At 46.4% G+C, this 288,358-nt stretch overlaps 1 protein-coding gene across 1 annotated transcript; it reads right to left on the reverse strand.

The window, feature by feature from the left end:
- Positions 1–1,753: 1,753 nt before the first annotated feature.
- On the reverse strand, positions 1,754–229,450 carry LOC147711908 (M-phase inducer phosphatase 1-B-like). The gene is made up of 11 exons (XM_086920255.1): positions 229,296–229,450; positions 192,156–192,259; positions 169,194–169,245; positions 160,318–160,345; positions 144,351–144,500; positions 110,464–110,535; positions 92,411–92,473; positions 44,499–44,597; positions 43,708–43,841; positions 31,274–31,385; positions 1,754–2,889 (listed from the first exon to the last, which is right to left on the reverse strand). The coding sequence occupies exons 1-11, from the start codon at positions 229,448–229,450 to the stop codon at positions 2,755–2,757; spliced, it is 1,104 nt and encodes a 367-aa protein (XP_086776381.1). The 3' UTR covers positions 1,754–2,754.
- Between the last annotated feature and the right edge of the window lie 58,908 nt (positions 229,451–288,358).

Genomic DNA, 288,358 nt, shown 5'->3' on the forward strand with positions numbered 1-288,358 from the left:
ATGGAATTCCTTTAAGTATCCACATATCCTTATCCCTCCCCTGCCTCTGACGCTTATGGTTACCCAGGCGAATTAACCTGCATACATTAGTGTTAAAATGTATCTGGTATTTTAATTGTTGTTAAATGTTGAAGTTGTGCTTTTCTTGTTCTGAGCTGTTTCCAGTCGTAGACTCTTTCATTCGACAGAAAATTTCTGCGCATTTATTTTCTTTTAATTTTCTCACCAAATGTCCCAAGCGATCAATCAACTTTCCTTACTCAAGTTCCAATCTTTTTTATTTGAAGATTGTTCTATATCTGTTTCTGAGAGCCCTCGTTTTACTATTGCATTTCTAACCTTATGCTTGAATGGATAATACTGCCGAAAGTTTTAATAAACTTGACTTGAGTCATATCCTGTATGTGGTGACAGAGGATGGTGAAGTTGAAGCTGGAAAGCTACGTATTAAATAGACAGGGGATAGCACAAGTGATGACGAACTCATTTCTGGGTCTGACCTACATGCTGTGCATTCAGGAGTCAGTTCCTGCCTTTCATTTAATTACATCTTCGCCTGAACAGTTTGGAAACCATAGAAGCAAGTAAGAGACCACACTGGAAGGTGCCCAGGCCATTAGAATGGAGACTCAAGCGTTTAATTAAATACACAAACATTTCCAAAAGAAGTCCACCCCAGAGAGATAGTAGGGCACAGAGAATGCCGGGGCCCATCCCAGGAAGTCTAATGGGCAACACCTGAGCTCTTGGATCAACATCAAGGATTGTGTTGTGAGCAATTAGTGGACTAGTATCTTCTACTATCTCTATCAGCTGAAGGGCAGATGTCAGCGATATTTCTATAAAATAGTCATTTTGATCCAGACTGTTCTTGGGAGCAGATAGAAATGACATGCTCCTGTGTGTTCACCACGCAATAAGGATTATTTTTGGCATACACCTCAGCACTCTCAACCCAACACCACACCTGTATGGCCATTGCCCCAGCCTGCAACTCTAACATAATAGAAGTATTTGTAAAGTGCACGTTCACCCGTAGGTATATGGGTGCTGAATAACAGATGTATAATGTTACCCAACTCAATGGCACTCATTTGATCAACCTAGGATGGATGAAAGGCTGAGTGGGCCCATCGGATTTGGACCTTGAGGTGGCAGCCTGTGGCGGCATGTATTGTAATTAGACGTTAGAATGTTGACTTGGTGTGTTGGAATGAAAGGGGAAGAGGCAGAATTTAGATGGGAGGTTTCGAAATTAGGAAAGACATGTTTGAAGTATGTAAAGTACGATGGGTAGCATTCTTCTGCAAAATTACTGTTGATTTACTACTGTTGCCATTTCTTTACACTGCACTTTTCCTAATTTCTTGCTATCTTCCCTTGACAAATCTAGTCTCTATTGCTAATTATAGTTCTGTTCTTACTTTTTATGTTAATGCATGTGGAGACCGTAAGATCTATCTACATAAGATTGCATGAAAGGTATGGGGCAAATGTAAAATCTAGACGGCGATCTCTATTGTTTTGTGCTGTGATGGTTTTCTCTACTCAGCACTACACCCTTTAAAACATATACAGCAGTTTGCAAGGTATGATAATAATAGTAATAACAATAACATTGATAATAACAATAATAGCAACAATGTTGGCATCTGCCAATGTTTGTTTTTATTTTTCCGTGTTTCCTATTTCTTAAATATATTACAAATTTTATTTAGCAAAACCTTAATTGAAATAATTCATGCTAACCACAATCTGCTGGGTAGGGGCAGTTCGACACATCTGCTAAGCTACGTGGGACCTAGTTGATCCTTTAGGCAAATGCAGGAGACACAGGCAAGTGGACCATGTGTACAATAATTTTACAGTACAAACGGTATTCAGCAGCAGAACCCCTTTTCATTTCTAGCAGCAAAACACTCTTCGGTAAGGCCACGCTGAATTGAAATTCTGACTGGATTCTCGACACGAATAAGCATGATTATTTTATCGCAGAGGGTTATTGAAGTGGTTTGGTCGAGTTTGACAGAAACACATCCTTTGCCCCTTTGCCGAACTTCTTCAAAGTCTGAGAGCCATCCAGAATCCAAAGAAATCTACTATTAATGAATATCCAGTCTCATGAATTTGATTCAGAAGAATATCCTGCCTCAGGACTTTGATTGAGAAGACTATCCAGCCTCAGGACTTTGATTGAGAAGACTATCCAGCCTCAGGACTTTTATTGAGAATACTATCCAGTCTCATGACTTTGATTCTGAAGAATATCCAGCCTCAGGACTTTGATGATTGAGAAGTCTATCAAGTCTCATGACTTTGATTCTGAAGAATATCCAGCCTCAGGACTTTGATGATTGAGAAGGCTATGCAGTCTCATGACTTTGATTCTGAAGAATATCCAGCCTCAGGACTTTGATGATTGAGAAGGCTATCCAGTCTCATGACTTTGATTCAGAAGAATATCCAGCCTCAGGACTTTGATGATTGAGAAGGCTATCCAGTCTCATGACTTTGATTCAAAAGAATATCCAGCCTCAGTACTTTGATTCAGAAGATTGTCCAAGTTTTTGCTTCATAGGTTTCATTATGGCTGTATCTCACGGATGTATATGGAAATGTTCAAGACTCAAACCAGGACTCAAAAGGAGCCGGGTCAAAAAAGGCCCACTTTTCTATGGACGGTAAGCAAAACAAAGATACTAGAGGCACTACTCAAAAGCGCAAATAAAACTGACCACTTAGTTAGTTCACATTTCAGTTCTGTGGCTTGAACAGTTCTTTTCGGATCCTCCTTGCCGTCCAGGGTTTTTTTTTCCGGTGGAATTTTCTCATCTCTTCTCGAAAATCTGCATGTAGCATATGCACATATGCCTGAGGCTCACAAAGACCCTGAAGAAAAAGAGGCAGAGAAGCAAAAACAAATATTATCCTCTTATCTCCTAAAGTAGCATGCATATATCAATATATTTAGGGGGGGGTGGAAGGGGGGTGAATGTTTGCCAGAATACAAAGTGGTCAGCTGGGGGTATGAAAATGAATTGCTCTAAATTTGCCTGACAATCTGCATATAGCACTCTATCGCCTTCCATACTTCCTGCGCCCCAGTAGATAGCAAATCTAGTGCAGGGAAGTATGGGCTATCCCTGTTATTCGGAGTGGCTGCGGAGCAGAAGGGTCTTAAAACAGGAATTCATTCTTACTGACTGAAGGGCAGCCAAGCCAAAACTGTATAAAGAAGAGCGAACCCTTTAAAACAAGTGCTCACACCGAAAAAGAAAGGTTCCAACCAGGGATTATGGACCACATGTGCGTACCTCTTTTAAGGTCGCATACAGTCCGATTCGGCTGTTTGCGACCAGAAAGAAGGCTTTCTCATTGTACCAAAACCAATTTTGCGATTCGGTAACCTATTACCGAATCGCAAAATGGGTTAGTGATTCTCTATGAGAAAGGGGCGCGTTTAGGGCGTCCCTTCCCAATACCAATTCACATTGGTATGTAGGAATGTTTTGTGACCGAAATGCGGTCGCCCAAAATTCGCATTTTACCACCTACTTCAAGTAGGTGTTAACCCATTCGCAAATACGAAGGGGTCCACAAGGGACCCCTTCCCCTTTGTGAATGTATGCATAAACTTTTTTTATGAGTAGCTAGTAGTCCCACGGATCGCTGCCTTCTCTTAAAAAATGAAAAGAAAACATTTCATTTTTTTCTAAACGTTTAAGGAAAACAGGTTGCATTAAAAAAAAAAAGATTGCTTTATTTAAAAGCAATCACAGACATGTTGGTCTGCAGGCCACCATACCCGTGATTTTAGCAATTCCTAGGGGGTCGTAAATTGCGACCTATCTCATTAATATTAATGAGGTAGGTCAATTTGCAACCCCCTACGAATTGCTATGTGAAACTCTATCTGGCACATGCATCAAGGTAGGCTTTTACGATTCCTTAATTGGAAAAGTAAGGAAACACAGAAGCCTATGCATGTAGGAATCGCTATAAAAATAGCGTTTCCTAAACATTCCTTAATTGCGACTCGCAAATTGCGAGTCGCAATTAAGGAATGCCTTCCCATTCATTCCTATGGGCCTATATGCCCATAGGAATGAATGGAAGATTGCATGCGCAATTTGCGAGTACCAGTAGGTACTCACAAATTGCTCATGCAATTTCAAGGGTGCAAGGGTGTCAAATTGACACCCTGTTGCACCCCTGAAATTGTGATGTGCACATATGTTGCGGAAACACACATGCCCTAAGGGCATGTGTGTGCGCAACATGAAACTTTGAAAAATGCTCAAAAGCGCATTTTTAAAACTTTTTGCAAATTACCATGAAGTTCAACTTTTTTACTTTAATGCATTGCATTTAAGGAATCTAAATTTGCGATTCCTTAAATGCAATCACAATTTAAGTAGTCGCAATTTAGAGATTACTTAAATTGCGTTTTTTGCATTTGGGATGATGCATCCCAAATGCAAAAATACTGGTCGCAAAGGGGCAGATTCTGAGAATCTGGCTGTTTGCGACTGTTTTTTTTTCCGATGCATGTGCCTGTTGGAGTTTCATACATTTGTAATAGCGATTACCTAATTGCGATTCACAGAAAATCGTAATTAGGTAATAACTATTACAAATATTGATACATTTAGCCCATAGTTTTGGAAGGGCTTAAAGAGGCGAACACAGACCTTTAATTGAACGTTTGTGAAATAAATACGTATTTTGTTTTTTGATCTCCACAAAAAGTTTTTCACATATTTTTATATAGCCTTTGAATACACAACAGCCATACACTGACTAACAGCTATTTCAAATCCACTGAAATTAGTTAACAACAATTTTCAACAATGAATAATTTTTTTATTGATTAGGGATAGCAATACGACGAATTAGAAAAGTGTCATGAGCTATTTTCTCCTCTCTACCTGTCAAAACATAAGTCGATGATGTATTAGAGTATTGCTGTCCCCGTTTTATTCTTTTCTGTACAAATGATTAAAGAGGTTGGAGTCTTCTGAATGGTATCTCTGTTTTGATTTAACCATACTTGGGGATCAACCCATATTTACCTGAGGTCGACACATTCCGTAAGAACGATGGGATGGACAGAGAGGTGATTAGGTAGGAAAGGTATAAGCCCTTTATTTGGACCAGTAAAGAACTGTTTCTGGAGCATTGTATGAACAAACGCATGATCACTGCCCAGGCCAAGCAATCAATTGTAAATTATGTCATAGTCTCAACAACAAGGGGTTTAGAGTCCTACCTAAGGTGGTGCGCTTCTCCTACGTATCACCACTGGCTGACTTCATTTAGACTGCATTTTGCACTTTAAATTTGCTTTTCCATTTCCAGGGGCTTAGCAGCAGGATATATCTCTTTGTGTGTGTTATAACTTTTCGACCCAAAGTACCACCCATTTATTTCTGTTTTTCCCTTTGTATCAAGAGCCAAGACACCGTTTATTGGTGCCGCTGCTGCGTAAGGCCAATGTGAGACAGCATAAGGATGGTTTAATTTTCATGCAGTCTTTAGGCTCACCTGAAATCTGTTTTGCAGTTTAAAATTTCCTAAAATCAGTGTCTTATATCAGGAAGAGATATGAATTTTAAGGGCAATTTTTGAAAAGACTTAGACATGATTTAGTATACCTGATCTTGGTTTTTAAAACATTTTATTAAAGAATTGTTATATGAAAATTGGGTATTGCTTACAACTTTGTATCAGATGACATTTTTTAACGTATTTTTTTATTATTTTATGTGTGCTTTTATGGCCTCTGGCCGAAATAAAATTTACTTTGACTTGACTTGACCGGTTAAGTGCTGGTGACACTCGTCATATAATTTAAATCATACTCTTAGTAATGTAGTAAGAATAATATGTCTGTTTTAATAAAAACATGAATGAGTTATACATTAATTTTATAGTTAAAGTAGACAGAAAAACTTTCATGAAAAAAAGTCCACTTACCAGGAATATTAGTATTAGAGGTAACAATATCTATGCCCCATGTTCTTTTTTCATAATGACTAGGTTATGGACACTTAGTTTTTAGGTCTCGCCTGAGGCATTGCTTTAGCAATGCTTGTTGGCGAGAATTTATGTAGGGGCTTTAAAAAATGCACCCAAAGGCTTTTCTTGGCGGATTGCCTACAGCAGTGTTTCCCAAACTGTGTTCCGCTGACCCTCAGGGGTCCCTGACACATTCCCAGGGGGTCCACAGGCAGCAGTTTTAAAAGCACTGAAAAGCATCTTGTTTAAATAGCAGTTTGCAAAGAACAATAAAAGTGTCAAGATAACACCAGTGATTAATGTCCCTGCTGGAGAGAGATGAGAGTTTTGTCCAGTAGAAGCTTCACTTATCTAATGTAGCACATAGGGTTAATATGCCTATTGCAAAGAACGTGTACCATGCATTTTAAAAAACAGTCTTTCATATGCATGGGTCAGTGGGTTACTGCTTTTATCAGAGAGATTCTTTTGTTAAAGTGCAGTTCATAAGTGACAATCGTAATCTAGCACAGTGATCTGTAAACTGCCATCAACCAGCTGCTTGCAAACTGAAAGGTACAAATTCGGGACTAATGTTTTTTCCGAGTCTTTCATTATCCTGATGCAGCTAAAAAGGTTTATTTGGGTGGAAATACATTTTTATTCTTAGTCAATGCTATCCACTGTGTTATGTTCTGAATCCTGTGTTTGTGCTTCTCCAGACCAAGCACTCTTTAAAAATGCCTGCCAGTATGATTGACGTGAGTTCTACACTTTGTAGTCCCCTTAGCCTTATGTAACATTTTCCATACAGTGATTTACACGTATGATTCACTATCTCTATATGTGTGTGATGTAAATTGCTCTGACATCCTACAATGGTATGAGAGATGCTATAAAAATGAAATACACATGACAGAGGGGCTGTGGAGAGATGAGAAGCACTGTTGGAGGGTGATGGTGGAGGAATCATTGAATAACCCCCAGAAAGATTTTCGTATCCTGGTGCATAGTCAGGTCTTCATTTACTATTCTTTAAAAGCTGATACAATTCAATATATAATGATAAATGTGTTGTAGACTGCACCATTGTTTCCTAAATTTCTTAGGGGAGAGCCTCCGAAAGCCCCACTTGGTGTGCACCATATGGGGTCTGGTCTGAAATGATTTGCCAAGGCTGCTTTGGGTTTCCAGTCCGGCCCTGGCAGGAGCAGGAGCCTCGTACTGCGAAATAAAACCAACCATTGAAAAGTTAGTCACGGAGATGCAGCACCAACCTTCCCATTAACCTTTTTCGTTTTTTTGCAAATTCTTTCAATATAAAATACAACAGAAGTGGCGTAGAGTGTTGTTAGCCTCCTTGGCTTAACAACACACTCCGCCACTTCAGAAATGCAGGGCTGCACTATATGTACAAGAATATGGTGCAGCCCTGCGTTTCCCCTGCGCTGGCGCTACACTTAACAGGGGAAGATTGTTTATGTACAGGAAGGTCCCTCTTCCTGCACATAAACAATCTTGAAATGTCGTTTTGTCACTTCTATATGTGCTGCTTAATGCAGCACAAATGGAAGTTACAAAATGTCATTTTTTTAAAAGATTGTTGATGTGCAGGAAGGGTCACCTTCCTGAACATAAACAATCCAAGGCGTTTTGCAAAAACAAGGAGAAATGAAGCATTTCACCTTGTTTTGCCAAGTTAAGATCAGGTTTTACCTGGCCTTAATTTTGGCCTTAATTTTGGCGCTGCCTCCCTTGTAAATAGGGGGCAGCGTCAAAATCAATGGGCGTTGCAGGGGAAACGCCCTCCACAATACCAATGCCCACCCCTTTCACGCTAAGCATTGGGTGAAAGGAGGTCTTATTTACAAGGTACCGTTAAGCCAAGTTAAGTGGCTTAACGTTGCCTTGTAAATAAGGTGAAGCCCCTATCGCCACGGGAACGTCTCAAAAAGTGATGTTCCCATGGTGATAGGGGCTTGTAAATATGCCCCTAAAATCATTAGTAATGCAAGTATTTGTTTTGTGTGCACACGTGTGTTCATTTTTTTACTGTTTTAATGTTTGAAATTTAAATCCTACAAATTGCTTGGGTGTCCCTGGCTTCCAGTGGTGACTCAATTGGGGTCCTCAGGTGTCAAAAGTTTGGGAACCACTGGCCTAAAGTGCATGTACGCCGAGCGCGCGTACCATTTGTCAACCTTATTAAGCGCCCAAGATCACTTTCGCCGGCAATCACTTTAGCAGCGCCCCTTTGATGTTCTCCTTCAAAGAACATCAAACATCAGAGAACATGTGTCTATTTCGCCCGCAAAAACTTTAGCAGCACCCCTTTGATGTTCACGGTCGAAAAACATCAAACATCAAAGAACGTTGTTGTGTTAAAGCTTTGCTGCGCCCGTTTGACTTAGAATGTGCTTTCTCTTTCCACAAACTCGATGTTTGTCTTCCTTTATTTTGAGATGCTTTTAGTATTAATGTCACACAAACATCCCCACACACACACACACAACCCCCCACACAACACCCACACACACACATCCCCCCCACACAAAACCACAACCCCACACACACATAACCCCACACAAAGCCCCTACACACACACAACCTCCCCCCACACACACAACCACAACCCCCACACCCAACACCCCCCACACACACAACCCCCCCCACACACCCCCCACACACAAAACCCCCACACACAACCCCCCACACACAACCCCCCCACACACACAACCCCCCCACACAAAACCCCCCACACACAACCCCACACACACACAACCCCCCCACACACACAACCCCCTAGACACACACAAACCCACAACTACACAACCCCACACATAACCACCCAGACAAACAACCCCCCACACACACACAACCCCCCACACACAACCTCATGCACAACTACACAACCCCACACACACACACAACCCCACCCCCCCACACGCCCCCAACCCCACACGCACAACCCCACACACACCCAACCCCACACACACAACCCCCCACACATCCACCCCCACACACACAACCCCTCCCCACACAACCCCACAACTCCACACACACAACCCCACAACGCCACACACCCAACCCCACAACCCCCCACGCACACACACAACCCCCCACACACAACCCCACACACACAACCACACAACCCCACACACAACCCCACACACAACCCCACACACACAACACAACCCACACACACAACCCCACACCACACAACCCCCCACACACAACCACAACCCAACACACACAAAACCCCACACCACACAACCCCCCCACACACACAACTACAACCCCCACACACACAAGCCCACACACACACAACACCCCCCACACTCCCCCCACACACACAGAACACCCCCCACACACACAACCACACACATACACAACCACACACACACAACCACACACACACCCGCACACACACCCACACACAACCACACACACACACAACCACACACACAACCACACACACAACCACACAACCACACACACAACCACACAACCCCCCACACACACACAACTACAACCCCCACACACACAAGCCCACACACACACACAACCCCCCACACTCCCCCCCACACACACAGAACACCCCCCCCACACACACAACCACACACATACAAATCCCCCCCACACAAAACCACACCCACACACAACCACACACACACACAACCACACACACACACAACCACACACACACCCGCACACACACCCACTCACAACCACACACACATAACCCCACACAACAACACACACAACCCCCCACACACAACCACACACACACAACCACACACACACACACAACTACACGCACACAACCCCACACACTCAACCACACACAGCCACACACCAGGATAGCAAAACATAGCATAGCAAAACAAAACATAGCATAGTATAACAAAACATAGTATAGCATAACAAAACACAACAAAACATAGCAATTTTTTTTACGTCTTTATTTCGAAGATTTCTTAATAAAAGACAACAGGTAAAATATATACAGTAATGCAATACGACAAGTAAACATCATAAAACGAGATACAATGAAGACAATCATATTTCTATAAAAAAACAATTAAATTAAATCAAAAGACGTTTTTAAAAAGGTTAATAGAAATTTTAAAATTCATACAATAGGCAGTTTAATATATGTGTATTACAACCATTACAGTTCTCTCATTTGTCACCTAGTAGATGTCTGGCTCTGATGGTCCAAGCCCATCCAAGATATTTTGCTATACCTATAGACATCCACTCTGCTGTATTATATTTTAAGATTTGCAGCACTACTTCACACGCCCGTGTGTTTACCCTTTTACATATCGGTTTAAGCCATTTACGGCGTGGTGCGCCATAAGCTGGACAAGCAAAGAAAAAGTGGCCTAAAGATTCCCTTTGCTCACTACACCAAGGACAGTGCAGAGGAGGTCGGTTGTGCCATTTATTAGTAAATTCTCTTATTGACAACGTCCCAACTCGAAATTGGTGATACAATTTCCTGTCTACACTTTTCGTAATGGTGTCCCAATAAGTCTCAATATGCGGAACCACTTTATGGACCAGGAAACTACCTGTCAGGTTAGAATTCTGTGAAAGCGAGACCAGGTCTTCCTTCACTGTGGCCCAGAATAATATTTTTAATTCTTTTTTTGACGGGAAGGCCTGGTGACCCGTGTCTGACCACTGCGCATGCAGACCCATTTTAAAAAGTGTAGCCTTCACAGTTTTAAACCATGATATAATCCCTGACCCTGGTATCGATCTCACATCCTGGATCTCTTTTGCATACATATATAATTCAGGTGTAGACCAGATACGTCTCCACAGGGCTACCATCTTATATTGGGCCTGATGTTTAATAGAATGGCAACCCATGTCTAGCATAAGGGGAAGTAATGGTGTCGAAGGAGGTAGACCTACCAGATTATGAAGAAACTTATTCTGGATTTTATCCAGAGAGGCAACATCTACATTTCCACATAAGTCCGAGCCATAAAGAATGGCTGAGCTTATTTTTGCGTTCTATATTTTAAGCGCTGGCAGAACTCTTTTGGTTTGGGAGCAGCGCTGCTCTTTAACAAGACAACCCGACAAACTGGCACATTTTAAACAAAGTGCCTCGGTCTGCTCCTTCCAACGTAACCTCTAATCTATAACCACTCCTAAGTAGGTCATTACCCCTACTTGTTCCAAAGTGGTGCCATTCATGGTTACATGACCCCTTAGTGGTTTATTCTTTGTCAAGACCATAAATTTTGTTTTTGAAACATTCATTTCGAGGTCATTTATGCTGCAAAACTCCACAAACTTATTAATTGCGGTCTGAAGGCCCACCTGTGTTTTTGCCAAAATCAGTGTGTCATCGGCAAAAATTAAAAGGGGGAACCTAGTCCCACCCAAAACTGGCGCATCTGTCGGTGTAACTGAGAGGAACTGAACTACTTGGTTAATGAAGAGTAGAAACAAGGATGGAGCCAGGACACATCCTTGTCTCACTCCCCGGGTCACTGGGAAGGGTTCTGTCACCTGGCCCTGGCTACCCCATTTTACTCTGGCAAAATTGTGTTCATGAAACCTGATGGTTAACTCGAGTAATTCAGGGGGCATTCCCATTCTCCTTAGGACTACCCACATTTTTTCTCTCGGGACCAAATCGAACGCAGATTTAAGGTCCACGAACGCTGCGTATAATGTGCCTCCACCTAAATGTACTGTCTTCCAATAAATCATAAGAAATCTGAGCACCTGGTCGACAGTGCTTATGTTAGCCCTGAAGCCAGCTTGGAGTGGGGACAGAATATTTTCTTCACTCATCCAATGCTGAATTCTGCCCAACAGCATTGTAGCAATTACCTTCTGCAGGGCGTCAATAAGGCTGATAGGGCGGTAATTCCCCGCATTGGTCTTGTCACCCTTTTTATAAACAGGGAGAATCTCCGCCCCTTTCCAGGAATCTGGTATTCTGGCGCCTTTGGCGATAGCATTAGCTAGAGTCGTTATGTAGGGAACCCAGTTTTCCATATCAAACTTAAAAAGGTCCGCTGGGACGCAGTCCATACCAGGAGCTTTACCATTTTGAACCTGCTTTTGTGCGTTCTCTGCCTCAATTTCCTTAAAAACTACACACTCATAGATAGCTACAGGAGTGGGAGACAAGTTACACTCCCCTATAGCATAACTTCCCATCGCCATGACACTGAACTGGGCCGAGAAATGCTCGACCCAGACCTCGGCAGGAACATGGTTTACTGGGGTTTGCAAGTCCCCTGACCCACCCCACTTTACTACCTGCCAGAATTTAAGCTGATTGGTAGAGAGGCTAGACTCATACAGATCCAGCCAGCGTTGATCATCCCATGCCGTCCTTGCTTGCTGTAGCACTTTCTTGTATTTTGCCCTCTCCACTTTAATGTCTGTTGTCACCCTAGATTTGATAACAGCTATCAGGGAACTATGTGCCTTGCGGCAGGTCTTGTCATACCATTTGGCCCCCGGATGAGTCCTACCAGTTTTCCTGGGCCTACTTGGTTTGATAAAGAAGGATTTAAGTTTAGCAAAGAGGGACTCGTGAATTGTGCCAATTTGCTCCAATGACCCTACATCATCTAGTAGTGGCTTCACTTTCTTAGTCGCTACCGATACCTCTATTGATATTTTGTCTAAGGTACCAGGATCTTCCAGAACCCTACCCCAGCGTACCCTACAACAGTCGTTTGTAAGGACTGTCTCGGCTGTGATATATTCTGTAGCGTTTTTTCTAAAAGTGTCGCCATCCACTTTTAGATTTATGGATAAAGGGTTATGGTCACTTTCCGGTCTTACAATTATTTCCATGTCCTCTAATATGCTCCAAAACTCTATTTTAATTAGAAAATAGTCTATACGACTGGTGCTATGCCCATTATCAAAAGTGGCATTTCCCACCAAATCAGACATGGACCTCCCGTTTGCTGCTCTCAAGTTCCACTCCAAACATAGACCAAGCCATTGCATAACTGCCTCTGTAACCTTTTTAACTCGTGGTATGGACAGACTGGGGATTTTCCATAGCTGATCTATCTCACCATAACACCCATCTTCCAGAGTAGATAATGGTTCGAACATACAGTTAAAATCCCCTGCCATTATTACACACTTGTCTCTGCCAATATTGTTCATTAAGAGATCTAGATCCTCGACAACTTTAGGGCTTTTCCCTCCTGGTCGCCCCCTTGCATATATGTTGATTAAATAATAAGAATCCCTATTATTTACACTGCTAAGCTTTAGCCCCTGTATATCATCACTAGTAATAGACAATTCGTAAATCCTATAACATAAGGATTGTTTAATCCAGATCACAAGCCCCCCCAGACGGCCGACCCTTTGGTCCTTTGTGTGCTGGTTTATACAAATTCAAATAACCTGGCCGAAACAATGCATCAGTTGACCAACTTTCTTGAAATACAATTATGTCATATTGTTCGATAAAGGCCCCCCATTTAGCCTCGTCCATTTTCACCTTCAGCCCAGCGATATTCCAGGATAATATCCTAAGTGTATTTGCAGGAACTACTGGTACTATGCCAGTTGGGTTAACATGCCCTCCACTACCCTTTTGCACAGGGGAGTTACTTGTACACTCATCCACCACTTCTATGCCAAGCGGACTGTTTCCTTGTTTGTCCTCCAATAAAATGTCTGCATTCATTTTTAAACTTTCTGTGGTACTATCTAATACCTGTATATTTGGGGAGTGAGGGGATGTTACTCCAGAGGATGGACTAAACAACCGATTTTTTTGTTCCAATGACCCACTATTGAGTCAGTCAACTCCATCCAGCCCCATTAGTGGTGCAAAACGCTTAGTAAGGTAAGGCAAAAACATTGGGTAGGTGGCCGCTTCTGGGGGATATCTACCTCTATGGCTATTGCTTCGAAAGGAGTGGTTCTGATGCGGATAATCTCTCCCCCGGTTAAGTTTGGGATAAAAATAGTGCAGGGACAGGGTTTGAAATTCACCCAATCTTCCAAATCTTGGTTCTCTGTGGATAAAATCCGCTACCCATGGTTCCTTAAAGCTAATAACGACACAGTCCCTCTCAAGATCTTTTTTGCCATATCCCACCCAGTCCACCCCTCTGACATTTAGGATTTCGGTTTTGGACATTGGAGGGAGTGGTCGATTCTTGTTTAACCAAAAGGTTACTTTATTATGTAAATCTCTGTTAGTTTCCACCTTTCCCTCTCCCAAGGGGGCCACGCCAGTTAAGATTTTAGTATAAGGCAATGACTCAGGGGGGAGATTGACACATTGTTTCCTAGGATGGACTGTTTTCCCAGACTGTTTGTTTTGGTCTAGTGGACGGGAAGGATTAGGTACTCCTCTAGGAGTGGGCTGTGAGTTGGAGACCAAATCAACCTTATGTGTTATAACTTTCGCAGATGTCTGTTTATTTTTATCGATATTGGGCTTCTGCTGGGGGACTTTCAAAGAAGAAGATGATACTAGTTTAACCTTGTTCCCCTTATCCCCAATACTTGGCATCTTTTGCTGGGCATACAATGGATCTGGCCCTGTACGGGCAGTAGATTGTTGAATCTTTTTCGTTATGCCCACGTTTTCCCTTACTAGTGTTTCCAAAAGGTCCATTTTATCATTTAATAGCCTGGTCCGTTCAAATAGGGGCAAAAGAAGAGATTTAATCAACAACTCGATTTTGTCTAAAAGGATACCCTCAGCATCATTTCCTGTGAATATATTAACCACTGGTGGGTCTAGCAGGGCTGGTGTGGTAATCAATGTAGGGGCTGTATTACTGGATCTCAAAACCTTTTTATTACCCCCTTTCTGCGGCGAATCTTCTCTTTTCCTTTTACTAGATTTGTGTGTAGCCATGTTCTCCGTGTTTGGAGATCGAGTTTCTCCCTCGGGACTTTGAACAATACTAGGGGAGTCTGAAAGACCGGTCTCGATATTAAGTAGGTTGTGATATAAAGAGCTACCTTCCGATGAGGAATCTAGTGAATATCGGTAACACCACCCCTAACTCCAGATTTTGACTTGCAGGTACAGTATCTAAGTGTATAACATTGGTAGTAATATTGGCGGTGCAGGGCAATTGTGTTAGGGGAACTGGAGAGACAGCCTTGCGGATTTTCCCTAGAAAAGAACGCTTACCCGTGACCAAGTCAAGCGATAAGCGTTTTTCTGCGAGTGCAATCTCTTTTTCTAAAATTATGGTGGTACGTTTAAAGAATTGGTCAATAGTACCTGTAAAGACTCCATTAGTTGTGGATACCTGAACTTGTCTTTCTTTGCCAGAACGTAGGGGCATTTTGAAAATATACAAAGGTCTACCCTACTAACAGGCCTGAAATAATGGGACAATATAGGATGCAAACAAGCGAACAAACAGACACTAGTTGCCCAGCAATCTTTCTAGACCAGACAATAAAAAATTACAATAATACTTAACAAAAGAAACGACAGTCGGCCACAGACGGTCCCGCACTTGTCCCGGGCTTCTCCCGGTCGCTCCCGCGCGCTCCCGCGCAACGGGACTAGGTGGTTATATTTATATGGTCAGTGTGAGAGGGGAGGAGCATGCAGGGAGAGCGGCCCAGGTGCTGGCAATTGGGTCAGGCGGGCGCTCCTGGGACTTGGAGTCCTGCGCCCGCAACTCGCTCGCAGCCCTGCACAATACAGTCACCCACAGTCACAGCCTCAGGCGAAGGGCAACAGACTCCACGACCAGGCTTCGCTGATGTTGATCGAGGCCCCCACACGAAGCGGGACCCGCGAAGCGGGTTCCGCGAGCAGTAGCGGTAAGAACAGGGAAAGATTCAGCAGCACAGGATCCCAACGTGAGCACTAGGAAAAAGTGTCCCAACAAACATCCAGGGGCAAATGTTTTTAAAGTACGATGGTGGGGAGGAGCATGCAGGGAGAGCGGCCCAGGTGCTGGCAATTGGGTCAGGCGGGCGCTCCTGGGACTTGGAGTCCTGCGCCCGCAACTCGCTCGCAGCCCTGCACAATACAGTCACCCACAGTCACAGCCTCAGGCGAAGGGCGACAGACTCCACGACCAGGCTTCGCTGATGTTGATCGAGGCCCCCACACAAAGCGGGACCCGCGAAGCGGGTTCCGCGAGCAGTAGCGGTAAGAACAGGAAAAGATTCAGCAGCACAGGATCCGAACGTGAGCACTAGGAAAAACATAGCATTACAAAACACAACAAAACATAGCATAACAAAACATAGCATAACAAAACAAAGCATAGCATCGCATAGCATAACAAAACACAACACAACATAGCATAGCATCACAAAACATAGCATAGCATAACAAAACAAAGCAAAGCATAATAAAACATAGCATAGCATAACAAAACATAGCATAGCATAACAAAACATAGCACAGCATAACAAAACATAACATAACATAGCATAACAAAACAAAGCATAGCATAACAAAACATAGCATAACAAAACCTAGCATACCAAAGCATAGCTTAACAAAACACAACAAAACATAGCATAAAATAACAAAGCATAGCATAGCAAAACACAACAAAACAGAGCATAGCATAAAAAACACAACACAACATAGCACAACAAAACATAGCATAGCATAACATAGCCTAGCATAACGAAACATAGCATAACATAACACACACAACAAAGCATAGCAAAACAAAACAAAACCTAGCATAACAAAACAATGCATAGCATGGCATATCATAACAAAACACAACAAAACATAGCATAGCATAACAAAACATAGCATAGCATAACAAAACATAGCATAGCATAACAAAATAAAGCAAAGCATAGCATAACACTACAAAAAATAGCATAACATAATAAAACATAGCATAGCATAACACAACACAACAAAACATAGCATAACAAAACATAGCACAGCAAAACAAAACATAGCATAGCATAACAAAGCACAGCATAACAAAACAAAACATAGCATAACATAATACATAACATAGCATAACAAAACGCAACAAAACATAGCATAGCATAACAAAACAAAACATAGCATAGCATAACAAAACACAACAAAACATAGCATGACAAAATATAGCATAGCATAACAAAACATAGCATAGCATAGCAAAACACAACAAAACGGAACAGCATAACAAAGCATAGCACAGCATAACAAAACATAGCATAGCATAACAAAACACAACAAAGCTTAGCATAGCATAACAAAATGTAGCATAGTATAACAAAACATAGCATAGCATAGCATAACAAAACACAACAAAACATAGCCTACCAAAACAAAGCACAGCATAACAGAACAAAACATAGCATAGCATAACAAAACAAAGCATAACAAAACACTATAAAACATAGCATAACAAAACATAGCAAAACACAACAAAACATAGCCTACCAAAACAAAGCACAGCATAACAAAACAAAACATAGCATAGCATAACAAAACAAAGCATAACAAAACACTATAAAACATAGCATAACAAAACATAGCATAGCTTAACCTCATAAGTGCTGCGCCTAGTCCAACGGCCCACGGCACCACTACCTCGGGAGTGCTGCCGTTGGACGTTCGAACCTCACCTGCGCAATGGAACGTTCAGCACTGGAGCTGGACGTTCCATAGCTGCTAAGGTGTTAACAAAACATAGCATAACATAACAAAACATATCTATCTATCTATCTATCTATCTATCTATCTATCTATCTATCTATCTATCTATCTATCTATCTATCTATCTATCTATCTATCTATCTATCTATCTATCTATCTATCTATCTATCGCCCTCACCCTCACTCTATCTATCGCCCTCACTCTACCTATCGCCCTCACTCTATCTATCTGTCACCCTCACTCTATCTCTCTAGCTATCTATTGCCCTCACTCTATCCATCGCCCTCACTCTATCTATCTATCTATCGTCCTCTATCTATCTATCTATCTATCTTTCTATCTATCTATCTATCTATCTATCTATCTATCTATCTATCTATCTATCTATCTATCTATCTATCTATCTATCTATCTATCTATCTATCTATCTATCTATCTATCTATCGCCATCACTCTATCTTATCCTGTCTCTAGAGGGTGAGCACTCAGTGTCTCTTGCAGACTTTCATGTGTGTCTACAGGATATAGCAACCTGGCTTTGGGAGAATTCTCTCCAATTCAACTCTGAGAAGACAGAGATTTTGCATTGTGGAGTATGGAGAATTCCATCTCCACTTCCCCTGAACTGAACTTCCCTCAGCCTTGTTTCTGTATTGTTCATCTCTCCCCATTGCATTTTCGCAGAATCCAGTCCTGCCTTTCCGGTGCCCTGTTTCCAAATTCTGTTTGTCTTGCTCCATTCCTTTGTCCTCTCTTATGCTAATTCTTGAAACCATAGGGTGCCAGTGAGTACAAACGTTTGACGTCTCGTGCACTAGGATTTATTTAATGCTCTTATTCCTTACGAGTTGCTGGATGGCTCCTGCAACGCTGTGAGAATAACCCCTCCTTGCATGATTTTGAACTTGTAAATATAGACAGATAGATCATTTATCACACACCTTTAAAACTAAGATTGGCAGTACTTTGTCTATTGCTCTGCTTAGTACTTTTCTATTACCTGTCTGTTGTTTTTTATACTTTATATGTGCTGTAGTTCTAGTTTTGTCTTCTACAAGAATTACCCAGTTTCTGGAGTTTCTGTCCAGTATTCAGAACCCAGTCTGATCCAACCTACACTAGTGTTCAGCGTCTCAAATGCCCTTCTCCTTCCAGGTTACAGGTACTTCTTTGTTTATGCTAAACTCATACTGCTGAATTCCCTCGTCTCTGAAGAGCAAGCCCTCCCTTTAGTTGTTTAAGTTCTGCTGTCAACAGGCGTCCTGACAAGGATGTATGATGCTACATTGCAAACGTTTTCATCTCGAACTTTCACATCGCCGTCTTTACATCGCACACACATTCACAACGCAAGCTATCACAACGCAACCCATTACTTCGCTCCACCATTGAAATACATACAAAACACAATCACTACGCACACAAACACCCCACATGCTTTGACATCGCATTTTTTCCCCAAAATAACACACACTATCCCAAGCACGAGCACACCTCTCCGGAGTGGCGGTGGCCCTGGTGCTGGTCGCGACCAGTGGAGAGCCCCTAAGAAACCCCTGCGCGGAACTACCAGGTCCCGGAGGAGGCCCTGTGACCCTGCTGGCAAGAAGAGTGTGCAGCGAGGTGTTGTGGGCCGGGGTCCGCCGTGGCACAGGGCCCGGATCACACTCACGCCGGGCGGTGGAGTCTTAGCTGAGCTGCCTCCCTTGCTTGCGGCTCCTGCCCCAACAACACCGTTGTGTGTCTGTACACGCCGGCATGTGGCGTCTGCAGCTCGGATAAGAAATTAGGATTGCATGGCAGGTCAGCTGAAAACAAGAAGGTGCCATGAACCTAGACAAAGAGCAAAGAGTGGAAAAATATTTCTAGAAAAATCATCAATAGTGGGAGTAAACGCATAAAGGATCATGCTTCCAGGGCTCACAGAATACCTTAATGTTTCTGATAGGTATGTCATGTAGGCCTCTCCAGACCTACATACCACAAGGCAGCAAGAACAAACGCAACTTTGGAATGCACAATAATAATGTATTTAAGAAGCAGAGGAGCCACATGTAAGAGAAGGTTTGTTTTAATTGCTATGGTTAAAATACTTGAATTAACTTCCTCCTGATGACTGTAAACGCCTGGGGGCAGTTCTGCTCCCTGTTTTAACACTAACAATAGGGCTTTAAGTCTGTGAAACATGGTTCATGGTTCACGCATGTCATATTTGTGAACCACGTCATCCACTGCACAATGTAGTTCCAATAAATGCGCGATGTAACAGCATGCGCTGTAAACATTTCTGCGATGTAAGCATGTGCGATGTAAGAGCATGCGTTCTAAACATTTTGGCGATGTGAAATGTGCGATGTAAGGCACTCGCGATGCGCTTGCATCGTTGCAATGGGTTTTCGCCCATGACAATGTGATGTCGTTACACTTGCGGCACGCCCTGCAAGGCCTTGCAATGAACGAGCATACTAGGTGTCAAACAGGAGGGGATTAGTAGTTATACTAGTCTTTTAAAAGTGGCCAAAGCAATGTGTACACATACAAAACCAAAGAATAAGATATCAGTATGCAAAATCGGTTATTTACATATGTACTTGGACAAAAAGTATAAACATTATTCAAACAATTCCAAAAACATATTTGCCTTGAGCTGTTTTAAGTGGTGCACAGACAAAATATCGACTCCAAAATATCGACTGGACATAATATCGACTTTTAAATATAGACTGGACAAAATATCGACTGGACAGAATATCGACTACAAAAATATTGTTTTTAAGGTAAGTGAAGTAATATCGACTGTGTAAAATATAGATAGGAAAAATATCGAATTTTTAATAATATATAATATTTTATAGTGTATTTTTATGTAATAATATGTGTGAAAAGTGTGTATTAATGTTATAAATAATTTTATTAAAATAATTTTGTTTTAATAATAATTGCGTAATGTAATTCTGTAGCGGGTTGTGGGTTTATAGGGGAATAGGGTGGGAAGTAATTTAATTATAATTAATTAAATATGTAAATTAATTAATTGATATTAATGTAAAATTAATTGTAAATTAATTTATATGTGTTAATTAATTTAATAGTAATTGCAAATTAATTACTAATAATTGATTAATTGGTAAATATGTAAAATTTACTAATTTAATGCAGTAGCGGGTTGTGGGATTATAGGGGAATAGGGTGGGAAGTAATTTAATTAATAATAATTAAATATGTTAATATATTTATTGATAATAATTAGTAAATAATTGATAATAAATTTATATGTGTTAATTAATTAAATAATAATTGTTAATAATTTTATTTTAATTGATTAATTTGTTAATATGTGATTTTTACAAATTTAATTATTACAACTACGCTTTCCAACGCTTTCCCTACTGTTGCACCCACTGGAGTGGGAATAGTAATTTTAACCCCTACGCTATCCAACGCTTTCCCTACTGTTGCACCCACTGGAGTGGGAATAGTAATTTTAACCCCTACGCTATCCAACACTTTCTCTACTGTTGCACCCACTGGAGTGGGAATAGTAATTTTAACCCCTACGCTATCCAACGCTTTCCCTACTGTTGCACCCACTGGAGTTGGAATAGTAATTTTAACCCCTATGCTATCCAACGCTTTCCCTACTGTTGCACCCACTGGAGTGGGAATAGTAATTTTAACCCCTACGCTATCCAACACTTTCCCTACTGTTGCACCCACTGGAGTGGGAATAGTAATTTTAACCCCTACGCTATCCAACGCTTTCCCTACTGTTGCACCCACTGGAGTTGGAATAGTAATTTTAACCCCTACGCTATCCAACGCTTTCCCTACGGTTGCACCCACTGGACTTGGAATAGTAATTTTAACCCCTACGCTATCCAATGCTTTCCCTACGCTTGCACTCTTTGGAGTGGGAATAGTATTTTTTACACTTCTGGTATCGTACGGTAATATAATAGTATCTTATTTAATTATAGTATGTTACTATATATATATGTTTTAACAAATAAGATTGTAAAAAATATTTTTATTAATTTCATTTATTATTTAATTATTATAAGTTAATTTAAGTATTTTTAAGTATATTTTAGTAATTTAATTTGAATATTAATTTAATTTAACACTGTTTTTAATAAAGTCGATATTTTTTACAACTATATTATTGTAAACGATATTTTGTACTGGATATTTTTGTACTTACCTGTTTGTAGATACAAACTCGATATTTTAACTGTCGATATTTTGTCCACAATATTTTTGCAAGTCGATATTTTGTCCCTCGATATTATTTCAGTGATCCGTTTTAAGTGAACCACAGTTTCCTCTACATTTAAGTCAGTTAGTTCAAAATCCAGGATGGCAATAAAATAAGCTTTTGCGCTATGAACTAAAAGCTCCAACACCTTTTAATAGTGTGGCTACTATGTTTGAATTCTGCTGAGGTGTTCGAGAATTGACATATATCACAGTTTCTGCAAAATCACAACTCTGAGGAGACCATTTTTATTCTCTGAATTGTCATTTGTGGACATTTCAAACTATTTATTTATTTGAGACATTTGTATAGCGCAGCTGTCGCCTTGCAAGCATCCTGGCGCTGAGATATCTCCAGGGGGGGAGAAGCATGGGGGAGAGAAAGCAGTACAATGGCCATCAAGATTAACCTTTTGGGAACAGCCAGGTTTTGACACGTTTCTTAAAAGGAAGGAGTTCTTTCGTTTGGCGGATATCTAGGGGCATACTGTTCCAGATGCTGAACGCATGTGAATCTGACAGCATGTTCATGGTGGCTTGTACAAAACAAGCATGGAAGAGGGAGGGGTTTGGGGGACAGAAAAGGCACCCTCGGAAAACAGTGTCTGACATTTGATCTCAGTCTTTGAATGCACAGGAAATATGACAAGATAAAAACAAGATTTATAGGCCTGTTTACAGAAAAGTATCGGAGCTCGAAGGAAGTGAAAACAGGACCGATCATGTGAAATGCTTTTCAACAAAGAACAAAGTAGTTCCTAGAACAGATGTTAAAAAGGTAACCAGTAGATTGATATAGTACTTGGTCCCTGCTCTCAGGGAGGGCTATCCAAAGGAAGATGCATGCCATGAACAAATAGGGAGAAAGTATAGGAGAACAACAATGAGGCAAGCAAAAGAAAGCCTGTGGGTGGCTGAAGCCCACAAAGTATATACAACATGCCTCAAAGAGACAGCACAAGTGCTGTATAGCTGAGACTTAAAAAGGGGAAAACCACCCCCTTTCCAGTTGAATTGACTAAGCAGTGCACTAACAAACCCAAACAGGTTTCTAGTCCACAACATTGAGCCAAATTCGTTACTGCATGTATTAGCTCATCCTACGCCAAGGTTTTCCATGCTAGGTGTAGTGTCCTCCTAGATGAGAATGATGAACCAGAAGACCTCATTCTTGACAGTAGGGTCAACAGTTTATAGTTCTAATTTCTACTTGACACTAGCACCACCATCAGCATGGTGACAGTGTTTGCAAAACTACCAGCCCAATCCATTCTGTCTAGTGCCAATGTTTCATATAGAGCTACATGGTTCAGGGATATCTTTCTGATGACTAGGATTCTTTTAGCTACTGCTGACTCATCCCGTTCCACAAATGCCAGTGTTTATGTGGTGTCGCCTATGTTTCAAACTCACCATCAAATTGAGTTTTCATCAGGTTCTCTGCCAGCAGATGACTTGAGTGACTGATGGAACAGATGTTGATATTGGTAAAATTATTCTGGAGCTGTTTTAGGCTTTGCCACTGGAGTCAAGCAAGCCCGGCTGAAGACGGCTGTAATGCCAGAAACCGGTCCTTGGAAGCTTGATTCCGGTCCAGGGAAGACATGGCTTGGCAGTTCGGGCTGGACTGTTCCCATGAGGCACAGGGTCAGACTGATTTGCATATGGCCATGTCTGAACTGGGGTGGCGGAGTGAGCTAAAGAACGGTGATGGATTAAACCCAGATCAGTTGAGTGGGGGTGAGTGTTTGTATTGTCAATGCTCCGTCCATCATCACCTTTGGTTTTTCGCTGTTTTAGGCTTAGGCAAGCTCAAGGACAGACAAGTCTACATGTATATTGATGAGACAATCAAAATCATTCTCAACCACACACTTCAGCATTAGCTTTAAAAAATATGTTGAATAAGAAATCAGCAGCCTCCTTAAAAAGAACATTATTGATCTGGCAGATGGGCCCACAATATGGGCATCTTCTATCTTCCCAATATCAACATCTTTATTTCACAAGAGCGCATATGACCCAGACAGGATCTCAACCTTCTCGTCTCTCTCAGTGCCAGGTAGTGTATCTGGCTCTGCTCTCCAATTTTGCTTAGGTTTGGCCTGCTACTACATTCGATACCTACCTGACTTTGCCTTAGCCAGTGTGCCACTAAGCAAGTAGTAAAAAAGGGAATTTCTTCAAGTGGATGGAGAAGTTCCAGTTGCCTACTGAAACCAGCAGCTCAAAGATTACAGAGGCAGAGAATTTGCCCTACTTTGATTCATCCTTACACAAGGAAATTGAAGTATTTGTGACCTCTGTTGGCTTGGGAACTGTACCAGCCAAAGAGACACTGACTCTGACGCCCCACATCAAGTAGTTGTATATTTTTATTTAATGTTAATTTTATTTTATTTGAAGTTTTCTATAGCGCGTACATGACCCGTTAGGGTATCAGAGCGCTTTACAAGGAAAGATACGTTACTTACAGGATGGCAAAGGTAAAATACAGGGATGGGGATTAGGGAAATGTCAATAGTGGGACAAAGCCATGGATATATAGAAGAGTCAATACAGTTCCAAAATCAGTGAGCGACTTGAATACAATAGGATACAAGAAAGAGATGTATACATTAAATGGTACAGTTCCAAGTACAGGGTGGCCTAGGTAAAATACAAAGTCGGGGGTTAGGGACTTGATAATAATGGGACAAAGCCATGGATATAAACACAAGTCAATACTGATCCAAAATTAGCGAGCAACTTGATTACGATAGGACAAGGAAGAGATATGTACAATAAATGGTGCAGGGAGCATTAGAAGGAGTGAGGGTTGTAACACGTGGAGGGTTAATCAAAAAAGGAGATTAAGCGCCGAGATAAATCAAGAAAAGGCGATATGTGCACCAAGTGAGTGTTATTGGAGGAATTTGCTCATTAACAAAGTGTTAGCTTCTTTTTTGAAGAGCGCCAGAGAAGGTTATTTTCTGATGGAGGGGGGAAGCGAGTTCCAGATTTTTGGTGCAGCCCCGGAGAATGCATGATTGTATGTTTTTACCTTGCGGAATTGGGGTGACTGGAGCACACGGTCTCTGGAGGATTGTGAGTTTCTGGATCTCCCAGATAACACAATTTTCTGGATGAGATATGCTGGGAAGTTCATGTACAAGGCTTTGTGAGTGATGCGGGCAAGCTTGAGTTGAATTCTGCCTTCAAGGTGAAGCCAGTTTAAGGCCTTCAGGTGTGGTAAAATTTTCATGAGCCAGACACGAATCTAGCTGCTGTGTTGAGGCAAGCTTTTAAGGGGGCCGTGAAAGTCTTAGGTAAGCCAGATAGTGTGGGGCAGCCATATTCGATTCTGGAGATAACTAATGTCTGCACAGCGGTTTGAAGGTCAGCAGTTCCAAGAAAGTGTTTTAGTTTTCTCAAGTAGCTCAGATGGAATCTGACAGTTTTGGCCATCTCGTTGATATGTTCAGTCATATTCAGGTTGCGGTCCAAGGTAATCCTGAGAGATTTGGCAGCATCCACTTTGGTAGGGGTGCAATTGAGTGCTGTGATGGAGTTAGTCCATTCCAGGATGCCATTAGATTTTTTTTGGGGGGGGGGAGAAGAAACACCGTTTTTTGGGCATTCAGTTTGAGCTGGTTGTTGGTGAGTCAATGGACAGTTAGTTTCAGGGCATCATTTAGATAGGTGATCTCCTCAAGAGAGGAGATTTTAATGTAGATCTGAGTATCAGGTTGAGGTCCAAGGTAATCCCGAGAGATTTAGCAGCATCCACTATCGTAGGGGTGCAGTTGAGTGCTGTGATGGAGTTAGTCCATTCCAGGATGTCATTCCAGGATGTCATTCGATTTTTTTGGGGGGGGGTGATGAGAAGAAACTCAGTTTTTTGGGCATTCAGTTTGAGCTGGTTGTTGGCCAGCCAATAGACGGTCAGTTTCAGGGCATTATTTAGAAAGGTGATCTCCAAAATAGAGGAGATTTTAATGTAGATCTGAGTATCATCGGCATACATGTGGAAGGAGATGTTGGCCGAGTGGAGAATTTCAGTTAAGGGTTCGAGGTAGAGATTGAAGAGGGTAAGGGACAGAGTGGAGCCTTGCGGGACACCGATGGAGATCGGGGAGGGAGCAAATAGGTTGTTGTTAACAAGGAATCTCTGGGTGCGGTTCTGGAGGAAGGAACCAAACCATTTGATGATAGTACCTCCTAGACCCATCATGTGTTCGAGGCGTTCAAGAAGTTTCTCGTGGTTAACCGTGTCGAATGCCGAGGAGAAATCCAGAAGGATCAAAAGACAGGTTTTGCCTTGGTCAAGGGCTAGGAGAGCATCACCAACGTTGTGAAGAATAGTAGTTCAGTGCTGTGCCCAGGCCTGAACCCAGATTAGAATTCGTCAAGTAGATTGAAATTGGCAATGTGTTGGCTTAGTTGTAGCTGCACACATTTCTCCAGTACTTTTGCGAGAAGAGGAATATTTGAGATAGGTCTGAAGCTATCTGGAACTTCTGAATTCAGAGTCGTTTTTTTTAGGATGGGGATGACTTGCCCAGTTTTCAGGGAGTCCGGTATGGTCCCTTGGAGAAGGGAAGCATGGATAATGGTAGTCCAGATGAGAACGATGAGTGAGGCAGTCGCTGCCAAACAGTTGGCGGGGAGGGAGTCGTTAAAGTGGGTGTTTGGTTTTAAGGAGGATAGAATTTTCAAGATGGAATGGTCATCATAAAGTTCGAATTTGGACCAGTGAGCCTTGTCTTTGGGTCTAGCTTGGTGGGGATGAGAGGAGAGAAGGGTCCCAGAAGGAGAATGAGGGAAGTTGAGGAGGCATTGAGTTTGATACCAAGCAAGTTGATTTTGGTTGTGAAGAAGGAGGAGAACTCATTACAGGTTATTGGGGATTTAGTAGTTTCTTTTGATGATTTCGCTAGTTTGTTTGATTGGAGTTTGACCATTTTGAAAGGGTTGCGTGGTCTGTTCTTGGCATTTTCCATCTCTGATTTGAAGAACTCTTTTTCGGACAAAAGGAAATTCTTGTTGTACGTATTTCTGACCTGACGGAGGAGTTTAAGATGGGAGGCTGAGGGGTGTGTCTCCAGTTCCTTTCTTTCAGACGGAGAGCTCTCCTTTCGTCATTGAGGGGTCCGCTGAAGCAAGGGTTTTTGTCTTTGGTTTGGGACTTCTTGAGCTTAAGTGGGGTCAGGTCATCCAAAATGTTAGTCATAGTCGAGTTGTAGTGATCTGTGAGGTCGTTGACCTTAGATAGATTTGAGGGGAGGAGAAGCTTGTTCTCGCAGCGGGCTGTCAGCTTCCCGAGGCTCTAAGAGTCTCTGAGCCAGTATTTTGGTTTCACCGGTTGTCCAAGGCTTTTCAGGCAGTGGTCAGGTATAGTGAAGGTGATGATGTGGTGGTCTGACCAGTCACATGGCTCTATTAAATTCAACCTGACTGCCAAAGCCTTAGTGATAATCCAGTCCAAAGTAGCGCCATTTGTGTGGGTTTGCAGGGTGCAAGCTTGGGTGAGTGATTGATCGGCAAGGAAAACTTTGACAGCGTTGAACTGGGAGTTATTAGGGTCATTCCAGTGCATATTAAAGTCACCGAGGAAAATGTCATTGGAGTGGGGTGAGACCTTAGCAGAGATGATTTCCATGAGGAGGTCCGAGAAAGTGTTGTTCCTGCCTGGGGGGTGGTAGAAGATGTGCAATTTGCATAGCTCAGAAGTGTTACTACTAATGGAGAGGGCAAGATATTCACAAGAGTCCGTAGGTTCAGTGTGGAGTTCTGTGATGAGGTTGTCTGAACGGAAGATGCAAGCAATGCCTCCCCCCTTCTTAATTTGTCTGTTAAGTCTGGCGATGTTATAGTTGGGCGGGACCAGAAGGTCAAGGTAAGGAGATGATGATTCATTGAACCACGACTCGGTTAGGATAGCTACATCAGTGTTATGGCTAAGGATGAGGGCGGCAATGTCCGAGGCGTGTCTTGCAGCTGACCTGTAGTTAGGAAGGAAGCCGGAGAGTGGGGCATCAAAACGAATGTTGTAAGAAAGGGGAAGTTAAGGGTACTTTGGTTAAGTTGCTACTGTTTACCCCTCTGTTATGGAGGGATGATAACCTGGTTGTGTTGATTGCGATATTGGGAATCAGGAAATTAACTTTCTTGTCAGGAGGACAGGGGGTGTCGGGGGCTATATAGGGTGAAAGGAGGGTTAAGGTCTCCTCCTCCGAGAGGTGATTAGGACATTTGTGAGGGTGAAGGTGTCGGCTAGCCAAAGGCATGGGCTAGAGAGTGGGTATGGTGAGCGAGGGGGCAGAGTTAAAAGAGAGGGCTTGGAGTTGGCGATAGAGTGTTCAGTGAGGAGAAGGATGATCTTCAGATCAGATAGGCATTTATGGATTCTCTGAACTCTGGTGTTCTGGGTTTCAAAGTCCGAGGGTATGGGTTGAGCTTGTGGGCAGGGGACCTTGGGTTCAGGACAGGGACTATTGGCAGGTGCGGGAGGCCCGGCGAGGGAGCTCCACCCCCCTATGGTTAGGTTACCTGGAGGCAGGGAGAGAGGAGGGCTAGGCAATCTCCGAGAGGAAGGGGATCCAGGAATGTTGCGGGGAAAGGTTGGTGAGCTGAGGGTGAGGTGATTGTTAGTTACTGAGCGAGAGGGCAAGGAGCGAAGTAGGCTAGCGGGGGGAGGAGGCGAAAACCTAGTGGCTGAAGCTAGAGGTTGGGGGGGACGAGGGGCGATCTCTGAACACACTAGGGGAGAGACTGTCTCTAGATTTGATTATATGACATATGACACCCACAATCACACAAAACCAGAAAAAAAGTATTTATGTACAGCAGCTGTGCACACCTTTTCATTATTTGTAAATGGCAACCTGATCAGTCTTCACGTCCACCAAGCTCTAGTCATGATAATTAGCAATCCAACAGCTAAGATGCTCCCACGAGTAGAAAGGAGAGGTCTCCGTCTTCAAGACTACAATTCAAGATTATTCAGAGGACCAGGATGACAAAGATCCAGATGACCTTTTAATATAATACCCGCTTGCTGCTAGCGACTCCAAGCAGTATTTTTTAAAAGAATACATCCACTACATCATTAAGCAAACAGGTCTGTGTGTACTGAGTAGAGAGACATAATCCGTGCATCACTGGATGACACAACTTTACTGGCTGTTATGGATTTTATTGGTAGGCAGTGATGGAGAGGTTAGGGGTGTCCACACAAAAATAGCCCTCTAACGGATCTTGAATCTTTTCAATATATACTTGATGCACAAAGAAGGCATCATAATTGGCAGCTTCTGACAGGGACTTCTTTAATCATCCTCATTGCATTAAAATTCAAATAATAGGCCTTAAGCTTGAGGGTAAACCAAGTGCGTGGCTAAAAAATGCATGTGCAATGACAGTGCAGAATGCATTTTTTCTGGCCTATTGCCTCAGGACGGCATCTGAAAGTAGAAAAATATTTATGCTATTGTTTATGGTGAAGGCTGTTCCAGTATTGGCACTGAAGTTGGCATACTAGCTCTAAAGATCCAAGAGTATCCAGATGGCGGGGGCTGGAGTCATCCAAAGTGCAGGTAAGTCAAACAATGATGCAGAGAAGAAGATTTCCAGGCATGAAACGAGAGGAAAGAGAACCAGGGGACTGGAGACTAGGGGCAAGTGGGAGGAGATAGGGGGAGGTGCAGGTAGCCCGGTTGACCCCACATAAACACGGGGGACGATGAGCGGAGTAAGGAAATGTCTAAAATGTCCACAATCACCAAGTAGTAGGGAGCACAGTCACCCATACTAGCTTGAAGCCAAGCGTGGCTTATATGCAGGATGCTGCATTTAAAGTGTGCCACGTCCAAAACGGCGGCCAAACAGGTGCAGGTCACTCACCATCCGACAACACCAAACATTAACTGGTTACCTAGTCCCATTTGGAAATTACAGCTTATTAAATGTAATAAGGCAACTCCAATGTTAGTCTATGGGAGAGGTAGGCGGTGCAGCAGTGAAAAGTGCATTTAAGAGTTTACCTCTCCCACTGGTGGTTTTTCTCCTCATCACTCACCCTCCTCTGAAGGCATGCTGACACTGGCCCTGTCCTCCCGCCGCATCACTGCACAGATTACACCCCCTATGCTTTTGAGTCATTGAAAATTTTGCGGACCGACGGAACTTAACACCAAGGTCATAACCCCCTTGCCTGACCTCAGGATGGCCGCCTCAGTTGGTCTCTCCACGATGCTCTACCACTCCTGGACAATAGAGCTGGCCATCGACCTGATCGTAATCACATCCCTCACCTGACCTTGATTCTGTGCTCCCTCCAGGACATGTACTCTTTGAACTTTCCCTCGACCGTGGAGACCCTGCTATTTGACCGAGGCCCGGTGGAGCTCCCTTTTAGCGGAAGAGGAGATGGGCTGTGGATTCCCCCTCGGCCGTCACCCACCCAGCCGGACTCTGGGCAGACGTTTCTTCATCTCTCTGTCGTATCCCCCTCCCTTCCCTTCACCCTACTCTCTTCCCACTCTACGCTTCCTTCTTCCGGTCTTCTATCCCTTTAATGTTTTTCTGTTGAGACCTAGCAATTTGACCGATGCCCTGTGGAGCTACCTGATAGCTGAAGAGGAGATTGGCTGCGGATTCCCCCTCGGCCTTCACCTACCTAGTCGGACCTTGGGCAGACTTTCCCTTCGTCTCTCCGTCGTATCTATACCCTACCCCTTTTTCCCCTTCCATCCTTTCCCTTTCTCACTCCATTTTCCTTTTCTTCCATGCTCCTTAAAAGTTTTTATTAATATCTTTGGTAACTTGTAACTGATGTAAGTGTGCAACTATGTGGAACCTTATGTAAAGCGCGCTGATACCTTCGGGTCTAGCCAGCGTTTTATATAAAACTCTTTAAATAAATTAATAAATACATATTTCTCAATATTCAATGTACTACATATCCTTCCACTAAACTAGTTCCAGGGCAATATTCTATCAGATAAAGGCTACTTAAGGACGTTTCCGGTGCTATTACATTTTGTAGTTTAGAAATTGCGATCTCAAGACTGATAGACCTTTGAAATAATTGTATTCAACCTGAGCTGACAGTAGGCTTTTTGAGTAATTATGAGAGTATCAGGAAAACACAAATGACAATACAAGTAGGTAAGAGCAAATGCCAGCATTAAGCACATTTACTCATTCCAGTACATTGTACACACCTATTAATATGAACCATAAAATAGGGTAACAGCGAGACACAGATTTTCTTGTTGCACCCAGGAAGTTACAATAAAAAACTTTAGCAGTTGCTATATTGATTTGATACAGAAATTGATACTTTTTTCTCCAAACTGAAATAACAACACTTGAGCATTGTATTTTTCTTTTTTTAAACAAAGGTAAACAATTTTTTTTACCTGAAATTTCCCATAAAATTCCTTATATCCTCCCTTTAATATGTAGAGCTCTGGGTAGCAGAGAGTCGGATAGGGATTAGCGTTTCTATCCAACTTTCTCAAAGTGCGGCACCTGTTGTGAAGTAAGAAGTTTATTTAATTCAGTTAACTGCATCTTTTTCTGTCTGGTGTACTTACTTCATTTTGTTAATAAGGACATTCATGATCCGTATTCTGAGATTTAGGGAGATTTATGTTTTAATTAGTTTAATAGTAACTAACAGTCTTGTAACATGACATTATAAAGCATTACACCCCTAGGGGTTTTGATGAGACACATAGTGGGTGCCATAATACTAATTAACATCAGGAACAATATCAGATGAGAAGCACATTCCCAGCTAAAGGGATAGTAGGGCTGTGCTAGGATCTGGTAAGCGTCTGAGAGGCTACACACACAAAACCTTTTCATCAGTTTCCCAAACACAGCCATACTCGCCTCTGCCAATTTTCCCCAATATATCTACTTGCCCTCTTCTCCATATATTCCGCAGCACAGAAGTAAAGATACCCATGGTAACCCCAGAGCCACTCTGCAGGAGAGATGGGAACCTGAACATCCCAGCCAGGTGCTGAGACGACGCAGGATCTGGGAAGATACCTTTATTTATTTTATTTTTTAAATCACATTGCCACCTCGGCGCAAACCACCGCGCGACCCCCACCCCACTCCCCCACCCGCAAGTCATGCCGGCCAAGACTGTGTGTACTCACGTGGGTGGAGGTGTCTGAGTGAAAGGACAAATATATGTATGGGCTTCGACAGAAGGGCTGCTGTGAAATAGTCCAGGAAGGGGATATGTTGTGCCACTAACAACACAGAAATCCTGACAGAACTTTCACTCTGTGTTGGTGCAGGGATTGCACAAGATCAAACAGTCGAGCTGCTCATAAAAACAATATTTATCGTGATCAGGGTTCTATAACGATATTGTGACTTATGTGTCATGATTGCAAAATGAAATCGCTCCTCTTTCTGACGCAAATTATCTCCCCTTAGATTTACCAGTGCTGTTAATCATGTCTCCCTCTCTCTACAGGTGAGGTACCTAATCACTGGGGTGCAATGACTTATGTGTTGTGTCAGTTTCTCTTTTTTGCACCAGTGTGAAAATCCATGAAACTTGGCAGTGTAAAAATTCCTCAACGATGGTGTCCTGGTTTCCCCTCAGCACTTCCAGTATCTGTGAAGTAGGCCAGAAGTCCAAACTCTATTTCCTCAGGAGCTGTGCCACTAGCTGAGGCTAGTTTGTTCTGAGTGACACACCTGTCCCATCTGTATGATTAACAAGTCTTGTAAGATTGCCAGCCTTATTACTCTGCACTGTGTTATTTATTCTTAGGGGCCGATTTCGATGTCGGACGGACCTGAGTCCGTCGGACATTGATCTGGAACTGGGACCGACCGACCTCCTGTCAGCGGTCCTAACCCAGCAAGTAGGATGTTACCAAACACTGTTCGGTCGCATTCTTATTCTTTACAATGGTAGCATGCATTCCGACCGGAATGCATGCTCTCATTGTAAAGAGCTGAGGTGCGGCTCATCCCTGCACCGCGTGGCAGGCACCTCAAGGTGTCTTCCGGGTGCAGGGATCAGCAGGGGGGCACCCTAGGTGCTATCCGGAGGCCTGACATCCATGGAGGCCCCCAAAGTCGACTTCACACAGCCTTTCTGTGTCAGAAAGGCCAGCACAGAAAGGCTGTCGGAATCTGACATTGTAAACCCTCGGACGGAAGACCCACCCTTGGGATTACAGGAGGCTTTCTGAATGGCACACAGACTCTCCGAGCCCATCATAAGCCATTCGGAAATGCTGTTTGGATTCATTTCCGACCGACTCCATCAAAATGGGTCAGTCGGGAATTAATCCAAACAGGAGATTAAAATACCTTAGGAATGGCTTTGACTGATGGTTGGAGCCGTTTCTTATGGCATCGTAATCAGCCCCTAAGTCTGGATACCATATCTGTCTGGCCCTTGAGGTGCTACGAGTATCACTGTCATGTATGGCAATCTGTATTTGTTTATGACCAGTAATATTTGAAGTGTCGGTGGAAAAGAATACGCAGATGTCAGTGACCAATCTTTTGACAGGGTATTGACTACAGAATGGTGTTGTTGATACGTGGAGACAAAGTTTGGGCATTTTGCATTTGCAAATGTGGAAACAGGTTTATACTTGTTGTGGCCTCTGATGTTTAGTGTTCCCGTGTGCAGTCCCCATCATATGTGGATTGTCTCTGTTAGGAGGTCACAGATGGGGACGATTGTTTGACTATTCTTCCCTTTGACACATGTTGAACATTCCACCACTGCATTGCCTTTTGAGCTCTGCATAGATCCTCCCCGTCCCCTGCTGGGTGTGACCATTGGTTTTGCAACTATCCCGAAATTGTCTCTAGTGCAACCTAGAGAATGAGATCAGTGGTATACAAGAAGCAATCCTGCAATATACTTTATTCACTGTTCTCACTGACAGAGACTGTCTGTTCTGTAGAAGTGAGCTTGTTCTGGTAGTGAAGTGCTCTACTGTACCAAGAAAGCCCTGTCCCTTATGTAGATGAGGGTCATCTCTCAGAAAACATTCAGTTTCCCAGGTATTGGGGATGATTTCTTTACATTTTTGGTGAAACCCAACCCTTTTAGTAGGCATACCACTTTCTTTATGCTGTCTCTGTACTTCTGTTTGGAGCTCGCCTTTACCATCCAGTTGTCTAAGTAGGGATACACATGTATCCCCTGTCTTCTGATGTGATCTGCCATGTACTTCTGGAATCCCGAATGGCCCTCAAGACCAGGCTGTTCGAATAACCCACAGGGCCTGTAAGCGCCTCGATACCCTATCGGATGATTAGCTGCACTTTATAAATTCTGATTGAATCCTGATTGAAAGTGAGGCATTTTGTGAATAAACTTGGTGCAGACTTTTTCCCAAAGGGCAGTACTTTAAACTGATAATGCAAATTGTTTACCACAAACCTGAGCTATTCCCTGTGCTTGTCATTTATAGGGATATGATAATATGTGTCTTAAAGATCAATGGTCCTCATACAGTCCCCTTCTAGTATGGGTATCAGTGTTGGATAGTTGTTATTTTGAACTTTTGGTGTTTAAGTATTTGAGGAGTCTCAGGTCTATGATTAGCATTGTTTTTGATCTTGCTTTAGGACCAGAACATCAGCTCCTTTTTTACATCTTTATTTGTGGTTTTATATTTTTTGGTTTATGTTCCAATCCTGTACAATGTCTGTGTTGTATTAAATTTAATACCCATTTGTCCAGGGTGATTTCTATCCACTCAGGTAAGAAACCTCTTGTTTTGTCCCCTACCAGTGTTGGTTGTTGAGGTCCCCTCGTACACTGTCACATGTTGACCCTCAGGTGATACGACTCCTGCCTCTTGCTTTCCCTTTAATGTTGTTGGAACCAGTGGGTAATTCATAAAAAAATAACTGCCGGGGCTCTCGTCAGGAGGCAGTTTGCACCAACCCATTTCTCCAGTTAGAACCACCTAAAACAGAACGCTCAAAGTGGGGAGAGGAGGTGGGGTAATGGCCAGAACTGCCGACTTCGGAGCTGGGGGAACAGGACTGAGTCAAGGCGTCAGCTCAACATCCTGTGATTCTGAGCAAATCACTTTGGGCCAGATGTAGGAGCCCTAATACCGGTCGGAAACGGCCGATTTCAGCCGTTTCCGACCGGTATTCGGCTTTTCAGATGTAGGGGGCATATCGAATCGTTAATTTTACCGATTCGGTAATTTTACCAATTCGGTAAATATACCGATTCGGTAAAATACCGAATCGGTATATTTACCGAATCGGTAAATCCATATGTAGCTGACACTCCTAAGAGTGCCACAGGCCCTTAAGAGTCTGTATTTTACCACACAATCCTATTGTGTGGTAAAATACCGAATTCAGGTGTGCATTCACATCTGTGCATGCACACCTGTGCCATGTGACACACAGACATGCCCTTAGGGCATGTATGTGTGCCACATGTCACACAAGCCTGTACTTGGGGTGCTAGAGGGTGTCAAAGTGACACACCCTGCACCCTTGCAGGATTCGGTATTTACCGATTCGGTGAATACCGATTTGGTATTTCCCATTGATTCCTATGGGCTTCAAGGCCCATAGGAATCAATGGGCAATACCGATTCGGTATTTACCGAATCGGTAAATACTGAATCTTACAGATTCGGTATTCCTAAATTCGGAATTACCTAAATCTGCCCCCTTCCCATTTACAGACTCTTAAATACCGATTCGGTAAAATTCGGTATTTAAGAGTCTGTAAATGGGAATTACCTACATCTAGCCCTTAATCTCCCCATGCCTCCCATAAGTTAATGTGTCCTTAACTGGTGCTCATGAAAAGTGTCGGTGTTGATGATTAAGTGCAGATGCTGAGCACCGGAAACCAGCGACTCGAATTAAGCACTGGTTGGAACCGCCATGATGTGCAAAAAAACCCTTCCGTAGTGGGTTGTGTTGACTGTATTTGTGCTGGGGCAGCATGGAAAGATCCATTGCCCATTGGTCTTTGTAGTGAGCACTGGATCCCTTTTAAAATACCCCTGAATTGCAAGGTGCCCATTTCCTTGCCTGTATCGTTGTCCCTTAATTGTTGAAGCGAGTCATCCACATCCGGGCCAAAAGCATTCTATCCTGAGACAGGCATATTAAATATGGAGACGTGCACCCCCCCTTTTTTAACCTGTTTATTGACATTTCATACTGCGCAATAAGAGCAGAACAATAATAGTATACACGATATAACCACAATAACGACCCCCTGATGTTGGGATGACTATCAGTCCATTGAGCATACAAAGTGCCATGGAAGGAAAATCAAAGATCATACATTTGAGGGTCGCTTGTCCTCAACAAATGTGGTTTGTGTAATGCAGACAATCCAAGTGTGTTATGTTACAGATCTGAACAATGGGACTAGGATTCAACAGAATGAGGACAAAGTATGTTGAGGGAGGGGGGGGGGGTTCACCCCCAGTGACACGCTGCTGTGATGCACTTCATCGGGCACCAATCCGTGCGTTTAAGATGTTAAGCATCCATGAGCTAGCTCGCTGACTGAATAAGGTAGAAATCTATCTGCCCCAGATATATTTCGGAGGATGTACATACTGAGGGATATGCCCACATTATGACGTTGCAACTGCCTGATCCCCTACTCTCCCTTGAGAGTTCCCAGGGGCTGCATCTAGTTTCTGCAGATCAGCCCCCAAATTATTGGCTAGGGGAAATTTGCGGAGACCCATTAGAACTTCCCTTTATAGGGCGACGCCCTCCAACCTGGCCCAGTTAAGAAAAGAGAGGTGCCATGCTGCTACATGTGCGGCTACCGGCGTTTTTCACCGTTTAGTGATTAGGCGTTTAGTGGCAACTAGGCCCAAGTCTAGAAAACGGATGATGACCCTATTCTTTCTGCCCCTCTTGAAGAGCTGTAGGAAATAGACCTACCACTGGAAAGGGATGTCACGATCAGTGCAGTGGGACAGGGTGGCTGCCACATCAGTCTGGTACTCTCCGAAGGCAAAGCAATCCCATATCATGTGCAGTAGTTCTGCATTGGTTAAGTGACATCTAGGGCAAGCTGAGTCCGTGAGGTGAAAGATCTTATTAATCTGGGCTGGGGTGAGGTATGCTCGGTGTAAAAATCAAAATAAAAGAATTTGTCGGAAACGCTGATTGCGGGGGGCGCGTCTAGGGCCTTCCAATGCGGCTGTCCATTCCACATCAGAGAGGGCACGTCCCAGATCGTCCTCCCAGTGCAACTTTAAGGGGGCTAGCGAGACTGCCGCATGCTGGCGAAAGGATGATGCGAACCATCAGATTAAGTGACCCCCTTCACCCATTATGTGTAAGTATTGAACAGTGTGGTGTACTGGAGGTTCCGCGGACAGGTTACCCCATCTGGATGAAAGTGTGGCTATGAGTGCGCAGTGCAATAAGAAATGCCCTGGATGGATACCCTCCTCAATACGAGCTCGGTGTATGGGATAAGGGTACCATTACAAGAGAGGTCCCCGAGTCATGGATACCAGCTGTGTCCCATTTGTGCAGTTCCGCCACCGTGGTAATCAATTACCCCTTGGGTGTCCCTAATAAAGGGATAGAAGGGGCATGTGGTGTGGCATCGCGGGTGATAAATAGGCTTCTACGGTAGCATTTGTAGGCCACTAAGAATAGCAAGGAATCTGTGCATCTGGGTTTCGCACATGGATGGAACAGATGACGTACGGTGTGATATGGTTTAGGAGATTGTAGAGAGGCCGTGTCAGATAAATGATGGGAAGTCAGCCACCTGGCTATCTGGAGACTTGCACCCCCTGCTTGGACCCCGACACTCAAAAACGTGCATGCCTCCTCTGTGTGCACATGTGCCTGCTCATGGTTTCTGCAGCGTCCAAAGCAGATGTGAGGCATGTATTTGCTATTGTTTTTCCCTTCTTGAATGATTCCTTTAGATCTATTGTTATAGTGATCTCGGAGGGGCTGCATTAGGTCTTCTTTTTCGTCCAACTTTTGGTGTCCTTAGCAGTTAAGGAGCACATTTAAATTTGCTGTCCACCATTATGTGGCCCAATCTCTCAATTTGTCTTCTCACCATGTCACTTATTTTGCTCTACTTGCTTAATTGGGGACCTCTCTGGAGGATGGAGCATCTGACCATGTCACAGCAGTGGATACAATTACAAAGTCTGCTGCATACTAGTTTTAATGTACACTGGATGTTGATTGGATAGTTTATACTTTTTCAATACTCTATGTATTACCGGCTTAATGGATGCTGGCTTTTCGCTGATCAACAAAGCTGGGTAACATGGACAGAAATGGTGTCTGTTCTGGTTAAAATGTCTCTAGTAGGAAGCATGCTTCGGCCTGCTCATTCTTTAGCTTGACCACATATGTGTCTGCTGCTATCTTTATTAGACCATTATACATAGAGTGGTCATGAGGTGGAGAATGCCAAGAGGAATACGCATTGAATCCTTGCTCTGGGGAGTCTGTGTTCAGATCATCTTCCTAGTAATATGTAGTTCCTGTGTTGTGTCAGCAGAAAGTTGCCCGGAAAGTTCCATTACCACATAGAGCACTTCCTTTTTCCTTCAGCTTCAGGTGTTAGGGGGTTCAAGCTCTTGCTGCAGTTGTTCTTCTCTATTTACCTTGTTGGTTTTTGTAGGATTTGGAATCCCTTAAGGGATTTGTTGAAATCCTCTTTTTCTCTGCAGAAGCTGTTGCCATGCCAGTCTTTGAGCTTGCTCCTTTTCTTTTTGACCTCGACTGCTATTTTGACAGTGTTGGCCATTGGCTGTCCCCTCCTTTTTGGGGGTCGATAGGGCTGTCCTTGGCTCCATGTCCTTCGCCTGGTCATGATCAGCTTTAGGTGTCAAGCTGAGTTGAGAAGGTGTGCCCATTGTGGTTTCCTTTGTTTTAGACCGGTGCTGTTCCTTATCTTTGGCTCTGCCTTCGACTAAATCTGTTGCAGCGTCGAAAAGGTTTTAGTTGATTTTACTCTGAATGTCTCAGTTCCTTACTGCGGTGGTCTTGGTGTGATGTGTTTTTTGGTATTTCCACTCCCTTTTGTGCCTTTCTGTATGTGTCCTCAACCTGTGGTTTGAATCTTTGAAGAGCGACCTGTGATTTCCCTCAACTGCCTTGGGGTTCTACTCGCCTCCTATTTACTCAGACTCTTCTACTTATTCTAAGTTACTCCTAAACTTACTCCGATTTACTCCTCCTTGCACCTTCTTACTCCTGTGCTTACTCTGATGTACTCCACTCTTACCTCTAGATACGCGTAATGCAATTTGCTACTACTCTTAATTCTTCCTACTCCTACTCTTCCTGTTGATTAAACCTGCCCTCATTTCTACTTCCATCTTCTCTTTCTCCTTCTGACCTCTATTTTCAACTGCTCATACTTCTACTTATGCCTTCTTTTACTCACTCCTTTTCTTACTCCAGCGTACATAAATCTCTGTCTCCTTTCGTCAATTATTCAATCTCAGCAATGCACATATCTATCCAACTACATCCATGCGTTTATTCATCAATCCACAACCAAGCATTATTTGCCCACTCACACTTGCAATCATCTTGCTATGTAAGCACATCCACCCACACAGTCATAAGTACATGCCCTGATCCAACCAACACCTCACAGAGTTAGTCCACCGATTGTTGCAAAGGTCTGCTGCAACGATTAAGGTGAGAATAGATTCAATGCATATGCAGCACAGGCCTACCATCAATTCGAGAAAGAGAAAATCCTATCTAACATGCCTGTGCCCTCTCATGATAACAGTGTATTATTTTATAGCCTTTGGGAATGGCAGTGTGGAAGGCAATTAGAGTACTCTTTGAGCAAGTGTTGACATGAAAAAGAATCATAAATGATAAACTCTCATTGATAAGCGAGGAGAGAGCATGCATTTGCCAGAGCACAGTTCAGCGAGATGGCCCCAGGAACCACAGCTCCTCTGTGGGAGTGGAAGGGTTTTGCGAATAGATTAAAACAGTCTCCAACTCTGACCTTTTGAACTTGGTGTAGTGGAGATAGACAAGTTAACCCACCCCAGACGGGCTACTGTTCCAACCAGGCCCCTTGCGGCACACACTTCTCCCGTGATCCCTCCCTCTCAATAAGACACAGAGTTATTTGGCAGAGATAAAAGGCCTCAGTTTTATCAGCTGTCAGTCATAAGTGACAGGATGGGTTGATAATCCGCAAGACCTGACATTAAACCTTGATATGCACCTTAAATTATGCCGTGATGTAGGTAATAACGAATGTTCTTTTTAGGTTGCTTTTTGGGAGCGCATTCGCTGACTCTTTAAGACCTTTTGCTTTTTATCAGTGGGCTTTGAGACTACCCCTTGCTTACCATTGGTTGGTTTCATTGTCAGCTTCATGTGCTTGCTTCCTAATGGTCAGCTGTGGTAGGCTAACTTCCTCTTCTTGTGTTTGTTTCACATTAGTTGCGTCCTTCCACTAAATATTTGTATTAGGCACTACTTTTTTGTCTTTGTGTTTAAGTTTCAGTGTGCTTCTTGGTGTTCTTCTTCCCACCTCCTCCATCTGTGTTGTTACTTGCCTACCCTCCCCCCTCCCTCGAGCGTGTTCTTGCTTGCCCCTATCCACCAACCTTTCCTCTGTCCCTTTCTCGTATTGTTGTTTGCCCACATCCAGCCACCCTCCTGTTTTTACTTGCCCCAATTCCCCTTCCTCTCCTGTGTTGTTGTTGGCCCCACCTGCCCTCCCTGTATTGTTGCTTGCCCCAACACACCCTCCCTTTGTTGTTGCTTGCATGTGTTGTTACTTATTCCCATCTAATCTTCCTCCAACACCCATGTTGTTGCTTACCCCCACCAGCCCTTCCTCCTAATGTTGGTGCTTGCCCCCACCAACCCATCCACCATAATAAAACATGTGATACAACGTGCCAGTATCCATAGTGCTTTTATTTTCCACACCCTCCATTGACCTGGTTATCCCCCCTCCCTCTGTGTTGCCTTCCCCTTACCTCCATGTTGTCACCAATTACCACACTACCTCCTGCCAGAAATACAAAGAACACTGTAACAGAACCAGCACTGGCCAGGTATAGTGGTCTTTATTTACGTTCAGCTATGCTGTATGGCTTCTGTGCTGCTGTACAACATGGCTAAACATTGACAAAGTCTATAGCGCTCGTCTTGTAGGTGATACCTATTGGCTTTGCCCATGCTTCTTTACTAGGGGGAGCTAGTAGACAATCTCTCCACAGGGCTACAGATAAAGAGGCCTTTCCACTAGATTAATCCCACAGCCACCATAGACCGACACCACATTTTCTGGGTTTAGAGGGCATAGGTCACTCCCATTCAGAAAGGGGATACACTTTGGAGATCTACCTTGCATCCAGAACACAGTTCTTGATATTTATAAAAAGCAAAATCCATGAGAGTCCCTAGTAAGGATTATTGTTGAACTTACTGTGGGGACACACAGGTTAAGCTAGAAAATAAACAGGCTGATATACTGCTGCTGCTCAGCCTGAGTGTCTGTGTGAGAGAATGTTGGTGGATGGAATGTTCGTGTGTGTGAGTGTCAGTTGGAGATGGACTGAGCAGCAGTGAGGTTGCTCCTGGCGGGGCTCTCAACCTTGTAACATCTTGCTTATAATAAATCTACAGTTTCTTTTCAAGTACTTAGTATGCGTGTCTGCATGAGTCAGATTTGACATTCAGTTGTGCATTTCCTTGCGTTCTATGCAGCTACTTTTCTTATGTGCATTTACCTTAGTCCTGTTTGGAGTCCCTTCCACACATCACAACTCAAATTTATTTTTGGGTGGAGGTTATTGTTGCTTATTGAAGTGATCTTTTCTTGTTCTGGGTAGAGCTTTACATTTTAAGTCAATTGATGTGTGCTTGATTGGTTACGTGTAGACTGTTCTCTACACATCACACCCTTACTTTCTGTTGGGGAAGAGTTTTGTGTGCCTACTTTTTGTGCATCTACTTGTGTGTTTTCAAGGTTGCTTCTTGCTTTCATACTTTCATATGTATTTCATTTTTACTCCCTTGGATGTCCAGGTTTCCTTTGCTAGATTTATGTATTGCATTTTTACTCCCTTGGATGTCAAGGTTTCCTTTGCTAGATTTGGGTTTGCATTTTTACTCCCTTGGATGTCAAGGTTTCCTTTGCTAAATTTGGGTTTTTCCCTTGCACGTCAGGGTTTGCATTGGGAGTCCTTTTGGTTCTGTGTGAAGCCCCTTCCACACATTACACCCCAATTTGTTGTTGGGGGAAGTTTGCTATATTTGTGCTTGTTTCTATGTTCTGTGTGGGGATTTTCCATGCTTGCATACTGTTTTTCTTTTTGGTTAGTTTTGTTTCACACTTTTATGGTTGGTTCTATTGTGCTTCTTGTGTTTGCCTGGCCAGCGTGAACGATCCTAGTACTTGGGTTGGTCTGTAGACTGTGGTGTGGGAGTGTTTGGGTTGTTTAGCGATAGAAAGGAGGAGGGTGTGCATGCCTCCCTCCTCACTTCATTTTCTCTGCATGAATGTTCCATCTGTAATTTTTCATGCTATCTTTCAGAAAGTTAAAAAATAACAGTTGATGGACAGAATGCAGAACAATGTCATACATTCACCCCAGTACAGAGATATGGGCCTAAATCCATCGTTTTTTTGCACTCCACACCACCCCAGTTCAGATATGGCCATATGCAAATCAGCCTTGACCCTGTGCCTCATGGGAACAGTCCAGCCCGAACTGCCAAGCCATGTCTTTTCTGGACCGGAATCAAGCATCCTAGCACCGGTTTCTGGCTATCAGCCGTCTTCAGCCAGGATAGCTTAACTCCAGTGGTGTGGAGAGCATCGGACTCACGTCTGAGCATACCCATCCCACTCGGGGTGACAAATGCAAAAATAACAGTAGATGGACAGAATGCAGAACAATTTCATACATTCACCCCAGTACAGAGATCTGGGCCTAAATCCATCGTTTTTTGGCACTCCACACCACCCCAGTTCAGACATGGCCATATGCAAATCAGCCTTGATCCTGTGCCTCATGGGAACAGTCCAGCCCGAACTGCCAAGCCATGTCTTTCAGAAAGTTGTCATCTTATTTATTTCTTGCAATGTTTCTATTGCCGTTTGAGATTCCATCACAAAGAAAGGTGATATGTTATACTACTGCTGCTCAGCCTGAGTGTTAGTTGGAGATGGGCTGAGCAGCAGTGGGGCTGCTCCTGGTGGGGCTCTCAACCTTGTAACATCTTGCTTATAATAAATCTAGATGGAAATCTACCTGGACTGCTTATCTTCCTTACAACACAAGCACACAGAAGCAGAGCTTTTCCAAGTCACACAAAGGATGTTTGGCGCAACAAGTTCTTACTTCATTATTGTGAAATTTTAATCTGCCAGGAGAGGTTGAACAAAACTTTGAATTATGGCCATCCCAAAGACTCATAGTACTGGCAACTGCTAGTCAACCAAATAAGCTTCCAAGGCATTAAATGTTCAAGGTATCCTATTGAAGCAACCTAAGTTGTATTCTATCTGTGTTATTACCCATGATTTATGGTGCACATTTGGTGTCCTCGTTCATGACCTCAAGTATAATGTTTTACCTTTGCAGGAAGTGCAGAGTAGCTAGACCTCAACATCCCGCAGCACCCCTCGCATCCAAGCCTGGTTTACTGACATCAGTTTCCAGTGTACATTTTAATTGTCATCAGCTTCTACACCTCAAAATACTTCATAGTGTTTTCACAATAACTAGAAATGGAATCCAATAGCAAAAGGAGCCGAAAACAAGTTGAGCATAATAGTGTTTTTTGAGTAGAATTTTAAAAGACATACAATTTTGGTCCTCTCTCAGAGGAGAATTCACAGTAGAAGACTAGGATGATTCTTCGCTGTGCAGGTAGCCGGCTCTTTGGATCACGAAGGAAGGTTTTAAGGAGATGCTCCTCTTTGTAAAGATTCAGCGCACCCTAAAAATAAAAATACAAAAATCCGAATAACAGTCAGAAATATGCACATATTTATACTATATTACTATGTTTTTACACAAAAATTAGAAGATTAGGTTAGTAAACAACAGATGGTCATTTATGTTTGAAAGTTGGAGGTCAGTTTCCACTCACTACAACTAATGAGTTCCAGTAATTAGAACTAGGACAGAAGCATAAATAAGCTAAGCAAGAATTACTAATTTTTGTTTGCTTCAGGACCTATCTGCATATTATGGATTGATATGCCTGTTAAGGTGAGTTTACACTCAGCATATATCACCCCATTGAGGTTGCATAGAGATACCGGTACAACTAAGACAATATTAAAAATATATGGGTACATTTCTTAATAATATTTCCCACTTACAGCAATTGTTTAAGTATCTTTAACATTACACACCTTATTTCTATATCCTGTTTCATACTGAGATGCTACCACACTTTGTTTTTTCAGGCTTCAAAACTTCAAATTGATTTAGACCATGGCATTCAGCTTGTATAATACTATAAAATATTTCTCTGTAGTATCTTATCAAAGCACCAATCCTACTTATCATAGTTGAAAATTTACAAGCTCCCACCCATAATCTTGGACATTTACGTATGAGAGAGTTGACAATCCGAGTGCGATCATACCTTTATGTGTCCCCCCGTATATTCATAGGGATAGCGGCAGTCAACCAGCACGTACTCCTCCACTACCTTGCTGTATTTGCCTATCAGCAGCAGGGCCACCTAATGGGAAAGGGATTTGATTGGAATTAGAGAGAATCTGTGTTTTTGTGAAAGGAAGAACAAGACTACTAGAACTGTGGAGAATGACACAACACTTTCACCGCCAGTTTTCTTTTGTACATATGGATCTTTTTGTCAGAGAACCAATTGTGCTTTCTCTTACAGCAATGCAAATTTAGACCAATTATATTTTAAAGTTCATAATTTAATTCCATAATGAGGGACTTGGGTATCTCAGTGTAGTCCTAATGTTTATTTTTGCTGTTCGTTAAATCCCAAGCACAAACATTTAAACAAAGTGTGACCAGTGGGTTAGCTAGAGGTTATGCCACCTTGGGCGGTCCCTGAGTTTGCCACGCAGTGATGGTTGGTGCAGGTAAGAGCGGGGTGGGGGAGCTGGGAGTCGACAGACGACAACGAGGGGAAATAACATTTTTTTTAAAAAACACTTACCTTGCCCTCGCTGAAATTGCTCATCTCACATGAAGTGCAGCCACCCCCCAAAAAAGTGCCACCCGGGGTGGACTGCCACCCCAACCCTCTCTAGTTACGCCACTGAGTGTGATAAAGGAAGAAAGCTGAAGTTCACCATTCACATACCTATGGGCCATTCATTTTAAGATGTATGATTTTTTCCATGAAAGTATTGGGAGTTGTTGAGATCGTAATATGACTTGCATACAATAAAATGTTATTTCTTTTGTTTGAAAGGGCAATGGAAGGAAACCTTGTAAATGCCCCTTAAGGCTCAAAGAAAATGGCATACACATTCTGAAAAGGATGAGCATTGTTGATCTTATAATTTTCTATACTGTGGCAGTTGCTTTGTGTTCTGACTAGCTTTGCTAATTTTAATGTTTTGCTTTGTCTACCCGCTATGGTTACCTTGCTTCTCTCATAAATGCCTGACAACGTAACACAGGCCCCTGCAGCCCCCGCGTTGCGGGGGGCCCTGTGCTCCGGGGGGGCCCCCTCGGCTCACTTGGCAACAGAACCAGCAAGCAAAGAGGCCCCTTCATTAATGAACATCATGAATCTCTTGACACGGGCCGCACACCGGCCCGGCTTCTTAATAAATGAAATGGTACGAACACCCGGGCCTCAGAGGCCTCAATTGTCCTGGGTCCTAAATGTTTTATCAGCAGATCAGCAATGGTATTCTAAATATCTTTGCAGATGGCCTGCAACATCCGCCACTAGAATTTTCATGACGGGCTGTAGCCATGAAATAATGTTGAAATGTGGCATGAGCGAAATAAGCTTTATGTTTATTATTCTTATTTTTTTATAAATGACCATTTTCCGAAACTCAGCGATATTAATATCTTCACGTCGAATCGAATACACACAGTTACTTTCATCCCTGCCTACACTAATTCCCACTCCTCTGAATCGAATCAGAAGGGTTGGCTTCCGGTTCACACTGCACAGCAGTTAGTGCGTCCCCTGCACTGTTATCGTGTCTACAAGGGTCAGGCTACCGTCAAATCATTACTTGGAAGAACTGATGCATTGAGTGGGCTCGCAGTGTAAGCCGGGGCCTCCACGCTCCGGCCGGGGCCCCCCTGGCTCGGCTCACTCAGCAGCAGAGCCCGGGCCTCAGAGGCTCTTCTTAAATTGTGTGCAAGTTCAAATGCGCACGCGTGGGGGCCTCAGTCTTCATTAATTACACAGGAAATGGTGGGTGCGCTATTCATCGGAATTAAAGTTAGGAATCTAAGGCCTCATACTCAGCCATGCGGCGCGGAAGAGACTGAGAAGGACCGTCCTCTGCCAGATAGTGAGTATCACAAACACAGCCCCGCGCGTTGCCGCGGGGGTGGGGGGTGTTAGCCTCTTCATTTATTAATGGTGCGCACGTCAGGGCCCCGGCCGGGCCTCTGAGGCTTTTTATCTATTACATGGTGTGTACTTTGGATTGTAACCACATCAGGAAGCTTGTGTGTGTGCTGCATACTAATCATACTATGTTATGCGCACTGTATATGCACTGTAGCGCTCTAGTGTTTCACGGGTCTCGGCCGAGACCCGGAAACACCTACACACAATGTAGCACCTTCTGGCCAGGCGTGGCCAGAAGGATATGAATAAACGACCGGAGGTCGCTCGTGGCTTCCGGTCCCAGAGACTATCCAAGAGTGTGGTGTCATCATTTGTATGCTCTGCGTAGGCCCTCACTGTGAGTTACCCTCCTCCCTTACACTGGCGACGAGGGTGGTGCATTATTTCCCTCGGAAGCAACCTAAGAAGTGTCGGAGAGGTGCCGCTAGACTGCGTGGCCGCCGGCATAAAAGTGAAGCTGTATGACAACAGTGTTACCTGCTCTGGAAGTGGACGCGGTAACTGCAAGTGCCGGTAAGCAGCGTGCGGTGTGCTGCAAGAGGGACCGGCAGGCGAAAGGCCCCTGGAGAGTGGGAGACACGGTGTCCGGCGAGCTGAGTACGTTACAGGCCCGAGTGAACGGCATCGCGTGCGCATGCGCAGTACATGCGCGCTGGCCCAGACTGCGGAGACGCGTGTGAAGGTCTCCAACGCGGCACAGAGGCAGCGGCTCCGATGACTGGAGCGAAGGCACGCTCATCGTTCAGGGATTGGCGTGTGAAGCCAGTGAACAGCGGAGCGATAGTTAAAGGCGCCAAGCGGCCGTAGGGGCCCAGATACACGAGTGAGGTCGCCAAGGAGAGGAAAAAAAAAAACTTTGGTTGATGCAAATGTGAATTGCCCATAAGAAGAATAGCAAGCATTGGCAAATGGAAGCGTGAGACATAGATGTTGCACCACAGTGTGAATAACAGTGACTGGCAGTAAAGCCAAAAGGGGAATAAACATTGGCACATGAGACATAGCCACAGTGTGAAAGCAGCAAGAAAGCGAGTGGACAACTGCGTGTAGGGGTGGTAAGAAAAGTGTGGAAGAAAGCCCCAACTAGTTCTTGTCACGATGTCTGTTGTCCAGGACAACGCAGCGCAAGGGGGAGCAACGCAGGTAGCAGCCCCAGCACAGGTGGCAGGGCCGGCAGGACAGCAGGCAGCGGGACCAATGATCCAGCAGTCACTACACTCACAGATCAACCCCATACCGCCGTTCAGCGCACTAATTGATCCAGGGACAGCAGCACCAAGGTGGACGGTGTGGCTGAGCCGACTGAACAATTACTTCACTGCCACTAGGGAAAAAGACAACGAAGTAAAGAGATCTTTGCTCCTGCATTTTGGTGGGGATGAGCTCTACAAATTGTTCACGCACTTGCCGAATACTAGGCTACCAACGGACTATAATGCGGCTGTACAAGCGTTGAATGCACACTTTGACCATCAGTTGAATCCTCATTATGAACGTTTCAAGTTCAGGCAGTCAAGGCAGCGGGTAGGAGAAACGATGGACGCTTTCCATGCGAGGTTGAGAGAGCTCATAAGTACATGCCCTGATGATGATCAAACAAAAGAGGTAACCGCTCAGTTGATTCAAGGGTGCAAGAACAAACTCCTTAGGACACTAATACTGAGGCAACCACGAATAACACTGGACGAAATATTAATGCTAGCCAGGTCACACGAGCTATCTGATGCGCGAGCCACAGAAATGGAGGCGGCCATAAACCCGACAGCGAACGCAGAAGTCACAGTAAAGACAGAAAGGGTGGATGCAGTGCGGAGCAGTGGCCGAGGAGGACGAGGAAGATGGCCGACCAGAACGCCGCACCGCACGCCTTGCGGTTCCTGTGGGTATGAAGAGCACAACCAAGATGGCTGCCCAGCACGTGGCAAGGCATGTGCAAAATGCGGTCGACTGAACCATTTTGACAGTGTCTGCAGGAGCAGTGCGAGAGGAAATTTTCGAGGGTCCGGAACAGCAGGCAGGAAACCACCGACGAAAGCGGTGAGACAACTAGCCCTAGAAGAGACCCACCACTCGAAAGGGGCGAGAACACAGACCCGCTACCCACAGCGGTTGGATGATTCGTCGACCGAAGATAAAGAAGAGTGCTACAACATCTCGTTTGTGAGCGAACTCAAGAGACGACGGAGACCACAACCAAAGTTGCAGATTCAAATTGACGGCTCAACAGTCACTGGAGTCATAGACACAGGAGCCACAATCAACGTAATGGGCATTCAGTACTACAAGGCGCTACAATCCAGGCCACAATTGGTGCCATCGATAGCTCGAATCTTACGTATGGTAGCAAGACGCCACTACCATTATGAGGAAAAATGACTGTACAAGTCAGAGCAGAGGATCAGGAGCTGACAACAACATTCCATGTCATCGACAGGGAAGCAGACTTGCTGATCGGAAGTCACACAGCAGAGGACCTCAAGCTAATCGCTTTTGCCAATGCAGTGAAGGCACTGCATACGGAGGAAATCCTACAGATGTTCCCATCGTTGTTTCGAGGGCTGGGAACAATCAAAAGACCGCCAGTCAAACTACACATTGACAAGGCCATCCAGCCCATAGCATTGAGGCATCGGAGAATCCCGTTTCATCTTCGATCAGCAGTGGAGCAAGAACTGAGGAAATTAGAGGACCAAGGTGTCATAGAGAAGGTAACGGGACCAACGCCATGGGTTTCGCCGATGGTGATTGCTGAGAAACCCAGACAACCAGGCCAAATACGGATATGCATCGACATGCGGATGCCCAATAAGGCGATCAAAAGGGAGAGGCATCTCACACCCACGGTAGATGACATATTGACAGACCTGAATGGAGCCCAGTGGTTCTCCAAACTAGATTTAAATGCAGGCTACCATCAGCTAAAGTTGGCCGAAGAAAGTCGCTATATCACGACATTTTCTACACACTTAGGTCTAAGAAGATGTAAGAGACTGAACTTTGGAATCACCTCGGCTGCGGAAATTTTTCAGAACGCAATCAAGGAGATCTTGTCAGGACTTCCCGGAGTACTAAATGTCAGTGATGACATACTGATACATGCCGAAACAAGTGAGGAGCACCATCGAAGATTGAGAGCCACACTTAGGAGATTGTCAGACTTTGGAGTCACACTCCACAAAGAGAAATGCCAGTTCTTCAAGCAGTCCATAGAGTTTTTCGGATACGTCTTTGACTCGGAAGGAGTTAAGGTGGACCCCCGAAAGTCGTCGGCCATAAAGTGTGCTCCAGCTTCGACTTCAGCGTCGGAAGTGTGAAGCTTCATGGGCATGGCGCAGTACTGTTCCCGTTTCATCCCTCAGCTAGCCACCATAGCAGAACCTCTGAGGAATCTGACGAAGAAAGAGAATCCCTAGCGGTGGTCCAAGGCGGAAGCCGAGGCGTTCGACAAGGTGAAGGCAGCACTACTGGACAGTACAACAATGGCGTATTTTGACACAGCGAGGCAGACAGAAATACTAGTGGACGTCAGCCCAGTAGGTCTGGGGGCACTTCTAACGCAGGAGGTGGAACCAGGAGTGTGGGTTCCCTTAGCATTCGCCAGTAAGGCCCTTACAGCTACGGACGCCAGATACTCACAAATCGAGAGGAAGGCGTTGGCAGTGAAATGGCCCTGCAATCACTTCCATCTGTACATAACGGGTCATCCGTTCTGGATGGTCACAGATCATCAGCCATTAATACCGTTGTTTAAAGGGACGGCTCCGCATCCTCGGCCTCGGATTGAGAGATGGGCCATTCAGGTCCAACACTATCAAATGGACCTCGTCTATAGGCCCAGGGCGAAAAACCCGGCGGATTTCCTGTCAAGACATCCCCCAGGTGAAACCGGTGTAATGATGGATCAGGAAGCATTGACAGAAGAATTCGTGGACATGGTTTCTCAACTGTCGTGCCCTCAAGCACTAGCAGCAGATGTGATTGTAGCCCAATATGACAATGATGCCGTAATAACGAGAGTAAAGGAAGCAGTAGAAGCTGGATCCTGGGAGAACTTCTTGCGCAACGTCAGTGGCTGGAATGAATCAAGACCGTGCCCGCCTGTCGCAATTTTGGAAGATACACAACGAGCTCAGCAGAGCTGGTAACGCATTAATTCTACGGGGGTCAAGAGTAGTTATCCCTATCAGTTTACAGGATCAGGCGACCGTGCTAGCCCATGAGGTTGTGGAAAGTTGACTAAAAACTCCCTTTTCTTCCTGGTGTCCCATCATGCACCCTATCCACCCTAACATCGACCAGGCAAGCCGATTTTTCTACTCTAAGCACGAATACTGTTATACCCCCCTCTTGCCTGTTTTTCTTCTCGTAGTACTGGCACATGCAAAGAATGATGGCCAGCCATCATGTATCTTACAGGTTTCCGTCCCGTTCAATATTTTCCCTTAAAGCAAGAACGGAGTCAGTTAGATGGTTGCTTCGTCAAATCCCCCCCCACTAACTCTATCACAGAACGAGCAGCTCTCGCTCATCAATGCTCTCTCAGCTTGCAGGGGCGGCCAAGGGTTGGGTCAGCAATCAAGAGTAAAACTGATCAAGCACACGAGACAGCCACGAAGAAGAATAGTTAACCACGGCCCATTCTCCTTCTCCCCTGCTGCACACACATACCATTGTGAAACAGCACCGCCCTTGTGTAGAAGTAAGGAGCACACAATGCCTCGTTCTCTTTACCTTTCCGACAGAAATGACCCTGTAACAATGCCTCGATTCTCTGTCCCCAGACACTAGTAACTCTGTAACTTGTCACCACAATCACCCTGATGCCATGTGTTTGTCTATGTCTAACAAATGTGATTCAAGTTATTCTTTAAATGAGAACAAGTCTGCTATGTCTTCTGTATGATTGCATCATGGATAATTGAATCATGCCCAGGGAAACTTCTTCTTTTGATTGTGCAAGTAATGTATATAAGTGCTGTCATGTTTCAAGTAAAGCAGACTACTCCTGAACCCGCTTGGTGAAGGAGTTCTCCCTTAACTCGAGTTCTGGAATAAAGCCCTTTTCAACTCGAAGACCACGGACTCTGCTCCTCATTTTACGTAGTGCCTTTCTTTGATAACTATAGAAATTCCGGCAGTGTAAATAATAAGTTTTTATTTACCACATTAATTGGCGCCTGAACAGGGACGCTCCCTCTTCCCTACGCGCCGGCGATGTAAGTCGGGTCCTTGTCCCTTCCATACTTTTGACGGACTTCAAGTGCACAACAGCGGGGTGTTCCCGCTAACTCCCTCGAGACGAGGAGGAGACGGACTGCGACTGATCATCCACACGAGGCGGTGAAGAAGATAGCGGAGCGTCCCAACCCAAAGCCCGACTAGTGAGAGCGCCGAGTCCGAGGTCTTTGGAGCCCCGACATTCCTGCGCAAGCGTCAAGAGTCCGATGACCAGGTCTTCAAGTTTTGCTTCTCGGTGAGTACCACTGGGAATGTATAAAGACGAGTTCCATTTTGGAACACGGTAAAGACGAGTCTCATTCGTGGGACCGGTATGGTTGCACTATGCTTTAGTGTATAAAGTGTTTTTGTATATTTCAAGTTTTTAAAACCATAATTGGTTGAGTTTAAAAAATGCCTCTGTTTTCCAAATTACGTACGATAGGCACCAAAAAGAATATATTAGAGAAACCAGTTAAAGTCCCACCCAGGGATACGCCTGGACATTTCATGTATAACAAACATGGACTGGGTGCCATATTGTTCTTAGACCTGTGGGTAGACTATACTGAGAATTTAGAAATAATGTATAGGTGGCCTGCCACAGGTACATGGGACATGAAATGTATTATGAGAGTAGAGGAAGAGTTACGGAAAAGAAAGGCGAGGCCCTCACAGACAGAAGCCATTGAGTTATGGCGGAAGGAAGCACATAGGAGGGCCCAGAAAGAACTTGGGAAAGTTGAGAAAAGTAAGAGAATGTCGGAGCAGGCTAAAGAAAAGCAATTACAGGAAGAAGGTGAGAAGGTTTTAGCTGAACAGGCAGACAGAGAGAGAAGCACCCTTGTTACTGGCATTTATCCCGTTTTGTCAGAAGAAATTATAGAAGAACATCCTGAATCACCAGTGAAAATAATTCCCACTGTCCCCGACACATTTCTCCCTGCCTATCTATTCGAACCACCCCCGCTTATGTTAACATGCCTAGAACACGTCCGTCTACACGTGCACCTGAACTAGTAGCCGGTGGTTCCACCTCTGATTTGGGAGTATCCCGGAACGGGACTGAGGATAAAGATGATGTCCCGCCTCTTGAGTGTCCTTACGACCCCGAACCCGGTAATGGCCCAATGGCCACGATATCAGAGAGATTAAGACAAGCCCTGGGTCAACTCCAAAAGGTCCCTGATATAACGAAACTTTTGGATAGAATTTATGAATTCATACGAACAGGGGAGGGTCCGGATACTCTGGTCCAGGTCATGAAGAACAGAAAAGTTCCTATCAGGGGACTACTCCTGCGGTTCATCATAAATTGTTTGATCCGGGAACTAGACCCGGGTAATGGGAGCGTAGACTCTGAGTTAATAGACCTTAGTGATCAGATACACAGAGGGGCACATGGTCTGGGACATCAGATCGACAAAATAACTAAAAGACTGGTTAAGAAAATTGTCACCATTCGCTCTGAGAAAGTTACACAGGAAGACAACTCAGAGGAAGATGAGGGTCCGACATTAGGTAGGATGAATTTCCTGGGTGTAGCGCGACATTGTCATAGCTCCAAATGGTGACCCCTGCTAATGTCACAGAAAGTTAAAAGATTAGATCCTTCCTCAGAGGACCTTTTCCAGTCCACAGAAAGAGCCCTAGATGAATGGATTGACAATGAGCCTACCCCTACCCAACACGAAAAAGAATTGGCCCGGTCTGCCACCCATTGGATATCACAGCACCGGGTATATGGCCCAGATATAGTAGCACAAATGTTTCTGACTCTTCCCCGAACAGAACAACGGCTAGCAGGTATTTATATGGTCCAACACCTGGCTACCTTATACGAGAATAACTTCCACCGACCAGATAAGCTATACAAATTGTTACAAGAAGTAGTGACAGACAGATGGAGGTCTCGGGGACCGGAATTGATCAATACCATTCTGGACCTACGCCTCTGTTACTTGCAACTTACTTTAGCTACATCAGATCACGAAACTTACAGTATAGGCCAATACCCCTTACGAGAAGTCCACCCCATACCACAGCCAGATGGCACATTGCAACGAATACATGTGTATACTCCCCTCACCAAGTTAGAAATATTGGAAATGAAAAAAATGGTGCCCACTCACGAAAAAGATCCTGGAGGATTTCATAGCGAGTTGAAGGATATCCTCCAAATGGGTAGTTTCACATATCCAGATATAATAATACCACTTAAAGTAATTCTACCTACAGGCATATTCGACAAACTAAAGGAAAAGGACTGGGAGGTGGGTGGTAAAAAGATTACGTAGACTGCCCTAGAAAAAGAAGAGACAAACAGAAAGCCAGGTGAAGGTCTGGGTGAATGCGTAAAAGAGTTGCCCAGTCTCCTCATACAGGTCTTGCCTCTATTATTAACAACAAAAAAGGAAGATTGAGATGCCATTTCTTCCTGTAAACAAAAGCCAGACGAAGATACGGGTGATTATTACACCAGGTTGGAGAAATGTTTCTCTATAAACAGTGGACTCGCACATAGTAGCGAGTCATATCCCCATCTTTTTGTATCCAAATTGGTGGACAACGCCTTACCACTCATCAGAAATAGGGTGTTAAAAATTGAGAGTACCTGGCAAGCAAATAGTCCTTCACAAATGTTACAAATGTTACAGTACCACCACAACAGAATAAGGGAAGAACAGGAACAAGAAAAGAAAAGAGTAAAAGACACGAAAATGAAAGTATTGGTTGCACAGACAGCACCAGTAAACAAGGGCCCCAAAGGTAATGTGGGGGCCAATAAAGGTACTTGCAACTACTGCAAGCAGCAGGGCCATTTTGTGAGGGAATGTCCAGTCCTGAAACACAACATAGCGACAGGAAAAACGAAAGAACGCCCTCACACTCCCAGACCAGGTAACACTCAGCAGCCTCAGACTATTACGCCTCCGCAGGTTCAGACGCCTGCTGCCGCTGCCACACAGATGTAACAGTACACACAGTCAGATTACCCCGAGTTTGAACCATATTCATGAGACAGCCTTGAGAGAGAAAGTGACTTGCCCCTTATCCCAGTTCCAGTGGATCAGAAAGGTCCATATGTACAAGCCCACTTACTGGGACAAGACAGAAAATTCCTCATAGACACGGGGGCAAGTAGGACTACCATAAGTCATAAGGAAGTCCCAGAGGTTCCTCTCTCTGGCTCACACAATATATCTCTGGGCTTTTCAGGAAAACCAATAATAAACAAAGTATCTGAACAAGTCTCTTTAGGAGTGGGTCCTCTGACACGTACCACTGACCTAGTCCTTACAGAAACGTGCCCAGAGAATTTACTGGGAATTAAGACACTTAAAGAACTAGGAGCAGTAATATGCTGCTCGCCGGAAGGAATAAAATTGTTTCTATGAGACTTCAAAGGACATTTCACTGTCAAAGAATTCGACCCCAGACTAAATGACATCCCACAACATCTGTGGGCAAAAAGCTTGACTGATGTAGGATACATGGACATTACCCCACACCAGGTCACACTCAAGGAGGGAGTAGTCCTACCCCGTATCCAACAGTATAAGATTCCACCAGAGGCCTACTAAAAATAGTTCAAGAACTCATAGAACATGGAGTGGTGGTAGAGACAGATTCAAATGTTTGCAATTCTCCAGTTCTTCCAGTCCTCAAAAGGACTGACCCTCAGGCACCCCCAGTCTACCGACTGGTGGTTGACCTTCGAGAACTGAACAAATGTGTGATCCCACAATATCCAGTGGTCCCAGATATTTCCTCACTATTGACTGCCATAGACCCCGAAGCTGCATTTTTCACAAACATCGACTTGAAGAATGCGTTTTTCAGCATTCCTATACATCCCGACAGTCAATATCTTTTCGGGTTCAGTTTAAAAGGACGGATTTTTAGGTTCACAAGAGCTCCCCAAGGCTATACGGAAAGTCCAAGCATTTACAGCCAAGCACTAAAAAGACAACTTGACAGTATCAGTATGCCTACCAACACAGCATTGATACAGTATGTAGATGACATTCTCATCACAGCAAGGACAGAACAAGATTGTGAAAAGGCATCCCTCACCGTTCTACATTTTCTGACAGACAAAGGTCACAAGGTATCTCCCTCAAAATTGCAGTTCTGTGCACAGCAAGTGGCTTACTTAGGACATTTGCTGTCCAAGGAGGGTAGGCAACTGACACAAGAACGAATCCAATTGATTTCAACGATTTCACAGCCAAAGACACAAAAAGAAGTGCGTGCATTCATTGGTCTCACCTCATATTGCAGACAATGGATCCCTCAGTATGCCCACATAGTCAAACCCTCATACAGTTAACTACAGTGGAAGCAGCCACTCCTACAACTCTCCCTTGGACATCAGAACACTCCCAAGCATTTTAAGCTCTAAAACTAGCTCTGTGTCAAGCACCAGTTTTGGCCACCCCAAATTACAGCAAGCATTTTACCCTGTTCGTGACAGAACGTGACGGAACAGCACTATCCGTCCTCACACAAGACCAAGCAGGAAGAAACAGGCCCTGTGCTTATTTTTCTAGCACGCTGGACCCCATAGCACAAGCTTTGCCTGCATGCCTGAAATCCGTTGCGGCTACAGCCCTGGCCATAAGACAAAGTGATTCAATAGTGTTAGGACATCCCCTGATAGTACAAGTGCCACATGCCGTGGAAGTCCTTCTAAACAGAACACAGACACAACACCTGACTGTAGCAAGACTGACAGGATACGAACTAACACTATTCCAGCCACACATAGAGATAAGGCGATGCAACGTATTGAATCCCGCTACCCTTTTGCCCTCAAGCTCAGATGACACGACACAACATGACTGTGTGGAGATGATCGATGTAGTGACAAAACCAAGACAAGACTTGACAGATGTTGCACTCCCAGATCCTGATGTAACCCTTTATGTGGATTGATCATGCATGAGAACAAGCACTGGAGAGTTAGTGGCAGCCTATGCAGTAACCACGGACTGTAAGGTTATAGAGACACAAAGAATAGACATCCTGTCAGCCCAAGCAGCAGAGCTCATCGCTCTGACACAGGCCTGCATATGGGCAAAACAGTTGAAAGTTAACATTTATACTGATTCCCAATACGCATACGGTGTAGTTCACAATTTTGGAGTGTTGCGGCAAGAAAGAGGTTTCCTTACCACACATAGGGGCCAGAATACAACATGGCCCCCTGATTCAAGCCCTACTAGATGCCATACACCTACCCACAGCCATAGCTATTCTGAAGTGCAAAGCACATACCAAAGCTACAGACACCATATCCAAAGGAAATGACTTAGTGGACCGGACTGCTAAACAGACAGCCCAGAGTCCAGTGAACACAACAGATTCTCAGGTACCAACGCAGACTGTCACTATGGTAGTAAGGGACCCCTTGAAAGATGTACGAGACATACAGACACATGCTACCACAGATGAAGTAAAGAAATGGACTGAACAAGGAGGGGTCCAGACTGATCAGGGTTGGATGACCAAAGACCAGACAGTATGGTTTCTCCCTGACTTCATGGTACAAGTCATAATAGACACGGTCCATAGCCCTGCTCACCTAGGCGAGAAAGGTATGCTAGACAGTCTACGGAACATCTGGTTCAACAAACACCTAAGAGCTGCAGCCAAACAAAAAGTAAAAACTTGCATGATATGTTGCCAATTCAATCCTGGTAAAGGAGTACCAGTAGAACAGGGTGGATTCCAGCCCCCTGATCATCCTTTCGAAGTCCTCCAAATGGATTACATCCAAATGGACAGATGTAGAGGATACAAGTATGTACTGGTGGTAGTGTGTACACTGACACGATGGACTGAAGCATACCCCGTCCCGGACTATGGTGCCCAGACAACAGCTAAACAATTAGTGAGAGAATTTTTCCCCAGGTATGGGTTACCAAGGGTCATCTATTCAGACAATGGACAGCCTTTCTCTTCTAAACTAATGGAGGCTGTTTCTCTTCTACTGGGATATTCCTGGAGATTTCATTGTGTCCGACACCCTCAAGCAGCTGGCCTGGTAGAGAGACACAACCAAACCTTGAAAACAAAACTAGCCAAAGTATGTGCAGAAAAAGGGATAGACTGGGTCACTGCCCTTCCAGTCGCTCTCTTTTACATGCGGATGGTGGCACATTCCCGGACGGGACTGTCCCCTTTCGAAGTGACATTCGGTAGGCCTCCCAACATTTGGGGTGCCCCTTCTCCTAGGAAACTAACTGAAATTGACTCTAACATGTTGAGAGATTATTTGGCTTCCTTGATGTCTGCACTCCACTCTTGTCGTTCACAGGTTGCAGCAGCTTTTCCAAATCACACTACACCTGAGGAACATACCATCAAGCCTGGTGATTGGATACTCGTACGGAACTTCGATCGTACCAGCCCCTTGGAGAAGAGGTGGACGTCCCCCAAATTGGTTCTCCTAACTACAAGGACGGCCGTCAAAGTGGAAGGAAGAAAAGGGTGGCTCCACGCCAGCCAATAAGTTTTTTGGACCAATACTAATGGACAATGTGCCTTGTCCAGCGGCTATAAATGCCCCGGATATAAATAACATTTCACCACTCCCAGAACTCACTCCTCAGCAGGAATACCGATCGCGGCTGCAATCTCACCAAAAAATAGACTAAAGACATTACACATGATCATACCGAACCGGTGGCTAATTAAGCCCAGGAACAAGCTCTTGGTGAAGCGGCTGCTGGGAAGCATTTGATCTCGTGTACAGATACATTTTGATATTTAATTAATAGACAATATGAGGAGTAATGACATGATGCGAAAAATGAAAAGGACTAATTATGTGAAATTACTGCATAGCAGGTTCTCGATTTATTTATTAATAATGTTACTTGTTTGCTGTTTAGCGGCCTGTCTGGGTTGGATCTTATATACAGTTTTCCCTCCACCCTTTTCCACGCTTGTAAAGAATGTAACCATGCATTCCCATGTTGATCTTCCCCCACACCTCGAGGACAGAAGAAAGGAGTTTATAAATAATACATTCATTTCCACTCTCCATAAACACCAACTCATAGTCAACAAGACAAACTGCTGGGTTTGTGGCTTGATGCCACATTCCGTACGTAAGGGAATGCCCTTTTTCTCCCTCCCGTTTGGTTATTCAGGGTCCGCCTATGCATTAGCCATGATATTTTCTGCCTCAGTCAGAAACATTCCCCTGACAAAATTGAAAAACGAGAGTAATTGGAACGAAGTAAAGACAAAATAGTAAAGGCTGTTTCTAAAATGGTGGATCTTACTGTGACCTGGGGTAGGGCCGAGGATCATGAAAATATCAGTTACTCTCAGTTCCATGACATCGCTTCCTTCAGGGAAATGTTTTCCGTCAATCAAAGGCAGACAGATCAAGGGGGTTGGGTAGTACCGCAACATGGCCTGTTTTGTATAAGAGGAAAAGGAAAGGGGGAAGTAATGGGGAACAGCGAGTGCGATAGGACATACACACTACCCGCTCCCGATTTTCCGACCATAGTAACTGCCCCAAACACCTATTTCATCTGTGGACCCCATGCGCGCACTTGGTTGCCTCAAGGCTGGTCTGGAAAGTGCTACATCGCATTCCTTTTACCACCAACTTACACAGCCCCTGCCGATTACCACCTGATTGACCCTCTGACCCAAGTTAGAAGACAACGAAGGGGGGTCATAGATGCAGAAGATACTGCAGGCCAAGAGGCTGGAGACTTTTTCAAAGGTTTCCTCCCTTTCTGGGGACCCATGGCCAATAGTCGCCACATCCGGCAACTAACTTGTGTAGTTCAGGCCGCCATAGATGAAACAACTGGCGCCTTAAATAACATTACAGCTGAAGTAGCTGCAGACAGACTCATGACACTGCAGCACCGTATAGTTTTAGATGTCCTGTTAGCCGACCGTGGTGGTGTGTGTAAGGTAAAAGGGTCCAGTTGCTGTGTATTTATTCCAGACAACGCCCCATCCGTTTACTCTGCTATATCCCGCCTCCATGTACTATCCGACAAATTGGATATGGACACTGGTACATGGTCCGTGACCGGCTGGTTGTGGGACCTCCTGTCCACCTGGGGGTGGAAGGCACTAACAGTCCTGGGCCTCGTTTTGGCCACTATTTTCACCTGCTGCCTCTGTGTCCAGTGTGGCCCCGCCCTTTGTGGACTGTGTGATACTACATGTAATCCTCGTCCACGAAACAGAGGAAAGAAAAATGAAATGATCATGTTGCAAGAACAAGTGTACGACCTAATGAATATAGAAATTGACTAAGAATTTCTGTAATAGGGTTTCTATGGGACAAGGAGGGAATGTGGAAAGTGACTAAAAACTCCCTTTTCTTCCTGGTGTCCCATCATGCACCCTATCCACCCTAACATCGACCAGGCAAGCCGATTTTTCTACTCTAAGCACGAATCCTGTTATACCCCCCTCTTGCCTGTTTTTCTTCTCGTAGTACTGGCACATGCAAAGAATGATGGCCAGCCATCATGTATCTTACGGGTTTCCGTCCCGTTCAATATTTTCCCTTAAAGCAAGAACGGAGTCAGTTAGATGGCTGCTTCGTCAAATCCCCCCCCCCCTAACTCTATCACAGAACGAGCAGCTCTCGCTCATCAATGCTCTCTCAGCTTGCAGGGGCGGCCACGGGTTGGGTCAACAATCAAGAGTAAAACTGATCAAGCACACGAGACAGCCACGAAGAAGAATAGTTAACCACGGCCCATTCTCCTTCTCCCCTGCTGCACACACATACCATTGTGAAACATCACCGCCCTTGTGTAGAAGTAAGGAGCACACAATGCCTCGTTCTCTTTACCTTTCCGACAGAAATGACCCTGTAACAATGCTTCGATTCTCTGTCCCCAGACACTAGTAACTCTGTAACTTGTCCCCACAATCACCCTGATGCCATGTGTTTGTCTATGTCTAACAAATGTGATTCAAGTTATTCTTTAAACGAGAACAAGTCTGCTATGTCTTCTGTATGATTGCATCATGGATAATTGAATCATGCCCAGGGAAACTCCTTCTTTTGATTGTGCAAGTAATGTATATAAGTGCTGTCATGTTTCAAGTAAAGCAGACTACTCCTGAACCTGCTTGGTGAAGGAGCTCTCCCTTAACTCGAGTTCTGGAATAAAGCCCTTTTCAACTCGAAGACCACGGACTCTGCTCCTCATTTTACGTACTACCTTTCTTTGATAACTATAGAAATTCCGGCAGTGTAAATAATAAGTTTTTATTTACCACAAGGGTCATCAAGGAAGAAGAAGAATGAAAGCACGGATGCGAGAGAAAGTGTGGTTTCCCAACATGGATGAGAAAGTTAACAGTGTGGTACGGAACTGCCGAGCATGTCAGCTCACTAGTCTACCGGAGACACCAGCACCGATTATCACGGAAGACCCGCCTCCGTCACCTTGGACATGGCTCAGCCTGGATTTTGGCAGCTTCCCGGATGGGAGAGTGACAGTAGTCCTAATAGATTAACTATACGAAATACCCGGTGGTGGAAATAGCACAGTCCACCAGTTTTGTGAATGTACAACCAATACTTAGCAAAGTATTTGCAATGTTCGGAATTCCCCAGTTGATCAAAACGGACAATGGGCCGCCGTTCCAAGGTAGTGACTTCAGGGAATTCCTACACAGCCTGGGAGTAAAACACCATCGTGTCACGCCTCAATGGCCTCAAGCTAACGGTAAGGCACTGTCAACAAGACCCTAAGAATAGCCATGGCTGAGGGGGCAGACCCGGAAAAGGCACTGCAGCATTTCCTGAGGGAGTATTGAAGTACTCTGTACAGTACCACACAAAGATCACCCTGGTCTTTAATGTTTGCAGGATCCCGACGAGATCTGCTGCCTATGGCGGATAGTTGGACGCCTGAACCATATGTACCCGAGGCCACCCAGGAAAGGAGGAAAAGACCAACGAACGAGCGAGCCGGCGGCGGCGAGCAAAGGAACGGAAACTGGGCCCTGGAGATGCCAGATTGATACGAACACGGAGGCCGGGAGGGAAATTCCGGACCCCGTATGAACCGGAACCCTGGACCATCAAAACAACCAAAGGCACAGCGGTGACCGCACAGAGAAATGGAGAAGAGGTGACCAGGAACGTGTGTTGGTTCAAACGCATCCCTCCCGAGACAGATTCCATGGGAGTTAACACCAGGTCAACTATTTATTGAAGTCGCAAGCCAGACTGATGACACAGGTGACCCCGTCGCTGATGGTGGACCTGAGATCACCCCACCATCTCCGGCCAGAGCAGAACCGGGCCCCTGGATGGTTCGAGGTCGGGGTTGCCACAACCTAAGGCCGAACCCAAGGCCAAGTCAGAGACTGACCGACTTTGCATGTTGACTGTGTAAAAGCCCCCAAACATTTACCAACTTGGAAAGGGATGTAGCGCTCTAGTGTTTCACAGGTCTCGGCCGAGACCCGGAAACACCTACACACAATGTAGCACCTTCTGGCCAGGCGTGGCCAGAAGGATATAAATAAATGACCGGAGGTCGCTCATGGCTTCCGGTCCCAGAGACTATCCAAGAGTGTGGTGTCATCATTTGTATGCTCTGCGTAGGCTCTCACTGTGAGTTAACCTCCTCCCTTACAATGCACCTGGCTAGTGGCTACGATACGTGCTAAACAGTCACCAACCTACCTGGTTGTGCTCAGTTTAGTCTCCACTTGCTTGTGTATTGTCAAGGTTAGCTGGTGTTACAAGGTGCAGTTTCTGCCAGTGCCTTGGGCTCTTAGCGCCGACAGCTGCCAGTTGTTAGTTTTCGAAGTGGTCTCTTGTGAGTGTGCCACATTATGTTCACTAGACAAGCCCTGGACATTAACATGCATTAATGCATGCATTCTACATTCACCAGAGTGTGCACTTGGTGCCACTACATATTCACCAGTGGCTAGTTATCTTCCTTTGTGTATGTTGTACTTTCACAAGTGCATAGCACTAGCACACTGTACTTCACCAGACAGCACCAGTTCCACTACCTACTATTTCTGTCTGTGCGTAAGCTGTACATTCACCAGGGTATACAGTAGGCAGAGATATTCACTAAGTAATGTGTGCAGTGAGTCACCAGTCCATACTGGGTGTATTGTACAGTCAGCACTAGATTGTTTGCCTGCCTTCATGTATGCTGTACATTCACCAGACTTCAGCCTGGACGTTCCCTAAGTGAGTGTTTGCATTGTCTGTTCACCAAACTATAGCTCACTCTCTGTACGTTTCACAGTCTATAGTATATTGTAATTGCAAATGTAATTGCATTTATATAGCGCTTGCTACCCTTGATCAGGTTCGGAAGAACTTTATGGCGAGTAGTACACCACTCTGAATCCAAGGTCAGTGGTTAATCAAGTGGTATTGTTGGTCATTGGGACTAGTAAAGTGCTCTCTCAAAAAATATAGAGTACATTCAACATGGTGTCAGACCAGAGTGTATACTACATATCTGGCATGCACATTTATCAGGCTATATTGAGCATTCACTAAGCTGTAGTCTGTACGCTGCACACTCACCAGATTATAGTACCTCACATTAGTAGTTAGGCATGTGTTTCTGTGTGTAAAGAACATTAACCAGACTATTTTGCTGTGTGCATGTTGCATTCAAAAAACGTTATAGTTTGTTCCACTTTACATTCCCCAAGTTTATGGACAGGGCCACTGGAATTATGCGGCAATGGAAGACCAAATTATGCAGCATGGTTGGCTAAATTATGAGGCAAAAAAGGTAAATTGTGCTGCATAATGCATCTTATTCTGTGGCAGTATTACTTTGCTAGTTTGTCATTTCGAATCTCGTTGGTGCTGTCTGAGCCAAAAGTTTAACCTCATTCAGGCCCATTTAATACCTGGACACAGCAAGCAGGACTGAAACGTTACCAGTTTCTTTTTCAGCAATCTTTGGTCCATTCCAGCTAGAAAATAAATAAAAGGTTGAAATCTGCTAATTATGCAGCAATTGGTAAATTATGTGGGCAGTGAACTAAATACATAATTTAGCAGGAAATGCTGCAGCCGCAGATTCACATGATCCTAGTCGTTCTAACTATGGAGAATGGAGCGTACTGTCACCATTTACAATATAGACCACACATTGAATTGTGTTTTGAAGCTGCAGTAAAAGACGGGTATTCTCTAAAATGGTAGTCCTTTCATCACCTGTGGAAGAATGAGATCTTAATCTGTGACTCTCTCCCATGATAGGGTTCCCCCCTGCCCCCCAGTAGCTGCAGAGTAGAAGCAGGCCCTACCCACTGTGGATGCAGCACACCTCACTTTGGGGGCAGCCTCCCAGCCTTTGTGAATGCTCTGTGCATACAGATCCCCTGCCCACAATTACATAACGTATATTTATAGAGCACTTTCACCCATAGGCATCTTGGTGCTGAATAACAGATGTTTATTGTTACCAACTCAATGATACTCATTTTGTCAACCTCAGGAGGATAGAAGTCTGAGTGAACCCACTGAGATTTGAACAGTCCACCTCCTTTTCAATGCACAACCCCAGCCTTCATTAGTGCTAGTTTAACACATGAATGTAGCAATCAGCAACTCAAAGATAACCAGGTATGTGGAAGCATGTGTAGCGACTTTTGTTAAGTGACCTTTGTCTGGTTTGAGCTAGAAACTATTTTTTGGGTGAAATCTGTAAATTATACAGCAGATGCTGAATTATGGGGTAAACCCATGAGTAGGAGGAAAACACCATAGACCCGAATATTCTCGGTGGCCTTGTTCATTTGTAAAGGTCGTACTCAGATCTTAATTACTTTGGTGGCTCTAGAGCTGAGATGGTGTGTGGACCACAGCCAGGCCTGGAGAACAAATACAGTTTGGTTGACTGTCCTTGCTGTAAAGCTACGGCCCCCAGATGGCCACATGTCAAAAGGGGCACCATGCTCTATATAGTCCCACAGTTTTGTTTTCCAAACCATTGTTTTCAGTTGTGTCAGTCAAACTAGTTCAGCTAAAATGAAATCAAAGTACAACTCCCAGAATGCATTAGGTTATTAAATGAAAAAGACAAGGACTGTGAACATAGTATCCACGATGACGTCATCTGGTAACTTTATGGAAATTGAAACATTGAAGTCGCATGGTGAGGTTGACATCAACTGAATGTGTAAAGTCAGGTATGATGATGATGTGACATCATTTGCTGTAAATACTATTTAAATATAGCAATGCAACATTAGTTATATTGCTTACACATAGCAAGGTACACATTGATGGCTGTTGCATCTGGCAGAGTATCACAGCAGGATGCGCACGCTGGGTGGAAATACTGTCATACGACATACTTAACCTTTGCCCGTGCCCAGCGGGCTCAGGTTTAGAGGCACCACTTAAGACATCTGTATCTTCAGCTGGCTTCATAAAATAACATTAGAATTTTTAGCATCGCTATATCACCAACCTATATGCAAAAATATCACATAATTTTCTTTTGTGCCCGGCAAATAAATATGCCACCTCACATTTTTTTGAAAACAGTTGTTGGCATTTTATTCTTGCTGATTTCATTGAATGAAGTTACAGTAAATTCAAACATTGAATTAACAATCTACACACCCAGATTCATACTAGAACATAAGATTTGGGTTTATCGCAGCATTAACTCCTGCTTTTCCACGTTATTAAAAGGTGCACATGTTTTACTGCATTTCAGAAAGGAACGTTTTGCTGTGTAGAAATCAAACCCTTTTACAAGAACTTACCTCCTTTGTCCATCATTTTGATGATTAGAAGGGGCGTGCAAGTTCTTTTTTTACTAAAATTCTCCAATGGCAAGTGTGTGTGGTTGATAGAAGTGTGTTAGTGGTGGTGTCGTCAACGGACGCAGAGATTGTGATTGTGGCACTCTGACAGTCCCTTTCATTGCTACATTTAGGAGCCACATCTGTGGATGTTAGTGATCACACAAGGGGGGTTCGTATTTCACCCTCACAGACGTGTGAGGCTAAATCGATGTCTGTAGCACACGTTAGTGTCTCACGTGCTGTGTCCATCAACTCCTGTATGTTCCTTTTCTTAAACAAAGCGCCTCCACTGAAACACCGTATTTGTATCTTTGTGTCCATTCAGTAGACAGACAGGGACACAGTTGCTGAACATTACAGGACCACTTGTCTGACGTGTCAGTAATAGACAACTGACTGCATGATGGGATCCAACATACATCAACAACAGTCACACATGGTAATCTGAACCTTGGCAGCTATACCCCCAGCAGCAGCCCCCGTTTTGCAGCCTCTAGGGGCCCCATCAGACAGCTCTACACTCTCTCGCCGGTGTTGGTTGCACCAGTGAGTTGCCTCATAACAGTCCTACCTCATAAATTAAAAGGTGCATGCTGTGTGCGGTGGGTGCAGGTGACCTGAGCTTCCAGGCCCAGAACCAAGGGGGTTGAAGGCAACTGCCTCGAGGCAAGAGACCATTTGTATTTACATACCTTTTGTAAACTGGTTACAGAGGCTTCGTTTTTCTGGTTCTAGCACCCCCGGGCCTATTCCTTACATTTGAAATTTACATTTACTGCTGTAGTGTGAGAAGGCATTTCATGAAATGGAATATAAAGTAGGGTTGCCAAAAGAAAAACGCCAGCCATTTGTTGTTTAAAGACACTGAAAGACCTCGTCTTGACACTAAATAGGGTTATAAATAGAAATGTATGTATTCATTTGTAATGTGACTTTTCTGTCTTTGTTCCCTTTAATTATCAGTCATGGATCATTCAGGCAGCCCTAAAACACAATTAAAAGTGTTTTCTATTTATATTTGCTGTTCGAAGTATGCACAGATAAGTGCTGAAAATACGGCTTTAGGTGACTGCTTATTTTTGTCCTGCATGGGGCATCAAAATAATGAGCTGGCAACCCTAATCATGAGACTGGAAGTTTGTTGCAGGATCAGCACAATATTTCTTACACTCTCGATCACTATTAATTCCAGAATAACAATAGTTTAACTTGTACCTGAAACCCTACACCGCCGTCAATAACATGCTGAGTTACTTCAAGTGTCCGGGAATGAACCCTACATTCAGACAACTCACTCCTCATTCTCGCCCTTCTCTTTTACGCTCACCCTGCACTCGCAGCAATCACAATGCACTCACACTGACCACCATGCACTCACACCATTCACCCGCTCACCCTGCACTCACAGTCATCACTCTGCACTCGCAATGCACTTGCACTGTTCACCCTGTCCCTTACCCTGCAGTCACACAAGCACATACTCACCCTGCACTCATGTCACACTTCACTCACCTGTCCCCTCACTGCTCAATCTGCAATCTCACTCAAATAAGCTCATCACTAACCATGCATTCTTTCGTTCAACTCTGCACTTACATATGGCCACCTCACTAACCCTGCAGTCGCTCCTCTTACCCTCACACTGTTGCATCACTCATCTGTGCACTCTTTAATCTATGTCTACTCAGGACCATTAACTTTAAACAGTAGGCACAGTATTTTCAGAATGGACGACTGTTGAAGGTTTCAAATCAAAATATACTAGATTTCAGGGTGGTAGGGCAAAGTGGGAGGTGGTGGGCCGGGCCGGGCCGCCGGCGGAGGGGGGGCCCCCTCCAAGCGCTTTGCAGGGGGGCCCGCTGAAGTTTTGTTACGCCACTGCAACCTACTCTTAGCCACACCAGTCTGAAGCCTTAACTATCCCAACACTCAGAATTGCACAATCATGAGCCACTGAATATCCTATTACACCACTAAGCTGACCCTTTACAAGACCGAAAACCTGGCATTTGGGAAACACTGAGTAATCGGGCACAGGGAAACATGGATCCTGTACTCACATAAATACTACTCTAAGCCCATAAAGAATTCAACATTCCCTACTACAGCAAGATAACCTAGCTAATCCTATAGGCAAATAAAGATTGGCCCTTTAACTACTAGGCCAGCTCTACCCTAAGCCCAAAAAACAACTGCACATGAACCTACACCACCCCTGCTTCACCAGCTGAGTAAGCTACCAACACATCAAAAAAGTAGTAATCCAGCGAGTGCATTCCCCAAGCGACAGGCAGAACAACTGATTTGGAACAGGCAGATAGTCAGAAAATCAATACCCATCCTTCTTTAAACCCTGAAAGCAAATACATATCAACTTCATCTGCGTCTGGAGTGATCAAGTAATTGAACAAGTGTGATAGAAAAACTGAGTTTTGTTACATTACATATTGCTAACCTGCCTGCATTCCTTATCACAGTCATTCACCACTGCATTGAGGATACATTGGTATGCTACCTAAACATGGACTTAACATTTTTGGCTAACCATAATATTAAATATTGTGACAACAAAAATATTGTGAACAGAGATATCAAAGGATGAGTAAACCGTTATTGTACTTTTTTACAAACATATCGAAGTTTCAGATATTGTTTACCACAATATCTTTTTTCTATTATGATATTTATTTGCATTGTTTTTATTTAATTGTGTATATAAATGTGATCTTTAAAAAATCTTTTATTTCAAGTTGTTGAATTTTTTTGGGGGGATTAGTTGGTTAGTGCCTTTTAAACTATGTCTAAATTAATGTTAATTGATTAATATTTTGTAACTACTATTTATTTGTCTACATATTTAATGTATTTAATAAGGAAAAAACTGCTATTAGGAGTGGTGGGTTTGTTGGTGCGTTGGGAGGGTAGTGTTTCAAATTTAAAATGTGGCACACCTAGGGCCAAAATTAAAAAACAAATCTCTGTTGCGCGGTACTTTTAAAAAAGAATCATCACGGGGTAGACCAGGGCCCGGGGGGATGTTGCGTTTTTCATTTTTAATAAAATGTGGAGTGGGGGCGTGCATGGGCCTCCCTGCCTGAAGTTTTATTTTCTCCTGGGCCCCCCATTTCCATGAAGGCTGTCAGTGTTACAAGGGAACCCAGTTCCCCATCCCTAGGAACACAAGCATATATCACTTAAATGTGGGGTGTTGACAAACATGGGGCCAGTTCCCTGAACTTTATCCTGCTCCCAGGACCCCCATCTCCCCGGTGGCACTGCTGTTTTTATGGATCAAGGGACCCAATCCTGTGGACCTCGAAGCAGAAGGATGCAGGCCGGGCCACCGCCAAGCACCCTCCACAATGTGGTGTAACCTCCTGTCAGCCCTTACCAGGTAGGGAGCAGAAAGGTGCCAGATGAAAAAGAAAGAAAATTAATCATGGTTTTGCCAATTTGATACTGACTTTTACCCATTAAACATTCACTGCTCCTTCCCAGTAGCAACCCATAATCACTGTGTTTTTAAAAAAAAAAGATATTATAGTTGTGGTGGTGCCCTAAGAATGAGAAAGGGCACCACCACCACCAACGATTACAAAAGTGTGGTTGGGGGACTGCAAGGAGCACAGCAGCTCCCCAGGAAAGTTTTTTAAAAACCCATGGTAAGTTTTCTGGATCATTGAATGCATGACCCGAGGAGAGCTTACCATAATTTTTCAAGCACTCCAAGCTAGAGTGGTCCGCTCAACAGTTGGAGTGGAGGGACCCCTTGTGGTTGATTCTAAGGCTGAATCTCGTGGCCTGAAGAGTGTGGAAAAAAACTTGAACAAAGGGTTATGGTGGTTTTACAAAAAAAGGCTGTATTGTAAATATTTTTGTGAAAATATTGTTAATAAGCATTGCAATGTGTGTAATAATAAGGAATATATTGGATAATGGTTATTGATCAATTATTTTGGTGTCCTTTTGACAAAGCCAATGGGTTTGCTTTATATATGCTGATGGTTTGACCCCATGATTCTAGAACTCAGCTTTCTTCAGGCGATCAAGAAGTTGTGGGGTGCCTAGAAATATTTGGACACGCGCTGGAGAACCTGGCCATGGGGAAAACGAAAGGGAAGAAAGATGGGACGCACCAACTATCGGACACCGAAGCGCCGACCCCGGCTGAACTAGATACCCTGGAAGCACCCGGGACTCCGGAATGCAGCAGCAGTTTGATCAAATACTGGCGGCAATTGCGGATTCACGCATGGCCCTGCAGCAAGACATTGCGCAGGTTGCAAGGGGACTTGGCCTCCTGAGAGCAGATCACTCTAAGCTCGCAGATAGTGTGAAACAAGTGGAAGGGATACTCCAAGAGGTAACACCAGCCCACTCTGCGCTAACGAACAAGATGACGGACGCCTTGGACTGCATATAAGCGCTGGAGAAACGTGCTGAGGATGCTGAATGTAGGAATAGGCGCAATAACATTCGCATAGTGGCCTGCCTGAAAAAGTGGAGGGGTCGGACATGGTACAGTATCTGGAGAACTGGTTGAGAACAGTGGTGGCTCCCGAGGGATTGTTCCCTTTCTACACCCTGGAGCGTGTGCACAGGGTGCCTGCGAGGCCGCCACAGCCGGGGCGTCCTCCCCACCCGGTGTTAGCTCGCATGCTGCATTATAAGGACAGAGACTGTTTGCTCCAAAAAGCGCGTACTGATGGCCCGTATCAAGTTGGAAACGGCAAAGTGACTATCTTTCCGGATTATACCTTGGAAATCCAGAGCCGCCGTGGGTCCATCATGTTGATTAAAAAAGAATTAAGACCTGAGGGACTCCAGTACTCCCTATTGTTTCCAGCCAAACTGTGAATAATATTGGATGGTAGCACTCACTTCCATGACACCCCGGAGGAAGCATGGACATGGTTGGAATCTTACCGGGCTGGAACGGATCACATGGAATGCCATGCCCAGGAGTCTTCCGGGGACTTTCAACTTCAACTGCGCAAGTCGCAACGGCTTCAACAACGACGACGGGTGCGGAAACCATAGATATCACAAACTGAAGTAGAGCGACAGGGGGTGCTGGAGGCGGTGTCAACCTTGTCGGGAGAACAGATGGTGCCGTCGCCGGAGTGTACGGACTCAGAGAAAGACAAAGCACATTCTGACACTGAAACCTCAGAAGCGGACAGTCTCCGTTTCCCGAAGGTCACTCTGGCCACAGCAGATGGACTACTGGATGAGTAGTGGTTTGCAGTCTGGGAGGTTGTTACGAAACTGTTGTGAGTTTGGAGGAGGCTTGTGAACATTGCTACAGCTAAGGGGTTCTGCTGCTTGGCAACAAGGGTGAGAAGATGGTTCAGGGGTTGCTCTGCGATGCCAGATTTGAATGCTATGTCGATGCTCAGTAGCTTCTGAAGGGATGTGCAGGTGTGAAGCGGATTCTGTGTTTAACTGGGGGATCAAGCGGGGTCATTCTTGGAGCGTACATGGTTGCCCGCAGTGACTACTGATGGGCTTAGGTGTGTGTTGATTGTTGGTATGGTTTGGATGGGGACTAGCAGTTCTGTTCTAGGACCTGTTCTTGGGGGGGGTGGGGGGGTGGGCTGGGGAATTGGAGTATGGTTGGGAATGAGGGGGTCACCGGTGTGTTTACTTTTGTACAGAGCGACATGAGGATTCTATTCTACTATGATGGGGGCAGTACCTGATATACGCTGTGTCACTTGGAACGTAAGGGGGCTACACACAATGACGAGGCGCCATAAGATTCAAGCGTATTTGGTTAGGAGAGGAGTCCATATAGCACTGCTTCAGGAGACCCACCTTACTAAAACAGAAGGCCTGGCATTACAGCGCAGGTGGAGGGGGCAGGTTTTTAGTGCATCATATTCGGCATTTGCAAGGGGGGCATTGATTTGGATAAGAGCGGGGGTCCCTTTTCAGGTCACAAAACAAACCATAGACCCTGAAGCCCGATTTGTAGTGGTTGAGGGGCGCCGACATGGTAGGGACATAGCGCTATGTAGTGTCTGTGCACCAAACATCGATCAGGCCCGCTTTCTAGACCGCATGTCAGGCACATTGGCTCATTATTTTACAGGTCCGGTAATATTAGGAGGAGATTTTAACTCCATTGTGGATGTCTCTCAGGACAGGTCACACCCCCCCTGGCGGATTCCCCTATCCGCAGATTGGCCAAATATAGACTGGATTGGCAAACCAGATGGAACTTAGTGGACATATGGCGAACCCACCCCCCGCGGGACCGAGATTATTCCTACTTCTCAGCAATGGATACACTACATGTTCACTTGATGCAGTCATATGTTCAGCATCGATTGTGCCTTCCATCATACACTCTGAATATCTTGCTAGGACACTGTCTGATCACAACCCATTGTTGGTTACTATGCACTGGATGGCGGTGAAATCTGACATCCCCACTTGGAGATTGCGCCCTGAGACGTTAGACGATCCGGTTCTCCACAGGGAGATTGAAGAGGGGATAGTACATTATTTTAATGAAAATGCACTGGAGTGGGATGCCTTTAAGGAGGTGGTAAGGGGGCTCTGTATCAGTAAGCATGTAGGGGTGTGGAAGGTGTTGCTGCAGAATGTAGACAGGGCAGAAAGCAGATTGCGGTCGGCTGAACAGGCACAGCCTGAGCATCCAGAAGCACAAGCAGAAGTAGTGGAGGAGAAGAAGTCAGTAGCCAAGGAGGTAGAGAGACTACGCTGCTTCAATTATAAAAATTATGTCACGAAGGCTCATGCTGAGGGGGATAAGGTGGGGACGCTGTTAGCGTGGTTGGCCAATCCTACTACACGTGGCTCTCCAATCATTGCGCTGAAAACGCAAGATGGTAGTACCATCTATACTCAGAGAGAGATTATGACTAGGTTCTTGGCTTAATATGAAGCGTTGTATGAGAGCTCGCTGGTGGCGGGGGACTCAGAAATTGACGTATTTTTGGAGGGCGTGCCCCTTCCGCAACTGGAGGAGGAACAAGCAAAATGTTTGGGTGGTGATACTCAATTAAGGAAATTAGGAGCGCGATTAAGCATTTGGCTCACAACAAAAGTCCGGGAGTGGATGGTTTGCCGATAGAATTCTACTCGCGGTATGTGGATTTGTTGGCACCGCGATTGTTGGAGGTTTATAGTGAGGCGCAAGACTTGGGTCAACTTCCTACGACGATGAGAGAGGTGCTCGTTATCCCATTGTTAAAGCCCGGGCAGGAGGGTACAAACATGGCAGCTTATAGACCATTATCAATGTTGACCACTGACTATAAGATCTTGAGTCGGATATTGGCGTCTCGTCTCCTGCAGCATATGACCGGTTTGGTTCATGGCGATCAGGCTGGGTTTATTCCAACTCGACACACAGCCACTAACGTGCAGAGACTGATAAGGATTTTGGGAGACGACCATCCTGGCTCGCCTGGGCCCAGGATACTTTCAGTGGACATAGAGAAGGCCTTCGATAGTTTGGAATGGTTGTACTTATATAAGACTATGGGGCGTTTTGAATTGGGAAATGCATTTGTGAATTGGCCGAAGGTGTTGTATACCTCCGCAGTGGCTAGGGTGAAAGTGGGGGCATTAATTTCACCCCGCTACCAAGTGTCTCGAGGGACAAGGCAGGGCTGCCCACTTTCTGCACTATTGTTCGCTCTAGCAATAGAACCTTTGGCAGCGAGAGCTCGGTTGGGACAATGTTATGAGGGCCTGGAATACAGGGGGGATCAGCAGTATATCTCGCTGTATGCGGATGATCTCTTGATGTTTCTGGCGGATGCGGAGGGAGCACTGGAGAGGGGCTGCTAGCTTGTTGTCAGTGTTTTGTGACATTTCAGGACTAAGGGTAAATTGGGCTAAGATGTGTTTGTTCCCGGTGAAGCCCGGCGGGCTACCACCTATGTTATCACGAAATGTGCGCTGGGAGCCGACATGTCTGCCATACCTGGGGGTGCATGTCTATAATGGGTCAACGATATGGTAGAGGGGAACATAGGGAGATGCATGAGAGCTCTGAAAGTCCGCATGGCATTTTGGGCTACGCTTCCATTGTCGGTGATGGGTTGGATTGCATTATTGAAGATGGTAGCACTACCTAGGCTGCTGTATTTTTTTAGAACGTTGCCCATCTGGATACCGGGCTCTGTGTTTAAAATACTGAAAACCATGATTGTAGGGTTTCTATGGGGTCTGGCAGCCGGAGAGTGGCCCTAATGACGCTGGTACGACCGAAGGCAGAAGGCGGGCTAGCGGTTCCTGATTTGGAGCTTTATTATTTGGCAGCTGAACTTCAGTTCTTGACGCAAGCAGTTGCTATGGAATTTAGAGGCCCTGAGAATTTGAGAGGTACAGGGATTCCGAGGCATGTTCTATCTTTTATAATATAACAACAAAAGCTTAACCTTAGGGATCTCTCATTAGAAGAGAAAACGTTGCGATCATGCTGGAATCGCAGCCAACGTAGAGCAGGAGTGCTGCATCCCTATGGGCCTCAGATTCCGTTAGGGATGATTACCGCGTTGCCCCATGGTGGGGACTGGACGTCCCTGATGGAGTGGGAGCCGGCCGGGATCCAGGCACTGGGGGATTTATACGAGGATGGTGAATTACTGACCTATCAGGAATTGCAGGAGAGGTATGATCTTCCCGGGGGAGAATTTTTGGTACACGCCGTTTAAGTGCATGCTATTCGGAAACATTGGAAGGAGGGTTTGGTGGAGCTCGAAACAACGATGGCATGTCAGTATGTAGTAATGGCAGCAGGGACATTTAAAGCAGTTACGTGCCTTTATTAAAGAATGCTGAACGAGGGATTGGCTCCACTGGATACGTTGCGACTAAAATGGGAGGCAGGCGTTGAGAAGTCCATACCGGAGACTACATGGGGACATATTCTACGTAGGGCGTGGAAAAGTACCAGGAACGCAAGGTTTCAAGTGGTGCACTTCTTTATACTACAAAGAGCATATTTGACACCGGGTAAGATTCAAAAGTATTTTAAGTTTGATGGCGCGGCATGCCTTCGGTGCGCAAGTGAGGGGTGGAGCTAGAACACATGCTATGGGGATGTCCAAAGTTGGGGGATTATTGGGATGAAGTAGGAGGCCTGTTGACTGCAGTCACTGAGCGTCAATTTGATTTTGATATGGCAATGTATATATTGCATTGGGTTCCTCACACCTCGAAGACAAAATTGACAAGTACATTTATAGATATGGGATTATTGCTGACAAAGAGAGAAATAACAATGCACTGGAAGTCGAAGGAGGGTCCCAACAGCAAGAGGTGGAGGGCTGAACTGACTAAGTGGGCTAGTAGCGAGGGTGTTATTAGATTTTAACAGGCACGACGCTTGAACAACGACAAAGCCCTGGACTCAGCAAAAGCATGGGAGACATTAGTGCAATCTCTATCCGCCCAGCAGTCTGAGGATGAGTAGTTGTCAGAAGGAGTACTTTAAGGAGGCCCCTTGTACGACAAGTGTGGGAAAACATTGGATAGTTGCTGGATCAAGAAATGTGCTTTGTTTATTGTACTTAATGTGATACACACCGGTGAGGGGGGAGGGGGGTTGGTTTTGATTGGGTTTAGGAATAGTTCTGGTAGGTGGTTTCAGATACTCTATACTGAGAAGCATAATGTAATTGACAAATGATCTGCCCCTCCAATATTGTATTATGGAACTGATGTATTCTTTGATAGCTTGAGAACTGATGGGATGAGGTGGAACGAGTATTTGACTCGGGGAGTTATGTGTCTGTACCTGTCGTCTGTACAGTATTTTGCACTGTCGTTGGAATGTAAACAATAAAATATGTTTTTAAAAAAAATGGTTTGACCCCATGATAAAGCCAAAAGGCTTGCTTTTTATTTTTAGTGTTCTGACCCCTTGAAAAAGGCAGTAGATCTGTTTTACATAAATTACTCCCTTTATATTGTTACTTTACATTAAAAAAAACACAGATATTCACTGAAAGAAAACATAAGTTAAACTGATGTTATAGTTGAATGACAATGACAGTTAAAACTGGTTTTACCTCACATATTACATCAGTCATAACATTACTGATAACATCACTTTTGACATCTGAAATGAAATCGTTAATGACAACACTGTTCATGGCGGAGGCTCGAGGTATAGTCACTTGAGTTACATTTCAGTGTATTTTAAGTTTTAACTGACATTTTCACCTAACTATAACATCACTTTAACTATTTTATGAATTCACTTTTGGGTTGTGGGATCTGTTGGGGTTTGGGTGGGTAGTAATAATTGTCATAAATTGTTTCGTATTTTAAATGTATAATGTTTGACATTGTAATTTATTTGTTTACATGGTAACTCTACACATTTGTATTTATTTAAACATTTTGGGATGTGATGTTTATTGGTGGATTGGGTGCGTAGACTTTTAATTATATAATATACATTGATTAATTAAATGTTAATTTTAATTGAAAAGTATTTAAAAGTTACTGAATTATATAATTATATGTTTATTTTAAAAAGTAAATCCTTTATTAAATTATATTTTTGCTACAGGTTGTGAGGTAAATTGGGAGAATGGGTGGGTAGTGTTTTTTAATTAAGTATTAAATTATAATTAAGTAAAATATGTAGAATTTCTAAATTGTACATTTTCTTGTTGTAAAAATGCTATTTTCAATTAATAACACATTTTAGCACTTTTTCTTTAGGTTTGTGTGTTTTATGGCAATTTGAAAGTTATCTTAAAAGTATTTAATAATTTGAACAGTTTTCTTTATAATTTAGTTGTATATGTAAATTATTAAGACCATTTATTGATGTTATGCCATTTTAAGATATTTAATTGAGATGCAGGTTTTTTTTATTTTTGAAATGATTGTAATGGCACTTGTAGTATTTGGGTGTAGTGAATCTAACCCCCCAATCCATGCACGTTCTACAATCTTTGTTATACTGGAGATAGACTTGTAAACATGACCCCTCCTCAATGTTTGCATTTTCTCCCTATTAATTAGATTGCATGTGGAGTAGTACATCTAAAATGTGTGCACTTTCGTCAGTGTTTGTTGAACTGGAATTAGAATTGTAAATCTGCCTACCCACCAATGTATTAATCTTGCTGGACTGGAATTAGAATAGTAAATGATCCCCACTCCTCTAGGGAAAGGGAGAAGGTGGAAACAGACATAGAGGCAGTGTTGAGAGTACTAGGGGGCTCACACTACACCATCTGCTCCAAAGACAAGTGACCCAAGTTCAACAAAAGCGGAAAAAGCTTAATAAAGATGACAAAGACTACTGGGACCAGAAGGGAGTGTGCAAGGGTGCACACACTACACTTTATCTGCCATTAGAATTACAACAGCCCCTGACATGGACCCACTCAGTAGATCCTTTCCCTCCCTTTTGGAAACTGGAAAACATACCAGAAACGTGTAACATGGACAAAACCTTTGGCAGAAGATTCACAAATAAAGATCATCTTTCTGTGCCAAGTAACTTGGCTCATGGATCCCCTTTTAGGTATTGCCTACTGTTGTTTAAGAAATGTTGTGGACAATAGTAATTAATTCCAGCGGGCTTTGGATCAGACCATTGTCTACTATTTGCCAGTTTTCTTGACAATCCTTTTTGCTTGCTTCTTAGTTGATGATTATCCTTCCTAATCTTGTGTTTGTTCTTTTACCAGAACATAACTTCTTTACCATCCTTTTGATTAAATGACTTGTATCCTTGCACTGCCCACAATCAAGGCACTACCTATTTTCTTTTACTTTTACCATGTGTTGTCTCACTCTATCCACCGTTTGCAGCATCACCCTCAACCACCTCTTCACCCAAGCTTGTCTGTTGCCACTCCTATCCACTCAGCTTTGTCTTTTACATTTAACACACCCACCTATACCTAGCTTCTCTGTTGCTCTCTCTTGTGATCTTACCACTCAGAAGCGTTCACCTTCATTCCCAACCACCCGCTCCATCATTTCTCCCCTTTCTGTTGAATTGTTTTTTTCAAAATTCATGTTTTTGTAGCAGGCCCGGCAGCTCAGTTGGTTGTTGTGCTGCTCCTTTCATAGAAGGTACTTTGACATGCAGTTTATTTTATTTATTTCAGTTACTACTCAAAGGTGGCCATAAACCAACCTGGAACTGTAAAATAAACAATTATGGCTGTGTCATGCCAGATGCATTCGCATGCGTGGTGATGCATGTGCATGTATACGTTATCATGATGTGCCACCATAGCCTCCTGATGCATATGTAATGATACGTATGCATGCACACATTATCACTCTTTTCCCCCCATGCTGAACAGTATCAGCAAAAAGCAAAGGCAACACCAGTAGGTCTGCATTAGCAACATCAAAAGGGACGATATATTAGCTTTGTCAATGCTTGTTTTGGCTGCTTCTGACATCTGCCAAGATTAGAGGCAGTGGAGGAAGCATCCAATAATCATCTTGGCATATCCTTCTTGGAGGTGTTCCCCAGCTTGTCCATGTGTGCCCTTTGATTCTTCAATAAAAACATGAGAAAAATCTTCAGGAGAGTTGGAACCCCTATTTGAAGTTGGTTTACCGGATAGTCTTAGTCCATCTTCTTAGAGATTGTGAAGAAACACACATTGCTGTGACTATCTTTCATATTTGTATAAGGAGCTCTTAGACTTTTCAATTCTCAATTAGAGTTATAGACCTAATCTACCCCACTTACCCCTTAGTACTGTAGCTTGTACATTTGCACATTGGACATCTCTGTATTTCTGGTCTGAGGATAATGTTTGTTCCATGCCCAATGATGCAGACCTTTCAATTGTAATTAAATCCATGGCTGTACGACGCTTTCTGATTCATGGTGACCACTCTGGGGTCCATAACCAGGCATGCATGTACATTCAGCAGCAAATTCTTCTAGCTGCAGGCCAAGCCCTAGAGTTCTAGTGCCGCCTCCTGTTCATGGACAGTTCCTCTGCCCTGCTGTTGAGCAGACTCCAGGGACACTGCTTAGAAGCCATCTGCATTGCCTCTGTGGCTTTCTCCCTTTATGCTGGTTAACTCCACTTTCCTGCAACGTCTTTGGTGTCCAGTGTGCTCACAAGGTGGGCATAAACTTCACCCATGTACAGAGGTACTCTGTGATTTGTGGATGATGTGGGGTTTTCAGCGAGCAGAATTGTAGGAATCTGTGCTCAAAGAGAAACACCGAAGGTTAGGTTGGAAGGTGGAGAGCAAACTACGATTAAGGAGCAGATTTGTCTACTAGGGTAGTCCGTCACACACATGATGGAGTACCCTGTCTGCCAAATTGACAGTCCGCAGCCATATTTAGGGATGGATGACCACCAGCTTTCTGTCAACAGTCCTCCAGAAGCTCCGTAGACTGAAGGGTTCCTCAGATGGCTTGATAGAGTAAGGGCAATTGGAGGGCATAATGCTGCCTCCCTTATTTAGGTTGGATGGTGTAATATCTTTTTTTATATTTCTCACACGCAGGGAAACTCTGGCAGTGAGGGACAGGAACAAATAAATAATGGCCCTTAGACCCAAATAAAAGCTTTATTGGTGCGGGTCATTAAGTATTTATTTTTTCAATAACAAACTACAACTTTGCGAATTTGTTTTTGAAAAACAAAAACCTTGGTAAAGTTTAGTGAACGGCCATCAAAACCGATTGTAGCCATCAAATACACTTTTTGTACCTTGACAGGAACTGTCATAATGGTGGTTCCTATCAAGATACAGTGATCCCTTCTGGGCTGTTGGAGTTCTCTAAATTTGACAGACAGCAGACCATTATGGTGGTGGACGTAATGTTCTCCACCACTTTGATAGACTGTAATGCACCTGTTATACTTTAAATCAGTTCCCGGGATTCTTGTAGTCAGACACCAGCAGTTTCAGTGCCAGCCCTCCTTAGAGTAAAGATATGTTACTCAGAATCAGATCCCACCCATGATGAACGGGGCAAATCCCTCTACCGTAGTAGGTTTGTTGTAGTCTCAAGTCAAAGATGCACTTTTTGTTAATCTCACACCATTCCTGAATTATTTCCCTTCCAAGGCAAGTTTAGTTCACTAAATGGAGTCAGGCAGGGCGGGCTCTAGGGCGGTGCAATGGGTGCCACGGAACCAGCTGCTAGCTTTGGAATGGCGGCACTTTTCAAGTACAATATAGTTTTAAAAGTACCTGCTGTCCCATTCCTTGCCTCCAGCAATTTTCAGGCAACCATAAAAATGTCAAGATAACTGGTGATTAATGGACCTGTTGCAGATAAATTGGACTTTTGTGTAGTGGAAGTTTTGACTCATCATAACTTAGCGCAGGAGGTTAAAATGCCCTCAGAAAAGAACCTGAGCCATGCAGATCACAAAGTGCTATAATGTAAATAGATCGGTGCATTACTGCTTCTGTCATGAAGACCTTTTTGTTACTTGCAGTTTATAAGTTTACATCCTAATATAGAACAGTGAGCTATTAACTATCATCAAAGAGCTGCATGTAAACTGCAATGTCTAGATTAGAGCATTATGATCTCCCCCCCCAATTTATTTTTTTCCCTAATGTTGCAAAAAGATTTACTTGGGTAGAAATGAATTCTTATTAGTAAAGCCAACCCCCAATCATGGTTTGTGCTTCTCTAGACCAAGCACCACTCAAACTATCCTGCCTACCAGTATGGATGACATGTGACTCCTGCCCCTTATAGTCCTCTGTTTTAGGTAACATTTCCTATACACGGATTTACACACTCATGGTTGATTGCATCTGTGTAGTGTGTGTGATGTAAAGTGCTCTGACAACTCGACCCTGGTAGGAGTGGCGGTGGTTCTATAAAATGAATTGTAATGCATCTGAGAGAATGCGGTTATGGAGACTTGAGGGGCACTGTTAAAGGGTGGTAGTGAGGAAATCCATGGTGAAGGATGTCATTGGGGGTGCCAACAAACGTTGTCACACCAGGCGCCACCAGCGTTAAAGGTAGTAATGCAGAAAATCTTTATAACTCCAGTCCTTCTAGAAAGTATCATTCACTTGTCTTGTTTGCCTGAGCAGCTGTCATTACGCACAATTACTTTCCCCCCAATGTCTGATAGGCCTAAGATAGCAGCGATTTTCTCTCTCCCTTTCTTTTAAAGAAATCATTACGACCGCTTCAACAAAATATAATCACAAGATATGCATGTTTCACATTGCAAAACTAGCATTTCACCGTACCAGATAAATTTCTTTTCCAATATAGCGAAAAACATTCCACGAGGAGCAACATACCACAACATCAAATGTAAGTAACCAAGGGCCATATTATCAAGAAAGGGCGATACATTATCGCCGCTTTTATCGGCAGGAAACTGCCGCTAAAGCGGCAATAATGGGCTTGGTAATATGGCCTTGTGAATTCCCATAGTAGACCAGGTTCTGGTTTTAACCTGGGCTTCCATGGGAATTCACAAGGGCATATTATCAAGCCCATTTTCTCCGCTTTAGCGGCAGTTTCCTGCCGATAAAAGCGGCGATAATATATCGCCCTTTCTTGATAATATGGCCCCAAGAGCGTTCCCTACAATGAAGGTCCGCCCATGAAATGTTCTCAGTGTAAAAATTGCAATATTAGACATTTCACTGACTCTCTTTGTTCACACTTATTCAGCAATAATATAAAATGTGAATGCCCTAGCCTTAAAACTTTACTTGAGTCACGCAAAGCAATGCAAGGACAACACAAAGAGTTCAGTAATATTTACAAAGCCAACAATGCCTGATTTTTGCGGCCTAGTGTGGCTTTGTAAAGAGAAAGGGATCACAAGACAGCTGCTTGTGCTGCATTGCATTACATTTCAATTTGGGAAACATTCCATGGGTGGAGCATGGGTGTTCCCATTCATCCACCCATGGAGATTTGTGCATTCACAGATTTGCAAAAACTTTTAAACCTGGGAATGTGTGAAAATACTATGCCTTTCCTAGTGAGGTTTAACAAGGAGAAATATTCTTATTTCTCCTAATGATTTCCTCTTCCCACTTGTGCTGCATGCTACACACAGAAAGAGGAAAATGCCTCTAAGGATTGTTTTTGTGCAGGAAGGCGTACCTTTCTGCAGAAAAACAATCCTACCTGTAACGCAGCCACCATTGGACTGTGGTGCAAGGGTGCCTGCCTTGGTGCTGTTGTATATGAATTTAGGACCCTAGTGTAATTTTCCCGATTCATGCCCATATATAGGTATAAATCACCCTATCCTTATATAGGCATACAAATCATAACCATATTCGGACTTAGCCTGTGCAGTCCAAATACGGCATGGCTACTTCCACTAGTTCCGAAAATCCAGAACGATTTCTTGGAAAAATCCGTCTTCAGCAGTCAGGGACTTCCCCTTGCTTGAATATTGATTTAACCAAGAACTCATGGAGTTTTCAAAGAACTTAGTCTTTGATGACGTTATTATGTCCACCCTTACGTCAATCTCTTCACCTTCAAGATATAAATATGCCCACACTTGCCCAGGCAAACACACGGTGGTTTGGAGCAGTTCGACTATCTACCTACACAACACAGCTCGCCGAAGCAAGTGCCGAAGGAAGCCGACCCTCCAGCAGAAGCACTGAGAGAGACGCTGTCTTTTCTCTAGCCAAGAAATCCAGCTCCAGTGTTTCCAAGCTACCCTTGCGGGTTGTTGGGAAATCGAGTCCTGAGAGAGAGATACCAGACCTCCTTCATTCTAAACCAAGGTACAGAGCTGATTAGACCCTTAGAGAATTCTTGGATAGGTTCTTGGCAAAAGAAAACTGAAACTAAGCTACACCTCACTTACTTCTTCCCTTGTACTAGACCTAGGTTAGGTACACCGGGGTAGGCGTATTTTAGAAGCACCAGTTGAGTACTTTTAGTCTTTATTTATTAATGTACTAGCAGCCCGTCCCGACGTTGTCCGGGTATGAATTGCTGCTGGCCAGTAGTATATTGTTTTGTAGGATTTCGTTTTGATAGCATTTCTTATCTGTGACAGGCCTGTGAAACGCTCTGATTCACAGTGCACTGCTGATGCACTTAAGAGTACGCGTTCAGTAGGGTGTGAACTCGAGTTTCCCTACTTTATTTTTCCTTGCAATATTATATAGCGCAAGCTCGACAACATGGCATGAGCACAATTTACATTACAGAAGAACACACTCATTTGTGGTAGGCACGGGGAGACAAAGCGATTTGCCTGGAATCACAGGATGTTGAGCTGATGCCGAGATTCGAACGTAGCTCCCCAGCTCTAAAGTTCGCAATTCAGTGCTGGCCATCAATGAGAGAGACCTGTGCATTTTTCAAATGGATGGTGAAAAAATATGAGTATGTTGCTGGAGATGTGGGCCGCCGTGCCACCAATGTACTTACCGGGGGAGGGTAAACACCCATTATTCCGCAACTTTCTTTCCACATACCACACTCCACATACTTTCATTACGAAAGTACCATGACTCTGCAATGCCATTATAACGCATGCATTACATTTTATATGCTTTTACCACGCATACATTTACAACGAAATTCGTTGTAAATGCATGAATGGTAAAAGCATGTTTTTTAAAAATGTTTGGATAAGGTAAGTATGGGTATAGGGGTATATGTTTTGGGGTACTGAGGTATATGTTTTGGGGTGTTTGCGTATATTAAGGGTTCAGATATGGGTTATGGGGTACAGAGGTAGTTTTAGGGTTTAGGGATAGGTATGGGTTTTAAGGTACAGGGGTATTTTTAGGGTTTAGGGCTAGGTTTGGGTTTTGGGGTATAGGGGTATTTTTAGGGTTCAGGGGTAGGTTTGGGTTTTGGGATACAGGGGTATTTTAAGGGTTCAGGGCTAGGTTTGGGTTTTGGGGTACAGGGGTATTTTTAGGGTTCAGGGCTAGGTTTGGGTTTTGGGGTACAGGGGTATTTTAGGGTTCAGGGGTAGTTTTTGGGTTTTGGGGTACAGGGTTATTTTTAGGGTTCAGGGCTAGGTTTGGGTTTTGGGGTACAGGGGTATTTTAAGGGTTCAGGGATAGGTGTGGGTTTTGGGGTACAGGGGTATTTTAGGGTTCAGGGGTAGGTTTTGGTTTTGGGGTACAGGGGTATTTTTAGGGTTCAGGGGTAGGTTTGGGTTTTGAGGTACATGGGTATTTATAGGGTTCAGGGCTAGGTTTGGGTTTTGGGGTACAGGGGTATTTTTAGGGTTTAGGGATAGGTTTGGGTTTTGGGGTACAGGGTATATTTATAGGGTTAAGATGGGTTAGTGTTTAAGGGTGTTGGGGTATTTTAAGGAGTAAGGGTGGGTTATGATTATGGGGTGCAGGGGTATTTAAAGGGAGCAGGGTGGGATTAGCACACGATATGAGACATGGCATGAAGGGCGGAACGTACCACACGCCCCCAGCGTTTGTCACGCCCCCAGCACACTCCCACAGCACAACGCAGACACACCCACAAGGGACTACTTTGCTGGCACGATTCTTTTACTTTTTAAATGTATATGGTGGGCGTCTGCATAGCCTATGTCTTTCTGCTGCAACTGCCCTTTCCAACGCTGTAGTGGGTGTTGTGATTGGTGCTGTGGTTCCTGAGATTACCCGCCTCAAAGGTTTGGGCTCTCTCTTTATTATATTAGTATGGATGGATATGGATGTATTCCATGTATTTTATGGCTTAGTAACCATATCATGCTTTTACAGTATTACTTTTTAATACTCTTCGTACTGTACGCATTGTACTTTGCAACCAGTATTACGATTGTAGCAGTTCATTTCTCCTGCATGAGACAAAAGACTGTTCAATAAATACTTTTTATTGAAAACGCCTGTATCGCTATTTCTCTGCACCTCTGGTGAAACGATGCATGCACGATTGACTGAGGGAAATATCTATCTATTGTTTCCTCAACTCTAGAGATACATTTCTTATTCTTGGGAAACAAAGTTGTCATGTTTATGCGGTTGTCAGAAACTAATCCCTTCTTGTTCATTCGAGAAAGTTTCTAGTGACCTCTGAGCTAGCTGGCACTCACAATTAAGCCTAATATATTCGATAGAGACCTAGTAGACCTCAGTGCTACGTCAAATCTATAGTATATATCACTCCAATGCGCAGAGCCTATTGGGAATATAGGAACTACACTACAGTGCTAGGCAGCCCACATTGCCCCAGCGCAAGGAGGGAGCAGAAATGCTCCATACCTTTGTAAATGTGGAGTATTTCTGCTCTCTCCCTTTCACTCAACGCAGCGCAGCAACTTTACGTGCTGTCCTGCATGAAAGTTTAGTAAATGTGACGCCAAGTGAATGAGTGTATTGAGCCTTAGCTTACCCTGCACCTTATATGGCCGCCTATTCTACCCTGAGGGTGGCACTGGCTGCCCACATGCTATTCCATCTTCAGAGAGAACCAAAGCCATCACTCTTTCCCTTGGCTTTGTGATGTCCTTTGTGGTGTTGTAAGTGACATCAACAGAAGTTTTATTGACTATATAATTGGTGATATAATTTGTGTCAACCAGTGGTGATGTAATTTGTGATGTCAATGAAGTAATATATACTATATAAATGCAAACGTTTTCCCTCTTCTATCCCTCCACTATCCTTCTCAATCCAAATAACAGACTAACATATCCACTTCTCAAATGAATTTAATATTCCACAGTACTAATTGACTACTAATCCTTTATGGGTTATGGAGTAGCGTGCTACTCACCAAAAAAGGACTTCGATGCCTCGTCCGGAGTAGTAAGCGCTATATAAATGCAATTACAATACAATACAATATAGGGTCAGAAATATTGGGAGGAGTTACAGGTGCATTTGAAACACTGTCAAGTTTAGTTGGTCTCGGAAGAAAAGTTTCAAAATATTTAATTCAAAGGTATGTCACCTGAATATCCTGCTGAAATCTCCTCTAATGATAAAAAACATAAAGCATTACTACATATTTTACAATGGAATAATGACTTCAGACAGAAGACATATTGTTTGACTCCGTAGAAAAATATTGATGATCTATTCTGGGCTGAAATTATTGATTTTGCATCTATTTATAACTATCAAAATGACATTTCCTGCATCACGTTAAGGAAATTAAACTTTACATTCGTATTTAGAGTATTTGGCCAAGGCTGTTCACATGTTTGGTGCTGAGCTGAGTTTTTCTAACAATCAAATGCGCATGGTTTGTATAATCTACTCCACTTGGGAGATTGCGGCTGTCAGTCATTGAGTCCTGGATAATTGCCTCCTGACAAACACAAAGGTTTCCATGATTCAGGATCTGGGGTATTGGAAGCGACTTTCAGGAACAGGCATGTCTCACGGTGGTACTTACGGGAAGCAGGAGTTTCGGGGAGGGCCCTGCAGCTTCTCCACTCTTTTATTACCGGTTGATCCCACACCATCAGTTGTGGAGGCTTTAAAGCTAAGGCCTTTGCCCTTCCCTGTGGGGTCCTGCAGGGATCTTCGCTCAGTCCCACTCTTTTCAACCTTTATGTGACCCCCCGGGCTACACTGGTGAGATCGTTTGGGTTCCAGGTGCTCTGCTACGCGGACGACACACAAATCATTGCCTCCATATCTAATGACTTGCCATTGGTTACCCAAAAGTTCAGTCTCTGTATGACCAGCATCATACGCTGGATGAAGGACAATTCACTAAAAATCAATGTGGACAAAACCAAGGTGCTTGTATTTGGAACACAGAACTCGATCTGGTCCACTGCGTGGTGGCTCGCAGACTGCGGTCCTCTTTCAGGTCTGGTCAACAACGCAAAAAACCTGGGGGTCCTCTTCGACGTGGGACTGTCTTTCGATGCCCAGGTGAACCGCACAGTTAGCACCTGCTTCTACATTCTTAAAATCTTGAGGAGAGTATTGCCATTCATCCTAGTGGAACTTCACCGGCCCTCTATCATTGCTCTAGTCACCTCCTGGCTGCACTACTGCAACGCTCTGTCCTTAACATCACCACAGGCTCCCTGAACAACCTTCAGGTGGTACAGGACGCTGCAGCAAGGCTGATACTTAACATCCCAAACAGTGGCGGCTGGTGACATTTGAAAGTGGTGAGGCGTAAAATGATAATCATACTGCACCGTAGCGAGCGAGTGTAGCGAGCGAGCCGGAACACCCTAAGGAGGGTTCGGGGGGATTTCCCGCCGAGAAAATTTTGACAAAAGAGTGGGCAAATGGTGCATTTTCAAGCAAATTTGAGAAAGCAGGAAGGTTAACAAAGCAATTGTGAAAGTGCAGTTATTACATTAATAAAGTCGTCTAACCCCCCAAAAATCATGTTTTTAATAAATATAACAGTAAACAAACTTAATTATTCTACAGGGAATGTTGGCAGGGAGAGCTGGCAGATGAGAGACCAGGGTTGGTATTAGATGACGGTCTGGAGCTCTATGGGTAGATGCAGCTATTAAGAAGGCCGTGCTGAAGTCATAAGTGTAATTATAATCAATATTTGAATCACAGCCCGCCCTAAAAATGCATCTATTATTCCAAGGTAATAGAAACATATGAGACAATGAGCATGTACACATTATGTTAAAGAAATGGTATATTTCCAAAGTATTCTCGAATCAACAATTCTCATGAGGAGCCGAAATCTAAAAATGACATAAAATGCCACCTGAAGGCACCAGGAACTAAGCGCAGTGTAATGCTACCCTAATGTAAAATTAATTATCTCATTCCACAGACTCAGGGCTTCCGTCTCTTATTGCTCATAGACGATAGCAGGTGCTTCTCATAACCCTAGACAAACCCTAAAACGATGGAATTTTGCAAGGAAAAATAGCAGCAAGCTTAATGTCTATATGTATACCTTACACAGGCACATCACTGAAATCTGCATCGCTCAGACTACAATTCACATTTGAAAAGAAAAAAAAAATGAACCATAGCCACTGATACATTTTAGAATGTGAACATGTGTCTGTATTATTCAAATGTGACAGTGGCAATGATTAATTCATTGTATATTGATGCAAACATTCCTAACAGAGACCTCTGCGAGCTAATGGATTTTCTGCACTGCGCTTTTCCATTGATGTCACAAAATGGTTGCGGAAAGCGATTTTCATAATAGTATGAATAATAGGATTACAGAATCAGGCCACTTAAAGGAATGGAGCTGACTCTGAGAAAGCTCTGGCAGCAGCGCTGGAAGGAACGTGGAGGTTAATCTACTTCAGCAAACTATACGAATATACCACTGGCCGCCATCCTGCTGTGCACTCCAAAACACCGTCCTGCCCTCTGATTTTATGAAGAATATTTTAGAGTGACTCAGGCTTTCAGGCAGAAAAGGGCATACAAAGGTGAAGTTCCTTCCCTCAGAGGCACGTTCAGAAGAGAATTTCTGAACTCTGCTGCCAGCCTTTTACTACCTCATTACGGAGATGTTCCGTTGCATTATGGGGTATTAAAATTACAGTCCAAATAATTGGCAATCCATTGGCAGGGGGCTGTGATATTTTCTTTTCATGCACGAAGCATTTGGGCTTAAGTTCTGACTGTGACTTAAGAAGGGCCTCTGGCATTGGGCTCAGAGGGCTGTTCTCTGCCAGTGTGCCACTCCGCAACCGCAAACCGCATAATTACAGATATTTCAAGGGAAAATTGTATTAATAATCTAATCTATATCTCCTCTGTGTGCCATTTATTCTAAACACAGCCATCACACGAAGCCAGGAGAGAGGTTCTGCCAAGGCAAAATGACATAAAATGGCTGCTTCTAGTCATTTTTCTTTCACACTGATATAACTACTTGGGAAATTTTATTTTACTCGAACTCCCCCCTCATAAGTATCCCGATTCCCTACCCACTTCCAAATGCACGTTTCGGATCAATATAGACATGCAGAATATCTGTACATCATAAAGGCACCTAGGGCCAGATGTAGGAGGCCATTTACCGACCGGTAATGGCCGATTTCGGCCATTACCGACCGGTAAATGGGTATTTGTGATGTAGGGGGCCAATTTTACCGATTCGGTAAATTTACCGAATCGGTAAAATACAGAATCAGTATTTTTACTGATTCGGTAACTGCCAGATGTAGGTGGGACTCTTCTGAGTCCCAAAGGCCTTACAGATTCGGTATTTTACCACCCAATCCAATTGGGTAGTAAAATACCAAATCCAGGTGTGCATGCACATGTGTGCATGCACACCTATGCCATGTGACAGACAGACATGCACTTAGGGCATGTATGTGTGCCACATGGCACACATGCCTGTATTTGGGGTGCTAGAGGGTGTCAAAGTGACACCCCCTGCACCCTTGCAGGATTCGGTATTTACCGAATCGGTAAATACCGATTAGGTAATGCCCATTGATTCCTATGGGCTTCAAGGCCCATAGGAATCAATGGGCATTACCGAATCGGTATTTACCGATTCGGTAAATACCGATTTTTACAGATTCTGTAATTCAATTACCGAATTTACCTAAATCTCCCTCCTTCAATTTTACCGATTCATAAATACCGAATCGGTAAAATTCGGTATTTATGAGTCGGTAAAATATACTTACCTACATCTGGCCCCTAGTGTTTTGACAGGGCTGGCTCCCAGATGCCGACTTTGAACTCATGATTTTGATTGTTTTCTTTCAATACAGAAATCCTAATTCTGTGCATCGGAATGCGCCATGTGCAGTGACTGCATTCTGTGTGCACCACAAATGTCAAATGACCAATTATTATGTGTGTCTATTGGTTCAAGTTGCAGCAAGAAGGGTTTTAGTCTTTGACTTACACCTTTGACACAAAACAACAAGGTACAGTCACTCTGCTAAACAACATCAGCTTAAACCAACTGACACCATTAGAAACGTATAACCAGTTCCTTCCAAGGCACACTGATGTCTTCTGGACTTTTCTCCACAGCAATTTAGCCTATCTCTAAAACCCCAACTGCTGCCCAATGCATGAAGCATAAATCATGTGTTACAAGTCAACTTATACTTAAATAACAGTGTTCGAAATTCAAGTTCAACTTGAATTTCGAACACTGTTATTTAAGTATTTTTTTCTAAGTGCAACAAATGCCTGAGATATAGACTTTACTTGTACAGTCTAGTCAGAGACACACCTACCTTGCGTCGTCACAGTGTAGTGGTCACACACTCTTGATGTCTGAGTGATCTTGAACAATTACACTCTCCTCGTCCTCGAGTCGACTGCACCGTCCGCACATGCTCTCGTGAGGAGATGGGGATGATGAAGGGTGACTGGACGTGGGCCGGCCCGATTTGCCCAGCAACTGCAGAATGTCCAATCACTGAATGGCTTAACACTAAGCCATTACAGTGATTGGGCACATTGCCATTGCCCCACGTTGGACGCTCCCACCCCCGGGGTGCAAGACTAGACTGGCAACCACAAGCACAGTCAGAGTCTCAGAAGCACAAGCACTACTATAGTATATAGCAGTAGCTAGCCAATCCTGATGCTGCTCTCTTCAGAGGAGAGCTGCTCTCTAAAGAGAGCAGCGTCAGGATTGGACTGAGCATGATAAAAACGTTGCTCCTTTTTGAACCATTGGGGTCTGTGGCAGTAGCAAACCCCGTACTCAGCGGTGCTTGCTTTTCGAAGGCCACAGGGCTTCGTAGCTGAGGAAAGGCAGCCGATCAATCACCACATGCGCAGTGGTGCGACAGTGAGTCAGAGACAGAGTCAATGCAGGGGCTGTCACGTGATTTGTTGACGAGGCGCGGCAGCGCGAGTTTTAAATTATAATCAGTATGAGTTTTTTAATAATATATAAACTTGAATGTGCGCTAAATTGCCCCAAATAATTATTAGTGGGGCAACGCCCCACCGCCCAAATGGTAAAACCGCCACTGATCCCAAAGTATCAGTCAGCCAGGGAAGGTATCTGAGCCCTACACTGGCTTCCTATGACGAAGCGCATCTCCTTCAAGGTTCTGAATTTGGTGTACAAGGCAATGCATAGTAACAGCTCATCGTATCTTTAAACTTTGTTTCAGTGGTATACTCCAGGGAGGAGCTTAAGTTCCTCTTCTCTTAAAAAACTGGTCACTCCCAGATTTCGCAGGTCCAAGTGGGGTGGACCCTCCTTCTCTGTGGCAGCTGCACAACTCTGGAACTCTTTGCCCATTCCCATTTCCAAGACGGACTCGCTTCCGGTCTTTAGGAAGCTCTTAAAAACCTGGGGGAATATTTACAACAACTTGCGATAAATAATGCAAAGCGCGCTTAGCGCTTTTTTTTATCAGCGGCTATTGCTGGAATACAACGCCAAGATAGCGCATTATTATCAACACTTATCTCCGAGGCTATATGAAATCCAGCAATAGTGGCGAAAAGCTCCAATATTGCTTGAAAAACAGAGATAAATTGTGGGAGATAATGAAATCCTTGCTGATACATCCCTCTGACCTTAACCCTGCAATCCAACTCCCATTATGTAGATGGCTTAGTCAAATTTTAAGCAGGTGTTAAACATCCTGCGATAAGGGGACTTAGCGCGATTATTCTTTTCGCTAAGCGGGTCTGCTGCAGGCTTGTAAATACCCCTAAGCCTTATTAACGACTATTTCCATGATGTTTTGCTCCGGAACGCCTACTTTGCATGTCATTAGCGATGGCATGTAGGGCGATAATAAAACTGGAGCAAACTCACGGAAACTAGCGCTAACAAGGCTTAGTGCGAGCTTGTTAGTAGTGCAAGGTAAATATCGCCACTTTTCTGGCTTTTAAAACCAGAAAAGCGGCAATATGGCCCTTGATAATATGCCCCTTGGTAATTTGCCTCCTAGCTAGTGCTGTCACTTCTCCATGTTCCGCAAAGCGCCTTGACACCAGCTGGTAAAAGTGTGCTCTATAAATACTATTCTATCCTACTTACCGCAAACCGGTCTGGCTTGCTGTCAAGCTTTATTGGGGTAACTGAGCCATCTCGAGAGGCTGGCAGGAGAGTAAAGATGGCAGTCACTCGGACACACTTAAACAGAAGCAACCCTCAACACAAGCAACATGTCCCATGCTCCCCAAACATAATGCAACCCAAAATAAAGCTGCTCCTTAGATCACAGAATACAGTCCTTAACAGGCTAAAAACAAAAGCAAGTACACCAGCCACATAGCATAACACCCTGCCTCTACCCCACAAGATATGGGCCAATGCAGTGATGCATCACAATAGACTTATGCTCCAGGAAATACAATCCAAAACTGTAAGCCTCCACAACATACCTCCTCATATCTCATCTGGCCAAAAATATCAACTCTTAAAGCCCGAACTCACCACTGATCTTCATACCTGCTCATAACATCCACCAAGGCAGCAGAAGACACACCTACGAAAGTGGCCACACCCATGTGTTTAAACTCACAACACGATACATGTGATAACACATCAATACACCATGATGTCTGCTCCTATCACAGCACACCTAACAATACTACTGCATACCACAGATGATACATCACATAACAGAAAACACACCTACAAAACCACTTAACAATGCAAAACACCACGCTCACCAGCCATTTTATACCACACAGCCCTAAATCCGGCACAACATTATGTTAATATATTTGGTAATACAAGGAAGACATAATTTCCTGAAAGTATAAAGGACAATGCCACCAAGAAATAGAATCCATAAGCACTGGAGAACAGGTAGATCTCTGCACCTGCCCCATGTCATTTGCTGTCACTTGCAAAGCCTTGAATTCGATGGGAGTCACGAATTTAAACAACACCTTTGTCCCCTAACAGATGGAGGCTTCCATTGACGGCTGGCCAATGTCATCCGACTGTAATGTTATACTCTAGATGCAGGGGGCGTCAGTGATGCACACGGCTTACCCCTAGCAAGCAAAGCACAGCCAGCTATTCCAGTGATTAGAAGCAAGGCAAATGAGGAGGAAAGCACTGTTTCCATACTTACAGTCTCTGAGCTGATGTATTTGAGGTCTTGGTGTTTCCCGGCCTCCACGGGCAGACAGTAGGGCTGAATGAAGAAGAACAGAGAACCAATCAAGAAGTGTGCACTCTGGAAACCGGAATCAAAAGTGATGTTACTATCTGGACACATACTTCTATGTAAGGACCATGGCAAAAAAATATGAAGAATAAAAACTGCGCGTATCATTACCTAATCTGTATCATCACTAGAGTAAAGAAAAATGAGATAATGTAAATTACGTAGCATTCCCAACTACAGAGCCAGAGATGTAGACGGCCATTGAGTGTGGGGGTTCAGTGGCTGGAGAAATTTTCCTTATGTGTTTCTTGGCAAACACTTTGCACAGATTGTGTGTGGAATTGTAAACATGCCTACATAGGATGTGAATACAGAAAGTCTTTTCTCGACATCATTTTCTTGTAAATAAATGCAGCCTAAAAAATGTGTGTCCAGTTACAGTATTTCAGGATTTTATCACAGGAACTGAGCACGCATGGATACTTTTGTAATGTAATGTATGTATACTTGTAAAGCGCACTGTTACCTCGTTACGTGGTGTCCTGGCGCTGTATACCGCTGGGGAACCCGTCCTGGCTTTTCCTGTTAGAGGGCACCCCCAAGGTGAAGCCAGGCATCCCCGGCGCTGCTGGGGCCGTTGTGGAGATTAAGCAAGCTATTGCCCAGAGTTGCAGAGTGGGACCCATGGTTAGCGTAGGCACCTAGGCGAGAATTATCGAGTCCGCGGACATTGACCCAAGACCCTGCCGCGTCGGGAATTGAACCCTGGTCCCAGGCCGACCTCTGCTTCAGGGTCTGCCGCTTCTAACCAGTGAGCCACACTTCTCCACTCTGGGATTTTTTTTAACTGAGAAGTCCAGTATACAGTGTTTTGGTTACTATTTTGTAGTTATAAATGTTATAAATATCCAGAAACGGAGCAATGGCTGTGCCATGCTAAGTTTTCATTTGTCGAGAGATGTTCCCCTGGAGTTTTGCTTTTTGGCAAAGTTTGTGAGACTCCTCGGCGTAGGAACCCCTCTCACTACAGATCGGGTGCTTCCCTGTGAAGCCCTTGACGTGCCCTGAAACTGGGAAGGCCCAGCATTGGTAACCATCCATACATCAAGTGACAAGATGGACGGTCCCCGCTTCACCCTCTCTGCTTAAGCCCCGGCACTTAGCAGCTGATTATGGCTTTTATGGTGCCTAAGGGCACCAACGGTAGTTGGTTACTGGTTTCTTCATGTTGAATTTAGTTCAGAAGCTTGTGGCATTTGGGGGCTCCTTTTATGTTTATTGAAAGCACCAGAACATTCGCTAAAGCACTCCCTAAAATCAATCTTTGATGAGGTGGGCTCCCCCTGGTACTCAAAGGTAGGACAAGCTATTGCAGCATTGAAAATCGAAAGAAGGAGTTTGTCCCTGCACGAAATTCCTTTCTCAGCCTGGGCCCAAGCAGTTAAGCGCCAAGTCCGGATCATCTCCTTTGGACTTGACCTTGCATCTCTTCGGCAAAATCCACTAACTCAGGCCCTGGACAAATCATATATTCCAGGTAAACCCCAACCTTACCTGCAAGATCCAGTATCCACTTGCGCGAGAAAGAAAATTTTGTACTTTCGACTTTTGGCCCTCAGGATCATGGACTTCAACCCCAAATGGGCCCGTACGGATGGCACCCTGGCCTGTCGTCTATGCAATTACCGCAGAGAATCCTGGCTACACTTGCTGTGCTGCTGCACAAAGCTGGCCAATGATCGCCATCGCTTGCTGCTTCCGATTTTACGGAATACGGACTATAGAACTTGCAGAGAGGCTTCGGACTGGTGCCTCTCAGTCTCCACGACCTGTTTGATAGCCAGAGTTGCGAAATTTATACACCAGGTAAAAATGGCACTCGACTCCCACTTAACGGCATTGTCTGCAAAGTAACTGGAAGCCCTCCGCCCCAGTTATCCAACCTGGGCTGGTTTAAAGACCCACGAAGAATCCATCTTTCGTCAACAGCTCTTGGTACATGAATTGACTCTACCGAACTTTCATGTGCCTCCCCTTATCAGTTGGGAAACACTGGTACAACCTATACATCACTCCTTTTAAAAGAACTCTGCTTTGGACAGCTAATCAGGACTAATATGTTAATGTTTAACCCAAAGTGACTTTCACTTTTATGTGTGGATGGGACTTGTGAGGGGGTGAGTCGGGACGTTCATAAAGCTTCTTTTTTTTTTATTTTATCTTATACTGTAAAGATTTTAAGTAATCATGCAGTTTATTAATAAAAATTGTCAAAAAAAAAATTGTCGTAGGAACCCCTCTCACTACAGATCGGGTGCTTCCCTGTGAAGCCCTTGACGTGCCCTGAAACTGGGAAGGCCCAGCATTGGTAACCATCCATACATCAAGTGACAAGATGGACGGTCCCCGCTTCACCCTCTCTGCTTAAGCCCCGGCACTTAGCAGCTGATTATGGCTTTTATGGTGCCTAAGGGCACCAACGGTAGTTGGTTACTGGTTTCTTCATGTTGAATTTAGTTCAGAAGCTTGTGGCATTTGGGGGCTCCTTTTATGTTCACTTTTGTAATTAAATGTAAAATTCATGAATTTTACATGAAACCTTTGCTAGTGGAAGCCTACCTGAACATTGGAACATATGTGTACAGCACAAGCTTCATTGGTGGCTCATTACCTTTAACTAGCTGCAAACATTTACTGTAGTATGAGTTTTATTTGCAGTAATGAAGATGACTGCGGCCCTCGGAGGACTATCCCATCCCCACTTCTCTTCCACTTTCTTCTTTGTTTAGTCACTGCACTGCATTGTGGGAAGTAGCCCTACACCAGACTCATCCCAGGGGAGGCAACCAGGCCACAGATGGTTCACTGGAAGTTCAAACTCTAAGGATACACTGGGCAGTGATTGGTAGGAGCCATCTGCCCAACTGCATTGTTTTGGGTATATAAGTTGGAGGTGCCCTGAAGCTTACTGAACATTGTTTCAACTTAGGACCTATATGGACTGCTCCTTATGGAGAGGCAGTGCTGGCCACCTCCGTCTGCCCAGAACTGAGCCGGCTGGCTGCGCTGAAGCTCTGCTGGCTTGTTCTGCTGCTGACATCCCCCAGCGTGGAAAACCCCAACTAGTCTAAGGAGACCCAAGATGCCACACTTCATCTTTCCCTCACCAAAGACAGGGGAAGGCTGCTGAAGAATCAATTTAGAGGATATGAGGTTTGCAACCCCTTACTGAGCCCCTTAAAACTCTCATCAAAGAAGGATGCACGTTGACTGAGAGATCAACCCATATGAAGTCCAGATGAGCAAGAGGTGGCTCTCCTTGATGAGCACAGTCTTGCCAGCATCGACATTTGCTAGTTTTATTTCATCGTTGCTTCCTTCATCTACACTATCTGGTGGTCCAGCATTAGGTTGGTTGGATTCAGAAACCTTTGTGATCTGTTGAGCTCACGGGCTTGTAGCGCTTGTGTTCATCTCAACATCCTCAAGATCAATATACCATCTTGTTGTCCATCCCTAGACACAAACTCTGCAATACTGTCCCTTTCCTCTACGGGTACCTAGGATACTGTATTTTGAATTGTTATCTTCGTTTTCTATGGTGTGTTGTTAGAGATGTTTGTGATCTGCTGGGGTTGTGAACCTTAATAATTACAGAAAAAAAAGGTAACCTGTGCTTTGACAGGAAGATTGTAATCCTCCTTTTTGATACAGTATTGGTTTAGTGTTTGTGAACTTTAGCTGTTTGCCAACATTACGCTATCAGGCTACCATTCTCCACACAACCCACACCAGTTTTGCTCTGATTGGGGCTCTTCAGTCGGGTGCAGCTTGGTGTGCAAAATAAGGTTGGACTGGGATGTGGCCCGGGACGTTACTAATGGCTGGGATTAATTCAAGCATTCCATCATTCACATTTTTGTATATCTTTGATGTGTCGCCCTAAGTGGGATGGGTATGTCGGGCGTGGGTCCTGTGCACACTGTGTCACTGTAATCAAGTTACACTCGACTGAAGAGCCCCAAATAGGGCAAAATCGGTTTTGGGTTGCTTGTGTTCCTGTTCAGAGAAGACCTGGTGTGGCAGTTCAAGCTGCACTTTTCCTATTGGTGCAGGGTCAAGACTGGGCCTAATCTAAGTTGGCATGGTAAGCAAAATAACTATGTGTTAAAACGCTACCCCAAGTAATTGCCAGTGGGTAAACTTATTGCAAACATTCTCCCATCATCGTTTAAGTGTTTTTTATACCATGTATATCATAACTAGAGAAGCAAATGAATCTGCCCTGCAGCAGTTAATTAATGACGACCTGATGCATTAACCCTTGGAGCAAGTGCTAAAGTGCTGATGCATTTACAGATGTAGGAAGTGGTTAAATACATTACACTTTGGTTGTATCACCAACACAACTTGTTGCTACGAATCCATTCTGCTTTTCTAGCTATATGAGTCATTAATAGGACTGGTGCACCAGTCTAAAAAAGATGATGAAGACTGATTGTGACAGGTGTATATCGTCATCCAATATGTTGATAATCTGGGTGTCGTTCGCGTATGTAATTACATCTTGATTATGAGATTTGATGAGACGGACCATAGAGGTTATACATTAAATAAAGAGGGGCTTGAGAATGATCCGTGTGGGACTCCACAGTCCAGTTTGATCACTTTAGAATAAAAGGAGGTAAAGGAACCAGTTGACGACGGGTAGAAAGAAAAGATTTCACGCATTTTAAAGTTTGATCTTTTATACCAGGTTCTCCTAGCCATAAAATAAGAGTGGAAAGGGACATGGCATCTAAAGCAGCTGATAGATCCAGTAGGATTAGTGCTGTGATCCCCTATTTATGTATTTATTTACTATTTATTTATTTAATATTCAGTTTTATATAGCGCAAACAAGACTCTTTCGGGGGAAAGAGCGCTTTACAAGGATAACAATGAATGCTATGTTAGAAAGATTGTAGGGAATATATCAACATACAATATAAGACAAATAAGCAAAGGTCAATCAATCATTCAGGTCATGCTTGTAAAGCGCAGCTTGTCACCTGAGACAGAATCCAGGCGCTTGCTGCAGGTCTCAGTCAAAAAACCATTTCTTGAGTCCCTCCCTGAAGTGAGTCAGTGAGGGTGCGATGCAGAGGTGGAGGGGGAGGGAGTTCCAGACTTTGGGGGCGAAAAGGGAGAAAGAGTCCTCCGGAGCGACAGTGGCGTTTGCAGCGTATCAGTGCAAGGGTGAGGTGTGTGGAGCAGAGGTTCCCAGGAGGTTGGTGGAAGTGTAGGCGGTGGTTAATGTAGGCCTGTCCTTGGTCGTGGATGGCTTTGAATGTGTGGGTCAGGAGCTTGAAATGCATCTCTTCTGGACCGGTAGCCAGTGGAGGTCCTTCAGGTGCTGGGTGAGGATTAGAATGTCGGCTACGTACTGGATCGTCTGGAGTCTTTGAATGAGTTCGGTGGTGGTCCCTGCATAGAGAGCATTTCCGTAGTCTAGTTGGCTGGTGATAAGGGCTTGCATCACCGTCTTCCTGGTGCTGATGGGAGCTATTTGAAGATTTTGAGGAAAATGAGAAGTGTATGGATGTAGGCTGAGGAGACGGCGTTGACCTGACGTTTTATGGAGAGTTTGCTGTTGAGGATGATGCAGAGGTTGTGGACTTGGCCTTTTAGCATGGGGTGGGTCTGAGTTCTGACAGCCACTAGGAGTCGTTCCAGATGGCAGTGTGTTTGCTGAAGATCTGCACATCGGTTTTGTCTGTTTGAGCTTCAGGCAGTTAACCTTCATCCAGGCTGAGATGTTCTCCATACTGTTGTGAAAGTTGGTCCTCGTTGAGGTGAGGTTGGCTGAGAGCGAGAGGATGAGCTGAGTGTCGTTGGTGTAGGAAAGATGGTTATATTGTGCGATCTGAAAATGTCTGAGAGCGGTGTCATGTAGACGTTTAAGAGGGTTGGACTGAAGGATGAGCCTTTGTGGGACACTGCAGATGGTGTGCTTGGATTGCGATGTGAAGAGAGGGAACCGACTCTCTGGATGCATCTTGTGAGAAAGGATGCTATCCATCTGAGAGCATATTCTTTGATACCAATCTGACGTAGGCAATCGATGAGTGTGTGGTGAGAGACAGTGTCGAAGGCTGCGGAGAAGTCCAGCAGGATCAGGGCGAGTGATTCTCCTCTGTGGAGTAGTGTGCAGACGTTGTCTGTTGCAGCTATCAGAGCTGTCTTGGTGCTGTGGTTGGCTCTGAAGCCTGATTGGAGAGTGTCCAGTAGGTTGTTTCTTTCCAGGTGGATGGTGAGTTGGAGTTTATGGCCTTCTCCAGGACTTTGGCGGGGAATGGGAGGAAGTGGTAGGCCAGGGTGTTTCAGAGTTTCTGTGAGGAGGGGATGGAGTTTGCGCTGGCTGACGGGCAGCTGAACTCTCCTATGATGGAGAAAAGTTCCTCGGCTTGGTTGGTGCTGGTCTCGATCCGGTGGGTGAGGGCCTCCTTTTTTGCGGATTTGATCTGGTGGTGGTAGTCATTGAGGGCTGATTTGAAGGTGGCTCGGTTGGTGTGGTTCTTGCTGGTGCACCATCTTCTTTCCAGCTGTTTGGACTTGCGTTTTGACATGCTGAGTTCTGGGATATACCTGCTGGCTTGTTTGGGGGGTCTGTGGGGTCTGTCAGGTTTGGCTTGAGTGACTCAGTCAGCGGTGGTGGTAATCCAGTCGTTGAAGTTTTGTACTGCCTGATCCAGGTTGGTGATGGCATAGGGCTGTGTGGCGCTGAGGGTGTCGGTCCATTGTTGGTGAGTGACCTTGGTCCAGCTGCGGAAGGGTGCGCTCTGGTGTTTGGGATATGGTGTGCGCAGGTATGGCGAGGGTGAAGTATACAATGGAGTGGTCTAACCAGGTAAGTTCCAAGGTATGGCTTTATCTGATTGTGTTGCTTGATGTCAAGATGGGGTCCAGTGTGTGTTCTGCTTTGTGAGTGGGGTTTGTGACCAGTTGCTTGAGGCCGATGCTGTCCAATCTTTCCCAGAGGTCGGTGGAGTTGGTGTTGGTGGAGTCATCCATGTGGAAGTTGAGGCCTCCCAGGAAGACGCAGTGCTCGCTTTAGTTGTCGAGTGTAGTGATGAATTCAGCAATTGCGTAGCTGAGGCCAGTTCATGTTCCTGGCAGTCTCAGTAGTGTAATCGCCGGTGCGGAGCAGGAAGTTCATGTGTTCCATGATCAGCGCGGTTTTGCCATCAGTGATGGTGCAGGTGATTCCTTGTGTACCATGGTGATGCCGCTCCGTGTCTGTTGGTGCGGTTGTTTTGTTTCATCTTGTAGCCAATGGGTGATGCTGGGGCAATGTCCGGGGCCAATGCGGGGGTCAGCCAGGTCTCTGTAATGAAGGTTATGTCAGGGGTGAGGGTGGAGAAGGTGTCCCAGACTTCAGTGGTGTGTCTGCAGAGCAATCTGAAGTTGATCAGGATGCAGTGGAGTTATTCCAGGGGGGGATTGGCCTCCGGGCTGGTGTGGCACTAGTTGCTGCAATGGTGGTAGGTGCAGGGGTGCAGGGGTGTAGGTGAACCGGCAGCAGATGCAGCTTATAGGTTCCGCTGTGGAGCAAGGCGAGGCAGCAGTTGTTGTTGCTCCAAGGGTCCACGGCATGAAGGTCTGCCGTAGAGTATCTGTGGGAGTGTAGGGTCCAGTGTTCCTAACAATGGGGGCAGTCCTGGCGTGGACTGGCGCAAGTGGGCTTGTCTTTGGTGTGTCTTCGGCATGCCAGCAGCGCGGCCACATCACAGCCTCCATAAGTAGTCCTGGAAGGTGGGAGGGGCTGGCATGTTCCCCACCAGGCTGTGTAATGCAGCCTGGTGGGGAACTTGCAAAGTGCGCATGACTGACGGCCAGCCAAGCAGTCATGCGCACTTGGAGTGTGCAAACAGCTCCTCTCCCCGTGCCCCACTACTCCCTAACCCAGCCCGGAACCTGTGAGAAATAAAATGATAATGATTATGTTATTATCATTCTATTTTTCCTGCTGAAAGAGCAGTGGGGCGACATTCCTCCGCCTTAGCGGAGGAGCCGCTCCTGCGTTTGGCTAGCAATCCTAAAGCAAAATAAGCACTGATAAGATGTAATATTTTTGCCAGTTGAATTTCTTTGAGGACTTTTCTTTGGCATACATCCAACAGAGATCTGGCAGAAGATTTCTTTTAGATCAAATTAATGTGCCTTGCAATGAGAGTGGACTGCAATTGAGTGAATGTACGTAGTAAGGGTTGGAGGCATTTTCTGTAATATTAGCCACTGTTGCATTCAAGGGTACCTTCAGCCCTCTTAGTCTCATAGGCAAGGAAGGTATCATTGTAAATTGGAATGGCAGACCTGAATGTGATTTAAAGATGATAGGGTTTGTGAGGCAAAAATTGAAGGCTGCTCTACAAATTTCAGAAAAGATCCAGAAACTTACTTTGGGGTATTTGTAGCCATTTTGAATTCTACATGGCAAATTAAATTTTTTAGTTTTTCAGTGGGGTTTGTTAGTGAGCTGGATGGATGAGGAAGTAACAAGTGTGGCACTACCTCTAACGTTTTCGTGTTAGGACATTTTTAGTGGCCAAGAACAAAGAACAGCATCATGTATTTAGGGGGAGGATTTTTGACAAAGCATCAAACATCTACTTTGCACATTTTTTAAGGACCTGGTCAGGATTGGCATTTAGGATAATCTTGGGAGCATTGGCCAAGAATGCTGATGGAAATTCTTCAGTATTCAGGCTTGACCCTGGTCTTCAGGCAACTCATATTGTTGGGTTAGTACAGGACTTTCCACCAAGTGCTTCAAAGGGGACTGTTGAAGGGTGAGACCAGTTAAGCGGAAGCATTGGTAGACTGGTGACCCACTCTTCTGTGCACACTACAGATCAAGCTGGTGCCCTAGTTCAGAGTGGAATATACACCTGATGGAGCAAAGCCAAACATTTAAGATTCTGCAACTCAGATCTTACCTATATGTCAACCCAGACGTTAAAATCCCCCAAGACTAAGAGGTGAGGGTATTGTAAATGGCATCAAGAAAGCAGCGATTCCTTCAACAAATAATCTGCTTTTACCTAGTGGGTGGTAGACCAACACCAAGGTAAGGGATCCATTTGCAGAAGTACTACATACTGCCAGCATGGCTGCAGAAGGAATATGGAATTTCAGTTCCAACCTTTTTTACACTAAATAATTTATAGAAAATATCTGTCCTTGTGTGCTATTTCTTTTATAACTCTGTTTATTGAAAAACAAAAAGAAAACATTACAAAAAGGAAACTAAATCTCAAGTGAACACTTACAGTTTCAACACATGGGGCATTGTGGCAAGGTACAGAATCAAATACAACAACACATAGTGCAGAGATCCTGGGGAGTCCTGTGCCTCTAGGACCAATCTCGGTATAGGTGGTTCACAGATCTTGCCTCGGTAACTATTCCATGCTCCCCATATCTTCCCCCACTTCTTCGGGCAACCCCTGGCTACGTATACTGCTTTTTCCCTAATTATGCACCAGTCAAGGTCTTCTGCCCATTTGTTAACTCGGGCGGCTGACTGGCTCCCCAGAGCTGAGCAATATTTTGTTTAGCCACCATATACGCCAGCATCCCCCACTGTTTCTGGTACACATTCAGATCTGTAGGCTCCCACACGTTCAACAAACACCTACGGGCTTCCGGTCGCATTTCCACACCCATAACTTCCCCCAGCTCTTCATGAATCTTCGTCCAATATGACTGTATCTCAACACAATGCCAGAGAGTATGCATTAAGGTGCCAATTTCCCCACACTTTCTCCTACACTCTCCATTCTCAGCTCGTCCCATTCGTACCAAACGAGGACCAGTTATATAGGATCTATGTAATATCTTCAATTGCACCAGTCGGAGCCGCATCTGGATAGCGACTACTTTCGGGGAGGAAGCCGCCTCCGTCCAGCCCTCATTGTCCAGTTCTAACCCATCCGCACTCCATTGGGCTCTAATCCGCACCAACGGGTTCTCCATGTTATTGACCAATTTCCTGTATATCAGGGAGATAGTTTTCTCGGGGATATGTACATCCAGTTCTCGGTCCTCAAGAGGCGACGCATCCGGGAGTACCGTGCCCTTAGGGACGTGAGTGGTGAGGGCATGTCTCACTTGCCGATATCGATATTATTCGTTATCGTGTAAACTATAATGTTTTTTGAGGGACTCGAAGGTATGCACTGTGTCTTTCCCCCACACATCTTTTATCTGGGCAATTCCGATAAGATCCCACCTATCGAACCCCTTAGATTTCCAAAGACTACCTAGATTCTCCGAATTTAGCAGGGGAGTGGCTAGTGTCAATTTGCCATGCCAACCTAGACATTTATTGGCCGTGTGCCACACTTGGATCGCATGCGCGGTTGGGCTAGTCAACGGAAACCTTCCGGGCCTGGAATACAGAGATCTCTCTATCATACCACCCAGGGCCTGACCCCGGTCCATGGCATAGCCTGGATCTCCGGGAAGTCCGTAGATAATATGATTCACCGTGGCCAGCTGTGAGGCCCAATAGTACTTTCGTAAATCTGGAATTCTGATCCCGTCGTCATACCACGGGAGAGTCAATTTACTAAACGCTATACGGGCCCTACCGTCCCACAGGAGCTGCCTCTGAAGAGTCTCTATCTCCCTAAAATATGCAGCCGGCACTGGGTCCATCGAGTTCTGTAAGACATACAAAAACCGAGGCAGAGCCATCATCTTGAAGAGCATGGCTCTCCTGAGCAAGGAGAGTGGAAGAGCTTTCCAGCGCTCCACATCTTTCTTACACCTGTTCAACGGGGAAGCTAAGGTTTTTGCATATCGTAACTGTGAATTGAGCGTGATAAATATACCCAAGTATTTAAATCCAACAGTCTCAATATGAACCGGGCACGACTGCAGAATCACCGGCTGGTCGCCCACCAAGACAAAGAGCACCGACTTTGCCCAGTTTATGGCCAGTCCGGAGTATCTACCAAAAATGACAAGCACATCCAGAAAGTTGCGGAAAGAGTCCCTAGGGTTGGTAAAGTAAAGCAAAACGTCATCTGCATAAAGCGAGATCTTATCTTCCCAGTCAGACGACCATCGTAGGCCCCGTATCGATCTATCCCATCTGACCCAGGCCGCCAAGGGCTCCATTGCAAGGGCAAAGAGCAATGGGGACAACGGGCATCCCTGTCTCGTGCCTCTACCCAATGAAAAGTCACCAGACTTACAGTTATTAACAACCACTCTGGCTAGGGGCTTTGCGTATAGCAGGTGCACCCAACCAATAAACTCACTTCCAAAGCCCAGCTTCGCCAACACCGCAAATAGATATTGCCACTCCACTCAATCAAAGGCCATTGTGGCGTCTAAAGATACCAACACTGTCCGCTCGTGGATCTTCGGAGAGCCACCAAGGACGCCGTGTAGTCTAAGCAAATTCAGTGCTATGTTACGAGGCATGAAACCGATTAATCCGGGTGGATGAGGGTTGTAATCACCTTGACTAGCCTAGTAGCCAGGAGTTTTGCTAGAATTTTGGGTTCTGCGTTGAGAAGTGATATGGGCCTATAAGATGAGCATTATGTCTTAGGCTTACCAACTTTATGTATGACCACAACATTGGCCACTTGTTGGTCATATGGGAGCTCACCCTTCTCTTTGCTTTCCAGGAACATGGCTTGGACGTGCGGGCGAGTCTACCAGCGTTCAATTTGTACAACTCGATCGGTACCCAGTTGGGGCCTGTCGCTTTACCGGATTTTATATGCCTGATCTCCTGTGCAACTTCATCGTCTGAAAACGCGGAGTTGAGGTAACTCCTGTCCTCCTCTGACAAACTCGACATAACAATGTCTCTAATCATTTCGCTATTTTCAGCTTCCGTAAATTCACTACCGGCCGTGTAAACATTCTTGTAGTACTCAGAAAACTCGTCTGCCACAGCCTGGGGATCCGTGATCCTACATGACTCCAACCCTTCCAACTCAGGTACCAGCCTAGACGCTCGCTCTCCGTGCTCAAGCCATGCAATCAATTTACCGGCTTTATCGCCGTGCTCATATATACGGCTCTGGACTGCATTATTATGGGCCACCGCTCTATCCCTAACGAGATCTTTATATTCCTCCTGTCGGAGCCTCAGCAAGTGGAGCTCCTCAGGAGTATGCGACTTAGCCACCTTCTCCTCCAAAAGTATAACCTCCGTCTCTTTCTGGGCCACTTTTGCATGCCGTTTCTTCTTCTTGCCTGACACTAAGGATAATAACTCACCTCTCGCTACTGTTTTATATGCTTCCCAGAGGGACTGCGCCGAATCAACAGACCCCTCATTTTCCAGGAAATAACGGTCTGACATCCGGAGCACCTCTTTTTTAATAGCTGGGTCCTTTAACTGCCAGGCGCTAATGGGAGCTATCCTCCCCACTGCTGGTTGATCAAGGGCGAGCCGCATCCATCGTGGAGAATGGTCAAAAATTCCCCTCCCGAGAAACTTCACCTCATGGACCATGATCGCCATTGCCGCAGGTAACAAAATGTATTCTATCCTAGAAATGTGGGTGTAATGCGTCAATGTTGGGCTGCGAATTCGCCAGCTATCAACCAACCCCAGCGTGTCTAGGAATTCTGAGAACAATATATGAGAGCCGCTGCACTCCAAGGTAAATACAATTAAACTGGGTAATGTAGATAGTCTATTAGATAGGTGCGCAGGAAGTCACCTTCCAGGTCCAAAAGGTGCGTTCGATATGAAAGCAGTGGGAGCCTTACAGGGGGTAAGGACAAATCCTGGGCACTCTAGTAGGCACCTTGGTGCGTAAATATGTTCAATAAAGTTCTGAGTCCAAAGTTGAACAAAACTGTTGTTTGATTTATTTCAACATATTTTCATCGTCATGGTAGTTTGTTAATCATAATTCCATATTTTCGTAATCATATTCCAGTCATATGATCAAACATCAAAATTTCAATATTTTTGTTGGATTATACAATCAAAATTGTCCCCGATGCATTTCGTGCAAGGATGCACTTCTTCAGGGGGAATCTAGAAAGTAAAAGGAAACACTATGTAGGGCGCTGATACAGGAGTCCTAAATACACACCATGCATTAATGGTGAATAAGTGAAAAAAGGAGGGGTGAAGTCCGAGTTTATTTAACAGTAATATAAGGGTGTGGGGTCATCACCAGTCTAGTGAGAGGAAACACAAGCAATAAAGAATAAAATGAGATTTAAAAGAGTGAGAGTGCACGGAGAGAAAATAAAGAAGAACAAAGATCCTGAAGATTCAACCTGAGGTGTGCGTGTAGGTTTAGACAAAAAACGGCGGTGCTCTAAAGTGAATAATCACTTGTGAACGGAAGAAACGTTGTGGAAAGCGTTAGAAAACCATTGAAAACAAATGTGCCACCTTACCAGGTATGAGAAGAAAAACCGGCATTCTACGTGATCCAGGGAATCTCCGCGAAAGTGATCGTGAACCCGGAAGAATTCTGAGAGCCATCTCTGTGTTGGTCCAAGCGCCCGCGGTGGACTGCAGTCCACCTCTCAATCTAATACAGCATTAAAGTCGCCACCTAAGACTAGGCCACCAAGGGGCAATGTAAGAAAGACAGCACTCAGATCCCGGAAGGTCTCAGCCTGGAGGCCCGGTGGCACATATATAGACAAAAAGGTGACCGTCTTGCCCCCACCTGCCCCGAGACTCCCGCATATCTGCCCCTTTGGTCCACCCAAGTAGCCTGCACAGACAAAAGGAAAGGAATTTTTCACCAGTATACCGACCCCCCTAGAGCCGGTGGTAAACCCAGCATGCACCACCAACTTATACCCCCCTTTATGGAGGGCCAAGCATCTATTACCGACCAAGTGTGTCTCTTGCAACAATACCGCATCCGGGGAGTGTCGTCTAATAAGTTGGATGACCATCCCTCTCTTGATCTTGTCACCCAAATCATTCACATTCCAACTCAGCACTCTCATCCCTGATCCTCGACTACTCTGCGCCATTCAACCCATGTAAAGAACGTTTCGCTACATTGGTATCACCTGACTCAAAATGGAAAAAAAAGGAAAGAAAAAAGAAAAACTACAATTACACAAAAACATACCCATCCTACCTCCCCCCACCCTGCACCCCTGCTCATGGCATTTGCCAACCCCCAACTCGCAGTGTGCCTGGCGCCCCATAGTTCAACTAATGACTATCCAAATATAGATCAGAGGAGGAAGCCAGAGTCCCACATCTCCGCCCCCGCCCATAGGAAACATGTCTTACGCCTGGAGCTACACTCAATAAAAGGAAACCGCTACACAGGATTAACTAGCAAGCGGTACTCCCCCTCACCAGCCCACACTGCTCGAGCAACAGCAATATTTTGTACATCTCTGCCACCTGCCCCCGGGGAATCTCTCTGGGGGGAAAGACCCTCCAGCCAATCCGAGGCAATTTCCTGGTTATCAAAGAACCAAGCTTTCTCCGCCACTTTAACTCGCAACTTGGCCGGGTACAACATGGCATACTTCAGACCCCTGTGCCTGATCCGCTTCTTGACTCCAATGAAACTCTGCCCCTGCCTCAGGACCGTCTGAGTAAAGTCTGGAAAGAAGGTGAGGGTGGAATTCTCATGACTCAGGGGGCCCCCGGATCTGGAAGCCTGCAGGATAGCGTCTCTATCTCGGAAGTTGAGCACCCTCGCGATCATCGGACGTGGTGGAGCCCCCGGCTTGGGTCGTCCTCCCGGAATTCTATGAGCACGCTCTATCGTGAAAAAGTTACTCAACCCTTTCGGCTTCAGATGGTTAAGGATAATGTCTTCGACAAAGAGATCTGGGGCCAAACCTTCAGCTTTCCCTGGGACGCTAATTATCCGTATATTATTCCTCCGAGCACGTCCTTCGTAATCGTCCAGCTTGCGGCTCGCCGAGTCGCTGGCAGCTTTGAGTCCACGAACCTCCCGTTGCAGCTCCGACACATCGTCAGTCAAGCTTGCAGTTTTGATATCAAGCTACTTGACCTTCTCACTAGTTTTAGTGAGATCAGCACGGATCAGGTTGACCTCAATGGACACAGTGTCCAGCTTATGGTCTAGCAACGCCATCTGCTGCCCTAAGGAGGTCTTGACACCTTAAACAGCGGCCATAACATCTTGCAGTGTGGGTTCTGACGCCAAATCAGTGGATTCTCTACTTCCTCCCAGCATCTGACCCGACCCAGAAGGCGAGCCCCTGAGCAGCGTATATCAATCTAATTTGTTGGATTGGACGGATCGGGACCCCTTAGTCAACCTGGGCTGTGGCTTTTTGCCCTCCGACCGAGTCGCCATCTGGAGTCAGTATGTAGAGGGTCGCCGACCCACGGCCAACGTACTTGTGATGATAGTCCGCCCAGGAGCACCCCTGTCATGACCACCGTTCCCAGCACTCCAGCCCCTCACCGGATAAATCAGCCCCCACTTCACGAATCTTTCATCAGACTGGTCAGGTAGGTGTCTCACTTCAGGTCACTACGTGGGCCCTCGGGATCAGCCCACCCTCAAGTAGCAGTACAGAAGTCGTGGATGTGGGTCAAATACATACTACAAGAGGGATAGTGTCCGCCAACAGTGCCACAGCACAGGGGGCGCCTAACACCAGAACTCACAGTCAACCGCCAGTCTCACCCGGTCAAATGGGGCGCCACAGAGGACACGATGCAACCGTACCACAATCCTCAGAGGGCCACAGGATGCTAGCAGCCAGTACCTCGGGTCTTTAAGGAGGTTTCCATGGCACGAGCTCAGGCAGCTGCTCGGGTCTCTCCCTGTCCACCCGCTGCACCCTTGGCAATATCCGGATCCTCCAAGCAGTCAGACGGGCGGCAAGCGGCTAAGGAGCCTCCATTTATAAATTTGGGCTTTAACTGTGTCCATAGGCGCTTCAGCCCCGGTGTCTTTCGGCCTCTAGCTCGCCGCCCCACACAACCTGGGCCAGTCAATAGCAGGGTCCCCAGAGCGCAGTACAATCTGGCCAAGCACTCCTCATTATGGCCGGAAGGGGGGCCAAGTCTGGTCCCGAGGCGCAGCAATCCACATGCAGCTCCCACAAGTACAATAGCGATCAGGGGGACTCGCGGTCGCCCGGGCCCCCTGATCGTGCCACTTCAATTAAATTCGACCGGGGGAGGCAAACGCACTTCCAAGCCGCCACTCAGCCCCCAACAGGCACCTCGCACCGACCGGAGCCCCGCCGTAGGTGCCCAGGGGTCTCCGGTCGAGTCTCCAAATCCAGGATGAGGCGCGGCCGGGAACTTCCGGTCGGCGCCACCGATGTTGACAAGTCCGGCGCCGGCCGCCTCTCCACGCTAGTCCCCGGCATCTACGGCGGCGGAGGCCCGGACTTCACGGGCGCGCTGCTCCCGCCCACTGTCACGCCCCGGGCCCGGAGCGACATCCACCGCACACCACTTGCACTCCGCCGGGTCGGCCCCTCAAAGGCGCATCAGGATGGCTTCAGGATGGTAGAGGGCGAGGCACGGGTCACCGTGAGCTACTGGCCTACGCGGCCATCTTGGGTGCCCACGTAGCTTCGCCTCCTTTGTGTGCCATTTTATATCCAGGTGGAATGGGAGATGCATTAGTTGGGTAAATTATATTGTTCAGGTATTTTTCTAAAAAACATAAGAGATCAAGGTCCAATCATGTAATCAGCGTCCCACTTACTGATTTCAAGTTGTATGATGATTATATCACATATTTATTCAGACTTTGCATGAATACAGCTCTAATCTGTTGTATATTACTTAAGAATATTCTCCTTGAGTACGCTCGCTGCTATCTGCCCGATCAATGCAATTGCTCCCGGTGGGGCCTGTGTTGTTGTATTTGACCCTGGCCTCCTTCACTTACACTTCCTGAGTTAACCATTGTCATTTTGACCAGGAATACTCAGTTGGCACCTGGGTCACAATAAATCATAACCATTTCTTTCAGGAGAGGAGGGCAGTGCAGCGGTGTAGAAAGGGAGTGCGGTGGGTGCGGGTCGCCCCGGGTGTTATCACTGAGTGGGGGTGACAAGATGGTAGAGAGCGTATGGATAAGGAAGGGATGGGGGTGATCCTTTCTGCTGAAGTATGTCTCTGTAGTTTGTACTCGAGAGGGGGATAGGGGGAGTGACCAGACATTTTCCGCACCGGGTACCACCTGACCTTGCTACGTCACTGGGGCAGCTCTGGCAGACTCCTTGTAGGGCAGGCAGTGTACTCTTCTTGCTTGATCTTTATTACTATCGCTAAGGCCTAGAATGTGATGAAGAGAAGGTTCGAAACATGGCCATCCCCTGACCCAGTGCATATATTCAGTGGGTCTATCTTTTTTTTAATTGGATGGATAACCAGGAGAGGAACAGTTCTCAAAATGCAACTTGCAGGGGGTGTTGCGGGTGGATACAAGTACTGCTTGCCAACATAAGATATCCGTAAGAGATTTATTATTTGCTGTTTGTTTTTTACCCAAGGTAAGAACAACCAAACTTATACTCGGAAATGTTTTTTTCACGATGAAGACCAAATTTAATATCAATAAACAAAATAAACTGCATACAGCATGTTTTTATGTTCCAAAGTGAGAATGTGCTTCAAAAATCTATTGCATTAAGCATGTAGTACATTAATTGTGTAGCTATCTGGTCTTATGGTGAATGAATCTGAAAGGGAAATAGTTGGTAGATCCAGGTACATTAAACAGAACAGGCCTTTGGTGAAAATTTTTAATAAAGTTACTTCCTGGTTTACTGCTTTTAGTCATTTCTCGAAGAGCTTAGGCTCAGACTGGTCGTTTATGAAAAATCCAAAATTTAAACAAAATTATTGAAAACAAGAAATGTAGTTCTTTGTTTACATTAAAAATGCTCCAAATCTGTCACTTTCTCATCATGGAAGCCAAAATCAGATAGACAAATTAATATACCAAATAATTACCATTAATAAATAAATTACATATGTTCTCAGTTATTCCATTTTATCTTACTTTGGAAAAATCGCCAATCAGATTTTCATCTTCAATGTCACTCTCTTTCACTTGCTGGATGCTTTCCTTTACCTGGTTAAAAAAAAGACAAACATGAATTACGATGAGTAAAGCACACCTGAAGCGTGAAGTGGCAGATGAAAACATGGGGGCGATGCTGTTTCTAAATTTGTTACAATGTCTCACAAAGTTATCAATATACTATCAACAGAGTTAGCCACTTTTATTATGTGACTTTTTCAGTTATTTATAAATCAATTACATTTTAATTTTATTTGGAAAGATGACTTTGTCATGTTTAAGTCATTTACTTCCATTGAGAGGCCGAGGTCTCAAAACCAAGTTGTTACCATGATCAATGTTTTCTAAAGTAATATAAAGTTGTGTATTAACGCATAACTAGAAAATAGATGATTTTGTAGGTAAGTGCGATATGAATACACAAATCAGAGAGTAAATATCCCCTTTCTTGGCTCCTTCAAACCCAGCATTAACATTATTGAATATTTCCAACAGTGTGTGTTTTGAGTAAGATCAGAAGACCTTTGGTGAAAAACCTCTTATAATCCGTAAGGAAAATTGAATTTTTTTGAGTTCGAAGGGTAATATGCAATTTATAAGCTCTGCACGAACAATAATGTCTGTCGGTTAATTATTATTTGCATATTTTATGTAAAGGTCCTTACAGCAGCCATCTTGGGATCAGTCACTGTTGTGTTATTGTAGCTGTATAAACAACTCTGTGTTTGCTAATTGAGACTTTGCTACTTCGGTAAATGCTACAAAAATAAAGTCATTCAGCAGGAGTAATATGGATACTGACTTCCCACCACAGCAAATAACTACTCCTTCTAAGAAAGATGGTCTCCTCTACAACCTTAACTTCCCAAACTCCTAAAATCGTCTCTGATACATCCTGTGAACTCCTGCTTACTCAAATGTATAGGTTATATACCTCAGCAACAAGTCTTCCTGTGTCGGCTTACGCTCGCGCATACAAAAAGACCACAAACTCATGCTCCAGTAACAAAATGGGCTCAGATAAACGTACGCAGACACCTTTGGAGCCCTTTCTCAAATGTGCTTGTGAGGAGGCAGGGATCCTGGTCCTATGGGAGGCCGCACACCCTCCCTAGTGTATAAGCCCTAGCCTGCCGAACTTCGAGCTCAGTTAAAGCGCAGGCTCAACTCAGCATCACCACATTTGCTGTGGCATCACTGGCTCTAGGTCCGCCCAATGCCAGATTGAGGGGTCCATCCTGAAAGAGCTCTTGGAGCTCTGCAGGACCTGGAAGGCATGACTGAAGACGCACTCAAGCTGGGAGAGCATCAGGCCACTGCTGTTTCTGCATCTATCGAGCAGAAGCGGCAGCAGGGGCCAGACACTGCCATGGCAGCAGCACTGACCAGAGCATGACAACAGCCCGCCGGTCCTTCCAGTCCTAGCTATGAATGCAGTTGCAGAAACTCCTGACTCTATCTCTGTCCTTGCTCTCCAAGCCCAGAAAGCTGGTCTACAATTGATAGAGCTAAGAAGAATCTTAGACAAGGGCCAACCTGCCATGGAAGCTGACCACAAAATTCAGTGCAGTTTGGCTAAAAGCTTATTTGAGTACCTTAGGTTTGAGGATATTGCTGAAGAAATGAGACTGCTACCATCGAAGTTGGGGAATTGGCACTCAAAAACTTTGCTAGGCGACAAAGAGCTCTCTACTGGAATGGAAAGACGCACAAGTCATACCAATTAGGAAAAATTCTAAACTTCCACCGGATGTGATTACAAACTATCGACCCATCTCCTTGCTTCCGTTATATAGCAAGTTGCTGGAGAAACATATTAATAAACATCTCTCATCTTTTTTTGAGATCTCCAACTGCCTGGACCTCAAACAGTCGGGATTCCGCCCCCGTTACAGTACGGAATCTGCCCTGGTCAAGGTTCTAGACGATATTCGATTTGAGGCGGATGGGGGTCGAGCAGTTATTCTTATACTGCTCGACCTATCCACCGCCTTTGATACCATCTCACACTGGATCCTCCTAGATAGATTGCACACCATAGGTATACAGGACACGGCCTTGGAATGGCAGACAGACTTCCTTAAGGACCGGACCCAAACTGTTAATCTGGGCCCCTTCAAAGCTAAGACCACCTCTGTGACTAAAGGAGTACCACAAGGCTCATGCCTTAGCCCTACCCTTTTTAATATTTATATTGCCCCTCTTGCCGCTCTGCTTAGGAAGATTGGGTTTATCCCAGTCTCCTATGCAGATGACACACAACTGCTCCTGGCATACGATACCGATGCACCTAATATTCAAGAAATCTTCTCTGAAGGCATGCTAAAAATCAAGGCATGGATGAGTCAGAATTTCCTTCAGCTTAACACTAGCAAAACTGAAATCATGCTATTCACGGAGGCAGTCACCAGCTGGTCCCCAAGCTGGTGGCCGGAAGAGCTTGGGTCGGCCTCTACGCCCAAATCGGTAGTTAAGAACTTGGGGGTATTGTTCGACAATAAGCTAAACATGGAGGAGCACATAGCATCCATGAAACGTTCTTGCTTCCATGCCCTCAGTCTCCTGCGGAAAGTCTTTCATTTGCTGCCCCTTACTACTCGCAAGACTCTCATACATGCCCTGGTACTGAGCCGTCTGGACTTCAGCAATGCCCTCCTTATCTCGGCCAAAGATTCTGCCCTACAGACCCTTCAGGTGGTCCAGAACACAGCAGCTCGCTTGGTTACCAACGCCCCCCGTCGCACTCCCTCCTTCCCCCTCCTTCGCAAATTACACTGGCTCCCCTTTCGTAAACGCATTCATTTTAAAATTTGTTGTATAGTCTTTAAAGGTCTCCATCAGCTTGGCCCTATATATTTATCTAACAAATTGACCACATATACTCCTTCGCGCAGGCTTCGTTCAGAAGGCAAAGGCCTCCTGGTCATTCCCCGCTTTAATAAAACCAAGTGGGGAGGGAAAGCCTTCTCCCACCTGGCGCCCAAAATGTGGAATCAGCTACCCGAGGCATTATGCCTCACCCACAACTACTTCAGCTTTAGGAAGAAACTGAAGACATTCCTGTTTTAAATGTTATGATCTCTTGCCTCTACTGTCATCAGCACGGAGATACCCCATGTGGGGCGATTCAAGCGCTCTATAAATCATCTAAATACAAAATAAATAAAAAATACTGGAATGGGTGCATATGCTTCCTACGTGCCTGCCTCAGATTTACCTTAGGGAAGGGAAAAATATAATCTACTGGAAACTATGAGTCAATATTATGCCGGAGAAAGTAGCCAAAAATTTCTAGTAGAGCCAGAAGTCCTAATTTGGAACATCAAGGAAGCCCGTAGGACAAACAACAATGACTCTGATGAGGAGGCAGGGTTGGCTGCCAATGAACTGCTGAGGGGGGGGATAGCTTTACATTCATCTTTATTAAAGGAAAAGTTGAGGAAGTGTCAGAAACTGAACAGACTTGGACAGACATGCCAGATACTAACAGGAGCTATTTTACCGCATTCTGAAAGTCTTCCACCATATATGTAAGTGTTCCCTACTTTCCAGCACAATATCCAAAAGCAATTGAAAAGGGACAAAACATTTCTGATCCATCATCCAGGACAACACCTGCAGTTTCTGATTCCTAGCACCCAAATGAGCTCTTCCTCCAGCTGTACACACGTGGCAGTAGGCATGTGGCCCAGTCTGCACCAATGCCCAGTGCCTAGTACAACTGCACAGTGCACACAGTACAAACTGCGCACTGGGCAGGGCCAGTGTTCTGTTCATTTACACCCCACATTTCTAAAGATATGCAATTTTCGTTTCTTAAACTTGTCAGAATTGGACACATGCCGCCAGTGTCTACAACAGGATATCTTCCGTAAAGCTTTTTGGCCCCACCACATCCATCATGTCGGCCCACCCATGTACCTTCGTGGTCCTCTCAGATCCAGAATGCTGGCGCCGGGCGTGGGCACAATATAATGAGGGGGCCTGAATTTTTTAGCTATGTGCTGAGAAAGTTACATTCTTTACATCATAATACCGTGTCTTCTGTAAAAAGGCCACTAGAGAGCGCTGTACGACTTGTTTTGAGATTAATAACACCAGCCCAATGAGATGTATATTTAGTGATGGAGAGAGATACAGTGCAAGTGTCTGTCTGTGTTATACCTCTATTTATAATGATCCTGCTGGTAATTATATTTTAATATCATTTGTATTTATGCGTGTGCATATTCCTATAAGTGAAAATATATAACGCTTCGTACTGAAAAGAAATTCAATCGTTTTATGATGCTTCTGTCGTTTGTGTTTATCCTGTCTAGATGCATTATTTAATGTTTTTTAACAAAGCACCTGTACTTGTTGAATACATGCATTGTTGTGGCAATCAATATAAGAAAACCGAGGTGCGCAGTGTATGGTGACAACGGTTATACAACAACAGATGCATTCACCTGACAGATCTAGACAAGTACCACAAAGGCGACGTCCTTCTCTGCTGTCCGCAGCCCGCACGCGGCACACTGCTGTAAAGCAAGTTCAAGTTCAAGTTCAAGTTCAGGAATTTGTATAGCGCACTACTCACCCAGAGGGTCTCAAGGCGCTTGAGGGGGGTGTGTGCATTACTTATCGAATAGCCAGGTTTTTAGCTGCTTTCTGAAAGTGAGGTGGTTCTGTGTAAGGCGGAGGTGAGTGGGGAGAGAATTCCAGGTCTTGGCCGCTAAGTAGGAGAAGGATCTTCCTCCCATGGTGGATTTATGGATGCGCGGAATTGCGGCGAGGGCTTGGTTGGATGATCGTAGTTGGCAGGTGGGTGTGTAGAAGTACAGTCGTGTGTTGAGGCATTCGGGTCCTAGGTCGTAGAGGGCCTTGTGTGCGTGGGTGAGTAGACAGAACGTTATTCTCTTGTTGACGGGGAGCCAGTGGAGGTCTTTCAGGTGACCGGAGATGTGAGCTTGACTGGGGATGTCCAGTATGAGTCTGGCTGAGGCGTTTTGGATGCGTTGGAGTTTTTTCTGTAGTTTTGCTGTGGTTCCGGCGTAAAGGGTATTTCCATAATCCAGTCGGCTAGTGACCAGTGCGTGGGTGACTGTCTTTCTTGTTTCGTGGGTATCCAGTGGAAGATTTTTTTGAGCATGCGTAGGATGTTGAAGCATGAAGATGTGACGGCGTTGACTTGTCTGGTCATCGAGAGGGTGGAGTCTAGGATGAAGCCCAGGTTGCGTGCGTGATCTGTAGGTATGGGTGCTGTACCCAGGGCCGGTGGCCACCATGAGTCGTCCCAGGCGGAGGGGGATGATCATAAGATGAGGACTTCCGTTTTGTCCGAGTTGAGTTTTAAACGGCTGTTCTTCATCCATTCGGCTACTTCTTTCATTCCTTCGTGTAGATTGGTTTTGGCGGTGTTTGGTCTTTGGTGAGGGAGAGGATCAGCTGAGTCTCGTCTGCGTAGGAGATGATGTTGAGGTTGTGTTTTTGCGCGATGGATGCTAGGGGACTCATGTAAACTTTGAAGAGGGTGGGACTGAGTGATGATCCTTGTGGAACACCGCAGATGACTTTGGTGGCCTCTGATTTGAATGGGGGGAGGCGGACTCTCTGGGTTCTTCCGGCGAGGAACGAGATGATCCAGTCCAAAGCTTTTCCTTGTATTCCGACGTTGCTGAGGCGTTGTATGAGGGTGCTATGACAGACTGTGTCGAAGGCGGCGGAGAGGTCAAGTAGGATGAGGGCAACTGTTTCTCCGTTGTCCAGTAGCGTTCGGATGTCGTCTGTAGCAGCGATGAGGGCGGTTTCGGTGCTGTGTTTGGCTCTGAACCCGGACTGTGAGGGGTCGAGGGAATTGTTGGATTCAAGGAAGGCGGCGAGCTGATTGTTGACGGCTTTCTCGATGACTTTGGCAGGGAATGGGAGGAGTGAGATGGGGCGATAGTTCTTAAGTTCAGAGGGGTCTGCTGAGGGTTTCTTTGGAAGGGCGCTGAGTTCGGCATGTTTCCACATTTCCGGGAAGGTAGCAGAGTTGAAGGAACAGTTGGTGACATTGCGGAGATGGGGTGCGATGATAGAGTCTGCTTTGTTGAAGATGTGGTGGGGACATGGGTCGGTTGGTGAGCCTGAGTGGATGGAGTTCATCAGGCGGATGGTGTCTTCAGTAGTGATTGGGTTCCCGGCGCAAAGGTTGTGAGAGTGCTGTTTTGGTTCGGAGGTGGGTGGAGTGGACTGTTCTTCGGACTGGTTTTCAAAGCTGTTATGTATGTCAGCGATTTTGTTGTGGAAGAAAGAGGATAAAGAGTCGCAGAGGTCTTGGGAGGGAGTGATGTCGTTGGTGCCGGGGGTGGGGTTGGTAAATTGTTTGACGATGTTGAATAGTTCCTTGCTGTTGTGGGCGTTGTTGTCGAGTCAATCCTTGAATGCCGATTTCTTGGTGGATCGGATCAGATGGTGGTGTTTGCGGGTGGCTTCCTTGAAGGTGGTCAGGTTGTCAGTGGTTGGGTTTTTTCTCCAGGTTTTCTCGAGGGTACGACATAACTTCTTGGATTTCTTAAGATCATCGTTGAACCAGGGGGCCTTTTTGTTACCTTGTTTGATCTGGTGGTTTTTCAAGGGTGCTAATTCGTCAGCGCTGTGGGTGATCCATTGTGTGAGTTTGGTGGCAGCTTGGTTTGGGTCCGATGATATGGTAGGAGGGTTTTGGTTAAGCGATGTGAAGAGTTGGTCATTGGTGATTTTGTTCCAGTTTCTTCGAGGAATAGGTTGTGGGGGGTTGTGGGTCGTGGTCTTTTTGTAGCTGAAGTGAACGCAGCTGTGGTCCGTCCAATGGAGGGCTGTGGTGTGATCGAAGGAGATGTGTTTGCTGGAGGTGAAGATAGGGTCGAGCGTGTGTCCGGCTAAGTGGGTGGGGGTGTCAACAAGTTGTTTGAGTCCGAGACTGGCCAGGTTGTCCAGAAGGGTGGTGGTGTTGCTATCGTTTTTCTTTTCCAAGTGGAAGTTGAGGTCTCCTAGTAGAATGTAGTTCTCTGAGGTGAGGGCATGTGGACTGATGAAGTCAGTGATGCCTTCGTTGAATTGTGTGCGGGTTCCTGGTGGTCTGTAGATGAGGGTGCCTCTAAGTGTGGTTCTGGGTTCGGTGTGGATCTGGAAGTGCAGGTGTTCGGCGGTCGCGAGGTTATCGTCGGAGCTGGTCGTGATTCGGATGGTGTTTTTATGGATGATGGCAATGCCTCCTCCTGTTTGGTTGGTGCGGTCCTTTCGGATGATCTTGTAAGCGTCCGGGATGGCTATGGCGATGTTGGGCGCTGATGAGGCGTTCATCCAGGTTTCTGTGAGGAAGGCGACGTCCGGCGAGGCAGTGTCGAGTAGGTCCCAGAGTTCAGTGGCGTGTCTGTGGACCGAGCGGGTGTTCAGCAGGATGCACTTCAGGTGGTTAGAGTCGGAGCTATGGTTGGAGGAAGTGGATTTGGTGTGGGTCCTGCTGCAGGCAAACTTGCAGGAGTGGCAGGCGAAAGGTCCATGGGTGTGTCCTGGGGCAGCTTTGCAGCATTGTGGTGTGCGTCCGGGGTTAAGGGCAGAGAGGGTAGCGGCGTCATACGATATGCGGGTGGAGTGGGTTTTGCAGGGGCCAAGGGGTCTGGCGCTGGGCGCGGTCCAGGCGTGGACGGGCGTAACCGGGTTTACCTTTGGCGCGCTTGGGGCGCGACCGCTGCACGTGAACGCTGCGCGCAAATGCATCTGACATATGTGGATAGTGGAGGGGGCGGGGCAAGGGAGGGTCAGCTGGGAGGCGGGAGCTGGGTGGAGGGGCGGGCTGGAAGGCACAACAAACAAGATGGCAGAAAAACGAAACGAAACAGGACGAGATTGGGGTGGGCAGAGGCGCAGGCACAATCAGGCACAGATAAGCACAGAATGCAATGCGAGCCTGCAAAAGCGCTACGATGGCACACAAGCGCTACAGTATGCAGCACACTTTGATTAGCACAATGTGGGCTGTTCAAAAATAGCGTTACACTAAATTAGGCAATGCGGCAATATTAGGTGCTCAAGACGGAGCGCAGTCACTAAAGGGCGCAATGTTAAGCACAAGACAATGATTGCAGTGAGAGCGCTACGATACCAGCTGCTGGAGCCAGGGAGCGAGGGGAGCAACCTGTTTCTAACGGAGTCAGGACGGTCACGACGCTGTGGTGTACGGGATCGTCTTTACCTATCATGTGGGAGGGAGGGTCAGCTGGGAGGCGGGAGCTGGGTGGAGGGGCGGGCTGGAAGGCACAACACACAAGATGGCAGAAAAACGAAACGAAACAGGACGAGATTGGGGTGGGCAGAGGCGCAGGCACAATCAGGCACAGATAAGCACAGAATGCAATGCGAGCCTGCAAAAGCGCTACGATGGCACACAAGCGCTACAGTATGCAGCACACTTTGATTAGCACGATGTGGGCTGTTCAAAAATAGCGTTACGCTAAATTAGGCAATGCAGCAATATTAGGTGCTCAAGACGGAGAGCAGTCACTAAAGGGCGCAATGTTAAGCACAAGACAATGATTGCAGTGAGAGCGCTACGATACCAGCTGCTGGAGCCAGGGAGCGAGGGGAGCGACCGCTTCTGACGGAGTCAGGACGGTCACGACGCTGTGGTGTACGGGATCGTCTTTACCTATCCTGTGGGAGGGAGGGTCAGCTGGTAGGCGGGAGCTGGGTGGAGGGGCGGGCTGGAAGGCACAACAAACAAGATGGCAGAAAAACGAAACGAAACAGGACGAGATTGGGGTGGGCAGAGGCGCAGGCACAATCAGGCACAGATAAGCAAAGAATGCAATGCGAGCCTGCATAAGCGCTACGATGGCACACAAGCGCTACAGTATGCAGCACACTTTGATTAGCACGATGTGGGCTGTTAAAAAATAGCGTTACTCTAAATTAGGCAATGCGGCAATATTAGGTGCTCAAGACGGAGCGCAGTCACTAAAGGGCGCAATGTTAAGCACAAGACAATGATTGCAGTGAGAGCGCTACGATACCAGCTGCTGGAGCCAGGGAGCGAGAGGAGCGACTGCTTCTGACGAAGCAAGCGGTTGGGGGATCGCTACGGTTCACAATATTGAGGCAAACTAAGGCAGTGACATCATATTGTTGCACCTTGACACACCGCAAAGCATAGATGTTCAGTGACGAGGTGGTCACATGTCCTGTTCAAGCACAGGTACGAAGTAGCCTTCTCAGGTCCAGGTGTCCGCTGCCTTTCCCAGAATTCCATTCCTTGCCACGTTTCATGATGGCCACCCAAGCATTCCATGTCCTAGCTAGACTCAGAGCGTGCTATTTTTAGATAAGCCCACTACAATAGCCCTTTCCTTTAATACAACACCAAACACAGACAATAAATAGACACAAACATAATGGGAGGCTAACCCTGCCTACGTCACTTCCTTTGGCATAGCAACAGAGAGCACATATAACTAAAACAATAAAGCGCGATAAAGGCATAAAAAGTAGAGTCAACCTTAACATTCTCCTTCACTCTCGTCAGGTGGTGAGGGGGTGCACCATTTTATATTTTTAATCACAATGCAAACTTTGTGATCTGTTGCTAATGTGAATAACAAGTGATTTTTTTGCAATACTGTTCTTATTTTAAATTGTAAGGATTTTTACTAATCATGCAATAAAGACTTCTAAAGTAACAGGTGAAAATGGGTGGCCAAGCCATGTTCCTTCCCTTGTGCGATTTGCAAATGATTGTACAAATGCTATGCGATCGTCTTTGTGGTCACGAAGCTTAGAATGTTTTGTGACTGTCATGGGCAGGTGGTAGCCATTCACAAAGTGTAAGCCATTGTGAACGTTGTTTCATCTTTATGCTTCTGAACTGCTTGAAATCGAATTTGTGCTAACTTAGCGAACCAGTGAAGGACTCGAGTGCGAGTGCTAGTAGGGTGTTCTGGTGGGTAAAATTGCAGTAGGAAAAGCTGTGGGTCGGAGTGCTGTGGATTTGGTCCAAACCCGGAACACTCCAACCCACAGCGAGCAGCCCGCAGTTTTCTCCGCATCTTGGACTAGCCCGATCCTGGGCCCCTTTCTTGGGCCTCATTTATGAGAAATGACGCATCGCTGCGTGAAAGCAGCGATGCGTCCCTTCTCAGTGCGCACTCCTTGCGACATTCCTGATGCGTCATATTTAATGTATGACGCATCATGTCGCATGGAGTTACAGATACGTCAGTATTTCTGACGCATCTGTAAGCGCAAAAGTGACGCATTGCTGGAGTGTGTCACAAAAGTGACACAACTCCAGCAATGCGTCCTTTCACATGGGGCAAGCCCCCCCATGTGAAAGGGCCTGCGTCAGTCTTACGCCTGCTGTGAGGCAGGCGCAAGATTTTGACGCAACGGCGTCCTAAAAGTGACGCAGTGAAATCTCATAGATTTCACTGCGTCACTTCTACGACCCTTCCTTGCGTCAATACGCCCCCCTTGCATACATTATACCTGGTGCAGGTATAATGTGGCGCAGGGGTTTACAAAGTGACGCATCTACCTAGATGCGTCACTTTGTAAATATGGCGCAACAAGGCGCATTTTTACACCACTGGTGCGTCACAAAAAGTGACGCACCGGCGGGATAAAAGTGACGCAGAGCTTCATAAATGAGGCCCCTCGTTAGGAGTGGACTCGCTCCTCTGACTCGCATCGGCAAGCTTCTGCACTGCGGGTTGAAGCATCCACTAACACGTTTTTCACTATTAGAACTTCCCACAACAGCTTTTCCTACTGCAATTTTACCCACGAGAACACCCTACTAGTACTCGCACTCGAGTCCTTCACTGGATCCGTATTTCATCGTTTTTACTGCCACGTCAACCACCTGAAGACCCGACCAGTACTCATACTCGAGTCACACTCTTGTGGGAGTCTCCATTTTGCTTCCCAGTCCTTAAACCACCACGACCACCAGATCCAGAGCCCAGCCGGGTGGGAATTATCATTGGCTGGGCGACCTCACAGGAAATACAACGATTTCGTAAGCCCTGAGGAGTCGCGGAATTTATATTCCATCGCAACGAAACACATGTCGGCTGGCCTTTAAGTATTAAACGAAGAAACTTTTGGAAGACATTGTCCTATTTTTCCTCTAGCATTTGTGACTGTTCTATTATAGTGTCAAACTGGACACATTCTTTGCTTTACTTTTATTTGAGTGCAGGGGGCTTTTTGTAAATATGAGTTTGTTACGGTACTCATTAGGGAAGAATAAAAGTATAAGATACAAAATTGCCATGTGCCAAACTGTCCAATATATCAGTATTTTTAACTTTTTGGGATCAGTTCACAGGTTATATCATGCGGTGTCAAGGGGCCATCATAGATCTCTTCGCCCTTATCGCAGTTTTTAAGAAAGTGCTAGTGCGAAAGATAAGGTCAGCATCGTCCAAGTCCAATATTAAACGATAAGCTACCCCCAAGGTAATTGATCTTCTTTTATAAAAAATAAGGATATAAAAACTGCTTAGAATACTTAATATAGTATTGCAGAAAAATATAAAATGTATAATAGTTTGCTTACTCCTCCCGTTACAAGGACACAAATTAAAATTCAGGTTAGGGCTATAGCCAAGTGGGAAGCAGAGTGCAAATTGAATTGTGCCTGCTCTTAGTCGGAACAGTAAACTCGTTTCCCAGCGGCTCATTGGTAGGGTCAGATATACATGAAGCGGATGGCAATAATGTTCAATAGCCATGTAGTTATGAACAGTTGGTTTTCTTGCCTCTACCAATTCCCGCTCCTTGTTGAATAGGGAATACAAGGTATTCTGCAGTTCCTTTTTTTCCACTGCAGCTGCTAGTGTAGAGTCCCAGAAAATGTTTTCTCTATTTACACTACGCAGGCTACTCAGCACACAGCTTAACCATGGGATCTCTAGGCCCTTGTCACAGCGTAGACAGTCCTCGATAATCTGCTGTGTTAAAGAGGCTGCTTCATTCTTCCACACTGAGACCCACATAAGTGCTGGACGTGCCCTAATAAAATCAGTTATAACATTAATATTAAGCTCCTTGTGACATATATATTGGGGGGTAGAAATTGGAGTGTTCAATAATTTTTACAAAACCTATTCTGCTCCTGCTGGATTACAGAGCAATTACCCATTCCCCAGATCTCGGCGCCGTACATGGCCACCGGGGTGCACTGAAGTTTATAAATTTTCTGAAAGGCTAAAAGCGCACCCATAGTCTTTGGGCGGGGTAAGCTTAAAATCGAATTAGTGGCCTTTGAGAACTTGCTCCTGGCGTGAGCTAAATGCTCACTCCAGGAGCCGTTCGCAGCAAAGGCCAGTCCTAAATAAACAAAGGATTTTACAGAGGTCAGTTTTTGGCCGTCTATTGTAATCGGGTCAATATCGCGCTTCCCCGGACCGGTTCTCATAAAAAAGGTTTCTTAAAGTTTACCCGCAGGTCTAGTTTTTTCATAAAAATATTAAAATTTTGAACAAGAAGACGCAGTGCCTTTGGGGTGCGGCCCAAAAGAACTGCATTGTCTGCATAGAGCAATGCAGGGATGGGTTCTCTATTAATATATGGAACATCTGGGGTGGCTAAGTTCAGAGAGGTGCTGATGCCATTAATGTATATTATGAAAAGCAGGGGGGCCAACACGCACCCTTGTCTGACCCATCCTGCCAATCTCAATAGGCCCAGATACCTCTCCACCCGCTCCAATCCTTACATGGGCCTTGAGGTCTGTGTGCAGAAACGCCAGGAAATTTACCAAGGTGGCATCCAGTCCACCAGCCAAAAGGATTGCCCACAGCCGTGACCTATTCACTAGGTCAAAGGCTGTGGACAAAGCCATGTACCGTATTTTCCGGCGTATAAGACGACTTTTTAACCCCTTAAAATGTTCTGGAAAGTCGGGGTCGTCTTATACGCCGGGTACCAAAATTTACGGTATGTGTTCATGCGTTTTTACATAGCGCGGACCTCACCTGAAGGTGTCAGACCGCTTCTCAATAGGAAATGGTGCATTACAGGAGGAAAAAGTGAAATGTGTGCAAGTAGAGGTAAGGTATAATATTGAAATAAATGGAGGGCACTCAAACACAAGAACGAACATTACGTAGGTGATGGTGGCACTGTGGAAGTATCAAAAGCAAACAAAAAGTACTGTAAGAGGTAGGACACAGAACAACACAATATCAGCCCCTCGCCAGCCAGAGGAAACAGTGCGGCCAATACTGCCAGATTGCTCGAAACACAAGAACGAACGTTACGTAGGCGATGGTGGCACTGGGCACATATCGAAAGCAAACAAAAAGTAATAGGCAAACAGAACAAATGGCGCCGTGAGTCCTACCTAGACTGCAGCTGCACACGCGCCTCCAACCGCTTGCGATGCATGGTACTTCCACAATTAAGGCAGATGAGGCAGCAGGACCTCTGAAAACATAACGGGCAGCGCTGAAGCACCTAAGATCGCGGTCCCCACTGTGTTGCACGTCTGACACGCGCTCCTCCACATGTGCTGATCTGGCGTCTCTCTCTCCTTCCATAAATCTCACGTTCATCGGAAGGAGAGGCGCATCAGTAGCACATGATCTCCTCAGTCCATGGACATAGAAAGGGGACTGTAGAATGTTCCCAATGGAAGTTTTGCAGCAGTTATTTCAGTATGGTACATTCCTAATGAATTACGAAACAAAACACACTACATTTCTTTTTAAGGTTTTTAATTGACTGACTGAGCTATACAATCTTCCTTATTATGTTGAATTCTTACATAAGGTAGGTACCTTCTTTTGAAACACACACCTGAAATGCACTATACTGTTTAATAAAGAAAGGAGATGCTTGGAGAGGGCCTGTAGTGTGAGCACAGAGTTTGTACGCAGTGTGCACAGGAAGTACTGGTACCAGTACCAGTAGATCACTTGCCGTGATTGGCTGGTTGTTGTAAACAGGAAAGGCAGTCTGGTGAGCAGATATACATGTGGTGGTGAAGACAGTACAGCACCAGTACGTACAGTACAGTATGTAAATGGCTGACAGTCATGGCTCCAGCAGCAGCAAGAAGAAAGAAATATGAAGCCAGTTACAAACTTAAAGTTGTAAATGTTGCCATGGAACATAATAACTGTTCTGCTGCAAGACAAAATAGAGTAACAGAAAAGATGGTTCGGGACTGGAAAGCAAATGAAAAAGCATTAAGGAGAATGCCAAGGGGTAAGTGTGCATTAAGAAGAGGCACCCCACATTGGCCAGAACTCGAAAAACTTGTAGCAGACATGGTGAATGAGCATCGCCAAAGCGGTTATGTAGTAACAAGAAATAAAATACGTTTGTTTGCACTTCAGTGGGCCAAATCTAACCCAGATCTGAGTAACAGATTTAAGGCCACTGTATCCTGGTGTACTAGATTCTTGGGAAGGCATAATCTGGTATTGAGGCAAAAGACGAAAATTGCACAAAAATTACCTGCAGATCTTGATGTCAAAATACATAGTTTCCATCGCTACGTTATTAGCAATGGACATGGCTATGCGCTAAGTAGTATATGAAATATGGATGAAACTCCAATGAATTTTGATATGGTTGCAAACAAAACTGTCCATCCAAAAGGTGAAAAAACAATTTTAATAAAAACAACAGGACATGAGAAGTCCAGTTTTACAGTGGTACTAGCATGCACAGCTGATGACGCCAAACTGAGACCAATGGTTATTTTTAAAAGAAAAACAATGCCAAAACTCAAGCTTCCTGTTGGTTGTTTTGTACATGTGAATGCAAAAGGCTGGATGGATGAAGAAGGGGTAAAGCTATGACTTGATAATGTATGGAGCAGGCGACCAGGTGGACTTCTTCAAAAACGTAGTCTACTGGTGTGGGATATGTTCAGGGCTCATTTAACTCCCAGCACCAAGCAAAGGCTGGCAAGAATAAAAACTGATGCTGCAGTTATTCCTGGAGGATTGACATTGTTGGTACAGCCACTGGATGTGTGCCTAAACAAGCCAGTTAAAGATCGCATTCGAGAAGAGTGGAATGAGTGGATGGTTAGCGGCGAAAAATCATTCACAAAAGTAGGAAACATGCGTGCTCCACAGTTGGATGTTTTGTGCAAGTTTGTCATAAAAGCCTGGAATGATATCGATGCAGAAACAGTCATAAAGTCTTTCAAGAAGTGAGCCATATCAAATTCATTAGATAGTATGGAGGACGACTACTTGTGGCAAGATGAAGAGGAAGCCGAAGCCGAGACCACACCATCTGATACGGAATTACCAGATCCATACGATGACTGCCTTACAGATGTACCACAAGATCTCCTTGATTTACTTATGAGATCAGATGATGAAGAGGAGGATTTTGAAGGCTTTGAAAGGGAACACCAGCAAATCCTGTAAAAATCGCTTGGAGTTATGAAAAGTTTAATCCACTTGCACTGTTTAATGTTTACCGTACATGTTTGATGACAAACATCCTTATGTTTACAAGTGACTGTTTTTCATATGGTTCTAAATAAAAATATCGTGACTAAAGCAATATTGTTTATACAACCAATTGGTTTGAGTTCAGTCTTTGAGTGTGTACAATAAATGCTTAACACTGTCCTCTGATAAAGCCTTACTGCTCACCCACACGGAGGAGGACTAGAATCACTAATAAGCCCAAAATAAACTCTCAAAATGGCTATGCAGGACTGCGTTGGAAGTGGGGGTAGTCTTATACGGCGAGTATAGCACGAAACCTACATTTTATCATGAAAAGTAGGGGGTCGTCTTATACGCCGAGTCGTCTTATACGCCGGAAAATACGGTAGATAGGAGACCTCCTTGCGATGGCGTACTTGCCGACAATTAGATTTAAATTAAGGCATTGTTCCTAAGTTCCTACCTTACCCCTAAAGCCCAACTGGCAAGGGTCTAAGATATCGTTACCTTCTGTCCAGTTCACAATTTTATTGTAGAGGACTCTACCTAAGATTTTAAGGGTGTTATCTATTAGGGAGATTGGTCGATAATTACACGGAAGGGATCTATCTCCCTTCTTAAAAATCGGCACTATTATGCTTCTGGCCCAAGTCTCAGGTATCTTTGCCAATGTCAAGTTGTTAAAGATGTTCAGGAGCAGCAGGGCCCAAAAAGCTGGGATCCACTTGATTAGATCAATAGGGATCCCATCAGGGCCCGGCGCTTTGTTGCCTAGGCTCTGGTTAATCGTTTCCACTACTTCTGAAATACTTATTTCTATAGGTGTTGGAATACCTGGTTTGAAAATTGTTTCACAAGGGGAAGGGGTGGAATAAATGGCTGAGAAATTATCAACCCAGGCATCGCTGGCAATATTGCAGCTGATCGGCGTCAGAGACTGGCCCATACTGCAGACTTCCCTGACCGCTGCCCAAAAGATATTGCAATTTTTTGCAATTTATCCCATCGCTGCAGATACTGGAGGATTTAATGATTGGTCCCTTAGGCCTCCTTCTCAGCAGTTATTTCTTTTCCCAAGAAGCTAACATTCATCTCATGAGTAATTATTATTCATGAGATGGGCGGACTACAATGTTTTATGAAAAGTCCGTTTCTGGTGTTAGGCTTTGTGTCAGATTCTACTCACGTTTCCTCAGGAACGTCATGCAAATGAGGAAAAGTCTTCAACCTCTCCTGGTCACCTATTGTACCCAACCGAGTCAAAGTACCAACAGTAACCAGGGAAGAAGGGAGAAAACAAGGAGGAAAAAAAAAGGTCCCACGTCGCACCCCACTCTGGGATAAAAACCAATCAGCCAAGAGAAATCTCTGTTAAAAGAAAAGGACAGACAAAAGGGGTAAGTATGTAGTATAATCCTAATCCTATAATCAAGTCTATTCTATGTGTGTATATAGAACTACCTGGATAATTGCCTTCTTCCATGAATTCTGGTGACAAGTGTAAGCGAAGGGGTGTTTAGCCTACAAAAAGAAAAGGTATTAAAAATAAAGTGTGCTGAATTGTAGAGCAATGACTAGGAAAACATATAAAATAAAACTGTACAGAAACCCACCTAAAGATGCATAAAAACTGAAGAAAGTTATACACTCTATGCCCGGTCACCCTAGGGCCGCTGAGGGTGCAACAACAGAGTATCACTGACCCTGGGAGACCTCTGAGTCTAACCCCAGGACCCTAACTCCAAAGACCTATTACCTACGTGGAAACCAATAACCCGCTTTTTACTCATAGAATAACATTGACACTTTTTCTCCCAAAAAGTTTTTGCCGGCTTTTGAAAACTACAAGTATTCCTTAAAAATCAGCCGAATAACCAAAACGCATTTTCTCAACTGTTTTCAGGAAATGTCCCAGTGCTGAGTCTAGGTATCCAGCACTGAGTATGAAAAAGTATTGATAACATAACTTACCTGCTAAGTGAATTTCCTCCCATAGGATAACATTGGTGATTATATGTGAAAAAGTTTTTGTGTCAAATTTTGAAATGCAATAATATTCTTTAAAAATCGTACCTTTAACCAAAACACATTTACTCACCTGTTTTCCGGAAATTTCCCCGGGCTGAATCTAGGATCCTGTCCTATGTTAGCAAAAGTAATCTGAAAAGTAATTAACTATATTTTACTTAAAAAGCCCATTCAAAATGTCCTCTACAATTAACAAAAAATGAACTACCGGGAATTACATTCTTTTCAATCCAGATTATATAAACAATGATGACAAATCAGAAAAAAATTAATATTCTCTCATGGAATGTTAACGGCCTTAGAACAACCAACAGGAGGAATAGAATTTTTGAATACTTGAAGGAGTCCAACAATGAAATAATTATACTACAAGAGACTCATCTTCTGAGCACGGAGTGGGAACAAATCGAAAGAAAACTAAACTGGGTGGATGCATGTGTCTGCACTAAACAAAACTGTAACATTAAAGGAGTAGCAATCCTCATTAAAAAATCTCTTAAAGCAAAAATCGAATATCAGGCAGTAGACAATAACGGAAGATGGGCCATTACTAGAATGAGAGTAGATAACAATATCATCTCCATAGCTGGTTACTATGGCCCCAATTTAGATGATCCTCTCCCTCTGCAAAAACTATATTCGGAGCTTCTATCCATCTCTGGTCCGATAATCCTAGTTGGTGATTTCAATATCCTATTGGACCCAAAAATGGACAGATCACCTCCTAGTAAACATGTGAACCTCCCTAAGATGAGGGAGTGGCTAGGAGTCTATAAAAAAGATTTAGATTTGACAGACATCTGGAAACAAAAGGGTGACAACAAGTAACCATTCACATATCATAACAAAAAGTTTTTGGTAAATAAGAGCTTATCAGAAAATATTAGTAGCATCAAACACATTCCAGCGCATTTATCCGACCACTCCGCAGTCCAATTATCCCTAAATAACTAAAATAACTGCCAACCGCCGAGATGGACAGTCAATCGAACTATATTATCTGACCCACAAAACATCGAAGAATTAACAAAGGCCACGGATACATTCTTTGAGGAGAATCGGATCGGAACATCAAAACAAATTACCTGTGACACATATAAGGCGGTGGCTAGGGGTAAGCTGTTAAGCCTGGGTGCTTACAAATCTAAAATCAAGAAACAGGAAATCAGAAATATGGAAAAAGATATTAAAAATTTAGAAGAGCAAATTACGACAGGAACCTCAACAGAATTGAAAGATCTATTGGAAGAAAAGGCCTTACAACTCAAGGACAAACTAACTGACTATCTGGAAAATATAGTGAGGAAAAAGTGGGAAGCAAGCAAACTGTCAAACCACGAGTATGGGGAAGGATGCGGGAAAATGTTGGCATGGAGAACTAAAACAGATCGGACAAGAAACACAATATCCTGTATTGAGAATAACCAAAGGATACTGAGCTCTGACGACTCCGTGATAAAACAGGAATTTGCATCCTTTTTTTCCAAACTATATAAAGAAGACATAAACCCAACCAACGATCAAATCAGAAAATACTTAGATACCATTTCACTACCATCACTAACAAAGGAGGAGGAGAATGAATTAAATAACTAAATCAAAGTCGAGGAAGTAAGAGCGGCAATAAAGAATCGGAAAAGGGGTAAAGCTGCTGGCCCGGATGCTTTGCCAAACGAATTTTACTTAGCACTGAAGGATTCAGTAGTAGTTCATTTAACAGATCTAATAAATAAAATATATATGGACCAGGAAAACATTCCCGACTCCTGGAATGACGCCACTATCAGTATCATATTAAAAGCGGGAAAAAACCCGAAGCATTGTGAATCATACAGGCATATTTCGTTGTTAAACTGTGATTACAGAATCTTCATGCAAGTCATAGCAAGACGACTTTCCACAGTAATACCAAAACTAATTCATCCTGATCAGAAAGGTTTTACAAAAGGCCGACAACTACATGAAATGACACACAAACTCTTTGCAACAATTGACATAGCCACCTGTGAAAAAATGCTGTTAACCATAATCACCTTCGATGCTGCCAAAGCATTCAATAGAGTAAACTGGGCCTTTTTAAAACAAACCATTCAAAAATACAACCTAGGGATAAGATTTGGCTCCATTATAAAAGAAATCTACAAAAAACCAAGAGCAAAAATATTAATCAATGGATCACTCACCCGCAACATTGAAATACAAAGGGGGACAAGACAGGGGTGTCCTCTATCCCCTCTCATTTTCAATCTCTACATCGAACCATTAGCTTGCTCCCTGAGAAAACACACCTCAATATCTCCCTTCAGCTATCATATGTGGTCAAAGAAAGTGGCACTATACGCAGATGACTTGATGATATTCACAGATAACTACGACAAATCCTCCCATGCAAAGAAGATACGATTTCTAAGTTTGGCAATGTATCCGGATACCTAACAAATCAAACAAAGACTGAGGTAATGAGTTGGAATACACAACCCAACACTACATACTCCAGAAATAAAATAAAATATCTGGGGATTATCCTGGTCAAAGAGCTGGAGAAAATCCCACAACTAAACTTGAATAGAGTGCTTACAGAAACAAGAAGACTACTGAAAGTATGGGATGGGCTACCCTTAACATTTCTGGGAAGATCTAACATTCTAAAAATGTCAATCCTACCTAAGTTCACGTATTTATTTAACACTATTCCCTTGGAATTCCAGAAAAACGCTTTGAAGAAAATCCAAGGCGAACTAGCCAGCTTCATGTGGGCATCTAAAAGCACGAGTATCGCCTGGAGCAAACTAAGGAGGAAGAAAGTTCAAGGAGGAATAGCCAGCCCAGATCTCTTTGAACATTACAGGGCTTTCCATTTTAAGAACATGAGACCCTTACTAAGAAAATATCAATTCTACCCAGACTGCCTACAGAACATGACAGGCAAAGTTGATCATTACCTATTCAAATTCGCCCATCCGAAATTCTTTAAGAAAATAAAACTAAAGATCCTATACAACGCCGCAAAATTGTGGTATCAAATTAGAAACACAGTAAATATACCTTATTATAGCAAAATGGCTCCAATATGGGAATCCCCGGGCACACCGGATTGCCTAAAAGATTCTCTAGCTCTACCACTAAAAGTAGCTAGAATCGAAACTTGGGGGCAACTCCTAAAAGATAACGCCATAATTACGTGGGACCAAATTTCTTCAGCCACTAACTCCAATTTATCTACACTCAAGTTCTATCAGCTGACCAGCTGGACTAAATCTTTAACGAAAAAAAAATCGGGAAATGAAAGTCTAGAGAAAGAAATGATAAAACCCTCACTGTGAGAAGTTGGCCTGATATGTAGTGTTTCCAATTCTGGAACCACTGGGTATCAGTCCAAACAAACCCCAAAGATGTCTGGTTGTAAGTCAACCTTGTTAGACAAGCTATCCTCGTGGTAGCATGGACTAAGCAGCCTTAAAGGCTTAACTTAAGAGGTCGTGTTAAGCGAGCTGTTTTACCACATACAATCCTGTAATCAAATGAAAGGACACCACACAAGTATATATTATAAAAATATATGTATTTATTTCTAAATTACTCCCCAGTACTCTTTATGAGGAAAGGGGCACAAGCGTTAAATCAAAAGCACAGTAAAACATATAAAGTTGCACAATTATGGATGAGGGCGGGTGGCCACTCAGACCATATACTAAAAAAGTGGTATAAGTAACACTTCTCGAACAATGGTTAGGCCTAGGGCCTAGAGATTCGCTGGGAGCAGTCAAGACTAGCAATGATGAAGTCGGGAGTAGCCCACAGGAGACGGGTGCAGCACAGAAAGTGCGGCGCGCACCAATGTAAAGTCAATGGTGCGTAAAAGTTAGTTAAAGTGAATTAAAAGATACTTCCGCTGAACCTAGGAACACAAAACTTTAGACACAGACCCTAGAGGTGTGTACCAGTGTGGGAACACCGGCGTTGCAATGTTACCTCACCCACGGGCCGTGAGTGCACAGGGTCGAAGTGGCGTCGGGTTCTGACACGCAGGTTCTTGGTGCTTGAAGCTGTTGCAGCTGCAGGCGATGTGAAGCAGAAGTGTCCGGTGGATCCAAGGGTGGATCTGAAGTGGTGAAGACCTGAAAGCAGAGGGGACAATGTTCAAAGTCACTGACCAGTGACCACCGTGGAACCAGATTGGAACCAGGCAAAGTCGGGTGCAAACAGGTGATCAGGGGTTGCTTCTCTCTGCAGCCACGTGGACACGAAGAGGTCAAGGACGTCCAGGAGTCGATCACGAGCTGTCCCTCGAAGGTTCTAGCTGATGGCGGTGTCGGCAACTCGATTGAAGCAAACAAGCCTTGGCTAATGCAAGCCACGGGGAAAGTAAAAAAGGCTTATTACTCAGACCAGCAAGGTCAGAGCGGGTACTCCTTTCTACAGGAGCGAGGGCAGGTCTAGAGCAACCAGACCCACAGTGTAAATCGTAGGTTTCGTCGCCAAGATGGCCGCTGACCACGTGACAAGCGGACGGGATGGCGAGTCAAGTGGCACAAAACAAAAGGGCCCCACGCAGATCGTGGAGATGCTGGAGGGCTGATCTTTGGTGCAAATGCTGCTCGGTTCTGGGGCTTCTTAAACCCCCAAAGCACAGAGTCGAGGGTGCCTCGGGTGCTGCGCAGTCAGCGTCTCGGGGGTCTTTCAAGATGGCCACTCCCACGTCTCTCGGTGCCTCCACGGGTCCCTTCTTTGCAGGGACTGTGGATCGGGCTGGGAGAAGTCTGGGAAGCTGGGTCTTGTCAGGCTCTGAACTCGGACTCCGGCGGAAGGCGGCGGCAAAGCAGACGTCGAGGTGCTGGGTGATGCCTGTGTTCACAGGGTGGCCCCTCCTAGGCCACAAGGGAGATGCTCTTCAGTCTTCTGTCATCAGAATGTCGAAGTCCAGTCGTCTTCTTAGTTTAAAGTTGATTTCAGGATGATCTGAGTTGCATTGGCACTGCTCCCCCTCTTATTCCAATCTGAGGGGTGGATCTCCTGCTAGGTCCCTCCCCTATAGGTGGGACCAGGAAGGGGGTGGTTACACCCCTCTCCTTTGATCCTGGCCGCGCTGGGACAGGGGCTGGGAGGCCCCAGAACCGGTTTGGCCGGATCCTGCAAGGGGCAGCCTTGTGCTCCCCAGGCAGTGTCTGGTTTCTTTGAAACCTCCCTACTCCAATCCACTATCTCCTGTCTGGGGTGGTTTGACACCGCCCTGTGACAGGAAACTCTTTGTCCAGGCCTCCTCTGCCGAGTTTCGGTCAGCAGCAGGAGGCCAGACCCGTGTCTGTGGCAGGGGCATCCATTTTGTGGATCTGAGGCTCATTTTAAATCAACCGCGTTTCAGTAAAGTAACATGTCTTCTCCCTCTAGAAGGGTGGAATGCTACCCCCGTCGCCAGAACTGGCGAGGGGGTAGTATTCCAATTCGTATGACACCTTACACGACATGTTTTGATAAAGCCAAACCAAAGTTGCTATATAACCGCGAGGATTATAAGGCGCTTAAGAGTATATGGTATGGCGTTATCCCGGATCAGCTTAGGGAGTTGTTCCCGACAGCTGCAGACAGGCTCAGCTCATGCCAGAGCGCCATCTCACATAAAACCACGCACTCTGCCTTCAGGATTGTTAAGGCCTGCCATAGGAGTGGCTCACAGGTTTATATGTGTCCAGATAGGTTTAGATATAGGCATACTATATCTAAGCAAGGGGTGATTACACCACCTTGCCCCAGCTGAGTGATCAGCCAGTTGTGTCAATTTTAGATAGCCAGCCAGGGGTGGCAAAAGATATGCTGCAGCCCCTGGTAGGCCTTGGATGCACCTATGCCCTGGGCACCTATAGTGCTCTGTACAGGGGCTGATAAGGTGACCCAAGCCAATCTAGTTATGCACCTAGGGTACATGGAATCCATTTTACAGAGAGAGCAGATAGCCTGGGGCCCTGATTAGCAGGGAACCAGGCCAACTAAGTCGAAAACCAGCTAAACACAAGGCAAAAAATCTGGGGTAACCATAGTCAGGTAGCCACCTTCCTACACTCACCAATAAAAAAAGAACTATCGAACTGGTACTGGGCCCTTGTAGAGGCCGGAGAGGAAGACTGCCCAGTCCCGCAAACAACTTGGAGGAAAGATATGCCTGAATCAGATCTTCATACTCTTTGGCAAAGATCTTTAGAAAATTGCTGGTCCAGCTTGAAAGCAGCAGCCTTGAAAAGAAACCATCTGTTTACAGTCCATAGGTCATATTGGACCCCAAAAAAACTATCGAAATTTAAAGGAGCTAACATAAAATCTTGCCCCAAATGTGGATTGGAGAAAGCGAACGACATCCATATGTTCCAGGAATGCCCTCTACTCACAACCTTTTGGCATGAAGTTGGTAAGACGTTAACTATGGTCTTGGGTCATCAAATAGATGTAAGTATTACCTTAATTATCTTTGGGATCCATCTTACAAGGGGAATATAGATAAGTAATTTGACTAAGAAACAGGAAAAACTACTATCTGTATTAATACTACTGGCAAGGAGAGAGATTTGTATCAACTGGATGAAACCAGCACCTCCCTTGCACGCAAACTGGCTGAATTCGATAGCAACAATGAATAAATTGGATAGGAAAGGGAACATAAGCAAAAAGTCAAAATTCTGGGAAATATGGGAACAGCATTTCACCTAACTAACACCTCAGTAAGACCCGCTAATTACATCCTATGATTAAAGCGATGACAATAATTCAGGTGGAATAAGTTCTGCCGAGTAGCCAGGAAGGCTAGCTCCCCTCCTTGACAAGAATCAGAATTATTGACAATGTTAAAGGATACACGAGAAATCTGTTTATAATCAACAACGAAAGGGATACTCCCCAACTAAGTTCGATACACGGGGCAGTGACGGCATAGATCGTTGAAAAAACAGACTCCCGAAACTCCTTATACATACAATCGCAAAATGAGGATTAAAAAAAAAAAAAAAGCCCATTCAATTCAATGTACTATACCTGCAACTGCAATGTGTTGCAAACTGCTTATTTAAAACTGTAACCAAAACCAGTACAAGTTACACTGCAATTTTGAACTGTGTTCATACAAGTAATTTACTACTGAAAAGTATTTTTATGCTTATCTGTACCAGGCTTGCTTGGTTCTAGAAAAAAAACCGCAGTATATTTTTTTTTACAAAAAAATTGGCCTACAGTTCAGTACTTGAATGTGTGGATTCATTTGTTGACTGAGTGTGTACACCAAATGCTTTACACTGCCTCTGATACTGCCTTACTGCTCGACCAAGCTACCACTTTAGAGAGTAAGGTTCTATCTAACTTTAACCTCTACCAAACCTCTGGAGACCCTTGGGGGCAGATTTACAAGTCCATTGCGCCATTTTTGTGTCACTTTTAACATGGGAAAAGTGACGCAAAAGTGGGGCAAGGGGAATGTAAATCTGCCCCCTGGTCTCTATACACACTGTGCCTCACCAAATTTGGTGCAGTATAAATAGAGCCAGTTTCTTACAACGTGTCCTTAATCACTGACTTCGTTCTCGAACGGCAACAAACCTTGAAACCTGCTGTAAACTTTACTTTTGTTTAATGTGAGACTCCGTTTCATTTTTTTTTATAAACATCCACATCGATGTATCTACACTACTAAGTATTGATTCTCTTCTGGAGATTGGGTGCAAATTTTGGACTGCAGTTAAAAAGAAAATGTGGACATTTAATGGTGAACTCGCATTTTGGTTTATTAACGACTGTCTTAATTTCTTTTGGATAATCGTGTCTGCAACATTGTTAGGAGGCTATTAACCGCAAGTTATCTGGAAGTGATGTTAAATCCTAATATTCTTCAACTTAAATAAAGATTGGGAGATTGATAAGTTGGTAAGTGGATCTTCTTCTTATGCATGACAAGCATTAGACCTGTCTTATTACTTTACTGCATAGAGGTAGTGGGAAATACTAATAGGTTTCCTTGTTCCCTTTCAGTTCCCAAGGCCTCCTGTTCTCTTTCCTGGTGTGACCTATTTCTCTTGCTGGGGAAGAGTGATGTGGCCATTTTCTGAATCTTTCCCCATATCTCCCCTAAGAAAGTGATCTTTGATCAAGTGTTGATTTTAACTCGTCAAGACACTGTTTTCTGGGAGTGTGAGGAACTCCTCCTTGTTCCTGTGGAATCGGATCGGACCCAGGTTAGTGGTGGCTCTGTGCTTGACACTGTTTTGCAAATGGAGAGAGGCTCGTTGTAATACAATGCACACGTTTTTGTGCATCAGGCACTGAATAATAAATGGAAAAGAGATTGTGGTCATCCTACACTTGAATAGAAGTCCGTGCTAAGCTAATACTTGATAGACCCCTAGCAGTCTGTTTCTGTCACAAGCATATAGGCAAGGCTACCAAAAAAAAATGACTAACTAAACTATGCATCTATTAAAGGTGAGATATGCCCCGAATGTAGCAGTTAAAGGTACGTTATGAGGCACCGTCTGTAGCATAATTGTTCACTTCTCAATATTTTTTACTCCCGCTTTTATTGCTACACATTGAACCCAGATATTTCTTAAGAAAGAGAACACACATTCAGCAATTCCTGTGAATAATATATTCTCTTAAAATAAACAATATTATTATGTGTGGAAACCCAAAAGAACTATTTTTGGTTGAGTCTACCAGACAGTGCAGTTGTCTTGTTATAAAAGATCTATTGTGGGTTAATCAAGAAGGTCCTAAATGGCGTTGCCAGCTGCTTCATTGCACCTTTTATTTATTTACTTTTGGCCATGCTGCACAGCACCTTGCCGATGATGTGCAGCATCTCCAAAAGGCAATGACCCAAAGACAAGACCTATTGGCTTTGCCAATGCTGGTTTTCTTCGCCCACACTCTAAAGCTCCTGGAAGTACCTCTTTGCAATGATAGACATGCGTGCTGAACAGTATTGGACTTTAACTTGTGCAAAGTAAGAGCCTCATTAGGAAGCACTTGGTAATTCAAGACATCTGATAAAGAATGTTTGGGATTTTTCTAAACCCAAGATTTCCCTTTTTATTAAGTAAATGTTGCTTTGTTATCTCTGCAGAATAAACACGGATGTGCATGAAAAGTAAAACAAAACATTTTCATATCAAGGAAGAAACATGTGTTCCTTCCCTTTTTTCCTCTATTTAAATATTTCAGGTTTTTTGCTTTCTGCTGTTGACATACGCCCTCTCAATATTGCATGAACTGGAGACATCAACAGCATCGTGGCAAAGGTCTCAACTCTTTAGAGCCAGTCTACAGGAATCGAGTGCTGAGAGGTGACCTGTTAACTTTTGGAAAGCATCAGAACTTGTATTGCATTCTATATGCTGCGTTTTTAGTAACTTTTCCACTTTAAACTTTGAAACAATTCATATGTTGAAATCTACAAAATAAAGTAGCAGATGAGAGTTTATATAGCAAGCCCGAGCAAGCCATTAAATACACAAAAATTATGTGGCCATGAAACCCCATACGTTTTATGGCTCTGTTGGTCTTACTGTTTGTGTACGAGATCTGTTTATGATACATATGTATATTACTATGATTTTCATTTTTAACAGTACCTACTTTTGCATGTATTTTAAAATGATGTTTTACACAAAAACTATATGAAATATGTAACTGTATTTCCTGCGTGCAACTTTACTTTTTGCATACTTAAACCAGACTACTATTTATGAACTATTTATAAATGTATCAAATTTAACCTCACATATTCCTGAAACCTTTACCCGCCTGTGTCAAATGTCCCATCGGCCTTGCCCTGTATGGCGCCTACAACACCAAACAGGGAAAATGTCTTACATTGTAAAACACTCAAAAAATACATTATCGTGAACTTCGCAATGGGCTTTGTCTTGGAGTCATTAAAAATAGTAAACATTGTTACTCTGACCCATTTTGTAAAACGACTGATTGCCAGAGGGTCAGTCATAGATAGGGCTCCCGTTTTTATGGTATTTATGTTTTACCATTTCCATTTGTATTTATCCATATTTATTTTTTGGAGCATCTTATTGGTATTTATCCATATTTATTTTGTGCTTTAAGAATAAAGGGAGTTTTTTGAACAAAGGTTCTTAGCTTTTTTTGAGATTGAACAGATACTATACAGACCACAATAGGCTGCTATAGGTTTGACTTCCTTGTCCAGCCGGGCAAGGAATTTATTTATCAAAAAGTAGAAGGTAAATGATTATGATACATTTCTACAGCAATAGCAAGACACAATCCTGTGCTGTACTGGAAGGAAAAGGAAAAATAGAAGAGGGTGAAAGGGGTGTTTCAGGCAAAAGGAAAGAGCAGACAGGGCACTGTTATAAGTAAAGAATATTGACAGTATCGCCTGGAGTAGTACATACAACAACAAATATAAATTATTTTCATGTATGCCCACTCATGGGTGTCGACGTTTCGATCCCTCGCTAAATTAATAAAGGGGCTCATCTTCAGGACTTATGTAATAAGAATTGCCTGAATTAAGAACGCCTCTTGGTTAGAGGTAACGGATGATAAGGTTGATGTAGGCAAATTGGTCCTAGTGGAACCTTAAGCGAAGTACTGATGGCGTCGCCGGGGCTTGGGGTGGTGGGCCAAACAGGTGCTTGTTCCTTAAAAATGCAAGGCTGAGTCACTGATTATTTGCTTAAAGGTGAAGCAATAACGGTTTCCTCGTTGGGCCGGTTACGGCATGTAGCCGATCGTTCAAAGTTACTCCAATGCCAAATAGGAAAGGATAAGATCTCCACGGGAGGCTCAATGGCCGTCGCCGCAATTCGAGCAATGTCAAGGATGGGCCGCGGGTCAGAGTCGAGCTCGCGGAGCACAGCCGGCGTGCTGGGTCCTACCAGTACGCCGGCTGTGCTCCGCGAGCTCGACTCTGACCCGCGGCCCATCCTTGACATTGCTCGAATTGCGGCGACGGCCATTGAGCCTCCCGTGGAGATCTTATCCTTTCCTATTTGGCATTGGAGTAACTTTGAACGATCGGCTATATGCCGTAACCGGCCCAACGAGGAAACCGTTATTGCTTCACCTTTAAGCAAATAATCAGTGACTCAGCCTTGCATTTTTAAGGAACAAGCACCTGTTTGCCCCACCACCCCAAGCCCCGGCGACGCCATCAGTACTTCGCTTAAGGTTCCACTAGGACCAATTTGCCTACATCAACCTTATCATCCGTTACCTCTAACCAAGAGGCGTTCTTAATTCAGGCAATTCTTATTACATAAGTCCTGAAGATGATCCCCTTTATTAATTGAGCGAGGGATCGAAACGTCGACACCCATGAGTGGGCATACATGAAAATAATTTATATTTGTTGTTGTATGTACTACTCTAGGCGATACTGTCAATATTCTTTACTTATAACAGTGCCCTGTCTGCTCTTTCCTTTTGCCTGAAACACCCCTTTCACCCTCTTCTATTTTTCCTTTTCCTTCCAGTACAGCACAGGATTATGTCTTGCTATTGCTGTAGAAATGTATCAATCATTTACCTTCTACTTTTTGATAAATAAATTCCTTGCCCGGCTGGACAAGGAAGTCAAACCTATAGCAGCCTATTGTGGTCTGTATAGTATCTGTTCAATCTCAAAAAAAGCTAAGAACCTTTGTTCAAAAAACTCAATTGACACCCATGGTTCATAGCTACCCGCTGGGTCCCCCTTGTTTTCTTAAACATTTAAGAATAAAGGGGTCCGAGAACAATTTGCTTCCCCCTTTTGTTCGTCTCCGACGTGACGTAGAGGGTTGGCGTAAACTTCCTCTCTCCCTTCTTGGGCGCGCGGCATTATTTAAAATGATGTCCCTACCCAGGTTCCTGTATGCCCTGCAAAATACTCAAGATCCGGTCCCAGCCAGATACTTTGGGGAAATCAAGAGCTTGCAACGTGCCCTGCTCTGGGATGGCCGGCCACGCATTGCTATCACGAAGCTCACGCTCCCGTGGTATGATGGGGGTATAGCATTGCCCGACGTGCGGAGATACTATTGGGCGTCTCAGTTGGCAGCCCTTAATCACAGCCTTTACGGCCCGGCAGATAGTCCGGGCTACGCCATGGATCGGTGGCTCCTGAATGGTGGGAAATACCATAGGGCGCTGTACACGAGATCTCTTGATAGGCGGATGTCTGGGCCAACGAAAACAGCTGTGCACATTTGGAGAACGATTACAAAGGCACAGGGGTGGAAAGACAAGCTCACAATGGCAACTCCACTTTACGACTCTGAGATTCTGGGTAAATTGTGGCACACTAAGGGATTCGACAAGTGGGACATGATCGGCATCTCTAGGGTGGAGGATATGATGATAGGAGGGGAGGTAAAATCTTTTGCCCTACTACAGACAGAGTTCCAGCTGGGCGGAACGGAATATTTTCGGTACGCTCAGCTGCGACATGCACTCCTGTCAGCCATGCCGGAGGGCGAGGCAATCCCCGAATATTCTCCCCCGGAAGATCGGGTACTGGACGGCCATATGCCGGACAGCGCTATTTCCCTGACGTATAAAAAACGGATTAATATTTGCACGGACCTTCTTCTGGGGGTGAGAGATCAATGGGTACGGGACGGGATAGAGATCGACGACGAGGACTGGCAATATGCGGTGTCGTCCCCCAAGGAGGTTGCTATTCCCGCCAGGCTTCGACTGGTGCAATTGAAGATTCTGCACAGAGTTTATATCACTGGTCCCAGATTAATACACATGGGACATTCGGTTGATGGCCTCTGTCGGCGTGGCTGTGGCGCTCTGGCCACCTTCATGCACATCATTTGGGAGTGTAGTGCGATAGCCTCCTACTGGAGGCGGGTACACATGATCATGAGTGAGGTGACTGGGGTGGAAGTTCACGCAGAGGCCCGGAGATGCCTCTTGAATATCTGGGGTCCAACGGAATACAACACTGCACAAACCCAGTGGGTTACCCTGGGGAATATGGTCGCGAAACGGGACATTGCGCAGATGTGGGGAGCGACAACAGCCCCGAAGGTGGTACAGTGGAAGGCCAACATGGATTGGTGTATGTTCTGAGAAACGACTGTGTATGTAGCCATGGGTAAACCCAAAAAATGGCAGAAGATGTGGGGGGCCTGGAACGAGTATAGGGGTGACATCTGCATACCACCGGAAACCGCCACACTGGAAGAACACTTGACCCCATAGCCTATAACTCCAACTGACGTCCTGGTATCACTACTATCCTGTGTTTCCCTCCCCCCGTGGTTCTATGCATCCATATTGTTTTGAATCTAACTGTGATCACTGTGCCTAACCGACTCCTAGATTGGGCCCCACTGCATAATAGTTTAATTGCCTTCTTTCTTAGCGCTAGTTCTGGCGCCTCTTTCTGTACTTGTTCCTTTTTCATAAAAAATACAAAAAATGGAAAATTATAACCTTGACACGTTCTGGTACCTTGCTTCTTGCACTTTGACCCATTGTCTTCTAAATTTGCTGCCTAGCCTCCGGGATGTAAGGCTGAATAGCTGTGTGCACTATTTGAAAATAAAGGTTTTAAAAATTAAAAAAAAAAAAGAATAAAGGGGTCATGAAATGGCATATTTCCACATTTATTTCGCTGAAAAACTTGCAACCATACTTTGCTGCTGTCGCATTTTAGCACATTTAGGAGCCAAATATAGTGAAACATTAAACCACTGGTTGATATAACCATTATAATACAAATATATTAACATATGCAGGTTTTTTGGAACATTTCAACCTGTTTTTTTAGCTTCCCATGTGGTCTATCTGCTCAACTGTTGTCCTGGAAATCAAGAAAGACAGCATGGATAGTCACCCACGAGAAGCACAATTTTCTGTATTTTTCTACTTTTAAAAATAAATACATACAGGAAACACATTGTTTTCTGTCTGTATTTATCTGTAAAAATCAGTAAAAGCGGAAAACTGGGAGCCTTAGTCATAAATGACAGCATTTCAAATGAGTGACTGTCACTGGTATCATTGGGCAGCCATTCTGTCCAGCAGGAGAGCAAGAGGGGACTGTGCCAGCATTTCAGAATATGTATATTTGTGACCAATATTTCACATTTCAGTCACTTGCACATCTCCAATCACACTTATCAATGCAGCCTAACTTTCTGGCAATCAAAGTTCAGATGGTATTAAGTGAGAGCAAATACCTGAGGGTACACAGCCCCAACTTTAGAATACCTTCTGGACACCAAGATGGATTCCTTACCGCATGACACACCTTGACACAAAATGATGAACACGTGCTTACCTGGGCACATTAACCTGTGATATGGGTTATGTTAACAGTACGCCTGCTGTCCTGTTGCACTGCATCTGAGCTGTGTTGCTCCTTGCGCTGAGATGCCTCTGTTGGAGAACATTGCACTTAACATATAGATTCCATTCCATATGGGGATGGATTGAAGTTATGGAACCAACAGAAAATGCAAAATAACAATTCCCTAGGGAAGATGTATGAACAAATGACTTCATGTTCTAAATGTCGTTTATTAAAATTTAACAATAGCCGTTTTCAAAGGGTGGAGACTCTCAAGCCCTTCCTCTATGTCCAGCTCCTTCTTTATTTATAAATCTTCTTCCTTTACTCAAGTCTGTCATTGCCCATTTCTGTCTTGTGTTCGATGCCATTTTTATTTACCTTTTGTTTCTTTCCCCGACAGTGCGATTCACCTTCTATAATCGCCCTCCTATTTAGCTGTAGCTGAGCAACAAGACTTAAATTTAGCATTGTTGCTACCAAACGAAAACAGTATTAACGCAAAAAAAAATTCACTTGGAAACTAGTTAACATTTTTCTAGGGAGTGTTTTTCAAGGTGAATGATTGCACAAGGAAACAACTGCAGACTGAAATATCAAGCCCTCGCATCTGCAATTTCGGTAATAGGACTTTCTTGTCTGATATCACTGTACCAGGTCTTCTAACATGTGAGGAACCATGCTTGAAGGTCAATGATCACGCAGTGTTCTAGAAGGATCATGAAGGGTGGCTTAGGGCCTGATTACAAGTTAGGCAGACAGGTTACTCCATCACAAACGTGATGGATATCCTGTCTGCGGTATTACGAGTTCCATTATATTCCATTGGATATAATGGAACTCGTAATACGGCGGACGGATATTAAACTCGTAATACGGCGGACAGGATATCCCTCATGTTTGTGATGGAGTAATCCCGTCTGCATTATTACGAGTTCCATTATATTCCATTGGATATAATGGAACTCGTAATATGGCGGACGGATATATAACTCGTAATACGGCGGACAGGATATCACTCACGTTTGTGATGGAGTAATCCCGTCCGCTGTACTACGAGTTCCATTATATTCCATTAGATATAATGGGACTCGTAATACGGCGGACGGATATATAACTCGTAATACGGCGGACAGGATATCCCTCACGTTTGTGATGGAGTAATCCCGTCCTCTGTATTACGAGTGCCATTACATTCCATTGGATATAATGGAACTCTTAATACGGCGGACGGGATGTCCGTCATGCTTGTGATGGAGTAACCCATCTGCCAAACTCGTAATCAGGCCCTTAGGCACCAGTATAGTAAATTGGGAAAACGATAGAGTTTAAACTACAAACTAAATCGCAGGCCAAATGCAACGTCACACATTTTAGATGTTTTGTAAATACAAAGTGATACCACTGTATTCAGCTCTTAAGAAAGTGTTATCCACATCATGGAAGTTTTCACAAAAAATATGATCTGGTGGTCTCTGTCCATGGGTACCTCTTAGTCTGTTTGAATGGATGTCTGCTGTTCTGTGTGAGCGACTATCTGCAGGTGTGTTGGTTGTGTAAATTGAAGGATATCTGTAGGGATGTTGTTTTGTTTGCATATATTATGTGATCTATATCAGTGTGCCAGTGAATGTTTTGTACCTGTTTGTATATGAAGCAAAATCGAAGACCTTTGTTAGTTCTTGTTTTTTAGTTTGTAATTTAAGCATGTTTCACAATCGTGTTTTTCGTTTTAGCAATACAATTTAAAAGAAAAACAAAATTCTTATTAAGATTAAAAAATGGCATTCTGACATTGAATAATTTGCTGCTGGGAAGAGAGCTACCTGCAGAACATAACATAAAGATACACATTTACAGTGTTTTGTCGGTTTGGCCAGAAAAGTATCTATTTCACTGATTATTGCTGAGCTTTGGGCTATCCAAAAAATGAACATAGAGCAAACATTTGTGCTGCCCTCCCCTAGTCATACCTCCATGTTGGTCAATAACCGATCATCTCCCCTTCGCTTAGTGCCTGAAGATCAGTAGACGATCCCTATTGGTGGTTATATGGCACATCTTCTACATGCTTGAAGACACCACTATTTGAGGTTGGTAGACGGGCTACTTACAGTAAGTGCTGACTCTGCATCTAGTCGATGATTGCTCCCCCTTCTTCGGCGATCATGCCGCCTCTTATAGAAGTGCTGCTTCTCGCTTCCTTCTCCTGTGAAGGGCTCTGGACTTCGAAAGCGGTTGGTAAGTTTCATCCGAAATTCTTTCTGCAGAAATGTAAAAAATTTGAAATGCAAGTAAGATTATTTTGGGTACCAATTTGAAATTTGTAATTGGGCTATGAAATACATTGACATACTTTTAATATAGTAAGGTTATAAAAAATCTTTACGTTAATGTTAATAATACTAAATCTCCGTACATCAACAATTGAAAATTATTATTATAAGTTTAAAACATCATCATTTGAAGAATACAGTGAACAGTGATCTCTACAAAAGGGCACCACAGGTTAAAGTGATGATAGTAAAAAAGTAAACCCAAAAATCACGTGTGTAGACGTGGCCATACCTATCTTGAAAAAACATAGTATTCATACGTTATGTTTTCTGGATTTCCAAATTCAAAACTCTTTCATTCTAACTTAGTTTTCTACAAGTCTTTCATTTTGTGAGCTGCTGATACTTTGTGAAACAAGAAGTGGCATGAGTAAAGGACAGGAAGTGTATGCTGTAAGAGCCAGAGAACAGCAAAGGCGCAGACTAGGTGACCCCAGACACATCCTCTTTCACATCCCACCAGGTTTAGACTCATGCTTACACTGCCAAATACTGCTTAGATTCTTGTAGTTGGTGATTGTGCCCTTACAATTGATCTTCAATCTATACACAGTGCAATCCTGTCTCTCAAACCCCAACAAACATATACTTGGATATCTTGTCTCCCATACATCAGTCCAAATTCATGAATTGCAATTGGTGTTAATTTCCATTGGAATTTTTTTATATTTCTTACACTATAACAACATTTTATTTTCTCCGCAATGGTGCAAGGTCCTGATCAGGCGTCGGCATAGGAGCACACCCGCCTTTCCACTCTCGAGCTCATCTATGCTCAGCTATTAGGCTGGGTGAATAGCATGTTTTTTTCTCTGATGAGTAGCCTCAGGGCACCCTGGAGCCCGTGTGATGCTGGCCTTCTGTCCTGAGGCCGTTGGCGTGTCTCACGAAATGGTTCAGATGGATCAACCCAAGATGGAAAGATATTACTTTCTGCCTTGTGGTTCTTTCTGCTCCATCCTCTAATGGTATACAGTGTAAAGAGGGTAGGGAGAAGAGTTTTCTCTGTTCTTCATCTTGGTCTACTTGTCAGATCTGGAGTCTGGAGAGGTAGAAGATCGCAGAATGATCTTCTTGAGCATTAAGAAGATACCAATTGTGCATCCTTGAAGACTTGCCCTTGACAAGATGCAATATCAGCGTGTAAGCCACGGAACCAACAGCATGGATGAGGTGCAAGGCCTTTTTATGGTTGTGAGCAATCTAACAGCCCAAGTCCAATGTCTGACTACTAATTCTGAATTTCATCAGTTACTAGGAGTGAGGTCTGCTTTACCCACAGTAGGGAAAAATTCACTTTTCTGCTACTAGTGTAGAAGTTCAAGAGAAACTCGAGGCTTGGGAATTTCAGTCATTGCAGACTTACACAATGACTCCTCTGCCCAAATAGCAGAATTGTAGGCTTTATTAATGGTTTATTAAAAGCAGACCCATATGTTTCCACGCTGATTTTATTCAGATCCAGCATTCTGTTTAAAAGGTTTTAATGTTGACTTAAAACAACAGCAGCAAAGTGGTTACAAAAGATCCAATGGAAAATTGAGTAAGGGGAAACAGCTAATGAAAAGGGAAACCATGGTGCAGAACGTTCCACGTTTTCTGCATGTGCAGCACACTGTGGCACATCAGTGTGTAGAGTGAAGGAATAGCAGCGATGATATAGCCACAAAGATGTGGAAGCAAACCTCAAATGTGCAGTCGGAACAATATTGAAACAAAAGTCAATGCAGACATTGCATTAACAATAAATTGTATCTTCAAAAGCACAGCATATACCGATAAATGGGACCTAATAGGTATCTCCCAAGTTAAGGACCTTTGGGGCACACAGGGTGTGAAGCCCTTTACCACTCTACAAACTCAATATGCATTGGCGGATTCTGAATTCTATCGCTATCTCCAAATTAGACACTCGCTACAAACGGCATTTCCTGGTGTCTCCGCCCTGCTAGATGCTTCCCCACTAGAGGACAGACTACTGGATGGCCACGTACCGGACAAGGCCATTTCTCTGACGTACCGGAAACTCATCAATAACATGGAAAACCCCTTATTGCAATTGCGAGACAAATGGACTGAGGACGGGATAGAACTAGATGATGAAACCTGGCGGGAAGCGGTCTCCTCCCCTAAAACAGTTGCTATCCCGGCGCAACTAAGACTGGTACAACTAAAGATCCTTCACAGAGCTTACATAACTGGTCCTCAGCTGGTACACATGGGTGGACTGACAAATGGCGCTTGTAGGCGGGGGTGCACACAATTGGGTACATTCATACATATAATATGGTACTGTGAGCAGATCCATGAATATTGGTGCAAAATACACATAATTATGAGTGAATTGCTGGGGGTAGAAATCAATCCGGAAGCACCCAGATGCCTCTTTAATATCTGGGAACCTACCGACCTCAATTCTTATACTACACAGTGGGTCACACTCGGTTGCATGATAACAAAGAGAAATATTGCACAGCTTTGGGGAGCCTCACAACCACCCAAGGTAACAGGTTGGGAGCGAGATCTTGACTGGAGTATGCTAAGGGGAAAAACTGTCTATGTGACCCGTGGATGCCCCCGCAAATGGTCCAAAGTTTGGGCCCCCTGGAATGCATATGGAGGCGAAATATGTACCCCTCCCCCTGATGCTGATGATGATGATGATCCCTGTGATTTTCAATGAACTATACTGCTGTATTCGTAAGCAACTTGATTTCACTGTAACCCATTTGTTGATTCTATGCAACTGTACTTTTATGTCGAGAATGTTTAATAAAAAAAGATTTGTAAAAAAAAAAAAGCACAGCATATGCAAAACAATTTCACAGTAAAGTTCATATACTCTGGGACCTGAGGACAAATCTACTATGTCTATTCCTGAGGGGGGGGGGGGGGGGGGGGAGGACAAATTCCAATTAAGACAGTTTGGGAGGATCTCATCATAGCAGCTGATGAAGGACTGGCCTCAGCTTCTACGTTAACACCGTGCCACGGGGTCACGGAGTCACCGTTATTGTTCCCCGTGACTAACTCTCCGTCTCCCCTACAGGACTGGTCTGGGCCCTTTAAGGGAAGCCTGGACTTCCCTGGTTGTGATTCCAACCCCCTGATGTCAGAGGACGTCAGCCTATCCCCATTGGCCGTTGCCGAAGAAAAGGAGGACCCGGAAGACGCGGAGTTGCTGCTGTGCCGAGGAGACATCGAGCCAAGGAGAAGAAACAACGTGAGGGACAAGGAACGGAGGACGCCGAGTCGGTGTGGAGATCCAGCGAACCTGGGAGGAAGCAAGCAGACAACGGAACGTCAGAGCGAGAGGGAGACCCGAAAGCCCACGCCGAGGGAGAAGCCAGGAGGCCACCGACCCCACGCATCACCCAGCCATGCGCAGGAAGACGCGTGGCTCATCCAGGTACGGGGGCGCTTAAGAAACCTTCTTCGATTTCATAAAGGGGAAACCGGGTAACGGAGGGAGCGGGAGGGACCAGGACACCAGTTACTTTGAGCACTTCACATCACTTCGGGCTACTGTACTTGCGAAGTCGGTATTGGTGATGGTAGTTCGGTCTATCTCCTCCACACGATAGTTACCCTCACTCCCTTCCCCTTTTATTTGTTTGACTCAAGCAGTGAAGTAATTGCCACGTTTTCTTTTCTCCTCTTTAACCCGGGTGAGATGGTGAGACTGGGCTGGGAAGATAACCGAAGATAAAGCAGGAAGATACCGAATCCCCTGGGACATTTAGAAATAACTGTTCCGCTGCCTTGTGAAGAAAAGTCTAAATAAACCTGCTGTACAATACCTTAGCAGTGGCTCCTTCTCTCCTTGTATACCCATAAGGTTACAAGTGGCGAGCCAGATAGGAGTCTTCCGTCTGTCAAGATGGAGACCTTACTTACCCAGATGAGGGAAGGACAGGCCAAATTGGATTGAGCTATAGGACAGTCTACTGAACAAGCTGACAATGATAGAGCCCCGTTTACGGCCGCTATTCAACAGCAACCAGATAATCCGACCAAATTAGCCGAGGGTTAAAACCAGCTCTTAGTCGCCCTTGGGCAAACCCGCGCCGCCCCTCCAGGAGCTGTGGTACCTCTTCAAAAATATGTATCAGGTGATGATCCCCTATCGTTCTTTCTGAACTTTGAAAGGGCTGCTAGGGCCAGCGCATGGCAGGGAAAAAGGTGGCCCTTCTATCTCGCCCCTCTTCTATCAGGAGAAGCCCAAGCAGCATATCAGCTGGCCAACAAAGATGGTACAGCGACCCATGGACATGTAAAGCAGATCATATTAGACAGGCTTGGGGTCGACGATGAGAGCCATAGATTACGATTCCGACAAGAAAAGGGATTACTAAACGAGGCACCCAAGACTTTGTTTTACAAATTAAATGACGCAGCCGACCGGTAGATGAAACTGCAGGATTCAACCATGGAAGATGTGATGAGCAAGATATACCTAGAACAATTTCTTGAAGCTCTACCATACGGGACTCAAAGATGACTTAGGCAGTATGTAGGACTAACTTTGGAGCATGCAATAGAAATGGCTACTTCTTATGCCAGAGCCCAAAACCGCTCTAACATCCGAGAAGCAGAGAGAAATAACACCAACAAAGCCCCTGTGAAAATAGAAAAGAAAATTACCAAGACCCCTACAGAACCCCCTTTCAAGCCCCGTCCCAGAAGGTCGAACCCCCTGTTATGACCAGTCCACAGTGCTATGAGTGTGGGGAATGGGGGCATATTACGAGGTATTGTCGTAAAAAGAAAGAGAAAGAAGAAGAGCCACTGAAAGTAGGATACCTGCCCCGCAATTCATGTACGCTCAAGAAACCGGTCCCACTTTTTACGTAAGTGTCCTTCTCAATGATCAAAAGACTAAAGCCTTATTGGATTCAGGGTGTCGCCATTCCGTAGTCATGAAAAAAATAATTGCTAAACCATCCCTTTTGTTAGGACGTACAGTCAGAATAAAGTGTGTACATGTCAAGTCAAGTCAATAAATTTATATAGCGCGCTACATACCCAGAGGGTCTCAAGGCGCTTGAAGAAGGGAGGGGAATTACTTGTCAAATATCCATGTTTTAAGTTGCTTTCTGAATGCTAGGTGGTTCTGAGTAAGGCGAAGGTGAGTGGGAAGAGAGTTCCAGGTTGTAGCTGCCAGGTAGGAGAAGGATCTACCTCCCATGGTGGTTTTGTTGATGCGAGGTACAGTGGCAAGGGCTTGGTTGGAGGATCGTAGCTGGCGGGAGGGGGTGTAGAAGGATAGAAGGACAATTGTGTGTTGAGGCATTCGGGTCCGATTTCGTAGAGTGCTTTGTGTGCGTGGGTTAGGAGCCGAAAAGTAATCCTCTTATTGACGGGGAGCCAGTGGAGGTTTTTCAGGTGACCAGAGATGTGTTCTTTACGCGGGATGTCTAATATGAGCCTGGCTGAAGCGTTCTGGATGCGTTGGAGTTTTTTCTGGAGTTTTGCGGTGGTACCGGCGTAGAGGGTGTTTCCGTAGTCCAGTCGGCTCGTGACCAGAGCGTGGGTGACCGTTTTTCTAGTTTCGGTGGGGATCCAACGAAATGTTTTTTTGAGCATGCGAAGAATGTTGAAGCAAGATGAAGAAACGGCGTTGACTTGTCTGTTCATCGAGAGTGAGGAATCCAGGATGACGCCCAGGTTCCGTGCGTGGTCCGTCGGGATGGGTGCATTTCCAAGGGCCTTCGGCCACCAAGAGTCGTCCCAGGCGGAGGGGGAGGTGCCTAGGATGAGGACTTCTGTTTTGTCTGAGTTCAGTTTCAGACGGATGTGCTTCATCCAGTCGGCTACTTCTTTCATTCCTTCATGCAGGTTGGTTTTGGCAGTGTTAGGGTCTCTGGTGAGAGATAGGATCAATTGAGTGTCATCGGCGTAGGAGATGATGTTGAGGTTGTGTTGGCTTGCGATGACCGCGAGGGGGCTCATGTATACGTTGAAGAGGGTGGGGCTGAGTGAAGATCCTTGTGGTACGCCGCAGATGACTTCGGTGGCCTCTGACTTGAATGGTGGAAGGCGGACTCTCTGGGTTCTTCCGGTGAGGAATGAGGTGATCCATTCCAGTGCTTTTCCTTGGATTCCGATGTTTCTGAGGCGTTGTAATAGGGTGCTATGACAGACCGTGTCGAAGGCTGCGGAGAGGTCGAGGAGGATGAGGGCGACTGTGTCTCCATTGTCCAGTAGAGTTCGGATGTCGTCTGTTGCTGCGATGAGGGCGGTTTCAGTGCTGTGCTTGGCTCGGAAGCCGGACTGTGAGGAGTCAAGGGATTTGTTGGTTTCGAGGAATGCGGCGAGCTGGTTGTTGACCGCTTTCTCGATGACTTTTGCCGGGAATGGAAGGAGTGAGATAGGGCGGTAGTTTTTGAGTTCGGTGGGGTCAGCTGTGGGTTTTTTCAGGAGGGCGCTGAGTTCGGCATGTTTCCAGCTTTCCGGGAAGGTTGCGGAGTTGAGGGAGCAGTTGATGACGTCTCGGAGGTGCGGTGCTATAATGGTGTCTGCTTTGTTAAAGATGTGGTGAGGGCATGGGTCTGTGGGGGATCCTGAGTGGATAGAGTTCATCAGGCGGATGGTGTCCTCAGTGGAGATTGGCTTCCAGTCATTGAGGATGCTCAAGGGGGGTGGGGGTCCTGCAGGGGGTTGGGTGGGTTGGTCTTCGGGTCGGTTGTCGAAGCTGTTGTGTATGTCTGCAATTTTGTTGTGGAAGAATGAGGCTAGTGAGTCGCAGAGGGCTTGAGAGGGGGTGATGTCGTTTGAGTTGGCTGAGGGGTTGGTAAATTCCTTGACTATGTTGAATAATTCCTTGCTGTTGTGTGCGTTGTTATCTAGTCGGTCCTTGAAAGCGGCTTTCTTGGCATTCCGGATCAGTTGGTGGTGTATGCGGGTGGCGTTTTTGAAGGCGTCCTTGGTGATGGTTGTTGGGTCTTTTTTCCAGGCCTTCTCAAGAGAGCGACAGAGTTTCTTGGATTTCTTAAGATCATCGTTGAACCAGGAGGCCTTCTTGCTGCCTAGTTTGATTTTTCGTTTTTTCAGTGGTGCTAGGATGTCGGCGCTGTTGGATAACCATTGGGAGAGGTTGATGGCTGCTTGGTCGGGGTTTGAGGAGTGGGCTGGGGGGTTTAGAAGAAGCGATGAGGAGATCTGGTCGATGGTGATTTTGTTCCAGTTTCTTTGCAGAGTGGGTTGGGGGTGGTTGTTGGATGTGGGCTTGTTGTAGGTAAAGTGAACGCAGCTGTGGTCAGTCCAAAGGAGAGCTGTGGTGTGGCTGAAGGAGACATATTTGCTGGAGGTGAAGATAGGGTCGAGTGTGTGACCTGCGATGTGGGTGGGGGTAGTGACAATTTGTTTAAGTCCCAGGTTGGCGAGGTTGTCCAAAAGGGTGGTGGTGTTGCGGTCGTTGTTCTTTTCAAGGTGAAAGTTGAGGTCTCCCAAAAGGATGTAATCCTCGGAGGGGAGCGCGTGTGGAGTGATGAAGTCCGTGATGTCTTCACTGAATTGTGCGCGGGGTCCTGGTGGCCTGTAAAGGAGGGTGCCTCTGAGTGTGGTCTTGGGGTCGATGTGGATCTGGAAGTGAAGGTGTTCAGTGTTGGCGAGATTGACGTCTGAGCTGGTTGAGATGCGTAAGGATTTCTTATGGACGATAGCGATGCCTCCTCCTGTGTGGCCGGTCCGGTCCTTGCGAATGATCTTATAGCCTTCTGGGATGGCAATGGTGATGTCTGGGGCTGATGTGGTGTTCATCCATGTTTCTGTTAAGAAGGCGACGTCCGGAGCGATGGTGTCTAGTAGATTCCAGAGGTCGATGGCGTGCCTGTGGACTGAGCGGGTGTTGAGCAGGATGCATTGTAGGTGGTTGGGGTCGGATATCTGTTGTGTGTTCGTAGATGATGAGTTGTTCTTGGTGCAGTCGAACCTGCAGGAGTTGCAGGAGAAGGGTCCATGGGTGTGTCCAGGAGCGGCTTGGACGCAGTTGGGGGAACGGCCGGGGTTAAGGGCTAGGAGGGTGGTGGCATCGTATGTAATGCGGGAGGGGAGGGCTTTACGAGGACCAGGGGGTCTGGCGCTGGGCGCGGTCCAGGCACGGACGGGCGTAGACGGGCTTACCTTTGGCGCACCTTCGGCGCGGCCGTAGCGCGTGGACGCTGCACGTTGGACCATCAGACATAAGTGGAGAGAGGAGGGGGCGGAGCGTGGGAGGGGCAGCAGCTGGGAGGCGGTAGCAGGGAGGAGGGGCGGGCCAGGGAACACACAAACAAGATGGAGGGTCAAAGGGAGAGTAAGGCAGGGGCAGCAGATGCACCACGGCACCGGGGGCACAAACCAGTTCCCAGCGTGATGCAAATTATATAAATAAATACAGTGCGAGTCAAATTAAATAAATAAATCACAGCGCGAGTCTAGTTAGATAAATAAATAACAGCGCGAGGTAAATGAAATAAATAAATCACAGCGCGAGTCTAGTTAGATAAATAAATAACAGCGCGAGGTAAATGAAATAAATAAATCACAGCGCGAGTCTAGTTAAATAAATAAAAGCAGTTGCAGATCTGCAGTCTCGATACGGTACCACCAGCAAGCCGTATCGTCAACAGGAGCTGGGATCCTTTAGCCAGGGTAACCATCACCACGGAAGAGGGCACACAAGTGCAATGCGAATTAGGAGTACTCCCTGAATTACCTGAATTCCTTATCATAGGTACCTATAATATGTGTTTTTTCCACCCTAATGACAGAAGCATTACAAAAGACTAAGCACCTAGACACAAGCAGGGCTGGGTTATTGGTGTCAGAACCATGGGCAACCGATTCCAACTTTCGAACCGCCCAACTAAACGATGCCTCTTTGGCTCAAGCCTGGCAGAACGCCCAGGACAATAAAACCAAGGGGAAACTCATCTACCCTGCTTTTGTCGAAAAAAAAGGGCTCTTATGTAGACTAGGTCATGACCAAGCATCTCCTCAACTAATCGTGCCCACCGACTTTCGCGATCAAGTCATGTTTTATGCTCATGCCCATCTCCTGGCAGGGCACTCCGGAGCTGAAAGAACCACTGACTCGATCATCCAACACTTCTTTTGGCCTGGAGTATATGCACAGGTGAAACGTTACTGCCAAGAGTGTCACATTTGCCAGAAGCGCAATGCTTACATACCTCCTAAAGTACCCTTAGTGCTCCTCCCGATCATAGGGAAGCCCTTTGACAGGATTGGAGTGGATTTAGTGGGACCCCTTCCTAAGACAACAGGGAGCTACCAATACGTAATGATTATTGTGGATTACTCTACTCGTTATCCAGAGGCGTTCCCTCTAAGGGCCCCCACAATGACAGCTATCTCTCAGAGACTTGTAGAACTGTTTACGAGAATGGGTTTCCCCAAAGAATTGGTCACAGACCAGGGAACTCCTTTTGTTTCTCGCCTTCATGAAGCAGGTATGTGCCATTCTAAATATCAAACACCTTCGCACCTCGGTTTATCACCCGCAAACCGACGGTTTGGTCGAACGGTAACATGGTGACAGTTTTCTCCATGGCTCATATGACTGATTTCGCCCCCTTGGAAGACACTGCCTCCCCTTTGGGATATTGTCAGCATTCATCTCCGTGACCAGGAGACGGGGATTATGCAGCAGGGTGAAAAAAGCCACATATGGTATGTACAATGGAGTGCTGTGAAGGGATCTGAAAAGGTATGAAGTGAGGACTGGAGCACAGTGTACATATCTCTCCTCAGCTGCTCCCCAAGCACAAGACGCGTCTGCCCTGGACCAGATGATCTTCACAGGCATTTGGAACAGAAGGCAGGGGTAGGTGTGCTTCAAGCTGATGGTGGTGGTGGGTGGTGGTTGGTAGTGGTGGGGTCTCTTAAGCTAAAAATGGTTTGAGACATAAATACAAATGTTACACCAGCAAGTGAACGTTTGTGTTACACTTATTCATCCAAATTGTTCACCTCGTTGACAATTCACTTGAGTGGCTGCAAGAGTATGCTTGGAAATCTGTGACCTTCGTATGTTTCGATGAGCATTCCACTGGATTTTGTGACATAAAAGTCATAAATCCCCTCCATACATAGGGGACGTTTTCATTTTTTTTAGAAAAAAGTATGACACTCGGCTGCTTTGAGTGCTTCTATTCTATATGAGTTTTGAAGCCCTAGTTTGCAGGCAACCTTGAACCGATAAGAAAAAAGACACAGTGTTGCCAAATATGTGGTTCACACCTGTGTTCGCTGTCTCTCTACAGGAGGCCCCAGTGTATGAATTGGGAGCTTAAAATGCCCAGTAGGGTGGGTGAACTTAAAGATAATAGCAACACTCCCGACAGCCTTTGCTGTCTCTTACGATGATGGACCTTCCCTGTGACGCAGTTAGTGCATTAGCACATCACTCAAGGGTCTTTTGTCGATGAGGCTGGAAAGGAAGTGTCATGCAGACGCATACGCAAAGGCATTTTCTCATATGCATTCTGTGATGACCCCATGATGTGGAACAAGACGGATGTGACAGGAGGGGCCATACAAGCATCTGCAGCCCTTTCTGTAATATAGAAGTAAGATCCAAAGGCACTTCCATAAGATAGACTTTGCTGTGTTCATGTGATCCATTTTTATTTCCCATTCCTTTACTAGAGTTAACAGTTTTCTGATAGTTTGGAATTGGAATTGGAATTGGAAATCGATTTATTAAGCGCGATTGCTGCCCGAGGGCGTCCAAGCGCTGGGTGTAAGGATCGCGGGACAGGTGACGTGACACATTAGAGCTCTGAGGCTTGGGTAAATGAGAACAGCTATATGGAAAAGTGATTGTGTAAAGCGTTCTGATTTCGCTCCATGTTCAAATGATAGAGCCAAACAACCTGTGTAAGCCGGGTACTTGCCAAATATCTGGAATGGGTGAATTCTGACCTTCTCATCTCAGCGAGTCACAAAACAGCTCCCGAGAGTAAACCAGTGCTAATTTGTCAAATAAATAAATGTCAGGGCTCACGTTAGGATGCCACTTCAGCTTGCACCACCCATTGCCCTTGCCATGCTGCCAATGATAATAACAACACAACTACCAACCTTCAAACTCCTACACGTGTGACATTTCGGACTATTTCAGCTCCCTCCCCCCTGCCTCCCCCCCCCCCAAAAAAAAGCTATAAGAATGCCTAGGGGGCAGGCAATAGTAATTTTGAATGTATATTGAATTAATAATTGACTGTTTTGTGGTCATCTCTAAATTAGCCAGACAGCACCACCTTGTGGCAGACTGTCACAAGCTCCAGTATTTATAATTAAGTGCCAAGCAACGGAAACCAGCGGCTCAAATTAAGCACTGGCTCCTACAATCAGCAGTGGCACGGGCGGGCTTTTTAGAAAAAGTAATGCCACGTCACTTATATTTTTTTTTACAAATTAAGCACTGCGTACACCCTTATGACCCACTGACAGGCACTGTGAGGAAGTCACGCTCCCTTCAGACCTATCCCAGAGCTCTCACGCGTGTTGCGTCATGAACACTCACCCACAACCAGAACTCATCCAGATGCCTAGTAGGGACTCAGTTAACATAAAAGTGTCAAAGGTTGCACGAACAAACTACAAAAAGAAGACATGATGATCTTGATTGAGGTGAATGGCTGATGGTGGGAAAGTCTGCTGTTGTGGGGACAAAGTGAAGAACAGGACATCAGTGGCAGAAGCAGTGTGAGTCTCGGCTCGTTCTGCGTTCTGCTACTGGTGTCATCCGGGCAAAGAGCCTGTGAGTGGCAGGCAGGGAGGGCAGATTTACATCATCCCGCACTCAGAAGCCAAGCCTTGGACCATGCCTGCACGTCATGGCCCGGGGGTACACATCGGCTCTCCCATTGCAACCAGTCTGAACAGAAACCAGTCTGATCATCACCAGGCCGGCTGGGGCCACAAAGACCCGACTCTGAGAAATTATTAAGGGGTGTCCCAACCCATAACATCCCATGAAGATAAGCCCCTGCAAATACCAAGGCTATCTTGTCATTATTTTACCTCATGCCTCTTTTATCCACCAATGCATTCTCCCTGTTCCTGTATCGCACTCTCGTAGGATTCTTTTTATTCCTGCTTTTTCCGTTTGCTACTATTTTACCATCTCTTTTTTTGGTGCTTTTCTTTCTCTTGTTCTGTGCTAAAGTCTGATGATTAAAAATGATCCCCAAAATTGCCAGTGGGTCCCACCTGCAACCACCAACTCCTATTAAGCACAAGGGATTTGTGTCTAACCCATAATTCAGAACCACGTTTTGCACCAAACGCATTGACTTCCTCAGTTTGGACATTAAAGTTTGATAATTGGGAGAGCAAGAAGAACATGATGCAAGTATATTTTTTATTTATTTATATTGAAAATGACATGTTATTTCTCACTCATCGTGTATCCCCAGTTGGTGAATGATGCTTAAGTAAAGATTGCAGCTGTGTCCTGCCCAGTAACGAACTCTGTTATCTTTAGGCATATTTTATGTTTAAGGGTCCAAGGAGGACATTTGGACTTTCCAAATTGGTTAAAAGTTTTATTGGAGCTCAAGTATTATTTGCGAGGTTATTGTCTGTGAAAGTGTATTAGCAATTGTCAAAAAGATGTATTATTGCATCATAGAATGAAATGCTTCTGATAGTCTTGGTATCTACAATCAAGGCATCATAGGACCCGCTGAACCCTCAAATGAATGTATGGATCTGGCTTCATGAGTACCCAACACAGAAGACCCCTGCTGAAGACCATATTACCTCATGGGTGTCCCCACCTTCACAAACCTTAGAAAGCACCAAGGTGCACAAGCCACAGATGCTCGTCCTTTTAAGTGACCACGCCCAACAGCCAAGTTCGATGGCAGTCAGCTGGGGAGTGCTTGCACGGAGCATCCTTGCCCAAGAGGGACTCCATCATGGACAACAACCACAAATCCCATTCTAAAAACATTGTCTCAGGCGTTGCTCTTCTGACATCCACTTTTCACATGGTGACAGTGTATGGGTAGGTAGTGCTGCCCAAAATCGTCCCTTTCAGCCCACCCTCATTCAAAGGCAGCTAAAGTTTGTTGAGGGCAATTCTCCTACAATCATTCCAGACCACACCAGACACCAGCATAAGAATCATCAGGACAGTTAGAAAGGGTGCTGAGTTTCACCATTTTGGTCAGGGCAACCTGACCAGCAGGGGCCTTCCAAAAGACTCTGGCATGATGCAGGAGACTCAAAGATATATGTACATTCCCAGAAAGAAGGTCTTCATCAGCATGATACAGGCATCTCCCTAGACCCTTCAGTGTGAACGTTGGCAGTGGAGATGGTAATATTTTATCAGTGTCACCAGCCACAATGTCTCTGAGAGGAAACTAGCATGGGTCGCTCCAGTTGACATGAAGCCCAGAAGGTAGACCAAATGCATTGACCATCACCTCCCCTAGGGACAGGTCCGTCATAGCATGCCTAATATAAGGTTGAACGCAATCTACATATAATTTGGCAACATGTTGCATTCACACACCTTAAATTGTTACCTTTTCCACGACCACTTTCGAACCTTGACAGGGACATAAAACTCTATTTAGTGCAACAAGGCTATATTTGTTTTTGAGACACTTGTTCATAAGATCTGCCAGAGATTCAAAATGCACCTCATTGTTTCACTTGAACTACGTGTTACTTGTTCTTTCCCTATATCTGGTGTGGGCACTCAATATGAGCTCACTGACTCTCACTAATTTGAGGTCCTTCAAATTCGAGGCTACATCATGTCTTATTTAAGATACTAATGAAAGCATGCCCCTAGGAGAAATATTTCTGAATTCGGCAGCAGCTTAAACATTTTTAAAGTATTTTGAAAGACAGATGCTGATCATTTTAAAGCAATTTATGTGCCTTTGATGTTTCTTCCACTTTTACATATTTTGGCAAAGGGACTTTTGATTGGCAGAACTGCCATTTAAACTAGCTAGAGAAAACTACAATAATTATTAAAATATAAGGATATGTTCTTCTATCATTTTTTTGTCAACATGCTCTTGTAAAGATTACATGTCAAACGAATATCGCCTTGTAGAAATGTGATAATATAATTAGAAAATCAAAGATCCCTGCACAAGATGCAAATTTAATCAGAATCTGACTAATTACTATATTGAGTTACGTATAAAAGTTTAGAAGGTAAATATATAAAACTATTTCATATGAAGCGAAGATTACTAGGAGCCAGTATTGGGTCTTCTTGTGATCACAGCTAGGTGGGGTAGGCAGCGTTACCTCAAAAAAATACAACGCTGCGAGGAACCAACTTTTTTTGTTTAGGATTTTAAGAGGGTAAATATATTGAGGTGGTTCTCACTTGTAAGTGAAATTAGGAAAGTCTACACAATTATATCCTATATAGGGATCATCATTGACGAAAAATGTAAATGGACCCCAGCTATCAACGCAAGAAAACTGGTATTCCTCCGAGAGACATCCTCACTAAAAACCTTCTCGCAGAGATTGGGGCAGCGACCAATTAAAGAATTATTGCAAATACATAACTCTAAATGTGTAAGTACGGCAACATATGGGGCGGGGATTTGGGGCTTTACAAACGTGGACTCAATTCAAAGAATAGAGAACTTTTTCCTGAGATATTTGTTGGCGGTGCCAAAAACTTGTTCCACCTATGCCTGCCATACTGAGCTGGGCATTGACTACATCACAGACATTATAAAATTGCAGCCAATAATGCTGTGGCGCAGAATATGGGTTACCGAGCAATGCCACTTGACCAGGGCGATCATTCAAGACATCTTAACGTTAGACTACTCTAAGAAGATCAAATGGCTGTCCTATGTCAAAGCGTTTCTAACAGATCTTGGATATAGGAAGTACTTTGATCATCCATCGCTGATAAAGGAAATCCCAAAAAAGAACCTAAAAAGGGAGTGCCTAATTCATCTACGTCAGTTACGCTTATTATCCGAGGTCCATAAACCATCTGTCCAACACTCCTTACTAGTCCAGACTGTGTTTACTGTCGAACCCTACTTGAATTTTAAATTAACACAGTTTGAAAGAATGCTGCTCACCCGTTTTAGACTTGACCTGTTCCATTTATTGGTTGCATTTCCAGAGCAAAATGTTAGGACATCCACACTTCCTATGTGCCCTTGTGATCTAGTGTCCTCACAATCAACGATACACACAATGTTATTCTGCAAATTCTTTACTGAGCCTCGTAAACAATGGATATTGCCTATTTTGAAGTTCTGGGGTCTTCGTCAATGTCGCCCAGCGTATCTGGCACTTCAGTACCTTGAAAATGAAAACTATGCTAAAGCGATTGTATTCTATCTTAAATTTTGTATACGCCATCGCACAAATTTATAAGTATGAATAACATTGCTACTTCGCGTAAACGAAGGAACTGAGATAATAGGAAAACTGCATGTTACCATAAATGTCGAAAAAACTTGCACAAACGGAACTGAGAAGCGCTTGCTATTTTTAATATGCTTTCTTTTAAACAAATGCATACTTAACAGTTTTTAACTTTTCTGATAAACTTGTAACTGTTTTTTTTTTTTTTCTTCTCTGAACTTTTATGGTGTTTTTATAAAACTACCGAATAAAGTCGTTATTGAATTGAATTGAATTGAATATCCTATATTGCCAACCATGTCCAACAAGGGGCATAGTTGTGAAAAAGTTACCACATCACCACCCTTTCTTACAATGAGCTTACCGGCTTTGTAATGCTGGTCTCTGATGGTCTTTCGTTGCATCAAAGAAAGAATGAAAGAAAAAAAAGAAAGGTGTGTTTTTATTAAAAAACAAACTTTAATATGTTAAACAAAATAGATATCAAATCATACCAGAAAGAGTTTAACAGTTAATTTTTCTTATCTCTACATTATACATCCATGTACCTCTTTTGTAAGTCCACAGGAAGCCTATCAACGGTATGGCTTGATGGATGAAGTAAAACTATCTTTGGTCTGCTCTAGACTACCCGTGGCCTTATCTAAACTGTTATTGCATTTCAAATGAGTGTCATGTGTTTGAAGCCCCTTTCCTTGGATTACATGCAAACCTTCAGAACATCAGTCATTGACCACCGGCAGCACTGGTCCATCAATCATGGGCTGCGCCTAGAGTCCAAAAAGCACAAGACACCCACACGGAGCCTTGCATATTGAAGCACCACATCCACTCGGACCTCTGCACATTGTGTCTGCTAAGAGAGGACCAAAGAGATCCACAACCATCCATCAGTTCTCCATGTGATGTGATATACTATCTATCAATATGGCAGATGTTGAACATAGATTGTAAAGTAATAAAGATTTATGACAAGCTCCAAAGACTAAGGGGCACAAAAGGTGAATGATCAATGCAAAGACAAAACAAGACCAGCGCTCATATTTATTATTGCTAGAATGCCATGAACAGCTGTACCATATGGGGTGCTTGATTCTCTCTCTCGCTTCAGAACCATTGTCTGTTGTCCCTGTCTGGGAACACAGGGCCAGGTGCATCAAAGGGTTTTGCCCATTCTGTGTCTATGGGAAAATGTGTTCATGCATATGGCCCACAATGTGTTTTAAGCTCGACTAAGGGAAAATCAGTGACATTCACCCTGCCCTAAATAGAATAAGACAACCACCATTGTGACCCAACAAACTTTTGGTGGATAGACTGTTGATGGATCCGGCTGAGGCTCAACTGAGGGAATCATGGCACATACCCTGACTAAGTTAGGCAAGTGAACCTTGGGTTTGGTTGGATGGGCAACCACCAAATTCTGGTGGCTCTCCCATTCCACAAGCCTACATGAGCCATCGGACTTTTACTCGAACACTATCCACTCTATATTTTATTTATTTATATACTGAGTTTTATATAGCGTGAACATGACCGAAGGGTATCAGAACGCTTCACATAGTTTGCATAGCAGACTTTATATGAGACACATTTGGAGTCGATAGAAATACAAGGTGGCAGTGTGTAATAGAAGCATACGAAATACATTTGGATATAGTTGCAGATGCAGCTGCTGAGGTACAACGCACAAGTAACTCTGATATCAGATGCTTTCTTCACTCTCTATAGGGCATCACGCTTCTTTACTTTCTTATTTGCCAGAAAAAAATTGGCAGATTTGAAAAATATTTCACACCTAAGCAGTCAAGCAGCACCTTCATTGTGAAAGCTAGATCTGGCACACAAGGAGCATACAATCATTAGGTTTATACTGGTGCTGTCTCAAAAAGTCCCTCTATGGCAAAATATTTAGGTCCAGCTGCAGGTTCTAGTGGGCCATGGGTTGGAGACAATAATCTCAGAATGTCTGTCTGACATCCATGGATGGATGACATAGAGGATGCTGGCCATGAATGGTAGAAGACTGGGCCAAGATGGTAGGCTTAGCTACCCTGGTCTACTACCTACTACATGGCCTGATTCAGTTCACTGGTTGCTTGTCACAAGAGTTTAGTTCAAGGTACTGACTGTGGCTCGTAAAGTTGTAACGTTCTCAGGGGCCCAGGTATATTATGGAAATCCCACTGATTCCGAGGGTCACTCAGGGCTTGACTTTTAATACTGTCCCCTACCATGAATGTTCTGAGGTTTAAAAGTTCTTGCGAAGTTGGTAGTGTCTTGACTGTCTGCAAAGCATGTCTTTGCAGTGCCTTCCTCTTCTCTTGACCATGCTAGCTGAAGATAGACTCTAAAAGCTCATAGTTTTAGGCTCTCACGTAGAAACAGTTTTTGGTTAAATGTTTCTGTTGATTTTGATATAACTGATGACACGCCACCAGGTCGACAAACCAAGTGCTCTAATTCAGTAAGCACAGAGCTTAGAGGAAACTAATAACATAACACGGTATCAAGATCTTTGGTGAGAAAGTCTGTAGTGCACTTAAAATGTTTATTTATTTTACAAGTAGGTGGACTGTTTTAAGTGCTGGAATTGTCCCTGTGTTTTCTAAATGCAAATTATTTGATTGGTGGTGCTGTAATCATGGTTCATTCAAGCATTGCTTTCATGTGTGATTAGAGAAAGGATTTTATGTACACTCCTTTCCTAAAGTGCTCTGCCTTGATGAAAATATTATTTCCCCTAAGGCCTCCTTGACTTATCAAACTCCCTAGCTGTAGTTTAGGTTTTTTTGGGGAGAAGATCCGGCCTAGTGGTTAGAGCTGCTGATGTTATTGTATGGGGAACCATGTTCGAACAGCAGCCTCCCCTCAGCACCTTGTTATTGTGTGCAAATACCCTAACCTCGCTGCTCCTTAAAAGTGTACAATATTGTCTGGTTCTGTTGTAAAGCGCTCATTACCCTCAGCCCCAGTTCCAAGTCCCAGTTCAAACAATTCAGGGTTACCTATCCCGAGGACATAATCTTTCACAGCTAAAAACTAAAGCTTTATGAGCATGGGTTGATATTACCCATAATGCTACTGGAGTTCATCCTGTTTGTGCAGGGGCAGTGAATTATGGTCAAGGCCATTGGAAGTATGTGGCAGGGGAGGGTCAAATTATGAGGCTAGGTTGAATAAATTATGCGGCAAGAAAATGAAAATTATGCGGCGCATTTTGCAACAGTATTACTTCATTATTTTGTAATGTTTAACTTGTTAACACTGTCTGACCATTAGTTGCACCTTTTTAGCAACCGGTTATTACCCAAATATAGCAATAACCTACAGAAAGGTGACCAGTCAACGTTTGCACAGGACCTTCCACTTCCAAAATGTGTCGCTGCGTTTTTACTAACTTTTAGTTTGACCAAGAAACACATTTTTTTAAATTCTAGAATATGCGATTATGCAGCAGATGATGGATTATGTGGCAAATGTGGCAAATCTACAACTATGCAAAAATCGCCGCACAATCACATAATTCCAGTGACCCTGATTATGGTACATGGCTGTGCTGCTCCTGTGGCAGCTGAGCTGCATCTTTGCCTCCCTTGGAGTTGCTACTGGCAGGGCAAGGTGACCAGGATCAATGAGGTAGCAGATACCAAAGGTAAATACCTGGACCCTCTGTGCAGGGGGCCTGGTTGAACAGAACAGTGGTTCTGGGAATTAAACATAGTGTATCAGGCAAGAGATGCTAATGCAACGACAATGGAGGTCAGGCTAAAGGGCCAAGGTCACAAAACAAGCAGGGTGCTCGCAGATAGGGGTGAAACCACAATGTGATGCAAACAGGCTCATTTATAGACTAGGGAGGTCTGCATATGGGTAAGCACTCTTTTGGGCAGGGGAAGTGCAGAGTGTAAGACAATGCAGCCACACAGGAGGTGGCATTTGTTTGCCTCCACCACCCCACCTGAGGTGGTGGCTTTCTAATGAATCAAATGGGGTCCCCAGGTGTCAGGGTTGCAAGGAGGTCTCACTGTTTTCATGGACACATCAGACTCTACAGGCAGAATAAAGGAGAGGGACACTGTGGAAACCAAAACGCGACTTTAGTAGTGTCTACAATGTTAGCACCCTTTCCATTCCAACCAGTGCTTCATTTGTAATACAATAAGTGCCAGGATCCTTGGTAGGAGACTACTGCAGCTTGCACCACATATTGCCCCTGTCATTGATAGTATCAACGCAACTACTAACCACCACATCCCTACAAGTGTGACAATTTGGACTATTCTATGCCCCAACACTATAAGAATGGCTTGGGTTGCAGGTAATAGTCATTTTTTAGTGTTTATTGAATTAATAAACAACAGTTGGTGTGCTCACAAGCACCAGGGTAGACAATGAAGTGCTGGTTGTCTCACCAAAGATGGTGGATCCCTACAGAGCGAGGGTGGCAGTACTAAGAAGTCTGCGGGGCCATTCTGCTGTTTCTCCCTTCCCTGATCTTTCTTCCCTATCTCCCTCAGATTGTTAACCATTGTGTTTGTTCTACTGAATACTTATAATCAGACTTGCGGGAGGTAAATCATTTCATCCATACCACAGAATCTAGACATAAGGACTAATAGGCCATCCCCCTCCAACCAGGGAGCTGTTGTAAATTCTAAACATTGTGGCATGGTTTCCAGCGGCACAGTCTGGCTCTGTGCCAGCTTTTGAAGGAGTGGGGAATGAGTGCGTGTTGAGCCACCCTAATAAACAAGCATTGGCAAGCCAATTGGTTTTTCCTATGAAAGATCTATTGGCTTTGTCATTTTAATTAGACATGTTGCACAGCGGAACGGGCTCCAGTGCAACATGGCTTTAAGTAAAGGGAAAAAAGCAGTATGACGTGACCAGCGTTGATCGTGTCATAGCACTCTCTTTCTTTTTTTAAGCCATATTGCACAGCAGTGCCGGCTGCTGCGCAACATGGCTGAAAGTCAAGATAAACAAGCATTGGAAATGCAATAGGTCTCGCACCATTAGAGTTAGTGTTTTTAGAATTGTTTATGGTTTTTTTTTGTAAATGTTTAACATTTTTGTTTCCTGTAGCCAATGCTAAAGAATTACAAATAAAAAAAGCCATAAACATTTCTAAAAGCTCTAACTGAAATGGTCTGAGACCTATTGCACTGTGTGAGGGTGAGGGGTTGAGGGTGAGTGAGGGTGAGGGTGAGGGTGGGTGAGGGTGAGTGAGGGTGAGTGAGGGTGGGTGAGGGGTTGAGGGTGAGTGAGGGTGAGGGTGAGTGAGGATGAGTGATAGTGAGGATGAGTGAGAGTGAGGGGTTGAGGGTGAGGCGTTGAGGGTGAGTGAGGGTGAGGGGTTGAGGGTGAGTGAGGGTGAGGGTGAGTGAGGGTGAGTGAGGGTGAGTTAGGGTGAGGGGTTGAGGGTGAGTGAGGGTGAGGGGTTGAGGGTGAGTGAGGATGAGTGAGAGTGAGGGTGAGTGAGGGGGTGAGGGGTTGAGGGTGAGTGAGGGTGAGGGGTTGAGGGTGAGTGAGGATGAGGGTGAGTGAGGGTGAGTGAGGGTGAGGGGTTGAGGGTGGGTGAGGGTGAGGGGTTGAGGGTGGTGAGGGTGAGGGTGAGTGAGGGTGAGTGAGGGTGAGGTGTTGAGGGTGAGTGAGGGTGAGTGGTTGAGGGTGAGTGAGGGTGAGGGTGAGTGAGGGGTTGTGTCTTAACTTTGGTCCCAGCACCATGAAACAGGAGTCTATTGAGGGGATAAAGGTGGGCCTGGCAGTCAAATGTGTGCTGTCATTGGCGAGGAGTCAAATAATCAGTGATGCCTCTCGTTGCTCTTAACTTTGGTCCCAGCACCATGAAACAGGAGTCTCTTGAGGGGATAAAGGTGGGCCTGGCAGTCAAATGTGTGCTGTCATTGGCGAGGAGTCAAATAATCAGTGATGTCACTTTCGCTATCCTCAGCGAATTAATGAGCTGATGTCCATGTGCATATACATTCCACTCTGTACCGCGAGGATTGTTGTGGGTGAAAAACGCTCTTAAACTTATATCCTGGAGGCGTGATCCAAACCAGGTTTTCTAGACGCACAACAAAAAGCAACGGTTTATAAAAAATATATAATTGGAGAGGTTAAAATGTGATTCAAATAGTAATTCAATTCCCCCCCCCCTCTCTCGCGGTCCTTGCTTCCTGGAAGGGAGCCAAGCCCTTGGGGCGGGGTGCTGCAAAGCAGGACAGGCTGTGGTATGCACGTGCAACAGGAAATGAGGCAGCCTGCGCCCACGAGGACTCTCTCGAGCAGGGTTAGGTGCACAGTTTGTTTAGAATGTGTCCGTCCTGTAAGCTGAATGTTGCACCTTTGAACTTGTCGCGGGAAAGGCAGAGTTGTGTTTTTAATATACAAAATGAATGTGATTCAAATAGTAATTCAATCCCCCCTCCCCCCCCCCCTCTCTCGCGGTCCTTGCTTCCTGGAAGGGAGCCAAGCCCTTGGGGCGGGGTGCTGCAAAGCAGGACAGGCTGTGGTATGCACGTGCAACAGGAAATGAGGCAGCCTGCGCCCACGAGGACTCTCTCGAGCAGGGTTAGGTGCACAGTTTGTTTAGAATGTGTCCATCCTGTAAGCTGAATGTTGCACCTTTGAACTTGTCGCGGGAAAGGCAGAGTTTTGTTTTTAATATACAAAATGTTTTACCTCTGCAGAGACGTCTGGTCCTCGAGGAAGGAATGCATGGTTTCCCAAAGTCCAGCAGCATGCCCTACTCCCAGAGTCGAGGCGAACATCCATCACCCCATAAACCGTTTCCCACGGCTTTTTACGAAAGTCAATAGATTACAGATATAAACAAGACGGAGGGAAGGAAGATAAGGGGAGGGGGGAGGAGAAATGCGACACGGCGGGCAGGGGAGGGGGCGGAGCGGGGAGAAGGAACAGACGAAGGAACGGCAGATAAGGGGAGGGGGGAGGAGAAATGCGACACGGCGGGCAGGGGAGGGGGCGGAGCGGGGAGAGGGAACAGACGAAGGAACGGCAGATAAGGGGAGGGGGGAGGAGAAATGCCCCCTGGAGGTCTGAACCTGGTGCTTACTTCTGGAGGGCGTTGGAATCACCCTGTGAGAAGCGGCTTATTGTGGCTCGAGGGACGGAGGGAGAGAGCAGCAGCCCGGGTGGGGCTTTTTCCTGTGCGCGGGATGTTTGTCAAGCATGGTCGCATTTCAGTTACAGGAAACGGTACCCACGTGAGAGCCGGCATACTGACCGCGTTGCTCAATGTGGGAAGCACGTGGTGGCTGACGGGGGGTGGGCGGGGTATATGGGATGTGTGCGTTTGAACATTGTGCACCTAAAGCAACTGCTTTCAGCGTTGATGAAGCAATAAATGTTCACGCTCTTGAGCAGTCATCTGTGCAACTCCCAAAATGCACAGTAATCGGCCGAAGCACACTTGCGTGCAGTTGTAACATTAATAACTCCCTTTTAGGGTTGGACGCTTTGCTGTGAACTCCGTGAACTGCAAATTATTGTAATGTTGTTTCTGAAGAAAAAAAGCAAAACTCACGCTTTTTTCAATGAAAAGTAACAATATAGATACTTCAAAGTTCTGCTCAGACTGTGGAGTATTCCCCAATCATCGGTGTGCTTATACATTACGAATTCAGAGCTACAGATTTATCTATACTGGCCGTAGGCTGCTTTGGAGCGACACGGCGGGCAGGGGAGGGGGCGGAGCGGGGGCCTGGAGTGCGGCTGAGGGAACTGATGTGCACGCGCTTTTAAGCTCAATGCGCATGCGCATTGAGCTTAAAAGTCACGGGCACTGCAAGGAATCGCCACGATTCCTTGCAAGTTGGATAAAGAGTGGATAAGCCACCATAGTCTCGCTTGCTCGATGCGCATGCGCATCGACAGGCGAGACCTAAAAAGGGTTGTGATGTGGCCAGCGTTTTTTTTTTCTTTAAGCCATGTTGCACAGTAGCCCACGCTGCTGAGCAATGTGTCTAAAAAAGCATTGGGGCAAGCAATACAATTGAGGTGCGGCGGAAGAGGGCGGGTGGCAACAATGAACAGAAGGAGGCAGGTGGAAGGGAAGCAACACGATGGAGGTGCGGGGCACGAGGGAGGGAGCAGCAGCAAGGGAAGAGGGAAAGCAACATGAGGGATGGGTGGGGTAGGGAGACGGCCAGCACACACATGCACTCTTAGAATGTGCATTCTTTTTTAGCATGCATGACAAAAAGTTTTAAAAATAGTACCTGCAGAAAGGCGGGGCCAGGGGAAGGACACGAGCTGTAGACAGGAAGCTGTACAAGGTCCATGCTCAATGGCAGGGACAAACATTGAAACCCCAGGAAGAAGCAGGAGGCGAACATATTTTCAGCAAGAATACACAGAAGAGAGAATTCTAGAAGTCTATTGGTGACCCTGAAAAAAAAGTGTTTTCCTACCAGCAAAACAAAACCATGTATAAAAGGGGGCTAAACCATCTATAAAAGAGGTGTTAGAGACGTCATAATGCAGAGTCTTTCCTCTATCTCTATTGAGGAAGATTGGGGCTTCAAGAAAGTGACCCAAGGGGCACATAGATGTAGCATAGGAAGCCTCTAGAGAGGCTTAGGAGCAAGAGAAGCACAGAAAGGTGGATGCCGGAGGTGCCACGCGCTGCACAGGACCACATAGAGAGAAAGTCAGGATGCAGCATGCTGGAGGAGGCATCTAAGGAAGAGACTTCTCATGTAACTCAGCTTTTGCAGTAAAAAGAGTTACTTGCATGCAAGTGCATGTAAATAAAGAGGATATTTCAGAAAATGTGGTGATTAGGTCTGTGGCGGGAATAGGTTAAGCTTGGGACAGCATAAGTGGATTTCAGAGATCGCTTTATAAGCATAATGTTCCCATAAGTGGAATCACATGCCCTTCTAGTGAATACATGCTGCATTTGAGCATGTTTGATGGTATGACTGGAGACTTTGATAGATAGAAAAATACATAGTAAGGGGGATATAATAGTGACGTCAGTAGTGATGAAGTTCGGGTCAGTGTTAAGCTCAATTAATATTTGTAAGTCAAACTGTGTGAGGTGTTTGACTATGCCTATGTTAGATAATGAAATACAATAGTCAAGAAATGCTTCTCAATTTTTACAGTAGATTAGTGCTGAGGTGCACTTGAGGATTGGCTGCTTCTGAAATTGCAGTTTGGAAGAAACGCAGATATCGACTGAGCTACAATAATGATAAACAATACCTCAGGTTTCTAGTTCGATTCTTGGAGCTCGTTGAGGACTTCCCTGAGGAACCTGTAAAAATATTAAAACAGTTTAATTTTCGCTTGGTCACCAAGGAATTGATAGCTCCGATCTCGTATATGCCCCCACCAGCCCCATTCCCTCCCTACTGCCCTCCCCTACTCTCCCACCCTCAGCAATTAAGCCATGGACGCAGTGGCGTAACGAAACGTGAGGGCGCCCCCTGCAAAGTACATAGAGGGCTCGCACCAAGGTAATGAACCAGTAAGGAGCTCTCAGCTCCCGGCTATTGTTACACCACTGCATGGATGCTTGCTTTGCAGCCTCCTCTGATGTTTGTCGATTCGGAGCCTTCTCTCTCTCCCCCCCATAGTCCTGCCTTCTTCTCACAACCTTTCCCCTTACCCAGGGCTTTAAGTGGGAAAGAAACTGGTGGTGCTCTAAAAGGGGCGTGGCAAATTTATTAAAGGGGTGTGGCTTATCCGAGTAGGGTAGTGGTCTAAATCAAGATAACTAGCATTGTGTGCTTAAGAAAATCTTGAAGTCGCATCCAGCCAAGGATAATAAAATAGGCAAAAAGGTATATTTATTAAGTAAAAGCCATCAAATACCAAACACTTTAAAACATGTAAACATTATTTACATTACTTAGAAATCTATAGCAGGATTTCCCAAAACCCTTGAAGATATTCACTGTGTCTATTTTGCTGGGGTTTCTCGCACCAATTTTCTTCAGCAGACCATCTACCTTTTGCCAGCCAACTCACAGCACACCAGAGTGGTGGGAGGAGAAGCACCTTGGTCTCAATAGGGCTGTGCCTGCCTGCCACAATGCTGGCTCCACCTCCTGTGGTGTGTCTGATGGCCCTGACCCACACTCACAAAGGAAGAAGAGGTGCACTGGCAGAGTGCACCCATCAGCATGTAGAGTACATGCAGATGGGTTTATTAAGCCTTGTGCGGACTCAGCCAGCCTCCTGGAGCCACCCCCAGCCCCTGTCACTCACAAACCAGACAGTCAATACACAACCAGGCAGAGGCACACAGAAAGGTTGAACAGGAAAATAGCCACTTTCTAAAAGTGCTATTTTCAAACTTAGAATTTAAAAACCATTTTCACTAAAGGATGTGTTATTACATTCTGAGTTCAGGGATACCAGATTCCACATGTCTATCTTGCCGTTATGGGAAGATATGCAGGTAAGAATGTTACACAGCATTCCCCATGTTATCCTATCGGCAAGATAGCCTTTCAATAGTGAAAAACGAAACAGGCAGTATTTCACTATCAAGACATGTTACCCACACTAGTAACACCAAACAAAAACTGGGACATCTGGTCACCCTACCTTTGACCTTTGAGGCCCAAAAATAGAGCCCCCTAGAGCCCCCTTTCGAGGCCCACCCAAAAAAACTAGGGGGTACAGACCCCCACAGACCCCCCATCTTAAAGCCCTGCCCTTACCCCATTGTTCCCCTAAAATTCCCCTGGGAAGCGCCCCATCCCCTCGTTCCTTCTTTTCATTTCTCATTTAACGTACCATGGAAACCAAGTGTTGGGTGAAGTACATCCGTGCTGTACCATGTGTGTATCGTCTGTACCCAACGGATCAGACCATTGTATGAGGCTATTTGTATTTTTGCTTTCCATTTCAACCTTATTCAATAAACAAATGCAAAAAAACTGTTGAGTTTTCTTATAGGGGTTCTGAAATTGGCAAAGATTGTGCTGTGGAGTACGCTCTGAAATGTGTTTCCATTTTCATTAAAGCACTGTGTAGTAACTGGATACAAACCACAGACAATATAACTAGAGCAGTCATTTGCTGTACTTTATCGTTATTATAAGGTATTCATTTTAGGTTATTGGAAACAACTTCACAGTAATATATTATTTTCATCACAACGACACATAAATCCAGCATACAAAACTGCCACGTTTCTCTGATTTTCCAACGATGGGACTAAATATATTGCAGGCGTCCACTTTCTGAGAGCACAGGTGACAAAACTGCCTGATGTGCTCAATCATTTGCCAAGTTCTGGTTCTTTCCAACAGAGATTTATTTATTTATTTATGGTAGAGTTTTGGATAGCGCTAGCCAGACCCGAGGGTATCGGAGAGCTTCACAACATGGGTTAAAGTAGCATCAATAGGAGGATATACATACATTGATTCAAGGCATAAGAGGAGGTCTTAAGTGGTTAGAAATAAATACAGGTCAAGGAGCCACCAAGTCACAATAATGAGCATATGCCGGGACGGAAAGAGGTAAACGTTTTGGTGAGGTGGTGTTTCTGACCAGTCGAGTGCAGGATAGAGCTTTTCAGCCGAGATTAACCGTTCGGTAAAGAACGGTTAAGGAAGTAGTCTTTGAGTTGTCTTTTGAATTGTAGGAAGGAGGGAGTAGTTCTGATATGGACTGGGATGGAGTTCCAAATTTTGGGGGCATTTCCAGAGAAGGATTGTGACGCGTTTTTTTGTTTGTGAATTTTCGGCGGGATGAGGAGTAGAGTGTTGGAGCTTCTAAGGCATCTTGTCTGGCCTGCCCTCTTGAGTTTGACGGCCAAGTAGGCTGGTTTTCCTGTGTGGAGGGCTTTGTGAGTGAGGCAGGCCGTTCTGAAATTAGCACGCATTTCAATTGTGAGCCATTTTAGCTCTTTGAGTGCTGGCGAGATGTGGTCAAACTTCTTTACTCCGTTGACCATTCTAGCTGCTGCTTTGATCGTGGATCTGAGAGGTGCTAGGTGAGATTTTGCCGCACCTGTGAGGGCTGCATTCCCGTAGTCTAGTCTTGAGAGCACCAGGGATTGAGTGGCTAGTTTGAGGTCGTTAGACGGGATGAAGGGTTTAATTATGTTGAGAAGCTTCAGGTTAAGGAAGGCGCTCTTGGCGGAGTTCTTAATGTGTTTGGTCATGTCAAGTTTGGGGTCGAGGGTGATTCCGAGCGATTTTACAGAATCCGCCAGGGTAAGATTGGCGTTTAGGGCGTCGATTGCTTTTAGCCATTCTGTGATTTGGGGGTTCTCCTCTTTGTTGGAGATGAGGTGGATTTCCGTTTTGTCTTTATTGATTTTCAGGTGGTTTTGAGATAGCCAGTGTTGGACTACTCTAAGAGTGTTGTTGAGTCTGTGGATATCATATATGGATGATGTTTCAAGGTAGATCTGGGTGTCGTCAGCATGGAGGTGGAAGGGGATGTTCGACTTTTTGAGTATGGTGGTGAGGGGTTCCATGTAGATGTTGAACAGTTGAGGTGAAAGAACTGAACCCTGGGGGACACCTCTACTGACGGGGTGGAGGTCTGATGAAAAATTTCTGATCTTTATTCTTTGGCTGCGGTCATGGAAAAAGGAGGAGAACCACTTGAGGACCACCTCTTCTGCTCCTACCCTATCATAGAGTGCCTTGATGAGTAGGTTATGGTCAACCGTGTCGAAGGCAGCCGATGGGGCCAGGAGAATGAGTAGGGAGCATTGGTCTACATCGAGTGATTTGTGTAAGTCATCGATGACATTGAGGATCGCTGTCTCTGTGCAGCAACCCTTTCCGAAACCTGATTGGTGGGTGTCTAGGAGGTTGGTGCTGTCTGTGTGTTGCGTCAATTGGAGGAGGACACATCTTTCCAGGATTTTGGCTAGGAGAGGAAGATTGGATACGGGTCTGAAGTTATTTAAGTCATTAGTGTCTAGACCCGTTTTTTTTAGTAGAGGCGTGACTTGGCTGACCTTGAGGCAGTCCGGTATGACTCCAGTAGTAAGGGAGCTGTTAATGATCATGGTCCAGAGTGGGGCTAGAGAGATGTTAAGCTTTTTGGCTAAGTAGGCCGTATGAGATCGGAGGCATGGGAGGAAGGATTGGCGATGGAGATCATTTTGGCTATCTCTGCTTCGGAGATGGGGTTGAAGACTTTCCAGTGTATTGGGGGTAGCTTGTGAGTGGAAGGTCCTGTCCCAAAGGACGGACTCTGGTGTGGGGGACTGCGGATGACATCCAGGGAGAGCTCAATCTTTGAGATTTGGTTGTTATAGAAGTTAGCAATGTTCTCACACAAGCCTTTGGAGGCCAGAACTGAGGGAGCAGGGGGTTTAGATGTTTGTCCACGAATGATCTTGAAGAGCCCCTTAGGCCTGTTTTAGCATTGTCTAAAGTGCTGCAAAAGAAAGAGGACTTTGCATTCTTGATGTGATTGTTGTAGATCCTGCGTATTGTTTTGAGTTGTTCTCGGAGGATTGGAGACGGGTTGTTCCGCCAGAGTCTTTCAGCGGCTCTTAATTGCATTCTGTCAGCGTTTATGTCAGTATTAAACCAGGATCTCGATGGGGTGTTTCTGACTCTTTTTAGTTTCAAAGGCACCATTTCGTATAGAATGTCAGTGATAGTTGCGTTGTAGTGGGTGGTGAGATCTGTTGTGGTAAGATTCTCTGTGGGAATGGGAAGGAGAGAGCCTATTCTGACTTCCAGGTCTGCCAGAGGGATCTGAGATAAATTTCTCACCCATTGAGGGGGGTCCCGCTTGGGGGGCTGGCCTAGGAGCTGTTGGTTGATATTGAATAAGATGATGTGGTGGGCGGACCAGTCAACGGGCAGGATGTGGTCGATCGTGACTATGTCGGGCTGGGCAATAATGGCATCAAGGATTGATCCTCCTTTGTGTGTTTCCTCTCTGCAGTGTTGGGTGAGGTTGTTGTTATGTAGAAGCTCATTCAAGGTTTGTATCAGCAGGTTGTTTTCGTTGTTCCAGTGCAGGTTGAGGTCACCTAAAATAGGGTTGGTTTTGTTTCGAAGTGAAGAGTGGGCTACCAGGTCGGATAGATGTTCACCGAATGTGGCGGTGTGGCTAGGCGGGTAAGAGAGGAGGTGGCAGAGTAATGGTTTGTTCTCTCTTGTCTTGATGGTGGCGGTAAGACATTCAAAGGTGTTGTAGTTGAAGGTGTCTGTTTCAGTCACAGAGATGATGGTCTTGTGTATGATAGCTACACCCCACCATGCTGAACTTATCTGTCATTATTGATGATCACAAAGCCTGGGGGTACCAGTAAGTCCATGAATGGAGAGGAGTACTCATTGAGCCAAGATTCGGTGATGAAGGTGATGTCAATATTTTGGGTAAGGATAGTTTCTGCGAGCTCAGTTGCATGTTTGGTAGCTGATCGGCAGTTTATGAGCATGCATCTGGTAGAAGGGGTCCCATTATTGATATCCTTCATTAAGGGGGCCCTGGGGATGATCATGAGGAAGGGTAGGGGTCTTAGGTCTCTGGGAGGGGAGTGGGCTCTTCTAAATCCTGTGATGACTTGGATCTTGGCTTTGGGGGAGAGAGAGAGGAGGCAGTCTCATACGAGGAGGCAAGCTCCATCGCTTCACTCGTGGATATTGACGGGAGCGAGCGCGGGTTGAGCTCTCTAAGAGTATTAAGGTTTAGTAGGATATCTTGGAGGCCCAGGATTACAGTTTCTAGTTGGCTTTCTAGCAGAGCGAGATGCTGAGTAGCTTTCCTAGGGGGGAATGGGCGGGATGGTCCCGGTAGGGGGAGAGCTTGTCCGAGTTCAGCTTTTTTATGGTGCCGGTGGTGTCCCTGCTACCACTGTGAGTGGCCGTGGGAGAGGGAGGCAATGAATCGCGCTGTGGAGTTGGCATTCTCATGCGGGTGGATGGAGGGAGGGTGCAGGGAGTCGAGTCTAGTGGGGTAGGGTCAGCGGTTACTGGTTGGGGGTGGGATTGTGAGGGGGCGGGTGTGCATCGGATGATCTGGGGTTTAGGGACATCCGAAGTGAATTGGCTAGTGAGATGGTGAGGGTGGGAACTGTGTGTGTTGGGATCGAGGGGGAAGGGGTGGGGGTAGGTGTCAAGGAGGGGAAGGGTGGGTAATAGGCGTTAGGTGTGGAATAGGATTCTGGAATCCTATTGTAGCTTGATGTGTCCAAGGTTAGGTGGTGAGATGGTCGGGGGAGGCGAGCATGAGAGTGAGCATTGCATAGCGAGGGGAAGAGGGAGTCGAATGCATCTAGGTTGTCGTTGTTGGCTTGGATTAGGATTGTGCCGTTAGGGTATATAGCCACCGAGGTGTTGCCACTGCGCAAAGGGCGATTGGGTGCTGAGAACATCAGTTTGCAGCTGTGGGGGTGTTGGTGGATTTGAAAATGTGGAGATGTGATATGAGAATGGAGTTCCAATTTTGCTGTCTGCCCGTATGGAAAATGAGATCCATTTTCAGCTGGCCCCTGGAGGAGCAGTGGTAGATGTCCACAAAGAGCGTTTCTGGGTGTTGTTTGATCAGTTTGTGTTTTAAGTTTCTTCTTGCTTTGGGGGAGAGGCGAGGGGGAAAGCTTCGGGCCGTGGGGTTTGAAGAGGTTGAGAGTAGGAGTGCGGAGTGTAGTTGGAGTGATAGAAGGCATTGTGACCGTTAGGGGAGGTAGCTGTTTTGAGTTCAGCTCCGCCTGTTTGGGTGTGGATGGGACTGTCTATTCCGTTAGGAGGCTAGGGCGGGGCTGCTATATGGGAGAAATGGGTGCTCCGCCGTTGATTCATCGTGGTTGTATGTTGTTTTGGGAGGGCTTGGGGGGTTGCTATGATTTCCTGTAGGGGGTAGGGGGTGAGACTTCACACCAGGAGGGGGTTAACATCTTGGGTACAGGAGTCATAGATATAAGGGGGATGACGAGTGCTGTTTTGAATGCTTGTGCCGGGATGGTGTAGGGATCAGGGAGATACCAAGGAGGGGTAGGAAGAAATGCTTGGTAGTGTTATTAACCGAGTGGGCATAGGTTGCGAGCCGCCATATTAGGGTCAGGCATCATAGTCGCAGGACATGCAACGCTATATCCATGGACAGCGTTTCCACAGGGACTGATTCAATGGGAGGACCCTTCCTCTGGGGTTAGATCTGGTACTCACCAGAAATGCAGAAATAGCTTGTTGGTTGGTGCGATTAGGGTGCTGCCATTGTGAGACAGGAACTAGATCCACCGTAATTGCAGCCTGTTGACGTCTGTTGCCTGGTGGGCATCAGGGCTTGCCAGGATCTGATAAGGTGCTGTGGGCGGAAGGCGGATGAGCACACCGTGGCAAAAAAAAGTGAATGTTGGAAGGGGGGCTTCAACTAATTCTTCAGCGCTACGGAGGTTACTGAGAGCAGAGCGTGACCATTTTGGAGACAGGCAGAGAAATCTATTTGGTTGGAGTGCTTGGAGCTGCTGTCCGAAGCTTCTGGGTTTCTGAGGATTAAGCAGGCGTTGAAAGGACAGTGAGCGGGTGGCGAGGGCTCCAGCGGGCTTGTTGCCGGAGAATGTGGGGTTTAGTGGTATGGGGAGCTGCCATTTTTGGTTCAGGCATCGCACTCGCGAGCCCGGTGCCTCCCGTTGTTGGATGCCAGTATCACGGGTTCCACGGCAGATAGACACTTTAGGCAGGCATCAGATGCAGGAGTTTGCTTTCCGGTGTCGGGAAGACGCTGTGTGTTAGGGCAGTTAAGCTCCGGGGAAGAGAGGAGGCTTAACTGGGGTGGTGGGCTGACATTTTGAGTCAGGCAGCGCACCAGCGGGTCCCTTGACTTTCCCTGTTGTGTTCCCGAGTCGGCGGATTAGCACTTCACTCTTTGGGGACTGTGGATGGGTCCCGGGGCGGTTTGCGTGTCCAGTGTGGCTGGAGATGTAATGGCAGGGCCAAACTAGCTGTTACGGAGTCAGGCTTCTCTGGAGTTGAAAGCCGACATTTTGAGTTGGGCAGCGCAGCAGTGGGTCCCTTGTTTCTTGTTGTTGGAATCCCGTGTCGGAGAAACACCAGTACACTCTTTGGTGGTTATGGAGGAGTCCCGAGGCGGTTTGCACGGCCGGGGAGGTTGATGTCTTCAGTTGCAGCGGCAGGATCGAACTTACTGCTATGGAGTCAGCCGGCAGGACAATCCCTACTCCTGAGGAGGAAGCGAGGAGGGGATCAACGGAGTCGGCGGAGGATCCAGAGCGCGGTTCAGAAAATACCAATTCGCAGCTTAAGAACCGGTAAGTTTTGTTGGTCGAGGCTTTGCTGGGGGGCCAGGGGAGTCCTGGGGGTAGTATGAGATAGTGTTCCCGTAACCCCCGAGCTCGATGTCATACTTCTGCTCCCGCGGCAGTTCTTAAATGTATCTATGTTCCTGAGAGCTAGTAACCCATGTAGATTGATAATAAGCAATTCGCGAACAAAGCCTTAAAATCAATCATGTTTGCCTAACTGCATATCATCACCTTTAATTTACATTAAACATAAAACTAGTCTTTAAAAATATTGAGAAACTGCAAGGCCCTAAAAGGATGGTTACCCTAAATAAAATAAAAATATTGTAATCCTTGGCACTCTTGCTCAAATCATGTTGAAATATCCAAGAAAAAATATATCAATTTTGTTTTTACAAAATATGAAATGGAAAAATAAGATTTCATCTTTGTTTGTTAAAAGATATGAAACAAAAACATTGTACATTCCCAGTCACCACAAGCACGGGTGGTAAAAATGTCACAAGGTGTCAACATACTTTTTCATTTCTACTAAAGCATGATTTGTGACTCTGACCTTCCCCCCAGGTGCACCTATTAGCAATAATTTAAGATGCTGGTGCATTTTTAGTATTTGATGCTAACATTGACGCGTTTCTTTCAAATTTACAATTAATATCTTCTGGCCTTTAGAGTCGTGCCATACTTGTGTATTACATGTAGGCAGCGTAATAGATTTCTGTACCACATTCCTCTCTCTGTCGTATTCCTGTCAGTTTACTGCGGGGTACCCCAGTCCCAAGCACTTTTGGTTCTCATTTCACAAGGAAAGACTTTTTACGATGATCCAGGTAGGAATATGAGCTAGTTTATCCTTTTGGGCCTGCTGCCTGCGAGGGACATGTGCTAGGATGAAGTATCTGGCAGGCATTTACACAGATCAGGAAGAGAAGTGGCATCCCCATCAAGTGCCTCCGGGTGATCCACTGCTACTATGGTGGCCTTACTGTAGCCGGAAAATGTTATTTAGCCATTTGTTTTCATCAAAGCATAGTTCAATTGATTACAATATACACTGGGAGAAGAAAATGTCTACAACACCCATCCAGCATGCAATTTGTATGTTTCTACTTGTTACTATTGCTCCTGTGTCTCAGTCATTTTAGCATATTTACCAGAAAATGTCGGAGCGGAGAGCTGTGCCTAATTTGGCAGCGCCACGCTTCGCCATTTTCAAAATGCAGGAATGCGCCGTATGCACAAGAATATAGTGCACAACAGTGTATTAGCTACAGTTGGCGCTAAATTTAGCTCCCTAGCGCAAACTCAGGCCCCCTTGCACCATAGTGCAAGGGTGTCTGTGTTGCAGGTAATGTTTGTTTATGTGTCCCTTCCTGCACATAAACAATCACTAACGACAATTTGGTACCTCTATGTGTGCTGCAGATTGCAGCACACATAGAAGTAGCAAGTCGTCAGTATTTAATAACAATAATTAATGGCATTTTGCTCTTTCGACCAAATGCAGCACACATAGAAAAAGCAAAAACTAGGAGAAATAAAAGTCTTTCTCCTTGTTTCGCCATTCTAATGCCTGCTCTTGCATGGCGTTAGTTTCTGGCACTGCCTCAGACTTACACCTCCTAGTAAACCTGGGGCAGTATCAAAAGCAATGGTTGTTGCAGCAGAACGCCCACAGCAACACCCATTGCATGCCCCTTTTACGCTAAGTGTTGTGTTTAAAGGGGCCCTATTTACAAGGCGGTGTTAAGCCACAAAAAGTAGCTTAACGCCGTTTTTTAAATATGGAGAAGGGCTTATCGCCTCCAGAACGTTCCTAAAAGTGACGTTCTGGTGGCGAAATCCCCTTGTAAATATGGTCCATAGTCTGTATAAATAACGTTGGTGTTTTGCATCCACCGCCCGAACTGGGAATTTATTCTGTGTACTCAATTCACCTGACCATGAAAAAAATATGTTCTAATATTATTCTGATGTTCCTGATTCCAGTTTCTCTACTTCTATGAGTTTCTTCCAGGAAAATGGTTGCATGTTGCAGTGTTTAGTCTTTTAAATGGCTTTTATATTTTATGCTCTTTCCTTCTTCCAATGTACACCATTTTTTTTTCAATACCTCTCTTCAGCCTTATGGCAGTCCGTGTTCTACTGCCTTTGAAGGTTCCCCTCTCGCCGGAACTCTTCAAAGGCAGTAGAATACGGACTGCTCTACGGCTGGGTACATTGTGGGGTACGCATTAGGCCGAAGAGAGGTATTGAAAATCGTCCATCAGATAAAACGGTGTGCCCTGTTTTTAACCCCCTTTGGGCCATCGCTCACATAGACTGGCGACTGTTCTGTTATGGCCAGTATACACTTATACATATTTTTTTATGTTACTTTCAATCAATCAATCAATCAGGAGCTTTTAAAGTGCGCTACTCACCCATGAGGTCTCACAGCGCTGGGGGAAAGGAGGGGGCAGCTCCGGGTCAGCCGAAAAGCCTAGTCTTGAGGCTCTTCCTGAAGGTGTGCAGGGGAGGGGATCATCTGATGTTGACTGGGAGGTCATTCCAGGCCTTGGCCGTGACATAGTAGAAGGCTCTTCAACCTGCTCTGCGGATGCTTGGAGTCTCTGCTAGGGTGAGGTCAGCAGAGTGAAGGTTTCTTTTGGGTACGTGGAAAGAAACTCTTTCGCTTAGGTATTTGGGTCCGATGTTTTGGAGGGATTTGTAGGCATGGGTGAGTAGCTTGAAGATTACTCTCTTCTCGAACGGGAAACCAGAAGAGGTCTCGCAGGTGCTGGGTCATGTGCTCATGTTGTGAAGTGCTGAGGACGAGTCTGGCTGCGGTGTTCTGGATGGTCTGGAGTTTGTGTAGCAGGGATTTGTTGATTCCAGCGTAGAGGGCGTTACCGTAGTCCAGTCTGCTGGTTATGAGTGGGTGGGTGACTGTCTTTCTGGCTTTGAGGGGGATCCACTTGAAAGTCTTGCGGAGGATGCAGAGGGAGTTGAAGCAGGTAGAGGCGACGGTGTTGATCTGGCGAGTCATGGTGAGGGAGGAGTCTAGAATGATACTGAGGTCCAGGCATGTTCCATCGGGGTAGGTGGGTATCCGAGGGCAGAGGGCCACCAGGTGTTGTCCCATGCGGTGGGGGATAGCCGAGGACGAGGACCTCTCTTCTCCAAGTTGAGCTTTAGGCAGTTATTGCTCATCCAGGGTGCGGCATCTTTCATTCCTTCCTGAAAGCTGAGTCTGGTGTCTTCGGGGTTCTTCGTGAGGGAGAGGATGAGCTGGGTGTCGTCAGCATAGGATATTATACTGAGCCCATGCTGTCTGACGATGGCGGCGAGGTGGGCCAAGTAGATGTTGAAGAGCGTGAGGCTGAGCGATGATCCTTGGGGTACTCCGCAGTTGATCTCTGTGGGTTCGGAGAGGAAGGGTGGGAGTCTGATTCTTTGGATTCTGTAGGTGAGAAAGGAGCGGATCCAATCGAGGGCGGTCCCCCATATGCCAGCGTCGTGGACTCTGGAGGCAAGAGTGCTGTGGGAAATGGTGTCAAAGGCTGCAGAGAGGTCTAGCATGATTTGATTGCAGAGGGATTAACCCTTGTGGTCCTAAAGAATGCCTCTGAACCCCGGCCGGGTTCAGGATAGCCAGAAACATATTGATCTAACTTAGGGGTATATTTGCTGATAACCCTTAGTTCTCTTACCTTTTATTCCTGTCCTGGTAAACCCCATAGTAAAGATATTTGGTCCCCTAGAGCCAGTTTTAATCTAGAAGATTTTTTTTGTATTCTGCCCGACACTTACCCCATCATCGGTCCCGGCCCCTCAAAAACATCTCAGCTCCTCTTCTAATATCAGAAGAGTTGTAGCCCACAGGTAACCCTATGATGAAGCATGTCACCCTTGGGTGAGCAATGGAATAATAAAGTGTGCTTATTCTGACCTGTGCACGGCTGCAAAAGCTCTTTTATTCAAGCCATTAAACTCTAAGCAGCAGTCCCAAGGTGGTTCAATGCAGCTTGCTTTATCGCCAATAGATGTCTGAGGAGCTCCTTATCTAAAAAGCCCAGGGAAAACACAGCAGTAGCTGCCCATCTTGCAGAGTATACATTTGCAATTAGAGAAAGTTGTAAAGAAATGAGAACTAACAACTCTCATACCCTTATTTTGGCTAGCAGGTCAAAAAGCTGCAAGGCTGTCTGGTACTTTCTTAATTCCATAGATTCAGTCAAACTTTAGTGCCTAGTATCAGCTTCCATATTCCGTCAGAGGAATGGGTTTTGCATTTTTCAAATTACCTACTAAAGACCAATGCAGTGTTAAACTATTTGATAGCCCCCCTAATTCTTTTGAGTTTAAAGTAGAGCTTCATTAAGTAACTACTGCTTTGCATGCATGCCCATTCAATAACACCCTTGGACCAGATGGGGTGCCGATTTTCTTTTTTAAATATAACACCAGGCTATGGGCCCTTTGCTTACTACCATCTTTAATAACCCAATATGGCCAGCTGTCGGTCAAATTCCATCATCATTCCAATCTTTTAAAAGGAGAATCGCACTTAACCTTGATGCTATCAGCCCATATGACTCTACAGTCAAGGTTTGGGGCAGGGCTATCTTTAATAGAATCGGGCTCTTGGCTAATGAGCGCAACACTCTTAGCCCTTGTCTATATGAGTTTAGAGAGGGCTCAGTACAATCGAGCAGTGCCTAAAACTACATCTCATCAATGGTAAACATACCATTGCTAGGCACTGTCCTTTTTATCTTGCATTTATGAACCTCTCATGTGCTTTTGACCACATCAATGGGTCCAAATTATGAACATTGCTCTTGGACATGGGATTGGATTCTGCACTAGTTTATTTTCTATCGGTTCTTCATAGCAATCTATCTGCTAGTGCCAGGCTTGGCCCCATTGTTGAATGCCCAAACATATTTAGTTCAAAAGGTGAAGTACGCAAGGCTGCATCCCAGTTCCACACTTTTTTATTCTATATATTAATAAATTGTATTCATTTTTGTGTAAGCAGGGACAGGATTTGCCCATGATTGATTTGGTAGCTGTCCCTGCTTCACTTTACCCGGATTACGCTATGTTGCTAGCACTCACACCTAACTGTCTAAAGTGTCTTGTGGATGCTTTTGACACCTACCTTACATCGCTGGCCATAATCTGGATATTAACTAATCTAAGTCACGGATCATGGTCTGTAGTCCAAATAATCAGAACATGTGCATCATTTCTGTCAAAAATAACAGGTTTCGAGGCGTGGCTAAGATGGCGGCCTAGGAAGACGTGTCTTGCGGAGGCTCCCCGTCCTCGATCCCCTGACTGGGCCTAAAAGCAGACCACATCGCCCCTAAACCCCCGTGCCGACAGCCAATGGCAGCGGGACAGCAGCTGGGCAACCAGGAGTCCCGGCGAGACTTGAGGGCACGAGAGCGACCCGCGAGACAGCGGCGCGAGCCGAGACCGACCGGAGGCGCGAACGAGATGGCCCGACTCCTAAAGTGTAGGGAGCGGACGGGCCTCACACAGCAGCTGGGAGACTGCGTTGCCACACCAGAGGTTCCCCCAAACGGGTGCAGCAGACCACAGGCGGCGGCCGCCGAAATTCATCCGGCTCGTGACAGAGGGTGCCTACGGAGACGGCGCGGGGATTCACCAGAGGCCCCGGCTTGGGCCTACCTAGCGGAACCGCAAAGGCCGCGGGCGGAGTCACACTGGACCGCCACAGCATAGCAAGGTGAGGAGTGCAGCGCGGCGGACCGGAGGGCACAATCCCGGGGGCAGACATTCGAGCCTCCGATGCCCTGCGAACCTGGACTGACGCCGCGGGGGCCCTGGGACACGCAGCCACGTTTGGGACAGCGGCGCCACAAGGCCTACCGCAGTTAGGCCGCAAACAGAGGGCAGAGGATCCGCATACACAAGTGCACAATAGAGGCAGCCCTAGGGGCTGAAAGGAGGGACCAGGGGGCACTAATCGAGCCTCCCGAGGGTGCCCCGGGCTACGAACTGCGACGCAGCGGGTGGCCCCCGCCACGAGCACTGGCCACGCGCCACCACTGCCGCCCTGGGTCCACAATCTGGGAAAGGAGGACAGAGGGAGCTCCTAGGAACCACCATAACAGGGAGAGAGATCGGGGGGCAGCAAACGGGCCCCCGGAGAGTGTCCTTGGGCAGAACACCGCACCTAGGAGCTGGGTATAGAAGGAGCCCCTGGGACCCGCCAACGGAGCATGACCTAGGAGCGGACCCTGCCGCCGGGGAAACGGCTCAGGGGGCACGGGCCCCCGGTGACAGGCAGAGACCTGGGGCCGCGAGAAGAAGACGCGGCCACAGAGTTCCGAAGGAGTAGATTGCGCCGGAGCACCACAAGATAGCACAGTCCAGGAACCCGGGCCGAGGGGCACACGACCCTCACTGAGGCGTAGCGCCACCCCTACACACTACTCCCCCTCCTCCCGTCGCGCACCCGCCATAGATTGACTGTGGCCCCGCCGGGGAGCACGACATAACCGGGAGACAGCCGGACCCGCAGGGGAGGGGACTATGGCTTCCTCCAACCTCAAAGGGGGCCGTACCATCCCCGAAATGCTGGCCAAAGGGACCTCTAAGACCGACAAAAACCCTGACAAACCGGCTCAGGCACCTCCTCCTAAAGGAATGGGGGGGAGGCCCCGGCGACCAAAGCGTTCATGGAGGCCCTCTTCACCTCTCTTAAAGAAGACATCCAAACCCTCAGACAAGAAATGGCAGGGGACTATAAAGAACTCCGTCGCGACGTCGATGACCTTCGGGAGCGAGTGGCCGCGACCGAGCTGGAGGGGCAGGCCAGAAGCGGAGAAATAGAACTCTTGAGGCAGGAAATCATCAGGGTCAACGAACAACAAACGGACCTCCAATCCCACACAGAGGACCTGGAAAACCGTTCAAGGCGCAACAACATTCGGGTCCGCAATGTGCCTTCCAAAGCAGAGGGGGACGACATGGCAGGATACCTACAGAACCTATTCCGAACGTTGCTCGACGAAGGCGAGGACTTCGCAATCCGTATTGACAGAGCCCACCGGGTGGGCCCAGCTTGCCGAGCTCAGGGTCCCCCGCCTGACATCCTGGCTTTCCTGCCCGACTATCCCCTCAAGGAACGCATACTGAAGGCGGCTTGTCTAAAACAGCCTCTTCGCTTTCAGGGCCACACAGTGGAACTATTCCAAGACCTATCGGCAATTACTCTACAAAAGCGGAGGGCATTCAAAATAGCCACCACCTTCCTCCGCAACGAGGGGGTCCCTTACTCCTGGGGGCACCCCTTCCGGCTAATCTTCAAATGGAACGGGCCCTCCACCAGCTAAGATCTCTGCGGGACACCTGCGCCCTACTGGGCATTCCACACGAAGGAGACGAGGCAGAGGACGACGAGGAGAAGCGGCCATCCGAGGCCCCATCCAGATCCCCACGGACGACTGGGGACGGCTGGCAAAAGGTGCGACGCGGACGCCCCTCCAGGAAAGGCCTCAAGCCGAATCCAGAGACAATGGCACAAGAAAAGGCCGCGGCGATCCAAGAGGTCTCTAAGGACACCGGGGCGGACTCCTGAGAGGCTGAGGCGATGGTCATACTCAGCTAAGTTGTGGCGACATGGTTGGGGGCGGGACGGGGGGTCTCGAGCCGCCACTGCTACATTACCCATACATTTACTCTTCTACCACAGGCCTGGACAGACATTACATAGGCCTGGGACAATGTTCACCAGTTGGGTTTCCATGTTTGGAAACGGGGGAGTTGGGGAGGGAGAGGAGGGAACGGGAGGGGGGGGGGGGTTCCGGGGGTGTGCTCAGGTGTGTTCCATCCTTTCAGGCAATGAGGTCAGGAGGGGTGAGCGATTTCACATTAGAACGTTGGAAGAGAGTGCGTAGATAATTACCTCCCCATGGCTGAAGAGTCTATCCAGGTTCTCAGCCTTAATGTTAAAGGGCTAAACAACCCAATCAAGAGGAGAGCGGTGCCCTCCTACCTGGAAAACTCTGGGGCGGCAGTGTGCCTCCTACAGGAGACGCACTTACTAGCTAAGGATTGGCATCGTATGAGGTCCAGGGCGTTCCCAACCCAACTCTACTCCTCCACCACAGAGAAAAAAGCAGGAGTGGCCCTGCTCTTTGCTAAACATTTCAAAGGCCGGGTGGGGGACAAAGTGGCAGAGATCAAAGGCAGGCTCTTGGCCCATACGGTTCACATAGGGAGCCTATCGATCACAGTGGGGTCCATCTATGCCCCCAACACCAAGCAAGAGGCATTTCTTACAGGGGCACTCTCGGAAGTTATGGGTACTAGTTCAAGGCCCACATTGATTGGCGGGGACATAAATTTGGTCATGGACAATGAAAGGGAGAGGTCAGGTCGGAGGTTCGGCGATTCTGGGGCTCTCTCCAGTGAAGGGAAGCGCTGGCTCGCCAACAGGGTGTTCTTGGACACCTGTAGGGGAGCCCACCACACAGCCCAAGGATACACCTTTTATTCTCATGTGCACCGTACATATGCCAGAATTGACCATTTTCTTAGCTCCACTGACCTGGCCCCTATGGTGCGGGATATGGAAGTTACCCCAGTGGCCCTATCAGACCATGATGCAGTAGTATTGCGTTTACAGGTCTCACGACTGCAAACACACAAGGGTGGTTGGTGCCTCCGAGAAACTCTGCTCTCCCGCAAAGGGGTCACACAACAGATCAGCCAGAGCATCGCAGACTATTTAGGCCAGAACGACACGGGGGAGGTGGTAATGACAGCGGTCTGGGGGGCGCTCAAGGTGGTTATCAGAGGAGAGCTGATTGCAATTTCAGCCGCAGACAATAAGGAACGGAAGGACCGCCGCCAAGAGCTGACAGCACAAATGCTAGAATTGGAACAGGCGCCCAGCCAAACAGGGGCCCCTAGGATCTGGCGTAAGTTGAAGGCAGCAAGGGCACAGCTGGCGAGCCTTGATCTAGACCGGGCGGAATATGTGGCGCTGCGCCTCAAACATACGTACTACGTGGGGGGGGACAGGACGGGCCGCTTACTCGCCAACAAACTCAAAGCGAAAATCGTCCGAGCCAAAATCCCGATCATCCGCGATGAGGGGGGCCGAGAGCTGCGGGAAGACGACCGTATCGCAGAGGCATTTAAGACATTTTATGCCACGCTCTACAAAGCTGATCCGGCCTCTGAGGCTGAAGCGGGAGCAGCATACCTAGAAGGAGCTGGGGTAACGGCCCTCAATGAGGTAAACGCCCTAGCGCTCGATGCCCCCATACGGTTGGACGAAGTGGTCTCCGCTATTGCTCGCCTCAAGCCTCTTAAAGCGCCCGGAAGGATTCTCCGCGGGCTTTTATAAATCATTCTGCCCCCTCCTGGCCCCAGTACTAACGAAGCTGTTCAATTCTTTTCAGGGGCCAGGATCGATCCCTCCAGAGATGCTGGAGGCCGACATTATTGTCCTACCGAAGCCAGGCAAGGACAAAACTCAATGCACGGCATACAGGCCAATCTCCCTCCTCAACCTAGACTTACAACTTTTCACGGGGATCCTAGCCGCGAGGTTGGGCCCATGTCTCCCGGGTATAATTGAGCCGGACCAGTCGGGCTTTATTCCCTCCCGCCAAAGCGCAGACAACACCAAGCGCCTGCTACACGTGATCGATAAGGCACACTACAATGCCACAGATGCGGCCCTTCTGTCAGTCGACGCCGAAAAAGCGTTCGACCGGGTTGATTGGATATACCTCGACCAAACGCTGGCAAGATTTGGAGCAGGCGAAAGGTTTAGAGCTTGGGTGGCGAGCTGCTACACATCTCCTCAGGCGACGATTAAAGTGAACGGAACGAGCTCCAAGCCGTTCGCCATACGCCGAGGCACGGGGCAGGGCTGCCCGCTCTCACCCCTGCTGTTCACCCTCTATATAGAACCTTTCGCCCAACGCGTGCGGGACAACCAGGCCATCACGGGCATTAAGTTCGAGGGTGAGGAACACACGATAAGCCTATATGCAGATGACATCCTGGTCGCCGTGGACAACCCCAGAGTCTCGATTCCAGCGTTCCTGGAGGAAATGGAACGATTCGGGAAGGTGTTGGGCTTTAAAATGAATGTTGGTAAATCGGTAATCCTCCCCCTGGGGTGCAGCACCCACCAGGCCAACAGAGGCTCGTTAAAACTGAGAGGACTGTCCACACAAACCGCACTGCCATACCTGGGGATCGAGCTAACGCCCACAACGGCTCAAACAGTGGAGCTGAACTATACCAAACTTCTCACGCACATCCAAGAGGATATTCGCAGATGGAAACAGCAACCGCTCTCGTGGCTTGGTCGGGTAGCTGCGGTCAAAATGTCCCTGCTGCCAAAAGTGCTCTACCTGTTTCAAACCATTCCAGTCACTCCTCCGATAGGCATGATCAAGAAGTTGCAAGATACGATACAGTATTATATATGGGCTGGTAAATGCCCTAGGATGCAACGTGACCTGATCACGCGGGTCCCCGCTGAAGGGGGGCTAGGGGTCCCTGACCTACGGCGGTACTTTCAAGCAACACAGATGCGATATCTCCTGGAGTGGTCCAGGCCGATGTCAGAGAAGCGCTGGCTATTCCAGGACAGGGCCATGGCTGGGATGCCGCTCTGGAAGATCCCATTTCTGGCACGAACAGATAGACCAGCATACATTAAAAAATCACCCATCACCAGGACACTTCTACAGGTCTGGGATGCGGTGGCGGTAGCAAGGGACCTCACATCCTTTCCCTCGCCAATGACGCCGCTATTTGACAATCCAGCGTTCCCGCCGGCAATGGTCACTGGCTCCTTCCCGCAATGGAGACAGACAGAGTGCAACTCAGCTGGTCACCTATTTGACCCGCAAGGCTTTATGGCACTGAAGGCTATACAAGACGGGTACGCCGTTGACAAACCACAAAACTTTCAATATTTCCAGCTGCGGCACTGGCTTACTAATAAGGATGTCATACCACACGTAGGCCGCACTCTTAAACCATACGAGAAGTGGCTCCTCGCCAAATCCTCAGATAAACGGGCGATTACAGAACTGTATAAGATATTGACCCCCCCTGCCAACGGCTAAATCTGCGGGACAGCAGCGGTGGGAGCGAGAGTTGGGTCGCGCACTCTCGCACAAGGAATGGCAGGACATCTACTACCGGGCACACCATACAGCTCGTAACCTAGCCAGCCGAGAAGCAGCGGTTAAGGTGGCTTACTACTGGCACCTAACGCCAGAGAGGCTACACAAAAACAATCCTCGCCGGGACCCCCTGTGCTGGAGGGGCTGCGGACACATAGGGACAATGCTTCATCTGCTCTGGGAATGCCCGACGGTGCAGGAATACTGGGTGGAGGTCCTTCGGGACGTAGATAGCTGTTTCGAAACGGAGATTCCTCGCTTCCCCACATACGCAATCCTAGGCCTGCCCAACAAACTCACCTTTCCACTTAAGTCCATTAGGGGGCGCCAAATGGGGCTAGCACTAGGGGCGGCGACACAACACATTCTTTCACTCTGGGGCACCCCGAGGAAACCCACAAACGTAGGGTGGCTCCACAGACTATGGTACATAATGGGGATGGAGCGGATACAAGCGTCCCTAACACAGACTTCCGACACCTTTAGGGAAACATGGGCACCTTTAATCTCTCTGTTGTCACACGAATTCCGTGAGCTTACCTGCCCAAAGTACCTCAAAGTCCTTAGACTGGTTGATGAGTTCCATAGACCACCGGAGGACAAGACACGAAAGGTCAGATGAGGGTCCACTCGTATGCCACACACCTACACAGCGGAACACACCGGGTAGGGGGGAGGGAGGGAGGGGGGCGGTTCCAGGGAAGGGGTAGTTGGGGTTAGGGAGGGTCTAGTTGGGAGGTTGGGTACGAGAGCTTTTAGAGACAGTCTGTTACCGGGCAGGACTCACGCCCTCTCGCCTAGACTCATGGCATTCTGCTCCAGAGATCGGCCTCCAGATGCTAATCGCGGACCATGGGGCTACAGACACATCTGGGGCTATGACTGTCCGATTGCTGCAATGTTGTACCTATATGAAAATGAAAACAAAAATAAATTTGATAAAAAAATAACAGGTTCCAGAGTGTGGATAGCTTTCCATATTTAGGCAAACTTTTCGATGCAACCCAGCGACGGCATTTTACCACAATAAGGCGTCAAAAATGAATTCAATTTGTTGGGCCCCTTTTTAAATTGATTCCCTCAATTAATAGTAAAACTCTTCTGCCTCTCCTTAACATATATAAGACTATGGGCCTGATTCACAAAGGGCCTCCGCACTTGTGGCAGAGGCTCTGCAGTCGTGGGGGAATCTCCTCAATCGGGGCGGAATATCTGCAATGAGAATTCTCATTGCAGAGATTATGACTCGAATGCGGACACTTCCCCATGACTGCAAGGCCTCTGCCACAAGTGTGGAGGCCCTTTGGAAATCAGGCCATTAGTGTCTCTTGATCGCTATTGATGGGGCTGGGATTTGGGGATTTGTAAACGTTTCATCTCTGCAATTTGAGTAAAATCGATTTTTTTCAAGGTTTACTCTTCATATCCTCTAGTAGCTCTCATCACATATGTCATGAAGAGCTGGGACATCACCGTATCGAGGTTGTTCTCAAAATGGCGCATTTAATGCTGTGGATGTCCATTTGGACAAACCATTGTGCCACTTTTAGCCATGCGGTCATTAAGGATTGCCTGCGGTGTGAAAAGGGGCTTGCCATCCCATGGTTGTCGTATGTCTCTCAATCTTTGACTAATTTGGGAAGTACTGCTCTTTTCGATAACCCTGCAGCTATCCATAAGCAGGACAAAACCCTGGTAAAGAATACCTTTTTTCTTATAAGGCATCTTGAAAGGGAAAATATTGAAATAAGCAAATCTACTATACATCGTTATATAAAGCTGCAGATGACTCTATCTACAGAACCATACTTATTCCACAATACTGGCCACAGGGAGCAGATGGTATTATTAAGGTTCAGATCTGGTTCATTATGCAATCTGTTATTTATCTCACCTGGGCAGTTTGGTAGTATTTGCTCAATTGTATGCCCGTGTGACCATCTCTCCGAACAATAAAGTATACAAAAAAGTGATGAACGGAATGCTTAAATTAAACTCAGCCACTAGTAATTATTCAGGCCGCATCTCAGTCATCATTATTTTGCACACCATGTCACCTCAGCTTGGACCCAGCCATATGCAAATCGGCCATGACTGCTCCATGCTCAGACCTGGGCTCTGGGCTCACTGTGCCACTGGAACCATGCTATACCTGGCTGAAGAGTTAACTAGGGCGAAACCAGTCGTAGGTTGCTTGTGTTCCAGTTCAGGGAGGACCTGGCCTGGAAGTTAGAGCTGGACTGCTCCCATGAGGAGCAGGGTCAAGACTGATTTGTACATGGCTGGGTCTAAACAGAGGTGGCATGGTGGGCTAGGGATGATGGATTGGGATGGGGCCCAGAGTGATTGCCAGTGGCTAAGATTAATTTAAGCATTCCATCCATCACCTTGTTGTTTTTTCATTTGCCACACTAAGGGTGCCGGGTATGCCCAGACATAGGTCCCGTGGGTGGGCTCACTGTGTCACTGGAGCAAAGCTATACTTGGCTGAAGAGCCCTAACCAGGGCAAAACCAGTCCTAGGTTGTTCAGGGAGGACCTGGCGTGACTGTTCGGGCTGGACTGTGCCTATGAGGAACAGGGTCAAGGTTGATTTGTATATGGCTGGGAATAAACTGAGGTGGCTTGGTGGGCAAAGGAGGATGGATTGGGATGCGGCCAGAGTGATTGCCAGTGGCTGAGAGTAATTCGAGCTTTCCATCCATTGCCTTTAAATTTTTTTCATTGCTGGCCTGAGTGCGCCTGGTATGCCCAGACGTGGGTCCCGGGCTGACTGTGCCACTGGAACCAAGCTATACCTGGCTGAAGAGCCCTAACAAGGGCAAACACCGTCCTCGGTTGCTTTTGTTTCAGTTCAGGAAGGACCTGGCCTTGCAGTTCGCGCTGGACTCTTTTCATAGAGGAGTAGTGTCTAGACTGATTTGCATATGGCTGAGTCTAAACTGCGGTGTCGAAGTGGGCAAGGTACGATGGATTGAGGCCCAGATTGATTGCCAGTGACTGAGATTAATTTGATCATTCCATCCATCAACTTGTTGTTTAATTCATCTCTCCAAATAGACACTTGCCATCGAACATAGTAAGCCTGTGGGAATAAGTAGCTGCTACTCATTTTATAGACCTCAGAATATTATTCTGTGACCTCCAGGTTCGGCAGCTGTGCACTCGATGGTATTCCTAGGTTTTTTGCTCTGAAACACTGATTCCCATATTCCAGTGAACTATTTCACATTATTATGCATTATGAGTTCAATATTTTTGTAACAGCTGAAAAAGAGTATATACAGAGGATGACTTGTTGATTTGTTAGACTTCAAACTAATACAGGTGTGTACTCGCACTTTAGTAGAGGTAAGACACCACAGAATCTATTGTTTATTTTTTAATACATGTATTTATTTTTTGGCGCTTTTATATAGCACGAACTTAACCCAAAGGTATTGGAGCGCTTTAGATGAGCACTATTTACATTACACAATCCTTCTTGTTTTTTTTTTTTTTTGGGCTGGTGGAGATTAAGTGATTTACCCAGAATTACAGGATGTTGGGCCATTGCCGAAACTCAAGCTTGCTTCCTCGTTTCCACAGTCGCCAGCTCTAGCCGTTAATTTAGATGGATATCAACGCACCGACCCTCTGCCTTATCAAACCAACACAGGAACACTTAAATGCATTGCCTACTTGGCACCCGGCCGGGACCGCCCTCGCAGCTGCAGATGTCGCTATAAAGCGAGCTGACGCCACGCGCCGGCCCTCGCGCCCTGTGGCTTAGAGACGAGCATGTCCTGACCTGTCAGAGATGGCGTCTCCGCGGCAGCAGGCTTCCAGGTCGAGTCGTTGGGGCTTGGAGTCAAGGAGTCGGGCGACATCTTCAGGCGTCTCCTTGGAGTCACTCTGAAAGAAGAGGCATTTACTTGCTAAGAATGATATCTTTAAACGGAAAACCTGTCCGTAGCCAACCTGGAACCTCTGCACTGAAGGTGCTGAACAGCATGCAATACCTTGAAGAGCGTGTTATGGTCCCTTCAAAAATAAACGCATAACAAACAAAATAATGACCACTGTGCTCAGAGAGGTTTTCGACTACAGTATGATTTCTTCACCTGTAATCTTTATCTAAATCGCATCCCTCATACATTCCTGCCACTTGTTTTATTAGACTCTGCAGCATTTGACTACTTTTTAATGCAACCTCTTAAGAATATGCATCATTCTGTCTCTTCGTTGAACTTTACACCTTATAAGAATAAAAGAGTGTGCTAAATTGTGAAGCAAGAAGTGGCAAATTATGCAGCAAGGAAATGCTAATTAATCAGCAAATTATTCGAATACAAGCAATATTTTTAACACTTTCGGTGACATGACTACTTAACTGGGGGGCATATGTACAAGGAAATGGTACAGCACAACTGCAAATTTTGCAGCGCCGTGCTGCGCCATTTCCAAAACCCAGGAATACCATGTATTTACAAGAATATGGTGCACCCTTGTGTTTTCCCATGCGTTGGCACTAAAAATAGCTGCCTAGCAACAACATAGACACCCCTGCGCCATAGTGCAAAGCTCCCTGCGTTGCAGGGATAATGGTTTATGTGCATGAAGGTGTCCCTTCCTGCACATAAGCAATCGATAATGGCAAATTGCTACTTTTATGTGTGCTGCAGATTGCAGCACACATTGAAATAGCAAATCGCTTTTATTGAATGATTGAAATGATTATTTTTTTGCATGAAGAGTCACCTTACTGCACAAAAACAATCCTTAATGTGTTTTGCTCTTTTTATGTGTGTGAAAAATGCAGCACACATAGAAAACGGAAAAACGAGGAGAAATAAAAGTATTGTTTCATCAATGTAACGCCTGCTTTTGCATGGTGTTAGTTTTTGGCGCTGCCTCAGACTTACACATCCTTCATTGTTAGACGGGGACCTGGAGGGTCGGCCGAGGACAAGGGGAGAGGCCTCCGGTGAGGGCCATCTCCAGCGATCGGACAGACAAGTAACTTCCCCCCCCACAGATGGACACCACACAGGGATAAGGTTAAGGCTTTTTATATGCAGTTCTCGAAGCAAAATATCACGGTACAGGGAGATCGGGACACGAGGGTCCTCTCGATTCTAGTCTCTGGAAGGGAAAGGGGGTAGCGGGACAGTCTTGATACCTTTCTGGTATTTGAGGTGGTCTGCTGGATAGCTCACAATCCTCGAGCTCGGAATTCTGGAAGGTCGGGCCGCGGCAGCGCCAGCAGGCTCGGATGGCAAGTCTCACTTGAGGAGGGCCGCGGCAGCGCCAGCAGGTCCCGACGATGATGTAGGTTGCAAAGGGCCGCGGCAGCGCCAGCAGGTCCCGAGGACGATGTAGGTTGCAGAGGGCCGCGGCAGCGCCAGCAGGTCCCGGAGACGATGTAGGTTGCAGAGGGCCGCGGCAGCGCCAGCAGGTCCCGACGAGGAGGAAGGTTGCAGAATGCCGCGGCAGCGCCAGCAGGCAGGACGATGGTTCACAAAGCAGTCCGTCAAGGATGAGTTCTTCTAGGTGTCTCTCGACTCCAGGATACAACTGCCTTCCTGCTCTGGAGCTGCCCCAGTTATAGGTCTTTTTATGATACAAGGGGGACCCAACGGATAGCTAAGTACCATGGGTATAACTAAGTTATCAGAGACAAAGGTGCTTAGCTAATTTACAAATCAAAACAATACAATATAGAGACACAATGGAAAACTATATGATTTAAGATTTCCAAACCCAGCCGGGAAAGGAGTTTATTTTATGGAGATAATGTCCAATCTTAGAATATACACAAAATGGTTTGACACAAGCCTGTGCCGTACATATAAAGAGAAAAGAAGAATAAAGAAAGGGTGAAAGGGGTGTTTTTATCAGGCAAAGGAGGAGAGCTAAGACAGGGTACTGTGAACAGATCAGAAAATAGCAATAACAGTATCGCCTGGAGTGAGGTATACACAATCACATTTACTAATATTATTAGTGTAACCACACTCATTAGTGTCGACGTTTCGATCCCTAACGCTCAACTAGATAAGTGGGATCATCATCAGGACTATTTGATAAAGTATGCCTGAATGAAAAAAGCCTGTTCAGGAGACAAAGAAGAAAACAAAGATTTTTCAATGACTTAAGAGAATTTTGTACATATATACCAACTTTGTAACGATTTACCAGTGCGTGACCAAGTGCATAGTGTTTGTGCCCTAATGGAAACACATGATAACAGCAAGAATTAGCACAATATTCGGATTCGCGGTGCCATGCGTGGAAGGCTACGTCAAGGAACTGTGTCGTGAAGGCGCTAAGTCTGCTAAGGAAGTGATTTCCAATGTGAGTGGTGGTGCCAGGCTTAGTGACTATGGATTGTGGACCTAAAAGTACCCTAAGGGTTATTAAATAAGGAAGGGATTACTCATACCTCAATGTACCGAGGTCAGGGACCTCAGAAAGGATTGAGGGGGATGATCCTTCTCTTCAGGATTCAGCGTAGGTACTAGAAAATGGGATCAGAATGGGGTCAGATTTATGTTTGCAAATCTGAAAGGAATTGCAAACGGTGAAAACTGGGTACATGTAAACCTACCATGTAGATTTTATTCCAGGGAGGTCTTTTATGGGGGTCCAGACACGAAACGCTTATTATAATGAAAGGGTTTCAGGATCCGTTTTGTGACTGCATGAAATGGCAGCTCTAGAGGCAACAAATGAAAATGAGGAAAAATTAATAGGCTAGGTGGGGAAAGCATGGTAACCCACCTCCAGTGGGGAAAATAGAGGAAAAAATGAAGGTCCTACCTTACTCCGCTGTTGGTGTATTCGGGGAGTAGTTTAGAGCGTGTAGGCAACAGTGGCCATGCACGAAAATTACCACTAATCTGGCGTTATGGACGCTAAAATGACAAACAGAATCTGTTGTCAGGGCATGGCTTTTTAACATGCCGAGGGGCGGACTGTGAAAATTAAACGGAAGGAACACTCACCGATTCACAGTGGAGGCACGTCTCACCAAGGGACTGCTGGGATAGCGCCGGATACGTGTAGGCAACAGTGGCCATGCACGAATATTACCAATAATATGGCGTTGTGGACGCTAAAAAGACAAACGGAATCTGTTGTAAAGGCATGGCTTTTTAACATGCCGAGCAGCGGCTACGGGGCGCCGGCGGACTGAATACAATCTCGCCGGTCACGTGCCTGCTGAAACGAGCGTCACAGTGGATTGTAAAGGCAGGGGCCATTTTGGAATGGATAACGGTGGGCGCTAACCCTATCAAAGTGAGGGAGTGCACGAAAATAAACACAGTAGTGAAGATAAAGTGACATTCAAAATTGGTGACAAAAGTTATAAAGTTATTGAATTATTAAAATAAGTTCACAGGTATTAAAGTTGCAGCCCTTTTCACTCTGCATTTAAGGGTACACATATGCGTTTCCATATACCCAGAGTCAGCTTATGGGTCCAGATTAATTGCAATCTCCAGCTTGTAATAGTGTACAGTCTAATGTTGTTTGATGGGGAGGGCTGTTGCCATTACATAGTCCGGGTACAATCAGAGCAGTGTGGTCCAGTCCTCGCTGCGATTGAGTCCTTTTTGAATTGTATTGAACTGGATAATCGATTTCAGTTCCTCACGGTTCAATATCTGTTGCAGGTTGCCACCTCTCTGGGGTAGTTTAATGGCCTTCAGAACGGTCCAGCGGAGATCATCTGCTGTATGGTTCAAGTGGGCAAAATGTTCGACCAGGGGTGCGTTGGGGGTTCCACATCTTATGCGGCTACGATGTTGGCTTATTCTTGTTTTCACTTTTTGTGTCGTCTGGCCCACGTACATCAAGGGGCAAGGACAAAGAATTGCATAGATCACATTGTGACTGTTACAGTTTGTGAAATCCCTCATGTCGATAGTGATATTATTGTGATTAAACGTGCGCCCCTCCAGTGTCATATCACATACAATACATTGCCCACATTTCGCATGACCTCTTAGTGGGGGCAAGCCCCAGTTTGATTCAATTGTGTTCATGGGTGGTGGTGCTGGTAGGGCCGCTCGGACCAGATGGTCTTTAACATTCCTGCTCTTTTTAAATGCAAACAAGGGTTTGTCAAAGGTTAGTTGGCCCGAATTTAGAGTTGGCCAATGCCTTAAAATTGTTTTGCGGATTTTATTGGAGATAGGCGAGAAAGTCGTAACACAGGCTATTCTCTCCGAACTGGGCCTAGTTTTAGGTTGGAGCAGGACTTCCCTGGGACAATACCATGCCCGCTTCGAGGCATTCCTTACTATTCTGTTAGGATATCCTCTTGCCTTAAGTTTAGAGCACAGGATATTAGCCTCTCTAAAATAATCAATTTTTGAGGAGCAATTCCGTCTTATCCGCAGAAACTGCGAGTAGGGAAGTGAGTCCTTGAGGGCCTTGGGGTGGTTACTGTCATACCTGAGAAGCGTGTTGCGCTCAGTGGGTTTCCTGTAGAGGCGAGTAAGAAGTTCACCTGACTCATGATAGATCATGAGATCCAGGAATGGTATTTCTGACTTATGATGTGTTAGAGTAAACTGTAGATTGTCACAGTTATTGTTTAGCCAGTGTAAAAAAGAGTTCAAACTGTCGCTCTCTGAATTCCATATTAGGAAAATATCATCTATGTATCTGCGCCACAAGCCTATGCTGGCTATGAATGGGTTAGTATCAGCTAGGATGGTGCCGGTCTCAAGAGCATCCATGTACAACACCGCCAGGTGAGGAGCAAAAATTGCTCCCATGGCGGTGCCTTTTATCTGCTGGTAAAAGGTACCATCAAAGATAAAGTAATTTTTCGTCAAGCACAGTTCAAGTAACTGCAATATGAACAGTGTGGGTACTCTATGAGGTCTTGGTCTAGAGTCCAGTGTCTTCTCAACCACACGTAGAGCCGCTCCCTGGGGAATATTAGTGTAAAGCGACTCTACGTCAAGTGTACACAATGTCTGGGAACTGGGGTCATAAGGCTGATGTTCAACAAGGTTAATCATTTGCATGCTGTCACGGACGTAACAGCATGTGTCAGGCACAAAGTCCTTGATAAAAAAATCCACGTAGGACCCCAATGGCTCTAAAATAGAGCCACAGGACGATACTATCGGTCGTCCGGGCGGGTTCTCAATACTTTTGTGAACCTTGGGGAGGGTGTAAATGACGGGGAGGCGGGGACATTTAACATTCAGAAATGTATATTCCTTTTTACTGAGAAAGCCCTCGTCTCTAGCGTCTGTGGTAATCCCCTTAATCAAAGTTTGGATTTCAGCCGTAGGGTTGCGGCCGAGTCTTAAATAGTGTTCCCTGTTATTCAACTGGCGTATGATTTCATTTTTATAGTTATCAATATTCTGCAAGACGATGCCACCGCCCTTATCCGCACTTTTGATAATTAACTCAGTGTTAGATTTGAGTGAGTCTATTGCTTCCTTTTCACTTTTGGGGATATTGTACGGAATAAACAATCTCTTCTTTTCAAGAAACTCAAGTTCTTTGAGAATAAGTTTCTCAAATGTAATTATTTCTGGCGGAACCATATTTGACGTTGGTAGAAAAGTAGAGGGGGGGCAAAAAGGAGTATTGCGATTTTGTTCGGGTGCAGGATGTAATTGAAAGAATGCTTTCAGTCGAACCAATCTGAAAAAACGGAGCAGCTCTGTCTGTAGCTCCATAAAGTTAGGACGCACCGTGGGGACAAAAGAAAGACCTTTCTTCAGGAGTTCCAACTCAGAATGTTGTAAAATGTGATTCGATAGGTTAAAAATGGGTAGTGTTTCAGTCAAGCTTTGTGTTGTGGGTATCACCACTGGTAAAAGTTGTTGCGGGTCCTCCGCTCCCCTGGGGCGTTGAACCATTTCCTGGGTTTCTTGGCCCTCCCTCTCAGTGGAGTACCTGGCTGGCCTCTGGGTAAAAAATTCCCTTGTTGTCCCCCACGTCCTCGACCACGGTTGCTTCCTCCCTCACCTGGATCTGAGTTGTCAGATGAGTCTTCAGAGGTGTCTGAAAAGCCTACTATATTTTGTCGTTTGTTAAAACGTCCCCAGGGTCTGTTCTGAGGATTGAAGTAGGGTCTGTTGGTGTAGAAGTCTTTATTTAGATATGGGTAAGTGGTTTCAGCGCTATAGTTTTTAATATCCTTTTTGATTTTGTTGGACTTTTTGTTCTGTTCAATGCGATAATAATCAGCTATTGTTTTGTCCACTTGTTCTAGTAATTTTTTACATTCAGCTGTGGGGTCGGAATCATTAATTTGTTTGAGCAGATCAGCAATTTCTGTCTCAAGTGTTTTTAATGTTTCTGTGGCAATATCGATACCGAGTGCCAACCACTGTCTTGAACATGTAGTTCCGATGTGACTGAAATTTGATATATATTTCGGATTATCTGTAAAGATACCCGGTATATTACGTACTTGTAGTCCAAGTGGGATTACTCCTGATTTAAGATAATCGGTTAACATTAATATCATCAGTTGAAGCCTGACCTGTTTCTTCTTTAATTTTTCTAGTTGCTCTGGTAAGCTGGACTCGGCAGGTGTAGGGGCATCTGGGGTTTCTGATAGGAGTGAGGGTAAGGTGCATAAGTGTTTAATATGGTCTACCGTCTCCTTTGATGTCCGGACCCTCGCTCTTGGAGGTCGGGAGGTCCGGGATGAGGGAGTCCAGACACCCAGCAGGGGGGTGGAGCCAGCGCCCGGGGAGGCTGGGGGCGATCGGCACCTGGCGGGGGAGAACCATCGACACTCCTCTCTCCCATTGACCTGCCAAGTGGTCCGTTCACCTCCTGGGTGGATGGTGGTGCCAGGATGTCGGGGCCTGGCCAGGCCCAGGGTTAGGGTCGAGCTGAGGCCACGCGGCCTCGTGGTGCAGTGTCCAAGATGGCTGCTGGGCCGGGCAATGGTGCTGGTGGTGGCCCGGGCCAGTGATACAGAGATGTCCGGGAGCGGGCGTCCCATAGGGTACGGGTTGCGGGTTGCTTCTGTGGGTCGTCGGGGTTGTTCTTCTGGTGGCACCGGGAGAGCCGGTGTCCAGGCTCTGTCATGCGGGGAGGGAGCGAGCCCTTCACGAGGCCTGTCCAACATGCGTCCCCCCCAGCTGAAGGCGGGGAGAGTCACCCATCCTCTTGGGGACTCTCCTCGTCGAGGCGGAAAAAGCGTGACAGGCCGTCCGCGTTGGCGTGGTCCTGGCCTGGACAATGCTCCACAGTGAAGTCCATCCCCTGCAGGGAGATGGACCATCGCAATAGTTTGGGATTCTCCCCCCGCATCTGCATCAACCATTGCAGGGGTCGATGATCTGTTTGTACCCGGAAGTGGGTACCGAAGAGGTAGGGCCGGAGCTTCTTGAGGGCCCACACCACTGCAAAGGCCTCCCGTTCGATGGTGCTCCAGCGCTGCTCTCGGGCCAGCAGGCGTCGGCTGATGAAGGCCACTGGCTGGTCGACTCCCTCGGTGTTTAGTTGGGAGAGGACTGCCCCAATGCCATGGTCTGAGGCATCCGTCTGGACGATGAACTCTCGGCTGTAGTCGGGGGCCTGGAGCACAGGGGCGGTGCACATGGCGGCCTTCAGTTTCTCGAAGGCCGCTTGACAGTCCGGGGTCCAGTTGACGGTTTTGGGGTGTTTCTTGGATGTGAGTTCCGTGAGGGGCCCCACAATGCTGCCATAGTCCTTCACAAACTGTCTGTAGTATCCGGTGAGCCCCAAGAAGGCTCGGACCTCGGTTTGGGTGACGGGTGGCTGCCAGGACTGGATGGCAGCGATCTTGAGCTGGAGAGGGGCCACCAGACCGCTCCCCACTTGGTGCCCGAGGGAGGTCACGGACCCCTGGCCAATTTGGCACTTGCTGGCCTTGATGGTGAGGCCGGCCTGTTGGAGGGCGTGCAGGACTTCTCGGAGGTGGTGGAGGTGGTCTGTCCAGTGGCGGCTGAACACAGCGATATCGTCCAGGTAGGCGGCACTGAATTCTTAGAGGCCCGCCAGTACCTGGTTCACAAGTCGTTGGAAAGTGGCGGGGGCGTTTTTCATGCCGAATGGCATCACTCTGAAATGGTAGTGACCATCCGGGGTAGAGAAGGCGGATCGTTCTTCGGCTCTGGGGGTGAGGCCGATCTGCCAGTAGCCCGCTGTCAGGTCGAAGATGCTCAGGTAGCGGGCAGCCCCCATGCGGTCAACCAGTTCATCTGCTCGGGGAATGGGATGAGCGTCGGTTCGGGCGACAGCGTTCAGGCCCCGATAGTCGACGCAGAATCGGAGCTCGGGGGTGGTGCCCGGGGCAGCAGCTTTGGGGACCAGTACGACTGGGCTGGCCCAGGGGCTGTCGGATGGCTCGATGACTCCGAGTGTGAGCATTTTGGAGACTTCGTCTTGGATGCAGGCGCGCACCCGATCTGGTACTCGGTACGCCCGGTGCCGGATAGGGGGACTGTCCCCAGTGTCCACGTCGTGAAGGCACCAGGGGGTGACCCCGGGGGTGAGGGAGAACAGGTTTGCAAATTGCAGCAGGAGGGTCCGACAGTCTTGGCGTTGCTCCGGGGTCACGGCATCGGAGAGTCGGACCCCGTCCACCGAGCCATCTTTCTCACGGGTCCTCAGTAGGTCAGGGGGGGGGTTCGGAGTCTTCCTCTGCCCCACTGTCTGTGGCCATCAGTAGGCTGAGCTCCGAGCGTACGAAGTGTGGTTTGAGTCTGTTGGCGTGAAGGACCCGGAGGGGGTTCCGGGGGGACTCCATGTCGATTAAATAGGTGACAGGGCCCTTGCGCTCGACCACCTTGAAGGGTCCTGTCCATTTGTCCTGCAAGGCACAAGGCTCGATGGGAGACATTACCCATACTTGCTGACCAGGCTCGAACTCAATGGAGGAGGCATGCTGATCGTACCATTTCTTCATGTCCTCCTGACTGGCCTCGAGATTGGCTTTGGCGAGTTCCCTGAATCGCCGGGTCTGGTTGCGGAGGGTCAGGAGGTACTTATACACGTCCGGAGGGGTCTTCTGGGAGGCCATTTCCCATTCTTCTTTAACCAGGCTGAGAGGCCCCCGGACAGGGTGTCTGTACAGGAGCTCGAAGGGGCTGAAACCGAGGGATTTCTGGGGGACTTCTCGGTAGGCGAAGAGGAGGCACGGAAGCAGCACGTCCCACTGGCGACGTAGGGGTTCCTCCAGACCCATGATCATCCCCTTGAGAGTGCGGTTAAACCGTTCGACCAGTCCGTTTCCTTGCGGGTGATAGGGGGTCGTGAACCGGTACGTAACCCCGCACTGCTGCCAGAGGGATTTCATATATTTGGAGATAAAGTTCGTGCCTCTGTCGCTGACGACTTCCCGGGGGAATCCTACTCGGGAGAAGATCCCCATGAGGGCTCGGCCTACCACTGGTGCTGTTACAGCCTGAAGAGGAATGGCCTCGGGATAGCGGGTGGCGTGGTCCACCAGGACCAGGATGAATCGATGCCCTTGTGCTGTTCGGGGGTCCAGGGGCCCCACAATGTCTATCCCCACCCGTTCGAACGGGGTGGTTACGACGGGAAATGGTTGCAAGGGTGCTTTGATTTTTCGGCCGCTCTTCCCGCTGGCCTGGCAGGTGGGGCAGGCCCGGCAGTGGTTGGAGACGTCATTTCGCATTTTGGGCCAGTAAAAGTGGGTTACCAGGCGGTTATACGTTTTGTCTTGCCCCAAGTGCCCAGCCAGGGGGACATCGTGTGCCAAGTTCAAAAGGAAGTCTCTGAAGCGGAGGGGCACCACTAGCACTCGACTGGCCCCAAATTCGGCAATTCTTTGCTCGCTGTATAGTAGGTCATTGTCCCAATAGATCCAGTGGGCCCCTGCGGTGTCTCCCGCACTCTGGGCGAGTGCTTGCTGTCGGAGTCCCTCGAGGGAGGGACAGGTCTTCTGCTCCTGCCGGAATTGTTCCTGGGTGGGTCCACCCTCTTGACGCCACTGAGCCAGTTCTGGAAGATCTTGGAGCGGAGTGGGCCCTTCTTGGGTTTGCTCTGGGGGATTAGTACTGAGGGCGTCTTCCTCTGGGGTGATCGGGGGAGGAGGTGCTGGCCATTCGGGTTCTTCGGGTCTGGGGATGGCACGGGCGGCCATGGACCGGGTTGTTACGCACGCCCAGTCCGGGAGGCCCAACATCCCCAGGTGCTCTCTTCTCTCAACGGCCGCCCACAGGGAACTCTCAAGGTCGTTTCCCAGGAGGCAGTCCACGGGGGCATCATCGCGGACAGTCACTTTTAGCATACCGGACACTCCTCCCCATTCGAAGGGGACGCAGGCCATCCGACACAGGCTCTCTGAATTGTCGGCTGATCGGACGGGGCAAAGAACGTTTGGCAGGATTTGTTCCGGGGTCACCAGGTGACAGCGGACCGCCGTCACACAGGCCCGGGTGTCGCGCAGGGCTTCGGCCTTGCGCCCATTTATGTTCACCCACTGGCTGTATTTTCTGGTGTTGGCGGGTAGGGGAGCCCGCGGGATCATGTCTCTTTCCCCCAGGCAGGCCAGGGTCATGGCGGCAGGTTCCCACTCGGGTGGCTCCTGCTCGTACTCTTCGTACTCTTTGAAGTTTTGCTCTTCTCCTAGCGCGGCGGCAGCGACCTGGCGGGGCACGGGAGTCTGGTTCTTCGGGCAGCTCGGGTCGCTGGCATAGTGTCCAATTCGCTGGCACCGGTGGCAAGTAACGTTGGCTCGGAACCCTGGGCGCATCGGGGGGTTTCCCCGACCGGCCGGGGGCGGGGTGTTGCTGGCGGGAGTTGCTGGGACGGCATCTCTGCCCCAGCCCTGGCCTCCTCCTCCTCCTCGGGGGCGATGGAGACCTTGGTTGTTTCTGTTTTGTTCACACGGCCCACCCCGGGCCACTCGAGTGCTTTCCCATCGGTCAGCTTCAGCGGCGAGCTGCCGAGGTTCAGTCAATTTACTGTTGAGAAGGTGCTGCCTGAGCTCGACGAAGCAATTGTTGGAGAGGTGCTCCCACACCATGAGGTTAAAGAGTTGCTCGTAGGTGGTTACGTGGCTGCCCTTGATCCACCCCTCGAAGGCTCGGCTGAAATAGTTCACATACTCTACCCAAGTTGTACCCGGGATCCGTTTGCAGTCGCGGAACCTCTGGCGGTACATCTCGGGCGTGAGTCCGTATCGAGTGAGGAGGGCGGCCTTCATGTGGTCATAGGAGGTCATCTGATGGTCCGGGAGCTGTAGCAGGGCATCGCGGCCTTCATTGACGAACCTCCCCCATAGCCCGGCTCCCCAGTCACTTTGATCAATCCGGTGGGAGGTCATAGCAATCTCGTAGGCCTTGAACCACTGCTGTATGTCGTCGTTCCGAAAACATTCTCTGACGACATCCTTGGGGATGTGGACCTTTGGTTCGGTAGTGCAGTGTCCAAGATGGCTGCTGGGCCGGGCAATGGTGCTGGTGGTGGCCCGGGCCAGTGATACAGAGATGTCCGGGAGCGGGCGTCCCATAGGGGACGGGTTGCGGGTTGCTTCTGTGGGTCGTCGGGGTTGTTCTTCTGGTGGCGCCGGGAGAGCCGGTGTCCAGGCTCTGTCATGCGGGGAGGGAGCGAGCCCTTCACGAGGCCTGTCCAACATTCATTTATATGTATTATGTACATGTCTCAGTACGCAGCATTTTATAGATCAGGATAGTGGAGAGATGGCGTGTCCTGTCTGGTCTTTAGCATAAATGGTTAACAGGGTGCACTGCAAAAACATTATAGATCCGTGGCCTCTAAACTATGGGGCATATGTATAGGGGATAGTGCCTCTGGAAAGTCACTTTTTTGACTTGCACCATATTTCCAAGCGGTGTTAATAGCCACTTTGCATGGCTTAACGCTGCTTTGTAAATGAGGTACCTTTTCATGCAGTTATCTGGGTGAAAGGGGCATGCAATGGGGGTTTCTGTGGGCTTTCCACCGCAACACCCATTACTTTTTGAGGCTGCCCCAGATTTACAAGAAGGTGTAAATCTGAGACAGCACCAACATCTAAAGCCATGCAAAAGCAGGCGTTAGGTTGTCGCAATGAGGAATTCATTTATTTCTCCTAGTTTTGCTTTTTCTAGGTGTGCTGAATTCTGCAGCACACATAGAAGGAGTAAAACACAATTTATTATTGTTTTTATACAGTAAGGTGTCCCTAATGAACAAAAACAATAATTGAATAATGGCGATTTGCTACTTCTATGTGTGCTGCAAATCGCCATTATCGATTGTTTATGTGCAGGAAGGTGTCTCTTTCACTATGGTGCAAGGGTGTCTGTGTTGGCGCTAGGCAGCTATTTTAAGCGGCAGCGAAAACACAGGGGTGCGTCGTATTCTTGTAAATATGGCGCATCCCATCATTTTGTAAAGGACGCAGTGCGATGCTGCAAATTTGCCTCATAGCTGACTTGCGCCATTGCCTTGTACTTATGCCCTCTTGGGAGAAGTCCCCTGGAGGCTGTGAATAAATGCTAGAGAAAGGGGAGAGGTCTAGACTGTGGTTAAGAGGAGATTAGAATACATTTTGGGCGAAATAAGTCATACATTGTGCTTAAATGAATGCTACGGAGTTTTAGTTTTATTTGTGAAGTTGTCTGGGCTCGGTGCGAACCAGAGCAAGCCTGCCGTTTTCCCTCTCTCTCTCTCCTTAAGAACTAACTGGGCTCGACCACAATCCCGGTTTTACTGGTTCCTGACTGCACCGTAGTCCTTTGTGATTGTGATAGTAAATTTGTAATGTACAAATATAACAATATTCGTTCTCTGACTGATCATGAACGGAGGGGGGCAGATGGTCTATAGACCCACTATCATTCCTGGGGAAAGTGGCCATTGTTAAAATGCTAGTTGTACCCAACATGCTGTACTGATCCATTGCACTGCCAAAGACTTTTCTCCCTACATTTTACTGCAGGCTACGATCTCGCCCGATCCACCTGCTTTTGGAGGGTTGGGAAGTGGCTGAAGATGCCAGTCTAGATTTGATGCTCTGCCAATATGCGCAAGAAGTCTCTACATTACCAGGCCTAGCTTGCCCGTTTTGTACTGGTTCATGAGGCTGAGTCCAGTAGCGGCAGCTACTAAGTGTGGATGGTAGGGCGGGGAGAGCAGAGGGGGAAATGCAAACAATTACATTATACTGACTCACCAGGGTGCCGCCAAGTGCTGCATCCTCTGCTCTGTCTCGCCTGCGCCCCAACGGGAAGCTACCAGCCTCCCAAAATCCCCTGTCCAATCACAGCACTGACTTAAGCAGCTCACTGAACAATCACGGCGGCTTTGATAACTCCTGTGTTGATCAAAAAATCTAATGGACCACATAGACAAAGCCCCTCTATATGGACAGTGCATGTGTCACCCAAAATAATGTTTCTAATAATGTTTTCCAGTATTGCAGCTTGACAAGGATCAGTGGTGCAGTTATGATTGTGTCTGGCCATTTATAGTAAGCACATTCTCCAGCTGGGGTCTCTCCATTAGGGTGGAGGAGTGCCGCCCCAGGACTTTGATGGGTCCAGGGGGATGACACTGCTGGTGGGGGAGTGGTGGGCACTGTTACAGTGTGCATGACGGTTTGCGTGGCCGTCTGAGGCTGGCTAAATCATCATGTGCACTGAAGCTCTCTTCAACCTCATCTGCGTTCCTGGGGCTGGAGAGAGTAGGCACAGGCTCCCAGTCTGCCTCGGAGTGCTAGTTGACAGCGCTCGGGCCAATCCTGATGCTGCTTTCATGCAGCATAAGGGTTGACCACAGTGCATTCTGGGAGTCTGTGCCAAGCAGAAGACCAGGCCCACCTTAGCTCGTCATCGACTGCATGTGGCTGGGCGAAGCCACAACTCTGACTTCGTATCCCACGTGGTAGGTCTGTGAGACTTACTTTTTAACTTTTGCTGCTCAGAACAATGCTCTGGTTTTGGAGGCCACTCTGCTTGTTTTGTATTTTTGTAGTTGCTGCTTTTTCTTATCTTTCTGCATGAAATGGGTAAAAGAAAAGCACATGAGTCCGCTGTGGGGACTCCACTAAAAAGAAGCCCTTGTTGGTACTAACAATGACCAGAAAGACATTGACGACCTAATAGAGGAGTGGAGTCCATTTTAAAGCCTGACCCCCACGAGCTACATTAAGCACCAAATGTAAACCTTTAGCTGGAATTTTTCTGAAAAAGCGGGGTGAAATTGGGAAATTATCTGGCCCGCAGCTATAAAAGTAGATGGCTACCATAAATGGTTGAGCAGTCGTAGATGAACCTCAAATCGAAATTAGGCCAGCCCATGAACCCTCCTCTCTCTGCACAAACCACTTTGCTATTCCAACAGCGCAGGTCCATGAAGCTCTTTGTCAGGCCAAGTTTCCCATGGTCCCTTTGTCTCCCTCCATCAATATTGACTAGACCCCTTCTGAGGGAGTGGACATCCTTAATCTCAACAATAATCTAAAGGCTGACCTTGAGGACCTAAGGACTCCTATCACATTTTTAGTCTGTTACTCCAGCAGCAAAGGGAGCCTGCTCTAAAACAGCAAATGATGACTGATTTATATATGCAAAACACACAATATGATGGACGGAATGTTGCACAATGGCAACACAGTCACCCCCAGTTACAGATCTGGGTTTAATCCATTGTTATTTTGCTCACCACACCACCCCAGTTCAGACATGGCCATATGCAAATCAGTCTTGACCCTGTGCCTCATGGGAACAGTCCAGACCGAACTGCCAAGCCATGTCTTCCCTGGACCAGAATCATGCATCCTAGGACCGGTTTCTGGCTATCAGCCGTCTTCAGCCAGGATAGCTTGACTCCAGTGGCGTAGTGAGCACGGGACCCACGTCTGGGCATACACTTCCCACATAGGGTGAACAGCAAAACACACAATATGATGGACGGAATGTTGCACAATGGAAAAACATGTGTGTTTTGCTGATTTATAAATGCCCCAAACCCCCCTGTCGACCCAGAGTGGCAGAGGAGAGGGGTAGCAGAACTTATCTCCACCAACATTCTAGTACAAAAAGTGAGGACGTGTACCAAGGATGGTGCACCAGTAAACGGCGATCTTACCTGCTCTTCTCTATCTGCAAAACAGTCTCCGCAGTGGGGCCAGAATTCTTTGTCCGGGACTAATTTAACTGCCTGGTTTGACCTGCAACTACTAAGGAGCAGTATTTTACGGAACAATAATGCCTGGCGAGCGCAATTCAAAACGGCTCCCCTGCTCACTCCAGGTATTTGCAGCTTAGCCCAGGGGGACTCATTTTCATGCAGAATGTTCCTAGATTGCAGCAAGGCACCACCGAGGATAGAATCTCTGGTAAAAAAAAGTGAATCACTGGCTCCACCATGATGCAGATGTCCATCGATAATCCGACTAGACATTGTGATGACCACCCTTTGCACAATGACTGGGATACATTGTGACTATATTGAAATCCAACTTGTATCTTGGGCCCTGTTTTATGGTTTGTGTAGGAAGGGGGAGGCTCTAGTTGGCGCAGTGCAACACTAGCGACAAGCAGGGACTCTCTCTTCCTCGTCAGGGCTGAGGGTTACCTTCCAGACAACCTCTGCTTACCCTCTAGGTAGTGTGGCTTAAGCAGTCGTAGGCTAATCTTTGGGGCACATAGGGTTAAACACTTGCAATAGTACACCTTTACAACCAACCCACCACACAACGAGACCAGACTGTATTCTGTAAAAATATATATCTTTATATAGATTTTAAGCAGGCTTGTGAATACAGTCAACGTACTTTATGATAACGGTTGCAAGTTACTCAGTTCAGGTTACCACAGTTCTTATAGCAGTTCTCTGAGGGCCCGTAGGCTGGTGTTAACAAAAGTTCTTGTGGAGCCGGCGGCTTCCAGGGGATCTGTCCCACGTCGCGTTGCCTTCCCGGGGTCGCTGATCGTTGCGGCTCTTCAGCCGAGCAGGTCGCTGGTCATCCGGGGCAGCGGTGTTCTGTGGCGGCAGGGTCCTCTCCTCGTCGTCCGCTCCGACCCTGGAGGCGGCGGCTGTGCGGCGGTGGCAAGTGGCAGTACGGTCCCCAAGTGCAGGACGTACCCAGCCAAGTGCCGGTGCAGCTGTGGGCTCACAGCTGGGCTGTCGGGCAGGCTACCGACCTTGCGGATTCTCACAGGGCAACTGTCCGTCTTTGCAGGTGAGTGGCTGCTCGTTATGCAGTCACCTCGAGAGCTCGGACCGGACGGGTCCTCCTTCGCTTTGCTCTCGGGCTCCCGGTGCAGTTGCGGTCACGGTGTTCGGGCCAGCGGCGGCTGGTCCTTACTTGGCTCTCGCTGTTGCTTTGGGCCCCGGTCACGGTGGTCAGGTGGATGTCGTTGCCTTGGAGGAGATTCCTCCGTCGGTGCTGCGGCGATGGTCAGCACCCGCAGTCGCTTTCTTCCAAGGGGGTAGCGTCCACTGGTCCTGGGACGCTGGTCAGGGGGCAAGTTCAGTTGCAAGCCCTCGGAGATCTCTTTAGCAGAGTTTGGCACAAAGTAAAGCAAAAGTCTTTTCGTAGTCTTTTCTTCTTCCTCTCCTTCAGCAGCAAGGCACCAGACACAGGCAAGAGTCAGCACCCTTCCTTGTCTCTCACGGTCCTTCTCGTAGGGCAGAGTCCTTCTGTGGCCCAAACCGGATCTAATTTTCAAGGAGCAGGGCTCCTTCTTTTATAGGCCAATTCTTTTGTTCTCGCAGGCCAGGGGGGCCTTTGCATAGCCACTCTCAGTCCTTGAGTACCCCGGTGGGTGTACTCCGGCTTCTGCTTTCAGTGTGAGGGGCAGGCGCATCAGACGCCCCACAGGAGGTGGAGCCAGCATTGTCCGGACAGGGGTGGCCAGAGTACCTTGTTGATGGGGGCTTCGCCCTTCCTGGGCCAGGCGTCGGCAGAGTCATCCGCCGCTCCCCAGGAGGGTGGAGCCAGCATTGTGGTGGTCGAGCACAGCTACAGTTCGAGTCAAGAGGCACTCCTACCTCCCACTAAGGTGTAATCTGCGCATTCACCACCTGTCATCCCTCCAGCCCTGTCACTCACACATCCCAGACAGTCAGATACACATACCAGCAGAGGCGGGCTGAAATGGTTAAGCAAGCAAATGCTAACTTTCTAAAAGTAGCATTTGCAAACCCAGGATACTAAAATAAACTTGACTACAAGAAATATGTTATCATCCTGAGTTCAGGCATACTAAACATGACTCGCTACCATGCTCCTTGAGCCTGCGGGGATTATAGGGTGTAATAATTCTCGCAGCTCAGTCTGGCCTAATGGAGCAGGTAGCCTTCAATAGTGAAATACGGTCTTGGGTGTAAGTCACTACCAGGACATGCCACGCACATCAGGGCTTGTCCTACCTTACACCTACAACGCACCCTGCCCGCAGGCCTACCATAGGGGTGACTAATATGTAGTCAAGGGAAGGGTCGGTGCTGGCAAGTGGGGACACTTGCCCAGCTAGCGTGACAGTACGAGACCGCACGCGGGTTCTGCGGTCGCAGTTCCCAGACACATCTTTACGGCTGCTTCGGTGGGTGGCGCAACCAGCGCTGCAGGCCCACCAGCAGTATTGGCATCTACAAGCCCCGGCACTCTCTAGTGCACTTTACTAGGGACTAACAGTAAATCCAAAGAACCAATCATGGATACCAATCGCATGTACAATTTACAGTAGGGAGCACTTGCACTGCGGCACGGGTCAGCCGTGGCGCAGTGCCCTGAGTATCGGAAAACCAGCAAAACATCGGAGGCACATCAGCAAAAAGTGGAAGGGAGACTCACGCCAAGGTGCCAGGTCTAACAGTTTGGTTGCAATGGAGAGCAGTTTTTCTTGCCCAGTTTCAAAGGGAATTAGCCTTAGGTACAATATTCCTTCTGAGAGCAGTAGAGCTCAGCTGACCCTTCAAGTCCCTTCTCCAGCGCCTAAAGAAAGACTGCAGCATGCCAAGATCTCCAGGGACTTACTTTCTTCTCCTGTGACTTTTTTTTTTTTAATTTCAATAAGTTTTTATTGGTTGTTTCAGCATCAACATACAATGAGTAGATCCAGTAGCATAATTAGAGTCAGAATTTCACAGTTTAAAATTACTGTACGCTACTTTACATCAATAGTAAATGTCAATACAAAAGTACATAGCTGATATCTTGCCGAAAGCAGCAGAGCATGTATCTTATACTCAATAACATTTTTGTAACAGACATTTTATTCCAACAGCATTTTACTCATTCAGAAAGAAAAAATGTACCATGATAAATAATACAATGATGGGAGTCTGCAAACACATGTTAATGGATCGTGAACGGTGTGGGACCATTTTAAGGTGGCTTATGTGTCGTGAAATAGGGTAAACAGTCATAATATCTATTCCAAAATATAGAATGGACATAATATCGAAGTAAAAATATAGAATGGACAAAATATCGAATGGACACAATATAGTGGTTAAAAATATCGAATTTAAGGTAAGTAATATCGATTTTCAAAATATAGAAGTCAAAATATCGAAATATACAATATAGGCATTAAATATATCGATTTTTTAATAATATCAATTTTTTTAAAGTGTTTTGTATGTTAGTATATGTGTGAAAAGTGTATATTAATTTTTGTAATGTATGTTTAATGTATTTTAAGTAATTAATTTAATGTTATTTAATTTTTGCGTAATTTAATTCTGTAGCGGGTTGTGGGTTTATAGGGGAATAGGGTGGGAAGTAATTTAATTGTAATTAATTAAATATTTTTATTTATTTATTGGTATTCATTTTGAATTTATTGTTATTTTGTAATTGGTAATTAATTTTTATTAACTGCCAATTAATTTGTATTAATTGTTAATTATGTTAATTTTCTATTTTTTTTTCTGTAGCGGGTTGTGGGTTTATAGGGGAATAGGGTGGGAAGTAATTTAATTGTAATGAAGTAAATATTTTTTTTCATTTATTCGTATTGATTTTAAATTTATTGTTAATTAATTTTTAATTGGTAATTAATTTCTATTAATTGGCAATTAATTTTTATTAATTGGTAATTATTTTGTATTAATAAAATATTTGATAATTGTATTAATGTATTTTCTGTAGTGGGATGTGGGTTTATAGGGGAATAGGGTGAGAAGTAATGTAATTGTAATTAATTACATATTAAAAATACTTTTTGTGTATTGATAATTAATTTACTGTTAATTTTTAATTGGTATTAATTTTTATTATTAATTAGTTTTTGTTATTTAAAATTAATTCGTTGTTGAATAATTATGAATAGGTTATTAATTTTTAATAACGAATATGTAGTTGTATTTCTAATTAATTATTACATAATATTAAATTGGTTATTAATTTCAATTAATGTTTTATTGGTATTGATATTTAATTTATTTTTAATAATATATTAAATCATTACTTTCCCTACTGTTAAACTCACTGGAGTGGGAATAGTAATTTTCACCCTCCCGCTATCCAACGCTTTCCCTACTGTTGCACTCTCTGGATTGGGAATAGTATTTTTTACCCCTACGCTATCCAACGCTTTCCCTACTGTTGCACTCTCTGGAGTGGGAATAGTAATAATTTACCCCTACGCTATCCAAAGCTTTCCCTACTGTTGCACTATCTGGAGTGGGAATAGTAATTTTCACACTCCCGCTATCCAACGCTTTCCCTACTGTTGCACTCTCTGGAGTGGGAATAGTATTTTTTACCCCTACGCTATCCAACGCTTTCCCTACTGTTGCACTCTCTGGAGTGGGAATAGTAATTTTTACCCCTACGCTATCAAATGCTTTCCCTACTGTTGTACTCTCTGGAGTGGAAATAGTAATTTATACCCTTCCAATATCCAACGCTTTCCCTACTGTTGCACTCTCTGGAGTGGGAATAGTAATTCTTACCCCTACGCTATCCAACGCTCTCCCTACTGTTGCACGCTCTGGAGTTGGAATAGTAATTTTTACCCTCCCGCTATCCAACGCTTTCCCTACTGTTGCACTCTCTGGAGTGGGAATAGTAATTTTTACCCTTATGCTATCCAACGCTTTCCCTACTGTTGCACTCTCTGGAGTGGGAATAGTATTTTTTACCCCTACGCTATCCAACGCTTTCCCTACTGTTGCACTCACTGGAGTGGGAATAGTATTTTTTACCCTCCCGCTATCCAACGCTTTCCCTACTGTTGCACTCTCTGGAGTGGGAATAGTAATTTTTACCCTTACGCTATCCAACGCTTTCCCTACTGTTGCACTCACTGGAGTGGGAATAGTATTTTTTACCCCTACGCTATCCAACGCTTTCCCTACTGTTGCACTCACTGGAGTGGTAATATTAAATGTTACCCTCCTGCTATCCTACGGTAAAATATTGTAAATTTTTTATTAATAACTTAAATAATTATATCTTAATTTTAAGGTTATTTGAGTATTTTTAAGTATGTTTTAGTTAATTATATTTATTATTTCATTAATTTTAAATTACTTTTAAGACATTTAAAAAAATTCGATATTTTGACTGACTATATTTTTTACAGACTATATTTTGGATTCGATATTTTTGTACTTACCTGTTTGTAGATAGGAATTCGATATTTTGGCATTCTATATTTTGGTGACTATATTTTGGTAAGTCTATATTTTGTCATTCTATATTATGTCAGTGATCCGTGAAATAGTTGTCAAGAGTCGACCACAGTTTTCTCGTGGGAGGGCGCCACCGTGTCTGTTGGAGTGCTATATTATCTGCACCACGTAAGCTGATTATCCAATTCAGCCACCCTGCGAAGTTGGCTTTGCTGGTATCTTTCCAGTTACTAAGGACTGTCTTGACCGCCGCTGTGAGAAGGAGGTCAAGTAATGCCTTATCGTCTGCGTCAAGGGAAGGGTCTTGGGTGAATCCGAAAACTAAGTAAGGGAGCTCTTTTGCTGGTGTAATGTGGAATAGTTTTGAGATAAACTCGAATATCATCTCCCAAAAATGTGCGACACAGTCGCATTCTAGGATAATGTGTGATAAGTCACCTTCCGCACGTTTGCAGTTCCAGCAAAAGGCGTCTGGGGTGATGTTGTGTGCAAATAATCGCGCCGGGATCCAGAAGGCCTTATGAAGGAGCCAGTATTTTGTCTGAGATAGTGTAGGGCTGATTTTGTGTCTCGTGCAAGATACCCATGTACTGGTCCATTCTAATTCTGTGATTGGCCTGGACAAAAGGTTATTCCAGAATTGTGTGATTGGGGCAGTGAGGCTAGATTGTTGGGGACGACTGAGTCTATAGAGGAAGGAAACCTGGTGTCCTAGTCTGTTTAATCTGGCAAGGTATGATGGGAGGGAGGGTGGTGTCAGGGAGAGTTTGGTTTTGGACAGTGCTGTTTTTACGTTTAGGAAGTTATAAAATTCAATTGGTTCAAGATCGTATTTGATTTGCAAGTCGCTGAATGGAATAGAGTATGACCCCGCAAAAAGTTGATATGGGAACAGTATGCCTTTTTTGATCCATGACGCATTGTGCAGAGGTTTACCCTTGTACAAAATGTTACGGTTGTCCCATAAGGATTCCCATTGTGAGCCCCGAATGCTGTTTTCTAGGATTCTGTCAAACTTCAGAAGAGCAGATTTGGTGTTATGAAATATTGATTTAGAGTGGGTTAGTTTGTTTAGATTAGACGGGAGAGCCGCGCTAGGGGCAATACCATTTAGAATTTCTTTCTCGATTTCTAGCGACACTGGAGTATAGTCAGGTGAAGGTGCGAGCCAGTAGACTCCCTGCTTGGCTAGAAAGGCGGCTTTATACCTTTTAAAATCTGGCAAATTGACCCCACCTGCGGTTTTGTCTAAGCGGAGCTTTTTTATGCTGATTCTAGCTCTTTTCCCTTTCCAAAGGAAATTTGAGATAGCCATGTCTAATTTGTGGTAGAAGTCTGGCGTAAGGGTTAGAGGGAGCATAGATATGAGGTAATTAACTAGAGGTGATATCATCATCTTGATGGTCTCCACTCTGCCCCACCAAGTAATGAAGCGAGGGGACCAACCCTCTAGTTGGGTCTTGATTTTGTTTTCATTCCGTTGGAGGGTCTCCATAAGGGAGTCACCGAATTCAATACCTAGGTATTTCACAAACTCTGGTTGCCAGCAGAGCCCTGAGTTTCCCAGCACTTCTTTGGGCGTTAAAATATTGAGTGGCTTGACCTCTGACTTATCCCGATTGAGTTTGTACCCTGAATGGGTGGAGTAAGTGTCAATGGTAGTCATTAGTGCAGGGATGGAGGTGTCTGGTGATTCTGTTACAATCAGGATATCGTCCGCATAGGTGGCCAGTTTGACGCACTTATCCCCGAATTTCACACCTTTGATGTTTTCATTTTTTTTAATATTAGCAATTAGGGGTTCCATTGTCAAGAGGAAGAGTGAAGGGTAGAGGGGGCAACCCTGCCTCGTCCCTTGTTCCAGAGAAAAGGGGTCCGACAATGAACCATTTATAGCAATGCATGCGGATGGTGAAAGGTATAGGGCCATCACCAAATCAGTGAATGTTTCCCCAAGGTTAAAGACGGACATACAGCTCTTGAGGAAATGCCAGGAGACTCTGTTGAACGCCTTCTCTGCGTCGACAGTAATAGCTACGGCGGGGGCTGCGAGTAGTCTGGCTTTTTCAATGACGTGACAGAGGATCCTTGTATTATCGTTAGACATGCGCTGTTTCATGAAACCTACTTGTGATGTACTAATTAGCTTTGGGAGTTGTGAGTTTAGTCGTGTGGCGAGAATCTTTGCGTATATTTTGCAATCTAAGTTAATTCGGGAGATTGGCCTGTAATTTTTGGTCAGCAGTGGGTCTTTACCTTCTTTAGGGATGACTATAATGGTAGATTCACTCATCGATTTGGTTATACCTTTCGTTACGCTAAAGGATTGGAATAGTTTTAGAAGAGTCGGGCTCAGGGAGTTCGTGAGTTCTTTGTAAAAGCTGGCCGAGAATCCATCAGGGCCCGGTGCTTTCTTACATTTAAGTGTTTTAATGGACGCTGATACTTCCTGTAGGGTAAGTGGAGAGTTCAGTGTGGCCTTGTCAGCATCGTTGAGTTTAGGGAGGCCCAGTGAGTTTAGGTACCTGTTACACTCTTCCGAGTTAAAGTCTAGATTATTTTTGTACAGGTCTTGGTAAAATGATTTAAAGGTATGGAGAATTAGGTCCTGCTTCGTTTGGATGACATTGCTACTATCTTTAACTGAGGCGATGTTGAATTGCTTTTTTTTATGTTTTAGATATGACGCCAAAATCTTTCCAGCTCTGTTGCCCTCACAAGTCCATAGAGCCTTGAACATATTGACCCAGACCCCCGCCCTTCTACTGAGTATCGAGTTGTATTCATATTTCAGTTTAGTGAGGTCGTTTAAAATCAGAGAATTTTGGAGATCTGCCATATGCGCGGTTTCTAGGTTTTTAATGTTATCTTCCAGAGTGGATAAATCCTTGTTTAATTTTTTGTTAGCTTGTGCTCGAATGCCTATTATTACTCCTCTCAGAGTGGCCTTGAGTGCCTCCCATACAGTCGCAATGTCCGATTCAGGGGTGTCATTTAGTTTGAGGTAGTCTAGGATGGCAGCCTCGATCTTTTGCTTGTTTTCCGGCTCAGAAAATATTTCGTCATCGAATCTCCATCTTTTAGGGGAGAGAATGGAACTGGAGCCCACTAGTTTGGTCTGAATGCTTGAGTGGTCAGAAATCAATTTGGGGGCAATACTGGTTTCCTCGATGAGGTGTGTGAAGGGGCTATTAATGAGGATATAATCTATCCTCGAGTAGGAATTGTGAGGAGGCGAGTAGAATGTGTAATCTCGGCCGTCAGGATGTTGAAGTCTCCACGAGTCGTGTAGATTGAATCTGTAGCATAGGCAGTGTAAACTAATATGCGATCGTGTAGGGTGGTGGGAGCAATTCGAGTGACGGTCGGTGATTGGGTCTAGTGGCAGGTTGAAGTCACCTCCCATAATTAGTAATTCTCCCTGGGGTACGCATTCTAGGGTCGGGGCTAATGAATCCCAGAACTCTGGATCGTCATTATTGGGGCCATATATGTTCATGACGTGGATATGATCTTCGTTTCTCTGAAGGTGTGCCATGATGAAGCGGCCGTCATCATCGTGAGTGTGTGAAACTACGGAAATGTTGGATTTCTTAGCTATTAGTGTGAGGACCCCCCTCTTTTTGCTAACTGCTGGAGAGCAAAGATTGTGAGAGATCCCATGTTGGTTTATAAATTCAGCGTCATCCTTTGACAGTTTAGTCTCCTGCAGAAGGAGGATGTCGCCCTTGGATTTGGACAGGTACTCCAGAACTTTTCTCCTTTTGACCGGGTGGTTGAGGCCTTTAACGTTGAAGGAAACAATATTAAGGCCCTCCGAAATAGAGGTATTACGAGTCATTGGTTACTAGGCTGTTGCTCTTGTTCAGGTGATATATTGGTAAAAAATAAGCTAGAGAGTAGTAAGTGAGTGTTGAGTATGAATGAGTAAGCTGTTTCGCTGGGTAGGCTCTGTCTCGCATGTGCTGCTGTTACAGTGGTGTCGGCTGAGCTAACATATTTTGAGTTTGTGTTGAGTATGTTACTGTGGTCTATTTCTGGGAATAGGCTGATAGTATGGTTAGTTAGACCGCCATGAGTGCTCTGTGGGGGCCCCTTTGAAATATCGGTAAGTAGTACTTTTGTAGACATATAGGTGAGAGAAAGCATTAACCATAAACACAGAAAGCATGCTGAAACAATCCAGATTTTTTTCTTCCCCTTTTCCCCCCTTCCCTCCCCCCCTCCTCCCTTCATTACTCCCTCTACTTCCCTCCCTCCTCCCACCTCCCCTCTCAAAAGAACTTAGGAACTGCAACGGCATTGCCGTCCACCTGCAACGCAGGAAGGGTTTAGAATGGTAGATGTAACAGGGAACAATAACCAACTCTTTAATGTAATTTGCTAAGCGTCGTGAAGGACCAGCTGGATATAGTAAGCTGTATATAGTAAGTTGTGAGACAGTGATCATGGGGAAAGATCATGAAACTTAACTATGCAGTGTAGTTTATAAACGTATTAATTAAAAGTATTAATTAAAAGTTTGCTAACCATGTCTGTTCAGTCGTGCATACTGTATAGACTTTGCATGTGTAAGACATGCGTAATCGAAAACAAGATAACATGAGGGGACTTTCTATAGGTACAGACATAATCTCTGAAAATCCCTAAAACCCTGGTAAGGTAATGGTAGTAAAGACTATGGAACAGAGCATTTGCTCCTTTTTCGGTTTAAAGAACACAAAGCGAGTCATGTGCTATGGCACGTGATAGGACAATTAATGGATGTGTCGGGTGACCTTGGGTATGTACACTGAGTGGTCTTACCTGACGGAGTCAAACAGTTCAATTCAAAACATCAACAATAACTGAGTCGGAAGAGACAGCAGGATGTTCGACTGCTAATAGATGAATACTAGATTGACTTTCTATCTACGGGAATAGAACCTGATCAATAATATCACTAGATACATCAAGATTGAGGCTTAAGGATATTATGATAGAGTCACCCTTGACCAGAATCCGAGTTTATATTTTCTTGCGAGTTTGTCTTCCGTTTGTTTGATGTGCTATTGGACGAGTCCATGCTCTGCGGTGGAGAGTCTCCGATGAATTGCGCCAATGCATTAGGGTCCATGAAGAATTTCGGTTTGCCTTGTATGGTGATTCTGAATTTCGCCGGACCAGCAAAGGAGTACTGAATACCTTTCGATCTAAGTTTTTCTCTCAGGGCCAGGAAGCCCTGCCGGGCTTCGAGTGTGTCTTTCGAGTAGTCCTGGGTGAAAGTTATATTATGACCCTCCCAAGTGATCTTGTGATTGCGTCTTGCAAATTGAAGTATAGCTTCCGTATGTTGGTATCTCAGCGGCTTGCATATCAGTGGACGCGGGCCTCTGTATCCGTGAGGGATGTAGCTTGGTACCCTATGGGCTCTGTCGAGTTCAAACTCGTGGTGGAAGGAAATCCCTGTTATTTTCGGATTCCAAGGTTCTAGAAAGTCTACACAGGAATTCGCGTCTTTCTCTGCATTTTCTGGGATTCCAAAAATGCGCATGTTTCCCCTCCTATTTCTGTCCTCTAACTCCGAGATCTGGCGTCTGAGCAGGTCTGTTGACCCCTGGAGTTGCTGTATGGAGTTGGATGCAGTATTGGTTCTGTCTTCCAAGTCGCTAATTCTTTGTTCCGCTTCATCTATGCTTTTGTGTACAGAGCTCATGTCAGCTCTAATTGCAGTAAGTTCCAGCTGCATAGAGTCAGTATTGGATTTGGTTGATTTTGCTAGGTCGTGTACTTTTGCTAGTTTTCTCAGGATTACTTCTAGGGTACTACTAACGTCCGCCTTCAATTTGATAGGAGAGTCTGACAATGAGGGTTCCGGTTTCACCTTTTTGTTGTTTTTCTTCTCGTCTCTGTCCGCCATTTTGAAGGAGTTTCGTGTTTGGTTAGCGCTATTGCGATGGCCCTCCAGTTTGCAAGAAGGACAGGATGACCTGTGGGATGTTAGGGCGCTGGTTAAGTTAGATTGTCTAACAGAGACCCCAAGGCTGTGTCTTAGAGCTCAGAGTTCTGGCAGGTTATGTCGGTGTGCTCCAGTTAAGGTCCGGACCCCTTGCGCTAGACCTTTGGCTTTCTATTGGAATGTATGGTAAGCTAGCACTTCCCAAAATGACACATTTTTTAATGTTGGGTATTGCTCATTCGCCTTGCTCTATTTGTGACTGCATCCACATGTGCTATTTGTAGCATTAGGAATGGTATATTAAGGTAAGGCACCTTGGGTCTGTAGGGCTGATTTTATAAAGATCACAGTTTTTAGAGTTCACAGTTTCCACATATCATTCTTATTTTCGCGCCGAAAAAGTTGATAAAATTTTGTCACAGTCGCCATTTTGGGGTCAGGCGCTAATGAAGGCAGGCTCCCTCGAATTTTAGGCAGTTCGCAGATGGAAATACACTCCCTTTATCAGGGGTCACCTCTAGATAGGTGTAGGGCAGAATCGCTAGGCTGTTGGAGCATTTCGCTGGATATTTGCGGTGTAACAGTGCATTTGTAGCGCACTATGAACGAGGCAGATAACGGGCGGCCATCTTAGGGACAGGCAAGCAGTCGGTCACAAGGAGTCACAATTAACTAAGAACAAAGCCGGATAAATTGCTTCACTCCGGAGATTCAGCCACTCATGGGCGCATCAACTGAGGCTCACCTCACCTCCGTGTGTGGCTCTTAATTCCGCTGTTTCCCGACATGCGGCGTGCATCTTGTCAGCGCGCTGCTCCGAGGCTCATTTCCACTCGCGTAGTGACAAGTCGGGAAAAAGGTACATCCCACGGGTATTAGGAGCCCAAGTTCGCACCGAGTGTGCCTCAGCAGGTCCGGAGCTCGATTCTTCCGTCCATGTGGTTTCAGAGTTGGTTTTATTGCCCCTGAAGTCGGAAAGTTCGCTCCCCTGCGCAGCAGTGAACAGGCTAGGCGGCCATTACCAACGCCGTCCAAGCCACTTGACTTTTTATCCAGGCCTTTCTCCCCTTAGTGATGTCCCCTAGAATGTTCTATCATGGAACATTGTTGGATTAAGATCCAAACTCTTGCATCCATCCTGGGGAAACTTCATATATTCCTTTGACAATTGTTTGTTGAAGGAAACCGTAAGGACTGAGCCATTTTTTAGGACAGGATTTACAAACTTCTGCTGTTCAGCTGTGAAGAAAAACACTTTTAGATAACTTCTCTTCAGATCTGCCATTAATTGTGGCTGGTGATTCTAACATAACATTTGAACCCCTAGTCAACTCAGAAGCAGATCTGACTCTGGAAGAAGACTCTGTATGGAGTATCCCAAAGCTAGACCTGCTTCCTATGTAAAGATGGTCTGTTTTATCCAATCAGTTATTGGGCTTCACCTTGAGTCTGGGCTTTAGCGCCTGTAATGGTAGATCTTTCTCAGACCAAGGTGGTGCACACATGTTCAAGAGATTAAACCAGTGCAGTAGAATTGACTACAGGTTGATATCTCTTCAAATGTGGGCCTTTATGAAAGACATGGTAGCGATTGAGCGGGAGAATAGCGATCACAAGGCTCTTAAAATCACACTAAAAGACATCCAACTCTAAGCCCAATAAGTCAAGCCTCCTAGGTGATGTGCTTCTCACTAATAATAAGAGGGCACTAAAATGAGAGTATGTATCTGGGAACCCGAACATACTTGATCAGATGTGCACTAAGGTAGCTGATACATTTAAGATCATGAGCAACCAACTTTTCCTAGAGGTAGATCCAAATGTAATATTTATATGCCAGGAAGAATTGTGTGCTGCTTTGCATAACATAGAAAGCCTAAAAGCTACTGAAAAAAGGCTTCCCGACATCCCTGGTATAATGGCATGTGCAGGCTTGCAAAAGCAGACATAGTGAGAACTATAAAAGCAAAACTTAGAGCAGAAAGCCCTATTGCTAGAAGAAAGTATATACAGGAGCTGGCTCAAGCTAAAATATATTGAGAGAACGAGGTCTTGAGTGACTTGGTGGAAGCAGCAAAACATGGCTACTCCAAGACCTTTAGGGGTATAATAATGCATGGCAGTTTCCAGACCGTTACAGTAATAGACTACTATATTTAATATCAGGTGTGGGTTGACCACTTTGAGAGGCTTTATTCTGGAAAGGGCGCCACCTGTAGGGAGGTGTGTTAAACACATGAGTAAAATCTCTGAATACCCATCCAGTACCTCTTGTTCTATTCATCACGGAGTCACTTGAGAAACTAAAGACCATAGCTCCCGGGAAAGCTCCAGACCCGGATTGCTTTGCGAGAGATCTCTCTGCTGCGGAGACATACATATGGGCCTTACCTCAATAGCCTCTCCCGTGCAATTCTAGATGGTGGACCTATCCCGAAGTCCTGGCAATGTGCTGAAATGGTCCCAATTTTAAGAAGGGCAGATGGGAGTGTTCTTGCAATTAAAGACCCATTAGTCTCATCGATGGGTTGCAGAAGCAGTTTTGCTGGCTAATTTTAGGCATACTCTCCGATTGGGACATGGGGAACCATATTCTATCAGACGTCCAAGCGGGGTTTCACCAAAAAACCAGTACGGTTGACCAACTTTTCTGATTATGTGTTATATACTGGAAAAGCATTGCACTGGGGAAGGGTCACTTATTTGTGGTTTCAGTTGTTCTAAAATCAGCATCTGACTCGATTCCATGCCATAAGCCATGGGAGGTCCTGGGCCGCATGGGGTCCCAGAAAATATTCTAGCGGTGCTCATAAGCCTCCACGAAAACAACAGTACTCAAGTAAGGTATGGGAAGAAGGAAGAGCTTTCTTATTCCTTCAGGGTTGAAAAAGGTGTCCGCCAGGGCTGCATCCTGGCTCCAATTCTATTTACGTTATATATCAATGATATAGTTTCATTTTTAGAGTTTCAAACCCAAACCCATACAAAGCAGAGAGAACTACTATCACAGTGCAGAAACCCCGCTTGAGCAAGTTCAAGATTTTGTTTATCTTGGAGTAAGATTGTCCCAAAACTTCGCTGCATGTCCCACATACGCAAGTCTGTACTCAAGCTACAGCAGGAGACAGGGGCTGTTCTTCAATTAGTAAAGAGGATCAAATCTGGAACCCTTTCTCCAGCTGTAGAAATATATAATGCAAAAACCAAAAATGCAGCCCTTTATTTCACGGACTTCTGGAGCTATGTTAAAGTTACAGGGCATATCATGATAGAAAACAGGTTTTTTAGGTCCTTCTTCAACTCTACCACTGTTGCTAGTCCATTGGGTTTTCCGGATTTCTTTCTGGATCTCAGTCTGACTGTTGCTCTACTGGAAGAGACTCTGGTCCACCGAGGAACTCAAGGCTTACAGGATCCCTTTAAAGGAGCTATTAAGCTCCCTAGGGCATCTAAAAATCTCATGGCTAGCGTATGTCAAAAGCATGCTTTATAAATTAGATCTACAGTCCCCCTGGGTTTCCCCAGAGCTAGCTTGTACAACATCTAAACAGCTGATTGAAGAAAGGCTAAAGACGAACCTGTGGAGGGAGGAACTAGAGACAATCAAGGCAGGTAGTCTGATTGACACATTATTAGATCACAAAAATATCCCTGCCTATAAATCATCTTGTGACTCTATCTTAGGTCTCCTACCTAAACACCTGTATCTAACATTTTGAAATGGGACATTACCAATCTATAGTTTTACTGCTAAATGGGACAATAATTCCTTATTTACATCATGTATGTTGGAGTCAGAAACTGTGCACCATTTCTTTTTCTTTTATAAGGCATATTTAGCGCCACTGAAGAAGTAGATTAAACCTATGTGCCAGAGGCTGAGCTGCTGATAGTACAAAACTATGCTAAGAATGATGTGTTCAGATACTAGAGAATTGATTAAAGGCATCACAAAATATTTGCACGTAGCATGATTAATACGAAGCCATCATCTTACAAGTGTTACAACTTGCTCTCTAGTAGTAATTAGATTGTTCAAAACAACCACAAAGGAACTGGAGCAAGGTTACAGAGGAGCACCTCAACTCTACCCTCGTCCACGACCCCTCCTCCCCCACAACCGACGCCAACTATGCAGCCACGAAACTACACTGCTGGATCACCAACTGTGTGGACAAGGTCGCCCCCTTCGCCGCCCTGAAAGACAACGCCCGCTGAAGGCCGCCTGGTTCACCACTAACCTCCAAGAAGCCAGATGCGCCTGCAGACAACTCAAGAAACGATGGAGAAACAGCAGAACCACCCACGACCAGTCCGCCTACAAGCACGCCACAACAGAATACCACCAGCTCATAAGATCCACCAAGAGGACCCTTATCAGGAACAAAATCCTCACCAACGCCAGAACTCAAAGGAACTCTTCAACATCATCCAGCAGTTCACCAAACCCCCAGCAAAGACACAGACATCACACCATCCCAGGACCTCTGCAACAAGCTTGGCTCCTTCTTCCACCTGAAAATCAAGGCCCTCTACAACAACTTCAGTGAACAGACCCAGAAACCACCCTCCCCGCTAGCAATGACAGCAGCCCACCATCATCAGCTGGACATCAGTCACCACCGAAGACACCACCACAACCACGAAGATCACCCACTCAGGAGCCCCCACAGACCCCTGCCTGCCTCACAACTTCCACAGAGTTGCGGTCACCATTGCGCCCAAATTACGCTGGACCATCAACGCCACTTTTGATTCTGCCATCTTCCTCGATGACTGGAAGGGGGCTGAGGTCAAGCCCCTCCTCAAGAAACCTTCGGCTGACCTGACGGCCCTGAAAAAATACTGGCCCATCTCCCTCCTTCCCTTCGCAGCCAAAGTCACCGAGAAATTTGTCAACGTACAACTGACCACCTTCATCGAAGAGAACACCATCCTTGACTCCTTTCAGTCAGGATTCCGTAGCAACCACAGCACCGAGACTGCCCTCCTCACCGCCACTGATGACATACACATGCTACTCGACCAGGGAAACACCAGGGCCTTCATCCTGCTAGACCGCTCTGCAGCTTTTGACACTGTCTCCCATTGCACTCTTGCAGCAAGACTCCACAAAGCTGGCATATGGGGATCAGCCCTTGACTGGATCTGCACCTTTCTCGCCAGCAGAACCCAAAGGATCAGACTCCCACTCTTCCTCTCCGAACCCACAGAGATCAACTGCGGAATGCCCCAATGATCATCGCTCAGCCCCACGCTCTTCAACACCTATATGGCCCCCTCGCCGCCATCGCTCTGCAAGACCTTCAAGTGGACCCCCGCCCCCAGGCCAGAAAGACCGTCACCCACGCCCTCATTACCAGCAGACTGGACTATGTAAATACCCTCTATGCCGGAATCAACAAATCCCTGCTACACAAACTCCAGACCATCCAGAACTCTGCAGCCAGACTAGTCCTTGGCACCCCTCGACATGAGCACATGACCCAACACCTGCGAGACCTCCACTGGCCCCCCGTCAAGAAGAGAGTAACTTTTAAACTACTGACCCATGGCTACAAATCCCTCCACAACATCGGACCCAAATACCTCAACGACAGAATCTCTTTTCACGCACCCAAAAGAAATCTCCACTTAGCCGACCTTGCCCTGGTAGTGACCTCGTGCATCCGCAGAACCAGAGCTGGAGGAAGAACCATCTCCTACATTGCAGCCAAAGCCTGGAACGAGCTCCCAGCCACCATCAGACGCTCCCCTACCTTGCACACCTTCAGGAAGAGCCTCAAGACCTGGTTGTTCTGAGAAACCGGAGCTGCACCCCCCCTTCCTCCCCCCCAGCACCTTGAGGCCCTCATGGGTGAATAGCGTGCTTAATGCCTTAACCGCGGTGGTTTTTCCACCGCGGTGGGGGCTTTCTAAAGGGTGGGCGGGGCTCGTCGGCCGTTGGCCGACGGCAGCACTAGGGAGGTGCCGACGGCAGCACGGAACGGGTTAAACAAAACCCTGATTGATTGATTGAACAACTCTTGTGGTGGGTGCTTTTCTAGTATTAGCTGCACCTTACACTGAAATTTGACTGAATTCGCACTTTATAAATGCTGGGCCCACATTGTGGAATGTTATGCATAAATTCTCTATACGATTTATGCAACTTATTGAATGTTGTCTGTAACATTCCATTTCCGGCTTTTAACTATCAGAGTATGGATTTAACACATATGTGCTTTTACGTTTTTAATTCACTGTGCACTTTTATAGCCCTATGGAGGTTTTACGATGTTGCATGTACCAGTTAATTCTTTTTTTTCTCAAACTATGAACGTATGTGACTGCATGTATTTATTTGTTTAACTGTTTTATGAATATGAATCCAAAATAAACAGATTTAGATTCAGCTTAAAATACATATATAAAGTTTGAGGTATTTTTACTATCCAAAGTTTAAGTCTGTGAAATCTGTGTGCCCTGTTGGATAATTCTTCTTAATGAGATATTAGACTGTAGGATCTCTGTGACTGGTAGGATAGGGCTTCTGCAGAAAGCATGCAAGATATATTTAACATGCCTGAGAGCTCTGCTGCCCGAACCATGGGTCTGTAGGATCTGTGCAGCATTGAAAAGCGCTAGTGTCTGACGTCTGAGACTATATAATGTCTGAATTCCAACGACAGCTCTGTAGCTTTAGCCTATAAGATTTTTGTAAAGTGTGGAGTCACTGACTGAGTCTTATCTGCATCAGAGACATAGCATTCCTGCATGGCTTTGAGCATGATTATATCCGTGTAAACCAAATGATTGCACATGCTGCCTAAAGCGTATACCTCTATGAGAACTGGGTTGTGTAGCCTCACCTTCAGGATAGCTCTGACCTCTTTTGTCAAAGACTAGGGGGCAGATGTATCAAGGTCTTTTTTAGTTGCAAACGCTGCGAATCGCAAAAAAGCAGCGTTTGCGACTAAAAATTCGCAATTTGGAATGTATGAAGCAAAATGCATAGCAAAATGAAGGAATCGCAAAATTTGTGATTCCTTAATTTTGCGTAAGCATTTAAGGAATCGCAAATTGCGATTCCTTAAATGCTATGTATCAAGCATTTCAAATTAGCAATTTACCCTTAAGAAATCGCAAATTACCACCAACTTGTAGTTGGTGGTAATTTGCGAATTCTTTTACAAATGCACTTTTTGGCATTTGTAAAGATGCCATGTGACGCTCATACAGGCCCTTAGGGCTTGTATGTGCGCCATATGCGCACACATGTAAATTTCAGGGGTGCAGCAGGGTGTCCTTAAGACACCCTTGCACCCTTGAAATTATTCTCAATTTGCGATTAGCAAATTGCGAATCGCAAATTGAGAATAACTTCCCATTCCTTCCTATGGGCCTCCTGGCCCATGGAAATGAATGGGAAATGATTCCTTAATTGCGATTAGCAATTTCCTAATCCCAATTAAGGAATTTTAAGAAATCGCTAAAAAATTGTGATTTATACATACATCCCAAATTGCAATTCTTAAATAGCGATTTCTAAAAAATCGCTATTTAAGAATCGCAAATGATGGTGATGATACATCTGCCCCTAGATATTTGTATTATTCCCAACTAAACTTGAAAAAACCCTGCTCAGAGGTGAGAACTAGAGACTATGGAGATATATAGTGAAGATGAAGTTCAAATACACACTATGTTTTGATGATTTGTATAAAAATAAACACAAGTCCTAAATTTTTGCCATTTCACACTTGTTATGGCTGGCTTGACAGCAAAGTTATCTCCAAGATGTACTGGTACCAGCTCTTTAAATGATACATTCTGAGTGTACTTTACTCCGTCTACGTGAGTACTACTTTCCCACCTCATGATACTGGCTGTTTGGTGTACCATTCCAGGAAGAGCATCTATTGGAATGCATATGGGCCTTTTTTACATGTGAAAAGTACACTCTAACACTCGGGAGGAGCCACGAAAAACACCCTCCACTTGAACCACATACGGTTTTTAGAAACTGGGCATGTGAGAGAGCGTATGTTCCCTTGGAGGATTCACAGGAATCTCAATCCAAAAATTATTTTTAACAGTTGGACCAAAAAGAGCATATAACAGCACGATTTTCAAAGAAATTGGCAAACAGGCTACACGTTTTTCAGAACTTTCTTTAACGTTTTTAGATACCATTAAATACTGGTTTGCAGATAGATGCTACAATTACTACTCAAATCAATGCTTCAGCTAAGAATTAGTTCTCTTGTGTCAGACACACAATCGGCTTGTCATGCTATTCAGAGAGCTGTGACAGGCCATGACCTGGAAGGTCCCAGGTCAGAATAGCAAAGCCCTTATTGGAAAGGATTTTGTTCATGAATAGCAGGCAGAACATTTGGATGGAGATAAATACTGAAGTTCTTTTTCATGCTTTCTAGACGACTGAGTTGCAAATGTGGAACTGCGGGGTTCTGGACTGCAATAAATAAAATCACATAAGGTCATGATTGAGGTGCACTAAAATTGTAGGGAAACTACATTTCAGTACTGAGGTGCAATTATGAAGATAGGGGAGGTTTACTGGTGTAATAATAAAAGGGGCTCTGCAATTCAGGATTGACCTGTGTCAATAGAATTATGTAGGGTTAGGTGCTGAAATAGTAAGTATTCAAGCCAGATGAAATAAATATGCAGAGCTGTATTTGTGGCCCAGAAAGGTAACAGCAGGTGGTGGTGCATGTGAGGATGCTTTGCACTGTGACTTAGGAAGCACGTATGTGAGGATTTCTCACTAATAATGTGTGGAGTTTATGCTATCCTGTTTGTGTGTTATGTCATGGTGAGGAAGGGTGTTGCTGCCCTATGTAGCTTGAGTGTTTTGACGTCATGTGTGTCACTTTCTGCCAGTTATGGCTTTTTTTATTTTTGTTTGGCGTGCCTCGACTCCTTTCTGAAACGTGCAATGTATGACCAGGCTACGCCTGCCAAAGCACCCGCCCCAGGCTACCTTCGGGTCACTGACATGCAAGTTTAGGATGGGCCTGGGGGAAGGATTATTTAAATAAGGCTATTCTGCATTATTCAGCAGCAGGATCAGCAAAGACGAGACGAAGAAAGAACTTTAGCAGCTGAAGAGTTCCTTAATCCTTTATCTCTTTTGTCAGGAGGGGGAGACGCCTCAGCCTGCGAAAGCAGGGGGGAGGTGTGTCCTGAAGAGAGCACCTCGGAAGACTGTGGCACATGTTCAAAGCAAGGGCAATGCATATACTTCAGGACATCAGGTCACCCTAAACGTGACATGCTGCGTGTAAAAGCAGCAGTGTGAGACTGAGGTTCTGCACCCCCCCCAACCCCCTCCTCACCCCAGCTAACGGAGCAGGGGCTCGTGACGTCACTCCCTAACACACTGTTTTGCACGTTCAATTATTTATGTCATACATGCCTCCTATACAGAAGGCAACCTGTTGTAATAAAAGTAATGTCCATTCCAGGTAGTATCTTCAAGTTGATTTATTTAAGATGATGTTACAATGGAGAACCACATTACTTTTATTACAACACAATAATGTTCTGTTACTTTTCACCCAGCACCTGCAAAGCCTGCAGAGTAGGCTTTTAATGTGATATTAGCATGTGTGCATGCATAGTATGGATCAAGCAAAGCATGCAATTAGCCGTGAACAGCACGTCAATCTGTTTCACAACAGCACATAGGTTCATTTTTCGGTCATACGCACAACAATGCAACCTTCTTGCACCTTCTTTCTGCTCGAAGGAAGCAATGCCGGTTGCATCAGTGCATGCATGGCAGCCAGAGAATGTATCTGGATTCTGGAAGGTCAGGGGTGGCGTGCCTTCTTTGTGTTTGAACCCGTTCCTTCACTACGTGACCATTGGCGGCCCTGTCGTTATTCGCTGCTGTGTGCGTGGTGCTGTGCTGAAGTGCCGAGAGTGGAGAGAGAGAGTTGCGGTGGCTTTTGTCGTTACATTCTGCAGTTTGCTCCAGGGTTCAGGTCAGGTGGCGGTGTTTGTGTGAAGTACTCTAGCAAAACAGAAAGATGAGGGGTGATGCCCCGATACCGGTCCTAGGATGCATGACAATATTCGTCATTATTTACGTTCATAATCTTTTTTTGTTGCCTGAAGTTCTCGAATATTTTTCTAGTGTACGTCGAGCATTTTGTGCATGTGGTCTTACCGCGTGCGTTAAAAGCGCATACGATTTTGCGCATTTCATTAAAAGTGGAACGCCATTTAATTAAACATTGAAGTGCTAATTGTACTCGTGATATTTAAGTCACAGCTGGGTTGTGGCATTGCTTCTGGTACCTGATTGTATGCTTACTATTTGAGAGTCGGTGAAATAAATGGTGTAGTTCGGCGCTGCTTACCCTAATAGCCGATACCTGAATATTAGCAGTGGAACAGTAAAGCGCTGATCGGTACCTGTCGCCGCAGCTCAGGTGGCCCATATTTCGGGAAAGACTCACGACAGGCGACAGTCCCAGGTCAGGAGAGAAAGTCAGCACCTCGTCGAGGCTGTTCTCCGAGCTCCCTCGGTCGCTGCTGGAGTCGGCGACGGCGTGCGGGGGGCTCTCCATCCCAGCTGGTCTCTGTTGAGCAATCAGAAGTGAAATATTATATTATTCAACCCGCAGCGCGTGCACCAGCAGCGAGAGCCCAACAGTGAAGAATAAACGTGCACAGCAGCGTAGCCTCGCAGAGGTAATAAACACAATTCAGCGCAGCACAGAGGTGGGGGGTGCCTCCGCTTAGGGGTATTCAATAGACTTGCAAATGCATTATTTTCAAAACATGTTTTTTTGAAGTTACAAACAACACTTTAAACCCTTGTTTCTATATGAAGCTGTCCAGTTTTATATTTCGCGCTTAGTGGTATCATATTTGCTTTTGGAAGGTAAGATAACTGGGAATGGGATATAAATGAGTCGCCCAGGATTACACATTTCGGCCGTAGAAAGTCAGGCGAACAAATTTTCTCTCTTCCAAGGCTGGCAATTTAGGCGCTGACGTGCTCCTTGTCTCAGAGTACCTGTTTGCTTTTGTGTAGTGACGGTACTACTCTCGCAATTAAAAGCATTGGAGCAGTACGGAGAAGTGCCGGTACTATGCCCTCCAAATTAAAGAAGTGGTGCTGTACACCTGATGGCACATGATAATTTAAAACACTGTAAAATTGCAGCAAAACTGTATAGATAAAAATGTTTGGCCATTACCCCTCTCTCACTGCGAGCTTTAGAAAGACGGCCCGGCTCGTCCTCAGCTGTGTTTACCCTGGCACCGAAGCTCTGCTTTGAAAGTCCCTCGCAGAGCCCGGCGTCAGCTGTTCGGTCCTGTCAGGCAGCAGGCCCCGCCCCTGGATACCGTTGCTACCTACAACACGCCGCGCTGTGTAGTTGTCACGGCTTTGCTAACACCAGCCATCTGCGATCACAAGCTAACCCAGTAATCTCCGGGCTCTCTGGCCCCAGGAGGAGAGGCACCCGGGGCTACCAACAGCATTTCCACCCGGCCAAGATCGATGCTGTGCGGCGGACCCCCGGGGCATTACTTATTAGCCTGTGCCAGCCGGATAAAGAGCGGGCACAGAGGAGGGAAAAAGCGAGAGTCCAACCACGCCCCACTTATTCGAGAGGCAGGGCCTCAGAGCAGCAGAAGCACAGGGGGTCGAGAAGGGGAAAGTTACCCTCGCGGCTTTGCTATTGATATTAGTATTAACTATTATCGATCGCTACTCTTTAATTATGTGAATTTGTTTTGCTTTGCTTTTTGTGGACATATATACTCGGATGGTCAAAACTAGACATTCTCAATAATAAAATGTAGAAAATCTTCAGTGAGTGTTAAATGAAAATTTCAACGGCGCGACGCAAAAATGATGCCCCTTGCAGGATATAATGACATTCCCCTGAGTCTTCCATATCGCAGAAATATTCCTTGCCAATGAGCTGAATGCCACCCCACCAATGACAGGTTGGGACTCCCTGAAGTGTTGGAGGCCAACCTGCGCCACAGGGCATGCAGGGGCCCGCCTTAAGCCCCTGGAAGTTTCTACCAGTCCAAGTTACAGCGGATCACAGAATGCATAAGAGACTCAAAATGAGCCCCAAAGAAGCGTGAGAGCATAACGTGTAAATGCTGCACCAACCCTTTTACCTTTGCAGCAGCTCCATCATGAAATAAGTTAGTCTGTACTACTGTGCCACGCATACCAGAGGTCTCCCTAACGAAAAGGCTTTGCAAAATCTGCTGTCTCTCTTGCGAAAATGAGAGTAATGTCTTTGTATCTCTTTTCCTTAAGAAAGGCACATCTGCAGTGACTTCCTACCCTCTACAAAACCATTAGACCTTAGGGTCACATGTTAATTTTTGGTCAAACTATTTTGCTGGGCGCAAGAGGAACAAAACACAGCCCCCCAGAATATAACATAGAAAGGTCAACCACATTGCTATGCATTGATTTTCTTCTGGTTCCTCTTCACCCATGGCTTCCGGTCCACGCGTATTTTTGGCCCCTGCTTCAGCACAAATGTCCACCATTGGTCCCACTCCAAGGCCTACCTTCTAACACCTCTCTTCTTTGAGTCATTTGAAGGGAGTGATAAGGGCGTTGGCATATGTTTTGTGGGTAGTCTTACAAAAGAAATTTGGAAGATCCCCACCTCTCCCTGCTGCCAATGATGTCCCTCCTCCTTGCTGTTGTACTGCGCTGCTCCCAGACCCCACTCATCCCTAATTGAATTGAAACAATTAGTATTAAGAGCAGGGCTCGAGTCGGGGTACCACGCGGGTGGACGGCGTCCCCCCACTTATTTTACAGAAAGCTCGATATTTGGATCAAATGGAGCCACACATTCACTGTTGGGCCTCTCTTGGACGAGATCGGAGCTAATTCAGAACGCTGCTCACGCGCTGAGTTCTCTGATGCAATCGCATCTAAGGGGTGAACGCCGAATCCTGAACCCTTGCCCACCCGCCTCCCGCCGCCAGACCCCTGCTCTATCTTCTGGTCTGGCCGCCGAGCGGAGCGCGGTGCTGGGCTGTGGGTAAAAACTACATTACCCAGCATTCATAGCGACGCATTCCGCGTCAATCACGCGCCAGGAGGCGCTTAAATTGGCTGTCACCCCCGTCTCGCGGGACGCCGGGCGAAGCCCGGGCCAAGGGCGGGCCCGTTTCAGCCCGTTCCAGACTGAACCAGGCTGGGCTGGGCCCTTCCCCTTGGTTTGTCATCGTCAGGCGACCCTCCCTACAGCTAAAGGTACTCTCTCCTTTTGTTTATTGGATTTTGGATTCAACCCTTGGAGCCTGCACGCCGTCATTATGTCCGTAACAAGGGGATCCAGAAGTAAGATTGCTCTCAGAACTGCGCAGTTCATAGGTCCTATTGATAAATTCATATCAACTACCACCGAGGCCATTAATTTAAACATCTCCCTCTTAGAGCGCAGGGTATTTCAGGACCTTGCGTTTGCTAAGAGATCTTCCTTGGGTCTCATAGCTACGGCTTTAACTCCACTTCCAACAGCTACATCTATTCCTATTCTTTCCCAGCCTGAAAATGCAACAGCACAAGTCCACTCCATTCCTAATGCTGTAGATTTGTCGGCCACAAATCTGTCACTGGATCTGGACTCCGCTGAGAACCTTGAGATCACCCCGGACCTAGAGCGGATTGTAGTTGAAGACTTAACTCAAGGTGACCGGTCCATGGGGGTGAGAGAAGGCGCCATACCCAAGCAGTCAATACCTTCAAATAAAGGGAACAAGGCCAATCAACACCCTAAAAACAAGAAAAAGAAAGGTTCTACTACTGCTTCAGTCACGAACATTACAACCTGTACTAACTCTGCATCATCTGCTTTGCCTAATTTAAATTGTCCTTCCAATGGTAATGTTCAGGGGGGTGCCCCTCGTCTGTCTGATCATGATTTTTCCCAGTTGTTTGATAGATTTAGGGACCTACTCATACACCATCTTCAGCCCCTGGAACGGAGTATTATGGCAATTGAAAAACAGCTTGCCACACTCCTTGATAAATCTTCCAATCAGTCCAGGGCAGGAACAGCCAAACACGGGGGGGGTTTTATCTGTGTCCTGTCCGGGGGTCCCCCCAGCTAACACAGACAGACCATCTGTTACGTTCAATACTCAACCCAAATCAAAGGACCCTACAATTTTAACGTCTTCTGCTTCTATTACCTGTACAAATTGTACAAAACCTAAGTCTAAAGATAAATTAGTACCCCAGACACCGTCATCCAGTCAGCAAATTTCTGCTGCTCAGACCCCACAAGTTACGTCAACTGATGCTAATCGTACTTTGACCAACGAGCCTTTACAGCAATCTAACAATAAAAATAAGGCCCCCAAAACTAATTCCCATGTAGGGAAAAAGGGGCCTAGATCTAAACGTCCATTTCATCTGGCTCCTGTGGTATCTCCATTTACTGTAATTTTAACAGGAGTACCGGAACTTACAGCAGGAACTGATGAACCCCATTGGTCCCTCCGGAATAAAATCCTCCAGTGGCTTAGCATCAACAGGCCCCTGAAGCCCCCAACCATCTGTAGAATATCTTCGGTACGTAGAGTACCATGGGTGGGGAAGAGCCCCAAGAGTATTCAAGGGGATTGCGTCATCGTCACATGCGAGGACGCCTCCACTGTGAACCATATCTGTTCATGGCCAGATTTAGAGAAGAAAGGGGGAATCGATACCCATCGACTCTCCTTTTTCTACCCCCCTACATTTAACTACCATTACCCAATTCCACCGCCAAACTGGGCCATGAACCAAGAACACCAATGGGATTATTGTGACCCGTGGCAAATTCAACAGAACAGGGGAAGAGATTGGGTACCCCGCCCCTGGTATCCCAACAATAACCGTTTTGCAGATGGTGGGTGGCAGGGCATTCAAACATCCAATAGATTTGACTGCCTGGAGATGGTTGATTGACTTCATGTCCTACCACCAGTAAATCAACCAGTCAACAGGCAGTCGGTATCCGGCGTGGTTACGCGATCTGACCTTGCCACTTCAAAATCTGCCCCTACTGTGGCCCCCGTGTCTTTCAGTGGTCATACGGTTTTACAGAGGGTTTCCGTACCCGAAAGTTCTCTCACCCAATCCCCTTCCCTCAGATACCATCTTCCTAACATCCAATCTCCCACCTACAGGTCAGTAAATGGACCCTCCAGGATATCAGCTCAGGCAACTAAGTCTGCCGACCTTACACTGATTTCCTGGAATATCGCTGGTATTGCAGGGAAACTAAACACCCCTTTTTGGTCTAGGTTCATAGGAGAAGGGTTTGATATAGTCCTCCTCCAAGAGACCTGGAGTCAGGAGGATATTAATGTAGAAGGTTATTCTTCCTATTGCCTTAATGCCACTAAATCAAACTCAGGCAGGGCAAAGGGGGGCCTCCTGATTCTTCTCTCTAATAGATTGGAAAATCATAAAGTTAGCAGTAGTTCAAATGTGGGAGCTCATGGTCAGGTACTAAGGATTGGTTGTGGCAAGGGAAAGGACCTGGTCCTTGTTAACTTTTATAATAACATCTTTGATGCTTCCAGAGGGAATATTCTGTACCCCTTGGAAAAAGAAATTGTTAAGGCTATGGGCATTTCAAATAAGCAGTCGGACATCCTATGGGCTGGGGACTTTAATTTGCAGCCATGCCAGCTATCCAAGGGGAACCCATGTGGCTTTGGGGTGGAGCAGGATAATTTCAACGGGAGTATGGGCAGGAGTGAGGATTTTCCTCATTTTCCACATTGCCATTACGGCTCTATTTTAAATAAATTGTTATCCAAATTAGATCTATTCCTGTTAAATTGCAACAAAAACAATCAGAACGCCATTTGCCCCACCTTTACAGGGAGGGAAGCTGGGACATTTATCGATCACATCCTGTTTTCAAGTAATGGTGACTACCTAAACTTGTATGTGAGAGAAGAAAGTCTTAGTGACCACAACAGCATTTGCGTTACCCTTCCTACAAGGGGCGTCATACAAAATGCTGGAGAAACCTGTACCACCGATATTGCCTCCTGCAGACCCAATGGCCCCAGGATCAAATGGACAGGGGTCAACTCTGCGGCCAAACAAAGGGAGGTCATAGTTAGCTGTAAAACAGAGATTAGTTACTGCCTAAATGATGTCATTAACCCCGATCTTTTGTTATTACAATTTATTAATATCAATATTGCCATCGAGGGTATTTTTACCAAGAAACCATCAGCTAACAAAATTATAAAACTAGGTTGGTTTGATAAGCCCTGTACTGTAGCCTTACGGGAATTGAAGCTTGCCCTAGGGCTCAAACCCAGAGACGGCAACAGAATTAAACAAACAAGGGCTAACTACAAATTGGCTATCTCTAATAGGAAAAAGGTCTTACAGAGAGAAGCGTGGGATAAGTTGAATGAAGCAGTCGAGATTAAAAATAGTAAACTCTACTGGGAAATAGTCAACAGCCCATTTTTAAACACAGAAGGCATTCCGGAAATCACTTCCTATATCGCCTGTGAGGAGTGGATCACTCACTTCACTAATATCTTTAACCCAGAAGGGCTATCACTAACCCTACCTCTTGCTGACTCGTCAATATGGACACCTATACCCTTAGAGATTACGTTGGACGAGGGATTCGAAGGCCTTGCCAATAGCAAGGGGGGGAAGGCCCAGGGACCCGATGGGGTGCCTATAGATTTACTAAAAGCTGAACCTAATCTGTGGGCCCCCATTTTGGTTAGGACCTTCAACTGTGCTGCGGAAGGTAATATTCCGCCCTCTTGGGGCCAATCGGTTATCATCCCCTTATTCAAACAAGCATTTGCAATGCAATGGTCTCGGCATCATTAAAGGTAGAGCTATTGGCATTGCTCATGACATTTCTTTTTTTTCTTTAGGTTTAAAGTATTTTATTAAGGTACAAAAAACATGGGGAAGGGAATAAGAGGTCAAGCGAACATACAATACAAGGCGCGAAGCGTTGCAGTGATTCAGAGGAAAAGTGGGGAAGCAGGAAGCCCCGGAGGGCAACAAAGCGTAAGTCATAAGGCAATAAGGCAGTGCAAATGACCCTCCAGTAGACCCCCATTCCCCGAGCAAGACCGAGCTAGAGTAGCGTCCCGCAACACAGGAAAAAAACACACCATCCCTCCAACACCCCGTCCCCGGAAAAATAGAAGAAAGAAAAGCGAAGGAGAAAAGGAAAGAAAACAATACCCCAACATCCTCGTCCAAAAGTCAGCATTAGAAGCATGTAACCCTGCCCCCCACCCCCAGCCCCAAACCCCTGATCCCGCCACATTCACTCCGCTGGAGCCGCCGGCGGCGTCAGCCTAAGGAGTCGCAGGTACCGTGGACACGTGAGCTCGCGAAATTCCGTGGACAGCAGTGCCAAAAAGGGGTGCCAGAGCTCTTCAAATTGGTCCACATTCCCAGCCACTGTCAGCGACATCTTCTCCATACCCAGTACCTGCCAGAGCCTGTGTAGCCAGCCAGTGATAGAGGGGGCAGTGGGGGTACGCCAGAGTATAAGGATGTTTTGAACCGCTGAGCCTAGCGCAATCGCAATCTGTCTACCCCTGCAAGACTTCAGCGGGTACATCAGGTCATTGGGGAGGCCTAGCAAGACATACGCAGGGAAGTGCGGGAGTTCTATCTCAAAATGCCTGTCTACCTCATCCAAGACCTCCTTCCAATAGGCCGACAGCACCGGGCACTCCCAGAGAATGTGCGTGAGGGTACCTTCCTGTCCGCAGCCGCGCCAGCAACCTTTATCGCCGATTCTGTGCATCTCGTAGAGCCTCTCCGGGGTGTAGTACCAATAGGTGGACACCTTAGTAAAGGTCTCCGTCAGCCCAGTGTGGTACGCAGAGTGCCTCGCCCGGTACGCGATCCTGTCCCACTCCTTGTGGCTCAAGGTCCTGCCCAATTCCCTGTGCCAGCGCTCTCTCCCTGGGTTATGGTAATGAAACGGCGGGGGTTGGAGAAACTTATACAAGTCGGTGATAAGCTTGGCGTCCGAGGTCCGGGTCACCAGCCATCGCTCATAGGGCGTAATCGAACGGGCAGCGACGTCGCGCACTGGGGGTTGAAGAGCCCAGTGGCGAACTTGCATGTAACGCAGTCTGTCCCCCTCCGTCAGGCCAAACTCCTGTCGGAGCTGCTGGAAGGGGAGCACACCCTCCGGCCCGTAGATCTGGAAAAGTGCCCTACAACCCGCGCTCACCCAGTGGGAAAAGGCTCCCGGTTCCAGACCCGGAGTGAAGTCTGGATTGCCAGCGATGGGAGTGAACGGTGATGGAAAAGTGGTGAGCTCACGAAGCTCACACACCGCGTCCCACACTCGCAGCGGAACTCGGGTGATAAAGGAGGCGTAGAGATTAGGCGGGCGGTGAGTGCGCCGTAGGAACGGGACTTCCTGGAGAGTACGGCCCGCAACTGCCTGGTCCTGAAAGAGCCAGTGCTTGTCCGATTCCCACCGGCTCCACTCCACCAAATATCGGAGTTGCGCCGCCTGAAAGTACTTCCGGAGGTCCGGGACACCGAGACCCCCCGCCTCCGGGGCAAGCATGGAGAGGACCCGTTTCATTCGAGGCTTACGGCCCTGCCACACAAAGCGGGAGATGTCAGCCTGCGCCTGCCGTATCCAACCTACAGGGGGCTGGAGAGGTAGAGCGCGAAAAAGATACAGGATCTGAGGCAGTATCGTCATCTTCACCGCTGCGATACAGCCCAGCCACGAGAGCAGGCCTTTGTTCCATCGGCCGAGTTCCTCCTTAATCTTTTTGCCCAGGGAGGAATAGTTAGCTGCGACCATTGCAGGTAGGGAGGGTGCGAGCAAAATCCCCAGGTAAGGCACCGTGGAGGACGACCATTTCAGAGGAAAAAGACGCTGGAGGCCCCGCCTGGTGTCGACAGAAAGTGACACATCCAGGGCAGCCGATTTAGACATATTCATTTTGAAGCCCGCTACGCGGGCAAAAGCGTTCAGTTCCTGGACGCAGGCAGGGAGCGACCGCTTGGGGTCATCCAGGGTCAGCAAGACATCGTCCGCATATAGGCTGACAGTATGTGTGTATTGCCCCATCTTCACCCCAATAGCGTCCGGGTTATCGCGGATCCTCTGGGCAAACGGCTCCATATAGAGGGCAAACAGGAGCGGCGAAAGGGGGCAGCCCTGTCTCGTGCCGCGCTCAATGGCAAAGCTGCCGGAGCTGTGTCCATTGACACGCACCGATGCTGACGGCCTCCTATAACAGTTAAAAACCATAGTGCGGAACTTCTCGCCGATCCCCAGTTTCCCGAGAACCAGCTCGAGGTACGGCCAATGAACCCTATCAAAGGCCTTTTCCGCGTCGACCAACAGCAGCATCCGCTCCCCCGGGACGCGTGAGGCCTTTTCTAGCACGTGCGTCACCCTCTTAGTGTTGTCGACCGTCTGCCTACCGGGTACAAAACCGGCCTGGTCCGCCTCCACCAGACCTGGCAGGTGCAGACCAAGTCTGGCCGCCAAGATCCCCGTGTAAAGCTTGAGGTCCACATTTAGAAGCGAGATGGGCCGATACGAGCCGCACAGAGTCCGGTCCTTCCCCGGTTTCGGAATAACCGACACAGTCGCCGAGAGAAGGTCCGGCGGTATGGCTCCCGGTTCAGAAAAGGAATTGAACAAGCGAGCCAGGAGAGGCGCGACAGTGGGACAGAAGGTCTTGTAAAACAAGGCCGTATAGCCATCCGGGCCCGGGGCCTTGCCGTGCTTTAACCGTGCAATAGCGGAGATGACTGCCTCCACATGAATGCCCCTCTCCAGGTGGTCCGCCTGGGCGGGATCTAGGGCAGGGAGGGTTACCGATTCCAAATAGGCCTCAGCCTCTCCCGGTGGGGAGGGCTCTGCAGCGTACAGCGCCTCATAGAAGGCACGGAAGGAATCCGCCACCTCCGCGTCACCGGAAACCGGGACCCCATCCGCTCCCACCAGCTCCTTTACTACGTTGCGTTGCTGCGCAGCCCTGAGCCGGTGGGCCAGGAGCTTACCGCATCTGTCTCCGCCGGTGTAAAAGGCATGCTTCAAGCGCAACGCCGCATACTCCGCCCGGTCCAGGTCCAACGCAGAAAGGAGTTTCCGCGCCGCCTTCAGCTGCCTCCAAACTCGAGGAGCCCCCGTCCGGCGGTGAACCTGTTCGAGTTCCCTGACCTGCGCCGTTAGTTCCTCCCTCTTACGTTGCCGCTCCCTGTTCTCCGCCGAGGAGATGGAGATAAACTCCCCTCTGACGACCGCTTTCAAAGCTGCCCACTGCGTTGCTACGGACGTGTCGGAGTTGTCATTGTGGGTCAAGTACTCCTGAATGACCTCCTCCACTCGCTTCACCACCGATTTCTTATGGAGAAGCGTGTCCCGAAGCCGCCACATCCCTCTGGAGGGGGGGGCTGCCGGCCAAGCGAATACTCCGGAAACCGGCGCATGGTCGGATAGGGACAAGACCCCTATGTCCGCCGCCGTGGCGGCCGAGCGAAGCGGCCCGCTCACTAAGAGGTAGTCCAACCGCGAGTAAGTGCGGTGTGCGTGGGAGAAATATGAGTAGTCCCTATCGGCGGGGTGCAAGGTGCGCCAGAGGTCATGCAGATCCATCTCTGCAATCTGGTCCTGTACCGCTCTGGAAAGCTCCCCCGTCTGCGGAAAGCGCTGGGCAGACCTATCCAAGGTGGAGTCGAAGACCATGTTCAGGTCTCCCCCCAAAATGACGTGGCGATCGGGCGAGGCAGTAACGTCTACCAACACAGATTCCAGGAAGCGATCCTGGTGGTCATTTGGGCTGTACACGGAGCCAACCGTGAAGGCAACTCCCCCCAGACGCATGCGATACACCAGAAGCCTCCCCTTCTGCTCGGCATGTTTATACAACACCTCACCCCTGAAGGAGCTGGCTAGAAGAATGGCTACCCCCGCAGTCTTAGTCGCAGCTGAGGAAAAGAGTTGCGTGGGGAACTTGGCAGAGCGCAACCTATGGCAGTCTTTAGAGAGTAAATGGGTTTCCTGCAGGAGGCAGATATCCGCCTGTGACCCTTCCAGCAGGGAAAGGATCGCCCTACGCTTCACAGGATTATTCAGACCCTTAACGTTAAGGGTCACTACTTTCAGGGACGGCATCGCTCCCAGGGACGCAAAGCGCTATGCAGCAAGCGGGGGATCAGCGGAAGGGGCGCGCGGGGCAGGGGCGCAGGGAAGGCCAGAATCGGCTTCACATGTGTTCGGACAGTATCGGACGGGACCCCCCCAACACCAAACCAGCTCTTGAACCCCCCCAGAACCAACCCATGGCAACCAGCCAACACCAAAAACAAGAAAAAACACCCCATTGTCTCAGTCTAGCCCAAGTGGGCGAGTCTGTAGAAACCAGTCAAGTGGACGTCCAGCCACACACCTCCAACTTCTCCCCCCCAACCCCCAGCCCCAACCCAGCATCGCAGACGCTAAGAGTCTCTCCCCCCGGAGAAAAGTTAGGCCGTCTGGGCCACGCCATTAGATTCAGGCAAGTTCCTGGCCGCAGTCCTCAGGGCCTCCGCCATATCCGCCCTGATGGTAGGGGAGTCAGGGCGACTCGCTGTTGCTGACGATTGGCGCCTCCTCGATCTCCGTCGGCCCCGTCGCTCGGGGCGCCTCCATGCGGGTGTCGCCCCCTCCTCCTCTGTAGCTGTGAGTCCCAGCACCCCACAGACATCTTGTAAGGAGCGCAGCTGATGTAGCACCCCATTCCATCGGAAAATAAGACGGAAGGGGTGACCCCAGGAGTAGGCCGTCTCATGCTCTCGCAGAAAGTCCGTAGCGATGCGGAAAGACCTGCGCTTCTGCAGTGTGATGGCGGACAGGTCTTGATAGAGCGCCACGGGTCGTTCTCGGAAGGAGAGCGGCTGCTTCCTGCGGGCCTCTGTCATAATGCGCTCCTTTAGGGGGAAATCCGGCAGGAATGCCAGGATATCAGGTGGGGGTGCCGATGACTGGCGCTGGCGGCCCACCCTGTGTGCTCTGTCGATGCGGATCGGGAAGTCCGCTTCTTCTCCCAAGATGTCGCGGAACAGGTCCTGCAGATAGGCCACCAGGTCCGCACCCTCATCCGCGGACGGAACGCCTCGCACCCGGATGTTATTCCGCCTGGACCTGTTCTCGAGGTCCTCAGAGTGGGCCTGGAGCTCAACACATTGCTCCCGAAGGCGGAGAACGTCCTGCTGGAGATGAACTATCTCTTCATCACGACGCTGGGCCGCTGTTTCCACAGTGTCGACCCGCTCGCCCAGGCCCTCGATTTCTCTGCGCACTTCACGGACCTCTCCGGCCACCTCGGTCTTGAGAGTCTGGAATTCCTCTTTGAGGGAGCTGAATAAGTCCTCCATGAAGGACCTCGTGACTGGCGGTTCGCCTCCGGTGGCGTCCGTTGAGGCCCGGGAGGACCCCGGGGACGGCTGCGTCCTGTCTCGCAGTTGCTGGGCCCTGCCGAGCATGTCCGGCAGAGTGCGATCACCCCGTGCCGCACCTCGTCTCCCAGCCATCTTGGCCTCCGCGGTGGGTGAAGCCGAGAGTTGGCCGCTGCAGATGCGCCCAGCCGCTCGTGGGCACCAGATGTGAAGACCTCGCCGAGGACAAGGGTAGTGCGTCACAGGCGACAAAATGGCGGCACGGGCCAGGGCGAGACAACCATCGAGCCAGTCAGGGCGATAATCCAGGTTCAGGTCGGAGGCTTGCAGCCGCGTGCTTGCAGGGAGGACGGCAGATGCGTAGGCGCCAGGATGAACCGAGGCGCCCGTATGGCAAGGGCGCGGGCGAGGGTCACCAGTACCTGCTCCTCAACGACAAGATGGCGGGAGGGCGGAACCTAGGAGGGCAGCCCAGGCCAGCAAGTCTATGGGCGACCCTCAACAGCAATGGGCCGGGAAGGTGCGAAACCAGTGTCCCCTAGTTGCACCGGCTAGTACTCCCGGTTCGGTCACCGCTCAAACTCCGCCGTCCCCCGCTTCCAGGCTCGTAGTCTGCAAGGCGTCACACACCAACACCCATAGCAGGGGGATAAATCGCCAACGCAGGTCTGGGGTCTGTCGTCCAGCGATGACTCTGGCCACAGGGGCGACGGCCAGGAAGCCGCCGCATTCCGCGGAGTCCGTCGAGTCCGCTCCCTCGGGATCCGCAGCTTTCAGCACTCGGCCCAGCCGAGGCGCGCGGACAGCGCCGCAATACGCTCCGCCTCCAGGCCCTTCTCCTCGGGGCGATCCAGGCTCCACTCCTCGCCTCGGTCCTTGAACAAACTTTTCGGGGACTTCCCCCGGGGCAACAGAAGTCAAAGTGGCATCAAAATGTGCCCCAAGAGTTCCGGCACAGTTCTCTCGCCCGCAGTGCAGCCGCGGGGGGAGAGAAGTGCAGAAATCGGGGCTCGAGCTGAGCTGGGCCGGAGGAGCTACGGGAGGAAGCGTCCGCTCACCCCGCCATCTTGGCCACGCCCCCTTTTTTTTTCTTTAAATCATAAATAAATGGCATTGTCATTTACATTGCCAATACACAGCACTCTGCACTCAACAGCACACACCACTCTGCACCTGCACTCACTGCTCTGCACTCACTACTCTGCACTCACTACTCTGCACTCACTACTCTGCACTCACTACTCTGCACTCACTACTCTGCACTCACTACTCACTACTCTGCACTCACTACTCACTACTCTGCACTCACTACTCACTACTCTGCACTCACTACTCTGCACTCACTACTCACTACTCTGCACTCACTACTCTGCACTCACTACTCTGCACTCACTACTCACTACTCTGGACATACTACTCACTACTCTGCACTCACTACTCTGCACTCACTACTCTGCACTCACTACTCACTACTGTGCACTCACTACTCACTACTGTGCACTCACTACTCACTACTCTGCACTCACTACTCACTACTGTGCACTCACTACTTACTACTGTGCGCTCACTACTCACTACTGTGCACTCACTACTCACTACTCTGCACTCACTACTCACTACTCTGCACTCACTACTCTGCACTCACTACTCTGCACTCACTACTCTGCACTCACTACTCACTACTCTGCACTCACTACTCACTACTCTGCACTCACTACTCACTACTGTGCACTCACTACTCTGCACTCACTACTCTGCACTCACTACTCTGCACTCACTACTCACTACTCTGCACTCACTACTCACTACTCTGCACTCACTACTCACTACTCTGCACTCACTACTCTGCACTCACTACTCTGCACTCACTACTCACTACTCTGCACTCACTACTCACTACTCTGCACTCACTACTCTGCACTCACTACTGTGCACTCACTACTGTGCACTCACTACTCTGCACTCACTACTCTGCACTCACTACTCACTACTGTGCACTCACTACTCTGCACTCACTACTCACTACTGTGCACTCACTACTCACTACTGTGCACTCACTACTCACTACTCTGCACTCACTACTCACTACTCTGCACTCACTACTCTGCACTCACTACTCACTACTCTGCACTCACTCTGCACTCACTACTCACTACTGTGCACTCACTACTCACTACTGTGCACTCACTACTCACTACTCTGCACTCACTACTCACTACTCTGCACTCACTACTCACTACTCTGCACTCACTACTCTGCACTCACTACTCACTACTCTGCACTCACTACTCTGCACTCACTACTCACTACTGTGCACTCACTACTGTGCACTCACTACTCTGCACTCACTACTCTGCACTCACAACTCTGCACTCACTACTCTGCACTCACTACTCTGCACTCACTACTCTGCACTCACTACTCACTACTCTGCACTCACTACTCTGCACTCACTACTGTGCACTGACTACTCTGCACTCACTACTCACTACTGTGCACTCACTACTCTGCACTCACTACTCTGCACTCACTACTGTGCACTCACTACTCTGCACTCACTACTCTGCACTCACTACTCTGCACTCACTACTCACTACTCTGCACTCACTACTCACTACTCTGCACTCACTACTCACTACTCTGCACTCACTACTCTGCACTCACTACTCACTACTCTGCACTCACTACTCTGCACTCACTACTCTGCACTCACTACTCACTACTCTGCACTCACTACTCACTATTCTGCACTCACTACTCACTATTCTGCACTCACTACTCACTACTCTGCACTCACTACTCTGCACTCACTACTCTGCACTCACTACTCACTACTCTGCACTCACTACTCACTACTCTGCACTCACTACTCTGCACTCACTACTCTGCACTCACTACTCTGCACTCAGTGTACAGTGCACAGTGTCCAGTGTCATCTTTAAAACACCATTGCTGAGAGCACGCGTTCTTTCAACAGATATGGGTTTGGTCCAGGCATTACTGTGTCACCTTCAGATGATGACCGAGAGATGAGGCTTGTCAGGCCAGAATCCCATGCTATCTTATGGGAGGTTCCCTCCAGACGACAGAAGCGTGTGCTTTCAATCCTTATAAAACATAGATATGACATTCTTTTGAGGACATTACAGTGTAACATGGATCAGCTGCTCCAGATGTTTTGCAAGAGGGACAAATACTCCTTTAGATGATGGAAGACTTTCTTTGTACCTTTCTGAAAAATGAGCCAGAGATAAATAGCGCGGTGCACTGTCACCCTGTGATTATGCAAACAGCTGCATGTGTGCACCATCTTTCTATCTCGGTTGAAAAGAACTCAACAGTCATTTAACAGCTGCTTGTGAATACATGTAGACTACCTCGATGATTGCCATTCACGTGGCATGTTTATTCATGTCGTGCTCATTTTAACAAATGCCATTCATCTTCCCATTGGTTTTCCAGTACATTTGCGTGATCGAAAGTGAAGAATGCCATTCGGGTCACTGTGCCCTTCTTCACGTCAGAGCTAAAACCAAACACAAAGATAACATGCACTTTCGACCAAAAATACTCAATCAATAAGAAAGGTAAAACTAATCAATAATGCACCATACTGCATCCAGTGACTGAGTTAATAATGCACAGGCTCCAACTCTCACCCAGACATATGGTAAAAAACAAATGCCCCCCGGAAGCCCGCCGCGGCCGCCCCGGAAGTCAGGCACGGTCGCCTGTGACGGGGGCGGGGCCACGTCCAGACCGGAAGAGGAGGCAGGCGGAGTCGATGCGTCTCGCGGCCCGGGGCTCCTGTGAGCGGTGTAGAGTCCCGGGGCCGCGCCAGCAGGAGGTTGGGCAGAGTCCCCGACATTGGCCAGGTAAGTTCCAAAAGGCTGGGAGGGGGGCTTGGTGCACGTGTGTTGTGTGTATGCTTGTGTGTGTGTGTATGTATGTGTGCGACGATGACGGCGGGGGAGGGGGGGCCTCGGTGCACTTGTGTGTGTGTGTGTGCGCGCGCGTGTGTGTGTGTGTATGTGTGAGGGGGGGTGTCTCTGTATGTATGTATGTGCGTGCGTGCATGGGTGCTTGTGTGTGTGTATGCGCATGCGTGTGTGGTGTTGCTGCTTCCCAGGAGACAGCAGCTGAGCGTGTTCGCGAGCGCGTGGCGAGCGGAAATCACCTCCTTGAAGAGGCAATGCGCGTGGTCGAGGCTGTCTCCTGGGAAGCACAGTCCCTGACAAAAGATCTCGGCGGAGACGCGCTTCCGCGCGGCTAGCCGAGACCTAAAAAGGCAGCAAATCCGAGGCCTCCAATTATCGACCAATTTCTTTATTGGACGCCTCAGTAAAGGTTATGAGCAGAATTCTGCTCAAAAGACTAGAAACCTGGGCTGAAGATATGAACATTCTAACTAAAGTGCAATACGGCTTCAGGAAAGGCATGGGCACACTAGAGCAATGCGTAAATTTGGATCTTTTAATCAACAAATACACAGTAGCCAAAAAGGGCAACTTATTTTTATGTTTTGCTGACTTGAGCAGCGCATTTGATTTAGTTGATCACGGTATTCTTTGGCAGGTTTTATTGGAGTTAGGGGCACCGAAAGAAATAGTACATTTTCTGGCAAGGCTCTACCAGAAACTTTCTTGCAAAGTCCGATACGGTACCCTAGGTGAATGTACACCATTCTTTAAGGTATCCAGGGGCATCCGTCAAGGATGCGTACTTGCTCCTCTTTTATTTTCTCTTTTCATTAACTGTATTGATCGCACCTTAGCTACTATCCCGGCAGACGCTCCGCAGATTGGAGGCAATCCTGTCTCAATCTTATTATATGCGGATAACGCCGTTCTTTTATCCCGCACTCAGATAGGTTTACAGCGTCTCATTGATAGTTTTATGTTGTTTATACAAAACAGGAGACTCTGTGTAAACAAATCCAAGACCTATGTTATGTTGTGTGGTCAGTCAGCCAACAAATTGAAGTCCAACTTCTATCTTGATAGTGATAAAATGTCACAAGTCAAAACATTCTGTTACCTAGGAATTACCTATGCCAATGATGGGTCATGGAAATCAGAGCTTGATAACATCAGGTTGAAAATGACGCGCACCACTAGCAGCGTTTTTCGATTTGCTTCCAAGCTCGGATCGAGAAGCATTCGAGATATGATTAATATCTACAACATTCGCTGCGTCCCCTCGGCATTGTACGGGGCGGGGGTGTGGGGTCACATAGATGGCACCCCTCTACAAAAAGATGAAAACAAGTTTTTAAGAAGAGTGCTATGTGTCCCCCACTCCGCTTCCGTTCAACTAATTCATGACGAGGTTGGGGTCGAGTTTATTTCGGACTTAGCAGCCGTTCGTCCACTCTTATTGTGGCGTTCTATTTGGGCTAAGTCAATCAATCAATCAGTGACACTTGTAAAGCGCGCTACATACCCGTAGGGTCTCAAGGCTCTGGGGGGGTGCCGCTACTGCTCGAACAGCCAGGTCTTCAGCTTCTTCCTGAAGGAGAGGTGGTCTTGGGTCAGGCGCAGGTCGGTCGGGAGGGAGTTCCAGGTCTTGGCGGCCAGGTAGGAGAAGGACCTTCCTCCTGTAGTCGCTCTTCGGATGCGGGGGACGGCGGCGAGGGCGTGGTTGGCTGATCGGAGGTGGCGTTTGGGAGCGTAGAAGTTGACTCGGCTGTTGAGGTAGCTCGGGCCTTGGTCGTGTAGGGCTTTGTGTGCGTGGGTGAGGAGGCGGAAGGTGATTCTTTTGTTGACGGTGAGCCAGTGAAGGTCTCTCAGATGTCCGGAGATGTGGCTGGTTCGTGGGATGTCGAGGATGAGTCTGGCTGAGGCGTTCTGGATCCGCTGGAGTCTCTTCTGGAGCTTGGCGGTGGTACCGGCGTAGAGGGCGTTGCCGTAGTCCAGTCGGCTGGTGACGAGGGCCTGGGTGACGGTCTTCCTGGTCTCGGTGGGGATCCACCAGAAGATCTTCCGTAGCATGCGTAGGATGCTGAAGCACGCCGAGGAGACGTTGTTGACTTGCCTGGTCATGGAGAGGGAGGAGTCCAGGATGAAGCCCAGGTTGCGTGCATGGTCTGTCGGTTTGGGTGCGGTGCCCAGGGCGGGAGGCCACCAGGAGTCGTCCCAGGCGGAGGGTGAGGAGCCCAGGATGAGGACCTCCGTCTTGTCCGAGTTCAGTTTCAGGCGGCTGGTCGGCATCCACTCGGCTACCTCTTTCATCCCTTCGTGCAGGTTGGCTCTGGCGGCGGCGGGGTCGTTGGTCAGGGAGAGGATCAGCTGGGTGTCGTCGGCGTAGTCAGAGACTCGATTCACTCAAGAAATTATTCTTGATTGTATAGGACTGGACTTTTCCTTACGTATTCTTTGGTTGAAATATATCCACTTCTGGTACAAAACTTTGTTTGATATTGATGTTCTCCTTGACCCCGAGCTGGCGGTAGAAATCCCTAAAAAAGAAATCAAACAAACTTTTCTAATGCACAAAAAGAAAGGGCGTGATGAGGTATATGGTAAGCTAGCTACTGTGAAGTTCTATAGAGAACTTAATTTACCATCGGGGTTCCAAGCTTATCTTTTAAATGTTAGCCGTCCATCTCATCAATATGTCTTAACTCGCGTCAGGTTGGGTATTGTACATCACCTTGTTGCGTTCCCAGTACAGAAACTTAAATCAGAAACCCCCTGCCCCTGTGACAACGTTTCACGTCAGAGTTGCTGCCACTTCTTACTTTTCTGCAAATTTTATCATTTTTTAAGATTAAGGTATCTAAAACCTATATTTATCAAATATAATACACAGTCATTTAAGAATGCCCTTGCGCTACTATCAGCCCTAGAAAATGTGGACATTTGTTTTTTTGTTGCCACTTTTATATTGAAAAGTACAGCTGCCAGGAAAAGTATTGTATTATCATGATTTATACATTCCTGTCCGTACTTACCTAAAATGTACAGCTGCCAGGATAGCACTTCGTGCGATAACTACCCTTAATCCTGTCTGTACATGTTTTATCCCTGACTTTTCGCATCTATTATGGTAAAGCTGCCAGGAAACGTATAGTGCTGCTATTTTTTATACCGTCCTGTCTGTACTTACCTGTTTCTTAAATTTTAACCTAAAATTACAATATTCCATGTTTTAGGCTAGGGTTTGCTATATAATGTACAGCTGCCAGGATAAGCATTTTTATGCGATAATTTCTTTATTCCTGTCTGTACGATTTTAACTTCCGCACCCTCTAGTTATTTTTATATCTTCAATCATGATCCAATGTGTAAACGCTTGTTAGTATGTGTCTTTTGTCTTTTGCCCATATGAAATATTCCGGATTTCCCTTGTATCAACCTTGTATTTATAATAATTTTAATGAAATGTATTGATCATTGTTTTGCTTGTATGATTTGTATTCACAAATCGAATAAAAGCTTTGAAATTGAAATTGAATTGACAGGTTGGGACTCCCTGAAGTGTTGGAGGCCAACCTGCGCCACAGGGCATGCAGGGGCCCGCCTTAAGCCCCTGGAAGTTTCTACCAGTCCAAGTTACAGCGGATCACAGAATGCATAAGTAAGAGACTCAAAATGAGCCCCAAAGAAGCGTGAGAGCATAACGTGTAAATGCTGCACCAACCCTTTTACCTTTGCAGCAGCTCCATCATGAAATAAGTTAGTCTGTACTACTGTGCCACTTATACCAGAGGTCTCCCTAACGAAAAGGCTTTGCAAAATCTGCTGTCTCTCCTGCGAAAATGAGAGAAATATCTTTGTATGTCTTTTCCTTATGAAAGTCGGATTTGCAGTGACCACCTACCCTCTACAAAACCATTAGACCTTAGGGTCACATTTTAATTCTTGGTCAAACAATTTTGCTGGGCACGAGAGGAACAAAACACAGCCTCCCAGAATATAACATAGAACGGTCAACCACATTGCTATGCATTGATTTTCTTCTGGTCCCTTTTCACCCATGGCTTCCGGTCCACGCGTATTTTCGGCCCCTGCTGCAGCACAAATGTCCACCATTGGTCCCACTCCAAGGCCTACCTTCTAACACCTCTCTTCTTTGAGTCATTTGAAGGGAGTGATAAGGGCGTTGGCATATGTTTTGTGGGTAGTCTTACAAAAGAAATTTGGAAGATCCCTACCTCTCCCTGCTGCCAATGATGTCCCTCCTCCTTGCTGTTGTACTGCGCTGCTCCCAGACCCCACTCATCCCTAATTGAATTGAAACAATTAGTATTAAGAGCAGGGCTCGAGTCGGGGTACCACGCGGGCGGACGGCGTCCCCCCACTTATTTTACAGGAAGCTCGATATTTGGATCAAATGGAGCCACACATTCACTGTTGGGCCTCTCTTGGACGAGATCGGAGCTCATTCAGAATGCTGCTCAGCCGCTGAGTTCTCTGATGCAATCGCATCTAAGGGGTGAGCGAGGGGTGGCAATGAGTCTGATGGTGCAAGCCACCTTTCGTGACATCACTTCCTGTCATGATGTAAGAGTCCCCCCACTTCTTTTTTTAGGACTTGTGCCCTGATTAAGAGCTATATAAAACAAGTATTTGCAATGCAATCTGTCTTGCCTTTGGGAACCTTATATGTATTTAGCTATGCAGCACATTAGCCTGGGTGCTGAAAAAGCTACTGTTCTTTAACATGGAGGGAAAGTAAGCACCAAACTGCATGACACGCCAGGTATGGGAACAAATGGAGAGAAATATTGCCTTTCAGCTGGAAATGGTATAGTCCAAAGCTCTGTTTTTAATATAAAATCAGGGCCTTTGGCTTGCATATCACAAAAAATACAAGATTTGAAAAAAATATTATTGTCTACGGGTGCTTGTGAAAGACAATTTCTATGGACTGGAATCTAGAGAATGCTAAAGTGATTCTGGTATTTTACTGACCTCTGCTGGTAGTTTTCTATCAAGAAAATTAAATAGAGGCAGTTGCCAGAAAAAAAAAACTGAAAGTCCTTCAGCAGAAATCAATTCTGGCATTTTACTGACCTCTAATGGTCGTTTTCTATCAAAACAGTTAAGTAGAGGTAGTTCAACAGAAAAAAAAGTCCCTAAGTGGAAGCAGACAAGTCCTAGGGCTGATCACCAGAGCCCACAAAGTACATACACATGTAAGTATATACCAAAGTATAGACAAGAGGTCTCGAATGCTCTACCTAAAAACTAGGGTGAACCGGATCCTTCTTTCATTGGATGAGGGACTGTTATGCTCAAATTGTGTTAATTTGCTTTCGAAAAACAAAACAATCCTTAGGTGAGTTCAAGGCGTTTATCCTTTTAGATAGTCTAGATAAGAAGCATGCTACTTCATTGCTATCTTAATCTGTAAATGGTAATATCATCTCTGGGATGCACACTCTCATCCATGTTAATTATATGTATATTTCAAAAACAGCACCTTCCTATTATCCCTTAGTGTATGGTAAGAAAATAACAATGAACATCTGAGGTCCTTGTTTGAGGGGTGCCTGAGCAGGGCTGGTTATCGCTGGTGGCACCTGGTGCAACAATCTTTTTTGTGGATCCCCCCCCCCCCCCACCCCCCCCTGACCTCCTTCTTGGATTCCCTTACTACCACCTTGGAAAAGTGCCTTTCATCTCGCCATAGCCCCTTTTTCACATACATTCAATTTGTTTTAAAGCCTGATACAGGCCGGCTTTACTAATCCACTCAGCTATCCACATAGAATACAGATCTGTTCTTTTCAGCAGGCATATTAACCCTCTGCACAACTTTATGGCTAGCCAAAATTGCCACTAGACAAAACTCAGACCACTCTCCAGCAGGAATATCAATCACAAGAGTTATCTTGACATTTTTATTACGGCCTAAAAATTAGATGCAAAAGGAATTCTGTAGCAGGTGCTTTAATATTGTAAGTTATTGCTAAACACAGCGCCCTCCCTGAGGTCAGTGCCTCCCATCCAGGTCAGTGCCCAGTGCAGTCGCACTGCCCTAAAGCTGGCTCTGTGCCTGAATGTGGTATTCTGAGCCCTTGTAGAGGGTCAGCTTTGTGGACATAACCCCATCCACCTTGGAGTAAATGCCAATGTCTTGTTTGCCTGTAACAAGATATGTGTTTGTAAAGTGCACATTCACTTTTGAGATTCTTGGCAGTGCCATAACAGATGTTTAATATTACTCAACTCAATAGTACTCATTTAATCAACTACGAAAGAATGAAAATCTGAGTAGACCTGCTGGGTTTTGAACTATGACCAAACGGTCAAAAACAGATCCCTGGAATAGATGGATTAGTCCACTAAGCCATCAGATCAACTGTAAAACAATGGTGGACAGCATGGGATGTACGCAGCTTCATGCTCTAGAGGACAATACCATGTTGCTCTCAAAGAGATCAGCTATCCAGTTTGTGTGTGGAGAGGGTGTGTGACAACAGACAAGCACAAAGATGCGAGTAAGCTCCCCCTTGACAGAGGAAGGAGTGGGTCAGTTCCCTATATTTGCAACCGAATCACAAGGAGAGCTATTATCTGCTGCTGGGGCATTTCTCTGACATGTAACCCTTGACTGATCCATGGTGGGCCCACAATATCTCCACTGGTGCCAGCTTGTCAGTAAACCTCAATACCTACCGGATGTCAAATTTGGGCCCATGGGCGTTCGCAGAAATTTTTCGGGGGGGGGGGCACATTTTTTACCTCATCACCATCCCCCTTGCACCCTTCTCCCCTCTGCCTTGCACCCTTCTCGACCTTGCACCATTCCCCCCCTCCCCCTTGTACCATACTCCACCTCTGCCTATCACGTTTTTCTACCTTGCACCATTCTCCCCTCTGCCTTGCACCCTCCCCTCTGCCTTGCACCCTTCTCCCTCTGCCTTGCACTCTTCTCCCCTCTGCCTTGCATCCTTCTCCCCTCTGCCTTGCACCCTTCTCCTCTCTGCCGTGCAACCTTCACCCCCTTTGCACCCTTCTCCCCCTCCGCCTTGCACGCTTCTCCCCCTTCCCCTTGCACCCTTCTCCCCCTCCACCTAGCACCCTTCTCCCCTTCTACCTTGCACCCTTCTCCGCCTTGCACCCTTCTCCCCCTCTGCCTTGCACCCTTCTTCCCCTCTGCCTTGCACCCTTCTCCCCCTCCGGCTTGCACCCTTCTCCCCCTTCACCTTGCACCCTTCTCCCCCTCTGTCTTGCACCCTTTTTCCCCTCTGCCTTGCACCCTTCTCCGCCTTGAACCCGTATCCCCCTTTACCTTGCACCCTTCTCTGAATGCACCCTTCTCCCCCTCCCCCTTGCACCCTTTTTCCCCTCCCCCTTGCACCCTTCTCCCTCTCCCCCTTGCACCCTTCTTCCCCTCCCCATGCACCCTTCTCCCCATTGTACCCTACTCCACCTCCGCCTTGCACCCTTTTGTTCCTTGCACCATTCTCCCCTCTGCCTTGCACCATTCTCCCCTCTGCCTTACACCCTTCTCCCCTCTGCCTTGCACCCTTCTTCCCTCTCCCTTGCACCCTTCTCCCCTCTGCCTTGCACCATTCTCCCCTCTGCCTTGCACACTTCTCCCATCTGCCTTGCACACTTCTCCCCTCTGCCAGCCTTGCACCCTTCTCCTCTCTGCCTTGCACCCTTCTCCTCTCTGCCTTGCACCCTTCTCCCCTCCCCCTTGCACCCTTCTCCCCCTCCACCTTGCACCCTTCTCCCCTTCTACCTTGCACCCATCTCCGCCTTGCACCCTTCTCCCCCTCTGCCTTGCAACCTTCTCCCCCTCCGCCTTGCACCCATCTTCCCTCCGCCTTGCACCAATCTCCACCTTGAACACATATCCCCCTTTGCCTTGCACCCTTCTCTGCATTGCACCCTTCTCTCCCTGCCCCCTTCTCCCCTCAGCCTTGCACCCTTCTTGTCCTCCCCCTTGCACCCTTCTCCCCTCCCCCTTGTACCCTACTCCACCTCCGCCTTGCATGCTTTTCTACCTTGCACCATTCTCCCCTCTGCCTTGCACCCTTCTCCCCTCTGCCTTGCACCCTTCTTCCCTCTGCCTTGCATCCTTCTTCCCTCTGCCTTGCACACTTCTCCCCTTTGCCTTGCACCCTTCTCCCCTCTGCCTTGCACCCTTCTCCACTCTGCCTTGCACCCTTCTCCTCTCTGCATTGAACCCTTCTCCTCTCTGCCTTGTACTCTTCTCCCCCTCCCCCTTGCACCCTTCTCCCCCTCCGACTTGCACCCTTCTCTACCTTGCATCCTTCTCCCCTCTGCCTTGCACCCTTCTTGCCCTCTGCCTTGCACCTTTCTCGCCCTCCCCCTTTCACCCTTCTCCCCTCTGCCTTGCACCCTTCTCTCCCTCCCCCTTGTACCCTTCTCCCCCCTAGCACCCTTCTCCCCTCCCCCTTGTACCCTTCTCCCCCCTTGCACCCTTCTCCCCCTCCCCCTTGTACCCTTCTCCCCCCTTGCACCCTTCTCCCCCTCCCCCTTGTACCCTTCTCCACCTCCGCCTTGCACCCTTTTCTACCTTGCACCATTCTCCCCTGCCTTGCACCCTTCTCCCCTCTGTTTTGCACCCTTCTCCTCTCTGGCTTGCACCCTTCTCTTCTCTGCCTTGCACCCTTCTCCCGCTCCGACTTGCACCTTTCTTTACCTTGCACCCTTCTTCCCTCTACCTTGCACCCTTCTCGCCCTCTGTCTTGCACCCTTCTCGCCCTCTGCCTTGCACCATTCTCCCCTCTGCCTTGGACCCTTCTCCCCTCTACCTTGCACCCTTCTCCTCTCTACCTTGCACCCTTCTCCCCTCTGCCTTGCACCCTTCTCGGCCCCCCTTGCTCTCCCCACCCCTGCGGACGCCCACATGGTGCGTTCTAACAAGAGTGCTTACCTGAGGGCACCATTTTGCTGCCTCATCCCTTCTCATATGGGCTTTGCCCTGGAGAATGCTGACTCTGAGGGCCCCCACTCCCACCCATGTCAGCGTCCCGAGCAGTGCTCTGTGCTGCCTCCTGCTCCCTGGGGCCCCCACACCATCCTCTTTCTGAGCCTTGCTTGCTCTGACTGAAGAGAAACAGTGCAACTTGTTACATTGTTTCTCTTCAGTCAGCCCAGAGCTCAGAGCGAGGGGCTCAGAGCAGGCTGTAGCCTGCACCTGCTTTAGAGGGAGAGAGGCTTGCTTTAGCGCAAGCCTCTCTCACAGCTCTCAGAAGAGCTGAGGGGGGCCGGGGCCCCCTTCATTTATTGAAGAGAGTGGGGCCATCCGCAGCGCGGGGGCTGCAGGGGCGTTTGTTACGCCCCTGGCCAATGGCCATATTGGCCTAACTCAGTAAGAAAGGTCATGATTACCCAGTGACTTTCAGTAGGCACTGGAGGCTACTCAGGGAGGAGGACTCGGCTGCAATAGAGAGAGAATGCTCTAAGTGGGCTTTGAAGGGGTTACATACTTACTCTTCTGAGACGTCCTCTCATCCGGGATAAATTATAAACAAATGAATTGGCGGATGGCCCAAAACGAGGGCAATCCCACGTTGGTCAAGTGAGTGAGCAATTGCTCTGTATGAACTAGATCTCACTGCAAATTAGAAGGCCAGAACTTCCCAGACAAAAGAGTGGATGTTCAAGGAAGTTGACCAGATGAACATGACTCTCAGGGAGCTAAATGGGTCCTAATTTCATGCATAATCTGTGCAGGATGAACTGTAAGGATGGACGCTGCCTACCTGTCAGTCTTTTACTTTTATCTGTAAATTCTCCTGCATTTTCCTTTCCAAATCTCTAATTTAAGAAGCCCCTAATTTAAGAGCCAACTCAAAATACTCAGTCATGGACACCCTTAGTGTCACCTCTGATAGAAGAGACCCTAAAATGCTCCCCCTCACATGGTAATCCCCACCAGTTTTACTGTCCTGGTGATGTCAATGTTTTTGTGTGTGGCTGCAACCCCAAGGAATATGGATATGGCCCCATAACTAACATTAGGAGACCTCTGAGTATGTGGGATCCTATTTATAATCATAAGTCATTCAGAACAAGAGTTGCTTTTTTGCTTTTCAAAATTAGATGATCATGAACATCTTTTGTATGAAAAAGTTCCTAAAATATAGTATGTAATCACATATCTTCATTTAAGCAAATGTCAGGGGTAGCAAAAGTGACATCACAAATTCTTTTAAAGTTGATGAAAAATCAGGGTGGAACCCTTGCCTAGTCTTAACCCACAAACAGCTCTCTATTTGTTGCTGAAGAGCTACCCTCTAGTGCAAGCTATGTAAACGACAGAAAGAAAATATGGCTGTTTCTATTCTTGCTGCTGTATCAAGACTACAGCGAGGGGTCATGATGCAACAATGTAGGTCAACAATGGTGAACCCGTCCTGGTTAACCATTAATCCACACCAAGACAATGGGGTGTCCCAGTGATGAAGCACGCTCCCTTGGTGGGTGAGGGTTCAGTGTCCTTTTGCAAATGATTCCATAGCTACGTTCATCACTTGTACAACTGGTCAGAGGGGTGTAATGACACTGTTTTAATACAGAAATCGGACCAAATAATGTTGTCACGCTAACTATATATATATATTTTTTTTTTGGTAAAAAAGGCAGTGCCCTGGATATCAAGTGGCAAACTAGAGGTTGCGACCGGACTCCATGACTACCCCTAATTAACGCCCATGCTGCCTAAAGAATACCCCCAAGGACTGCTCATCATACACTACTTTCTGGCTCATCCTGGAGGTGTCTGGTGGAATACATAAAAGTTCCCGTGAAAGAAGCCCTCCTTGGAGAGAAACCTGTTCGTTGGTACATCACCCCCACAAATACTGGGTGAAGAACACGCCTGTTGCGCACAGAGTGGGAAATGCAGGCAATGTTAGGCTTTTGTTCAGTTAGCACCAACATCTGCATAGTGCAATTATTCTGATATGTGATGTGTTTACAACCAATGGTCAAGGATTGGGGATATAAGTTGAAATTCCACTCCCATATTTCACCATCCCCAAACCTGATGGACTTGGTGGTGTCTTCATGGACATTTCAAGGTGCATTCTACCCACCCTGTCATGGCTAGGACCACGCCTATAACTTGTTTGATTTTCCATTGTGGTGACCCTCACCCACTATGAGCATCATCTCTGGTACTCATAGCCGTGTCAGTATGGCATGACCATAGATCCATCACTAGCTTCTGTGCGTGCCTGGTGTCACTGAGCCATTGTGAGGTTCCTGGTAGGCTAGAGCATACACTGCATTCTGAACTCTCTAATTGGGCAGTGGAGTTGTTTTTGGCACTGATGTTTCTTGTGGGCCTGCACTACTTTTGCATCCCTGAGTTAGTGTGCATTGTAATACCTTCATCTACAAGAAGGACTTCTATTTGGCCCAGAGTCATTAGTCCAATATCAGTGCCGTGCTTGGGACCAGCAATCATGCAGCTCTAAGGTACAGGAAGTTCTCAACTCTAAACAGGAAATTAGAACTGTTTGGCTGGCAAGCCAAAGTCAAAACATTTTCAATATCCGCTATAGCTTTAATAGATACACCCAATTAGAATTTTGAGCTACCAAACCTAGTCTGTTGGTGAGCATGCAAACTCCAGGGCCAACTGGAGTTGGAATTGACTGACTGTCTGCGATCTGTAGGAATATTGGACCAGTTACCACAGAGGTACATAATACTTTTGCTGCCAACATCAAGGGCTGAGATATAGTGACGATTTGTTATGTTTTGATATGTTTAATCTAACTTTCATATAATGTCAAAAACAATGCCCCCCTGCTACTAATGTGGGTTCCCAGGGCAGGGAAAATACAATAATTGAAGAAAACCTCCTAGGCAACTATCGGTCTATACGATATAAAAGACCTAGTTAAGCACCAGCATGATATTGAGGACTCAGTGTACAATGCAAATCAATAAAAACATCTTTTTATTAATATAAATTGTTTTAAAATTGTTATTGCAAATTTGTCAATAATTCCATGAAACTTCCTGCATGACTTCACTGTCTAAAGGTCTTTCTTTTGTGCCACACACAAACGTCAACTTATTTGAACTTTATCAGGACATTTTAACCTTTTTTGGTGAAGTTAGACAAAAAAAATATTTGAGGCTACTGAAACAAGACTCTATCTAAGCCCTCTACGTTTACCAGTTCACTAGATCAATTGGGCCCGGAAGTCACTGTATTAGAACACGCTGTACTTAATCGTCTGGACAAAGTCACACGAAATATCCCTAAACCCAGTTACAATCTTACCGGAGAAGAATGTCCTCATTCCTCATACCTCATAAAGTCACTGGAATTCTGCTCCATTAAAGCATAATTACGACTGAGTAGCAAGCTGCTTCTTCAGTCAGTCTCTGTATTTTGCACAGAAGCTCAAGCACACTCCTGTACATAGGCACCTCAGTACCAGTGTAGCTCCCAACATGCTGCTGGTGGACATTGGAGTGAGAGAGGAGTAGGTTTCAGTGGCTAGTAGCTGCAGTGAGGGCTCCTATTTAACCTAGACCTAAGTTCTACAACATGAAAGTACTGTCAAGCTTCTACACTCCTGAATCCTATTCCTCTTTTCTTTGTTTTCCCATTCTTTCCCAATGCCTCTCTTCTATTTCTCCTCCTCCCCTCTGCTATTATGTTTGGAGTGTCATTCCCCATATCTGTCTCTTGGCCAGAGGTATATCTGTACACAGGGCTTTAAGTGGGATGAAAAAACTGGGGGGTCTCTCAAAGGGGCGTGGCCACCAATTAGGGGCGTGGCTTTTAAACACTTGCGCTAAAAATCTGTGTTTAGTATAGTGTGCCGCCCAACTTGTATTTTGTTGTTTCTGTCATTGCATACAGATATGTGATACAACAAGTAACATCATACCTACAAGTAAGGACTATTAGCTTTGCCAATGGTTATTAGTTGCATAAGATAAATAAGCTGCAACTATATCTTGTTACATATAATACTGAAAAAGCTTCCACTGAAAGCCCTGCTGACACAAGGACAATGTTGCTGCTCTTGCGTTTCAGAAAGAGAAGGGAAATCCAGAGAGAAAATGACTCTCTTTTAAGGATTTCCCTTCCCCCACAAAGCTCACCTGGCATGACGTTGTGCCGTAACTTCTCTATTAGTGAGAAGTGAGCAGCGCACATCCATGTGCTTGTTGTCTCGAAACGGGTCTCTATCTGGCTGTTTTGCGCCCTGGCACTTTTTTTCCGGACTGCAGTGACAGTAAATTGCTGTCTCTGCAGTCTGGAAAAAAACGGACCCTCTGTGCCAGGGCTCAAAACAGAGCCCGATAGAGACCCGTTTCGAGGCCTCTTTTAAAAAACTCCCGGTGCTCAGACCCCTTGAGACCCGGCCCACTTAAAGCCCTGTCTGTACAACAATCTACAATCTCTGTAACTCAAGAGCAGTAGCAAGAATTACATCATGGCACTGGCAATCAGGAGCTCTCCGGCCAGAGTGCTGTGCTGAGGGGGCCCGCACCGCCAGGGCTGCGGGGGCCTGCGTTACGCCCCTGCATCATGGATAGCGAGAACATGAAACTGGACATTGAGAGTAGGGCGCTAGTAAGTCATACTCTTGAGGGGTTTGACTACCATCAGCAATGGAGGGGATTCTTGCACCGGCTGACAAATGACCACCGTGTCTAGCAGTTCATCTTTCAGGATTCTATCAAACAATGATAGGTATTCTGGATCCTCTAGAAGAAACACGAAAATAGGCTTTCAAGACCTTCTGGCACAAGAGACTTTGTCAATGTGCTCACCTGAGACAGAAAGCCAGTTGGACTGCAAACACTCCACACCCCACTGAGTACTATATGAGTGAGGCACATTTTAGGTCACAATGAATCCTCTGAGATATCTCTGGATCTCAAACACTTTTTCATCATGGAAAGGTATGCTCATGAATACCAGGAAATCAGGGATATATTTCAAAGATTTATTTTCAAAATCAAAACCCTAACCTAGTGCATTCAAGAGGACTAGCAACTATTTTAAAGATTAACAGAATAGTGGTGACAAGATTTAACAGTAGAGTGAATAACAATTTGTTTTTTGTGATATAATGGTAAAATCATAAGATTGTTTTGTAGTAGAATCTTAAGCCCACCCTCATCTCTTTGTCTAACTAAACAAGCCTTAGCACCAAAGAAGGAGCTTAATTTCGAGTTTCTAAGCTAGTTCACACCCGCACAACTCTTCTGAACAATTGAACTAATGTTCAGTAAAATAGCAACATCTGCTATTCTTGTCTGCATTGGCAGGCTGGCAGATAAGCCCACAGGATGAATGGTAAATGGGCCTCCTGGTAGCCTTCAACAAAGAAAAGTGATGCGATACTGTACGGATTTTGTGTAGAGTCTTTTATGTATGAAGTTCCTCTCTATCTTTTCACTCTATTTTCTTAGTTGATATTATCTGTTCATTGTTGAAACTCTCAACATTCAAAACTAGCAGAAAAGGCCTTGACTCCCTTTCACTTACTTGCATTCTCTGGTGTGGTGCTGTTTGTTTAAAAAAACATAAGCGACAGGTGAAAGTTTCAGCTTTAATGACGTCTTAATCATTATTTGAAACAATCATGGGAAAAGAGAATTCTATTCATATAAAATAACATGAATATAATCAAGCAGACTTTATTTTAACATTGCATGGAATACCTCCATTAATAAATCTGCATTTTATATTTCAACATTTATATTAAATGACCAACATATATAATTCAAGAAGGGTCCTGACTAAAAGGTAAACCATGATAATTATAACAGCAGAGATTGATTACTTGAAGAGCTGTGCCTTTCTTACATTCCACTGCTTGGAGACCACTGTCTGCAGGTTTCTTATTTTAATCTGCTGTATTCAAGGCTGAGTGCAATCGACTAAAGCATACTGCTTCATGGATGATGATGGCTGGGTGGACTACATGACATTTTGTTCAGTTTGTGAGACTAATTAATTTTGTTTTGAGGGAGATGAGAATTTGCTTTGAGGCTGCCTTTTCACTGTAGTACACATTTTGGCCATGGGACAGGAGACAGCTACTCAAAAACTACACTGGTACTTCTGCAGAGGCAACCATCCAGAGGGGTGTTCTGTGTTTGGTAAGAGCGCCATACAGGAATAGCAACCACCAGACAGCAGAGGTCTGCATTTCTTTTATTGCAAGGAACTATTTATTACAAGGAACTAATCTTATATTTCATAATAGCTGTGTAGGGATTCTTTGTTTTTTCCATCTATGATGCAAATGTATAGCCAAAGATGGTACGTCTTTTGCTCGGACGGTGCAGCTGATAAACTTTCTCAATGCTGGATAAAAGAATGGGGTAAAAAACATTTTAAAACATGATCAAATTATGTTGATTATGAAAAAGGTGTTCCCAATGGATAACAAAGTGTAGAGACATGCAGGAAATATTTTTCTTTGTAAGGTACCATTCCTGGATCCGGATCATGTAAGCACGATTAAGACAGTAAAAAACACGAAGAGGTGCAATGTTGTCCACTCGCTGATTAAATGTAGGGTATCATGCACAAGAATGTAAGAGGGAAGAGGTAATAACTGATTTATCACCAGAGTCAAGTGAAAGATATTTGCTGAGCCATGCTAACCTTATCTACTCGAATGAATTTGTTTCATACATTTACTACATTACAGACGCATCTGTGTGATTAGTCATACCCACAGTGAACTTTGTGAGAGATATGAGGTTTTGCAAATATATTCCGGTTGACTCTGGTGACAAATTCAGTGGTTGGGGATGATGCTTGTGAGTGGGATTTTGTACATATTGAGGAGGATTGGGCTGAGAGAGAGATAGGAAGAGAGTAAATTGCAGTGGGAGCTTCAGGGATCAGTTTTTTAATGAGTCTACATTGGGATGTTCTTGCCACTTTCCACTCTCTTCCCCCACCCTCAATAAATCTAATAATTTATGGGATATTTTGAGAAAAACAGAGCATAGAAAAGAAAAGGAAATGGCACTGGTGTTCTTGATTCAAATTTCTTTCAGTAACTTCACTTACCGATTCCATTAGCGCAGTTACATGAGGACCAGTATTCTTATTATTAGTATATTCTTTTCTTTTCTTTTTTTCCTTTGTAAAAAGTTATCATTTCCAAAACCACTGTGTTTCAACCTTTTGTGGCGAAACCTAGGATTGGGCTGTTTTAGGATGTTCATCTGCCATGCATCCATTTTTGACCCTCAACTTTAGCTTTGCCCTCTCCCTATCTGATTTACCTGAATCCTGATATTTGGGGCTTAATTAGCCAATAGTCTGCCAAATTTCATGCAGATTCATTAATGAGCATCTAAGTTATTAGTAAATTAAATGGGTGCAACTTGCTAACTGTACTTAATATAAGGAAGAAAAGAAGAAAACATCCAAGGATACTACCTGCCTACATCATCAACAACAATCACAAAAAATACTCCTGGAAATGGAGACCCATATTGATCTTGTGAGTTAAGTTTAGTTTGCAATTTTATATGTGATTGTTTCTACCGTCAGCCTCAGAGAGGTCTTTTAGGAATCTCTTTTAAAGGATACTAAGCCCTCACCCTCCCATGGATGACATTCCTCATCATAGGACACGCCCCTCAATTGTGTCACATGGTGGAGTCACACACAGACTCAACCTGGCCCACTTACTCTTACCTTCTACATTCTTCTTCTTATTGTTTAAAAGGCACCATGTTGCTGATGGCTACTTTAGCCCTCACATGCGTGACACTTAAATGACGTGACCTAATGGTTCAGTAATCACGCAGACCCTCTCTTCCAACTCAACAGCCTATTGGCCTTCCTTCTGTTATTGGTGTCCTTCTGGTGGTCCTGTTGACATGGGTCTCAGGCGGTACCGTTTAGTTTAATCCATTTGAGATATCTAGACAACAGGTGAGCAAGAGACAGTATCTTCCTTCACTGCCAATTAGTTCATAGATAGAATTCCACTCCACCACTCCTTGCTTCCCAGCACAAATTGGTACTCTAGACTCCTACAATCCCTTCAACCTGCAATACAGACTTTGTCCAGTAGATGCGATCCTTAGCTTCAGTGGATTCCCCAGCAACCAACTTCAAAATAGTTGGCTTTTATTGTGCACAAACATATTAAGTTTATTTGTTAAATATTTTAGTTCATCATTTCTCTAGCAGACTCAATCTATTGACTGCTTAGACAATGTCCCTTAAGGGACCTTGGTCCTAAAGAAAGCCACATACTCTCCAAATGTTTGAAATAGGGGGTGGAACATGTTGACCATACTCAAAGGCCAAATTACTCTCAGTTTCTATCTATTTTAATCCTAACCAGTGGAAACCCAAATAAAAATATTATCTGACCATAGGGTAGTTTTACTCTTACATTTCCACTTTGGGTAACTTACAAATCCTCATCAAAGGATCATTCAGTGATAGAGTAGTTTGAATCACCACTGAGCCTTGCTGAGGCCTGGTCGCCCCCACGCTCCTCCTGGCTACTGGGCCTGCCGCTGCTACCTCGCTTATTCCTCGCCTCGTGCAGGCGACCCAGCCGCCGCTGAGCCGCCCGCCCGATTGGACCCGACTTTCCCACCGCTGCCTCCCTGCGGCCCAGCCCCCGCCAGCCGATTGGACCCCCGCTCCCGCCACCCAGCGGACACTCCCTCCCGGCTCCCTTCTTATGACGCCCACTCCCACGCGTTGATGCGCAGCGGGCGCGCCGATTGTGCGCCGAAGGCGCGCCAAAGGCAAGCCCGTCTGCGCCCGTCCGCGCCCGGACCGCGCCCAGCGCCAGGACCCCTGGTCCCAACCGCCGATGCAAGACCACACGACGGATCTACGACGTCGCCACCCTCAACGCACTCAATGATGGGCGGAACCCTGCCTGCTACCGAGCCACCCCGAGACGCACCCACGGACCCTTCGCCTGCCATGCCTGCTGTTTCTCCTGCTACCGGACCTGCACGGCCCCCGCCAAGCCCAGCATCAGCAGCAAACACCTGAAGTGCATCCTGCTCAACACCCGCTCCATCCACAAGCACGCCGTGGAACTCTAGGACCTGCTCGACTCGACAGCACCGGACGTCGCCTTCCTCACCGAAACCTGGATGAACGCCTCTTCAGCGCCCGACATCGCCATAGCCATCCCGGACGGATACAAGATCACCCGGAAGCACCGCATCAACCAGACGGGAGGAGGCATCGCCATCGTACACAAGAACACCATCCGCATCTCAACTAACTCCGACGAAACCTTCACCGCCGCCGAACACCTGTACTTCCAGATATACACTGACCCCAAGACCACCCTCTGCGGCACCCTCATCTACAGACCACCGGGACCACGCACACAATTCAGCGAAGACATTGCAGACTTCATCAGCCTGCACGCCCTTCCCTCCGTCGACTACATCCTCCTAGGAGACCTCAACTTTCACCTGGAGAACAACAACGACAGAAACACCACCGCCCTGCTGGACAACCTCGCCAACCTCGGACTCAAGCAACTGGTGAACACCCCCACCCACTACGCCGGCCACACGCTTGACCCCGTCTTCTCATCCAGCAAGCACATCTCCTTCAGGCACGCCACCGGAGTGCACTGGACTGACCAAATCTGCGTCCACTTCAGCTTCAAAAAAACTACGACCCACCACCACCCGCAACAGGTCCCCTGCCGAAGCTGGAGCAAGATCACCGCCGAGCAGCTCACCGCCTCCCTCAGCCAGAACACTCCCACCAGCACAACGGACTCCAACGAAGCAGCCAGCAACCTCACCAAGTGGCTGACCGCCTGCGTCGATGACCTCACACCACTAAAGAACCCTCCCAGCAAGAAAACCCCCTGGTTCACCGACAAACTCAAGGAATCCAAGAAGAACTGCCGCACCCTCGAGAAAGCCTGGCGGCTCGACCACACCACAGACAACAGGACCGCCCTCAAGCACGCCATCTGTAAACACCATCAGCTGATCCGCGCCACCAAGAAGATGGCACTCAAAGAGCGACTGGACAACAACACCCACGACAGCAAGGAACTCTTCAGCATCGTCAAAGAGTTCTCCAAACCGAGCGCCGGAAACAACGAGATCACTCACTCGCAAGACCTCTGCAACTCACTCGCCTCGTTCTTCCACCGCAAGATCGCTAACATACACAACAGCTTCGACGCACAGACCACGCACCCTACCACCGAACCAACGCCCGCCACCACCACCCTCTGCAACTGGACCCCGATCAGCACCAAAGACACCACCCGCACGATGAACTCCATCCACTCCGGATCACCAACCGACCCGTGCCCACACCACGTCTTCAACAAAGCCGACGCCACCATCGCACCCCATCTCCGAGACACCATCAACTCCTCCTTCCACACCGCCACCTTCCCGGAGAGCTGGAAGCACGCCGAGCTGACCGCCCTCCTGAAGAAACCAACAGCGGACCCCACCAACCTCAAGAACTACCGTCCCATCTCGCTCCTTCCTTTTCCGGCCAAAGTCATCGAGAAGACCGTTAAAAACAGCTTGCCGCCTTCCTCGAGACAAACGGATCCCTCGACCCCTCGCAGTCCGGGTTTCGGGCCAACCACAGCACTGAGACCGCCCTGATCGCAGCCACCGACGACATCAGAACCCTGATCGACAACGGGGAAACAGCGGCCCTCATCCTCCTGGACCTCTCAGCGGCATTCGACACCGTCTGCCACCGCACCCTAGTGAAGCGCCTCAGCAACATCGGAATCCGAGAGAAAGCGCTGGAGTGGATCATCTCGTTCCTCACCGGAAGAACCCAGAGAGTCCGCCTCCCCCCGTTCAGATCCGAGGCCACCGAAGTCCTCTGCGGCGTACCACAAGGATCTTCACTCAGCCCAACCCTCTTCAACGTCTACATGAGCCCCCTCGCAGCCATCGCACACCAGCACAACCTCAACATCATCTCCTACGCCGACGACACCCAGCTCATCCTCTCCCTCACCAGCGACCCCACCACCGCCAGGGCCAACCTACACGAAGGGATGAAAGAAGTCGCCGACTGGATGAGGAACAGCTGCCTTAAACTGACAAGACGGAAGTCCTCATCCTGGGATCATCACCCTCCGCCTGGGACGACTCCTGGTGGCCCCCGGCCCTGGGCACCGCTCCCAAACCAACGGACCACGCACGCAGCCTGGGCTTCATCCTGGACTCCTCCCTGTCAATGACCAGACAAGTCAACGCCGTCTCATCCTCGTGCTTCAACACCCTGCGCATGCTCCACAAGATCTTCAGATGGATCCCCACGGAAACCAGGAAGACCGTCACCCAGGCACTCGTCACCAGCCGACTGGACTACGGGAACACCCTCTACGCCGGAACCACAGCGAAACTTCAAAAAAGACTCAAACGCATCCAGAACGCCTCTGCACGACTCATCCTCGACATCCCCCGACACAGCCACATCACCGGACACCTGAGAAACCTGCACTGGCTCCCCGTCAGCAAGAGAATCACGTTCAGACTCCTCACCCACGCACACAAGGCTCTCCACGACCTGGGCCCCAAGTACCTCAACGACCGCATGACCTTCTACACGCTCACCCGCCAGCTACGGTCGACCAGCCACGCACTCGCCACCGTACCACGCATCCGCAGAGCCACCGCCGGAGGAAGATCCTTCTCCTACCTGGCAGCCAAGACGTGGAACTCCCTCCCCACCCACCTTCGGCGAACCCAAGACCATCTCTCCTTCAGGAAGCAGCTCAAGACCTGGCTGTTCGAGCAGTAACTTTCCCCTCCCCCAGCGCCTTGAGGCCCTCCCGGGTGAGTAGTGCGCTATACAAATGCCGTGATTGATTGATTGATTGATTGACCACAAGAACTCCCTTTTAATTAAGGATGAACTTGCTTTTGGCTCCTTCACCTGTAAGGGATGAGAAGCGGCCTTATGATAAAGCATGACACCTATGGGTGGTTGAGGACTCAGCAACCTTTAAAAATGACACCTGAAACATTTCTTTGAGTCTGACGACAGAGACACACATACAAACTGCGAATTACACATGACTCACAAGATCAATTTAGATTTTCAATCTCCGAGCTACTTTATTGTTATTTTTGCACCTTGCTAACGGCCTGCCATATTTATACATATTTATTAAACATTGCCAAAAATATTATCTAATTAATATTATATTGCCCCTTTAACTTTGCCCCCTCTTGATGGACTGACATAAAAGTTAACAAAACAATAGAAGACTAATCCTTCTAAACTTCTGGCAATTTGAGTGTAGATTGGCCACACAGTACCAAAGCTAATAACTAATGAACACTAATTTGACCCTCTTTTTTAACTGTCCCCATTTGATGGTCCTGCATGAATTTGAAAATACCAAAAGAAAGTCCAGCATGCTTAGGGGCCGATTCCGATCTTGGTTGGAAGGGCACCGAATCGGGTTCGGCATCAGCGGATCCGATTCGGAGGCAGGATTTCCGTCCGAGTCGTTCACGGGTCCGGACGTCGAAGTATGATGCGAACAAGCGCAAAATCTCCATCCGAATCGTTTCCGGGTCCAAACTGGTCCGTACGACTCGGTCACAAGCAAACCGTGGCGCACAATGGAGACGTTTCACAACCAAGCTAGTACGATGCTCGATTCGGACAGCCGGATCGAGTCGGAGCGTCCGGCTCGCAATAACTTCCGGAGTTGGACTTCGGGGGTCCGCGTCGGACCCCCCTGTTACCCGCGGCCTTACGACTCGGACACACCAACACAGGCATGTATGGTGCGGATGGCACCGACGCGTACCCACTGTAGGGGGCGCACTTGTCCGTGACGTACCCATTCAGTCAATGGGAGCCCATATCCGACCGAACCTAGTCCAACAGCATACGGCTGCATCATACTCCCTCGGTCGGACTGCAGGAGTCCGGATCGGTCGGAAATCACCCCGGATCCAGTTCGGACAGAGTGCTTTCTGACCCAGATCGGAATCGGCCCATAAGTGTCTGCCAAATTTCATGCATGTTCATAAAACGGCACTTAAGTTGTCAACAAAGCAACAAATTCTTATTTTAAAAGCCAAGATATTGAGAAGTGTTACCAAGTAAAAGTTACAAATTCAAAGTTCTACATTCATGCCAAATTTGGCATAATTCGCTTCAGTGTTTTTCTAGGCCTGGATGGAACTCGTGGAGTTTTGCTCTGTGGAATTCTGCGAAGTTCCCAAAAAACTCTGTGACATTCTGCGAAACTTCGCGAGCGGGCAGAAGTGCGCGTCAGCCCATTGCATGTCAGTAGCACAATGCACTTTTCCACACTGAAAAATCAGCGTGAACAGCATTATTTGGTTCACAAGCAGCCGCGGTCTGTACAGGTAACAGCGGTGGGGTGGTGGGGCCGGGTTAGGGAGGATTTTAAGGAGCAATGCTGAGGGAAAGTTTATTATTTATTTAATTTTCCCTCTGCATTGTCCCTCGAAATCCCCCCTTACCCAGCACCACCGCCCCACCGCCCCACCGCTGTTACCTGCACGGACGGCGGCTGTTCACAAGGGTGCATCCATTTTGTTTTACTTGGTTTCTGCTCTCTGCATGGTGCTGGGCCTGATTTTTTAATCCTTTTAAATCTTCTCCTATCCCACTTATCCTCCCCTTATTTACGTTTTTTTTGATCAGTGTGTGTCATTGTGTTTTTTAATTTTTTTCTTTTTCTCAAACTTTTTCCGTAACTTTTGTACCTGTTTTGTTTTCCCTTTCTACTTCCTTCGGTTCTTTCTTTCTGCTTCTGTTCCATATTTTCAATGTTTTCCAATCCAGTGCAATGTCAGAGGGATCACTGACAGAATATTGACAACAACAATATCTTGTTACACAAATATCGGGAAATAAATATTGTTGTCAATAATATCAACTTCCTATCTTCATATTGCTAAGTACAAAAATAATATTGGAAAAAAAATATTGTTGTCAAAAATATCGATATACAAAATATTGTTTTTTATATGTATAAAAATAATGTAAAATAAATTAAATAATACATTTAACTTAAAATAAATTATTTAGATTTATTTGTACATGTTAAAATTTAAACATACATATATAAAATATAATATATATATATATTTACTTAAAAACAATGATTAAATATTAATATTACTGAATTTGATAATGTCATAACTATATTAAACATTATACATATATATACATACATACACCTGTAACAGAAAAATTAATAAATACAAAATATATATTATAAATTAAAATATTAAAATCTTTAATATTTTTTAAACCTACATTTTGCACTACATTGATCGCAACACTAGAGAAAGTGTTGGTGAGCGGTGGAGTAAAAAGTACTATTCCCACTCCAGCAAATGGAACAGTAGGGAAAGTGTTGGATAGTTGAGAAGTGAAAATTACTATTCCCAGTCCAGCGAATGCAACAGTAGGGAAAGTGTTGGATAGCGGATAGGTAAAAATTACTATTCCCACTCCAGCGAGTGCAACAGTAGGGAAAGTGTTGGTTAGCGAAGAGTTAAAATTTACTATTCCAACTAAAGCGAGTGCAACAGCAGGGAACATTTTGGATAGCGGAGAGGTAAACATTTGTAGTCCCACTCCAGTGAATGCAATAGTAGGGAAAGATTTGGATAGCGGAGGGGAATAATTTACTATTCCCACTCCAATGAGTGCAACAGTAGGGAAAGTGTTGGATAATGGAGGGAATAAAATTACTATTCTCACTCCATTGAGTGCAACAGTAGGGAAAGTGTTGGATGTCGGAGGGGTAACATTTACTAATCCCACTCAAACGAGTGCAACAGTAGGGAATGTGTTGGATAGCGAAGGAGTAAAAATTACTATTACCACTCCAGCTAGTGCAACAGTAGGCAAAAGTGTTGGATTGCGAAGTGGATAAAATTGCTATTCCCACTCCAGCGTGTACAACAGTAGGGAAAGTGGTGGATAGCGTAGTGGATAAAATTAGTATTCGCACTCCAGCGAGTACAACAGTTGGGAAAGTGTTGGATAGCTGAGGGAAAAAACTACTATTCCCTCTCTAGTGAGAACAATAGTGGAGAAAGTGTTGGATAGCGGAGGGGTAAACATTACTATTCACACTCCAACAAGTGCAACAGTAGGGAATATGTTGGATAGCGGAGGAGTAAAAATTACTATTCCCACCCCAGCTAGTACAACAGTATGGAAACTGTGAGATAGTGGAGGGCATAAAATTACTATTCCCACTCCAGCAAGTGCAACAGTAGGGAAAGTGTTGGATAGAGTAGGAGATAAAATTATTATTCCCACTCCAGTGAGTGTAACAGTAGGGAAAGTGTTGGATAGCGTAGTGGATAACATTTCTATTCCCACTCCAGCTAGTGCAACAGTTGGCAACTATATTTATAAAGACACAGCAGTCTATTATGATAAATACACTGAGCGCCACAAAAGAGACTTCTAACAGGATGTATGTTAAAACATTTATATTCAACACACATATTCAATCATTATAACATGAACATCAGATGCTTTTAGGCATAAACCACATTTGGAATTATTACTGGCAGTACTAGGTACACTCGTATTATTAAGATTTCAATATTATGCACACTGTAGGACAATTCTTAACCTAATCCCCCCCCCCACAGATGAAGAGCACTCTTATGCGGTGCTGCACGCTACCCGTCCGAGGCCCACCCTGATAATCCTGATAATACAGTCCCACATAGTTATATGGTACACCTCAAGTCACAACAATCTCAAAATATATGTACGTACATGGAACAAGACCATGTTATAGAGGCACCATGGGTTGGAGCCACATGGGAAGCCACATGGGAAGACCCAAGGTCAAATGTATTATGCTTTTGGCATGAAATCAACGTATAAAGTGCCACTACCGGCCATAGTCCTGAATTACAGGAGGTCCGCACACTATCACCCCCACCCATTCACTTCGCACCGCTCTACGGTGCAACAAGTATCCAGCACAGTCAGTAGGGCACGCTCTTAAACACATACGCATTCAGCACCCTAATGAGGTGCCCCGGGTACCCAGCAGGTCAATGGTAAAAAAACACCCTGCAGACTCCTTGGCACCAGCCTTCCCCAACCTCTAGTTCACCCAAATTGTCTAATACCCACGGATGGAAGATAACCAACCCCGCCTCCAAGACAGTATGCTGCTCGCAGCCAAAGTCACTTAGTCCGGGTCCTCGGGAAGCAGGTGGGAATATCTAGCAAATGTTAATTAGGAGGTAGCTGTAAATAAGGGGAGTTTAACAGCCACTCAGGAAGTTCGGCCACAGGTCTCTAGACACAATGGAGTCACGCAGTCTCGTCATCTGCTTCAAATGTCTTGGAAGCCTTTCTTCAACCTAGTCAATCTCTCTTCACTACTACCTGGTGCCAAAATTCCTTTGGGAGAGGTGGGTGAGAAGAGGGCCATTAGTCCACCGCGATGAGGGTCAACAAGGGAACAACCAATGAATTGGGAGCCTCTACGTAGTAGTAGGCACCCCGACAGGTACACAATGATTACTGTTGTGCCCATGCAATCTGGGTGCAGCCTCTGCTGCGTGTTGGTATGAGATGCACCAGATACACCAGATTTCAAACACAAAGAGTTGCAAAATTCTGTGCCTTCCTGGAAATGAGGCCCAATGACTGGTTCACCTTGATATGGGCTGGACCAGGCAAATCCAGCCACACACACAAGGAGTTGCAAATTCAGTACCTCCCTGGGAATGAGCCTCAATGCCCGGTGCACCATGATACAGGTTACACCAGACCAGTCCGGTCAGACACACAGGTGCAAGATCAGTAGAGCCACATGAGGTACAATGAGGTACTACTACAGGTACAGCCTCACCTTCAAGGGTTGCATGCGACACGATTGACGAAGCGGGACACCTTGGATCCTGCAACTGTTGAATTCGCTTACCACAAAATGCTTATGAATGTCAGGCTACCTGCAGTACCGGAACCACACGTCTCAGATCAGGGAGAGATATATTGGGCTCTGTAGTAGACAATCCAGTCTCCAGGGACAGTTCTCGGTTCCACGCTCACATCACGCTACCCGTTAGTATTTAGTAAACGATGTGGGCACTTGAGAGGGCACTGCTCTCCAGATGTCAGGTAGATGGTGTAGGTCCTTCATGGGAGATCTTTGATGTCCCTGAGATCCCAGAAAGAGCAGGAGGCCTGCTGGCGGAACCTTGGAGAGCACACTTCAGAGAGTTGCACTTCAGTAGGTCTTCAGGCCCAGGCCAGTCACTATTCAGAAAGGGCACACTGTTCCATTCTTGGGCAGCAATCCTCCATGGGCACCACAAAGTCCGCTGACCTTATGCGCCACACAGTCCGGGTTCTCCGGTCCTGCATCCCCCAGGCGTATCTCTCCTTATGCGGATGTCTTGCCACAATGATGTCTTCTTCAGCTCTTTCTTTCCTCTCTAAGGATGGCACCAGTAGTTATACCGTTGGGTGCCTTTGAAGTGAGGAGCAATTAAGGGGGTTTCCTTTTTGATCCTCAGATGTCTCCCCTAAATTGTGGGCCTGCCTGCCATGAGGTCGTGAAATGTAGATCTTAATCTTTAGTGGTGCCATGACGCCAAGTGTCAGAGCCGCTCTCTCCTATCTGTTTTATCCAACCCTCAAATGGCAGATGTCTGTTGTTCCAATTGTATACCCATGGTTTATGGCAGTTGCTGGGGAATGCACAGAGGTAGTCCACTGGGGCAAGACACCATGGCACACAAGACTCTTAGAGCATAGTAATCCCCATATTATATAAGTTACATTTCTAAACAAGTTATGCCAATACCACCTTTACCACCGGAAAGGGTTTGGCAGGGCAAATCCATTGATAGGAAACATCATGAGGCTGCTCTGCTGCAATCCACTATTTTAGCTGATGTAGTATCAACTACTTCTCCATGTTAACTTAAGGGAAGAACAAGCCTCATAGGTAATGAGAACACACACGGGTGTTCCTCACTACCTGGGTGCATGTGCAATATTGAGCACACCAAAATTCACTGGCAGTTTGGACACATAGTCCAGGGGTGTAAGTGCGCCCACACCAGCGTGCAATGGCATACTGAACACGGGTTTAACTATGTTGCGGGGAAGGCTGGGCTACAGGAACTGACGCAGAGGCTACAGATGGATGCTTAAGAGAAGGTTTTATTTTTATGAGTACACGTTTCTGTCTCTGCTGCCTGCTGGTCAGTCTTTCACGAGCAAACGTTGCAGGGTCCGTCGTGGGCTGCGAATAGGGCTCCAGGCCCTGAAAGGCCTTCAAAAGGGTTTGACTTCCTGGGACCTCTGTCTTCTTCTTGAGGTTAGAGTGCCAGGACCTCCGGTGTTTGAAGCCCCAAAGAAAAGAAAAGAAACCAAGGATTAGGACAAACGTCCTCCAATGTACAACTCAGGGGCCGGGAGTGAGGGAAACCAAGTGTTTAAGTGCTCCGGGATACTAGTGAGGATAAACATGGACTGGTGCTCGTGCAGCGATAGTCACAGTTGTACTTGACATCCTATCAGAGCGGTCGGGACACATGCAGCGGGAAATTACAACGGGGGTTGACTTCTCCCCACCCAGCCCGCTACTTTCCCCCGTACCTGCTCAAGCCACGCTCCTCCCGTGGGAATGTGGCAGGGCGGCTCATGGATACGCTGGCCTCCTGGCTTGTCGCGGACGCTCTTCCCGGCTTCACTCTCCAACACGCCTTCTTCCTCCGGTCTCGCTCCTCTCTCCATCCTCTCACCTTCCGCCTCCAGGGAAACGCCGTCCGCCGCCTTCCTGGTTCCGTCTTCCTTTGAGTCGTCCCGCGCAATGACGTCCCAGGGAGGGGGCAGGGCCTGTTTAAAGGTGCCGCACTGTTTCGCTGCTTCTTCTTCGTGACTGCAAGGGAACTGCTGATTCCACTCGTCCACGAGTGATGGAGGCTGCTGTATAGAGGGCACAGAGGTGAGTGAAAAGGGGACGGGAGACCACCAGTCCTGCAGACCTTCCGATGACTCGCCTGTCCAGCCCACCCCGTCACATACCTCCCCCCCTGGCTGCTACCGATCGGGGAGAGGGAAGACCCTAGACAGGTAGCCTGCATTCCCATTGTCCAACCCCTTTTTATGCCGAATGGAGAAGGAATAGGGTTGCAAGTACAAGAACCAGCGGAGAACTCTCGGGTTGTGACTCTGGTTTCTATACATCCATTTCAACAGAGCATGGTCAGTATATAGGATGAATGGATTCCCTTCTAGGTAGTACTGTAGCTTCTCTACCGCCCACTTTATTGCTAGGCACTGACGCTCTATTGTGGGGTACTTACTCTCCCTAGGGAACAACTTTCGACTGGTATAGAGCACTGGATGTTCAAGCCCGTCTTCACCCTCCTGTGACAAAACTGCTCCTATGCCTACATCTGATGCATCAGTTGCCAGTAAAAGGGGTTTGTTGAAATCAGGGGAAACTAGGACAGGGTGTGTGGTGAGAATCGTCTTGAGGGTTTCGAAGGCGGTTATCGCTTCTTGTGCAGGGTGCAGCAGGTCTTTGGGCCTGACCTCCTTTTGTAAGAGGTTGGTTAAGGGTGTGGCCACTTCTGCGAACCGGGGAATGAACCGGCTGTAATACCCGATTAGACCGAGGAAGGCCCTTAAGTCTCTTTTGTTGTTTGGGAAAGGCGTGTTCTCGATGGCCTTGACTTTCTCCACCTGAGGAGCAATTGTTCCGTCTCCTAGCACATAACCCAAGTATTTTACTCTATGGAAGGCGGCTCTGGACTTTTTAGCATTAACATGCAGACCTGCTTTTTTTAGCGCTGAGAAGATGATGTCCAAGTGTTGTAAATGTTCCTCCCATGTGCGACTGTAAAGAACTATGTCATCCAAGTATGCCGAACTGAACGTTGGGTATGGTCGCATAATCGTATTCATTAGACGTTGAAACGTTGCCGGTGCCCCATGCAATCAGAACTGTGAACTCATACAGACCGTCATCAGTTATAAAAGCAGTCTTTTTCCGGTCTTCCTCCCGCAATGGCACCTGCCAATACCCCTTCGTAGGATCCAGGGTAGTGATGTAGACAGCATCTCCGAGCTTCTCAATTAATTCGTCGACCCGGGGAATGGGGTAAGCATCGAAGGTGGAAATGGCGTTGAGGGTCCTGAAGTCCATACAGAATCTTTTTGTACCGTTGAGTTTAGGCACCATGACGATCTGGGAGGCCCAGTTGCTTTTAGAAGGACGGATGACCCCAAGGTCCAGCATGTCTTTTACTTCTTTTCTGACTGGTTCTCTTCGTGCTGCTGGTATCCAATATGGTTGTTGCTTCACTAATTGTCCAGGTTGTGTTTCGATGTGGTGTTCTACTAGAGCCGTTTTCCCGGGTAGGTCAGAAAAAATGTCGGAGAAGGGCAACAAGGTGTTCCTTAAGTCATTCTTCTTTTGCTGAGACAGGTCATCATTCACCACAAGTCTGTCCAGAGTGGATAGAATCTCGGGTTTCATGGGGACTAACAGGTTGGCTCCGTTTGGGACCGGGCCGATCCATTTCTTCAATAAGTTGATGTGGTAACACTGTGTTTTGTTTTGCGACATTCTGAGTCGATACGTCATGTCCCCTATAGTGTCTAGGACTTGATATGGACCGTCCATTAATTTTTGTTTTTGTTCGTGGTGTTTGGAAGCAACAACAGGGCCCAATCTCCGACCCTTAACCTCCTCAATTTCTTTCCTCTGTTGTAATACTTCTTTTGTCTGTTACGTTGCTGTTCGAGCTTAGAATAAGCGATGTTCCTCAATTTCCCCAGTCTGGACCTGAGCTGTGTAGTGTATTCAAGGAGAGACCTTTGTTCTGTTTCAGTCTCCTGTTCCCAGGGCCGTTTCTAGGTGTTTTTGCCGCCCTAGGCGAGAATTGAGAAATGCTGCCCCTACCATTTACTACCATCACTCTCTCCCCTGTCATCCAAGCTAGAAGAATGAATGCATTAGATATTTTATTTGTATTTCCCTTTGTGGCAATTGGATATTAGCGTGACTAGGGTATGGCATCTTGTGAAAGCAAACAAAACGGACCCACAACCTCCGGCTTTGAAACAAAACAACTGTAATTAGAAGGCAGTGAGCTTCTTACACACCGTACCTGATGCAGTATTTACAGCTACTCACCTGGCTTCTTCCTTAGACTTTCCATAGACTTTGTAATGAAATCAAATGGGATTTGAAATGTGCTTAAAATTCTATGTTAAAATAAAAATCTTTAAAAAAATAGTAAAGCCAAGATTAAGGCAAATTGTGGGATTCCTAACTGTCTGCTAAATGGTACATGTGAATAACATTTTGTGTGTGGAATTCTCACTTGTGGATCAGCTGTGACTGGGGCGGTGAGGCAGGAAGGTTACAGCAGAGAACCCCTTCAGCAGGCAGGTTCCTCCTGGCTGCTCTGCTGAATAAGGAAGGGATCAATGAAGAGAGAGCTGGTGCAGCCAGAAGTAAATCAAAACTACTCATAGTGATTGTGTGTGCACGTGGGTGTGTGTGGGCTTCAGTGTCTGGAAGAGAGTTTATCTATGTGTGGGGGTTTGCACGCATGTGCACGCATGCTTGTGGGTGTGACTGCATGAATGTGTGCTTAGGTGTCTACAGAGAGGTTGTGTGATTTGCTTAGGTGTCTCTATGGGGAGTCGTGTGTGTTTGGATATCTATAGGGAGTTTGAATGTGTGTGTTTAGATAGGGAGATCATTTGTGTGTGTTTGTGTGTCTATATAGAGAGCTTGTGTATGTGTGCCTGAGTTTCTATATAGCGAGATAATGTGTGTAAGCATGCTTGTATGTGTGGAAGCATTCTTGTATGTGTGGAAGGCTGCTTACGTGCATATGTGGGCGAGGGTTGTGGGTACGGGACATTTGTGTGAGAAGGGATGTGTGTATGTGTTGGAGACAGTAGGTTTGTGTAGGATTGCTCGCATGTACAATGTGATGCTTCTGTGTTTGTGTGTGGTGCGTGTTTGTGAAGTCTGTTAGGGGTTTATGGTGAAAGAAATACCTTTTTAGGGCTCGGGCCTACGTCACCACTGCGTCAGCAGTGGGGCGGAGCTCCGAGCCGTATTGTTAAGGGGCTCAGAATAGTGAAGTTAAAATTCCTCAGTGCGAGAGACTTTTCGTGGTGTTCTGTGCCATCTGCATGGGAATTGGTCCTCTCACGGCTGTGTTTTTGTAAGGCTTCACGCAATAGGCCCTAGGAATGTTGCTCTCTAAACTTCCTGCATATTCCGTGCCAGAACGCGCATGAGATGCCATAAATTCCCAATTACCAGATGTCAGGGTCCGTTCGCGCATTCACGACTCTGTAGTTTTCTTGAGCTGTAAGTGAGCGCATGCTGTCTCCCCGGCTAGGAGAATGCCATGAATTCTCAATTACGAGCTGTCAGAGGTGCCGGTAATTGAAGGCAGATGCCAGGCTTTTCGCGTTTTTGTGCCATTGGGAAAGGCATCTTTCTTTTAATCTTTTAGTATGATTTGTAGTAGTATATACCTATTTGCAGTGCTCATTACACAGACCTGTATTCATCCAAATCATACAATTATTGTACCTAGGCTACCATTTCATTTGCAAACACACTGTCTTCATATTTAAAAGGTTACTCTAGCACATTATTAACAGCATCCACCACAATAATTTTAAAGTCCGACCAAATATTACCACCAATGAAAACATTTTGCGCTGTAGTTGCAGCACTGTTTACTGCTTTCGCCAATATACACCTTATTTGACAGCAATCAAGACCAGCCTTTAAAAAAACAAAATCTATATAAATTCGACTGAATGCCACTGATGTTCAACATCAATTGGCAAGTACAGGATTTTTAAGGGTAGATGTTAACATCAAATGAAACGCACTGTTGTGCTGCCAAAACTCAAGGGGATGGTCACTGGGTCCAACCTTACGCCACCAACTCCCACCCAAAAATATACAATTTCAAACAATCTATGAAATATGATGATGTATTTTGGAGAGAGAGACGGCCAATGATGCTCGCTTCTCAGTGCACTTTCCTTACTGAAGCATAAAAGGTCCACACTCCTTTGCATTAGTGAATAAAGGGTCCCCATTCAAGTCTATTTCGGAAGTAAACCTCGGCACGTTGCTTTCGGTTACAGAAGCACAACAGGCCACACTCCGTTATGTCCAGGAATAAACAGAGCACTTTCAATTCTGGACTAAAGCAGTGCAAGATGATTTCCCCTACTGAGTAAATCAGTGCTGGTTCCGTTTAGGTACCGAATAAAACAGTGCACACTCCAGTCTATTTAATGACCAAAATGCGCAGATGCATTTCCACTGCTTAGGCAAACACGGCATATTGCTACACAATGTCGACAAAATGGTGCTGGGTTTTTCTTTTAGGGAATATAACAGTTGACAATTTGTTTACATTTAACACTAAAAACGTGTGCATTCTTTTCCCATTTAGTGCTGTGTGCAGCTGTGTGCTGTAGAGTGCTGTGTGCTGTAGAGTGCTGTGTGCTGTAGATTGATGTGTGCTGTAGAGTGCTGTGTGCTGTAGAGTGCTGTGTCCTGAGAAGTGCTGTGTGCTGTAGAGTGCTGTGTGCTGAAGAGTGCTGTGTGCTGTAGAGTGCTGTGTGCTGAAGAGTGATGTGTGCTGTAGAGTGCTGTGTGCTGTAGAGTGCTGTGCCCTGAGAAGTGCTGTGTGCTGTAGAGTGCTGTGTGCTGAAGAGTGCTGTGTGCTGAAGAGTGCTGTGTGCTGTAGAGTTCTGTGTCCTGAGAAGTGTTGTGTGCTGTAGAGTGCTGTGTGCTGTAGAGTGCAGAGTGCTATGTGCTGTTCATTCCAGAGTGCTGTGTGCAGTTGAGTGCAGAGTGATGAGTGCTGTAGAGTGCTGTGTGCTGTCGAGTGCTGTGTGCTGTAGAGTGCTGTGTGCTGTAGAGTGCAGAGTGCTGTGTGCTGTTGATTCCAGAGTGCTGTGTGCAGTTGAGTGCAGAGTGATGTGTGCTGTAGAGTGCTGTGTGCTGTAGAGTGCTGTGTGCTGAAGAGTGCTGTGTGCTGAAGAGTGCTGTGTGCTGAAGAGTGCTGTGTGCTGTAGAGTGCTGTGTCCTGAGAAGTGCTGTGTGCTGTAGAGTGCTGTGTGCTGTAGAGTGGTGTGTGCTGTAGAGTGCTGTGTGCTGAGAAGTGCTGTGTGCTGAGAAGTGCTGTGTGCTGAGAAGTGCTGTGTACTGAGAAGTGCTGTAGAGTGCTGTGGAGTGCTGTGTGCTGTAGAGTGCAGGGTGCTGTAGAGTGCTGTGTGCTGTAGAGTGCTGTGTGCTGTAGAGTGCTGTGTGCTGTAGAATGCTGTGTCCTGAGAAGTGCGGTGTCCTGAGAAGTTCTGTGTGCTGAAGAGTGCTGTGTGCTGTGGAGTGCTGTCTGCTGAAGAGTGCTGTGTGCTGTGTGCTGTAGAGTGCTGTGTGCTGTAGAGTGCTGTGTCCTGAGAAGTGCTGTGTGCTGTAGAGTGCTGTGTGCTGTAGAGTGCTGTGTGCTGTAGAGTGTTGTGTGCTGAGAAGTGCTGTGTGCTGAGAAGTGCTGTGTGCTGAGATGTGCTGTGTGCTGAGAAGTGCTGTGTACTGAGAAGTGCTGTAGAGTGCTGTGTGCTGTAGAGTGCTGTGTGCTGTAGAGTGCAGGATGCTGTAGAATGCTGGGTGCTGTAGAGTGCTGTGTGCTGTAGAGTGCTGTGTGCTGTAGAGTGCTGTGTCCTGAGAAGTTCTGTGTGCTGAAGAGTGCTGTGTGCTGTAGAGTGCTGTGTGCTGAAGAGTGCTGTGTGCTTTGTGCTGTAGAGTGCTGTGTGCTGTAGAGTGCTGTGTCCTGAGAAGTGCTGTGTGCTGTAGAGTGCTGTGTGCTGTAGAGTGCTGTGTGCTGTAGAGTGTTGTGTGCTGAGAAGTGCTGTGTGCTGAGAAGTGCTGTGTGCTGAGAAGTGCTGTGTGCTGAGAAGTGCTGTGTACTGAGAAGTGCTGTAGAGTGCTGTGTGCTGTAGAGTGCTGTGTGCTGTAGAGTGCAGGGTGCTGTAGAGTGCAGGGTGCTGTAGAGTGCTGTGTGCTGTAGAGTGCTGTGTGCTGTAGAGTGATGTGTGCTGTAGAGTGCTGTGTCCTGAGAAGTGTTGTGTGCTGTAGAGTGCTGTGTGCTGAGAAGTGCTGTGTGCTGAGAAATGCTGTGTGCTGAGAAGTGCTGTGTGCTGAGAAGTGCTGTGTACTGAGAAGTGCTGTAGAGTGCTGTGTGCTGTAGAGTGCAGAGTGCTGTGTGCTGTTGATTCCAGAGTGCTGTGTGCAGTTGAGTGCAGAGTGATGTGTGCTGTAGAGTGCTGTGTGCTGTAGAGTGCAGGGTGCTGTAGAGTGATGTGTGCTGTAGAGTGCCGTGTTCTATAGAGTGCTGTGTGCTGTAGAGTGCTGTGTGCTGTAGAGTGCTGTGTCCTGGGAAGTGCTGTGTGCTGTAGAGTGCTGTGTGCTGAAGAGTGCTGTGTGCTGTAGAGTGCTGTGTGCTGAAGAGTGCTGTAGAGTGCTGTGTGCTGTAGAGTGCTGTGTCCTGAGAAGTGCTGTGTGCTGTAGAGTGCTGTGTGCTGTTGAGTGCTGTGTGCTGTACAGTGCAGAGTGCTGTGTGCTGTTGATTCCAGAGTGCTGTGTGCAGTTGAGTGCAGAGTGATGTGTGCTGTAGAGTGCTGTGTGCTGAAGAGTGCTGTGTGCTGTAGAGTGCTGTGTGCTGAAGAGTGCTGTGTGCTGTGTGCTGTAGTGCTGTGTCCTGAGAAGTGCTGTGTCCTGAGAAGTGCTGTGTGCTGAAGAGTGCTGTGTGCTGTAGAGTGCTGTGTGCTGAAGAGTGCTGTGTGCTGTAGAGTGCTGTGTGCTGAAGAGTGCTGTGTGCTGTGTGCTGTAGAGTGTTGTGTCCTGAGAAGTGCTGTGTGCTGTAGAGTGCTGTGTGCTGTAGAGTGCTGTGTGCTGAGAAGTGCTGTGTGCTGAGTAGTGCTGTGTACTGAGAAGTGCTGTAGAGTGCTGTGTGCTGTAGAGTGCCGTGTGCTGTAGAGTGCAGGGTGCTGTAGAGTGCAGGGTGCTGTAGAGTGCTGTGTGCTGTAAAGTGCTGTGTGCTGTAGAGTGCTGTGTGCTGTAGAGTGCTGTGTGCTGAGATGTGCTGTGTGCTGAGAAGTGCTGTGTGCTGAGAAGTGCTGTGTGCTGAGAAATGATGTGTACTGAGAAGTGCTGTAGAGTGCTGTGTGCTGTAGAGTGCTGTGTTCTGTAGAGTGCAGAGTGCTGTGTGCTGTTGATTCCAGAGTGCTGTGTGCAGTTGAGTGCAGAGTGATGTGTGCTGTAGAGTGCTGTGTGCTGTAGAGTGCAGGATGCTGTAGAATGCTGGGTGCTGTAGAGTGCCGTGTGCTGTAGAGTGCTGTGTGCTGTAGAGTGCTGTGTCCTGGGAAGTGCTGTGTGCTGTACAGTGCTGTGTGCTGAAGCGTGCTGTGTGCTGTAGAGTGCTGTGTGCTGTAGAGTGCTGTGTCCTGGGAAGTGCTGTGTGCTGTAGAGTGCTGTGTGCTGAAGCGTGCTGTGTGCTGTAGAGTGCTGTGTGCTGAAGAGTGCTGTAGAGTGCTGTGTGCTGTAGAGTGCTGTGTCCTGAGAAGTGCTGTGTGCTGTAGAGTGCTGTGTGCTGTACAGTGCAGAGTGATGTGTGCTGTTGATTCCAGAGTGCTGTGTGCAGTTGAGTGCAGAGTGATGTGTGCTGAAGCGTGCTGTGTGCTGTAGAGTGCTGTGTGCTGAAGAGTGCTGTAGAGTGCTGTGTGCTGTAGAGTGCTGTGTCCTGAGAAGTGCTGTGTGCTGTAGAGTGCTGTGTGCTGTAGAGTGCTGTGTGCTGTACAGTGCAGAGTGCTGTGTGCTGTTGATTCCAGAGTGCTGTGTGCAGTTGAGTGCAGAGTGCTGTGTGCTGTAGAGTGCTGTGTGCTGTAGAGTGCTGTGTGCTGTAGAGTGCTGTGTGCTGTAGAGTGCAGAGTGGTGTGCTGTTTATTCCAGAGTGCTGTGTGCAGTTGAGTGCAGAGTGATGTGTGCTGTAGAGTGTGGTGTGCTGTAGAGTGCTGTGTGCTGAAGAGTGCTGTGTGCTGTAGAGTGCTGTGTGCTGAAGAGTGCTGTGTGCTGTGTGCTGTAGAGTGCTGCGTCCTGAGAAGTGATGTGTACTGTATAGTGCGGTGTGCTGTAGAGTGGTGTGTGCTGTAGAGTGCTGTGTGCTGAGAAGTGCTGTGTGCTGAGAAGTGCTGTGTACTGAGAAGTGCTGTAGAGTGCTGTGTGCTGTAGAGTGCAGGGTGCTGTAGAGTGTTGTGTGCTGTAGAGTGATGTGTGCTGTAGAGTGCTGTGTGCTGTAGAGTGCTGTGTCCTGAGAAGTGCTGTGTGCTGTAGAGTGCTGTGTGCTGTAGAGTGCTGTGTGCTGAGAAGTGCTGTGTGCTGAGAATTGCTGTGTGCTGAGAAGTACTGTGTACTGAGAAGTGCTGTAGAGTGCTGTGTGTTGTAGAGTGCTGTGTGCTGTAGAGTGCAGAGTGCTGTATGCTGTTGATTCTAGAGTGATGTGTGCAGTTGAGTGCAGAGTGATGTGTGCTGTAGAGTGCTGTGTTCTGTAGAGTGCTGTGTGCTGAAGAGTGATGTGTGCTGTAGAGTGTTGTGTGCTGAAGAGTGCTGTGTGCTGTAGAGTGCTGTGTGCTGTAGAGTGCTGTGTGCTGTAGAGTGCTGTGTCCTGAGAAGTGCTGTGTGCTGTAGAGTGCTGTGTGTTGTAGAGTGCTGTGTGCTGAGAAGTGCTGTGTGCTGAGAATTGCTGTGTGCTGAGAAGTGCTGTGTACTGAGAAGTGCTGTAGAGTGCTGTGTGTTGTAGAGTGCTGTGTGCTGTAGAGTGCAGAGTGCTGTGTGCTGTGGATTCTAGAGTGCTGTGTGCAGTTGAGTGCAGAGTGATGTGTGCTGTAGAGTGCTGTGTGCTGTAGAGTGCTGTGTGCTGAAGAGTGATGTGTGCTGTAGAGTGTTGTGTGCTGAAGAGTGCTGTGTGCTGTAGAGTGCTGTGTGCTGTAGAGTGCTGTGTGCTGTAGAGTGCTGTGTCCTGAGAAGTGCGGTGTGCTGTAGAGTGCTGTGTGCTGTAGAGTGCTGTGTGCTGTAGAGTGCTGTGTGCTGTAGAGTGCAGAGTGCTGTGTGCTGTTGATTCCAGAGTGCTGTGTGCAGTTGAGTGTAGAGTGATGTGTGCAGTAGAGTGCTGTGTGCTGTAGAGTGCTGTGTGCTGAATAGTGCTGTGTGCTGTAGAGTGCTGTGTGCTGTAGAGTGCTGTGTGCAGATAAGTACCAACAGTCAGTACAGAATGAGTGCAGAGTGGCAGTGAGTGCAGAATGCTGAGTGCAGAGTGAGTGCACAGTGAGTGCAGGGGCAAAGTGAATGCAGTTGCAGAGTGAGTGCAGGGTGAGTGCAGGTGCACAGTGAGTGAGTGCAAAGTGAGAGCAGGTGCAGAATGACTGCAGAGTGAGAGTGACTGCAGAGTGACTGCAGTGAGTGTGACTGCATAGTGACTGTGATTGGAGATTGAGTGTAGAGTGATTGCAGGTGCAAAGTGAGTGCAGAGTGAGATCAGGTACAGAGTGAGTGCAGAGTGAGTGCGAGTGCAGAATAACTGCAGAGTAAGTGTGACTCCAGAGTTATTGCAGCGTGAGTGTCACTGCAGAGTGACTGCCGAGTGACTGCAGAGTGAGTGTGACTGCAGAGTAACAGTGACTGCAGAGTGACAGTGACTGCAGCTGTGAGTGTGCAAGGTAAACAGTGTGCGAGTATGTGAGTATGCAGGGTGAACAGTGTGTAAGTGTGCAGGGTGCAAAGTGTGTGAGTGTCCAGGATGAACAGTGTGTGACTATGCGAATGAACAGTGTGGGTGTGCAAAGTGAGCAGCGTATGTGTGTAGGGACACTGTCTGAGTGTGCAGGAGACAAACACTAAAACTAAGTTCACCACACACATACATAGGACCACACACAAACCCACACACCACATACACATACATCACACACACATACCACACACACTAAACACACACCAGCCTCTCACCAGCACACACTCATCACTACACACAAAAAAACACACAAAACGGGGGGCGTGGCCAAGATGGCGTCGGAGTAAGACGTGCTTTCGAGTCGCTCCGGCGCCCGACCTGCTAAGCATTGTACAGCATCGCCTTCAGGGCGCCAATCGGCTCTGACACGGTCGCAGAGGCCAGCGTGGATTCTAGAGTGCTGTGTGCAGTTGAGTGCAGAGTGATGTGTGCTGTAGAGTGCTGTGTGCTGTAGAGTGCTGTGTGCTGAAGCGTGCTGCTTGCTGTAGAGTGCTGTGTGCTGAAGAGTGCTGTAGAGTGCTGTGTGCTGTAGAGTGCTGTGTCCTGAGAAGTGCTGTGTGCTGTAGAGTGCTGTGTGCTGTAGAGTGCTGTGTGCTGTACAGTGCAGAGTGATGTGTGCTGTTGATTCCAGAGTGCTGTGTGCAGTTGAGTGCAGAGTGATGTGTGCTGAAGCGTGCTGTGTGCTGTAGAGTGCTGTGTGCTGAAGAGTGCTGTAGAGTGCTGTGTGCTGTAGAGTGCTGTGTCCTGAGAAGTGCTGTGTGCTGTAGAGTGCTGTGTGCTGTAGAGTGCTGTGTGCTGTACAGTGCAGAGTGCTGTGTGCTGTTGATTCCAGAGTGCTGTGTGCAGTTGAGTGCAGAGTGATGTGTGCTGTAGAGTGCTGTGTGCTGTAGAGTGCTGTGTGCTGTAGAGTGCTGTGTGCTGTAGAGTGCAGAGTGGTGTGCTGTTTATTCCAGAGTGCTGTGTGCAGTTGAGTGCAGAGTGATGTGTGCTGTAGAGTGTGGTGTGCTGTAGAGTGCTGTGTGCTGAAGAGTGCTGTGTGCTGTAGAGTGCTGTGTGCTGAAGAGTGCTGTGTGCTGTGTGCTGTAGAGTGCTGCGTCCTGAGAAGTGATGTGTACTGTATAGTGCGGTGTGCTGTAGAGTGGTGTGTGCTGTAGAGTGCTGTGTGCTGAGAAGTGCTGTGTGCTGAGAAGTGCTGTGTACTGAGAAGTGCTGTAGAGTGATGTGTGCTGTAGAGTGCAGGGTGCTGTAGAGTGTTGTGTGCTGTAGAGTGATGTGTGCTGTAGAGTGCTGTGTGCTGTAGAGTGCTGTGTCCTGAGAAGTGCTGTGTGCTGTAGAGTGCTGTGTGCTGTAGAGTGCTGTGTGCTGAGAAGTGCTGTGTGCTGAGAATTGCTGTGTGCTGAGAAGTACTGTGTACTGAGAAGTGCTGTAGAGTGCTGTGTGTTGTAGAGTGCTGTGTGCTGTAGAGTGCAGAGTGCTGTATGCTGTTGATTCTAGAGTGATGTGTGCAGTTGAGTGCAGAGTGATGTGTGCTGTAGAGTGCTGTGTTCTGTAGAGTGCTGTGTGCTGAAGAGTGATGTGTGCTGTAGAGTGTTGTGTGCTGAAGAGTGCTGTGTGCTGTAGAGTGCTGTGTGCTGTAGAGTGCTGTGCGCTGTAGAGTGCTGTGTCCTGAGAAGTGCTGTGTGCTGTAGAGTGCTGTGTGTTGTAGAGTGCTGTGTGCTGAGAAGTGCTGTGTGCTGAGAATTGCTGTGTGCTGAGAAGTGCTGTGTACTGAGAAGTGCTGTGTGTTGTAGAGTGCTGTGTGCTGTAGAGTGCAGAGTGCTGTGTGCTGTGGATTCTAGAGTGCTGTGTGCAGTTGAGTGCAGAGTGATGTGTGCTGTAGAGTGCTGTGTGCTGTAGAGTGCTGTGTGCTGAAGAGTGATGTGTGCTGTAGAGTGTTGTGTGCTGAAGAGTGCTGTGTGCTGTAGAGTGCTGTGTGCTGTAGAGTGCTGTGTGCTGTAGAGTGCTGTGTGCTGTAGAGTGCTGTGTGCTGTAGAGTGCTGTGTCCTGAGAAGTGCGGTGTGCTGTAGAGTGCTGTGTGCTGTAGAGTGCCGTGTGCTGTAGAGTGCAGAGTGCTGTGTGCTGTTGATTCCAGAGTGCTGTGTGCAGTTGAGTGCAGAGTGATGTGTGCAGTAGAGTGCTGTGTGCTGTAGAGTGCTGTGTGCTGAAGAGTGCTGTGTGCTGTAGAGTGCTGTGTGCTGTAGAGTGCTGTGTGCAGATAAGTACCAACAGTCAGTACAGAATGAGTGCAGAGTGGCAGTGAGTGCAGAATGCTGAGTGCAGAGTGAGTGCACAGTGAGTGCAGGGGCAAAGTGAATGCAGTTGCAGAGTGAGTGCAGGGTGAGTGCAGGTGCACAGTGAGTGAGTGCAAAGTGAGAGCAGGTGCAGAATGACTGCAGAGTGAGAGTGACTGCAGAGTGACTGCAGTGAGTGTGACTGCATAGTGACTGTGATTGGAGATTGAGTGTAGAGTGATTGCAGGTGCAAAGTGAGTGCAGAGTGAGATCAGGTACAGAGTGAGTGCAGAGTGAGTGCGAGTGCAGAATGACTGCAGAGTAAGTGTGACTCCAGAGTTATTGCAGCGTGAGTGTCACTGCAGAGTGACTGCCGAGTGACTGCAGAGTGAGTGTGACTGCAGAGTAACAGTGACTGCAGAGTGACAGTGACTGCAGCTGTGAGTGTGCAAGGTAAACAGTGTGCGAGTATGTGAGTATGCAGGGTGAACAGTGTGTAAGTGTGCAGGGTGCAAAGTGTGTGAGTGTCCAGGATGAACAGTGTGTGACTATGCGAATGAACAGTGTGGGTGTGCAAAGTGAGCAGCGTATGTGTGTAGGGACACTGTCTGAGTGTGCAGGAGACAAACACTAAAACTAAGTTCACCACACACATACATAGGACCACACACAAACCCACACACCACATACACATACATCACACACACATACCACACACACTAAACACACACCAGCCTCTCACCAGCACACACTCATCACTACACACAAAAAAACACACAAAACGGGGGGCGTGGCCAAGATGGCGTCGGAGTAAGACGTGCTTTCGAGTCGCTCCGGCGCCCGACCTGCTAAGCATTGTACAGCATCGCCTTCAGGGCGCCAATCGGCTCTGACACGGTCGCAGAGGCCAGCGGCATCGAGCGGAGTGGCCCGGTGTCCCCGACGAGTCCCGGAGTGGCCGTGCAACGCCACCAGGTGCACTTCATCATTGGGCCTGTTGAGCACCGGCCTTGCGGCTGGGCGTGGCTCGCGTAGTGGCGGACGTCCTCTGCCTCCCCTCGCCATCGAGGTCCCTCCTCTACACCGGAACACTGGTTTGATGGTGAGCTCCTTGCTGTGAAGGGCTGAGAGGCTCGGCAAGGAGGGTGAGTCTCGGATCTCTGGCGAGGCCGAGCGATCTGATCGCGGCTACTTCTGAACAACACGCCGGCGCCCTCGACGATCTCTGCTGGGTCGAGGGGTCCTCCCCGTCCCTGTGAGTACTGTACCACCTGGGGTGGCCTCGCGCCCTGCACCGCCTGCGACTCGGGGTTGTTGGCCCTGCACGGAGCGCCCGGGCCTGAACATTGGTTGATTTCAGAGGCCTGCTCTGCCCACATTGTCCGGTAATAGTGGACTACGTTGTACATTGGCGGTATCGAGTGGTTGAGTTTGTGGCCCGGCTGTGTGGGACGGGGACTCCGGACCTGCTGCCGTCCTTCTGGATCCTTGGCGGAAGGCTCCCACGCTGCCATCTTACCCCGGCGGCTGCTGCTCGTGACGCAGGTGCTTCTGTGCGGCCTACATCTTAGGCAGCCTTGATTCCACAGCTCCGCCGCGATGTCGAACTTGCCGCGCAAGGGGAGGACGTTGAAAGACGAAGCCTCTAAAGCATCGCAACCGCCATCTTCTCCCGGAGCCAGTGGTTCGACTAGGCAGACGGACGAGGAGGCGCCCGCCACCAAGGCGTTCATGTCGGAACTCTTTGCCTCTATCAAGGAGGATATCTCAGAGCTTTGTGCTCAGCTAGCGTCGGACCTACGGGAGGTCCGGAGAGATGTGGACGGCATTGGTGAGCGGGTGGCCACCTTAGAAGATCATGACTTAAGTATGGCGAATGACGTTCATCAATTGCAACAGGATGTTCTTCGAATTACCGACCAGAACCTGAACCTGCAAGCATACGCCGAGGACCTGGAGAACCGCTCCAGGAGAAACAACATCCGTATCAGAGCGGTCCCTTGGGACGGGGAGGCTGGAGACTTGAGAGAATATGTGCAGGCCCTCTTCCTACAAGTGTTGGATGAGGAGGAAGTTCAGGAAATCAAGTTGGATAGGGTGCACAGAGTTGGCCTGCCTAGGCGAGGTGGCCCCCCCCCGGACATCCTCGCGTGTGTCCATGACTTCCAAACGAAAGAACGTATCCTCCGGAAGGCTAGGGCCATCACCACCCTGCAATTTCGTGACCATCGGCCACAGCTGTTCCAGGATCTGGCAGCGTCCACGCTTCAAAAACGGAGAGAATTCAGGCCAGTGACTGCTTTTCTGAGAGAGCGTGGCGTCTCCTACTCCTGGGGTCAGCCCTTCCGGATTATATTTTGATGGCAGAACAGACTGGCGCAGATTCGCTCCCTGAAGGCCGCGAGGGAGCTGCTGGGGCTGGAGGAGGACCCTTTGTCTCAAACGGCACAGTCCTCACCATCGCGGCGACGGCGTCGCTCTTCATCATGGCACCGGGTTGGCTCTTCCCCGGACCGACTGCGTCCGGACCACTCTGTCAGCTTGCAAGAAAGGGGGTCAGCGGTGGCGTCGGTGGCCTCGGCCACGCTTGCAGACACTCAGCAGAGCTCTGGAGCGGCATGATCCCTGACTTCTTCGATGGTCGGGCGCCGGAGGGTCTCTGTCCCTACGGCCCTGGGGTACTATGGTACTTTTGGAGAAGACACCCCGGGCCTTGGCCCTGGGGGCCCCCGAACTGGTGCCCCCACCCCGATTCCAGTCTGATGTGGACCTTGTGACCTGTGGCCCATTGGAACTGCTGAATGTTCGATTCAGGTTATGGGCCTTGTGCTCTGTTTTTTTGGTTTTCGGGTTGTTGCTGGGGGGTGGGACAGTTCGTGCTCTGAGTGTGGGTACGGTGGCAGGGAAGTTGGGGTTGGGGGTAAGGGGTCGTGTGGTGGCGACCGTGTGTGCTGGATGCATGATGTT

The sequence above is a fragment of the Lissotriton vulgaris genome, chromosome 5, assembly GCF_964263255.1.
Source record: "Lissotriton vulgaris chromosome 5, aLisVul1.2, whole genome shotgun sequence".
NCBI classification, from domain to species: Eukaryota; Metazoa; Chordata; class Amphibia; order Caudata; family Salamandridae; genus Lissotriton; species Lissotriton vulgaris.

Excerpts from the sequence above, each read along its gene's own strand:
- LOC147711908 (XM_086920255.1), bottom strand. The coding sequence starts at position 229,450 with ATGGAGAGCCCCCCGCACGCCGTCGCCGACTCCAGCAGCGACCGAGGG. Across the intron at positions 192,260-229,295 it reads CACCTGAGCTGCGGCGACAG|AGTGACTCCAAGGAGACGCC; the intron begins GTACCGATCAGC and ends CTCTTCTTTCAG. Across the intron at positions 92,474-110,463 it reads TGATTGGCGATTTTTCCAAA|CCCTACTGTCTGCCCGTGGA; the intron begins GTAAGATAAAAT and ends TTCTTCATTCAG.